The 288,358-nt window shown below is 36.1% G+C and overlaps 1 protein-coding gene and 1 pseudogene across 2 annotated transcripts; both read left to right on the forward strand.

Annotated features, from left to right (window-relative positions):
* Positions 1-2,279: 2,279 nt before the first annotated feature.
* On the forward strand, positions 2,280-123,705 carry SCC3 (sister-chromatid cohesion protein 3). Of its 2 annotated transcripts, none has more exons than XM_089791173.1 (23): positions 2,280-2,466; positions 2,743-2,839; positions 14,453-14,738; positions 15,055-15,167; positions 15,260-15,352; positions 15,514-15,677; positions 15,778-16,014; positions 16,171-16,315; positions 16,411-16,589; positions 16,689-16,834; positions 16,923-17,050; positions 17,226-17,399; positions 86,888-87,049; positions 87,214-87,414; positions 87,499-87,636; positions 87,742-87,942; positions 88,063-88,207; positions 88,304-88,413; positions 89,683-89,826; positions 90,053-90,318; positions 90,450-90,574; positions 122,652-123,118; positions 123,248-123,705. In XM_089791173.1, exons 1-23 carry the CDS (start codon positions 2,435-2,437, stop codon positions 123,386-123,388), a joined length of 3,894 nt encoding a protein of 1,297 aa, XP_089647299.1. In that variant the 5' UTR covers positions 2,280-2,434; the 3' UTR covers positions 123,389-123,705. The 2 variants fall into 2 exon arrangements, with proteins under 2 accessions (XP_089647299.1, XP_089647306.1); XM_089791180.1 differs by having other exon boundaries at positions 2,312-2,466; positions 90,450-90,565.
* On the forward strand, positions 26,718-30,589 carry LOC149580460 (UMP-CMP kinase 3 pseudogene; annotated as a pseudogene).
* Positions 123,706-288,358: the final 164,653 nt, after the last annotated feature.

Consider the following 288,358-nt stretch of genomic DNA (forward strand, 5'->3'; position numbering starts at 1 on the left):
ATAAGATGTAGAGGGGCCCGAGGTGAAAAGTTAAGAAATTATGGTACTAGGTACAAGAAACAAAATCCAAGATTTGATATCTTGTCAATATCATACTGAAAAAAGGAATTGAAAAGAGTAAAAATTCAAAAAGAGAAAGATTAGGGAGGATAATTAGTCATATGTTTTGGTAAGGAAGAGGAAGGATTAGGTGATGTAAAGAAAAAGGTTCTAGAAGATGAGAATTTGATAAAATTGGTGGGTTCCATTTTGTAATAAAGAGAGGTGAGCGGGCGTGTCATAATGAATGGTTAGTAAGAGGAGATATGGTGAGGAGTTTGAGGTCCATTTCATTTCGAAGTGGCTTCTCCATTTCATCATTGTTCTGAAGAGACAATGAGAATGATGAGGGTGAGGCTTTGATATGGGTGGCCATTGAGAAGATCCCCACCTACACTCGCGTGAGAACACCCATACTGCAAGTACAAGATCAAGATCAACAACAAGACTCCCACCAAAATGACATTACCAATCTTGATCAACGCAGTCGTACACAATTCATTGATGGGCTCGTCAAAGTTGTGGACCTAAATAACCACATCTTCCTTAAAAAACTTTTCCACAGGCTTGATGGGTCAGTAGAAGAACCTTTTTCACCTTCATTCTCTTCTCATCTCGTTTTTTGATTCTAATATTGATAAATTATAAGCAGAGTTGGAATCGTGTTACCAAAAATCTAAATTTGCTTGGAGAATCTGAAAGTGTTTGCCAATGTCTACGTTGGTAGTTGTGCATTGCCCATGCTCTATAATTGGAGTGTTAATATGCTTCAAGTATTTAACATCCATCCATCCTAAATTACATTTCTTGCAAATACATCTTTATTGACACCTACTCTAAAAGTTTGAGGTATATATGTATAGGATATTTTGGGGCTAGTTGGGCTAAGCAAAAGCAAGAAGAAAACATTGAGGATTCTCAAGAACCTCAGCACTATAATCAAACCCAAAAGGTAAACATAGGGAGGATATATGAGGACCGTCATTATAGCAGTTGAGGGGTCTAAAGAATATAATAGTTACATTCTATATAAATATATATGTTAGTCATATTTTGGTGTGATCGTGTTTGAAGGATGACGCTTCTTCTTGGGCTGCTTGCCGCGAGAAAAACTACTCTACTATTGGGAACGAATGGAAAATCACACGTCTCTCTCGATAAGCGAGAAGTTTTAGTTTCCCCATTGATTGCATATGTTTGTTGCTTCATGTGGAAATTAATGTTATGAACGTAGATCAACATTGAAATTTTGAAAACTCGAGGAAACATAAAACTATAGTTTAACTTGTGTACTTTTCAATTTATCATCAGAGAATTAAGATTAAGAGGAGGAATTTTTTTTTTTACGAGAATCATTTATTAATGCAATTTTTTCTAAAGGATATTATACAAATCAAAAAAGTTCTTATATAGGAGTTGGATTTTAAAGTTGAACTAGAGAAAATGATTTTATCTAATTTATTTTGAATATATATTCTGTATAATTCTTTAGATTAAAATTAGGGATATCTAATAGTTTCCCTGTCAAAGTTTCACATTTAACAAGGCTCAGAAGTTTTCAATAACATTCAATCAAGAATCATACTATGGCAATAATATGTGTTGGATTGGTTGTCCTTTCTAGAAAATTTAGTTAATTTGGGTCTACTAATCAATTAATTTCATTTCCCTTTTACGTACAGGTTTTTGCTGGCTCGCCACAAATAGGACTTCAATTACCTTTGTATTTATAGTTAACCATAAATTTACAATTCAAATCAACTCTTGAATTGCGATGTCATACATTAAAAAATTGCACAATGTCTGAACTTTTAAAAAGGTTAGTCGGTTGTATATGTCTCTATTCTATATAATTTTTTTTTATATATTATCAATTTGAAATCTTTCTTTTAATTTTATATCTTTTCAATTTTTCTTTTCTAATAAAATCTATCAGTGTACCCCTTGTACCTCTTTGTGGTACAAGTGCTAGTAATACATATGATATCAGTTTTAAAAGAACTTATTTTTAAAAAGTGAAATTTTAAGCCTCACAAATATTCTTGATTAAAATCCATAACAAAAAATTTAAAATGAAAAGAAATATAGAAAAAATTACTCAATCGTACCATCCTTTAGTCCCTTAGTACTTGATTAAACTCATTAATTCAATTCAATTCAATCCGATCAAATGTACATGAAATGCAAAGTTAGTAAAACACATTCAATTAGTAGTGCTATTCCCGCGTACGAGGTAGCTTGTTTTACGGAAATAAAAAGCTATTTGGCCAAATTGTGGACGTTAAAATATTATTTGACAAATAAGAACTTACATATTGGGCTGCTGCAAGGCATTTTCGATTCCCTCTATTGCAAGGAGTTACAGAGAAAGAGAGAGCTCAGTTGAATAAGAGTTATGGCGTCATCGGACACAGAATCTCGAGAACAGTATGTATCCTTATCGTAAAGCAATTTAGTTATTATAATTCGAATGAGTTCTTTAAAAAAATTTAAAGAACAGTTAAAAGGCAGTTTTAATTTTACAATCTTTTTCTCAAATCTTTCGCCAAATGTTTCATTTGATCTTTGTTTTGTAATCGAGAGGTAAATATCATAATTGATATATACAGTTCAGTACATTTTGTCAAATTGTTCAGAATTCTTTATCTAGCGGTGTTCATGAAACCCTACAATTGATCAAGTGTTCCGATGTATTTACAACAGGAGCTTAAGTAGCAGGGGGGACGATTTTTCAGACATGGCGGGGATAGGCGTGCTTACACGTAAGCGCGCCGCTGAACAGCAGTCGGTTCCCCCGCAGGTAAGTTTTAAGCATACGGTAGCTTTGTACGACGGGAATTATAATAAAACGTTTTATGTAAAAATAGAAACCGGTCAACACTTTTACATAGTTTTATCGGCAAATATTTTCTAGCAGTTCTTACAGTGATCGAGAATGTTCTGAAGGAAAATGGAAGAAAATATTTCTAGACAAAAAGGGCGTAGGACATGCTTTACAGTTCTGCACATATATGGAATTTTTCGGATACTGTAAGCACTTTTCTCTGGCAATTCGCAAGCCCAGAAGAAGATTGCAAGTAAATGTATCGTGATGGAAAACAAACGTGGAAAATAGTTTACTGTTGTACTCGTTTTTGGTATGAATGAATACGATTCTAATGACGTCCACGAGACCACAGCAGTTTATGGGACCAGCAGAACGTGCTAAACAGATTCCATATTTCTTTCCATTTCCAATCTTCTGATATGGATCTTAATCAATAAGTCCATCATTTGCTTGATCCTATCAACCTCAAACAAACTATGTATGTTGATCGCCTTTTGTATGAAATTATAGTATATACGGATGTTGTCGTAAGCTGTGCACTAGGAGAGAAAATGCCATTTTGTTTCAATAGCTCACATCTTACAAAACACACATATCCTTTCCTCCCAAACCCCCTTGGGCCTCTTCCATCTACTTGTTTCGCATCTAAGGTGATGGAATCGAGTCCTCAACTAAGCCAATAACAACCTTGCCTTACCTTTAATAGCAACCCCAACGTACGCTTTCTTGCCATGTTCCCCTGAGTTAGGATTAAACCACGGACAAAAATAACAATTACATGCAAATATAACCAATAACAGAAAATAATAGATCACACAGAAAAGAACACAAGGCACCAAGATTTAACATGGTTCACCCAATCCCTGGGCTACGTCCACCAAACTGCAAGTTTGATATTATTACAAATCAGTGATTACAACCTGATTACAATTTGTAATCTCTTACAGCTCAATACCGCCGCAAGAAGCAATTTCGCATCACAACATAATGAAAATACCTAACCCTAAACCTTTTTATACAAGTATTTTATGCTGTTTTAGGGTTACAACATGTTGGCCATATGTCGGCCATATGTTGGCTACAACATCGGCCACGGCCCAAAATGTTTTTAGCCTCGAACCCCAAAGGATTTATGAAGTATGTACAGTACTTTCTTGATTAGTCACCACAATCCAACAATCTCCCACTTGGGGACTGATCAGGCTCCACACTAAACAACAATCTCCAACTTGGAGATTGATCCTGTGGCAATACCGCTAGCACATGGGGCTCCTACTGGATCAAACTACCCTGGATTCTATTGTTCTTTTATTAATATTCAGTCTAGAAGACCAATCGAAGCTGAAGAGGAGTTCAACTTCTCCCTTGTTACAACCTTTGTCAACATATCTGCTGGATTGTCATTTGTATGTATCTTCTCCAACTTTAACTGTCTATCCTCCAAAACAAACCGAATGAAATGGTATCGCAACTGTATGTGTTTGGTCTTAGAATGCAAAGCTGAATTCTTTGCAAGATGAATGGCACTCTGACTATCTGTGAACAAATAATTATCCTTTTGAGGATGTCCCAATTCTTGCAAGAAGAACTGAAGCCATATCATCTCCTTGGTTGCCTCTATAGCAGCTACATACTCTGCCTCTGTAGTGGATAAAGCATTAACCTTTTGTAACCTAGAAACCTAGCTCACGGCTGCCCCATCAATAGTAAAGACATAACCTGTAGTACTCCGCTTGGTATCAATATCCCCTGCCAAATCTGAGTCAACATAGCCCTGTAAATCAGTAGTAGAGCCTCCAAAGTGTAAACACTTATTAGATGTTCCTCTCAAATATCTGAGAATCCATTTGACTGCATTCCAATGCTCAATTCCTGAATGACTCATATACCTGCTAACAACTCCCACTGCATGTGCAATATCTGGCCTAGTGCATACCATAGCATACATCAAGCTTCCTACAGCTGAAGCATAGGGTACCTTGGACATCTTATCCTCCTCTTCTTGTGTCTTGGGACACATCCCCTTAGTCAACTTCAAATGGCCAGGTAAAGGTGTGCTGACAGCTTTAGCATTCTTCATAGAGAAACGTTGCAACACTTTTTCAACATAATCAGTCTGAGATAGCGTCAATGTTATGTTTTTCCTATCTCTGCAAATCTTCATACCAAGGATTTGTTTTGCTGCCCCCAAATCCTTCATAGCAAATGCATGTGCTAATTGGCTTTTTAGCCCCTTAATGTGATCCATGTTAGAGCCAGCTACAAGCATATCATCAACATATAAACATAAGATAATGTAGCTATAATCATCCAACCTCTTAAAGTAGATACAATGATCTGAATGGCACCTATTGTAACCATACTCATGCATAAAACTGTCAAATTTCAGATACCATTGCCGAGGTGCTTACTTCAAGCCATATAAGCTTTTTTTCAATTTGCACACTAAGTTCTCCTTACCTTTGACCGCAAATCCCTGTGGCTGAGCCATATATTTCTCTTCATCCAAATCACCATGAAAGAGGGTTGTTTTAACATTAAGCTGCTCTAAATGCAAATCTTCAGTAGCCACAAGACTAAAAATAGTACGGATAGAAGTCATTTTAACAAGAAGAGAAAATATCTCATCAAAATCAATTCCCTTTTTCTGTGAAAATCCTTTTACAACTAACTTGTCTTTAAATCTTTTCTTACCTCCATCCTCTTCTTTTAACCTGTATACCCACTTATTCTATAAAGCTGTTTTACCTGCAGGCAACTTGCACAAATCCCATGTCTTATTCTTCAGCAAAGAGTCCATTTCATCTTTCACTGCAGACTCCCACTGAATCTTACTATCCACCTGCACAGCTTCATCATAACTTTCAGGTTCACCAGCATCAATAAGTAAAATAGAATACAAAGAGGGAGAAAATCTTTGTGAAGGTCTAATTTGCCTTGTTGACCGTCTAACATTCACCAGTGTGTGTGGTATTTGCTGTTGCGGTTGTTGCACATCATGAGGAATGGCCGGAACATCAACTTTTGGAGTATCATCCAGCACTACATAATCATCTTCTTTCTTCTCATGTTGCTGCAACAGATCTTTGTACAACACTTTCTCATTGAATATGACATCCTCGCTTCTTACAATTTTATGATTTTCAAAATCCCAAAGTCTATAACCAAACTCATTAATGCCATATCTAACAAATACACATTTCTTTGACTTAGCTTCTAACTTGGTTCTATTTTCAAAATTTATGTGAGCAAATGCTTCACAATCGAAGGTCTTGAGAAAGAATAACTCACCTTCTCACCAGTCCATGCCTCCTCTGGAATACCACAGCCCAAAGGAGTAGAGGGACCTCTATTAATCAAATATACAGCAGTATTGACAGCCTCCGCCCACATGTGTAAGGGCAACCCAGCATGCAACCTCATGCTCTTTGCGCGCTCTATTATAGTTCTGTTCATGCGTTCAGCCACTCCATTTTCCTGTGGAGTCTTTGGAACAGTTTTCTGTCTATGAATACCATTAGTGGAGCAATAATCTTTAAATTCATGACTGCAATACTCACCACCATTATCAGATCTGAGACATTTTAATTTCTTACCAGTCTCATTTTCAACCAAGCATTTCCATTTCTTAAAAGTTTGAAATACATCAGATTTTTGTCTAAGGAAATAAACCCATACTTTTCTAGTTGCGTCATCAATAAATGTAACATAGTAATGAGAGCCACTAAGTGAAGATACCTGAGCTGGTCCCCATACATCTATATGCACAAGCTCTAATTTCTCTTTTTTATTTTCCTTCCCAGTGTTTTGCAAAACTCACTTTCTTTTGTTTTCCATGCACACAACTTTCACAGAAATCCATATTAACACATTTTCGACCTGGTAAAACTTTCTTTGAATGAAGTACTTTCATACCTTCTCACTCATGTGCCCAAGTCTGTTGTGCCACAGTGCTGTATCAAAATCTACAGCAGCTATTTGTTTTCCCTGCTCAACTGCAACAATTGTTCTTGAACATTCATTTTTCTCTGAAACAATTAAAATAGAAGGAACAATATGACCTGTACAAAGATATAAGGTGCCTACTTTCACACCTTTTGCTACTACAAGGGAACCTTTTGAAACCTTCCAATTTTTATCATTAAAAGTAACTACACAACCCTCATCATATAGTTGCCCTGCTGAAATTAAATTCCTACTCAGCCTTGGAATATGTCTTACCTCATGTAGTAGCCAATGATTCTCATTCTACAACTTAATCTTAATTTTTCCCTTTCCAACAATCTGACAGGGTTCATTATCCCCCAAATAAACAAGCCCAAAATCCCCTTGGACATAATCAATGAAATAACCTCTATGAGGTGTAACATGAAATAAAGCACCAGAATCTAAAACCCATGAATCATCAACACTTTCTAAAGACAAAAGCAAAGCATCCTCTTCGGATTTGTTCCTTACCACATTTGCCTCCTTGTCTCCATCTGATTTATCTCTTTCATTTTTTTTTCGATTCCAACAATCTTTGTATGACCTGGTTTCCCACAGTACCAACAGTCGTTCGATCCTCTCGATTGAGACCTCCTCCCCTTTGACTTTCCTCTTGATTTGCCACGATTTCCAGAGTTACTTCCTCTCTTAGTCGTTTTGCCCTTGCTTTGTGCATTTAAAGCACTTCCTGATGTAGATCCACCTGAGATTTTCCTATGAGTTTCCTCACTCAAAACAACACTGATCACATCATTATATTTTAGGGTACTAGATCCAAGAACAAAATTACTCATAGCCATTACCAAGCCATTCCAGCTTTTAGGCAAAGAACACAAAATGAAGAGAGCCTTAATTTCTTTATCAAAATTGATACCCACAGAAGATAACCGAATAGTAATAGTATTAAACTCATTTAAATGATCTGCAACAGATCCACCTTTTGCCATTTTTATATTAAATAAACGCTTCATGAGAAATACCTTTTTTGAAGCAGAGGGCTTTTCATATAGTGTTGCTAAGGTTTTCATGAATTCTTTTGTCGTTTTCGCTTTTGTAATATTAAATGCCACCGATGGTGCTAGGCATAATCGAATGCTTCCAAGTGCCTTTCTATCCAAAAGATCCCATTCATCATTTGACATAGATCCTTGATTCTTGGCTTTGCCTTCCAACGGCTTCCATAAATCCTTCTGATAAAGATAGTCTTCCATTTGCATCTTCCATAACTGAAAGTTCTACCCATTAAACCTATCAACCCTCAACTTACCCTCATCTGCCATCACTCCCACTCAACTGTGAGACTCCCACTTAACCGTGAGACTTTCCTGCAGAGGATAACTGAAAGACAACTAGGCTCTGATACCACTTGTTAGGATTAACCACGGACAAAAATAACATTTACATGCAAATATAACCAATAACAGAAAATAATAGATCACATAGAAAAGAACACAAGGCACCAAGATTTAACGTGGTTCACCCAATCCCTGGGCTACGTCCACCAAACTGCAAGTCCGATATTATTACAATCTAGTGATTACAACTTGATTACAATTTGTAATCCCTTACAGCTCAATACTGCCGCAAGAAGCAATTTCGCATCACAACATAATGAAAATACCTAACCCTAAACTCTTTTATAAAAGTATTTTATGCCGTTTTAGGGTTACAACATGTCAGCCATATGTCGGCTACAACGTCGGCCACGACCCAAAATTTTTTTACCCCAAAGAATTTATGAAGTATGTACAGTACTTTCTAGATCAGTCACCACAATCTAACACCCTGTTGGGTTGAATTCTTTAATGTAATAAGCCATTTTTTTGCAAACGTTATCATTCCACATGGCACTTTGAAACTTTTTCCTAACAAACTTTTTTATGCCTGCATTATCATTCAGACACTCACACACCTTGATGTTCCATTTATCCATCCATTTAATGTTTTGCTTCATCCATGTTTTCTTCCTATGGTTAAGAGCTTCTTCTTTCACAATTTTCAGCCATTGATGATCATGCATGTTTTCCGTCCTTTTTAAGTAGCTAATTAACCGGATTAACGCTGAAGCCTCTAATGGAAAAGTGTCGGCTTCTGACAAAATAATTTCATAAGGAGCGGAGGATTTGACGTTGAGATTGCTTGCGATCAAGTGTTTTTGAATTCCCTCTATTTGCCTCCATCCAAACTTTGATATGATGCCCCCACACCTCGCAGCCATAAAGAACCATTGGCATGACCAGCAAACCGAGGAGAGTTTACTTAGTTTTCCAATCCCATAGTTCCGCTGTCCTGCATCTATTCTGAAGCAAAAATAAAGCTTTCCAACCCCCTTGGATCCTTTTCGCTCTACATGTCTCCCAATTGAGTTTACGGTGAAAGTCAATCCCAAGATACTTGTATTCTTTCATGGTTGCCAATGGGCTGCCTTCGAAAAGGAATGCAGTATTCTCTTCTTTTCTCTTTAGAGAGAAAATCATGACTTCGGTTTAGGAGATATTCACTTGCATCCCAACTTTTTGGCAAAATTTTTAAATGATCTCTTAATCCTTTAGCCGTTTTTGCTATCAAAATAAGGTCATCCGTGTACAAAAGAAGCTTCACCACATACCTTGCCAACTGAAGACCCTCCCTTACCATGTTGTCTAACCAATTTTCTAGTTTATTGATGTATAGCCCTAACAAGGTAGGGGATAAAGGGCATCCTTGTTTAACACCAATGTCGCTCCCAAAACACTTAGACATACCATCACTAGTGCTGTTTTTGGCTTTGACTTTGTCATATAATCTATGCATTGCCACTCTATAATCATCTGGGATGCCTAATTCTTTCACTCTGTTCCATAGCTTGTCTCTAGGTACTGTGTCAAAGGTTTTCTTAACAACAATAAGCTTCTTCCCGCTGATTGTCCCACACTTTCTCTATTATGTGCCGAAGGGTGATGCAATGGTCAATGGTGGAGTGTTTGGGTCTGTAACCTGCCTGCCCTCTTGCTCTTTTACTTTCACTTTCTGCCCATTTGCTGATTCTACATTCAATCATGCTCCCAAAAAGTTTTATGAGAAGTGGGTTAACCATAATAGTGTGGTAGTTTGATGGGTTGTTGATATCATTGCTCTTAAAATGTGGGATAACCACATGAGTAGTCCAATTTAATGGGAAACCTTCACAAGCAACGTAGTTGAAAATATCCTTTATATGAGGTGCAATAATTTACACACCCCATTCTATGAATTCAGCTTGCATCCCATCAATGTCACTTGCTTTACCACTTGCCAATTTCTTTATCACCATTATGATATCATCAACCATGAAGAGTTCCTTCAAAGTATTCACCTTAGGAGGATTATTTTCCTCTTGCAGTCGCTCGTATAAAAGCTTTGCATACTTGAGCCATTGTGCAGCTGTAATGCTGTTATTTATTTGCTTTCTCTCTTGTTGTAATTCATTTCTAAACTTCTTGGGGTCATGCTTTCGCAAGGATATTAGTTGTTGCCTTCTTGCAGTGACATATTCTACTTTTTTGGTGCGGATAAATTTGATATTACCTTTCTTGGTCTCTTTGTTAGCTTCTTTCCCCTTTATATTTCTCTTTGCCTTCTTACACTCCTCATCATACCAAGGATTTGTCGGAAAGGTATTAGTAGACTTCTTTTTGTTGTTTGACCTTTTACACGTCTTTAAAGCCTTCTGAATAATAGCAGTCAGCCGGTTGCTTTGAATCGGTTCCCCTACCCCATTAAGTTGTTGTTCAAGCATTGCATTGAAAATGACTTTGTTCTCTTGAGTTAAAAGGATTTTGCCTTTGCTGCTAATTGCTTTTTGCACGCAAGTATCCTATTTATTTTGTAAGCCATTTGATGAGAGGTCCAATTGAAAATGTAAAGGCATGTGGTTGGAGTTCAACTCTATGGGACAAACACCAATGTTAACTCAAGCATTTTATCTATAAGATTTTGTGAGCAGAGTACATAGTCAACCACACTTTGGCCACTGTACGTCTTGCACGTGATACCCCCTGATTTTGGCCATCTTTCCAACCTGTTGCAAATAACCATATCGAACACACTGCACAGCCCTAGTAATTCAGACCCAAAGTGTGAATCACCCCCATTATCATCCTCGGAGGCTCTCTTCCAGAGCCTATCACTACCTTCTTCCAGCCATAGAGGATTATTTGTCACTTTTTCATTGCCAATCAGCTGTAAGGATTGATTACTCACAGTCCTAGCATTGAAATCTCCCACTAACATTATATCTCCCATGGTACTGAACTGTAAAATGTCTTTTTTTAGTGAAGAATAGGGATCTTCACTGTCAAGTCTTCTCTTCTTGTAAAACTTAGAGTTTTGCGGAGCAAAGTAGCACTGATATATGCAGCCAAATATTACTGTTTATTTGGGTCCTCTTTCTCAAATTTAACAATGTCACACCACCTCTCACGGATTAGCATTGTAATCCTGACATGTCCTTTACTTGTGTCATTGTCTTTATTCCAAACTGAAATTTTTTTGTAACCTTCAAGAACTGGTACTTTGCAACCCTTGTGCTCATGTGTTTCCATAAGAATGATGATATCTCTTTCTTCTGCAATGGGCCCCACCTCTGGACCTCTTCTCCATGGATAGCCTCTACATTTCCAACTTACTATGCTTAGGCAATCCTGTGGGGTCCCTAATTGCTATTTCTCCTTCGAGAAACGTTTGCTGATTTGGGCTTTCCCGTTCTTCAAACAAGCCCATTCCCCTTGACTTCTTGCTGTTTTCACTTTTTCTCATTCTTTTCTTTGTTCTTCTTGCTGTGAAAAGGTTAAGTCTTTATCCAAATAAAACTTCGTGCCTCTAAGCAGCCCTCTATTTCTAAGAATGATGTTTTTGTCTTCTATATTTTTTAGGGTAATCCGTATGTGCCTATCTCTCCCTCTATCCATCCACTTGCCAATCCTGTTTGCCTGTTGAATGCCACCTGTCCACTTCAGCTGATCTCTAAGAAAATCTCTCATTGGGGTGTCCGTTTTCTCACTTTCTCCAAAATCTTTCACTCCTTTGACTATGATATTAGCCACTTCGCCCTGCTTGTCTTGCTCTTCTTTTATTTGCATTTTAACTTGGTGTTCAATAGTCTCCTTTTGTTTGACTGCTGATCCATTAACCACTTGAGACCAAGATCTCACTTCTTCTATTTGTGCTTTCAGTTGCGATTCTTTAGCTTCTGTCCACCATGGCTGCTTGAATTTCCTTGATTTGTGTTATATCTGCCACATTTGCTAGAACTGACCCCTTATTTCCAGCTGGTCTCCAGTGCTCAAGTTCTTGTTTTATGGTTTCTAACTCTTGCTGCCCTACCTCCATTTTCTCCTGCATGCTTGAAAATAGCTCCTTTAGAGTTTTGTTTTCCCATTCTATCTTACTTGTGTATTCTATTGCTTCATATACTTTGTTCTCTTCTTCCCAATTCCTCTTTTCTACAGCCTCAAGCCTCTTCTTCAAGTCCATGAGTTTCTGCTCTTCTTCAAGTCCATGAGTTTCTGCACATATAGTTCTGGACACCACGTTAAAAGTGTACTGGTTGGGCTGTAGTATATACTATCATCTAGTGATTCCTCCGTGTTGCCTGCTTTAACCGTTGGGACTGTTGCTCGTTGCTGTGAAAACAAACCAGTGGGCTCACCTGATATAACTTGATTTTGTAACCTTTCAACTCCCTCCCCCTCCAACACAATTGTTTCCGTACTTGATTGTTCGATACTGTCAGAAACTCCTTTCACTCGCGGTAAAATCATTGCAAGATGCCTCTTGGATGGTTGTTTAAACTTCCTGGTTTGTTTACGCCTTAAAATCCTTCTGTATTGCTTTGCATTAACCAGTATCAGCCTTCTGTCTATATTAACTGCCGTCTTTTGGAGAAAATCCAACATGACAGTCTCCCACACATCCGTTAAACCATTTGGGTTGTCCATTGGCAATGAAGTTGTGTGCTTGGCTAATTGTCCTCTGATAAATTGGTTGCACCCTTCCTGATAAAGGGCATTCAGCATTGGTCCCAGCAGATGGGAGGAGTTGTGCAAACCAGTTCCACCTAATGGGTTGAACAAAATCTTGTTCCCTGTCTCCTGGTGAGAATATGTAGTGCTGGGTTCATGGCAAATCACTGTCATCTTACCCATTACCTCATTTTGACCGAGTCTTAGCCAAAGAATGTTGGATGATGGTTACTTTAGAAGCGGTTTGTGTCTTTGATTTAGTGTGTTTATTTGTGTTTGGCTTAGTGCATTTTTGCAACAACAGCTCATACATAAAATAAAGGAAAAAGATAAAACAAGGGTTGAAGATTAAAAGAGAATCCGACACACCTGTTGGGAAGGTAAATTCATGCTTAGACACATTGTTGAACTGGGCCCCAGCTGCCTTCAACCCGTCACAAACAGTCACTGCTTGTCTGCCACTGCCTTTTATCTGAAAATGTCTTCCTTTGCAACAGGGATGCATTAAACAGTAAACCCTGGCACCTTTGCAGCATCCTTGTGTTAAACCCTGGTGCCTTTGCTTGAGACACCTTTTCTTATTGGCAAACGACCTGATTATGCTTTCTCAGGTCTCCACATAGCAACTTTCGCTGAACGCAAATGGAACATAAAATACCAAGAAGAATCTCCCCTTTTTTGAGTAATCTTTGCTTAAATGCCACAGCTGAAAGATACGTTTTCATTCAAATTTGTTGGTGTCATGATATTTGACACAGTTTCAACACTTTTATCATATCTCATCTGTATTTGGGAATGATATTTTCTGTTGGAAGTCCATAGTATGTTGAGCTTTTTGCATTCAATTGTTATTTGGCTGTCACTTACAAATATTATCATACAATTTTGATGGACTTACAAAAGACGAGACAAATATTAAGAATGTAAGTTTCATAGAATATATTTTATTGCTTTACATTTTCTTGCAATTTTGATGGACTTATGAGCCAGAAGAAATTGACAAGTATTTAAACATATCTTAGTAAAAAAATTGTAGAAAACATTCTAGATTTCTATTTATTATTATTTAGAAACATTCTCTTGCAATATTCAAGAAGCTATGAAGGGCGAGAAGAAAATATGAGATTAAAGACTGCATCGAAAATATTTATGGTTCTGCTTTGTTATTACATTTTCTACTGTGAACCTTTGTTTTTGAGTCAATGTTTGGCCTTGTAACTGAAGGGTACAATTCCATCAACCAAAACCTGTATTTTCCTTTGCCAATTGGAGTATGCCATGACCAGAAACTCAGATGTGGTGCTTTTGGTCCCTGTCAAAGTGGAAATAAAACTGAAATAGCTACGTAGAAAAAGCTAAATGGACTATCAAATTATTTTAACTTTATGACTCACATAGTTTTTGTTACCTTTTTGGGCTCCTAAGTTCTTTTACCACAGTACTTTGCTATTGTAACTCGATATACTTTTGAGTTTCATATATCTACTTTAGTTGCAATCATAAATTCAATGTCTCTGTTAATATTTTTCCAACATGGACCTATCAATGTTAAATAGGAATTTCTTGTAAAATTTCAAGTTCTTATGGCATGCCTTTTTGGCTCTCATGTAATCTGCAGAAAAGGTCCAGAGCTGGTCCTTCAGAAGGGAATAGAACTAATGCAGGCGGTCACGTTCTATCTGAGTCAGAAGGTGGGACAGATTCTTCTTTCCAGCACATGCCTCCTTCTAACTTCAATAGTGGGAGAGGGATACAGAATTCAAATGTGGATGCTACAGTTGATGGTGCCCCTAACTTATCAGGGCAAGTCCATGGTGGAAAGGTCAAAGAGACTGGAATCAGAAGAAAGAAACCACAAGCTTTTCAAGGAGGACACGATCCACTTAATGATATGAGTTTAATTGGTATCTATTATTATAAGAGTGTTGGACATGATTAATGCATTATTAAATATGCTATTTACTTATTTCAGTTCAGATGTTACCAGTGGTACTCTTTAGAGTTTATTTTGTCACTCAGAGTTTTCCCATGTTAAGTGAACTCACTAGAGGTTCACAAGCGCAGGGATATTACAAACTATTGAAATCTCGAAAAATGCATTTCAAATTTTTGAAAAATAATTAGAAATATTTGATTCCTTTAAATAGCTTTCTTGTATTTCAAATGGATTGTCATTTGTTTGGGGTATGTTTTGAAGTCTGTTACTTTGCTATTTTACAGATGTTATCAAGAATCATGGAAAACTTGTTCCTCAGGCTGCCAAGAATTGGGTTGAGAGGTATGAGGTGGATTCAAAAGCTGCCTTGACAGATTTATTAATGATGCTCTTTGAGGTTGGTTCCCAAATCGACTTATTTTTACCTTTGTTACATTTTTCCATTGAGTATATTTACCAATACAGTTTGTACGAGCATTTTGCATATAGGCATGTGGCGTCCAATATCAAGGCGATGAAGGTCCCCTAGATGAAATTGATGTGGATGACGTGGTTGTTTTCTTAGTGAATCAGGCTAAAGATGTATCCTTAAATGTCATTTATTTATTTTTTCTTTTAATAGATTTGCAGGTTGTGAGAATTCTGTTTTATGCTTCCTTTTCCAAATATAATGTTACGTAAGCTTTAATATGCAATTGTTTTAGGGCTTCCATATGGGTTTAAATCCTCTTAACTAACATTAGGGCAATCTCGAAGATTATCTTGGATCCAAGCAAAAGGATTTAAAGAATTTCAAAGATAACCTTCTCCTGTTTTGGGACAGTCTTGTCATTGAGTGCCAGGATGGACCGTTATTTGACCAAATATTTTTGGAGAAGTGCATGGATTATGTTATTGCTCTTTCATGGTTCATTTCTTTTCTCTAATCATATTTTCAAACAGTTGCTTGGAAAATAGAAGTGTCATGATATTCCAACTCTTATTGTTGTTTCTGCTATTTCATTCAGCACTCCTCCAAGAGTTTTTCGTCGGGTCGCGACATTGGTTGGACTGCAGCTTGTAACATCACTTGTTACAGTTGCAAAAACTCTTGGTGGACAGCGAGAGACTACACAACGACAGTTAAATGCTGAGAAAAAGAAACGGAAAGATGGTCCCCGTGTGGAGTCATTGAATAAGACATTGTCTGTAACCCATGAAAAGATAACTATGGCAGAGGAAATGATGCGTAAAGTATTTACCGGGTTAGTTTAAATCTTGATTTGCTTATAATCTTTGTATCCAAACTTATATGCTAGTTTTATAGATTTTTTCAATGAGCTGTCTACTTGAAAAGCAAGGGCATTGTTCTCCTTGGCTTGTAATCTACTTACTAGCTATATTTTAATTTGTTCTATCAGACTATTTATGCATCGATACAGAGATGTAGATCCAGATATTCGGATGGCATGTATCAGAGCTATCGGTTCTTGGATTGTCTTGTACCCTTCATTATTCTTGCAAGATTTATATCTGAAATATCTTGGGTGGACTTTGAATGATAAGGTATATTCTAAAGTATTTTCATGTTTTGCACAATCAAATTGTTACTACCATATCACTGATTGGCTTTTACTCTTTTAAATTTCTTGGACCTGTAGAATCCTGCTGTCCGGAAAACCTCTATTGCTGCACTGCAAAGCCTATATGAGGTGGATGATAATGTACCATCACTTAGCCTTTTTACAGAACGATTTTGCAATCGAATGATTGAGCTTGCAGATGATATTGATGTGACTGTGGCTGTTAATGCTATAGCACTCTTGAAACAGTTACTGAGGTAACTATCGAAATATTTTAAATCGCAGTCTGAAATTGAACTATTCAGTAGAAAATTAATATAACTTTTTAAACATTATTTTTGTGATCTGCATTGCAGACACCAGCTTCTTGCAGATGACGAACTTGGCACATTATATGACCTATTGATTGATGAGTCTCCACTAATTCGCCGTGCTGTGGGAGAATTAGTACACGATCATTTAATTTGTCAGAAATTTAGCACCTCTCAGTCTATGCCTAAAGGTATTCTTGCATTTTCTTTGTTGAATTTATATTTTTGGACCGGTTGAGGTAGAATTTTTATGATGCTTTCTCATAATTGATATTCCAGGGATGAGTAATGATGCGTCTGAAGTTCAAATAGGGAGGCTCTTGCAAATATTGAGGGAATTTTCTGCAGATCCAATTCTCAGTGACTATGTCATTGATGCTGTGTGGGAAGATATGAAGGCAATGAAAGTACGTTGTGAATTTTTTTAGTGCATTAATATTTTTGAGAAGAATGAAGGCAATGTAAATAGAAGAAGAAGAAGCAGGGAAGTTCTCTGTAAATTTTGCTAAATGAAATAGCAAGTGTATACTTCTGTTCAATCCGACTTTTATAGGTTTTATTGTTTGGCTTTTTACTTGACAGGACTGGAAATGTATCATTTCTATGCTTCTGGATGATAATCCAAGGATTGAATTGACAGAAAAAGATGCCACAAATCTTGTTCGAGTCTTGTGTGCCTCTGTGAAAAAGGCAGTTGGTGAGAAGATTGTTCCTTTAGCTGATAGCCGCAAAGGTTCCCTCACTAAAGCTCAGAAGGTATATTATGCAAAAATTTCAAACTTTATAAACCCTTGCAAAATCATTGTTGCAGGTAACACGACAATTTATTCTGGCTCTACAAAAGTTAAAATAACATGTAGTGGCAAGTTATTCTTCTGAAGACTAGAATAGCCAACAGTATATCTAGGTGTTTTTTTGTGTTCCTGCCATGTCTGACTGTAAGTCAGAATGTTGTCAAATAAGACCAACACACAATTTTTCAAATAAGGACTGGAAATTGCATTTATTAATTAGTAATACTAACTTGTAAGGATTGAAGGATGAGTTTGTGGTAGATTGATAGGCTTTTCTTTGAATGTATGTTGTTAGCAAACAAAATCTACACATTTTATTTATTTTTTAATCAGTAAAAGTTATGCTAAAAAAATTACAGTATCAGAGAATTGCCTGACCACTTGTATAAACATCCAAGGTTCAATCCCTGCATTCCCTTTTTACGAAAAAAGACCATGTCTACAATTCGTACATTATTCTAAATGTGACCTACACCAACCTGATATTATAAGCTAGACGAAATAAAACTAATAAAAAAATAATGCTGGTCTCTATTCATTTTTTCTTTTTTGCCTGCTGAACCTCCCAACAATCATGCTTGTAAATTTCCATATCATCTTTATAAAAATCTGCTTGGTGGATTTCCCTACTTGTTGCTCCTCTTCCCATTCCTGCAAATATTCCCTGATAAAATGTTATCCTATAATGCCCCCTGTTGGGACCATAATTTATATTAAATTTCTCAATTGGGGTTTGGATTGTAATGTCCCATGATAGGATTAGTCATTTATCTTATTAGATTTAAGTTATCTGTACACATTATTATCATCCATTCTTACCTTATTACTATTCCAGCTGAATGAAGGAAGGAGTAGGTGTTATCCAAGTTGCCTAGAAATCAACAATAGATATCCTTTAAGTTTACAGGTCCAAGTCCGTATCGCGAAGGCTTATGGAATTCTGACCTCAACCATCTCTTGGGATAAGATCCATTTGCTTGGATTTATATAAGCCCCTCCTTGGTAACACTTCAATCTTCCCTTCTTAGCCAAATGGTAACTGGATCTGAGTTTTGACGGGACTCTCTCATATTGCCAGGAAATTGAAAAATAACATGCAACACTATTTTGCAGGTCATACTTTTGGAGGGATACAGAACCGTGAAATGGCTATTTCACAGGGTATTCTTTTCAAAGCCTGCAAAATAGCAACATTATGTATTTGAATTTCTGATGCGAGTAAGGTTGGCAACAAGGTTTAAATTCATCTAGATAAGTATTCAAACCCAATTTGCCTCCAATGTAGGTCAGGACACAAGGTCATAGCTTTAGATTGTTTTCCCAATCCACCTTACACTCACAAACCTCTTGCTCACACTCCCACCCCCACAACTCACTCTAACTCCAATTCGACTCCTTACTCACCTTCAACCCTTACAAGCAAACCTAGGATCTTTTCATACTTACCACTCCAAAGGAACCAAGAGGCATTCTAGAGACATTAGATATCTCCTCTGACTGATTTTCAACTATTTTCCAAGTTGCAATCCTTAATTCCAATACCCACATCAATATCTTGAACCTAAGTCTAAATAGACCTACTAGAATTAAGCCTTCAAATTCAGTTTTCGCCTAATAAATTGAAATTGTTTCCAAACACTTCCCAAACCAATCACACATATGGATACCCATTTGGAAGGACTATCAGATTCCAAGGTTTCAGTTTCCCAACTGCTCTCTAAGACCAAAATCCCCAAATTGGCCAATAAATGAGGGGTTTGGCCCGTTTGGGCTGTTTTAGCTAGGGCTTCCAAAATCTTTGAGTTCTAATAGCCACCCACCCAAATTGACTTTTCTTACACCTCAAAGACAACTCAAATCACCAACTTCTACCTTCCAATATCATCTTACACTTCCAAAACCCTCTGCTGCTACAGCTTACTCCATTTGCAAGGCTAGTCACATTCAACATGCCTAGCCACAAATCACCTCAGTTTACAATGATAAAACAAGTGGCAAGAAAATTGATGGAAGAATATATTTACACACATGTTGTCATGTCCCCTTTCTAGTGACATAACTTTTATCGGGGATTTGCCTATCATTGACTCTCGTAGGCAAATGATTTTGGAAAGAGAGTCATTCTGTTGACAGATGATTACATTCTTGCTCTCAGAAAGTTATTATCCAGTAAGTGGGGCCTACTTGTTTTAAAGTTGAACTGAGATTGTACTTTAACTTTATAAAGTTATTTATTTAATTTTATAAAGTTAATTAATAATAAAATACATTATAATAAGTTATTATAATAAGTTGTTTTGGAAGCTTCTAGTGACTTTTCAAAAAAAGTAAATAAATAGAGGGCAGGGGGCACCCATTTGAGACAAGCGATTTTGAGGATTCTACTTCTATTTCAGTTGGAGCAATTTGTAGTCATTGGGTCTGCAAATTCTCAATTTATCTTTGGGAACGAAAACTCCCATTGATAAGCAATTTTGAGGGTGTGGAATATCACCCGAATCGTTGCAAAACTGGAGGTGATATTCAGTCACTTCATTCGGGCGAAAATCTGTGGCCAAAGGCCAAGTCTAGTGGGTTGTTAATTACTAGAGGAACAGCTAGGAAGGGATTGACCACTACAGAGCCAGAGAAGAGGCTTATTCGTGACTATAAATCTTCCATACTTGGTCGAATTGGCAGCCGAATTGTTACAGGACTTTTCCTGTATCCGGACGGCTCATCAGGGTTAGCAGGCGGCGGAAGGTTTGAATGATTTTGAGATATTGCATTTAGCCGGTAGCAGGACCAAACGATTGGAGGATGGATCAGGAGAGGAAACAGATTGGAAGTTTTAAATTCGTCCATCTGCAAACACTTGGATTAGGAATAAGAGGATTGTGATCAGGCGGGAGAAGCATTCTTTCCCATTATCATACCAGCGATCTCATTCAGCATCCGCAAATATCACTGGCGATCGCATGAAGTTTGAAAGATTATTGTTAATTGCAGGGAATAATAATATGTGTGGGGGTTAATAACTCGGGTCTGATTGGAACCAATTACAGCGATTCCCTTTAAACGAAAAAGGACGAATTAGTAGTTCAATACGACTCAGTCAAGATCGACTCTGCCATCGGTCTTTAATATGGAGGTTCGGATTCAGGTTTTTCTTACTATTTGGTTGTTAAAAGAAATATACATATGAATCGTCCATTCCTTGCAACCCAAGTTGTGTTTGAACCAGACTTGCTATTTATTTCCATTAAAGAAAAGTTAGCTATTCTATTATAAATTACACTAAAATACTGTTCCCATTGAATTTGTTATCGCTGGCAAATTGTTCAAAAAAACACATTTTATTCCTCATGTGAATGCCAAATATTTTTCTTTCCACAGTCTAGTTTTGTCTTTAGTGGTTTCGTGGTAAGAGTCATTTTAGTGGTATCAGAGCAGTTTTCCTGCCATCCTGTTGGGTAGAATATTTTATGCAACCCTATTCTAGATATTATATTCGCAGGAGAACAATATTTAAGGGCAGAGATATGGGTGAGAGACAGTCACAGAGTCCCCCTAGATTTCCTAGAGTTGATGACGATGAAACCAGAGAGTTTTACAGAATCATGACTACCGGACAGCAAGAAATAGCTCAGACACTACAAGCTTTGACTACCATAATGGAGAGAATTGTTCAGCCCAGGATTCAGGAACAAGGCAGAGGTACACTTGATCATGATAATAGAAGTGTGGCAGGCTCACAGGGTGCTCCTAGGCGCAGATCATGGACAGCAAATAGGCCTACTCGTCCCACCTTCCTAAGGGAGGGGGCTCAGGAGATAGGAGAAGACGATTTGCCGAATGATTTCCAGGATGATCTCAGAGTTGCTACTGCAGAATGGCAAGCATTACCCCCTCATGTGCGTGAACTATTGAACTTTGATCGCTATCTGAACCAAAGGAGAGAGCATATGAGGAGCAGCTGTCAGAATAGGAGGTCTAGAGGAGGTCATGATAGTGAGTTGCAGCGAGCTGTTAGCAAACTCACTTTACCATCTTTCGATGGTAGTGGTCAGATGACAGCACAGGCTTGGGTTCATAAGTTGGATACATTCCTGGCATTGAGGCCTATGTCAGAGATAGATGCCATCAGATATGCCACTTTGCATTTGGAGGGAGCAGCTCATGATTGGTGGTCACACGGGATGGTTACATTGCAGCACAACTAGGTGACATCTTACCAGGACTTTGTGGACAGATTGGTTGAACGTTTTGATAAAAAGGATCCGGAGATTTATTTTCGCGACCTCGCTCAGTTAAGACAGTCAGGTAGTTTGGAGGTTTATATTAGTGAATTTCAGAGGTTGTAAGTCATGGTACACGATGTGTTTGAGAGACGGTTGGTTATCCTATTCACAGAAGGATTGTTCGAACCCTTTAAGGGGTGGATTAAGGCATTTGATCCACCAACACTTCAGGAGGCCATGAGGAAAGCGCGGAGTATGGAGCTAACAACACCTTCTAGTAGGTTCACTTCCAAGAGTACTACTTGTTTCAGAGACAATAAGAAGTTTGATAAGAATAAAGGGAAGAGTATTGAAACCAAAGGAAAATCCACTACACCCTTGGATGCAGAAGCATTAAACGATTTGCGCAGAAAGAAACTATGCTTCTATTGCAAAGGCCCATATGACAGGGACCATGATTGTCCTCTGAGACCCAAAGGAAAGGCCAACATAGTTATGTGGGCATATTACGAAGGGTCAGATTCCGACAGTGCAGCAAATGAGGATGATCACAGTAGTTCAGAACCTGAAGGAGAAACAGGAAATTCAGAACAAAAGGAAAAAATTGAGTTACGTTTACAGCAGGGGCGTTTGTCTAGTATTTAGCAGGAGGGATCTTTTAGGTTACGTGGTGTTCTAGCAGGACAGAAGGTGATCACATTGGTTGATACAGGTGCCACACACAACTTCATTGATGCACAATTAGTCGAGCGCCGTGGAATCAAGACAGAGGAGTTTGAGGGTCTCCGAGTACAGGTTGTCGATGGATACACTCTTAAGTGCAATAGAATGGTCAGAGACATGCCTTTACGTCTGAATAATTATGAGTTTAAAGCAAATTACCATGTGGTCAATATGGGCGACTTGGATACCGTTTTGGGTATGGCATGGTTACGTTTATTGGGCGAAGTCACTTTCCGTCTCAAGGACATGGAGATCAAGTTTGAGGTAGATGGGAAGCCGCATGTGTTGAGAGCTATCAGGAATAGTGATATCCGAACTATTTCTCTCAGAAGATTGGAAAGACTGGTAAGGCATAACGATATTGAATGGGCAGCCGTGTGTACTCTCATGCCTACAAAGGAGGAACAACAAAAGACGGAATATCATCCCGACATCCAGATATTAAGGGAAAAGTATAGTAAGGTATTCAGCGATATTCCACCTGGTACACCACCTGATAGAGGGATTGAGCACATCATCGAATTAGAAGAGGGTGCTAAACCAGTTATGATCACTCCATACAGGCATCCAAAGAGGCTCAAAGATGAAATAGAAAAAACCATCAAGGAGCTTCTCGCAATGGGACACATTAGACCTAGTAAGTCTCCTTTTGCTTTTTCAGTAGTTTTGGTAAAAAAGAAAGATGGTCCTCTTCGGATGTGCATTGATTATAGAATGCTGAATAAGAAGACTATTAAGAATAGATATCCTATTCCACGAATTGATGAGTTGATAGATGAACTACATGGGGCATGCTACTTTAGTAAAATAGACCTGAGATCCGGTTACCGCCAGATTAGAGTCAGAGAACAGGACATTGAGAAGACTGCCTTCAGATGTCATTGTGGACATTTTGAGTTTGTAGTGATGCCATTCGGGTTGACCAATGCACCAGCTACTTTCCAGTCCACCATGAATAAGGTCTTCCATCATCAACTGAGGAAATTTGTGTTGGTTTTCTTTGATGATATCTTGGTATACAGTCGGACATGGCACGAGCACATGGAGCATTTAGAGACAGTATTGAAGACCTTGCAGGCAGAGTCTTTGTATGCCAAAGAGTCCAAATGTGATTTGGGTATGACTGAGTTGCTATACTTAGGCCATATTATCAGTAGAGAAGGAGTATGGATGGATCCTGATAAGATCCGTGCTATTGTGGAGTGGCCTATTCTTGAGAACCTGACCCAGCTGAGAGGATTCCTTGGTTTGTGTGGCTTCTATCGCAGATTTGTTTGCGGATATTCGCGACATGCGGCTCCTATGACAGATTTGCTTAAAAAGGGAGCTTTTGTTTGGACAGCAAAGGCACAGGCTTGTTTTGATAGATTTAAGGAGATCATGACTTCATGTCCGGTACTAGCATTGCCCGATTTCTCGAAGCCATTTGAACTTCAGTGTGATGCCTCAGGAGATGGTATTGGGGCTGTTTTGATGCAGGACAAACACCCTATTGCATATGAGAGTAGGAAACTCCGTGGGCTAGAGAGAACATTCAACATTTACGACAAGGAGATGTTAGCTATCATGCATGCATTAGCTAAGTTCAGGCAGTATTTAGTAGGTGGTAAGTTTTGTATAAAAACTGACCACAACAGTTTGAGACATTTCCTTGGGCAGAGAGATCTCAATGATAGACAGCAAAAATGGGTGAGTAAGCTACAGGCATACGACTTTGATATATCATATGTTAAGGGCACTCAGAATGTGGTAGCAGACGCCTTGTCACGCAGGCTGCATCTTAGTACGATGATTGAGATCTCTGAGGATTGGAAGCATTTGATTATTGCAGAGTATGCTAGAGACTCTTGGGCATCTGGGATAGTTGATGGAACAATTGTTGATACCAGGTATTCACTTGTGGATGACTTGATCATTTACAAGAGCAGGATCTTTTTAGTCCCAGGATCGAAGGTGAAACGGTCTATTATGCAGACTCTTCATGATTCACCCATAGCTAGTCATCTCGAGTACTTTAAAACATATAGACAGGTGTGGGAACGGTTTACATGGAAAGGACTCAAGAAGGATGTTTTGCAGTATGTTTGTGAGTGTTCTGTTTGTCAACGGAAAAAACAGGAACACACCTTCCCAGCAGGACTCCTACAGCCACTTCCCATTCCGAGACAGAAGTGGGAATGCATATCCATGGATTTCATTACAGGGTTGCCTAAGGCTCAGGGACGCAATTGCATTTATGTGGTGGTGGATAGACTAACGAAATATGCTCACTTCTTTCCCATCACCACGACTTATACAACAGTACAGGTAGCTGAGGTATTCTTCAGAGAGGTTCTCAGGTTACATGGGATACCCCGTCGTATTGTCGTTGACAGGGATAGCAGATTCTTGAGTCATTTCTGGAAGGAGGTGTTTCGATTATGTGGCACTGAGCTCACACCTAGTACTAGTTATCACCCGCAGACTGATGGACAGACGGAGATAGTAAACAAGTGGGTAGAAGGCTACTTGAGGAATTACGTGGCTGATCAGCAGAAGGCATGGGTAAGATGGATTTATTTGTGTGAATATTGTTACAATACCACTTTTCACGTGTCAATTCAGATGACACCTTTTCGAGCATTATATGGGTATGATGCACCAAGCTTTATTGATTTGCTGATGGGGGATGTCCGGGTTCCACGTGCTAGGGATTTGATTCAAGAGAGTAAAGACATTATTAGCACTCTTCGGGATAACATTGCTCGGGCATAGAATCAATATAAGCAGTATGCAGATCATAAGAGAATTGAGAGAAGCTTTGAGGTTGGTGACATGGTTTACCTCATGCTTCAACCCTTTCGGCAATCTACTCTTAAAAGAAGTGGGTCAGAAAAGCTCAAGCCTAGATATTATGGGCCTTTCAGGATCACCAGACGAATAGGGGAATTGGCTTATGAGCTTGAGCTTCCAGCAGATAGTAAAGTGCATAATGTGTTCCATGTGTCGCGCCTCAAAAAGGCGTTGGGACAGAATGTGGTACCTTCTACAGTATTACCTCCTTTGGATGATGAAGGAAAATTGATCTTAGTGCCGGAATTCATTTTGGAAAGTAGGGAAAAACAACTCCACAGAAGGGTAATCAGAGAATATTTGGTTAAATGGAAAGATCTACCAGTTGAAGATGCCACTTGGAAAAATGAAACAGTTTTGCAGCATCCAGCTTTGAGATTGCTTGAGGACAAGCAATTTCAGGAAGGGCGGACTGTCATGTCCCCTTTCTAGTGACATAACTTTTACCGGGGATTTGCCTATCATTGACTCTCGTAGGCAAATGATTTTGGAAAGAGAGTCATTCTGTTGACAAATGATTACATTCTTGCTCTCAGAAAGTTATTATCCAGTAAGTGGGGCCTACTTGTTTTAATGTCGAACTGAGATTGTACTTTAACTTTATAAAGTTATTTATTTAATTTTATAAAGTTAATTAATAATAAAATACATTATAATAAGTTATTATAATAAGCTGTTCTGTAAGCTTCCAGCGACTTCTCAAAAAAAGTAAATAAATAGAGGGCAGGGGGCACCCATTTGAGACAAGCGATTTTGAGGATTCTACTTCTATTTCAGTTGGAGCAATTTGTAGTCATTGGGTCTGCAAATTCTCAATTTATCTTTGGGAACGAAAACTCCCATTGATAAGCAATTTTGAGGGTGTGGAATATCACCCGAATCATTGCAAAACTGGAGGTGATATTCAGTCACTTCATTCGAGCGAAAATCTGTGGCCAAAGGCCAAATCTAGTGGGTTGTTAATTACTGGAGGAACAGCTAGGAAGGGATTGACCACTATAGCGCCAAAGAAGAGGTCTATTCGTGACTATAAATCTTCCATACTTGGTCGAATTGGCAGCCGAATTGTTACAGGGCTTTTCCTGTATCCGGACGGCTCATCAGGGTTAGCAGGTGGCGGAAGGTTTGAATGATGTTGAGATATTGCATTTAGCCGGCAGTAGGACCAAACGATTGGAGGACGGATCAGGAGAGGAAACAGATTGGAAGTTTTAAATTCGTCCATCTGCAAACACTTGGATTAGGAATAAGAGGATTGTGATCAGGCGGGAGAAGCATTCTTTCCCATTATCATACCAGCGATCTCATTCAGCATCCGCAGATATCACTGGCGATCGCATGAAGTCTGAAAGATTATTGTTAATTGCAGGGAATAATAATATGTGCGGGGGTTAATAACTCGGGTCTGATTGGAACCAATTACAGCGATTCCCTTTAAACGAAAAAGGACAAATCAGTAGTTCAATGCGACTCAGTCAAGATCGACTTTGCCATCGGTCTTTAATATGGAGGTTCGGATTCAGGTTTTTCTTACTATTTGGTTGTTAAAAGAAATATACATATGAATCGTCCATTCCTGGCAAACCAAGTTGTGTTTGAACCAGACTTGCTATTTATTTCCATTAAAGAAAAGTTAGCTATTCTGTTATAAATTACACTAAAATACTGTTCCCATTGAATTTGTTATCACTGGCAAATTGTTCAAAAAAACACATTTTATTCCTCATGTGAATGCCAAATATTTTTCTTTCCACAGTCTAGTTTTGTCTTCAGTGGTTTAGTGGTAAGAGTCATTTCACATGCCTATCCCTCTATTGGCCAAAAATTGGAATTTTCCAATGGTGCAATTAGGAGGAATGGGCTATTGTTTACAAAACTCCTGTCTCAGGTCTGTACAGGGCCAGCAATCACAAAAAATTCAACAAAGCCCACTAATTCAATGTACCTTATTCAATCAAAGTGTGTAGAATGTGTGTATTTATCCCCTCCATGTATTCAAATCATTTACCAATAGAAATGTTCAAAGAAAATACAAGTTGCACAAAAATCCAAAATTACCTTTCATCTTCTGTCATTTTGCAACTTTGCAACATTTTTTTGACAACTTAAGAACAAGACTATGCAAGATCCGTACAAATATTTCCAAACGACTTAAAAATATGCCAAACACAGGCCAATAAGCTCTTACCAGTCATTACAGTCACATACAATCATGAGTTTACTCATCCCAAAATCTTTCCAAAAACTTCATTAACCTTTCAAATGTCTCGAAACATGTTAATGTGGGGGATGCCTTCTCAACTTCCCATGCTCATCCAATGCACAAAAATCCAAAATGACCTTTTGTCTTCTGTCATTTTGCAACTTCGCAACTTTTTTTTGACAACTTAAGAACAAGACTATGCAAGATTCCTACAAATCTTTCCAAATGACTTAAAAACATGCCAAACACAACATTATACCATAATCCACCCAAAATATGACTTTGACTTCTTGTTGACCAATGTTGACTTCCATTGACCAATGAGCAACCATGCACAAATTGATGTAACTTGTCAAATGCCAACAACTCAACATTTAACGATCACAAATGCATATTTCACCTAAATGCAACCATCTAAAGACCTCAAAGCCAAAATTGAAGGGGACAAAAATGAAATGATTCCCATGATGCATCTGTATCAATTTTGCAGACAAAGGGCAAATTAGTACTGTGGCACAGCGAAGGAGTCACATCACTGACAAGTGGCATGTGATTAAAGGGTAAATCAATATTCAAGTTTAATCGGAAGGACACCAAAAGATTATAATCCACACTGAACAGAGGGTCGTCGATGAATGAACGGATTATCAAATAAATGACACATAAAAGGTGGTGAACTGGGAATATCATTTCCAAGGATGAATGCTTCGTGCAAAACATCCTTTTGCATTTATGGTAAACAAAAGTTGGTAACAAAACATTCCATAAATGTACAAACATGTTGGTTTTTCCTCAAATGGATAACTTGACTGGAACGATGGGATTACCAGTAGTTGAAGGATATTCTAACTGGTCTAATGGTGATCTCACAAAATATTTCTGCCAATCCTAAAAAAGACATGGTTGTGCTTGAGAAGGAGCAAGAAAAAGCAGAGCTCCGGGCCCCTCTTCATTGACTTTAGGATGGACCCAGCTGACTTTGAGGAGCAGATTGAAGATGTGATAGAGAATTGGGACTTTGGATGTTTTGAAGGCTGAAATGTAGTCACTATGCAGGAATCAATAGTTGTAGGATTTTGAATTTTTGATGTAAAATAATGAATATCAAAATATAAAACAGTTGGAAGCTTGTCGCTTCCTCTTCGAGGAAACCACAACCATTTTTTTCTCTTTTTCTTTTACGTCTCTAGGGGTATATATATATATATATGAAGATAGGCAGATAGATACAATATATATGAAATGCAGTGTAAATAAAATACATCTATATGAATACAATATGTAGACTCTTGTTTTCAGATTTCAGGTGCAATGAGTTTTCATTTCTGTAAGTTCAATCTTTTACAATAATTAGATGCATGTTTAATTGCTACCTTCAAAACTTGTGCAGTAAATTGAGCTTTTTGTGTGTTAACCTGGACAAATAGGAAGTCATTGCGAAGTGTTGTCTAGTTATTTCCTATCTGCTTAGTTTCTCTAAGAGGATTAAAGGCAATTAGACTGGTTAATAGTGCAAAATTCAATTTATTTGCAATGATAGGGTTGGATGGTTGATGGTTCATGAAAAAATCCTGGACTGTCTCATATAAGCATGTGAATCCTTGGAGAAAGATGATTTTGAGCCTGAAATGAATAAGGGACTGGTCCATGATAAGATTTTATTTGTTTTACCAAATAAGATGTAGGATTTTAATAATTTTGAAGCGTATTTTTTCAATTATAGATTGTTTCACAAGTTAGTTAAATCTGTGTAGAAATCAATAAATTGCGAAGGTACATCTGCTTGGTATAGCAGATCCAAAAGAGTCGAGGATTTGACTCTCTTGTGGTTAAACCTGTTTGTTGGCCAAGATTGTACATTTGGGGTTATAAGTAAAAAAGATCCTGGTCCCCAGCTTGCAATTTTGAGACCCAACAAGTTTAATTTTATAATTTTGATTACCAATAATAATCCATATATCATAATCGGCTGAGGCCAACCAATTGCAGAGGCAATAATTGGTTCAGCCGTAAATGCTAAATTGTCCTGGAGAACTGGATCAGTTCTATTATTCAGATCAAAATCATGCACAGCCTTTGGAATCTCCACCAATTGAGCGGATGTAGTCAAATAAAAAATGAAAGAATATTTCTTAGCTATAAACTGGTTTTATACAATGACAAACAATATTTCTTAGCTATGTCCTGCATGGACCAGCGAGCCGTGCATAATGGGCATTGATGAAGCTGGTTGAGGCCCTGTGCTGGGTCCCATAATCTATGGATGTTTATATTGTTTGGCTTCTTACCAGAAAACTCTAGCCACATTGCAATTTGCAGATTCTAAAACTCTAAAGGAGGAGAAGAGGGAAGAGCTGTTTGAAAGTATAAAAGCTGACAATTCCATGGGTTGGGCTGTGGAGATATCTGAGACGTTTATCAATTATCCTACATTCCATTGGTTTTGACCATTCCTGCTCAGGCTTACAAAGATATTTTCAATCTTCTACCCCATTTATACACCAGGTTAAATTTCATGGCACCACTTTGATTGAAGCGCCTGTTTTAGTGAAGGAAGAGAATGGAGTTGAATTTGTGGAGAAAAAGGTGCATGTCGTTTTTGTATTGGGTGGTCCAGGTAGTGGAAAAGGTACTCAATGTGCAAAGATTGTTGAAAAATTTGGATTTACACATCTTAGTGCCAGAGATCTGTTGTGTGCTGAGATTAACTCAGGATCTGAAAATGAAACAATGATCCAGAATATGATAAAGGAGGGAAAGATTGTTCGTTCAGAAGTTACAGTTAAACTTTTGCAAAGGACAATGCGAGAAAGTGAGAATGATAAGTTTTTGATAGATGAATTTCCTCGAAATGAAGAAAACTGTGCAGCATTTGAGCAAGTTACAGGGATAGTACCTGAATTGGTTCGTTTCTTTGATTGTCCCGAGGATGAAATGGAGAGGTAGTTTCTAAGCAGAAATCAGGGCCGAGTGGATGACAACATTGAGACAATTAGTAAGCGCTTTAGAGTTTTATTGAGTCAAGTCTCCCAGTTATTGAGCACTTTAATTATAAAGGGAAGGTTCGAAAGATAGATGCAACAGGGGCAATTGGAAACTATTTTTGAAGGAATTACAGTGCTTTTTGAGCCTTTCGTTCAAGTTAAGGAAAAGGAGAATGGTGTGAACAATTAACTAGACTTAGCATTAGTGATGACATGGGAACTTGGAAGTGTTCAGTGATTGTGGCTATCATGGTCCATGTTGCAGATGCTGATGTGATGAACCTCCTTATAGCAATATCGTGAGAATGCTCGAAATAACAGAATACAAAGTGATAGCAGAACTCAGAATGAATCTACTGATCGCAGGCCACTTCGAGGGGGTAACCTCCTTTGAGCAAGCTCAATACAATAAATTCGTCCGTGCCCATCAAGGGCCTCAACCTATTCTTATATACTGAGTACGATCTAGAAAAGTAATACTACCTATGCATGTGGGATAATAAAATATACTCACGGGACGACTTACAAAGCATATGCGTCCAACAACACTACTCTAACAAAATAAACAGAAGGAACACACAGGTTCCTAACATCCCCTCTCCCTTAGAAAAAAGCTTTGTCCTCAAAGCTTAAGGTGTGGAAATTGTTGTTGAATCTGAAGAAGGGGTTCCCAGGTAGCATCCTCTGGTTGCATGCCATGCCACTGAATCAAGACCTCAGAGATGGAGCGAGAGCGAAGCTGGCGAGTGCGCTGGTCAATGATTGCCACCGGCTCCAGGATAATGGATCCTTCCGTATCCATTTCAGGGAGAGTAGTTTGTGCTCTGACAGTGGTACCCAGAACTTTCTTTAGACAAGAAACATGAAAGACTGGATGAATGCGGGAAGGAGGAAGTTCCAGTTTATAAGCAACTGAACCAATCTTCTGCAGAACCTTATAAGGCCCATAAAATTTTGGGGCCAGCTTATGACGCCCTTTCAGCTTTAGGGAGGATTGTTTGTATGGCTGTAGACGAAGAAAAACCATATCCCCAACTTGAAATGAGCGCTCAGAACGGTGTTGATCTGCTTGCTGTTTCATCCGATTACGGGCCATGTGAAGATTATCCTGTAAGGTACGAAGAATCTGATCCCTGCTGCGGAGAACTATGTCAATTGCCTGGACTGGTGAGCTGTTGGGAGTGTAGGGAAGGAGCACTGGAGGTGCCTGACCATAGACTGCTTCATATGGAGTCATTTTAGAGGCAGTGTGGTAAGAGGTATTGTACCACCATTCAGCTAAAGGGAGCCACTTGGCCCACTGATGTTGCTGTTCGGAAGTGAAGCAACGAAGATAAGTTTCCAAGCATTTATTGACAATTTCAGTTTGACCATCAGTTTGTGGGTGATAGCCCGAACTCATCTTCAGTTTGGTGCCAGTTTTCTGAAACAGTTCAGTCCAAAAATGACTGGTAAAAGTTGCATCACGATCAGAGACAATGGAAGAAGGGAGTCCATGAAGACGAAATATCTGGTCCATGAAGATTTGTGCAACAGAGGAGGCAGTATAGGGGTGGCTGAGGGCACAAAAATGACTATATTTCGAGAGACGATCAACCACAACCAAGATCACTGTCTTGCCACCGGATTTAGGAAGCCCTTCAATGAAATCCATAGAAATATCAGTCCAAATCCGTGTAGGGATGGGCAATGGTTCGAGCAAGCCAGGAAGGAGGGTCGTTTCACCCTTGTGGCGTTGGCAAGTATCACATTCAGCCACCATCTGTTGAATCGTCTGTTTCATCCCTTTCCAAAAGAAGTTTCTCCTTGCTCGCTCATAAGTTTTGAGGAAGCCTGAGTGCCCTGCTGAAGGAGAAGCATGGAGTTCATAAAAAATAGCCTGATGTAGAGCTGGGTTCTGAGGAAGCACTAGCCGACCCTTGTATCGAAGAGAAGCACCATCCCAAGAGTAATGTGGTATAGCAGAAGGATTATTGGCTAGCTGGTGAATGATTTGAGATAAAGAAGAGTCACTGTCATAGCCCTGCTGAACAGACGCTAACCAATTGGGAATGGGCATAGAAATAGCGGAAAGGGAAGCTTGATTATCAAATGTGCGAGAAAGAGCATCTGCCACAATATTCTCCTTACCCTTCTTGTAGGTGATCTCATAATCATACCCCATGAGTTTGCTGACCCATTTCTGTTGTGTAGGAGAGGATACCCGTTGTTCCAGGAAGTATTTCAGACTTTGGTGATCGGTTCTGATGCAAAAATGACTCCCTAAGAGGTATGGCCGCCACTTCTGTACAGCATGCAAAATAGCCATCATTTCTTTTTCATAAGTAGAGAGGGCTAGATTCTTACCAGAGAGGGCTTTGCTAGTGAACGCAATAGGATGGTCATCTTGCAGGAGAACAGCACCCAATCCATTGCCGCAAGCATCACTCTCAATAGTGAAGGGTTTGGAAAAATCTGGCATTGCGAGAACAGGTGTACTGCACATAGCCTGTTTCAGTTGTTCAAATGCAGTCTCAGCAACAGGGGTCCAGGAGAAGGCATCCTTTTTTAACAGAGCTGTCAATGGTGCTGCAATTTTCCCGTAATCTTTGACAAACTTGCGGCAGTAGCCAGTCAACCCCAAAAAACCCCGAAGGCTCTTGAGAGTTTTAGGATGCGGCCAAGTTTTCATGGCATCTATTTTTGTAGGATCCACCCGCACTCCATGGTGTGCAACAATATGCCCGAGATACTCCACTTCCTCCTGGCCAAACACACATTTAGATAGTTTTGCACAGAGTTGATGATCAGAGAGAAGTTGCAAGACAAGCTCCAGATGATGGAGATGCTCAGCCCAAGTTTTGCTATATATGAGGATATCATCAAAGAAGACCAGAATGAATTTCCGGAGGTATGGTCGAAATATGTTATTCATCACTGCCTGAAATGTTGAAGGAGCATTCGTGAGGCCAAAGGGCATGACTAAAAATTCATAGTGACCATCATGTGTGCGGAAGGCAGTTTTAGGTATATCCTCCTCATTAACCCGAATTTGATGATACCCAGAACGAAGATCTAACTTGGAGAAAAAATGAGCCCCATGAAGTTCATCAAGAAGTTCATTAACAACTGGAATGGGAAACTTGTCCTTTATAGTGAGATGATTAAGTGCTCGGAAATCAATGCAGAGTCGCCATGACCCATCTTTTTTGCGAACAAGCAGAACTGGAGAAGAAAAGGAACTGGTACTAGGGCGAATAATACCTTGCTTCAGTAAGTCACGGACAAGTATCTCGATTTCGGTCTTCTGATGAAATGGGTAGCGGTAGGGCCTGATGTTGGGCGGAACACTGCCAGGAAGGAGCTGAATACGGTGGTCCTCTGGACGAGAAGGAGGTAATCCCACAGGTTCAGCAAATACACCAGAATACTTGTCCAAAATGTGTTGGAGATCGGCAGGAGTGCTAGAGACTGCTGATGGCTGCATCTAAATGGAATGGAGCTGAGCGATGACACCATGTGAATTCTTCTTAAGAAGTTTTTCCATACGGTGTGAACTGATGATGCTGAGAGACCCTGGTTGTAAGCCTTTCAAAGTGTGTTGGTGCCCCTCGGCTGAAAACTGCATCCAAAGTTCAGCAAAATCCCAGAGAATGGGGCCAAGAGTGCGTAACCATTGGGCACCCAAAACCACATCACAGCCACCTAAGGGTAAGGCAAACATGTCAGAGCGCATGTTATAATCGCCAATAGAGAGACGCACATTGCGACATTTCCCTTTACAAGGTAAAGTGCCCCCATTGGCAATCATGACTTCAAAGCTAGAGCAGGGATGGATAAAGCAATCAGCTTGTTTGGCTATTCGTGGATCAATGAAGTTATGAGTGCTACCAGAATCAATGAGTATAGTAAGAGGGATCTTCTTGAAGAAACCCTGGACCCGCATGGTTTGTGGAGTAGTGACTCCCGCCAAAGCATGGACAGATATCTCTGGTGGAGCTTCTGGTGAAGGAGGTTCAGGCTGGTGAGGCTCAACCTCATCATCCACTGTTTCCTGAGCATCTACATATTCTTCCAGTTCCGGTGGAGAATCCACATCCAAGAGATAGAGCTTTTGCTGAACACATCTATGGCCCCGAGACCATTTCTCATCACAATTATAACAAAGCCCTTTGTCTCGCCTGACTTGCATCTCTGTTTCAGACAAGTGCTTGATCGGAGTAGTTCTGGGAGCTGGTATGACTGGAGGGTTGTGAGAACCTGTATTTCTGAATGGAACAAAATTAGATCTGGAGCGTTGTAGAGCACTAATCTTGTCTTCCGCTAACTTAGCCAACCCAAGGGCTTCCATCATTGTAGTAGGTCGAAACATTTTGACTTCTGAGCGAAGTGCATCCTTCAGACCACTGACAAAACAACTACGGAAGAATTCATCAGACAAGCCCTCTGTGTGATTAGCTAATTTTTCAAACTCTGTCTGGTATTCTCTTACAGTGCCTGTTTGACGCAGTTTAGTGAGTGCTCCTGTGAAATCATCAAAGGAACTAGGGCCAAAGCGCTCCAAAATGAGGGTACACAATTCTCTCCATGTTGGGCCTACATTAGCCTTGATGTACCAACGGAACCATTGAAGAGCTTCATGTTCCAAATGAAAAGATGCAAGGGGGACTTTGTGGTTATCCAAAGTATTATGCAAGCTGAAATACTGCTCTGCCCTATAGATCCATCCAGTCGGATCAGAACCATCGAAGCGTGGAAAATCAAGCTTTGGTCCACGGAAATTGCCAGAAGAGGACCCAATATCTCCTGAATGGTTTCGGCTCATGGCTGACTGCTGAAAGTTAAGACCCAGAATTTTGTCATCCAGATCTTGAAGTTTGGTTTTGAGGGATGCCATTTCTTCTTCCATGATTTTTGCTCCTGTACGCGTAACAACCATAAAGCAAGGTTTTTTTTTTTTTTTTGGAATGGGTAGAAGATGAGAAACAAAAACTTTTTTAGTTACGGCAAACTTGGATTTGGGTAAAACTCAGATAGGAAATGGGTGTTCGACGGGTGGTGGGAGACTATCTGGGGACAAGGGAAACAGAAAAATGAGGGTTTCAAGGGTAGGGAGGCGAAATGAGGCGAACATTCCAAGAGGGATAAGGGAGCAAAATGAGAAATTGAATCTTGTGGCTCAGTTTGGTGGCGATTGGATGAGAGGTGAAAAAGATAGGGCAAACCCTAAAATTAGATAAATGAGGGATTTAGGGCTTTGATATGTAAAATTTGGGGTTGGGTCGCCAAGGAAGGAAGTATGTGAAATGATATTGCAGACGTTTTGCGGAAGTATGAGCAGAAACAGAAAGCAAACAAGGAAGCTACGACTAAAAAACAGAAAAATTTTTACTCTTTTTTTTTTTTTTTTTTGAACAGTCGACTTAGAAAAATTCACTCACAGACAGAACAACTGAAAAGAGTTATTGCAATAACAAGAGATATTAGAAGTGAGAGGAACCTGAAGGCCACGACAGAAAAAAAAATTTGATGTAATTTCCACCCAGCGAGCCCAAGAGAGTGCTCTGATACCAGATGTGATGAACCTCCTTATAGCAATATCGTGAGAATGCTCGAAATAACAGAATACAAAGTGATAGCAGAACTCAGAATGAATCTACTGATCGCAGGCCACTTCGAGGGGGTAACCTCCTTTGAGCAAGCTCAATACAATAAATTCGTCCGTGCCCATCAAGGGCCTCAACCTATTCTTATATACTGAGTACGATCTAGAAAAGTAATACTACCTATGCATGTGGGATAATAAAATATACTCACGGGACGACTTACAAAGCATATGCATCCAACAACACTACTCTAACAAAATAAACAGAAGGAACACACAGGTTCCTAACAGCTGATTCATAGTATTTACTGTTGAGTGCAATTTTCTTGAACATGAAAATAGCTGAGTCTACAAGCTATTGAATTGATCTCTTAAATTTCTTAACTTTTAGGATTCACATTCACTCATTGCTAATAGGCACATATGTTTTGCCATACAATTGGAAGGCATTGGAAGACGGGACTTGATGGTTACAAAGGGCAAAGAGTTCAATGGTGCAGGAACAAATTAGATATCCCACTTTAATTGCTGTTCATCATTTTGCTGATCTTTACCAGCGGCATATTCCTCCTTTCATGATGCTGAAACAGCTGGTTCATACCCTTGGAACACGTACATGTAATCTTCTCTTGCTTTATGTCTGCTTCTCAAGCATGTTCACAGACCTGTTGTGAACAGCTTCACACTCCTTCACAGTCATGGGCCTTTGCAGTTGACAGGGCAGTCTTCTGGCTGGCTGAATGATTCAGGAGTCAGAGACCTTATGATGAGTTTTTTGTATGGAATCTCCTGACATTTTTGTATTGGGTGACTATTTCGGGTTTTCTTTCAGGTTCTTTCCCGAATGAACCCTTGAACCTGTTTTTATTTTAATAATATATATAGTGGCTCCGTCCATTTTATTTAAAAAAAATAAAAAATAAATCCATATATCATTTTAATTGTTATTATAATATACATATACACACACACACACACACACACACACACACACACACAAATGATATACACACACACACACACACATATATACACACTTCTGAGTTTATTATTATTTCTGTAAATGCAAGATCATGTATGGGCCCCTTATTCTTAATAGCATTCTGTTATACTATTTTTTAAATTAGTATTGATGCATAGATAAGTTACAACATACTACTAGCTGCCACTAATACTTGCAAGCAATTAAATATGTTTTGATTCCTTTCTGAATATTAATGGTATACATTCCTTTTTGTAATCCTTATTGATTATGTTATATTTATATTCTCCTTTCCGGTACTTAGAGAATGAAATTGATTTGTATTATATATGGTCCGTGTACTCTTTGGTATGGGCTGTGACTTTCTTAAACAAATCAGATTCTGTATAATCACACCCCTTAGATGATTGGTTTAGTATGTGTTTATTGTTATTGCTTCTATACTTCATGTAATTTGCTGTTCATTGTATAATCATTTTATATTATAATTTATTTGTTTATTCATATATTTAATTTATTACTTGAGTATTCATACAGTATCATTATCATTTCAATAGTAGACAATCATAATAAGATTATTTTATTTGTAGTGATGACAATCTTTGTTTGTGATTTAATCTATTGGTCAAATAATAATTTTTTAAAACTATTATATAATTTTTTTAATAAAATATTTCTTTTGCATTTTAATAAAATTATTTATTATCAAACTCTAGGATGGGGACATCACAGTCCTACCCTCCCCAAAATTGCTTGTCCTCGAGCATTGTTAAATTTATACAAGTCTTTCACTTTGATGTTAATCTATAAATTCATGTCTTTGAGTCTTATTGTTCTAGGTCAATTAAATATAGAATCACACCTGAAACATCTGTTTGAAAATATGAAATATATGAATATATGCAAACACAAAGCATACATGAAGTATATACCTTAATGCATGAAGACACAAAGTGTACATGAAGAATACACTTTAATGCACGAAGACAAAGTGTACACTAAGAATACACTTTAATGCATGAAGACACTTTAAGTCTTACCTCTTGATAGCTTGAATTTTCTTTCCCATTTTAAGTCCTCAAGCATCTTAGCTTCCTCGCTCCCCCTCTTGAATTCACCTTGCAAAACAAGATAAAAATGCATTAAAGTTGCAAGTTGACGAGAGGAGATAAAACAAAGAAACATGGAATTTTGATAAATTTCTTCTAGATTCCACCTCCTTCTTACCATCATAAATCCTCAATTAGACTCAGATTTTAAATTATGATCAACTAGTAAGGATTGGGGTTTTAACTTGAAACAAGCACTCTAGATTTTAAAATGCTTTCTCTTTAATGCCCTAATGAGATTTCTCATTTCTTGAATTTGAAAAAACTTTGTAAGTTTCTCTTAATTAAAGAAAATTGAGAACGTTATACAATTTGGCCCATAACAATTAGTTCACTCCCTTTATTCCATCAAGACCCATAAAGTCCACCAAATTATATTTTCAAGTCGTTTCAATGAGGCTCCTAATGAATTGAACTCAAATTAATTCTAATGATCCCTCAACTATTCACATCCAATTTTGCCTTAATTTATCTTAATCCTCCTTGTCTTGATTTTCCTCCATACCAAAATGTTTGGCATTTTTCTATAGGAAGAAAGGAATTTCACTTTTGATCATATGAGGAAAAGGCAATTAAAGATTGAAAAAGCTCCAAGCGCTTGTTAGCATCTCCTTGGGCTAATTTGCAACCTATCTAAAGGGCCAATTTATTGCCTTGTTGATGAAATTTGTTGACAATTTCCAAATAAGGGGTTTTGCTGCCAATGCACGTAGAGACAAGATCACCTTTAACTTGGAGTAGAAATGAACTTGCTAACTTCTTAATATAGGCGTCATAAAAAAAAGGCATGATTCTCAACAAAAGGCTGACTTGGGATTAAGTCGGGCCAATCAAATTTAATTTGGATTAAATCTTCACCCATGTGAGCTGACTTAGACTGGAGTGGTGGAAATTAGTCATCGAAGAGGATAAAATCCTCTTTAGAGGGCGGAGTTGAACATGTGGGAGGATTTTCTCTCATGCCAGTGTTCATCACTTGTTGCTACTTAGGGCGGAAAGTTGGTAGTTATGAGGGTTATTCCTCTCCCCATGGTGGAATTTGACCATGGGGAGGATTTTATCATTTTAAACTTCATAAAATAGGCACACCTATGCACCTAATTCCTTACTAATCAGCAAAGAAAGAGTAAATCCCATTTGTATTGAGGCAGAGATTCGGGTATTGAGAAGAAAAACTTCTGGGTAAAGGGTGGGAATCATATAGTAGAGAGGACAAAATCCTCTGTCTAGAGCAAGATCTGGTGGTGTGAGAGGATTCTTCCTCAAATGGTAAAACTCCTCTCATTTATAAGGCTTTGCCCAAATCAAAGAATATTCACCATGCTCTTTGATTCCCACTATCTAACCTCAGAATCTCTCAAGGCTTCAAAGCAGGGTATTTGGAATTTAATGGAGTCAAAGGACTTATCGGAAATTCAGTGGTGTAGAGGATTTATTGCTCGAGAGAGGGTAGATTCCGCCCTCTCTTGAGGAATACTTAGATCTTATAAGCTAAGCTCATCCTTCCCTTATGTCCCCTGATTCAAATTGACCTTTGCTTTGCTTGACTCCAGCTCCTACTCATTTTAGCTTCCCTTGCATTGATCCCAAACTTGAAGACTTAGCGAAATCCTGCTTTACCACCTCAATTCAACACTCAAAGACCAATCGGACTTGCTGCTCATAGCCAGATGAACAAGGGGGTCTGCATTCAGTAGGGTGATGGTGTAAAACTGCACAACCTTAGTCTTACGCAAGGTAGTTAGAGGATGACTATTAATGGTGGGTATTAGAATATTGTAATGTTTCTGCAATGATTATCTTAGTCTTTAGTTTATCAAGTAGTTTCTATTTTTGTCTTTAGTTCACAATTGTTTCTTTTAGAAACATTGTCATTTTAAATCTATATAAGGAGTTTTAATAATTCAACATTGAGTTACCATAAGAATATTTTGTATCTTTCTATTAAGTCTTTAGTTATCAATCCTTTCCATTATAGAAAGACCTTTTCTAATCTCTTATTTAAGGAGTATTCCTCTCCTTTGTAATTGATTGATTATCTCAATCAATTCATGGTATTAGAGTTTGGGTTTGCAAAACCTTGAGATCAAAGTAGATGATTTCTGTATGCATTTGTACAAATTTTTTTGGTTGATGTTTTCATAATAAAAATGGTTTAACTCGGGAACTTCATAGAAATTTGTAGAAGCATTTGATGGTTTTTTGGTGGATTTTTTTACATAATAAAATTCAGAGTTTATCGCCAACATTTGGGGAGAAAATTTTAGAAAATTTTTGGTTGATTTTTTAAAAAATGCATGTGATTCTTTCACTTCTAAAATTGCGTGACTTTATTTGCGGCTTTGTAACAAAACAGTGGGACATTGCAGATTTGTAACAAAAATTGTAGGTTTTTCTTCTAGAGATTGAAGGTTTTACCAACAAAGCTTTTGAATGATTTTTGATAAAATACCGAGAAAGGTATAGAGCTTTTTGCCAACCGTTCTTTTGGTTTGCTTCTAAGTTTTTGCATGATTAAAAAAAAAACGTGGGTTGCTGTTATTTTCCAAAGCAGTGGAGTGTTTTGGACTTTATTTTTGACTATTTTTAATTTTTTTAAATTATTGTTTTCAAGTTTAAATGAGTCGGGATTTTAATTTTTTGTTGATTTTTTATCAATAAAATGGAAGGTATTTGAGAAGCTATTTTTATCTCGTTTTCCAATATTATATTATCCAACATCATATTGGAAGGCAACCAATGCATACTTGCCATCTTTGACTCTCAGAATCGTGCATTGACTGTGAAGAGTTCATTTTTAGTATTGTTTGGCATAAGCTTGTAAAATTTCGGGACAAAGTTAGTGTAGCTAGTAGAGTGACCATTAAGGGAGGATATTAAAGAAATACTGTTATATTTCACTTATAACATTGTTATATTTAGCTTATAATGGTCATTTAATTTGTTTAGTTAGGTTTTAGTAGCTTTATATTTTGTTTGTCAGTATTTATAATCTTTCTATTTTTTCTTTATTCTTGATCATTTTTCTTACTAAAAGATCTTCTGTAATATCTTATTTGAGGAGTGTTCTCTTCCTTGTAATTAATTGATTATCTTGAGCATTTCAAATTTTTGTCTATAGTAGTGATACAACAACCAAGACATTGGAGACTGTATCCATCAGTCATGAATCTATCATCTCGGGGGCATAAACTATTAGGGGCATTACAAATTTGTTAGTATAGATTTGGTAAGCTGGAACAAGTTCTACTAGATTGATAGACTTCCTTTTGGTAGAATTTTAAAAATATTTAAAAGGTATAATTAATGCCGGAGTATTTTGTGACTATTATTTTTGTAAACCACATTTAGTAGGGGTTGCTACATCAAAGCAAGGGACAACTTGTTATCGTGACTCCTTATAAATACCTGCTGAAATTGGACTCCAATATGAGTCGGTTAGCATCTTTAGTGGTACTAGTGAAGAAGGAAGATGAAGTGATAAAAATGTCTATAAGTTATTGTAAGCATAGTGTATGTAAGCATACTATTGTAAGCATATTACAAGTGATAAAGATGTCTATAAGTTATTGTAAGCATAATGTATGCAAGCATATTGCAATTTGGAATCTTGACCTACTAGTACTTTTGTTCACAGAATAATTTTTAAGCAAATTCTGTCTATGGTAGAATCAAGCCCCATCTCTTGGGCTTATTGCCTACTAAGCATCTTAGCAGGTTATCTAGATTTCTATTCACTACTTCAGTCTGCTCATCATCTTGTGGGTGATGTGTAGAACTGAACTCCAACTCTGTCTTCAATTTATTCCACAAGGTTCTCTCCCAAAATACCCAACAAACGTGGTACCACAGTCTGAATCTATACTCTTTGGAAGACCATGTAACTTCACTACTTCTCTAAAGAATAAATCAGCGATGTGAACCGCATCATGGGTCTTGTGGCAAGGAATTAAATGAGCCATCTTTGAAAACCTATCAACCACTATGAATATTGAATCATTCCCCCCTTTTGTCCTTGGTAAACCAAGAACAATTTCCATACTTATATCTTCCCAAGGTTTTGATGAAATAGGTAGCAGCTGATAGAGTCATATATTTTGACTGACTCCTTTAGCTAAGACACTCAACAACTCTACACAAATTTCTTCACATTTTGTGACAGCAGAGGTCAAAAATAATGCTTACTGACAATGGCAATGGTCTTGTCTCGACCAAAGTGTCTTGCCATTCCTCCACCACGTTTCTCTTTGATCAAGTTCACCCTCATTGAACTCCTTGCAATACACAACTAACTCCCTTTGAATAACATACCATCTTGGATTATGTAGTTTAGCCACCTTGTATATCTAGAGTAACAAGTTCCTTGCAAACCTTCTAAGGCTTTGCAAAATTAGGATCCTTAGGGTATAGAGTTTTGAGTTCATTAAACCCAACCAACTCAATCTGCATTTCTATTAGTATTAGTATTTGTCTCCTACTTAAGGCATCTGCAACCCTATTAGATCGTCTACTTCTATGCTTCAATACAAATGTATAGCTTTGCAAAAACTCTACCGATTAAAAGTGCCTCTGATTCAATTTATGCTGGCTATTTAGATATTGTAATGCTTGATGATCAATATACAAAACAAATTCCTTTGGCAATAGATAATGCCTTCATTTCTTTAATGCTTGAACTATTGCATAGAACTCCTAGTCATAAACAAAATACTTCATTGCACCATTTAATTTCTCATTGAAATATGTAATGGGCTTACCTTTTTTGCTTAAACAACTCCAATGGCATTACCACTAGCATCACAATCCACTTGGAACACCTTGTTGAAATCAGGGAGTGCTAACACAGGTTGCTCTGTCATATTCTTCTTTAATAATTTAAAGTTCCTTGCATCTCTTGTAGTCCATTTGAACTTTTTTCTATCCACCCTCATTGTCTCATTCTCTAATGAACTTCTTGTAAAATCTAGCCAAACCATGGAAGGACCTTACCTCAGTAGCTGACCTTGGGGTAGGCCATTCTAGGGTGACCTTCACCTTTTCTGGGTCCATTTTGTGACCATCAGGTGAGGCAACAAACCCCAATTTTTTTTTTTTTTTACAATGCTACACTTCTTCAAATTAATCAAAAGTTTATCCTCCCTTAGCTTTGCAATGACTCTTCGGATATGCAATAAATGCTCATCTAGTGCCTCACTGAAAATCCAAATATAATCTAAATAGGCAGTAACAAATTTTCCCAAAAACTTCTTTAGTACCTCATTCACGAGCTTCATGAAGGTGCTCGGTGCATTGGTTAGCCCAAGGGGCATGGCTAACCACTCATACACACCTTCCTTGGTCTTAAATGTACTCTTCCATTCATTCTTGGATTTGATCCAAATCTTGTGATACCCACACTTGATGTCCATCTTTGTGAAGTATTGAGCTTCACTTAAGCAGTCCATAAAATCCTCCATCCTAGAAAGGGGAAATCTATGTTTGATGGTTAGCTTGTTTATGGCCCTAGAGTCTATACACATCCTCCACTTCCCATCCTTCTTTGGTGTCAGTACTGTAGGTACTGCACATGGATTTAGGCTCTCTCGAATCATACCTTTCCTTAGCAATTCTTGAATTTGTTAGTTCAAATCCTAAATCTTAGCAGGAGTTATCCAATGAGCAGCCTTATTAAGCAAATTAGCTCTAAGGACTATGTCTATTTTGCGGTAACCCCTTAGGGATATTATTGGATATGATGTCCTGAAACTCAGTCAATAGATTTGAAATTTCTATTGGAACTTCTCTACTACCTTCTTTATCCACCTAGGAATTATTAAAGCATAACATAGTTGTTGATGTTTCATACCATCTAGAAATTCTCTCCCATCAACATGACATACCCTAGCACTACTGCATGCCTTTGCTTCTTCCTTCGTTAGGGGTTTCAGTTTATGACGAACTCCATCATGCATAGCATGCGTGTCAAAATGCCATGACCTCCCCAACAACATATGACATGCATCCAGGGTTATGATGTCAGATAGTACCTCATCATGGTAGCTCCTAATCTTGAACTTCACCAAGCGTTGTTTATTAACCATGACCTTTTGGTCATCTTGCAACTAGGAAATCTGATAGGGATGTGGGTGACTCTCTTTGTGTGACCATCTCAAATGATTCCAAATTGACAATACTCCCATTGTCGACAATCACATCACAACACTTATCTTCATACTTGCACCTAGTGCGAATTAGACTTTAATTCCTGGCCATAACCTTTGAATCCTACTATCTTCATTGGTAAAAGGACGACATCGATGTGAGCACCTAAAGATTGCAACACTTATGTAATGACCCCTTTTTGGGGCATTATAAATATTAAAGAACACGTTTATATGATATTAAAATTCATTATGAAAGCGTGGACTCTTATTATAAAAGGTCAATTTAATATTCAAAGTGGGCTAAAGATGACAAGGAGAGATAAGACGAAAAGCCTAGAGGGAAGTCGAAGAGTCACAGCTGTGAGAATAAAAGGAGAAGAGACTCTTTCATTTGGGCATGTTTGATTTATTATTTAGATAATCAGTTTCTCTCTTGCGAGAGTATTTGAAAAGCTTCAGCTTTCAGCTAGTGTGAGGACGTAGCCCCTCGTGCCAGCAGACAGTGGACGCAAACCCATTGTTTGTGGAGACATCACTTCAGGTGTCTCATATGCGCTTACAGGTTCTTCCCTTAGTGTTCCAATCCGACTATAAATTCTACGTTTAAGATTGGATTCTGAATGGTGGTTATTGTATTGTTGTTGTATAATGGAATAACATGTTTTAGGGAGTTTTATGAGAATTTACTGGGTTTTTTATAATGCTGGTTTGTAACAAAATTTCATATGTTTAAGTGCTGAATATTATATTCATGAAGAAGTTGGATAAATATCTATTGGGATTAATTTTTTATGGTTTACACTGTGGGTTTATTTATAATACGATTTCAAATGTTTATGAGCTGAATGTTATTTTGAGGACGAAATCGGGTCAATATTTGGTTTGGGATATTTCAGTGGTATCAGAGCTGGTTTTCTTGCTAGCCTATGAGGTTATTGAAGAAACAACATTCCTTTCAAAATTACTTGCAAATTGTGGTATGCAGTTGATTGAGAAAGAATATTATTTAGAAGAAAATTAATTGAAAGTTTACTTTGAGTCTGCTGCATTCCCTTTTGTGGAGACATTTCAACCTTGAAGGAGTAAATACTACTCTCAGTTTGAGTCTTACAAGAGCATGCATAGTAAAACGACGAGCATATATTAACCATAGGCAAGAAGCATTGTCGATTTTCAAGGTTAAGGAGAAATAAATTACATAGCTCCTTAATATATATGAAACATCAGGTATTTGGAGGATGCAATGGTGATGATACTCAACTAAAGAGTTGGTCGGTTAACTTCTAAGCATTATTAGAGGAGATTTGTCAGGACTTCAAAGAAATGCTGGAGATGTATTTATTTTGACAAGCTACTGATATATGTTTGCGATATGGTATATTAAGCCGCTGTGCAGGGTGGTACTGGTTGTGGAATAGTGTTATGTTAAGCTGTGATCATATTCCAAAGAATTGTTGGGAATACAGGCCTGGAGGTTAATATTTCCTATAAAGAAGCATTCTTGTGGATGGGACGTTTACCTACAATATCGTTAATCACGGTTTATCATTCTATAGACTTTCAACGAGCACATTAGATTGGAAGCGAGCACAGAGATTAAGTGATTGATTCACAAATCTGTGATTATTTGGCATCATGTTGTATTGTTTGTCTGTTGAAAGAGTCCTAGAGAGTGACTTATCTACCAATTTCGAAGAAATGAATAGTATACCTCTGGATTTGATATTATTGTAGTCAAATAAACTTGAAGTAGTCTAGTGATTTTGAGGCATTGGTCAAAGCTAAAAGAGGAACAACTTCCAGCAATTGAGGTAGTTGTAAAGTTGTCTCCACCCAGTCAAAATCTAAAGAAACTCATTGTTGTACTGATTTTGTGTCCTACTCGAGAACTTGCAATCTAGACTGTTGTAGAGTCGAATGCCTTGTTGAAATACCATAATAACATTGCCGTCCAGGTAGTCACTGAGGGTACTAAATAATAGAAAGAGGAAATACAATTTGAAACAAATTCTTGTCAGATCGTAGTAGCTACACCTAGGAGGGTATTGGAACATATTGATAATGAACCAGCCTTTTCGAACCGTTTAATGGGATTGGAATTACTTGTCCTTGATGAAGATGATTGGTTGTTAAACCTGGAGTTTAACGAGGACCTTCACAAGATAATAGATGTCTACAAGATAATAGATGTTGTTCCAAGACACAGGCAGTCACTCATATTTTCAGCTATAGTTGTGCAGGAGTTTGTCACAAATTCTAATATCTGGCATGGGGTCTTAGGCATCTGTTAATAATTGTCAAAGATTAATATTGTTGTGTAATAAATAGTGTATCATAGTGTGACTGCTATTTCTTAATATTCTGGTTTAGTCTATAAATAGGGCAATACTGGATTACTTAAGTTGTGGTTCCAACTTTTGTTGCGGTTGTCAGTTGTAGATCCATTCCATATATACAAGTACTTCGTCATGAAAGCTTGAAAGTGTGTTATAACTATTTGCAATCAAGAACAGATTCTTCTACCGGCAGGCTAAGTGTTTGACAAAACTACAACATGCGTTTGGTAACAGCAATCAACAAGACTACTACTTTTAGAAAATAGTGCATCAGGAAATATTGGGAAATACGTTGTCTTAATTGAAGGGAAGAGAATATTTTATTATCAATTTTCAAAGATTTTTGTGTATGTATGCCTTGAGTGAAGTTAGATTGAGGAATACCAAATCCTGTTGATATTGTCAATCAATATAGAAATTAAGATAGTTTGATTATTTGAAGAAGGCAATTTTGGGGAAGAATGTAGTTGTTGTCAGACTTACAGTAACAGGATAACAACTTTCAGCAATGGGAAAAGATTTGGATAAAATCAGGAAGGGTACTATGAAGCCACAAGAGCAGTTAGCTCAGAATTTTGAATTCGATATAAGAGCAGAAATACTCGACATTTATGGAGAGTATAAAGAATTGCCTACCTGAATTCAGAATGATTTATCTTTCAATGATTACATGGATTTTCATCTAGAGCAGCAAAATAAGATTTATATGGCAAAAAGAAAGTATTTGGAATCAGGATCTCCTCGCAAAAGACCAGCGTAAAGGTACATATGAAGAATTTCCGGTAGACCAAAATCATTGACTAAAGGGTCTTGAAATAGAAGAACAATCAACTACCATTGATTTGCAGCCTTCTCACAATCCTGTAGGAGATGTTACACAGGGTGCTAGTTTTTACGTTGGGGATTTAGAGGTTAGCTTTGACAAGCAGGTTGATGAGGTTGGTTCCACACAAAGTAATAGCAGGTTGGAATCTTTGTATGATGAATCATCTATTTGTGTTGCCCATGACATAAATTTAGAGGAACAGATTGACATGACACTGCAAGACGATGAACCGCTTCAATAGGACAATGATGAAATGAACACTTTAAAGAACCCGTTGAAGGTTAGTGAAGACATGATTGTGGCATCTTTGGTACGTTATGATAGCACTCACAAGATGGTTGAAGATCTCTAGAAGAAGGCTCAAAGGGAAGAGGAAGGAGTTTGACATGTTGCTGATTTGCAGGTGGTCAAAACAGTTCTCGAAGCTATGAAATCAGATTATTTATATTTACTATCCGACAAGGATTATATTCTTAAGGTTGCTGAAATACACACTGATAAGTCAAATAGAAAAAAGAATGAGATTACAGAGCTCAATAGGGAGCTTAAGTATGCTCATGAGGCATTGGATGAAACTCAATTTTCTCTTTAGGAAGTAGAAAATCAGTCAAGGTAACAAATCACTCTCGGGAACATGAGGGTAAAGTGAGGCAGGAGTTTTTTCAAGAAGTCATTGATGAACTTGATAGCATTTAGCAGACGTATGACTTGGATAGCTGCCCCAAATGATCAAGTATCAAAACTTCAGATCACATTCAGCTTATAGACAACCCTTTGTTTGAAGTTGCTGCTGATTGGACTTCTGATAATCCCCTTTTTTTGATAAGCGAAGGAACTCCTTTTGGTTGCCATGAAGAGTATGATTTTGATTTCAAGATATTGGATCCTGGTACAGTTTCTAGCAGTGAATCTAGGTCACAAGATGGGAGTGGTGAATTGACTACTGTTGCTTGTCATTAGATCAATCCAAACATAGTTTTCGATTTCATCCCATACAGGAGTTGGATGGATTTCCTATATCAGCCATTGAATAGATCTTGGTTGAGTATTGATGTGAGCTATGTTTCAATCATAATGATTAGCTTTTCAGCTTCGTACTTACTCATAGCACCCATGCACTTGGGGGTTTTACAGATTTATGACAACGGTATGGGTTTTGATGTACATGTGGTGTTAGTTTCAGCTTTTGAGTAGTTTGTTTTTTACATCATCTATTTAGGTCGGATTGTCACCATCTATTGGGTTATACATAGCCCCTTGATACATTTCTACTTCATCATAACAACTGATTAGGACAACAAGGTTTGGGGTCTGTGTGTATAAAACTGTCACACTTCTATAAACCATTATTCTTGAGAGAACCCATGGAAGAGGGAGTCTCAAGAGCCAGCTTATAGCTCTCTATCTATGACGTGCAAAGGGTACAAGATGGTGGCTTTTAAATGAACCGAACTATGCAACCCTTGCAAGGTGCACCATAGAATGAGAGATTCAAAGAGTAGAGGCAAAAGTGCCAATATCCAAGAATCTAGAATAAAATGCAATGCAAATGCAAGTTATTCTAAATGAAACGCAAGCTATTCTAAATGAAATGCAAGCTAACAAAGAGAACTAAGCTAAAGCATAAATGAAGCTAAGATAAAAAGTATGCCATAATGCAAGTAGAATGAGAGCTAAGCTAAAATGCAAAAATGCAAAAATGCAAGAATGCTCCAAGTCTCCAAAATCACCAAGAAAACTTGTAGCATAACAATAGCATGAGACACTAAGATTTTTTGAATGAGGAGAGAGCCCTCCCTTTTGAAGAAAAATGGATGGTAAAGATTAAAAGGCAAAAGATGAATAATCAAAGGAGTAGAATACATCTTGAGTGATCCATGTGCACAAGCATCTCAACCAATCACAATTAATGATTGACTTTTGAGAGGGTTTGAAATGTTTGGAGGAGAATTAAAGTTATTTTAAAAATAGAAGATTCCTCTCACATAGAAAATTGTGCATTCATGTGTAGACAAAAATGCCTTTTATTTTATTTCTAAAATAGGAATAATGCTTTATGTGTGCACACTTAGGATAAGAGGTGAGTGGGGAATTTTATTTAATTAAAAGGGGGACATTTTTTTTTAATTAAATACGAACTTGGGATAAAGTGGTGATACCATAGGTTATAATCGAATAAATAGATTTTTGAGGATTTGATAAAAAATAATCATTAGAGAAATTATGGAAAAATGTTAGAAAGGGGGCTCATAGTCTAGATGACCATTTTTAGTTGATTACATTTGCTCCTCTTTGACTAATGTGTGATCGATTTGGAAACACATGACGTCAAAAAATACATAATCCAAGTACACAACAATAGATAGAAGGATGTGATTATGAAGAATGAAATGCAGAAAGAGATAGCAAGTCCTGAATGTACAATCTGATAGTGATAGTTATGAACACTAGGATAGAGACGATATCAAAACTCAAGAAGAGTACTAACACCAAGAAAAGAAGATAGATCAAGAGAATATAGATGTAGAAGAAAGCAATTTGCAACAATGGTAGAATATTCATGCCCCCTTGGATTGAAATCAAAATGAGATAGAAGAGATGCAGAAATGAGCTAGATTTGATCAAATCAGAACAAAGAAAAGTTCATCATGATAGATAAGAGATTAAGACCAAAGAGTGACCACCAAGCAATGAAGATATGCCCCAGTTTGACTAACTTTGACTAGGAAAGATAAAGCATAAGAATTAGGTCAAATAAAGAAGAAAGATGAAATGAGATGAAAGCAAAGAGTGGAAGAGAGTAGAAATGATGAAGAAATGAAGAAATGATGATTTCCCCTACAAGATTCAAAGATTAAGCCTCAATAGGTCAGCTAACTACATAGAAGAAGGAAGAATTTTTTGACTAGCAAGATGAAGCCGAACTTGGATTTCGATCCCGAAAATGGATCTAGGATGTCGAGATTAGAAAAGATAGGTCAAAAAAATAGATGAGATGGTAAGAAAAGAAGCGAGAAATAGGAAAGAAGAGATAAGATTGAGAAGACACAAGAGAAGGATGAACGTAGTTAGTTGACAAGTCCATGAAAGATAAAGAAGAGAACTCTCTCAACGTGCAAAATTCAAAGCAAAGCTAGAATGAACCCTAGAATGCAAGCTATTATGAAAAGGTGCAATTGCAAGGGTTACATAAGTAGGTCCTAGTTTTTATCATCGAGCCTTATTAGGGGCATCATAAGATCATCCAATCATCACTAGCAAAAGTATGAGGATATGAATATGATCTGTATCAGATAGATATGTGGGAATCCAACCTAAGCATCAAAGACATGTAAGTCAAGATGACTAATACAATTAGATTTCCTAAGTTCAGTATAGAAAGATTACACTTGTATCAAGGCATAAGCGCCAAGATAACCCTTGAGTGCGGTCGTATAAAAAAACATTCAAGGATGGTACGTTTATAAGCCAAAGTGTTAAGTAGGACAAGCATGAATGCTTGAAACATTGTGGACTCACAAAGTATACCCACAAGCAAAAATCAAAAAAATATGCCCCATGCTCCTAGTCTTGTAGTCAATGACATCCTCGAAAGACTATTAGGGAGGGAACATATAGCAAAGAAATCAGCATAGACATCACGCAAAGAAAATAAAGATTAGCATAGTATTGTTGTTTACGTGTTTGAGTGCATGTGTCTAAGTCACTTGGCCATTTCTTCAAGACTTGATTCTGATAGTGAGAAATATTGCGACATTTGAGACAATAGGTAATCTATTTGAGTAGTGTTGAGAACACTTGATGTCAAGTTGGGGGGTAGTGTTGAGAAACACTATTTTGTGAGTTGCCACAAAAACCCTAATGTACAAGGAGACGTCAAATAGGTTAAGCAGTTGTGCCCCAAGACGAGGACAAGAAACAATTCCAAGCTAGGAAATGTGTTGTAGAGTGAGTGATTGAGACTGATAGACATAGGTGCAAGGGTCTCAAGTAGCAACTATTTCCAAGTTTTCACCATTTGGCAGATTTTTTCAAGACTTTTTTCAATTTTTTTGTATTTTTGAGTTTTTTTGATTTTGTTGGTGATACATCAAAGCACCTATTGCTAGGTTTTCACTGAGATGATCATTTTTTCAAGACATTTTTTGATTTTTAGGATTTTTAAAATGACTTAGAGATTATTAATTCTCAAGCAAGATCACATCATTTTATCCCAATGTCTAGCAAGGTATAGGACATTATGGAGCAATGAGATGGTAGATAAGCAAAGACATATAAGAAAAGAGTATGAAACAAGTGAAAGTGATCCTGAAGGACTGACTCCTCAAGAGTACCCAAGCTAGGGAAAGATAGCGAAATAGCCATATGAAGCATGTTTTGGACAAGCAAAGAAAGGAGATAGCATGTAGGATAAGCAGTGGAAGCCAATAAGCGCGATAGCGTATAGGATAAGTGATGGAAGTTGATAGGATGAAAATGTGTAGTCCAAAAGAGTAGACATGTCAAGAGGCTTATGAGAACCGTGTTTTTTTTCTTTATTGTGATCAAGACCAAGGGGTCAACTAGATATGATAGCGATGTGATAGAACAATAAGAATGAAGCCAGATATGAGCGAATGAGATGGATGGGGTGAGCGATAGATAAGATAGCCAATGCACTTGGATAGCTCAACAATGTTAAGATCAAAGAGGAAGAGGGAATACATGGATGATGGAAGAATTACGCATGATGTCTGTTTGCTACGTTTTCATCATGGTACTTATCCAAGGTGCTACAAGAAGTAGTTTTCACCATAGGACAAATTTATTTCTTTTTACTTTTGCTACCAGGGTGCCACAAGAAGTGGTTTTCACCAAGGCACTTTTTTTTTTATTGTCATTTTTTTTTTGAATTTTAAGAAATAGGTCACACTTTTTTTTCAATTTAGATAGTGCTCCTATTTGAAGGATAAGTCGTGATAAGCCAAGACAATAGAAAGTTATACTCAAAGATGCTGATAGGGTGATGGAAGGGAGATAATAGTAGGAAGAGTATATTGAGGATAAGAGTTCATGCCTTAAAAGGATTGAATGAGCATGGATAGCAATCGTGTAACTTTTAGAGGATTTCATGAGGGTAGGTGAAATATTGGGCAAGATCAACATTGACACACACCTTGAAGGGTGTTGGAATAATGGAGAAATTATGGATGAAATAGCTTGAGGTTTAGATGTATGAGGTAGTAGAGCAATTTTGGAAGAAGATGGAGTGGAAGGCTTTGAAATAGTTTTAGGAAGATGTTTGGAAGAAGATGAAGTGGACCCCTTTGGAAGCTTGAATGTCAACTTTGATTTATGTTCAATATTCAAGTGTTTCAAGAGAGACTTGGGAATCCATATAGCTCTAGATTCTCCTTTAGATACTTCATAACACATTTCTTCAATAATGGGTTTAGGAACCCATATTTTCTTTGATTTAGCTTTTTTAATAGTGGACCTTTGTGGTCTCTTGAATGTTTTTTCTTTCTTATGTCGATTAGATGGGACATAGTGATCTTTATTTTTCAATGGATTTTTATGTTTATTCTTGCTTCCAAAAGACTTGGGACTTGTGCATGAATAAGGCTGATATGACTGGTTTAGATGGATAGATGGGTGGAAATTCATCAAGGATGAGTGTCTTTGTTGATCTTGAGGTATGATGGGAGAGTTAGGAGTGGAAAATGTAGGAGATGAAGGAACATAAGGTCCCAATATAGATAGAACGTTTGAAGGCTTTAGCTTTCATGGATAAGGACCAAGGATAGACTTTGGATATGCAAATGGATAGTGAAAAGGGATATCAGCATCTTTAGAGTGAGCAACATAGTCAAAGCCATCAATAGACTCATGAGTAGATTTGATAGGAACAACATTTTTAATAGGATCACTTGAAGCTTGAGCAATTTTGAAGTGGATATGGAGAAGTAGAACATGAGGGGACACTTTGATCTGGACAAGTAGCTTTGGATAGCATAGGAAGAGAACTTTTCTCATAATTTTCAATAAGCTCAAGAGAAATAGTGGAAGTGATGTCTTCATCATACTTAGGAGGTGGATAAGACATAGGATATAGAGGAGTGACATTTTGAAGGAGATGAAAGGGTTCTTGATCTTGATCTTTCTTGACATTTATAGCTTTTTCTTTTTGAGAGTCCTCTTGACGTGGATCCACTTCTAAGGACAAGGGAGAATGAAGAGTGAATGGAGTAGTGCTTGGATCTTTAGGCGTAGTAGCATGGAAAAGGTTTGCAACCAAGTGAAGGTTAGCTTGAGTTTCTTTTAGAGGTAGCCCTTGAGGATAGGCATAGTGTATGTGAAAAGAATTAGGTTTTTTATTTGATGGAGGAATGTTGGAAAGATTTGAAGTGTTGGGAGGTGCATGAGTGTTGAAGAAGTGGTAGTATCAAGGAAACCATCACTAGACATAGGTTCATTAATATGATCCTTCTCAAGAAAAGTATCCTCATCACATGAGTCATTAGAGGTATCAATAATCCCATTATCAATAAGATCTTGGATTTTATGTTTCAGCTCAATGCAATCTGAAGTACTATGCTCATTATGTTGATGTTAAGCACAACAGATATCCAAGAATGGGTTTCCATATGAGCTAGACTTAGGTAACGTGATGAGCTTGGTGCCAAGAAGTGTTTGCAAAGTGTCATCATAAGAATCTTCCAAGGGAGCAGAAGTTCTATCAAAAGTATGTCTAGAGTCCTTTTGTTGTTTCTCAAGTGAATGGTATGCATCCATGTCTTCATCATTGTCTTGGTCAAAGATAGGTCCATTATGATAGCTTGGAATAGGCTTAAAGGAGGTATCACTTTCTCTCTCTAAGGAGGTCTTTAGATCTAGAAGATGAAGGCATTTGATGTCTTGGAGTAGAATATGTAGACCTTGAAGAAGATGAACCATGTGTATGTAAAGGTCTTAGGGGAGATTCATTTAAGAATGAAATCTTCTCCTCTAATCTTTTCTCAAGTTTAGACTTCATTTCTATCATACGCTTAGAGAGATGAAGGTAAGATTGTTTGTCTCTTCTAGTTCTTTGTATTGAGCATATAGATCTTGAAACTCTTTAGTGGCATGGAGGATGTCATGATCATCTAGATTTGTTTGAGGTTTGGTAGCACAAGGTTTAAATGCCATAGTTGTAGATAGATAATCAAGCCTGAAGGAGACTAGAGGAAGCTAAGAAGGTGACAAAAGATAAATTGATGTCCAAACTAAAGAGGTAGAGTGTTCACTTGCCAAAATAGTAAAGATAAAGTGACTTGTGAAGAAAGTGTCCAAGAAACTTACAACACTAGTGACTCAAGTCAAGATCTAGGCAAGAAGCGAAATAGCCAAGTAGATAGAGCAAGTGGGGTGACAAGTGAACAACTTTCCCAACCTTAGAGTGTAGTCAAGAAATCAAGGTAACCATTTTAGAAAAAAGATAACTAGCAAGAGGACATAGACCATGAAGATAGAAAGACCAAGAACACTAAGACCAAAAAGTCACTTTAAACATGTTCAAGCACTAGAGACATAGAAAAGAAAAATCAAATGATAAGACTCCCCTTAGCAAGCAACACAAGAAAAATGTTAAGACTTGATGCTTTGACCTGGTTGACAAAGTTTGACAGTAGTTGATAGCATAGCAAGTTTGATGTTCAAAAGCAATTTCTTTCCAAGCAAGATAGTGACACACGGAGTAGTCTTCAAATAATCAAGCAAGGGACAAAGCATGATACAAGCATATGTGGGGTCTTAAAAGAGAGCCCTAGAACTATCGTCATGTGTATGTTCAAAAGATTTCCATAGATCTAGCACATTCGAGAACACATCAAGCAATATCTACCTAAAAGTCACGGTTCATTACTCAACAACTTGGCCCACACTTGATGCTTCTTCGTCTCACACCAAGTGATTTCCCACAAGATATATTGGTTTTGTCATAGAAGTGCCATAAGCACAACCAAGGGAACACAGATGGTGAGTGTAAAATCTTGGGGTGATCCGGGTAGTCCACTAGGATTGATCCTTTCACCAAGAAGTTGAGTGGAAAAATAGGGTAGCTACTAACCTTGGGTGTTTAGGAAGGGCTTTCGTTTATAATGTTCCTCTTGCACCCAATTAAGGGACACCTCACATTGCGGTGGGTAACAGACCTCACAGCCACAGAAGCACCTTAAGCGTTCTTGCCTAGTGATCTCCTTATGGTCGAAATCCCATAAGCGATCACACTAAGTGAAGACAAACACTACGTCTACTAAGGTTTAGTGTCCTTGATAGCCTTGAGTTTATAGTGGGTTGGAAGAGCCGGGTATTAGCATGTCCCCACTTGGGTTGTTCCTCTTAAGTTGTCCAAGAGCAGGCCTTCTAAAGGATTCTAACTAAAACAAATTGGATCCAGTTTCAAGAGTCAAGATGTTTGATTCACCGTGAGGGTGAAGAGCATGCTCTCCTATCTTGATTGTTTCCCTCAAACACACCAAAAATCTTCAATTAATCCTCTTGTTCTCAAAATCCAAAGGTGAGTCAAGATTTTTGATTCACTGTAAGGGTGAAGAGCATACTCTCCTATCAGCAAAGAACATTAATCACAAGCTTAATGTGCCTATGAAATGAAAGAAAATAGTAGAGTGCTACACATGGAATAAAAAAAGCAAGCAAGTTGGGTTTTTATGCGTTGGGCAACCTTGCAAACAAGTGTTAGTAGCCCTTGTGCATTTGAAGCTTTGATGTGTTCTTTTCGGCAATGAAAATGGAAAACTCCTTGCAAAAAACCAAGGTTAGGGCATAACAACCAAGTAAGACCTGCAACATAAAGTGGTTAGTTGCCTCAAAAATCCAACTTATCTTCTGACCAAGTGTATGCAAAGAAAGTGCAAGCTAATCACAATTGCTCTAATTTTTATTCTTTGCTTTTGACCTAGTCAACAAGATTGGACTTTTTAGCTATGATTTCGGATCCAAAAACAGAAATGAAAAGAGGAGACCCTTGCTAAAAATCAGAGGGCTTTCCAAAAATGCAAGAAATTCAAAAAAATCTCTTCATTTGTGCCCTAGGGACCCATTTTGTCAAAACAGATCAGATTTATCAAATCAAGTTTTTGAGGCCTAATGAGTTCAAAAGTCAAAACACAAAGAACTAACTCCCTTTAGAATTCAGAGAGCTTTCCAAAAATGTAGAGTTTTCCAAAAAAAATGTTGATTTGCGACCAAAAACGATATTTTATGAAAAACAAAGAAAAATTGATAATGGACGCAAATCAACTCAAAACAATCTACAAATTGGTCTAAGAAATTTATGATGACTTGCAAAAAAAAATTCACATCCAAACTCAAAGTGGTTTGGAAGATATGCTCAAATCTTTCAAAACTAGGGTTTTGGCCTTGAAACAAATCTGCACAAGGCTTAGCCTTAAAACCATAGTGAGAAACTTGCAAACCCACTTGATCTGATCCAAGAAGTTGCTGTAAAAAAATCAGAAATGATAATGTAACTAAAATGCAAGTAAGAAAATGGAGCTAGAAACTTGGTTCTAGCCCTACGGTGGGCGCCAAAAATGCGTGCATAAAAGTGTCACACTTCTATAAACCATTATTCTTGAGAGAACCCATGGAAGAGGGAGTCTCAAGAGCCGGCTTATAACTCTCTATCTATGACGTGCAAAGGCTATAAGATGGTGGTTCTCAAATGAACCAAACTATGCAACCCTTGCAAGGTGCACCATAGAACGAGAGATTCAAAGAGTAGAGGCAAGAGTCCAACTGCAAGCTATTCTAAATGAAATGCAAGCTAACAAAGAGAACTAAGCTAAAGCATAAATGAAGCTAAGATAAAAAGTATGCCATAATGTAAGTGGAATGAGAGCTACGCTAAAATGTTAAAATGCAAAAATCCAAAAATGCTCCAAGTCTCCAAAATTACCAAGAAAACCTATAGCATAACAATAGCATGAGAGACTAAGATTTTTTGAATGAGGAGAGCCCCCTCCCTTTTGAAGAAAAATGGATGGTAGAGATTAAGAGGCAAAAGATGAATCATCAAGGGAGGAGAATACATCTTGAGTGATCGATGTGCACAATCATCTCAACCAATCGCAATTAATGATTGACTTTTGAAAGGGTTTGGAATGTGTGGAGGAGAATTAAAGTTATTTTAAAAATAGAAGATTCCTTTCACATAGAAAATTGTGCATTCATGCGTAGACAAAAATGCCTTTTATTTTATTTCTAAAATAGGAATAATGCTTTGTGTGCACACTTAGGATAAGAGATGAGTGGGGAATTTAATTTAATTAAAAGGGTGACATGTTCTTTTAATTAAATATGAACTTGGGATAAAGTGGTCATACCGTAGGTTATAATTGAATAAATAGATTTTTGAGGATTTGATTAAAAATAACCATTAGATAAATTATGGAAAAATGTGAGAAAGGGGGCTCATAGTCAAGATGACCATTTTTAGTTGATTGTAGGATCCAGGTGTTGACAACATGTATCTGTGGCTTATTTGTTACAGTGTTGCTCAATTTGAGAGTGGATGCGAGGATAAGTAGAGTTGTACAACCTACAGGTGCAGTGATATTTCATAGGTCTATGTGGGACTAAGGGATTGGGTTGATAGATGGGTATCAAAGTGACACCTTGCTTTGTAGTGTGTCTGGATTTACTTTCAGATTGGGCTACAGGTCTACCTGCATATTCGTATGGGGTCTTGGTACCGATTGCTTGAGGACAAGCAATTTTATGGAGGGGAGATTTGTACTGTCCCCTTTTCGAGACATTAGAAAATATTAAAGAACACATTTATATGATATTAAAATTGACTATGAAAGCATGGACTCTTATTATAAAAGGTCAATTTAATATTCAAAGTGGGCTAAAGATGACAAGAAGAGATAAGACGAAAAGCCATGAGGGAAGTCGAAGAGTCACAATTGCGAGAATAAAAGGAGAAGAGACTCTTTCATTTGGGCATGCTTGATTTATTATTCAGATTTTCAGTTTCTCTCTTGCGAGAGTATTTGGAAAGCTTCAACTTTCAGCTAGTGTGAGGACATAGCCCCTCGTGTTGGCAAACAATGGACGCAAATCCATTGTTACTGGAGATGTCACTTCAGGTGTCTCATATATGCTTACAGGTTTTCCTCTTAGTGTTCCAATCTCCCTGTAAATTCTGTGTTTAAGATTTGATTTTGAATGCTGGTTATTGTATTGCTGTTGTATAATGCAATAACATGTTTTAGGGAGTTTTATGAGAACTTATTGGGTTTTTTATAATGCTGATTTGTAACGAAATTTCATATGTTTAAGTCTTGAATATTATATTCAAGAAGAAGTTGGATAAATATCTATTGGGATTATTTCCCATGGTTTACATGGCGGGTTTACTTATAATACGATTTCAAATGTTTATGATCTGAATGTTATTTTGAGAACGAAATCAGGTCAATAACTGGTTTGGGATATTTCAACTTACAACTTCCCTTTTGGAGTGGTTGATCCTCTACATCAACCTAATCACTAGCTCATGTTTATCCCAAAAAATATGCCAATTTCTGTCCCTCCATATTTCCCACACCACTATTGAAGGACTCACCAACCAAATGCATGATAAGAATGAATTATCTCGCATTTGTGGCCAACCTTCAAAAAACTCCCTTGTCCCATTCTGCCATGGACCCTGCCATCCCATCTTTCCTCAATGCTCATCGCAACATTCCATTGCTACTTTACAATTAACTAACAAATGATCAGTCGTGTCCTCTTGGTCACCACACATTACTCATTTTGTTGGGTCTACAAATCCCAGCCTTTTCCTGCTTTCCCCTGTTAAAATCTTGTTTGCCAGCCATGTGAATGTTTCTGCCTTTGGCAGGCAGTCCTTATGCCAGCATAAGTGCTTTGCATCGAAGCTTTCATCTTCTTGAAGATCCAGCATTCTATCTCATAACTTTACTAAGTAATGACTTGAAGATGCTCCACTCCACACTACCCTATACTCCTCTTCTGTTGGAAAAAGTTCCCTCTGTTTAAAAATCATCTGCATTCTTTTATGCTGCTGGAGAGCCAAAGTGTGTTATAGTCTTTCCATACCCATTCCAGTCTAGTCTGATCCCAAATCTGCTCCACATAATCAACTACCTTTCAGCCTACCTCTCCACAAAGACTCCCTTCAACTCCCTCAACTCCCAATTCTGTCAGTAGGCCATTCCAAGAATCATACCAAAACTTCCCAATAAAACAGTTTCCAAGCTTCCATGAAATGTGGTCTGTGATTAGATGTCTACAAGATAAAATAAAATTCCATATGGCCAAACCCTTGGGTGGATTTCAGATTGTAAAGATCTTATGTCACTCATTTGAATCCACATATTTTACTCTTAGAATCTTCACCTATAGCTGGTTTGGACATTCATACTTGTTCCATACTTTGTTACCAAAGTCTCATTCATCAAATTCCAATCTCTCAACCTCACTACCCCTGTATCTTTTGATTTACAGGTTTTCCCCAAAGATATAATGGGATCTTATCCTCATCACTTGCTCCATTCCAGAAAATCTTTCACATTCTTTGCCCTATAGCCCTCAAGACCTTTTTGGGGATTTTCAAACACATCATAGAGAAAATGGGAATAGCAGAGATGACTGCTTTAAACATGAGTATTCTTCCAGAAGAGGTAAGCTCTCTACCTTTCCAACCATCCAATATTTTCAAACAGCTATCAGTAAGATCCTTCTATATGTCTGCCTTGTTTGCACCTTGAAACAATGGAGTCCCCAGATACTTACCTAGTAAAGAACCACACCGTATGTTCAAAATTCTGCTTATCTCTCTCTATTTCTGCCTCAGAGTGTTGAAGAAAAATATTTCAGATGTGCTCCAATTTATAACTTGGCCAGAGACTATGCCATAGAGTTCCAGAGTTTCCTTCATAACCTTTGCTTCGCTCAACGATGCTTCTCCAACCAAGAAAGTATCATCCACAAATTGTGGATGGGAGATAAGATCTATAACCTTAGCCACCCTTACACCCTTCCATCTGCCTTTATCTCTTTTAATAAGTCTTCCCAACACCTCTGCCATAATAATAAATAAGAAAGCGGGTAAAGTCTCCCCTTCTCGAATACCCTTATCCAACTCAAAGAAACCTTGTGGGCTTCCATTGACCAGTACTGAAAATCAGGTTGTCCCACTGCAACTTTGGAGTCAATTTATCTAAGACCTATCAAAGCCAAACTTCTCCAATACCTTCAATAAAAAACCTCTATTGTCCTCATCATATGCTTGCTTTATATTCAACTTTGCCATCATCTTTTCAGATTTAGTTGTCCCAATTGAATGAATTATTTAATGAGCAATTATAACCCCTTCAAATATAGATCTTCTAGGTGATAGACCACTTTGTTCAGTAGATATGACCTTGTCTAAAACCTTTTTAAGTCCATTTGCCACCACTTTAGATATTACCTTACATATAGTGTTGCAAAGGGCAATCGGCCTAAAATCATGAAAGGACACCTCTTCAACCTTCTTCTGCACCAGAGCTATGAAGGTATGTTAAATCCTTAAGAACAAATCCCTCTCATTTTGGTTCCTCTACTACCTCCCAAATCTCCTTTGCAAAGATGTCCAAAAAGAATTGAAAGAATAAGGCCGGAAAGCCATCTGGTTTAGGTGCTTTGTCTCTGCCTATCCCAAACAAATCTTTCTTCACTTCCCCCATAGTCACTGCCTCTGTTAGCATCTTATTCTGAACTTCATTTACACTAGCTGCAATAATGGCCAGAACATGTTCCAAATCCACTTCCCCCTCCACATTCCTCCTTTCCTCCTTTGTAAACTAAGAAACTGCCGCATCGTTGATCTCATCCTTCTCACAAATCAATCTTACTAAACCGTCCCGATTTGAATTTTTTTATTGTGGGCTCTTCTTAATGTTAATTTTTTGTGTTCCTATCAACTTGATTTAGCCAAGTCTCACATTTTTGTCTCCAAAACACCTCTTCTCTGGCCAAAACCTCTTCAACTGCATTTCTAATTCAAAATCTTCTTTCCTCATTTAATTTTCAATCACCTGCTCATTAGTAAACTAAGAGATTTCTCCAGATCTAATTTTCCACAAAATTATTCTTGAAGTGTTCTGTATTTGAGCATTTTAATTGCTCTTTCATATATTGAAGCTTCATAAAGAAAATGGAAGCTTTGTTATCCTGTCCTTAACCACATTGCCTCAAATTTGATAGGGCACCTATCCAGGGTAGAGTCTTCCTGAATCCGCAATCCCTATAGTGAAGTGATCAGAGCCATATATTGGCATGATCAGCATCACGAGTCCACTGAGTATTTACCCAGTTTCTTGCCAAAAGGAACTGATTTTAATTTCTCCGCTATGTTCAAAAAACCTGTCCTTATGTTAGTCCATGTGAAGTCCCCATTTTTAAAGGGAAGATCCACCAAACTGTTTGCCATAACAAGATCATTAAAATCCTTTTGGCTCTGGCTTATCCAACCTACCCCTGCAGCCTTATCCTCGGGACGTAGTATTGCATTAAAATCATCCCCTAAAATACATACCTCGCCCTCCATCCACTTCATAATATTTGACAGTTCCATCCTCTTTTGTGCACTACTATTTGGACCATAGACATATACCATAGAAAACTGCACCCGCAACTGTTTAGATATGACTCTCAACCATTGCCAGTTTTGAGCTTGATTTACTAATTCAATGCGTGTAGTTTCTTCTTTCCAGAAAACCCCTAAACCACTTGACTTTCCTTGTCCTCCTATTAAGAGACATTTCCACCTGCTAAAAGTAAAAACTCTTCGAAACAGCTCAACATCTTGTTCTTTTACCTTAGTTTCTTGTAATAAAACAAAATCAGGTCTCACTTGATAAAAAACGTCTTTTGATCAAGCGAATCTTGTTAAGGGCACTGTAGCCTGACATTGCACAATAGTAACCTCATGGCTTTCAAGAAAATATATAACCTTTTCTTGATCTCAGTTTGCTTTGTCCCTAAGTACTCCCTGCTTTCAATAAGGCATGGTTTGATTTTCTTCCCCGATTCTGTTTCTCCCCAACCTTGACATTACTAACCTTTGCTTCTAATTGATCGAAATATCTTTTCTCACTTAAACCTACTGAGTCTCCAACCTAAAAAATCTTCCTTCAATACCTCTTCCGATTCATAGTTGGAGCATGGGCCTTGTATCCTCTGGAAATCCCTTACAACATCAAACGAGCTCTCCAAGTTATGCATTGTGGATATTGGAATGTCCTTCACTCCATCCTCCATTTGATCCGAAATCATTTCTACTGGGTCATTAACCATGTTTTCCATGTACTTTCCATGGTCTTCCTGCTCCTCACTTGGTTTCTCCAGTCTACTTGACCAAACATTCACATCTTCATTCCCCACCTGCTGATTGACCTATTCTAATTGGGGATTTGGGATTTCCATAACTGAAATAGGACCATTTCTCTCTGGTTCTACACTCTCCAATTCCTCCCTTTCTGGGGAAAATGGGGAATTTAACTGCTCCTTTCCAAGATTCTGCCCTGAGATCATCCCATCTTCACCAAGACTGGAGCCCTCTATTTTATATTCTGGGGTGCCATTTTTGTGTTACCCTTATCACCCTCTTTAAGAACATTTTTCTTTCCAAAGATCATGTCAATGGCTTCTTTTTTAATAGAACTCCCTTGCTTCAATCATTGGGGATTTGGAATTTCCATAACTGAAATAGGACCATTTCTCTCTGGTTCTACACTCTTTAATTCCTCTCTTTCTGGGGAAAATGGGGAATTTCACTGCTTCTTTCCAAGATTCTGCCCTGAGATCATCCCATCTTCACCAAGACTGGAGCCCTCTATTTTATAATCTGGGGTGCCATTTTTGTGTTACCGTTATCACCCTCTTTAGGAACACATTTCTTTCCAAAGATCATGTCAATGGCTTCTTTTTTAATAGATTGACCAGTCCTTATCAACACCCTTGCTTCAATCATAGCTTCTTCTTGCTGTGTTGCTTTTTCCAAGCTTTTTAAACACTCCCTTTGCATCTCTTGTTTCTGCCTCTCCGAAAGCTGAAGCAATCTTTCTTCTATTCGCTTTTGAACCAAACCCTTACCCTTCCCTTTCTGAGAATAGTTATCCACCTCATGATCTTCACTCAAGCAATCTGTACATATCTTTAGATCTTCTTCTATTGATAAAGGCTGTCTCCATGTCCCCTCATTTGACTTTAACTCCACTATATCTGGTAGAGGATGACCTGATTGCCATATTACGCAGATCCTTGAAAACAATTTAGAAATTCACCTGGTCTACTGCCTACATTGATTTCACATAAGAACCTAACTTGTTCCCTATCATTTTTAGGGATTCTTCATTCCAATATTCACGTGGGAGATTTCTTAACTGTATCCATATTGGATATTCCCTTATTTCTTCCTTAAGAGGATCAAAGTTTACCTTCCATCTCTTCATTTAAAAGCCTTTTCCCTCCAGCATATAAGGGCCACTATTTAGGATAAGCTCCCTTTCTTGTCCATTCAAGATAACCACTAAATAAAACCCATTCTCCAGGTTTTTCAAACTGCTAATTTCTTCCCATTGTTTGTCACACCAGCATTTTATCTACGAGTAAGCCGACCATTCCCCTCCCCATTTCAAAAATAGGGCATGGCTCTTCAAAAAGCTAACAAATTCCAACCATTCCTTACCATTTATTAATAAGGACACCACATTACAGTCAATCTGATTTGAAAATACCTATTACGATAATAGATAAATGTCTATTATTAGTTAATGGTAATCTATTGTAAATATTAGAATGTTTCTAATATTTAGTTAGCTGTAGTTATCTTTTAGCTTTTTTAGCTTTCTTTTAGCTAGAATAGATTGCTTCTATTCTTTACAATCATTTCCTAAGAAAACATCGCTTTATTCATTTGTATATAGTGACTTCTCGTTCCTTGTTAATAATAAGCAAATATTTTCTAATTACCATATAATATGGTATCAGAGCTAATACTTCAATTTTTTTCGAAAATTTTATAATTTCTTTCAAAATTATTTGCTACATATTTTTGAAATTATTTTTGAGAGCTGTGTAGGGTTTTGTTTTTTAAAGGATTTCTTCTGTTCACACCTAATTTCAGTTAGGGTTTTGCGGATTTTTTTTATGATTAAAGTTTTTCTGGTAGGTTTTTCCTCTAAAGTGACTCAAGAATCACGTTTTTCTGCAAATCGCGTGTTTTTGTCTTTGGCATCTCATGCGTTCAAAAATTCGGCTTGGATTTTGGAGTTTTCCTCTTGACAAATACCCTCTTAACCTTCTGGCAGCATCTTTTTTGGTTTGTACATCAGCTCACGACCAGCAAATGTGTGTACACAATGTCATTTTTTTTCAAGTTTTTGGACACTGGTTTCTCCCATCCGCGTGCTGTGGACACCATCTTTGGTGATGTTTTTGCTTTCCAAAACCAAAAAGGACATTAGCTCGGTTGTTTGCAACGTCAGATTGCAAGTTTTTGGCCTCCAAAGCTCCATTTTTCTGCATATCCAAGCTTTCAAGGCTGTCAACTAGGGTTTTTGTTTGAAACCCTAATTTTTGACCTCGAAAGTTTTTGTTGATTACAGATTCTTGGTGGGTCTTTGAGAGCTCAATTGCATTCTCGTCCCTTTTTTTGGGTGCCTCAATTTTTGAGCCAGCGAATCCAAAAATCGATAATATATTCTTTCTGGGTTTTCAAGCTCTTTTTTGGGTCACTCCAAATTTTAGGGTCTTCCATTTTTTGCCTTGAAGAATGTGCCTTCACATATTTTCGCGTTTTTCATTGAAACGCGCCATGGCATCTTTGACAAACATTATGCTCGAGGGCAACGCAAGATTCAATGGTCGGAATTATAACACTCGGAAGCAACAGATATTAGCAATCTTCGAATGATTAGATTGTTCTTGGAGTTACATAGTGTCCAACCGTACTTGGTCCTAATCAGGTCACATGGGATTTGAATAATAAGGAGGTGATGATGCTTCTAAAATTATCTGTAGCTGATGAACAACTTCCTCAGAATCCATCTGACAAGATAGTTGCCGAGATACGGGCACATCTCACAAATTTACATGAGACTTTTGACAAAAGTAGAGCCTTCTTCCTGAAGAATACTTTGTTTTCTATTTTCATGGATGAGCACACATCGTGCAAGACTCACCTGAATTAGTTTTAGGAAATTCGTGGTTAGTTGCTTGCCATTGGTTGCAAAATGGAGGAGGACATTGTGGCCATAACCCTAAAAGGTTTGCCCAAGTCTTGCGAGCACTTTTTTCGAGACTCTCAACATCACTTTTACTGGTGTTGAGCTGAATTCATTCATCTCTGCACACTTCTGCTTCAACAAGATCGGTGGAAACAACAGTTCGGTACCAGCTCTAGCTCCACAGAACAAGCCTTTGCTACAAAATCCTTTCAGAAGGATAAAGGCAAGTTTCAGTAGTTGCCTCAACAAGAGTCTTTTGCTCTAGCTTTAGATGGCTCCCGAAAGAAGAACATTCAATGCAACTATTGCCACAAGTTTGGTCACATTAAGGTTGAATGTCGGAAACGCTTAGCTGCCCAATCTAAGCAATCAGCTTCGCAGCCCAAAGCAAACAGTGTAGAGCACACCTAGTAGACGAAATCCGCCTTTTATGCCTTCATGGCTAAAAGATCTGCAGATCATGTCAAGTAGTTTGCCTGGTACATCGATTCAGGTGCCTCTTGTCACTTCACTCACCGTAAAGACTAGTTCATTGACTACTAGCCTTATTTAGACTCTGTTATTTTTGGTGGCAGATAAGAGTACATTGATGTCGACAAAGACAACATTCAAATTTAGTTTGCTGGGAGGAATCTCATTTTCCTCGATGCGTACTACATTCCAGGGAAGGAACTAAATCTACTCTCAGTCAGTCAGTTATTGTGATATTCTCCACACTTGGATGTCACCTTCAGTTCACATAAGTGCACCATCATTGATTGGGCAACTTAGTCAACTGTTGCAGTGGGTCTTGAGGATCATGGTCTTTTCCGACTTATTGATTTTGGTGATTCTCGAGACCTAGCTATGGTTGCTCAGGGGTCTTCTGTTAGCACACTTTGGCATCAGTGATATGGGCACTTAAATGTGCATTATCTCTCTTAACTTGCTTGAGATGAGCTTGTCCTTGGATTGCCAGAGATTTAGACTTAGCAGCTTGGAGTTTGTGATGCATGCCAGGCTGGGAAGCAACATCATACACCTTTCACCGATCATGCTGATATCTGCAACCCTATGGCCACTCCTGTTCTTGGGTCCAAGTATTTTCTGTTGTTTGTTGATGATTTCAGTGGAAAAATGTGGGTGTATTTCCTTAAAACGAAATCAGTTGCATTTCTTGTATTTAAGTTGTTTAAACCTTTAGTTGAAAGAGAGTCTGGGAAATCTATTATTACTCTTAAATTAGACAATAAGGGGGAATTTCGTTCTAATGATTTATCTAGCTTCTTGGATACTCATGGCATCAAACACTAGTTAACCACACCACACACACCACAATAGAACAATGTAGTTGAACGATGGAACAGAACAATCATTGAGATAGCTTGATTCATGCTCGAACACAGACATGTTCTGAAGAAGTTTTGGGTAGTTTATTTTTTGAACCGGTCACCCGTAGTGGCAGTCAAAGGTAAAACTTTGGAAGAGGCTTGGTCAGGTCGCAAGCCCATAATCAGTCACTTGAAGGTTTTTGGCTCCCTTGCTTTTTTTTGGATCTTTGATGTGTCATGTACGAAGTTGGATGCCAAGAGTCAGAAACTCATGCTCGCTGGATACAGTAGTCTTCACAAAGCTTATTGCCTGAATGATGTTGAGACATCTCGTCTCATCTATAGTCGTGATGTAGTCTTTGATGAGCAACGAGGACCTTTCATGCTTGTTTCTCCTGTTCTTGATCTAATAGACCAGCCTATGAAGGCTCATGATTTGGGAGTAAGGCTTCTATTAGGTCCACCTGATGGGAGGACTCTAGTAGCTTCTGCAGCTCCAGTTATACTAGTGATCCCTATACAGGCACCTCCAGCTTCTCTTGCATGATCACCTTGATTTGTAGATGCTTCACCCAAGTTTGATCCAGATTCTTTTGATGAGGAACTTGATACCCAAACATCTCCTGATACTAATGTTGGTCATTCTCCTCTTCGGCCTAAGTGGTGGGCTAAGATACTTGCTAATCTTCGTGATGATGAGCTCATTGATGGGAGAATTGCTCAGAAAAAGAGCTAACCTATAGAGTCTGTTAACTTTGCTTTCATGGTCAACATTCATGGTGTGTTTGAAACCTCAAACATATTCTAAGGCTAAAGGAATTTTAGAGTGGGAATAGGCCATGATAGGTGAACGCTAGAGCCTACTGAAGAATAACAGTAGGGTCCTTTCTGATCTTCCACCAGGGAAGAAACCCATTGGCTGCAAATGGGTTTACAAAATCAAATACAAATTTGATGGTACTTTGGATAAGTACAAAGCTTGTTTAGTTGCAAAGGGCTTTTCTCAACGTTTGGGTATTGATTATGAGGAGACCTTTGCTCCTATTGCAAAGATGAGCACAATCAGATTAGTCCTAGCCATGGTAGCACAATTTGGCTGGAAGGTCCATCAGATGGATGTCAAGAGTGCTTTCCTAAATGGTGATCTCCATGAAGAGGTCTACATGACACAACCTCCTTGTTTCAAGGTTACTGGTAAAGACCATCAGGTTCGCATATTGGTGAAAGCTCTCTATTGTTTGAAGTAGGCCCCTCGGGCATGGTACATAAAAATTGATAAGTACCTCAGTGATCCAGGCGTCCAGAGTTCTTTAGACTCAAATTTGTACATCAAGACTACTGACAGTGACATCATCCTTATGGTCATTTTTGTGGATGATCTGATCATCATTGGCAGTTCGATATTTTTGATTTAGGGAATCAAACAAAACTTATGCCTGTCTTTTGATATGACTGACCTTGGGCTCATGCATTATTGCCTAGGTGTTGAGGTATGGCAATAGTCTTCTCGTATATTCATCTCTTAGTCCAAATATGTCAGGGCTTTATTATGCAAATTTTGTATGCAAGATTGCAAGCTTGCACCTACACATTTAGAGAAAGGTCTCAAGTTATCAACCAAGTTTGATTCTCCTCCTATTGATGGACTATATATAGGAAACTAGTAGGCAACCTCATCTACCTCTCTGCTACTTGGCTTGACATCTGCTTCGCAGTCAGCTACATCTAATGCTTTATGACAGCTCTTTAAGGATGATCATTGGATGGCAGCAAAGCACATGCTTTGTTATGTGAAGGGCACTTCATAGTATGGATTTATTTAGCCTCAAAGTTCTCATCCTAGACTCAGTGGGTTCACAGATTCAGATTGGGTAGGCTCTATTGATGATAAAAAGTCAACTTTTGGATATGTGCTCAGTTTGGGATCCGGTGTCGTCACATGGACCAATAAGAAGCAATAGGCAGTTTCTCTCTCTTTTCTACAGAGGCCGAATACAAAAGGATTGTTAAGGCAGGATGTGAAGCTATTTGGCTTTGTCGAATACTTGGGGATATGCAAATTTTACCAGCAGGACCGACTACTCTGTTTGTTGATAATGAAGGCATTATCAAGTTAGCCCGAAATCTAGTCTTCCATGAACGAACCAAGCATGTGGATGTTCATTGTCACTACATACGACAGCTGGTTGAAGACAAGACAATAGATTTGTAGTATGTTCCTATCACAAATTTGACTGTAGACATTCTCACCAAGCCCCTTGGTCCTGATAAGTTTGTTAAATTCAAATGACAGCTTGGTGTTGTGGATAGATTTAGCTTGGTGTTGTGGATAGATTAACCATTAAGGGAGAGTAGTACGATACTAGATAAACGTCTATTGTTAGTTATTGGTAATCTATTTGTAATCTATTGTAAATATTAGAATGTTTCTAATATTTAGTTAGCTATAGTTATCAATTAGCTTTTTTTAGCTTTCTTTTAGCTAGAATAGATTGTTTCTATTCTTCATGATCGTTTCCTAAGGAAACATCGCTTTATTCATTTGTATATAATGATTTCTCAGTCTTTGTTAACAAGCAAATATTTTCCAATTACTTCGTAATAATGCCTTTGCTGGAGCCTCCTGCTCCTTAACTGTTTTTGGTCTCCAAAACCTTTTTGTCATGTCTCTAAAATTGGCCGGTCTTCCTTGATTTTGTCGAGACAAAATGCTCTGCTGCAGGATAGCTCTGGGACCCATTTCTGTAACTCCCATTCCCATCCCCACCAGCTTTAGATCTCTTCTTCCTGATTTCTAGTTGCCTTCTTTCATTTTCTTTCCATTGATAACCCAATCACCTGTTTCTTCTTATGTTAAACATCTACCTGGGTCTGTCCCAATTCTCATATAATTTCCCTGCATGACTCTGAAACCTTTTCCTATTCTGCCAGTCCATGCTCATATGAATGCCCCTCATAATGAATAGATATCTAATGTTGTTATTATATACATTCTCCTAGGTTTTATAGAAACTAAAGTGCAAGTGTCATATCTTTCATTTGTTGGCCTAGTATCTTGGTGCTTTCAATTGTAAGGATTTACAACCCCTTAGAAATAACTAACAGTAGATGGAAAAGCAATTGAGCCTCTGCATGGAAGGAGTTAATGAGCTCGTGCCCGTGTTAGCTATTCTAATTTTTTTATTTTCCCTTCCCTTTATTTTGGAATGCGATGCTTTTGGAAAGGGGTTTGGAGCTGTGCAAATACAAAACAAGTATTCTATTGCCTTCAATTGTTGGAAACTTGAGGAGGTGGAAGGGAGATTCTCAACCCAAGATAAAGAGATGCTGGACATCATGCACACATTACTAAGATTAGGGAATACTTGGTTGCAATTTTGTGGTCAAGATACATCACAAGAGCTTGAAATATTTTCTTTGCCAAAAGGACTTGAATGAGGAGGAGGAAAAATAGGTGAGCAAATTTCAAGCATTTGATTTTGATATTTTGATAGGGGGAAAGGAAATGTTATTGGTGATGCTTTATCTATGAGACCAGACTTGAGCTCAATGTTTGACATCTTTGTGGATTAAAGGGCTGATAGTATGGCAAATTATGCTAAGAATACCTTTGTTGATTTTTTGGGAGGAAAGTTGCTGAATGACAGGTATTCAGTATCCAATGAACTCATCCTCCACAAGATAGAAGTTATTTATGTTAAGTTTTTACCCAGAAATAAAGATAAACAGCAATAAAAGAGCATAAACAATACACAAAAGACTCCATACATTTATGCTAGGAAAATTCTTCCACTTAAAGGGAAAAATCTAGCCGAACCGGCAAAAAACCTCTTTTGTTAATGATAAAATGTTCAAGTACAAACCTTTCACTTGATTGCTTTACAATATATTGAGCAATCTCTTAAATAGATTGAAATTAGACTCTTCATTTTACACATGGAGGTCTCTTTGAATTCCAAATACAAGACCCTTCATATTTCCAAATATTCAACACTTCATATTTTCATACGTATGGCCTCTTCGCATGATGTATAACACGTCTCTTAATATTATTTATAATCATAAATGTCTCTTTCAGCTGAAGATGACCATAACGGTCATAACATCCATATTTCTAATTTATAAAATCAGAGATAAAGATCTTTATCGCAGCTACAAGCTGCAACAATTTACCTCTAAAATCCTACAAAAGAATTGAGGGCTAATCTTGACTTGCCCTTGGTGGACTACAGGGGGTTCATCAAAACTTACAAGCAAGTCAGCAAGAGATTCCCTTGGAAAGGACTCTAAAGTGACATCCTTCAATTTGTTAGCAACTGTGTCATTTGCTAGAGGAACAAAACAGAGCTATCATTTCCAACAACCTTGGCCAGTCTTGAGGCAGAAAGGGGAACTGTTTTGATGGACTCCATCATGGGACTTCCAAAAGTCGAAGGCAAGGGTCGAAGGAAAGGATTTTTATATGTGCTTGTGGAGGGACTCACCAATTACACATTTCTTTATCATTTGTTATACATGAATATGTGCAACTGATAACTGATCATCAGTTCTCCACATTGAATAATTAGACAGAAAGCATAATCCTCGTTATCAAATTAACATAATCCACAAAATACACATAATTAATCATTAAGTAATGCCACATGCTTAAAACAAATTCCTAGAACAGAAGGTTGAATACATAGGGTAAATAAAAATCAAATCGTGGCACCAAGGTTTGCATTTTCCGTGGGGTTCTATTAAATTGAATATCATTGCAAATCACTATGAATGGGGTGTTATTCTAGATTATTCTCTGTTAAAGATGGAGATGGTTTCGAAGCCTTACATTTACTCCCACATGCACTGTTTAACTGCTATTTAAAGAGTTGGTTATTTTTAGTGTGAGTAGGTGGCTGCATTCTTTGTTGTTATAAGAGAAAATAGTATCCACTAACTTTTTGTTTTATTGCTTTCAAATTTTTGTCATTGTACAGTTTAAAGTTTCTACAAATTCTGTAATAAATCAGACTTAGACTATACCTTCTTTCTTATACTTGCTGAGGATGATCCTCAATATGCAAACTTGAGTGAATTAATAAATATAATTCTTGAAATGCCTTTTATTTTCTGCAAATTGTCTTCAGGGCAGTATTGATCAAGGAGCAGACTTCTAATTTTTGTGTGTCCTTAAACTTCAACCATGCCCTACATAAATACCGAATCCAAAGGGCATGACCCTTGAAGGGACATGACCCTATCTAGGTCGGCCCATACATGCCTTCTCATAATCGGCGATCTTAAGAAGATAATGGTTTGAGAATATTTAACTAAGATTTAGTTAAGATAATACTTAAGAACCTTGTCGATCATGTCTAGACAATGAGTAATATAGGCCTTTATAAGGCATTTTAGAATGATAAGCTCTGTGCGATCTGCACAGTCAGATCAGTGTGGTGATTAGAGTTACAAATTTAACACTCCCTCTTAACTTGATAATCATACTGAGAGATAACATATCTAGCATCATCAATTAGGATGATTAAGCATAGATTGATACTCTATATCTATTTGAATCTTCTAAGCTTGTGGTATCATTGAACACATGATACTGTGTTATATTACCATCTTGTGATATGACTTATCACTTATACTAGTGATGATAGTATTGCATGGAATGCAACACACAGGATAAAATCCGAAAAATGATTAAATTCTTCATTTATCTAGGTTGTGACTCATAGTTACTGGCAATCCTCTATCACAACATGATAGTGAGTTAAGATCTACCAGAACACAGGATAAAGTCTGAAGAATAAATTCTTCCTTTATCCAAGTTGCGACTCATAGGCATAGAAATGTTCGTTAAGAAAGTAACCTGAATATTCTACAGGTCTATGGGTATAGAATCGTACCGCACTCTTCTTGCTAAATATTCTCTAAAGAATGACATTGCATATTATTTATAGTCTCTATAGAGGTGCCGGCAATCAGGTTGGAATTTGTTAGTTTGACTTGTAATTAATTATTAGTTAAGCCTTATTACTATTCCAAAGTTGCCGACTTAGAGACTCTTAATAATGGATGCATTTCAAAGGGTCATGTCTCTTAAGAACATACCCTTCAATAAGGATATTTAGACAGGTAATATATGTAGTTTTAGGACACACAAAAACATACAGTCTGTTCTAAAAGCATATATATCCTATCGGGTTCCTTGTATCAATTTCAAACTCCAGTTTAAGATTATCTCAATAATACAGTCATCTCAGAATTCGCATATTCAGACCTGCACATTAGTATTTAAATCAGGATTGATGTTCACCTAATTTTATCTTAAACTCAGAATTCTTGACATCTAAATCTGCAGATCTTTACATGGTATCAGAGCCTAGTTATCAGATCTAGAACTCTGCAGATTGTCACATATCAGACCTGTTCATATCCAGTAGTTATTATTCATCTCCAATGGCATATACAATCAGGCCTGAAGATAGATTTGATGGAAATGAACAATTTTGAAGCATGGAACTTCAGAATCTTGATGATTCTCGAAGAGAATAATGTTAGATAGTTTGTTGATGGAGCATCCAAACAGCCATCTGTTGAACCTCACAAATCCACATGGTCCAATGGAAACAGGAAAGCCATTCAAATCATCTTGGATGGAGTTAAGAATGACATCGTACCTATGCTTACAAAACACCTAATTGCCTACGATATGATGAATGCATTACGAAATGCATTTGAAGTAAATAATGCAACGAGGGTTCTTGCACTAAAGAGACAACTAAATCACATCCAAATAAAGAAAGAAGAATCAATAAATTCCTATTTTCTAAGAGTTGCTGGTATTAGAGATGAATTGGCAAGCATAGGAACCATCATAAATGACACCGAATTAACGCTCATGGCCTTAGATGGACTGCCAGAATCATGGGAAACATTTGCACAAGGTATAAGTGCTAGAGATACGCTTCCAAATTTTAACAGACTTAAAAATGATTGTCTTTAGGAAGAATCAAGAAAACTAAAGAAAGGAGGAAAACCTAAAATGGAAAATGAAGAACTTCACGTTCTTAATGCCAATTCTTATAAAGGCAAGAAAAAGCATTTCAAGAAAAATAAAGGAAATCAGAAGAATGGCAAGCCCAAGAAAGACCTATCAAAAATAAAGTGTTTCAAATGTGAAAAATTTGGACGCTATAGATCTAATTCTCTAGAAAACTCCAAGCAACAAGCAAATTGCACAAATGTTGTTAGAGAAGAAGAAACTTATGATCCAGAGAATCGTGTATTGTATTCCTCCTTATCAAATGAAATCTCAAATAAGGCATGGGTGATAGATAGTGGATCCTCCAGACATATAATGGGATACAAGGATACTCTAGATTTCTTAACCGAGAAAGTTAACGGTGAAGTTACTATTGGTGATAACTCAGCACATTCAGTTAAAGGAATTGGTAGATGCACTTTGAAGCTAAAGATAGGAAATACTCTTCTTCTCAAGGATGTACTATATGTACCAGGGATAAAAAGGAACTTAATATCAATTATAGCCTTAGAAGATGATGGACACAATGTTGCATTTGCAGATGGCAAAGTATTAACTTGGGCTAAGAACTCTTCCATCAAGAAATCTAAAGTAATTGGTCAAAGAAAGGGATATTTGTATGAATTGAATATAGAACCCATTCAAGCCCTTGTTCACAAAGCAGAGGATTCAAATGAAATATGGCACAAAAGATTAGGGCACCTAAATTTTAAAGCCCTATCTTAAAGCCCTATCAACTGTAAAAAAGATGGTTACCGGACTAACAAAATTAAACCAAAATCATCCCAGTATTTGCAAAGGGTGTGCCCTAGGTAAAAGTACTAGAAGTCCTTTTCATGATAGTACTAGAAAAACAAATAATGTACTAGAATTAATTCATTCAGATTTATGTGGACCCATGTCCGTTCCCTCCCTTGGAGGATTCTGGTATTATGTCTTGTTCATAGATGACTTCTCTAGGAAAACTTGGATTTACTTTTTAAAATGCAAAGAATCATAAGAAATCCTACAAAGATTTAAGGAATTCAAAGCATTAATTGAAAATTTTTCAGGACATAAAATTAAAACCCTTAGAACAGATAATGGAGGAGAATATACCTCAGATTTGTTTAAAACTTTTTGTAAAGAATCAGGGATCAAGAGGGAGTATACTGTTCCTTATAACCCTGAACAAAATGGGGTAGCTGAAAGGAAAAATAGGACAATTATAGAAGCAGCTAGGGCTATGATTTTTGATCAAAATCTAGAATACTATCTTTGGGCAGAAGCGTTTTGTACTGCTGTATACATCCAAAATAGAAGCCCTCACTCCTATCTTAAAGATAAGACCCCTAAAGAAGTATTTACTAAAATGAAACCTAATGTAAGCCATCTCAGAATCTTTGGATGTCTTGTTTACATTCATGTGCCAAAAGAAAAGAGGACCAAATTAGAACCATCTGGAAGGAAGGGTATCTTTGTAGGGTATAGTGAAACTTCTAAAGCATATAGAGTCTTCATACCTGGACAGAAAACTATTGAATTAAGTAGGGATGTAGTCTTTGAAGAAGATCTTGCATTTAAAAAGGCAATAAATTCTCTTGAACCCTCTCCTTTATCAAATTTTGAAAGAATAAGTGAGTCTGAATCTCATAAGGTGAACTTAGAAGAGGTCGAAGATGAAGTAAACCTTGAAGAAAGTTTAAAGAAAAGGCCACTCTGGGCCATAAAAACAGTTGAAGAAGCTCAAGATTTTGTTGCACCTTTAGGATCAGTTAGAGAAAGTAAAAGACTTAAAAGATTCTCTGGTTATACAACAAATATGATTGATTTCTCCAAAACAGAGCCAACTAATCCTTCTGATGCTATTAAACATCCCACTTGGAAAGAAGCTATGACAGAAGAATATCAATCAATTATGAAAAATGATGTTTGGGAAATAGTTCCAAGGCCAAAAGGAAAATCCATTGTTTCTTCAAAATGGTTATTCAAAATAAAGCATGCCGCTGATGGAAGTATTGAGAAATATAAAGCCAGATTTGGAGCCAGAGGCTTTTCTCAGAAAGAAGGAATTGATTATGAAGAAACCTTTGCTCCTGTCGCCAGATATACTACCGTTAGAGCTGTCTTAGCAATTGCCGCCTCTAAGGGATGGAAGGTACATCAGATGGATGTAAAGACAACATTTCTCAATGGGAAGATTTTTGAAGAAGTCTATATAGAGCAACCAGAAGGATTTGAAACGCATGATCCAAATGCCTTTGTTTGCCGACTCAAGAAAGCTCTTTATGGGCTTAAACAGGCTCTCAGGGCTTGGTATGAAAGGGTTGATAAATATCTCACTAGCTTAGGATTCTCCAAAAATGAAGTTGATCCGAACTTGTATTATAAAAGAAATAAAGATGGTATGGTACTCTTGATATTGTATGTTGATGATTTATTAATCACAGGTGATGATCATCTTATAGATCAATGCAAGAAAGATCTTATCAGAGAATTTGAGATGAAAGACTTGGGTCTTCTTCATTACTTCCTAGGATTGGAAGTGCAACAGAATGTTGATAGTATCATATTGAATCAAAGGAAGTACACTTCAGATATCTTGAAGAAATTCGGAATGTGGAACTGCAAGTCCATGTCTTCTCTAATGGAAACCAATTTGCATAAACTTAAAGAAGCAACTGCAGAATCACCTTCAATAGATTCTACTCTCTATAGGCAAATAATTGGGTCTTTGATGTACCTAGTAAATACAAGACCTGATATTTGCTATGTGGTTCATGCCTTAAGTCAGTTTATGTGTGAACCTAAGGAAATTCACTTAGTTGCAGTTAAACACATTATGAGATACCTTCAAGGTACTCTTAATTATGGGCTCAAATATGAGAGAGTGGCTTTAGATTTGCATGGATTCACTGATTCAGTTTGGGGTGGAAGTGTTAAAGATAGGAAAAGCACTTCTGGATGCTGTTTCAGTTTAGGATCAGTGATGATTTTATGGATATGCTGAAAACAGTCTTCTGTAGCTCAGAGCTCCACAGAAGCTGAATACATTGCAGCAGCAATGGCCTCTCGAGAAGCAGTATGGCTGAGGAAGTTGCTTGTGGGATTATTTGGGCAAGCCATGAATCCGACAATCATTCATTGTGATAATCAGAGTTCTATCAAGCTCTCAGTGAATCCAGTTTTCTATGATAGATCCAAGCATATTGAAATTCCTTATCATTATGTAAGAGATATGGTAGATAGGAATTTCGTTAAATTGGAATACATTTGTACTGCAGATCAGATAGCAGATATACTTACCAAACCTCAATCTAGAGTAAAGATAGAACATTTCAGAAAGAGATTTGGTATGGTTGAGTTGTAATTTATTATTTGATTCCTAATAAAATGATGAATTTTATTTATTTTTGACAGGCTATTGACTATTATGGGCTCCACCATGTGTAATCATTATTTAGAGGTGACGATCTCTGAAATAATAAATACTTATGTGAAAGACATTATGAGAGGTGACGATCTCTTAGATAATGTTCTAACAGTAGATTTTACTGTAAGATCCAGGTGAATTTTAGATCGTCTTGTGTGAAAGACATTATGAGAGGTGACGATCTCTTAGATAATGTTCTAACAGTAGATTTTACTGTAAGATCCAGGGGAATTTTAGATCGTCTTGTGCCATTGAAATGTTCATGGGTCATAAATTGGATAAAGAAAGAATTCTAGAAATTCTTCAAGTTTATCTTGTATTCTGGTAAATCTTTAAGTTCAGGATCTAGTTGTGAGCTAGAAATACTAGTTTCTATGAGTCACAACGTGTGTCTTATCACTAGTAGCAGTGATTTGTCATATTACAGGTTTAGTAATATGACTCAGTATCATATGTTTTATGATACTATGTATTAAGAAGAGATAGACAGATATAGAGTATTAATTCTTGTCTAATATTTGTATTGATGTTGCTCAATATAATATCTCTCTGTAGGAATATTAGGTTAAGAGGGAGTGTTAAGAAAGTAACTTGAATATTCTACAGGTCTATGGGTACAGAATCGTACCGCACTCTTCTTGCTCAATATTCTCTAAAAAATGACATTGCATATTATTTATAGTCTCTATAGAGGTGTCGGCAATCAGGTTGGAATTTGTTAGTTTGACTTGTAATTAATTATTTGTTAAGCCTTATTACTATTCCAAAGTTGCCGACTTAGAGACTCTTAATAATGGATGCATTTCAAAGGGTCATGTCTCTTAAGAACATACCCTTCAATAAGGATATTTAGACAGGTAATATATGTAGTTTTAGGACACACAAAAACATACAGTTTGGACTAAAAGCATATATATCCTATCGGGTTCCTTGTATCAATTTCAAACTCCAGTTTAAGATTATCTCAATAATACAGTCATCTCAGAATTCGCATATTCAAACCTGCAAATTAGTATTTAAATCAGGGTTGATGTTCACCTAGTTTTATCTTAAACTCAGAATTCTTGACATCTAAATCTGTAGATCTGTACAATGTCTATGTCACAAATGATCTTGAACTCATCTAGATTTGACAGTAGTTCTCTAATGTTCAACACATTATCTAAGAGATCGTCATCTCTCATAATGTCTTTTATAAAAGTGTTCATTATCTCAGAGATCGTCACCTCTTAAATAATGAATACAAATGGTGGAGCCTATAATAGTTAATAGCCTAACAATAAAAATTATTTTTAATAATAATTTAAAGAATACAAATGAATTACAATTCAACCATACCAAGTATTTTTTTAAAGTGATCTATCTTCACTCGATAGAGGGGTTTGGTAAGAATATCTGCTGTCTAATCTGCAGTGCAAATGTATTCTAATTTTATAGTATTCCTATTTACCATATCTCTTACATAATGGTAAGGAATTTCAATATGTTTAGACCTGTCATGAAAAACTGGATTTGTGATTGAACTCTAATTATCACAATGAATAAACGTAGGATTCATGGCTTGACCAAATAATTCCATGAGTAACTTCTAAAACAAACTGCTTCCCAAGAGGCCATCGCTGCAGCAATGTATTCGACTTTTGTGGAACTTTGTGCTATTGAAGACTGCTTTCTGCATATCCATGATATCATCACTGGTGCCTAAACTGAAACAACATCTTAAAGTGCTTTTCCTGTCAGTAACACTTCTAGCCTACTCTGAGTTTGTGTATCCATGTAGGTCCAATTCAACTTTCTCATACTTGAGCCCAAGGTTAAGAGTGCCTTGTAAGTATCTCATTATGTGTTTGACTGCAACTAGGTGAATCTCCTTTGGCTCACACATAAAGTGACTTAATGCATTAACAACATAGCAGATATCAGGTTTTGTATTTACCAAGTACATAAGGGATCCAATCATCTATCTGTAAAGAGTAGAATTTATGGAAGGTGATTCTGTTGCTACTTCCTTAAGTTTATGTAGATTAGTGTCCATGGGAGAAGACATAGGCCTACAGTTCCACATTCCAAGTCTCTTCAAGATGTCTAATGTATGCTTTTCTTGATTAAGTATGATGCTGTCAGAATTCTGCCATACTTCTAGTCCTAGGAAGTAATGAAGGAGTCCTAAATCTTTCATCTCAAATTCTCGGATTAGATCTTTCTTGCATTAATCTATGAGATGATCATCACTTGTTATAAGTGAATCATCAACATTTAGTATCAAGATTACCATATCATCTTTGTTCTTTTTATAATATAGATTTGGATCAGCTTCATTCTTGGAGAATCCCAAGCCGGTGAGATACTTATCAATTCTTTCCTACCATGCCCTTGGAGCTTGTTTAAGTGCATAAAGAGCATTCTTGAGCCTGCAAACAAAAATTTCAGGTTTATGAGTTTCAAATCCTTCAGGTTGCTCCAAATATACCTCTTCTGTAATCTTTCCATTCATAAATGCTGATTTTACATCCATCTGATGTACTTTCCATCCCTTCGATGTTGCAATAGCTAGGATTGCTCTTACAGAGCTGTATCTGGTAATAGGAGCAAAGGTTTCTTCATAATCAATTCCCTCTTTCCAAGAGAATCCCCTAGCTACGAATCTGACTTTATATTTTTCAATGCTACCGTCAACAGCATGCTTGATTTTAAATATCCACTTGGAAGAAACAATAGATTTTCCTTCAGGTCTTGGAACAATTTCCCAAACATCATTCTTCATAATGGATTGGTATTCTTCCGTCATGGCATCCTTCCAAGCTGTATGTTTAATAGCATTTGAAACATTGGTTGGTTTTGATTTAGACAAATCACTCATGTTTGTTGCATAACTAGAAAATCTTTTGGGTCTTTTGCTTTCTTTGGAGGTTCTAGATGGTGCAACATAGTCTTGTGCTTCCTCTATTGTCTTAATGGCCCAAAGTGGTTTTTTTTTAGAATTTTGCGTTTCTTCAAGATTAAGATTTTGAATTTCTCTTCAATTTCTTCAATGTTCTCCCTCTGAGACTCAGATTTGGTATTTTCTTCAGAACTAGGTAAGGGAGAGGGATCTCTAGAACTTAGGGCTCTTTTGAATGCTAAATCTTCTTCAAAAATTACATCCCTACTAAGTTCAATATTTTTCTGACCAGGTATGAAAATCCTATATGCTTTAGATGTTTTACCATACCCTACAAAAATACTTTTCCTCTCGGAGGGTTCTAACTTAGTTATCTTTTCTTTTGGAACATATATATATATATATATATATATATATATATATATATATATATATATATATATATATATATATATATATATTCTAAGCACCCAAAAATTCTAAGATGACTTATATTAGATTTAACCTCAGTAAAGACTTCTTCAAGAGTTTTATCTCTAAGGTAGGAGTGAAGACTTCTGTTTTGAATATAGATAGCAGTACAAGAGGCTTCTAAGCAAAGATTCTATAATTGTCATATTCTTCCTTTCTACTACCATGTTTTGTTGTGGGTTATAAGGAACGGTGTACTCCCTCTTAATTCCTCAAATTTAAGGTATACTCCCTTCCATTATTAGTCCTAAGAGTTTTAATTATATGTCCTAATAAGTTTTCAATTAAGGTTTTAAATTCTTTAAATCTCGTGAGGATTTCTTCTGATTCTTTATATTTTGAGAAGTAAATCCAAGTTTTCCTAGAGAAGTCATCTATAAAAAGTATATAGTACTAGAATCTGCCAAGAGAAGGAACAAACATAGGTCCACATAAATCTGAGTGGATTAATTCTAAAACATTGTTAGTTTTTCTAGTGCTATCATGAAATGGACTTTTGGTGTTCTTACCTAGAGCGCATCCTTTGCATATGCTTGAATGATCTTTATTTAACTTAAGTAAACTAGTAACCATCTTTTCCATAGTCGATAAGGTTTTGAAATTTAGATGTCCTAACCTTCTGTGCCATATTTTGTTTATATCAGGAACTTCATGAATTAAGGCTTGAATGGGTCGACTAGGTTCTGAATTTAATTCATACAAGTACCCCTTTCTTTGACCAATCAATTTTGCTTTCTTAAATGAGGAGTTCTTAGCCCAGGTCATTACATTATGTCCATCTTCAAGTGCTGTAAACGAGAGTAGATTTCTTTTTATTCTTGGTACATAGAGTACTCCTTTGAGATGTAGAGAACTATCCGACTTTAGTTTCAAGGTGCAATTTCCAATTCCTTTGAGGGAATGTGCTGAATTATCACCGATGGTGACTTCGCCATTAACTTTTTTCAGATACAGAGTCTAGTGCTTCTTTGTATCCTGTAATATGTCGAGATGATCCACTATCAATCACCCATGCCTTACTTGAGACTTCATTTGATAGAGTCGAATACAATACACCATTCTCAAGATCATAGCTATCTTCTTTCCTAGTAATGTTTGTACAGTTTACTTGCTACTTAGAATTCTCAAGGCAATTAGATCTACAGTGTCCAAATTTTTCGCATTTTATATTGGATAGATCTTTCTTAGGTTTGTCATCCTTTTGATCACCCTCTTCTTGAAGTGCTTCTTCTTACCTTTGTAGGAATTTGTGTTGAGAACATGAAGTTCTTCATCTTTAGTTTTCAACTTTCCCCCTTAAGTTTTCTAGATTCTTCCTGAAGACAATCTTCCTCAAGTTTATTGAAGTTAGGAAGATTGTTTCTAGCACTTACTCCTTGTGTGAATGTTTCCCATGAATTTGGTAACCCATCTATAGCCATCAATGTTAGTTCCTTGTCATCAATTATGGTTCCTATACATGCAAGTTCATCTCTTAGACTAGCAACTCTTAGGAAGTAAGAATTCATTGATTCTCCCTTCTTTATCTGTATATGATTTAGTTGTCTTTTTAGTGCGAGGACTCTAGTTACACTGTTGACCTCATATGCATTTAATAATGCATTCATCATATGAAATGTTGTTTGATGTTTCATTAGCATGGGTACTATTTCATTTTTCACTCCATCTAATATGATTTGCATTGCTTTCCTATTTCCTTTACTCCAAAGAGTTTTATTAAGTTCAACAGCAGGTTGTTTGGATGCTGAATCAGCACACTGTTTCACATCATTTTCTTCAAGAATCATTATGATTCTGAATATCCAAGCATCGAAGTGTTCTTTCCTATCATACCTATCCTCGGGTCTGATTGTGTATGCCATTGAAGATAGAAGAATGATGCCAGATATATTAAGTCTGATCATTTAATTTGCAGAGCCTAGGTTTGACTACCAGAGCTCTGATACCATTTAAAGTTTCTACAAATTCTGTTATAAATCAGACTTAGAGTATACCTTCTTTCTTATACTTGCTGAGGATGCTCTTCAATATGCAGACTTGAGAATTAATAAATATAATTCTGGAAATGTTTTTTATTTTCTGCAAATTGTCTTCAGGGCAGTATTGATCAAGGAGCAGACTTCTAATTTTTGTGTGTCCTTAAACTTCAACCAAACCCTACATAAATACCGAATCCAAAGGTCATGTCCCTTGAAGGGACATGAACCTATCTAGGTCGGCCCATACATGCCTTCTCATAATTGGTGATCTTAAGAAGATAATGGTTTGAGAATACTTAACTAAGATTTAGTTAAGATAATACTTGCACATAGTTGTCTTAAGAAGCCTGCCGATCATGTTTAGACAAGGAGTAATAGGCCTTTATAAGGCATTTCAGAATGATAAGCTCTGTGCGATCTGCACAGTCAGATCAGTATGGTGATCAGAGTTACGAATTTAACATACAGAGAGTGCCTTGACAACTCATGTTAGATTTAGTGTCCACTTGTAACCAAAAACAAGATTCTTTAATATTTATATGATTCTAAATATATTCTTAACCTGTAAGAGCATAATTATTTTATTTCATTGAAAGAAGTTTCTACTGTTCTGCAAATAAAACAATCATGGACATTTTAAAATAATATAAAGTTGTGAATTGATATAAATAAAAGAAAGTAAGTTTGATGCTGAGACAAACTCTGACTGCAACAGACAAAACTTTTAGCAACCTAGTCTAAAACAAACAGAAAGTAGGCTTAGAAAGGATTTTAACAACATTAATACTGTTGCATTCTGATATTTGTCTGTAGCTGAGGGTTTTTGTGGTTTTTTCACTTGAAAAAACCCCCCCTTTTTTCCTAGGCGCCAAAGTGCTGTAGCTGCACTGCTCTCAGAAAGAATGGTTTTTGGTCTTTTGATCTCAATAATCCTTCCTCGTTCCTTTCCAACACTTCTTATATTCTGCAACAGCTGCAATCCTAGATTAATGGAAATCAAATCTTTGTTTGGTTTTACTTAACTTGCAAACCACTTGTCATAAGTTCTGGCTTTGGTCAAATTTCAATGTCCCCAATCCAGGACCTAAAAGATATATGATTTGATAAATTCTAATTTAAGATTGAAACCTATTAACATAAGCCTCCTCAATTTATTGTTTGCATAAGGAAGGAAAATACATACAGAGCAGAGTCACAGCCACGTAAACAACGACCTTGCCGATCATCCACATACAATTAAGAAGTGATGTATGTGGCTGGAAAATACAACATCGACGATGAAACCATAGTAAGAACTCTCACAATGCCGATAACAAGTCAAGAAGAATGCAGAAGCAAGTCCTCATCAATATATTCCATCCGTTTTGATAATCTATCAATCAACATAATAAAGTAAGCCAATGAAGATAAAATCAATGTTAAGCTACATCAATTAGAGAGGGGGTCAGACACTCAGTGCTGGAAATCAAATAACAGAACACAATTCCTATTTGTGGATGTGTTGACAAACAACAAGCCATAAGACAGTGTTGAAGTTCATTAATTATGAAATCTATTATGGCATTAAGTAGCATGATCAATATTGGATGCCAATTCCATTGGTCAATACAATTAGGAAACAAAGAACTGATACCAATTACTGCAGAGAACAAATATTATCGAGGCTATTGAGAGTTATAATGATATCAATGATATTAAAGGTTGTGAGAATGCGTAACTAAAATTGAAATATTAAGTCCTGACCATCATTTTCAATAAGCACATCTGTACTGCCCCATGTAATTTTGTCTATCAGCAGGCATGATATTGCCATAGCCACACCTAGCAATCTCGTAAAGATTAAGGGAGCAACCGTTCTATCCAGTACTGCTAATAAAGAACAGTGACAGAGGTATATGGACCATCGAGTAATAAGAAATATGGTGTCTTGAAGAAGGAATGCTACAGAAATGGAGGAAGGAACTCAAAACAAAAACGGTGAATGGTAGCAGTCACCATGTGTTAGCAAACTCTCAATATTCTTCAATGATTGCAAAAGATTGATCATATGATGAATTATGAACATCATATAATCATTGATAATGATTTCTCGAGTGTATGAAGAGAAATTAGTAGTTCACAGTGAGACTAAATATGAAAACAATCAACCAGTTGATAGTTAATCAGCAGCAAATATATCCCATCAATAAATAATAAACAATATTATGGTCCATGTTTGCTATTAAGTAATGAAGGCACAGTGATAGTTAAGGTTAGTTGCAATAATCAAACATCGGCTATGTATGAAGCCAATGATTAACGAAGTTGCAGTAATCATAAAAGGGTGTGATTAGCTAAGGAAGGGTGACATTGATGATCTTGAAACACAACGTATCATTTCTTTTGCACGATACAAGAAGACATACAATCTGACTTCAACCAGCACCGTTGGAATATTACTTCCTTTTCTTAATCCAGTTTGGATCTGCTCTAAGGGTTGCAGTCAGGAACAGAAAGTTCAGATCAGTCACAGCACTATCATCACTGTAAGCAATAATTGGAGACATTGCATACTAACATGTTGTAAATCGGAAATAGCATCCATCATTGAGTTTGCAAGCATACAAATATAAATCTGAAACAACAACACATTGCAGTTGGCGATATCTCTACATTTCTTAATCAAATCAACATATCATACAGCAATTCATTGCCAAAAACAATATATCGATTCCTTTATCACTTATCACTATAAGCGATAAAGCAATATCATTTGTAGCATGTTTAGTAATTATATATCAGACATTGCTATCCATTCACAATTCTCTCTGCCCGTACACAGGCAGACGAACAGACGGACAGACAGACAGTCACATAGAATAGAAATAACAATTGATATCTTGTGCAACATCTTTTTCTTGGTTTTACTTGCAATCATTTGCCAAAGTAAGAAGGTTGAGTTCAGTAATTGTCCCGGCTTTCCGAGCTTGCCAAAATGGTGACATACACAAACAAACCTCATTCTGGTAATGTGGACTACTGGTGCATACAACAATAAGATTGACTTATTATAAGCACTTAACTAGCCTTCTAAGCTCACTTTAACAGGAAGACACAGTTGCCACATTAACATGGAGACCTACTACTTATAACTGTTGTCAGGGACTCAGTTAAAACTTAGTTCTCTACCCACCAACCAGTTTGGTAATTTCCAATCAACTCTGGGATTTTACATTGTTGGCAGAGGAAATATAGGCTGAGAAGGAGATGCAGAAGGTGGACTAATTGAATTAAGGCCCTGCAATGTGCAGTTTATAATGGTTTGTGACTCCGAATTTTTGCTCAAGTGATGGTTATAAGTTATCTGATTAATATCAAATGATTTATCTGAACACCCTTCCTCCTTTAATAACATATGGTCTGACGTGGCACAGTCAGCTCAGTAAATTTTGTGTAAATGTCTCTCCCTATCTGCTGAGTTCATTATACTATGCCAACTGAGAAGTCTCGCATCCAACACAATAGAAGTTTGTTCCCATAATTTTGGTTTCTAATATTTCAGATGCAAATTTAATGGAATGTTTTTTCACCATGGGAACTTAGATGCCTTCAAAATCAGCAGAATGCCTCTATAGATGAAGAACTTTTATGTAACCAACTTTATACGGCAAAATTCAAATGAGCATCCAAATTTCATTATATGATTGGAAGTTATAATATTGGCTACTCATAACTACAATTTGTATTGTACCTAATAATTCTTAAGCTGTAAATGACAAACATGCTGGCTATGCAAATTTTGTTGACTTCAAAATCAAAATGGATTGAGCTTGTGTCTTGCTGAATCGGGCAGTTGAAATGTTTGAACTCATATTTCAGAGATACCATATACTCGTTCTTTTTGCTGTTTAGTTGGTTAATTATGTTCTATCCCAAGCTGTTTTGAGAAAGCAAAGCACATGGCTGTAAACCTTTTGCCTTTTCTTTTAGTTTTAACATTTAAAAGCAAAATAATAGTAAAAAAAGTGTACTCTAAGGAGAACAGTAGTGAAAAATTAAAAAGGCATAATCTAAGGAAAATATTAAATAAAACATGAGATAAATTTAATCAAGCTTGGTAAATTTACTCATTATTGTCCTTATTGAATAATTTCAGGAAGCATTGGACAATAGCAGACGAGAGGTAACTGCTGGCATGATAAAGCATTACCCACAAATGCTGAGAAAATATTTAGCAGATAAGGAAAAGATATCACCTTTGGTGGAAATCATAATGCATTTGAAGTTGGAGCTTTATTCCCTGAAGCGTCAAGAACAGGTGCATTCAACCCTCTTGTTTTTCACTTGTTGGTACTGAATTTGACCACCTGCAGGTTGATTAAGGAGATACACACGTTAATGATGAAACGGGTATTACTTAGTCAGAATTTCATGAACATAACCCACTTTAACTATAAAGAGATGCATGTGTTGGTTTTTCAGAGTTTCATGAGTGCACTTCAACTTATAAAAGACGCATTTTTCAAACATGGAGAGGAGAACACTTTAAAGTCATGTGTCAAGGCATTCACATTTTGTGCCAGTGAAAGTCAGGCAGACTTGCAAGATTCTGCTCAGAATAAGTTGAAGGAATTAGAAGATGAACTTGTTCTCAAGCTTAGATCAGCCATCAAACAAGCAGGGGTAACTTTGTTGATTGCAATTTTGTTTTATCATTTTAGTAACATTTTTATTCAGCTGATACATGCTTGAATTTTCTGTTGACAGGTCTCAGAGGATGAGTACTCTCTGACAGTCAATTTGAAAAGGCTTCACCAGCTTCAGTTATTGAAGTTTGTATCAAGCGAGAGTTTGTTCACAGATGTTCTTGGCCTTGTTAAGGATTTTAACAATTTGGATGATGAGGTGCCTAATGATACCTGTAACAACAAAAGAAAAACCACTATGAATTAACTATATTGTTCAACTATATTAAAAACATCCCTAACTCAGGATTTATGTGCCTTACAGGTGATACGACTTGTTCTCATGAACATGTACTTGAATACTGCTTGGTCATTTAGATCAATTGAAACTGATAATTCCTCTGAAGCAGGGATGGTAGCTTTACTATCTAAACGTGATAATCTTATTAGTCAGCTGGAATACTTCACAGATAATGTAGTGGAAAGCTGGGAGCAGGGAGCTGCAAGAAGTGAACTCACCAGTACAGTAAGTGGAAATTCTAAATGGGCTCCAGTGGCACATATTCAGTTTTTCTCTAAAAGTTCAAATTTCTTATAGTAAACCTTAGCTCATTGACATCTGAGTGGGAGCTGTATTTTGTTGCAGATATGTATTATATTAGCAGACACTTGGAGTTTATTTAGCGAAGCAAAGTTGAAATTGACCAAGCTACAGTGCTTGGGATTCTGTCCAAGTAAGGCCATGTTGAAGAAATTTTGGAAGCTTTGTGAATATCGCCTGACTGCTGCTGGTAACTTGCTTTTAAAGAACAAATAAATTTTCATGTCATTCAAATATTATTCTGTGAATTCTCAAATAACTTGATCTTTTGTTTGTAAACATTTAGATGATGATGAGGATGAAGAGGATTCAAATGAACGTGTAGATGAGGTAAATCAGAAGGATGTTGTCATGTGTGCAGCAGCGAAATTGGTTGCACATGAGATGGTCCCTAAGGTAAATGCTACACAATTTTTTATTTCTTTCCTCGTATATGAAACTTCTGTTCCTTTTCATTGTGAGAATATTCAATAATATAAAGAAATAATTTCTTAATTTAACTATTTATGTTTTCAGACATATCATTTTCATAGACCACTAATGCACAATCTTTCAATCTTTACCATACTTGGGTCATTTTGCACCAATTTTTATTTTGATTGGTATATTCTCCTTATGAAGTGTCATCTGACTTAGTTGCCATGACTGGGGGGCATTTTTCCTGTTATAAACACCCTGGATTGGCCCCTGGTCTTGTGGGTTGTTATTTATCAGACCCTGTGACTTGAACAATTTGATATTTTTATATTTTATACATTTTCATCACTTATCATGTTTCATAGGGATTTGAACCTGGGCTTCATTCTGGAAGACCCATGATGGTACCACAGAGAATCATTGCATTCAACTTATTTGACCTGACTTATGATTAACAATTCTCTCTTTTGTTTATATCTTTTTCTCTTCATCTATTTTGAAACATGCTGTACCTTGAACCTTAAAAATGAGTACAAAAAAATCATGTCTATGTTTCTTTTGTACGTGAAGGAATGGAAATTTCTTGGCCAGATTGCTTCTTTGTGGATCTTGAATGCTGTAGTTAACTCCATATGAAAGGTAAAAGCCACGAGTAAAATGCAGCGCAAATCCCAAATATCTGTGCCAATTGCTGATTGCTTAGATTAATATGTGCTAATACCAAGAAAATAATGCTAGTGAAGAGTTAAAGAAAATATTATCTCATAATTTTTTTTTAAAGCTATTTGCTTCTCTTTTAAAAAGAAACGGGAAAGACTGAGATCTTAAGGAAAAACTTATCATCCTCCATATTTTGGAAACTTGCTCACTTAAAAAGGTGATAACAGCAGCTAGATCAAACATAAAGAAGTCCATGTAAAGTTTTTCTAAATTGAAAATGGGTTAAACTTCAAAATTGCATACAATATTGGGACATCCAGGCCTGTTCATGGGAAACTTCCTGAGAAAGTTGCTGAAATTCTTCTGTTAATCTTTCCAGAAATATATATAATTTATGACACGTCACTTTTGTTCATCTCAATCTACATTTACTGCCACTTTGAATGCAAATGGCGAGTTCATTGACATTATAAGTGATGAGAATATCAATGGACCATAGGGCATCATAATTCTTTAGTTTAATGTTTTATTATTTGAGTTCCACGTTTGCTATGTTTTCATCAAGCATATGTTTTGTGGTTGTTGCAGGAATTTCTTGGTGCAGAGATCATTTCACATTTTATTCTTCATGGGAGAAGTGTTGCTGAGACAGTGAAGTACCTTATCACTCTTTTGAAGAAAAACTCTAAAGGCGACGATCTCCCAAAAATGTGTCTAGAAGCCATTAAGAGGGTAGGTTCAACGTTGTCCTTTCATAAATCTTGTTCTTTCTTTATGGGTGTCTAGATCATAAAACAGTTGGTTGCTGAGATCTGGTTTAAATGTTCAACAGAAAATCATTCAATATATTGATCAATCTAACAAGTTGGTCCTTTACATAATTCTGTGCTACATTATCTTTCAATAGATATGCAAGAAATATTGCAGTAATATGCCCTTAAATTATCTTTTTCATCAGGCATATGAACGACATGTTTTAGAGGCTTCAAAAAATGATGAAGATTGGACTACAAGCAAGTCCTTCTTACAATGCAAGGAACTTGCAACTCAGCTGTCAGCAACATTTTTGGGTTCTGCTCGTGATAAGCACAAACCAAACATTCTGAAAATTGTAAATGAAGGAATAGAATATGCATTTAAGGATGCTCCAAAGCAGTTAGCATTCTTGGAGGGAGGTGTTCTACAATTTGCTCTCAAATTGCCTCTACTAGATGTGCAAGAAATGTATGTAGCTTATTAATATGGATCAGAGGTGGTGTACTTATTTTTTCTACTCATTTTCCCCTTTACACATGGCTTTCGAAAAAATTATGTGGCTTTTGATCCTAAAACAATTTTATACTTTTGTTTCTCAGAATTAAGCATGTGCAAAAGAGAGTGGAGGGTATCAACACCGATGAAGATCCTAGCAGTTGGCGTCCCTATTTCACATTTGTAGATTATTTGCAGGAAAAACATTTAAGGAATGAAGGTGTTTATGGTAACTAATTCCTCAAGTTCCTTTCTGTTTGACACTAAGTAAATTTTTGGTGGGAAGTATATCTTGATTTTTTGTGTGTGGAACTATAGGTGTTATGGGATATGTTTGCATGCACATGTCTGTGTAGGCTTGAATTTTCCAGGATGTTAATTTTCTGATGGAAACATATTAATAATGAGATTATGTTCCAAAAAAAAACCTGTTCTTGGTCATATCATTGTAATAGAGGTTGTATTTTTCCCATGCTTTAAACCAAACAGATCGTGTTATGTATGGATGAAAATATAAAACTTGCTGCATGTTTTTTTAAAACTTTTTCCCTGGAGCAGAATTTAATATATTTATAAATGTTTTGTAAAAGAAGGTAAGAAGGAAAAGAAGAAAATGAATACATAAAATCATTTTAATGTCCTCAAGTGACCTAGGGATGTGACCTCTAAATGCATTTGGTTATAATTGAATACTCTGCAAGGGTAGAAAAGATTCCTAGTGGTTGGAAAGGTGATGCAGACTAAAGATAAAATAGGTATATACTATTGATAGTTACAAACATGAATATCCAAGCAAGGGCAGGACCCCAAAAGAGAAATAAGCAGTGTTACCCTGAGTTTTCATGATGGGGATGGCAGGGGACAGGGGGACAAGTTTTCGGGACGACAATTGTTTTTGCCAAGATTGGGGATGGCAAAGGGGAGGGCTACATAAAATATAGGGAAATTTACAAATATACATGACATTCATATGAAAATATGGATAGAGCATGCCTTTAAGCATCAAAGAACCTTAAAATACAAGTTTACCGTTATGGTAAATAGATGTTGTAGTTGTATTATACAAAAGAGATGAAAGCTTTTTATATAGATTTACAAAGACGATGTTTCTAAAATAATCAATCATGAACTAAAGATGGAAATAGAAACTACCTAATAAACTAAAGACTAACTAAGATGATCATTAAAGAAACATTATAATATTCTAACACCCTCCCTTAATGGTCATCATCTAACTGTGGTTTTTTGGTCACAAACTCTGCAAAACATTCTGCTGCTGCTATAAGACCCTCCATGGATCTGCAAAATGTTAATGACCAAGAAAGAATAGAGAAGGGTGCCCCCTTCTTCAAAAAGCTTTATAAAAAGAGATAAGAGCCTACCATTAACTATGCCACTGAGATGAGTTTGCCAGAGACCCTCTCGTAATCAACAAACATCTGACCATAAATCATCACAAAGCATCCACCCTGATTTGCATAACGGAGCTGCTCTTCCTTGGAGACAAAGGAAAACACTAGGAACAACTAGCACAATTTTGAGTAAAAATCGACAAACCCTCCAAACTTTGTAGATGAGCATGATGCTCCAAAATGGACTACAAAAAGCCACAACTTTTTAAAGAGAAAAATTGAAAGAGCTAGACATGATTTTTGAGGTGAAAAATTGATCAAAATCAAACATTAAAATTTGAGAATACAAAGCTTTGAATTTGAGGAAAAACGGTAAAACCTAGTATATAATTTTTGAGGAAAAAATAATAAACCCACAAAGGAATCTCACACAAGTTTGCGAATTATAGAATCATAATTTTTTTAAGGGAAAACTTTATGAAAACCCATAAGATAATTTTTTAAGGGAAAAAGTTATGAAAACCCATCAAAACCTTAATGTGACATGAGACTTCGTGCGGTAGAACAACACATGCAAGAACATGCAACTCACAAAAAGGACATGCAAGCACCAAAATGTACATGCAAGCAACATACAAGAACACACAAATACATGCAACCTTGAAAATCAAAAACTTTTGCCTAAAACACAAAATCGCATATCAATATCCTCAACTAGGCTTGTGATTTTCAGCAAAAATCTTCGAGAACAAACCATGAATTTCATAAAATACCTCATGACGATTTCTATTAGTTTAAAAAAAAAAAAAAAAAAAGAATCTCTAAAAGAAATTCCACAAATCAAGAGAGGTCTGAATTTTTCTTAAAAAAATCACGAAATTTTATGAAATCCCTTTGACTTGCTTTGATACCATGTTATGGTAAATTGATATTACTGAAGTATTAAACAAAGGAGGTGAAAGCTCCTTGTAAAAAATTACAAAGATGGCTTTTTAAAACAAACAATCATGAATTAAAGACTTAAAGAGAAACTACCTAATAAACTAAAGACCAACTAAAATGACTGTTAAAGAAACATTATAATATTATAATATTTACAACATTTCATCGTTTCAAAACATAATAAGCATTCAAAGTTTGGAAATTGGAATACATTGTCAATATCATATGTACTTGTGATAACAAAAAAGATGTAAATAAGTTTAATATACAAAACTAAAACGCCTAAAGGCGAAGTGCTGCCATATAGTTTCATGTTCAATATAAAGATCAAAATACATAAAAAAGAAAGCACATTGCTGGTCTTATTCCAATTCAGCCAATCTGAATCATCACAATTATAGCCCATGGGAAGAAGGGCATCCTCATCTAATGGAACCCTAACTTGGTCATGTCTCCTCATTAACCTGGGCCACATATTTAGGATCAACATCTCACCGTAATGCTGCTATACTCTGGAGTCTGACAATCTTGAAGTCGAAGAGAAGAATGCACCACCACTAGCTTCTCCACTCATCTAGAGTTAAGTCTATTTCTCTTGAGGGAGTGGATAAAGCCACATATAGACCAATTCCTCTCTGCAACAGGGGAACTAGCAACCTGTGCAAGGAGGCGAGTGGCAAACACCTTCTACTCTGGTGTATCTCTCTTATGCCATGTCCAACACCCAATAGGATCTTTTTGTGCCAATATAACTCTGTCCAACCTCACGTTTGGTTTACTCAAATGTGGGCCACAAAGGTTTGTGAAGTCAAGGAATTGTGCGCAAAATATTGAAGCTTCCCACTCTTAAAACATCTTAGCAATGGCTTGTAAGAAGCCATCTAATACCTTTGGATCAGCACATGGAGGCGCCCTTCCACCAATTTTGCATACAATTTGGGATTTAGAGCGTAGGCTGCCATATAAAGTAGGGTATTCATAATTTCCACCTCCGCATGACAAGGGGCCTAATATGGTTCTCATAAATCCCCAAAGTAGGATCCTTAGTTGCAATTGTTTTTTATCTTCCCCAACATACTCTCAAATGTCTCATATATCTCTCCAAGAGTAGGAGAGTCTGTATCGACATGTCAAATGGCATTTGTGAAATGGGAGATGAGACCACAAAGATACTTGCAAAATGCAACAAACAATTTAATAGTATTATATAATCAGAATTATAAATTTTAACATAATATAAAAATCAACAATATAAAATTTGACATTTAATTATAAATTTTAAATAAAATGAGCAACTTACCTCATTGTGCCTCAACAACTTACCTCATTAACTGATTTTCCTTCAGCAAAATTAGAATTAGACCATTGGTTCCACTTTAGATTCACCAACATCAACTCTAGAGCCTCATGCACCTCAAGCATCCTCTCCATCAAGATGTAGTATGTGGCATACTTTAGTTGGAAAACTCTCACTTGGCAATAACTTGCTAGCCCCAAAAAGTTTATTTGAGAAAAATCGGCCACTCTTTCAAAAAAAAAACAAAACTCAGGAACCTAAAAAACTAGTAAATAGTTCCTATAAAACTAGAAGTAAATACATCAATGCAGTTAGTTTCTATAAAGTTAGAGGTAAATACATGATAGCGAAATAGTCTGAGCATGAGTTTGAGCAATTTTGGCCTGTGTCTTAGGTGTGAGCAAGTGGTTGATTTAAGTTTATCAAGATTTAGAAATAGAATTGAAACCAAGTGATTTGTGAGAAAATGAGTTAGAATCATTAGAAAATCGTTGTTCTAGCTTCAATTTGACCTCAAATAGGTAGGATAGTTTGTGGGAGATAACACTACATAAGGCATGTTGAATCCTGAAATTTGGCTAAGCCTGGATTTTTTTGAAAACCTCCAAAATCTAAAATCTGCATTTTAACTCCTATGAAGCTGAAACCTATCTCAACATCCAGACAATATCTTTACAAATATAACTTAAATTATACTTAAATGCAACTTATACTTAAATGTTATATTTGTATAAATCCTCTTGGCCTGAGTTGCAAAAAATGACTAAACAATGCTTTAAATGCAAAATGGTATTAAATTTTTTTTGGGCGTTTGACCTCTGATTTCGTGCACAAATGAGTGTTTTCACAAAACTCAATTAATCTGTCATTTTGGGTCAAAAGCTCTACAATTTTTTCCCCAGCCAAGTTGTGAGTAAACCTGAGAAAAACTTGGCAATTAGTGGAAACTCGCTGATTTTTCAATGATTATGCCATGGTTTAAAGTACCTGTGAGATACTTAAGCATTTTATATTTTTCTTAAGTACATAGCGAAAGGGTTCGAATGTTTGAATTATGTATAAGGCTTAATGGTTGACCGTTAAGTGTTAACAAACATAAGCTTGAAAATCGTTGTACTCAAAGTTTGAGTATTCAATAAAAGGATCTACTTTTTGAGTGTGGTTGGGTTTTTTCCTTGAGTAGGAGTGTTTTCCTAGGGTAAATAATTGTGTCATCTGTTAGTATGCTTTTCTGATTTTTTGTATTTTGCATTCATATTATTTTGGTTCAAAACATTAACATGATATCAGAGTAGGTCGAAGGAAACTATTTGAACCAAAATAGAACAATTAGATTTTAGAAGAATCGTGATGTCTAATGGGTGTTGAGTATGATGTTGAAGAACCTTGGAGGGTAGAATCTTTGATGAAGCTTCTTACCTAGATGGGATGTTGTCATGCTCGTCTATGCCTACGTGTTTGCCACTCATATTATGAGGATAATAGATGTATTGCGTGATGACATGAGATCTATTGGTGGTTTCTGAGGGAATCTAGGCAATAAATAGAAGTATTTTGGGATTATACCTTTGATAATTTATCATGAACTCTATGTAGTTAATAATATTGGGTATAACGAATCTTGAATGTCTTTGGCTTTTGTTCGTATGGTTTTATTCATGATAGTTTGATTCTATGAATTGTTATTAATCTCTCTTAAATGCTTTTAGGATGGATTGAGAAGCAATGAGATCGATGAGAGATTATATGCAAGGTCATGTAGGTTGTAGAAACGAACATGGGGGCACTATTTGCTGCCATGGGACTAAATTGGTGATTCATATCATCATTCAAGATGAAGAATTTAGATAGTTTGTCATTGTGATTTGTTTCTTCAAAGAGGAATAATTTAGATTAAGAGGGAGCTTATGTAATAGAGGGAGAGTACCAAGTCCTATGCAGAAGATTAGCAAGCTTGTGTAAGTAGTGTCATTGCAAAAGCTCTTTGTTGGACATACATTGGAGCCAATTTATGATATTGTGATAATCAAAGCTATGAGAGTGTTTTCTCTGTTGAGAGGGAGTCTCAGCACTCAAATGATATTGTTTGTGTGCTTTAATGAGTTCTTCTCTGAGAGGAGAAGTTCAAGGTGAAATCACTTGTTAATGAGTTCTTCTCAATGAGATAAGTTTGAGGTGAATCCCTTGTTTATGAGTAATCTGCAAGAGAAGTTTGAGGTGAAATTCCTTGTGAATGCATTCGTGAGAGAGGTTTGAGGTGAGAGCCCTTGTTCCACCCTCCCAAATTAGTTATGGTGGATCCACCCTCTGGGAGTAGCCATAGTGAAAGTCATGTGTGAGCCTCCATGGCTTAGTTCTTTGTTTCTTGACCCTTTGGGAGTAGCCATGGTCAATATCATGCTGAGATGACAATATCCCCTTGAGAGAATTCGTGATAAATTATTGGGTTTTCTCATTAATGGGTGCATCTATTGCGAGTATCATGTTGAGAGATTTCATGACTTGTGTATTTGGAAGAATATCTCATTTGCTAAGAGGGAGTGTTAACGATTGTAGTTGTAGGTGATATTTTCCATACCAATGTTTGCTGTTATATCATGTGGTCATTATGTTATTGATGCTTCATTTGTTTTGAAGGTGTGATGTCATCATTATGTAACTATCATTGCCTAGGTTTAATGGAATCAGTGTAATGAGAATTGAATGATATTTCTTTGTGCTTCATTCTTTATGCTGGATGGATTGTGTTTATGGTCTGCAAGGCTTTTGTGTATGTTGTGGACTGGATACGTCACGATATCTGTATTTGTTGTGTGTCTCACTATCTTCTGCATAGTCTTTCGTTGTGGGGTTGAACATTGGTAGAAGTCAGATAGCTGTGTTTACTCAAGTAAAAAAAGGATGGAATAATTTCATGGCAACAGATATAGCTATAATCAAGATTGCTAAAACTGCTGACGGTCCGTGGTGGTGTAAGAGGCATCTCTTTTGTATTCCTTAGGAAAATTCTACTTGATATGATGAAAGTTTGATTGTATGAATGATGTCTGAATTTTATGGTGTGTTGATTTTTCATTCTATAGGATTGAAGAAGATCAATGTATGTCTGAAATATTTTTATATTCTTAGTATTGAGTTCAATTCATGTAAGACACTCTGACTGCTTAATTGTTAAAGTATCTATGAGATACTTGAGCATTTCATATTTTTTGTAAGTGCATAGCAAAAAGGTTCGAATGTTTGAACCGTGTAGAAGGCTTGGTGATTGACTATTAAGTGTTAACAATCATAAGCTAGAAAATCGTTGTACTCAAAGTTTGAGCACTCAATAAAAAGATCTACATTTTGGGTGTGGCTGGGTTTTTCCCTGGAGTAGAAGAGTTTTCCCAAGGTATCTATTTGTATGCTTTTATGATTTTCTATATATTGCATTCATATTATTCTGGTTCAAAACATTAACATTGGAGGCTTCATTCCCTTTGATCTTCTTTTTGTCAAGTGGTGATTTGATCTATGGTATACTAATTCATTTGCTGCCTTTGCTCCATAAAATGTGCTATCACTTATTCTGATGGCGCAGTCACAATTTTTCCAAGATAAGCTTTTATGCTTGATGCAGTACAAGGCAGGAGAATCCCCAAAGGAGATGTCCTAGCCCCCAACAAATAACCAAACGATGGAAGATAAACAATAACACAAAGATTTTGATTCAAAATAATGCCAATTCTCAAAATAGAATCATAAGATTTACATCCAACATGCTCGGCCGTAAGGCCTTCTAGGGATGGCCAACTACATTAGCAATTACAATAACAATTTTGCAAGACCTCACAAGATCCAAACAACAACTAGCCCAAATCCACAATCTGGTAGAAAACCCCAAGAAGAATCTAAACTTGTGCTTGCAAGCCACCAAGCAACCTTCTTGTTTTCCCAAGCCCACACTTAGCTAGTAGCTTTGCTCAACTTCACTCTTCTCAACTATTCCATGTTTAACTGAATGCCTCTAGACATCACAAGACCCTCTACTTATATAAACCAAGCCACAAGTTGGCTTAGCAAGTTACATTAAATAAACACTTAGATTAGATACACACTCAAGCCACAAGTTGGCCTGACACACTAAATAAATAAATGCTTAGGACAAGCCCAAAGTTTACAAAGCATAACTAACTCGAATGACAACATAAAAGTACACACCCTTAGGCATAGGTCCATGTGCCATCCAATGATCCAAAATCACGAGCGCATGAGCCAACTTCCATGGATTTAGGAAATTAGTAACACAATACCAACAACCATCAAAATGGCTCTAACTCGAAGACGATTACTCTAAACTTTATGCGCACTTAGGACAAGGTTCTCCAATGTGCCTCAAACACATCCTCAACTGCACAAGCCATAGGTTCACAAATTCGAACCTGATGGCCCTGCATATAGGATTGTTGACTACCCCAAGATGCTCCTCCATCAAACACCCTAGGTGCGAAGAAAATATGTTCTTAATAGCTGGAAGAACATCTTTCAGGGCTCAGCCCATAAACATAAACCTAGAATTGGTTCTTCACATACATGTCCTCCAAGTTATCAACTTGTACACTCTTGCCTTTGTTCCACTTCTGCAAACCTTTTTCTGCAACCATCATCTTTACATTTGTCTTCGGTGTGCCACATGTTTGTCTCCCATGCTGATCTCTAACCCTTTGAGAATTCTTCAACTCAACTCGGCTACCAAAATCAAGTTCCTCATACCAAGTTCTGTATTTTTTAAAGGAATCAAGGAATGCTTCTTGCCACTACCCTTCTTTACAATAAACACATTCTTGACACAATCATGCATTGCCTTGCAATCATACTGCCAAGGTCTACCAAGTAATATGTGACAACTAGTCATTTCTACAATATTACACAACACTTGATCTACATACTGCCCAATCTAAAAATCAACAAGGCATTGCTCCTTTACTTCCAAAACATGTTCATCTTGTAACCAACTGATCTTATAAGGACAATGATGCCTCACTCTTTTGAAACCAAGTTTATGAACCATCTCCTTAACAACTAGGTTATCAGTACTACCACCATCCACAATTACATTCCAGCGTTTACCTCCAGACTTACAGCAAGTCCTGAATAGATTCCTCCTTTGACAAGGTTCCAACACCTTACCAAGTGACGCTTGTCGAACCAACATATTCTCCTTCTCGGGCTCATTCATTGAATCCACATTCTCATGTACCACAACAACTCTTCTATTACCAACCTTCTGGGAACATTCAAAAGCTCTATGTCCTCCACATTTGAAACGAGTACCTTTAAATATACCTCTACCTATTCTCTTCTTGTGTTTGACAAATTTTGGTTCATCCTCAACAATCTGTTTATCCTTCATCAAGTGATCTGCTTCTCCTTCCCTCGAGAACTACCTTGATGTCTTCTATTAAACTTCTCTTCTGCCCTCAGGGCTTATTGATAAGCATCCTCAACTGAACCAATATTCAGCATACCAATCTCATTCTGAATATTGAATCTCAAACCATTAATATATCTAGCCACCTTTTCCTTAGAAAGTGCTCTATCCCCAAACTGAATAGTTAGTTTGAACTCCTCGGTATAATCCTTCACTATCATATCCTTTTGTTTCAGATTTTGCAACCTCTTAAACAACTCAAGTTCATAATCAATAGGTATCAATATGCCTTCAATTTAGTTACCATCAATCTCCACCTAGTGATCTTCATTTCACCTTCCTCTTCTCTATCTCTTTGCAATTCTTTCCACCATAAAGAAGCATGTCCTTTCAACTTAGTTTGTACCAACCTCACTTTGAGTGAATCTCCAATATCCTCTAACTCGAAGTAATCTTCGAGCTCACCAATCCAATCAATTGGGTCTTCAGGATTCAAAAGACCTATGAAATTAGAAACATTCATCTTATGCTTCAATTTTGTTGATGCGAGTTTTGTGTCACTACATAACATATTAGTAATTGGATGCTTGATACAGAATATCAAATACACAATTCCTCTCTTGAAAAGTTATCTCTCATGGGACATGAGTATAACTCCAATGTTCCTTACACCGTTGGATACTCGCTCAGTTTTATCAATGTGATTTGCTGGTAATCACGTAGGCGGCCTTACGTTTTCTTGTTTGAGAAAAATTTGGATCTTGGTGAGAAAATGGAGATGGTGGTTCGGTGTGAATGCTAGATGATGTTGATGGCGCGATGATGGCAATGTAGGGTGAATGGCGATGGAAGGTGAGAATGCCGATGTTTTGGTTTACTTCTCTAACTAACCTCTTCTAAGCATGAAATTTGGCTACTCAACTACTCCTACTCCTAAGAATGGAAGGTTAGTAGATGGACGGGGATCGAATCTAATGAAGGCTAACCAGCGGCCCTACCTCCATAGATGCAACGCTTCAAAGGAAAGTAAACTAGATCACCACACAAAGCCTCCCAACCAGCCGCTAGGATGCTAGTGGCCTAGTGTTGACCCCTACCAAACATCTACCAAAGCTACCATGCAACAATCCATTTTATTTTACTCTTACTCTAACAACTTGAAATGAAATTGCTTCAACTTGAAAAAAAAATTTAACTATGTGGAAGTAGAAAACATGCAATAACACCCAATGTTCTTAGTCAACATGCAATGAAAAAGAGAGCACTTTGGTATTATTTTCGCAACAATTTCTCCAACCCCCCCCTTTTACAAATGAGAGCCAATGGCCTTATATAGAGGTCCAAAATACAATGGACAGTAGAGATCAAAACAAGATCGACGATCTAGATTGGATCCAAAACCCTAATTAGGGTTGCCACCCCATCGGCCAATGAGAAGATGCCACCTCATCAATGGACCAATGAAAAAAGTGCAAAAGTGGCAACCAATGAGAAGGCACCAAAATGGTGGCCAATCAGAAACAAACACTTGTCCTATTCTAGAAGAAAGAGAAAGTTGCCACTTGGGCTTACATAAGATGATCTTCTAATATAATTCTTCCTTTTTCTTTTGTTCTTTTAGCTAAGGCAATGAACTTAGCTAGCCTTTTGTTAACTTCTTCCATAGGAGGACAAGGTGTGTGCTTCGCTCGGAGTTCTGCTGACTTTGCCACGCTGTTTGCTGCTTGTAGTATCCTTTCGTGATCCTTCTCATATTCCTTTGCAAACCCAATAAAAGCATTGAGTGAGGAAAGGGTGTTCAGATGTTTCCTTTTGACGGCAGCCTTTCCTAACTCATCCAATCTCGATCCAAATCCTGTCTCACTGACATCCTCCTCTCTAATACCCTCAAAATCAAGCGCCACCCCAACGTCGCTCATCATGGTCGAAATGGAAGTGTCGACGCTTGGGCCGTGTTGTGCAATCTCATCATGAATTTCTTCAAGTGTTCTGAATCTGGTAGTCAATGCGACATACCAAGATTCAACTATGCTCAATCCTCTCTCATCAACCAACTGGGCTCTTTCCAAATATGCCTCCGGTAGCCTAATGAACGCCTGCAGCCTAGGAATAACCAAATCCTTGATGGGAAGAAAATTCTTCCATTCCTCTTCAAATAATCTGAATTTGTTTCTAACAGTCACCAATGACTGGAATGTTGAGATGAAGGAGGGCAAGAAATTTCGCCCATCTTGGATTGTATCATAGATCCAACCCCTTACTTCATGTAACTGAGCTGATACCTCTTCTGAATTGCTCCCGCTGTCTTGAGGAAGGGCTGCCTGATGCAGCTGTTGGATTGGCTGGCAATCTCTCCAATATTTGTTTTCGGCCTCCAACTTTACTATCCTTTCGTTTGCCTTCCTCAATCTTTCTCTGATTGATGCTATGCCTTCCTGAACCTCCTCACATTCCATATCATCTGTATTTCTTCCTAAATTATGTTCTACTATTTCGTACTCCTGGGCTGCAATCTCATCCGCTGCCTTATTGACTGTTGGTATAGCAATCTGAACCCTTCGGTGACCATCACTGTCGCTTCTGATTACCCTTGCCACCGTATTTGCCATCTGTTTTTGGTTCTCGCTATCATCCTTTTCTATTAGTCCTTGGATATCATCAACTGCGTGAGCCATTACCACCTCGCCTCTCGGCATAAGCATTTGCCTTAACAATAGTGGTGCAGTGCATCTCCCCAAATCCGGATTCGGTTCGACCAACAAAGCATCACCAACGGCCTTAGACGCCTGACTTATCTCTTCAATATCAATCGGCCCATCTTCTTCTCTACTAGTTTCTGCCATATTTCCTTGCTGGTTCTCCGAGAGAGGGGAGTACTCCGTACTTTCACTGTAGCCACTTGATTCCGAATCAGAGCTCACCTCCACTGCGGCCCCTTTATCACTCGAATTGACCTCTTGGCTTCTAGCCTTAGTTATACTCTCCCTTGACGGCGCTGCCCGCTGTCTCTTGGCTGGAGGTTTCGAATGTTCTTGGCTTTTCTCTACCTCCAAAGCCTTCTTCTTGCTATTTCTAACTGTCTCCGATTGCCGGCCACTTCCTTCACCCTTCTGTCCGATTGATTCTACTAGACCTTCCTTCGGTTTCATCATCTCATAAGTAAGGAGAACCTTTTGTCTTTGTAGCTTTCTCATCTTGGCATTATACCACGACTCGGTATGCAAATCTACTGTCCTTTTGACTGCCTCCAAGGAAGGATCCTGATGATCGTCCCAATCCACTGGATTCAACTCTGTTCCAACTACTGTCTCATAGTCTTCTCTCAACACACTACGATCATCCTCCAATTGATTGAGAATATCAAGGCCTCTCCATCTGATATCTCTCATCATGTTCACCGACAATCTCGAGAAAGCTAGCTTTCTCACGTGAAAATCATCCTTTGCATTGGCCCAAAAGTCCTCTATAGTGGGAACATGCTTAAATTCGCTTCCATGAGATGCCTTGATAAGACCAACAGGGTCGAATCCTTGCCTTGCTCTGTACCATCCTAGATGATACCACTCCAATTCCTTTTCCGCAGCCTCAAAGGCGGCCCGATTTGGGCAACTATCATTGCCAATTATAATTGAGAAGGAAACGCCTGTTTTCCCCTCATTCCTCATTACTCTATCATAGTGCTCAAGCTGCCTAGCCAATTCCATCAAAACTACCTTGTCGGGCGGGTATCTTGGAAGCCTCTTGGGACAAACTGTACTTCCTGCCACTCTAATGTATGTGAATTGCGGGAATTGGATGAACCAACTCCCAAACTTCTTAATCCTTGCTTCTGCTTCCGATGAAAGTCTCTTAGCAGGCGCCCCTTGTAATACCCTTACTGTCTTCATGGCGAATGCATCGCAAAACATCTTGTAATCCTTGTTATTGTGCAAATGAAGCTGCGGATAGCATTCATGCACCAAATATTGCCCCGGCCCATTACCAATCTCTCCTAAGGCCCTAATTCCCGGACTCTCATACAATCTAGCAATTAAGTAAAACATATAGGATCCCATGTAGAATTGCCTTTGGTTTTGAACTGTTCTAAGTTGCAACTCTAAATTTTCACTTATGATCCTAGCCCAATCAAATTTTCCTTTTCCCTTTTCAATTTCATCAATGAAGAAGTACATCCAGTTTTCGAATTGCATAGCTTGAGCTAGGCCCATGATCCGGCTGAGAAGAACAATGAGATTGCCATATTCCGGCTTGAAATCTGCCACTGTAAGCCTTGTTGATTTGTTAACTCCTTTCCTTCCTTCGTGTATCCAATTCCGCTTTAGATGTGAGAAGTAGGCCTCTTGGTTACCTTGAAATGATTTGGCTGCCTGATCCACCATTACAATTGTCATGCCCTTGCTCTGGGGAATATTAAATGTCTCTTGAATTGCTTGTTCGCCAATGTTGGCCAACACTCTCTTCCCTTCGCCAAAAATGATGGATTTACTGTCTAGATCAAATCTGGATGCACACTCCATAATCAATTCCGGACAAGGCAAAGTAGGAGGAAAAGCTGCTGCATGTACAATTCCGCTCTTGTATATCCTCTTTGCCAAGGGGGATTGTCCTTCCTTTAGTCTGTCCCTCATCCGTATCATGTCCACTGTAGCGATATTAGTATCGGTTATTTTCTTCATTTTCGAGAAGAAGGAAGTTTTGGGCGTCATATCCTCTTTGTCTTTCTTAGCGTTTGCCCGCTTGGGATTCTTACTTGCACTATCATCCTCCATGCTCGTCGCCCTATTACGGGATGGTAGAGTGGTGGACCAAAAGGCAAGAAGAACCAAGTAGTGCAATTCTTAGAAAAGAGCGAAAGAATGGATGTCAGCTTAAGCACTCCTTGCAACTCTAGATGATGACTTTCACCTTAACTAATAATCTTACAGCAACTTTTCGGAACTCGGGATATGACATCAAAGAATTACAAATCCCTTTGCAAATTAGAAAACAAAGCCTCTAAGCTTATCCAACACTTGCCTTCTATGCAAAAATCAAACTTTCATATGTATCTCTTCTCCCAACAAAATTGCCCAAATCTGATATAAAAAATTGCAGCCCCTCTAGAAAATCAGAATTTTGTCTTCCACAAATTTCGGCCCCCACAAAATTCGGCTAAGCATGAAAAAAAATCTGCCCTTCCACAAAATTCGCCCAAGCAAAGAAGGAGCAAAATTTGTAAAATCTACCACCTAGGGCACAAATCGCAGCCCACAAAGTGGAGCAAAAATCCCCAAAAACGCAAAAAATCTGGCCGTTAGACAAATCGCCCAACAATGGCAATGGAGAAATTGCCCAAAAATTGCCAAAAAACTGCCTTCCACCAATTTCGCCCAAGTCTGGAAATCTGCCCTTGCTTCAAATTCGCCCAAGCATGAGGAGCAAATGAATTGATGAAAATGAAATGGGAGGGGACTCCCTTTATAGCAGCTTTCACCTTCCTCCCAGGCTGGCCGACTTGGTCCTATAGAGGAAAAAAAAACAAAATTAAAGCTAAGTTAGTGGCCCACTTTAAATACTTTGCCAAAATTTTAATTTTCTAAAATGAAAACTGCACTTTTAATTTACTAATTAACCACAAATTGCAAAGCGAAATTGAATGGTGCCTTGGGGATGCTAAAAATTTCTATTTAATGAGGGTTTGCTAATTAATACATCCTTGAAGTTGAATTTTGGCTAACCAAAAGCCATTTCTTAATATTAATTTACCAATTTCATTAAATACCAAAAGCTTTCAAGGCAAATTTAATCTATTAAAGCCAATTTTTGCAATTTTCCTCTAAATCGATTTTGCTAAATAATTAAAATTTTATGACAAAAAAAAAAAATTGCCTCTAGAGTAAAAATCGATTTTGCAATTTAACTTCATCTTACAAAATTAAATTCTATTTCACCAAAAAAAAAAAGATTTTCCAAGAACCTAAGTCTAACGAAAAATTTCCTTATTTGAAAATCATTCAAATTTACAATTAAATCCAAATTTTCAAAAGAAATCGTCTGAGTACAAAATTCACAATCTTATCCTGCCAAGTTGAAATCAATTTTGAACTTATTCGGCCTAAGGATAGAACTGATAGCTCTGGAAAATCAAGTTGAAACCGGGTGAAAAATACATCTAACCTTCTCCACTGGCCCTAAAGGTGATTAAAAAGGGGGTCCCCAAGATTTTGGGGCGATGTGTGAAAACCTCACAACAAATTTCAACTGAGCTCTAGATCTATCCAACTGACCAGTTCTTCCTTCCACAAATCTCTCCGCTTGATTAGTTGTATCCTCTCCACTAGATCCATCAACCTTGAAGTCTTCAACAACTTCCTCATAGCCATCCTTTGTACCCACATTCCTCAGTACACGAGCTATAGCTCTCATGATCTCAACGACCATATTATTCTTCATCAACTCCATCTTAGATCTGAATTTCGCTTTAACCTTCTTTGAAATCTTAATTTCCATGACATCACAGAGATTTGCAATTGCCCTAGGGTCCAATCTTCTCAGAGGCATCTTTCAAGATCTTTTCAAACCCAAGGCAACAAATCCACAAGATCAACTAGCTCTGATACCACTTGATGTAGTACAAGGCAAGAGAAACCCCAAAAGAGATGCCCTAGCCCCCAACAAATAACCACACAATGGAAGATAAACAATAACACAAATATTTTGATCCAAAATAATACTAATTCTCATAATAGAATCATAAGATTTACACCCCACATGTTCAACTGTAAGGCCTTTCGGGTTATGGCCAAATACATCAACAATTACAATAACAATTTTGCACAACCTCACAAGATCCAAACAATAGCTAGCCCAAATCCACAATCTGGTAGAAAACCCTAAGAAGAATCTAAACTTGTGTTTGCAAGCCACCAGGCAACCTTCTTGTTTTCCCAAGCCCACACTTAGAGCTCAACTTCGCTCCTCTCAGCTACTCCATGCTGAACTGAATGCCTCTAGACATCACAAGACCCTCTACTTATACTTAACCAAGCTACAAGTCGGCCTAGCAAGTTACATTAAATAAATACTCACATTGAATACACACTCAAGCCACAAGTCGTGTAATAACCCCAACAGGTTATAACTCCTTCAAACACCAAAAATCTTCATACTTTAGTTGCTTGACATTTCGTCAAACACTTTGCAAGCAAGCTCTGATACCACTGTAATGACCCTCCTCAAATCTGCTCTCAAAAATGCTGATTGAAGGCTCAAAGAATTTTGTCAAACAATTCACATGCAAGAGACATATGACTGATATAGTATTTCAGCTTGCTTTAAATGACTTTTTTCCAATTTGCATCAATGAGAATCTAGTGATAGAAGATTACAATGAACTACACAATGACCTAACATGAGTGTGCTCCTAATTTTGACAATATTCAGTGCATATATTATGATCTAAGCATGAGAAAAGAACACCTACAGCCAACTGGCATTTTTGCAAACAGTTGGTATGCAAACTATCTAGCTGATAAATAATGAAATTGAATTGCTTAAATGACACCAGCAACTATTATCTTTTTGATTGCAATCAAATTTCTAATACAATGCTCATGAAATATGGCCAAGACTTTGGCATTTACATGGATTACCAAAATGACAATGCTGGTATAATGCACACTTACAGCTGAAACTTATAATACCCTAAAAAAAACAATACTAACAAGGGAACCTGGTTGTAGATGGCTGTAATAATTTTCCTTCAATGCTGCCCCTTCTGCTTTACTTTTTCGAACTGCTTTTTCGGCCTGCTTTTTCGGTTCCGTTTTTTCCGCTTGCTTTTTCGATTCCGTTTTTTCTGCCTGCTTTTTCAGTTCCGCTTTTTCCGCTTGCTTTTTCGATTCCATTTTTCTGCCTGCTTTTTTGGTTCCGCTTTTTCGGACTGCTTTTTCGTTTTTGCTTTTTTGGATTGCTACCCTGTTGAATCTCAAGACCATATCTTTCAATGGCGTCAAGATTTTCAGCTTGAAGGGATTTCGTCCTTCAAACTATTGAGACATAACCTCCAGAAAATTCTCCAATTTCTTTGATATTTCCAACCATGCCTAAAAGAAGCTCTTCCATTTCTTTTATAGTGTTCTCACAAGGGCTCAATCCTTCGTTTTCTCAATGTGGGATAAAACATAACTCCCTTTATGTAACTTATGTCTCCAATGTGTTATAAAATAAAGGGGACTCCTTTAATTTAAATATTTTCCACAAACTATAGTCTATGCATTGATAAAGTTAAATATTTAAATTTAACTTTATAAAATAGCTTTATCAATGCAAAACAAATCTTATCAATGATAAACAAGTCTTCTTGCCGATTTTAAACAATTACCATCGACATACCGCTGCCACTGGATGTCCACCCATGCCCAAGATGACTTACTATAAATAGTAAGTATGCCCAAAGTTGCCTCAAAACGCCTCAGAAAGACCTGCAACTGAAACTATCTAGGCCAAATGGCCTCTAAGCCCCTTTAATGTTCTGGTTAGCCTACGGGACCGTGGGAAAATAGGCTAACGACAACATCATGCTATGAATGCTAAAAATGGGACATTACAAGTCGACCTGACAGACTAAATTAATAAATACTTAGGAGAAGCCCCAAGTTTACAAAGCATATCTAACTCAAATGACAACATAAAAGTACGTGCTCTTAGGCATAGGTCCACGTGCCATCCAATGATTCAAATCTAAGAGCACATGAGCCAACTCCCATGGATCGAAGCTCGCGGAAACAATCTCTGAAGTTTGTCCAGGAAATTAGGATCACACTACCAACCACCAAAACGGCTCAAACTCCAACACAATTACTCCGAACTTTATGTGCATTTAGGACAAGGTTCCCCAATGTGCCTCAAACACATTACCAACTGTGCAAGCCATAGGTCCACAAATCCGAGCTTGATTCCTGTGCATTCAAGATTGCTGACTACCCCAGGATGCTCTTGTATCAATGCTTTATCCAGGAATTCCTCACTAATGCGCTTTCTCTTGACTATATGAACTTGAATAGCTAACATCCCATCCTTGGCAAATTCAAATATTAGACAAGCCACTTGGAACTGATTGAATCATATTGATATACTTCCATAGAGGAAAAATTGAATTCGTTTTGAATTTAGGTTGAAATATGAACTAAAACTAGCTGCCATTTTGATTTCTGTGGCAAGAAATTTTATAAAAAACACATTCAAATTTCAAAACAAAAAATATATAAATCCTAGCTATTTTAATACATTAACAGAAGAATGAAAGAAATTAAAAAAAAACAATTCAAAGAGTTTGTTCATGCTTGCAAAGCAAAAATGAAGAAAAATTCGAAAAAAACTTGTTTGCAAAAAAATCCTCTTATGATCTTCTTGGCAGTGAACAGACACTTGTAAATATGTAGCAAACACAAAGCAATCATTACATAATTTTCAAACATCATTCTTCAACTCCCTTTGTTGATTCAACAAGCAAAAATGAATGTTTAATTGCTTGGAATGGTATTTTGTTTTTATGCAATAGAAATGAGCTAAAATTTACTCGTTTTGGTGTTTGATATGCTCAAAATTTATTTTAGGGTGTTGAAGTCAAAGTCAAAGCAAATTTTAGAAAAAAGCAAAGATTTAAGAAACGTACAGGCAATGACAGATTCACCCAGTTTCCCATGGATTTGTTCTAAGTTCATCCTTGTTGAACCAATTCTCAGCGATTAGTATCTTGTCTCAATCTGTAGCTGGAGCGGACCAGATCACAGATTTAGTTCAAGTCAGACCTTGATCTGATCCGTCCAAAGGTAGATCTAGCAACATAGCCTGTAATCATAGTTTGAAAACTTGAACTGGACTTGCTGGCCAAAATGTCAACTCTGACTTAGGGACTGTTGAAGAATGCAAACAAAAAAATGTGTAAAGACAAATAATTTTAAATGGTGCTTAAGATGCACAAAGAATTAATTTAATATCTATAGAACACATAGGTCTATTTTGATGATTGTAGCATTTGTTGGAATCAAGACTAACTTGGTAGTCTAAAATTATCAATGGAATTTAATTACCTGTGAAATTTTTGTAAAAATAGGGAGGAAAATGTTGCTTTTGTTATGTCAAATCAAATAAAGGGAAAAACCTCCAGATTTTTTATCCTATGCAGCCCAAATTGATGTTTATGTTTTGCATTTAAACCAGAGTGGGGTTGAGGGGCAGTGATCTCTCCTGAGATTCAGGGGCAGAAGAGATGACAGGTTTAGGGTGTTGATTTTTGATTGTATTCTTTTCCTTTGGTTCCTTTTGCTGTTCCAGGACCAGGACCTGGAGCTGGAGATAATTCCTTTATTTCTCCTATTTTGGGTCCCTGCTGGTCCTGTTTTGCTGGTGCAGCCCTTGATATTCCCATGGCTCTAGTTGCTGATTATGGTAGAATGATTTGAGGCATTTCCTTGTCTATTTTGGGAGTCTTCCTAATCGGTGGCTCTTTGAATTGACTTGACATCAGTTACTGCTGGCACAATACCTGTTATTATTCCTGAAACCTGCTCCTAGAATTGAACTGTTATTCTGCACCATATCTATTTTAAGAATCTCTGATTTTGGTGAGAGTAATGTGGGTGGCTGTCAGCGCCTAATTTTAGCTGGCTGGCAACTTCAGAGGTCATTTCAAGGATAAGAAGAGACTGCATAAGGGGGAGTGGGGTTCAAAGTGGGAAGAAAATGATCACAGTACAAGAGTCGAGTTCATTTTGTGCGAGAAGCACTGTATTGGTTGTACCTGTTGGTATTGTTGGGATGTTATCACACATTGCCTCATTGCAAATGGAGACCCCCAGTTTTTTGCCTTTTAGGGTTTTATTTAAGTGTGCTCTGTCTTTGGTCTCTTGCCAGTGAAGTTTAGGAGTTTAATCCAAGTTTAGGAGTGTCATCAAAAAGTAAAAGAGAGTAAACTTGATAAATTGTGTATTCTGATGCCACAGAGGTGTTCAGAAGGACCAAGACACAAAGATCGATATTGCCTGGGGTCAATTTTGACAAGTGACAACTACTACTTTTTAGGACAGTTGTGTTTTTCTAATTTTTTTTGTTTTTTCAAAAGTTCCATATTTTGGCACTTTTAGGCCAATCAGGTTTTTTTTTTCACTTGTTTGTTTTCTTTTTTTTTTGTTGAAATTTTTATATTTAGAAGTTTTTATTTTGGGAAGGCCAAAGGTACGTATCGCTTGCAGCCTTGAAAAGTGAGAAATCACCCTAGTACAAAAATTCCTGTATTCAGCACCAAATTTGTCTGGGATTTTATGTAAAAAGCATGCAAAGTGGTGAAATGTTCTAGATTCCGATCTAGGAAAAGATGTGAAATATCTTAGAAAATCTTTAATTTATCTTGTAGAAGTCAAGAAAGGCTAAGGAAAAGTGCACTGATGGAAGCATGCTGATCACTTAAATTTGGCCGAGTCTGAATTTTTTTCTAGGATCTTCCAAAATCTAGAATCTCCATTATAATCCATAGAGATCTGAAACCACTCTCAAACATCTTGACAATATTTATATAATATATAACTTAAAGTCACAATAATTTGACTTGAATGCTATTTCATATGAGTATTCCATTGACATTATGGTCAAATTTGTTTATTAGTGACACACTCAATCAAATGGTTAGCAGCTATCAAGCTTATCTTTTAGTTTACAGTGTTAACCAAATAATTCAGGTTCTACCGAGTTCTGCAAGTGCTACCAAGTTCCAGAAATAGTATTTAGTTCGCACTGAGCAGTATATACCGAGTTGATGATTATCAATGTAAACCGAGCTTCATAGTGTTTACCGAGTTGCATAGTGCAAACCGAGTTTTCTAGTACTTACCGAGTTCACAGTATCAGTAATGGGAATCTAGTGTTGACCGAGCTAGGATGTGTCAACCAAGTGATTCAGTTTATATGCTGAGTTTCACAGTGTTCACCGAGTCATTAGTGCTGACTGAGTTCAGACTACTTGGAAGTGATTAGTATGAACTGAGCTTCTACGTCTACCGAGAGCATGATGATGCCGAGTGTCGACAATGGTTGCCGAGTATCAGAACCTCACCGAGTTAGTCTTCAGAACCCGAGTTCCAGTAGTTGGGTCGACTTTGTGTATTTTGGTAAAACTTGTATTGTAACCGACTTTGATGAATTGTGATTTGAATTGGTATATATGTAATGTATTGTATCACATCCAAAGCAGAATGAATGGTATGAATACGAGACACACTAAGAGTAGAAGTGCAAAGTAAGAAGGTTACAAGTAGTATAAGGAGCGGCAAAGATTTATCTATCACAGTAGGTGACCATTACACTTGAAAGGAATCTCAACCAACAAATCAAAGTTGCAGATCAAAGATCAGTCACTGGTTCATTCTAACGGGTGGAGTAGTTAAATCCTTTCATAAGGTAGACTTACCAGTCTTTTGTAAATCTCTTTACCAAGTGCATACTTCATTGTATGTTTTGTAAATCCTTTTACAAGGTGGGCCTAGCAGTCCTTATTGCTCCTAATAGGGCAGATCATCAGAAGTGATCACTGTAAGCCTTAACCAGCCAACTTTATACTGCAGCACTAAAGCTTGTGGGTATCATCCCCACCCCAGTTTTACTTTCTATTTGGAAGGTTTCTAGGTCACCATATTTTGTGTCAAAGTGTTAGGAATGTTTTAATGCTTTCAGTTTCTCATGCATGCAATTAGATCAAAATACATATGAAGGATTAATTGGTAAGTCAAGAATAAGTTTTATTGGTTCCTGATTCACCCCTCCCCTCTCAGTAACCTAGCCTATCTTATATTTCCAACATATTCCGCCCTCCAAGCTTGAAAATTTGTGAATCAACCTAAACTTAAAGCTTGAAATGCCATGAATCAAATGCCATGAATCAACCTAAACTCCAACAAAGAAATGTTTGTCCAAGTAAAAAATTCCTCAAACCAATACAAAGTCCGCTCAAGGATTGAGGGATGTCCTAAAGGCATAATTAATCTGAGTTTGAATTGAGGAAAATCTACAAATACTACCAATGTCTGACCTGAGAATAGGGAAAATCCTTAAAATCATGTGAAGTCTGACCAAAGGAAAGAAGAATTCCTTATTTCAACACAATGTCTGCCGACACTTGAAAGAATGATCTAGAAGCATGAAGAAATTGATTTAAAGAATAAGAAAGCAATCAAATTCGATTTAAATGAGAACTTCTTGAAGAAAGCAAAAAAAAAAGCTGAGGGATTGCTATGAAATAAATACAACAAGCTTTTAAAGAAATCCTCTCCAAGACAGAAAGCAGAAAGGAAGCAGAAAGGAAAAAATTAGAAAAACAAAGGAAGAAATCAAGGAGTTGGATCTCTTCATGAACATTTCACGACTCCTATAAATACATAAGCTTGGCATTTCATTCTTCACAAGAATAAATCGTAATTATAGAGTTCGCAGTATTTCAGAATAATGTGAAGAGGTTTTAGACGATTTTCAGATTGGATTTCATGCTTGTTGAAGGTTTTCCTTGGTACAGATCACAGATGCAATTGAATTCTCAGGTTTTCCATAAAAAATTCCACCTTTCAGGATTGGAGGTAGTTTTCAAGTGGATTTTACTAATTTTCATGGGGATTTTCCTAATTTTCTTAAAGTTTTTTTGATTGCAGATTCAGAAGGATAATATGCAGACTTGAAGAAAATACATAAACCAATAGGAACTCCACCCTAGCATGAAGACTTGAAGCAAAATCCACAAAGACAGGAGAAGATGAAAATTTGATCAAGTGTTTGGAATTTCCACTGGCAGACCTGAAGTCCATGCTCTCTCATGATGTTGAAATTCAAAGTGTTGAAAGGGAACAGGGAAAAGTCCACATACTTACAGGAAGTATGCCTTGAAAGAGGGACGAAAAATCTGTCAAAGTGTGGACAAATTCCACAAACTCATATGAAGAGCACTCCTATCAAGAAGGAAATTCCTTGTTCCAAGCTGGAGTTTGCTCAAGCTAAGGAGCTTTAAAATTGGCTAATTGTCAAGAAAGTACTCATTGCACCATCACGTCTGCCCTAACAAAGGATTTCACCATGAGAAGTGCTAGTGAAGGCAAGGAAAAGAGTCATCTGAGAGATTGTAATTCCTTAAGCATACATAAAGTCTGTCCAACTTAGAGGATGATTGCAAATTTGGCACAGCATTGAGGAAATTCCTCAATCCAAGAGAAGTCTGATCATGAAGAATGTGAAGAACCCTCAAAGCATAATGAAGTTTGCCCAAGGGGTGTGTTGGAAATTCCCCAAGTATCATCAAAAGTGCCCGATGGAGAGAGGACTTTCAAGGGAAATTTTTTGGTTAAGTCAAGGAAATTCCTTGATCTCTAATTAACTCCGCTGAAGAAGAAGAAAAATATCCTAATTCCAATTCATGAAAAGTTCTAAAAAAATTCATGGAAAGTTGTGGAAGATTCTTGAAGTTGTGAAAATTCCCAATTTCAAACAAGGGAAGTTGTTGGAAATCCTTAGGCACAAGAAAAGTCCTTCCAGCCTAGGATGGCTTAAAACTTTGGTGAAGTGTTGATGAAACTTCTCAAGCCAAAATATGAAATTCATCCTCTCATGATGGAAAACTGGCTGGCTTGAAGAATTGGGTAAGTGTTGATTAAATTCCTCAAACCAAGATAAAATTTGTCCTCTAAAGATGAAAAATTGGCCAAGTGTTGACAACCTAAGAGATGAAATTCGCTCTCTAGAGCCAAAGAGAAGTTGGAAATTTGTGGAGCCCAAAGCAATTTGAGGTTGAAATCACCAAGTATCCAGAGAAAATTCCAATTTAGAAAGAGGAAAAGGTGTTAAGTTTGTGGATGGAAAAGAGAGTGAAGTCATTAAGGAAGCAATGGTGAAAATTGCTTTACTATGGGAAATTTCCTAAAAATCAGACTTGAAAGTTCTTTTCCAAGGACAGGGCTTCATCATTTCCAAAATTCATAAGGCCATTTCCAGATTAAAGTTAGGATTGGTGAAATCATTTTAACAAGCTATTGACAATTTTATCACTGTTTTTTTGTAATTCTTATGCAAAGTGAGCAATCAAGGGCAAGCAAAGATTAAGGAGATGCTACAACCTTGGATTACCAAAGAGAAAGATCAAAGGAAGGAATTCAGAGAATAAAGGAAAGCTGACATTTACAAATGAGAACAGACACATCCAAGGACTTAATCACCAACGAAAATTTCAAGATAGGAAGAAAGATGGATGGGCAAAAGAAGATTTCAAAGACATCTTCTAGATTTCAAAGTCCACACCAAGAAGCCCAAGATCTTGGATGAAAGATAAAAAATCTAGTATCTATTTGGGTCTGAGAATCTGATTCGTGAATTCATGATTCTTTTCACCATTATGATTCGTAAGAATTTGTGGGTGCACATATATATAATATATGCATTATATAAATAAGATAAGATAAATTTATTAATGACCAACAAGGGTCTAAGGGACTGGAAAGAGTACAACAAGAAAAGCGCCAACAGAGGGTGGACCAAATGGTCTCTGAGGAAAGAACAACGAGACAACGAAGAGCAAAACTAAAAACTAAAAACTAAAAACTGCTCATAGACGAGATGTAGTCCAAAATCAAATTCATATATATACAAATATATCTATGCATTATATATATGGGTTCATGTGTACTTATTCCAAGTTTGGCCTGTGAGTCCTTAGGGATTTGCGCTGGATTCTCCCGAGTCTACGTGGATTTGTGATGGATTCATGCTAGATTCTTTTGAGTCCGCATGGATTCGTGTTGGATTCATACAGGGCCCAAATTTGGCCAAATGCACAAGGTGAAACCCAGATCTTGTGTGAATCCAATAGGAACCAGTTCGCGAATCAAGACTTGCTACGGACCCAGATCCTGTTCGGGGCCCGGATGCATGAATCCAGTAACTAAGATTTAAAATTGAGAAAATTCTGAGTTCATCAGGTTGAAAGATGATGCAGTTGGAAATGTTTTTCCAAAATCCCAAAATCCCAAAATTGAAGAAGAAATTTTCAAAGCTAACTTCGTTAAGAGAGATGAGCATGTTTGTTAGGAACCTGTGTGTTCCTTCTGTTTATTTTGTTAGAGTAGAGTTGTTGGACGCATATGCTTTGTAAGTCGTCCCGTGAGTTTATTTTATTATCCCACATGCATAGGTAGTATTACTTTTCTAGATCGTACCCAGTATATAAGAATAGGTTGAGGCCCTTGATGGACACGGACGAATTTATTGTATTGAGCTTGCTCAAAGGAGGTTACCCCCTCGAAGTGGCCTGCGATCAGTAGATTTATTCTGAGTTCTGCTATCACTTTGTATTCTGTTATTTCGAGCATTCTCACGATATTGCTATAAGGAGGTTCTTCTCATCTGGTATCAGAGCACTCTCTTGGGCTCGCTGGGTGGAAATTACATCAAATTTTTTTCTGTCGTGGCCTTCAGGAGCAAAAATCATGGAAGAGGAAATTGCATCCCTCAAAACCAGACTTCAAGATCTGGATGACAAAATTCTGGGTCTTAACTTTCAGCAGTCAGCCATGAGCCGAAACCATTCAGGAGATACTGGGTCCTCTTCTGGCAATTTTCGTGGACCAAAGCTTGATTTTCCACGCTTCGATGGTTCTGATCCGACTGGATGGATCTATAGGGCAGAGCAGTATTTCAGCTTGCATAATACTTTGGATAACCACAAAGTCTCCCTTGCATCTTTTCATTTGGAACATGAAGCTCTTCAATGGTTCCGTTGGTACATCAAGGCTAATGTAGGCCCAACGTGGAGCGAATTGTGCACCCTCATTTTGGAGCGCTTTGGCCCTAGTTCCTTTGATGATTTCACAGGAGCACTCACTAAACTGCGTCAAACAGGCACTGTAAGAGAATACCAGACAGAGTTTGAAAAATTAGCTAATCACACAGAGGGCTTGTCTGATGAATTCTTCCGTAGTTGTTTTGTCAGTGGTCTGAAGGATGCACTTCGCTCAGAAGTCAAAATGTTTCGACCTACTACAATGATGGAAGCCCTTGGGTTGGCTAAGTTAGCGGAAGACAAGATTAGTGCTCTACAACGCTCCAGATCTAATTTTGTTCCATTCAGAAATACAGGTTCTCACAACCCTCCAATCATACCAGCTCCCAGAACTACTCCGATCAAGCACTTGTCTGAAACAGAGATGCGAGTTAGGCGAGACAAAGGGCTTTGTTATAATTGTGATGAGAAATGGTCTCGGGGCCATAGATGTGTTCAGCAAAAGCTCTATCTCTTGGATGTGGATTCTCCACCGGAACTGGAAGAATATGTAGATGCTCAGGAAACAGTGGATGCTGAGGTTGAGCCTCACCAGCCTGAACCTCCTTCCCCAGAAGCTCCACCAGAGATATCTGTCCATGCTTTGGCAGGAGTCACTACTCCACAAACCATGCGGGTCCAGGGTTTCTTCAAGAAGATCCCTCTTACTATACTCATTGATTCTGGTAGCACTCATAACTTCATTGATCCACGAATAGCCAAACAGGCTGATTGCTTTATCCATCCCTGCTCTAGCTTTGAAGTCATGATTGCCAATGGGGGCACTTTACCTTGTAAAGGGAAATGTCGCAATGTGCGTCTCTCTATTGGAGATTATAACATGCGCTCTGACATGTTTGCCTTACCCTTAGGTGGCTGTGATGTGGTTTTGGGTGCCCAATGGTTACGCACTCTTGGCCCCATTCTCTGGGATTTTGCTGAACTTTGGATGCAGTTTTCAACCGAGGGGCACCAACACACTTTGAAAGGCTTACAACCAGGGTCTCTCAGCATCATCAGTTCACACCGTATGGAAAAACTTCTTAAGAAGAATTCACATGGTGTCATCGCTCAGCTCCATTCCATTCAGATGCAGCCATCAGCAGTCTCTAGCACTCCTGCCGATCTCCAACACATTTTGGACAAGTATTCTGGTATATTTGCTGAACCTGTGGGATTACCTCCTTCTCGGCCAGAGGACCACCGTATTCAGCTCCTTCCTGGCAGTGTTCCGCCCAACATCAGGCCCTACCGCTACCCATTTCATCAGAAGACCGAAATCGAGATACTTGTCCATGACTTACTGAAGCAAGGTATTATTCGCCCTAGTACCAGTTCCTTTTCTTCTCCAGTTCTGCTTGTTCGCAAAAAAGATGGGTCATGGCGACTCTGCATTGATTTCCGAGCACTTAATCATCTCACTATAAAGGACAAGTTTCCCATTCCAGTTGTTGATGAACTTCTTGATGAACTTCATGGGGCTCATTTTTTCTCCAAGTTAGATCTTCGTTCTGGGTATCATCAAATTCGGGTTAATGAGGAGGATATACCTAAAACTGCCTTCCGCACACATGATGGTCACTATGAATTTTTAGTCATGCCCTTTGGCCTCACGAATGCTCCTTCAACATTTCAGGCAGTGATGAATAACATATTTCGACCATACCTCCGGAAATTCATTCTAGTCTTCTTTGATGATATCCTCATATATAGCAAAACTTGGGCTGAGCATCTCCATCATCTGGAGCTTGTCTTGCAACTTCTCTCTGATCATCAACTCTGTGCAAAACTATCTAAATGTGTGTTTGGCCAGGAGGAAGTGGAGTATCTCGGGCATATTGTTGCACACCATGGAGTGCGGGTGGATCCTACAAAAATAGATGCCATGAAAACTTGGCCGCATCCTAAAACTCTCAAGAGCCTTCGGGGTTTTTTGGGGTTGACTGGCTACTACCGCAAGTTTGTCAAAGATTACGGGAAAATTGCAGCACCATTGACAGCTCTGTTAAAAAAGGATGCCTTCTCCTGGACCCCTGTTGCTGAGACTGCATTTGAACAACTGAAACAGGCTATGTGCAGTACACCTGTTCTCGCGATGCCAGATTTTTCCAAACCCTTCACTATTGAGAGTGATGCTTGCGGCAATGGATTGGGTGCTGTTCTCCTGCAAGATGACCATCCTATTGCGTTCACTAGCAAAGCTCTCTCTGGTAAGAATCTAGCCCTCTCTACTTATGAAAAAGAAATGATGGCTATTTTGCATGCTGTACAGAAGTGGCGGCCATACCTCTTAGGGAGTCATTTTTGCATCAGAACCGATCACCAAAGTCTGAAATACTTCCTGGAACAACGGGTATCCTCTCCTACACAACAGAAATGGGTCAGCAAACTCATGGGGTATGATTATGAGATCACCTACAAGAAGGGTAAGGAGAATATTGTGGCAGATGCTCTTTCTCGCACATTTGATAATCAAGCTTCCCTTTCCGCTATTTCTAAGCCCATTCCCAATTGGTTAGCATCTGTTCAGCAGGGCTATGACAGTGACTCTTCTTTATCTCAAATCATTCACCAGCTAGCCAATAATCCTTCTGCTATACCACATTACTCTTGGGATGGTGCTTCTCTTCGATACAAGGGTCGGCTAGTGCTTCCTCAGAACCCAGCTCTACATCAGGCTATTTTTTATGAACTCCATGCTTCTCCTTCAGCAGGGCACTCAGGCTTCCTCAAAACTTATGAGCGAGCAAGGAGAAACTTCTTTTGGAAAGGAATGAAACAGACGATTCAACAGATGGTGGCTGAATGTGATACTTGCCAACGCCACAAGGGTGAAACGACCCTGCTTCCTGGCTTGCTCGAACCATTGCCCATCCCTACACGGATTTGGACTGATATTTCTATGGATTTCATTGAAGGGCTTCCTAAATCCGGTGGCAAGACAGTGATCTTGGTTGTGGTTGATCGTCTCTCGAAATATAGTCATTTTTGTGCCCTCAGCCACCCCTATACTGCCTCCTCTGTTGCACAAATCTTCATGGACCAGATATTTCGTCTTCATGGACTCCCTTCTTCCATTGTCTCTGATCGTGATGCAACTTTTACCAGTCATTTTTGGACTGAACTATTTCAGAAAACTGGCACCAAACTGAAGATGAGTTCGGGCTATCACCCACAAACTGATGGTCAAACGGAAATTGTCAATAAATGCTTGGAAACTTATCTTCGTTGCTTCACTTCCGAACAGCAACATCAGTGGGCCAAGTGGCTCCCTTTAGCTGAATGGTGGTACAATACCTCTTACCACACTGCCTCTAAAATGACTCCATATGAAGCAGTCTATGGTCAGGCACCTCCAGTGCTCCTTCCCTACACTCCCAACAGCTCACTAGTCCAGGCAGTTGACATAGTTCTCCGCAGCAGGGATCAGATTCTTCGTACCTTACAGGATAATCTTCACATGGCCCGTAATCGAATGAAACAACAAGCAGATCAACACCGTTCTGAGCGCTCATTTCAAGTTGGGGATATGGTTTTTCTTCGTCTACAGCCATACAAACAATCCTCCCTAAAGCTGAAAGGGCGTCATAAGCTGGCCCCAAAATTTTATGGGCCTTATCAGGTTCTGCAGAAGATTGGTTCAGTTGCTTATAAACTGGAACTTCCTCCTTCTTCCCGCATTCATCCAGTCTTTCATGTTTCTTGTCTAAAGAAAGTTCTGGGTACCACTGTCAGAGCACAAACTACTCTCCCTGACATGGATACGGAAGGATCCATTATCCTGGAGCCGGTGGCAATCATTGACCAGCGCACTCGCCAGCTTCGCTCTCGCTCCATCTCTGAGGTCTTGATTCAGTGGCATGGCATGCAACCAGAGGATGCTACCTGGGAACCCCTTCTTCAGATTCAACAACAATTTCCACACCTTAAGCTTTGAGGACAAAGCTTTTTTCTAAGGGAGAGGGGATGTTAGGAACCTGTGTGTTCCTTCTGTTTATTTTGTTAGAGTAGAGTTGTTGGACGCATATGCTTTGTAAGTCGTCCCGTGAGTTTATTTTATTATCCCACATGCATAGGTAGTATTACTTTTCTAGATCGTACCCAGTATATAAGAATAGGTTGAGGCCCTTGATGGACACGGACGAATTTATTGTATTGAGCTTGCTCAAAGGAGGTTACCCCCTCGAAGTGGCCTGCGATCAGTAGATTTATTCTGAGTTCTGCTATCACTTTGTATTCTGTTATTTCGAGCATTCTCACGATATTGCTATAAGGAGGTTCTTCTCAATGTTGAGGTAGCAACCAGCTATCTCCACCAATCAAATAATTTCAACACAAGGTATCCAAGTTCCATGAACTTGACCTTTTCTTCCATCAGAAGAAAGCTACATCTATGTTATTCATTTTTCATTGGATAATTATTGTAAAACCTAATTAGGGTATAGTTTTCGAAATCTTAGTTGTCGATCTTAAATTAATCTTGGCTCTTCATTTGTTTTTGAACTCCGATATAAACCCCTCTCATTTAATTTGTAAAGAGAGAGCAAGAGAAATTGTTGCATAAGACACTTCTTAAGTACAATCATTGTTCAATTGTTGGTGAATTTAATATTGGAAGTTGCATGGTTTCTTGTCTTTTGTTTAGAGTAGATTTTGTTTTCAAGTTAAATTGAATGAAGGATTTGATGAGAATGTTCATTGTGGAATCGATACATTCATACTTTTGATAGTTGGATGATTTTGAACTATTGTGCAGAGTTGGATTGAAACTGTGATAGAAAAACATGACTAACATTACTTTTTTCATTGGTCGAATATTGGTGAATATCTGTGATGTGAAATTGCTTAGTACACCTAAGAAGATTGCAACATTCTTGTGGAGTTCTTGAATTTGGCAAAACTACGATAGGTTTCAGATTGCAGCCCTATCTCCAGATTTCATAGGATTAGTTCATAGAATTAGTTTAGGGCTAGGATTGTCCTCTCATACCCTCCTCTTTTTGCTCTTTGTTTTAGAAATCTTTGCGAGTGTTAAACCCAAAAAATCCAAAAAGAAATAGAAAAAGAAATTAAAAAGTTGAAAATGTTGCAATCTTGAATAGCTAGCGTATGTCCCTGTGGAGGTTTTCAGCAAATCATCCTACCACGACTATCCTGAACAGCAAAATTAGATGCATTTGGAACCTTGGAGTCATCTCTATGATCACACAGTTCATTTATTTAGGACATTAGAGAATTTCGTTCAAGAGAGGATAGAGTACTGCTAGTATTTTATTCTGTGTCATAAAATACACCAACAGGTATCGAGAATGTTAATTTGATTTCCAATATTGCTGAGAGTAAAATGTGTCAGCCCAAGCACCTGGATGGGTAATCAGAGACTAGAATGCTGATGTAATATTCTGTTGTACTGTTAGATTACGTTTTCAGAATATTCTGGTATGTTTGTCTAATCTTATTATATTCAGCTGTTGTAAAGAGCTACCTGGTTCATAGTCCTTGACTGGGATCCCTAATTAGGACTGCTGCAGTTTTATAGATGACAAACTAGTTGTTTCAAATAAAAATGAAAATGCAGGAAATAATTCTTCAATTAATATTCTGCCTAAACAGTAGTTTTATTGTTTTCTTTTGACTTTATGTTCCAGATATTGACCGAATCGAAGTATTTGATGCCTGGTTAAATAATGACTGTTGATATGCACAGATTATCTTATAGCTGGTACAAATTACAAACAAATGATCTGCAAGTGCATTTTGGGTACTGTATAATTTTTTGGCCCCAGTTGAACTCAGTTATGGCCTATTTATCTTTCTTATATGAGTATCAGCAGACATTTGGTTTGGGATTGGAAGTTTGTGTAAGAGTCTGTGCCAGTCCCATCTTTGCCCATTCCAGGCATTCTTTTGTTTCTAGTTTAAACCCTATATTTGTTAAATTGTCTTCTCCTAGCAATCTATCTCTACAGAAGTACCCAATTCTTCCTGGCTACCTTGCAGCTGTACAGTCAATTATAGCTCTACAGTCAATTATAACAGAATCTTGCCCCAGTTGATCGTGGGGGAATTGAACCATGGCCCTCATTGTGGTAATCCTTCATCTCTACCGCTCATCACACCCACTGGACTGTGCTTCAGAAATTAGGGCTATAACTTTATGCTTCGTGAGCTTTTTATAATCAAATTGTTTTAGAGCGGCAAAAATAAAAAGGTTAGAGGGCACACAATGATTTGCTTATAAATTTGATATTAAAATCATAATTTGTGAAGGGTTATAATGTTGTTTTATTAGTAGCAATTGTGGGTTATAATTTTGTGTCTGTTATGTTATGCCAATGTTTACCTGACTTGCAAGAATAGCATGTGCCATGATCAACTTTTTTGTCAAGTTAGGTTTGAAGTAGTTGCTATAAATTCCATGAATTGGGTAAGTTATGGATAAACCTTCATAATCTCATTATTATGCTGGCTTTTTTCCAGGAGAAAGGGAAGCATCTGTTGCAAAGCATCACATTCCTCGGCCTAAAAGGGCTAAGGTTGTGAAGGGGAAGAATCTTTTTGAAGGACAGGACTCGACAGATGAGGAAGATGCACACAGTGAATCAGATCAGGAGGATGCAGAAGCAGAAGATGATGATACTCCATTATCTCATGCAAGGCAAGCATCCAAATTTGTGAATGTAAGAGTAACTAAAGCAGAGAGTGCTGAGAAAGCAAGGCGGACTTTGCCAAAGATTCCTGGAAAATCTTTACGAGAAACAAGAGCTGACACCTCAGAATCAGCACAACCTGAGTCAGGATCAACTGGTGCAGAGGTTAATGTTGCACATGATCTGCTTGCTTCTGCTACTGAGGAGCAATTACCTACTGGCTTGGGTCAACAACGTCAATCAGTTCACTCTGGTTTATGGGCAGAGAAGACACCAGTAGGTGGTGCACATGCCGGAGTGAGCTTCTTAATGCACTTATTTGTTGTTATTGGTTGATCAGCTACACAGTAGTCTATTTGATTCCTTTTTACTGATTCATAACTACCAAGCTTATGTGATTTAACCATTCCTTCTTTAAATGAATAGGTTGCCTCCAGGAACTTCAATTCTGGAGATCATGGGAAAACTATGTCATCCTCAGCTGAAGATCATAGCAGAGTCAGCAAAACCTTAATGTCTTCTAGTGAAGACATTGATGATGAATTTGTTGGTGCAAAAAGGCTGTAATTGTACTGTAACGGAAAATAGCAGTTCACCCTCTAACTAAAACTTGGCAAATGAGCCATGCAAGAGTTTGCTGTAAGTAGGTTCTCGACTTGTAGAAAATGCCTCCATGTTTGAAGTCATCTCTTTTAGTGAAGCTATGCCTAACCTCAGGATTGGCAAGAACTCCATCGTTGCACACGCCTAGTTTGACTTGATGCTTATTTTGTTATTCCAACTACTTGAATAGCGCAAGCAAGCTTTGGTCAAATCCTGAAACTGCTTGTGTATTATCTTGCCTCTTTAATTTCAATGTCATAGCTTTTGCTTTTTTGTAGCAATTGAATGTTGTCTTCCACAACTTTCATCTTTGTCTTGTTTTTAGATAGCTGCAATATGCCAATCTCTGGTGCATCATATATGTAGTTCGAATTTAAAGTAGTTAAAATTTAGTGTGGAATCAAGTAATTCTATTAAGATAATTCTCCTGAACTTTTCTTTAGTTACATTGTGGTTGTGTTAACACAATGATTTTTGATGACATTTTCATGACTTCTGACTGTACGGGAATAAAACAACCCTAAATAAATTTTAAATATATAATCTATAAAGAATTCAATATATTAATTAGCCTAGATTTAAAAATGTATATCTGAACAGATTTGAAATAGAAATAAAATAGTTCAACATATTAGCATACCAGGTACCTTGATGCTGGAGAAGAGAATACTGAAAAGACCATGACAGATTGTTTTCTGATAGCAGAAAAATGATTGAGGTGATTGTGGTCTGGAAAATCTAACCGTGCCCAAACTTGGGTGGAATTTGTTGGTCTGGCTCTAATCTCTATATTTTCTGTTTTGACCTAAATGTTGCTGTGCTGAATTTGGTGTCCTCAAATACTCAATACCTTTAATGAGAAGTTTGGTGGTGTTGAACATTGTTGGAACTTGTTATACTAATAAAATAAGATAATTAACTTCCAACCTATTTGACTGAAATGGTGCAGCCTGAACTTGGGTTATCAAATGTTCAATACCTGCAATGAGTAATTGGGCAGTGTTGAACTTGTTATGTTAGGAAAAGAAATCCGATTTCCCCAGTATTGTATCAGTCAAGTGCCTTTGATTGATTTGATGATATTAATACAGTTGGAAGAGACACCAAGCAACAAGTGCAACTGACAACAATATGGCTATAAGCTAATGAGGGTTTTGAAATTTGAACAGAAGTGCAATGAGTGATGAAGTAGCCTAATGCAAGAACTAGGATTTTGAGGATTGCTTGTGTAACTGCTGGTATATAACAATGCTATGATAAGGACATGAGTGATTATGAATAGAGTAGATGTTGGATATCAATTGCTAACCTTAAACTTGCATAAGTAAGCAAGCTGAAAAGTAATAACAAGCATAACATAATGAAACTCATAATACCATATTATGTTAACTAGGGAAACATTGACCAAGGGAAAACTCCGGTGGCGATGATACCCACAAAATGATCTACTAATTAAATGTATCTTGTGAAAGATGTTGACCTTGTTAGGAGTCTATTTACATACATATAGCGTATATGTCCTTGTTAGAGGATCATGCCTTGTTAGAAGCTTTAATCTTGTTAGGGGTTATAATTATAATACAAAAGGTGAGCTCACTGCTCTTACAAACATATACAACTTTACAAGTAGTATAGATGAATATCAAAACTTTGATTGTACTGATATCTTCAATATTTGATCAATCCCTTGCAGTTCTTTGCATCAAGTCACATATACAACTGTCTTCTTTGTTGTAACCATCAAACTCACAACTATACAATACCAACAAAGTGTGCATTTGCCAATCATATCATTACAATATAATTGGCCACTTTGCTAAACAAAAAGTTCCTTCCTTTACACTGAAATCTTAAAACTGTTGGCCTTGCACTTCCTCACATGTTACCAAACTTAATATTAAATTCTGCCAATTGAGGGTTAACATCTAGGATGTTGTCCCTACCTTGTCAAGTTCTTAATTTGACAAGTTAGATCAATTCCATGACCAATTTGCCAATAATTTGTCGACTGTTCTAATTCTAGGATGTCAAGCCCGTCTCTGGAAAATGTTATCAAAACATATGCAAATCAAACCATCATATTTAGCGGTCTTAAACATATCTTATGTGATGTCCAAAGTGACATCCTTCTAGTCTGCAGACTTATATCTACTCCTTGTGAAGCCCGCCGTAACAAATAGTCTAACTGTGCACTGCTTTACTACTTCACGCTTAGACAATTTTCTTAGTCACTTAATACTAAACTTAGTACTTATCTTCATCAGCCCTAATACATCATAATGTTGCCATAAATGACAACTCATATTGACTTGCTCAACCAAATTGCCAACAATCTCTCCCTTCTCCATTGATGACAACATAGGGAAAATTGGTTAAGTGATACTTCTTCAAAGTTGCAAAACTTCAAAATTTCAAAAATTGAATCTTCAAATTTGTGGCCAAATCAAAATGTCAAAATGTGGATCATTCATACATACCACCTATCCATATAGTATATAGCTTCGTACAATCTGCAGCAATGGATTGTCCTTGAGTTGCGTTTGCTCCTAGCCTATGACTCTATTCTCCTATTCATTATTATAGAGTCCATACTATACAAGTTCTTATGCCTTAGAATAGTAGGGCCCATAAAATTCTGGGGCATACAAGACCAAACATACTATTGTGTTCTCCCTTACTCTATACGTATGCTCCCCCTTAGAATATAATCTATACATACTTCACATATTGTAATACTGCTCCTCCTTATATCTATCGCTCTTTACAAAATTTTCATTCACTACTTCTCCCCCTTTGACATCAATGACAAAGGCGAGTCAAAAGTCTATGTACAAGTCAAAAATTGGTGTTCCAAAACTGTACGTCAAGGCAAAATCATTATACAACGAGGTTTTTTGAATAATTGTTTCTCCCACATGAATTATTGCACAAACACCATAAGCTGTTATCTCAACTCCATTTAGATCTATAGGTACAAAGTGCTCATAAGATCTTTTAGCACTTATTAATGTATCTAGTTGTTTCTGTAATAAATCAATCTTTGGTGTCAGATGATCTCTAAATAAATTATATCTACCAATGATTCTATCTCTGCCACGCTTCAAGATCTGTAAACCATCATATGCCTTACTAATTCTCTTATCCATGTTAATAAAACTTAAGTTGTTTTCTTTTAGTTCCTTTGATAACTTCTCTAATTCTTCTTCTTTTTCTGTGATAGCATCTAATACATCTGAAGTCTGCGTATGTGCTCTTACATATTCAATGTAAAACTTCTTTCCTTCTACTATGCACCCCTTAATGTCATTTATACATGTATCGATAATTGATAAATCATACTTTATGTTATTGCATAGCTCATGATATTGAAATAATGACAGGTCAATATGACAAAATCCAAGAAGAACCTGAGAATGTAGTACATCAAATACTTAAAGGACCCTATTGCAATGAAAGCTAAGAAGGAATTAGTGGAAATCACAATTAATGAGCCCAAAATATTGAGAACAGATAATAAGGAAGCGAAACAATTTGTTAGCACAATTGAGCGACCCAATGTTTACATTGGAGGTGTGCCTATAATATTGGATGCAACTATAGGAGAAGAAGATCCATTCAAGGATCAAGATAATACCGATGTTAGCAATTTGGATGAAATTGACAACATTTTGATAAGTAATTGCAATAACATATGATACTAAAGACAACATTAGTGATAAAGTCAACAAGCATAACAAGATGATAGAGATAAAGTTGAGCAAGAGGAGCAGACAAAACAACAATTAGAGGATCAAAAGATGGATAAGAAAGATCAAGACATGAATCAATAGGTGAAACATCATCGGGTAGAGGACACAATGGATACAATGAGTACTAAAGAGCACAAAAAGGATGAACAACACGATCAAGACTTCCAACGAGATGAGGATAAGGACCCAATGCCATCAGTGGTAAATGAAGAAAGATCTTCATTACCAGGGTTCACTATAGTGGCAAATATTCACAAAATGACAATTGTTACCCAGCGACCAACATTGATTTGGCGAAGTTTTTAGACATATGTGGGTTGGTGTGTCGCCCCAAGTTTACCAAATATAAGTCAAATCCTTGAGCCCATCGCCAGAGGATTTATGTCATCAGATCGCGTTTCAAAATGAAATAGCCAATCAAAAATATTTTTGGCACATGGAAAATTAAATACATTTGCTTATGATTGCCTAGGCAGATATTTTGGATGGCCTCAATTCGCCCTTGGTTTTAAAAAATGTTTTAGGAGAGGGATGATATGCGCCCCCCAAATATATAGATGTGTGTCCACACAAATTCAATTTCAACATCTATATTATGCATGGCCGTATAATGGATGACCCATATTCGCCTTGGAAATATCAGAATATAGGTTTTTCTTACGTAGGCTTCATCAAATATTTGGTACGACTTGTAATATTCCTACGGATTTTGCCACAAAAGAGTGGTATACATACATTCGTAGATCGATAGGTTGTCTAAATTTCAATTAGTATTAAGTAGCGAAGTCTCAATTTCTCATATCGCGAGATCATTGTCGGGCGAGCCGTGAGTGCAACAACTGCATTTTAGCCAAAGGTAAGTAACTCAGACCCCTATCTGTCTGTTCTCTATAATTTTAGTTCGTTACTATATGTAGTAGATACAAGTTAGACTGTTAGTGGTCAGTTATCAACTGAGACCAGTACAGTAACCGGGGGGACTTAGGAAATCTATATTTTAAAGTGTAGGCCGCACAACCAATGAATACTATTTAGATAAATATATGAAATAGACTATAGTCGATTGTCAATATTTGAATAGCTTGAATTTTATGGCAACCAATATTTCTTCGGAGATGTCGAACATGAATAGGGGTAAGAGTCCTACATGTGGTGGAAGTCAAGAAAGGCCAGCCAAGTGCAGTTGCATCTTGACATCATATTTTGGTGGCAAAAATCAGGAAGCAACATCACAAGTGCATTTACAAGATTCCCAACCACTGCCACTACCAATTCCACTGGCACATATTGAAGAAGTTGGCGAACCTGATATATTTGATCATGATGAATTTGAACAAGATATTCAGGTAAATAGCCAGAGTAGCCAAGATATGCAGGTCAATACCCAAAGTAGCCATAATGATACAATAGACTTGGATGATAATTCTAAAGATGGTGATGGTGCACGACTAGGGAAGGGAAAAATGAAATACAATGCAAAAATTGGTGTGAAATCCAACAAAAATCGACATTGGGATATATCAATCAAGAATTTTCAAATAGAATGGGCCTCAAAGTATCCATTCATTGAACTTGTACGCAATCCAAAAGAAGGTGAGCCTTTGGTAGAATGCAGATGTATGATATGCTCAAGGATAAATAAAAAGGAAAAGAGGTTGCAGCTAAAAATTGACACCATAGAAAAACATATGGGTAAAGTTTATGAGAAACAAATCATAGATGGAGTGGAAAAATCAGTTACAAGATGGAAAACCAAGGAGGAATGTCAACATATTAAGAATGCAAAAATCTTAGAATTTTAGGAGAAAATACAAACAAATCCTACTGAAGTAAAGGGCTCCATGGAATCTCTTATTGGAAAAGCAATGAAAGTTCAAGAAATGGGTAAAGTTCTTCAATTAAGTGTTGTCTTCTATATTTTAAGCAAAGAGCGTGCCATTATAGACTACCCATCATTGAGTACTTTATTACACTTTGCAAAAGTTCATTATTATGCGAGGAGTCACTGGTTAGTAAACAATAGATGGGAATGGGAAAGTTGTCTTGTCGAGGTTGAAAAGGAAGATATCTGAGCAAAAATTAAAGAGTCAAATTTTATTGCATTGTCTTTAGATGAGGTGACAACAATAGACAATACTTCTTGGGTATGCATGCATGTCTATACTGTACACAATTTTGTCCGACAACCCAATCTACTAATTGTTATTAAAATGAAGGATAATTCAATGATGGAAAATATATTTGAACTAGTAAAAAGTTCCCTAATTGAATCTGGAGGTATAGATGAAATGACGATTGCCCAAAAGTTGGTGTGTGTTGGAGTAGATGGAGCTTCAGTAATGCAAGGCCACAAGAATGATCTTGTCACAAAGTTAAAAGAATTTGTTGCACCTTACGTTGTTGGCATTCACTGCATGGCCCATAGAATGAATCTAGCTTTTGAAATTGTCAAGAACTCTCCACAAATATATAGAGTTGAAGTTTTAATCAAAGAGATCTATAGGCATTTTTGTCGAAGTCCTAAACGATTCAAGGAATTTCAACATTTTGCTGAGGGCCTAACTAATGAGAGAAAGTTGCTTAAGGATAATGATACCAAATGGATCTCTTTGGATGGACCATCTCATCGAGATTTTCCTAAATATCCATCATTGCTTGGTACAAAGGAATCCACTTGCAATGATCAGGGTGGTCAACGAAAATATGGTAATCTTCTTGAAAGGTTAAGTAATGTAGAGACACTCTTAACGTTAGTAGCCATTTTCCCCATGATAGAGGAAATGCGAAATATAGTGAAGAAGATCGAATAAAGATATATGTATATTGCAGAATATAATACACTGTGTAAAATGACATGCATGACCCTCGATAATCTCTATAGAAACTTAGATTCATTTTCTATGGATGAAAAACTTTCAGGGTGGATGAGAATCATAGATTTGGATAATCTTGATAACTTTTAAAAGATTGATGCAAAAGGGGAATTATGTGCCAATATATGGGGTGTTGAGATAAAAATGCACTATTATGGAAGGCCCGTGCCCATGAGAAAAGGAAAGAAACCCACACAACAAAAATTAATTGTTACAAAGGAAGTGTTTGAATATATTGTTGAGTCTGTAATGAATTTTGTGAAGGATATTTCTAATAATCTTTCCTCAAAAATTAGAGAAAGGTTGCCTTGACACAAATTGCTTGAATCAATGTGTGTTGTGTTTCCCCATTACTGGAGTTTAAGAAGTGCTAAAGATTTTCAAGATAAGTTAATGGTTTTGACAAATCAATTTTGCAAAAGCAAAGAAATCAATGGGGTGACTGTAAATGGAGTTTTAGATGAATCTTGTTTGAGAGAGCAATTTTTGTGTACAATGATGGAACAATATGATCTTATGCGGAACCCTAGAGAAGAAGGATCAATAACCAAACGTTGGACAAATCTAGCTTAGAGTGAAGTGTTGCGAGATTCAATATTAGAAATTTTCAACCTTGCTGAATTATGTTTGACCATGATATTGGGGTCTGTGCAGCGTGCAGGATGAGAGAGTTTTCAGTGCTTTGGGGTTCCTAAAATCAAAGGTAAGAAATAAACTAGAGAAGAATTTAGAAAATTGTCTTAGGCTGTAAACATCCAGATATGAAATGAATACTTTTCCTACGAAAGGGCATTGAAATTGTGGACGAAGAAATGCTAAAGAAGAGGTTTGGCGAACGTTTCAAACAATGAGATCAGTAACTCAAGTAGTGATGCTAGTAGTGGTAGCATTGATGTTGAAGTTGGGGATTACTATCAAGATGATGAAGGTAATGCCAATTGGAGAGAACATGGGATATGATGGACTATTTGAACCTGATGCTGAGGAATCAAAAGATTCAGATGATGAAATGATGTGTCAATTCTGAATTATTATCTGAATCTAATCATGATTCATCTATCATGCACAATAAGTTATATCATTTTTTAAATGTGTAATGTCAAACAAACACATACATTTTAAGTTAGATGATGCCATGATTCATGAATCAAGATTCATTCAAATTTTACCATTACTATTATTTTTTATTTCCATTATTATGCTCATATGATGCATTGTTATGGTACAATGACAATCCTTGATTTTTGTGAAAATATAGCCAAATCAAATGATAAAATTTAATGAATTCAATTTTCAAAAGTTAAATTTGAATCCCCAATTTCATAATCATGAGTTAAAAGTTCTAAATTTACAACTATAACATTTAGCATGAGTTAAAAGTACAAAATCTACGATGCCCTCGTCCACGTCCACACCCTTGCCCGCACTTGTGACTGCATTTACTCCTCTGCCCTTGCAGATGGTTGCTCTTGGGCTTGCTTCTTCTGTTCAGACCTTGGTGCAGGCCTCATCCAAGGGAGTGGTCGTGGCTGGCTCAACGTTTTCTGTAGATTCTGTCTTCAGTGGTGATGCCCTAGTTGGGTCTCTGTCCTATCCTTCCTGTGGTGTTGCCTTCTTTCGTATAGGGACAACTTCTGCTACTCCTCATGGTGCTACTGGTAGATCCGCAATTTCTTACGTGGATGTTGCCGCTTATGAGGTTGACATTGGTGGTTTGCCTGTGTGTCTGGGGCTCCGAGATGCTGTACCAGTGGCTAGATATAACTCGACGATTGATTTAGAGCCTGATATTGTTGCCAAGATCTCCACTTATGTGGATGATTTCTCCTCAAATGCTGTGATCTTCCGCTTTAAGGGTTTTTGGCCCTCTCTGTCAGACTTACACACATGGATTTTTCGTGTTTGGAGGCCTTTCATTTCAGATACAGCTTAGATATACCCTGTGGTAAGGGGGTTTTTCATTGTGAAATTTGAAATTACTAAGGATAGAAATGCCATTTTGGGCCATGCTTACTCTTGGGGGGAGAAGTTTCCCTTGATGGCTAAATCCTGGTATAAGGATTTTGACCCGTTGACAAAATCCTTTAATAAGTTTTCGATGTGGGTTAGGTTGCTGAATCTCCCCCTTCACCTATGGTTGGACTTAATCCTAGAGGTGATTGGGGATGCCCTCGGAGAATTCTTGATGGTTGATTCCGCATCTTCCAATTTGTTTCAGATGATGTATGCCCTCATTCTGGTTGAGATTGACATCTCCAAGAGACTACCTGATAAGAATAATTTAGTCTCTTTGATTGGATCTTGGACCAAGCTTCTTGATTATGAGGGTATCCCCTTCCGATGTAGGAAATGCCACAAGACCAGCCACCTTGCAACCCGATGTTCCTTTGAAAAATCTAGATCGAAGATGTCTCCCTCTTGGTGGAAGGGGGTTTGGAATAGTCACAACACAATTCAAAAATCCCCCTCTGCTGGGGATGGTGACTCTCCTCTAGATTCTTTGGTGGTGGACTCAACAATGGTTGCAAGTGGGTCTATTGTTGCCCCTCCATTGGTGCCCTCTTCTGATCATCCTCTTTCACACTTTGACTCTAGTGCTCCGACTGCTGTCCCTCTTGTGGATCTGCTTCCAGAGTTTGCTGCCCTGTCTTAGGATATGACTCTCCCTTCTTCTGTTGTAGGTTGTTCCTCAATTTTGGGGGCTGGTTTTAGTGTTGCTAATTTTACGTGGTAGAAGGCTGCTAGTTTGGTGGAGGATGAATGGACCACAGTTAAAGGTAAAAAGGTTAAAACATCCACTCCTTCAAAAGATAGGACCGAAAGGGAAAGCTTAAGTCTTTGTTGTGGCTGTCCTATTTTTGGTCCTTCTGGCTCTTTTGGCCTATTGTTCTTTGTAGTATGACATGGTAAAGGGCCTAATGTCTTTTCCTCTTTTTTACCATAGGGTTTTAGGTGCATATTAAAAACCTATTTTATGTGGGTGATTGATGAGTATTGTGTTATTTGCATGGCCACCTTGGTCACAATGTCTTGTTTGTTGACCTATTTCACCTTTGGGTTGTAGTTTTGTTTGGTATGGACTATATTGAAAATTTTATGATTTGGAAAGGGTTTCAAGAACCCTTCAAAACCTATTTTCCTTAATAAAAAACATTTAGAAAATGACCTTGAATTCCCTTCTATACAAATATAGAAATAAGGGAGCAACAATAGCTTCAAGTCGTTTTGCCTCATGGCAAGAGGCTTACACTTTTACACTAGCATCAAATTTAGTATCAAAAACATTTTTTGCCTTTGCAATTGATAGGCCTGGTAAGAAAAATAGCATTTTAATTTTGCTATGTTTATCTCGTTCAAGAAATAAAGTTCAAACTTCAAAATTATATCAAACAATTACAAATAGAAATAAAGTAAACACTACAAAGAAGATTAAAATCACTTTCCAAGTGTCACATATTGTGATGCCTGATGGATGTCTTATGATATGATTGAAGATTCAGTCAACTTTTTTAGGATGTTGAAGTCTACTACGTTTGGTGTTTTAACATTTTTTATGTTATAGTAGATGACCTTTAAATTCACCAGACTTCCATATTTGGAAGATTTACTTGAAAGCAATGCTACATCCAATAGTGCATTCAAATTCGCCAATTGTTTGATGCAATTCAAAATGCCTTTAGGAGTTGAATCCTGAGGAAACTTGACTACTTCAAACATCCTTTTGGCCTCCAAATCTTTTTGGTAAGCTTCCCTACCAATGAGTGTTGTTGATGAATTACTAGACCAAGGAGCAAGCAAACCAAGACTTATCATTAAGTTTTCTTTGTCATCCATCTTGGTGAGTTTTCTCCCAATTGAGTTCAAATATTCCTCTCCTTCCCTTATACTCTATCATTTTTGAATGTTAGCTGATGTCTTTATTGATGTACTAACATGGTCATGAACTCCTTGGCTAGCCAAATACCTATCAGTAGGTGTGTTGATTATGTGTATAATCTATCTTGCAGTCTTCTTGATCTTAAAAAGGTCATTGTTCTTCTCAATCTGCTCTTTGATACTTCCACAAATAGCTCAAAAACTTTGATGCAATTCAAACCAATCACACAACCTATCGAAATTTGCCATAATTTCCCCCCACATTTTTTCTTTAATTAGCTTGATCGAATTTTTTATTTTTTCATTTGACTCAAAGAAGTTTTCTCCAAGGTTTTGATTGTTTTATTAGCCTTCTGTACCTCTTGCACCATTTGTGATAACTGATTTTCACTTTGTTTCTTTATTTCCTTTTCTTTCTCTTCCCATTGTTTTACTTTTTCCTTCTCATTGTCCAATTCCTTATTTATGTTACTAACTGTATGTCCACCAGACTCCAACTTTTTGAAAATATCTATTATAGATGTTCTTTCATCTTCAAGTTTTTTATTTGTTTCTTGCAATTTTTCCCCAATTTTTTTGAGTTTTTCATCGGCTTCCATATTAACATGGTTCAGAGTATCATTGAGTTTCTTATTGCTCTATTCCAATTGTTCCTTCAACATCTCAAATTCTACTTCTCTCTCTACATTTACATCAAATAGCTTTTTATTGCTTTCTTCCAATTGTTCCTTTAGAATTTTCATTTCTGCCTCCATATTTTCTAGCTGAGGTTGTACACTTGGTCCTTGAGAGGAAGCACTTGTAGTCATTTTCTCTATTTCTTTGCACCCACTATTTGCTGCTTTCTCCTTTGCCTTCGCATTTTTCAGGTGTGCTTTTAATTTTTCAATTGCCTTCTCCAACCCTTTTTTCTTTCTCTCCACCTTGAACAGTGAACTATAGACCATAGAGTTGGTCCTTTTTGATACACTGAATTTGTCCACATTTTATACTTTGGAGAAATCAATAGATAGCGTGCGAATATGAAAATTTGATGGATTTATCTCACTCTTTGGTGGATTATTATCTAGCTATGGGGGACAAACAATCATAAACTCCATCGTTTCTTTATTGGTGTTATATGTTGGAAATATCCTACTCGATGCATGTTCTTGAGAATGAACCACCTCAACTACATCCTTCTTGAATGCCTTATTATTTTTTCTATTCATCTTTGTGGTTTCTTGAAAATTTGATACAAAATTATTGAATTCAAAATTTGGGTCTACTAAAACAATACAATGCTTGAAAGTAGAAAGAGAACTTGCAACATTGTACTTCTTTCCACCAATACCCGAGGTTGCAATAATTGCATCTTGAGGATTACCAATACCAATGACATCACCCCTTCCTAATCTTGCCCCACTTCCACTAACAAGTGAAGTTTTTGAAACCTTTCTAAAGGTTTTGTGCTGAGGGAGTTGAGACTGGAATTGTATTAGTATTAGTATTTGAAACCTTTTGCTTCTTTGCACAGTGACCTTCAACTCTAGGGGCAGGGATCTTGTCAAATTTTAGTCGCATTGTACCTTTTCTAGAGGAAACAACTTGGAAGGTTATATATCTACCTTGGACGAAAAATTGCTTGGGTTCACTTTTTTTTGAATATGATGGGTCATCTGACTCATCTCTAATGTTTGGTTTATGATCACGTTTCGATAGATCTGGTACTAGGAGTGGATACCGATTTCCTTAACCTGTTATGCCCAACCCACCATCACCTGGATAACCTATTTTCCTATCATATTTGCCCCTTTGCCATATTTTTCCTTTGTCTACTAATTAAGTACAACATATTGTCCAGTTGCTATTGAAACAAATGTACTACTACTTGGAGCAGTGGATTCAGTAGAACTAGTGGCAATGCCTGTGGCTATGGATGAAGGATCCTTACAAACCTCATGCTCATTGCCTTCATTAGTTGCATCACATTGTGCTGCTGCATCTGGATGCTCATTATCCCATAATTTGCTAAATGTTTCATCCTTAAGCAAGTCTTCAAAATCTGAAGAGGTGTTTGGTTCACCGAGATTCTTCCTCATCTCCCAAAACACATTAATTTTTGATCGACACCACTTTGTAGCCGCACAATCATGATTTATGGAATTTGGAAGATGTTTTTTTACTTGGATGATTCACTTTCTGGTAGAAATTGTAGGATGTCACGGGTTGCACTTTTTCAATTTGTCTGTGCAATTCTTTACTTGTGTTGATAATTCATATATTGAAATATTTTTTTTTTCACTGGACCATTTTTCCATCTCCATTTTGACCTCTTATCATGAGTCCATATTTTTAAATCTTTCAATCAATGACACTCTCATGTTGACATTTGATTGCAGAGTTTCCATTTTGTACAAGCTTTGTACCAATTTTGTTTAGTGGGTCATACTGCCAGTGCCTGACAACATCAAATTTAAAAACTGCAAACAATTCTTGTACCACATTGAATGCTCTCCTCTCACATGTGGACCCTCCGCATTTGACAGGCAAGGAAGGAAAAATGGTTTTCTTTTGGTAACCATGAAACAATACATTTGTGCTTTCCATCTTCCGTACATATTCCAAGAAAATACTCTCTCTATCACATGTATAGGAAGTTTGTAGGGTTCTACAACTGAACCGTAAAATATTAGTACAATGTAGTCTTCCATAAAGTACTTGTCAACCAATTGAATTTGACTTCCCAGTTGAATTAATTGTTTACAAGACAGACAATCTAGGCATTGGAATGCCTAAATTTTTATGATAAAGTGGTGCCAAAAAGAAGTCTACAAAGTGGTTGTAGTTCCCTTGGGGATCACCCATCCTAATCAAAATTGTCTATTCAAATATTGGTTTATCAAAATTAAGCTAAATTTTGTTTGTTTCAAAAATTTGACGATGCTTTGATAACAAAAGATAACACAAGTAGGTTGTGTATCTAAATGTCTTATGTGACAGTAGGTCTGTCCCTCTTTTAATCATTAACAATTATTCATTTATGTGATGCACAATGTGCCCAATATAATTAGATCTTATAGGCTATTTTAGACAATGAATATTGAAAATTATTTCCAAAATGCTGGCACCCACTTTCTCGTTACTTTCCAAACCTAAATACATTGATAACTAAGATATAGTATCTTGAACCCATTGCAAAAAAAATACAATTCGTAAGGAGGTTTGTGATCATGAGGCAGATTGAATGCATCTGCTAACCCTCTAATATAACAATGTTTTTTATCTGAACCTAACTTATCATATGTTTCTGCCAATTTTTCTAGGTCAATGTGGGTTGGGTTTTGTTCTTCAAACCTTAAGTCCAATAGTCTACCAAATTCACTCTACGTGATAGACAAAATTACCTCTTGTGAGTTTTGATTCACAATTGCCTTTTTGTTTTCATCATAGTTTTCAGCACAAACTATTACCAATTTTTGACAAGGGAATACTTGAGGGAACCCCAAGCAGGCAATTCCACCAGTCCACGTTGTAACTTTTTTTACAATGATCCCTATCATGGTGTTCGATTTAATATATTTTGATTCTTTTTGTGGATCATTCCACTTATCTTCAATTGTCTGATTGACTTAATACTCCTTCCATAGATAATATGATCCAAAATTTCATGGAATTCATTAGTAAAACTTGACGTTTTAACAAGTTTGTGCATGCCAAAAACTAGTTTCTAGGTCCCTCGTATTTTCTTTTGGGTTGCAATTCCATTGCCAGTGCCACTCCTTTTGTATGATTTCATCGTTGAAAAATTTATAGAACTATACACAAACACAAATTACAATTTATAGACACGAATAACATTAAAACCCTAAATTGTATTTGTAAATTTTAACTTTTCAAGTTACCTAGCTGCTAAAAAGTAAATAATTTAGGCTTACAATGCATGATAAATTAGAAATTAAACCTTGAATTTTACAGCCAATACTAGTTACTAAACTATCAGTAAAAAATGTGTTCAGGAATCACAATCTTAGTTCTTACTCGAAAAGTTGAAACTATAACTGATAACTATTTTTTGTGATGTTGTGAGTTGTCTAAGAAGACTAGGTTTTTAATGCTCGTAGCTCCACTGCTTTTACTGAATCTTAGTCCTTGGATTGGTAATTAGTGCACACATAAGAAATCCAAGTTTGAATAATGAAAACTAAACCTTATAGTATGCACAAAAGAAAATTACTCGAGCATGTGTTCGATATTAATTCCAACGTACATTTTGCAGTGGACAACTGCTATTATAACTATTTGTGAAACCATAAACGTACGACATTATAGTATAATTTAGGTTTAACTCTAATAGTTATCAGTATTTATGAATACTTCTTTCCAAAGACTTCTTTTCAGGGAAAATTTTGAAACAAAATCGAAGGTAGCCAAATTCATCCTAAAATAAATCTCGAGCCATCAATCTTTGATGCTCCAATGGTGTTAGTTGTCGATCTTTACATGTCTCATTGCCACACCATGGTCTAGGTCAATGTTATGTGCCATCTTTCTGACTCAATTCATATATGGAACATGTCTTTTTTCCTCGACATTTGAGAAAGCAAGACTACTCTAGCCAAAATCGACTTGAAATACTTGGGCCATTCTATCTTTGTTGATCAAATGGTGTGTATCACTATAAATGATGCAGATGCTACAATAGATGTTATGTCAAGTATGCCACATGTCCTCTTCCCAGGGAATATGCGAATACAAGTTGATTGTTGTCAAAATCGGCCCAAAATTCATTTGGAGTCATTGATCTAAGCTGATCGAATGGTGGTTGGCTTGATTCCTTGTCCCATGTGTCAATATGATATCCACCATCCATGTCAAAATGATTATTGAATAGTAATTGGTATTACATGTATGCGACATGTCTTCTCTCTAGAGTGATTTGGAAAAACAAGTTGAGTGTTGCCCAAATCGGCCCAAAATACATCTCGAGCCGTTGATCCTTGCTCATCTAATGGTAGTGTGACATCCCCTTCATTATATTAACACTTGTGTGAGTTGCATCATCATATTAAATTATAACTAGCAATCATACCTTATAAGGTGCAATAGGTACACCGAAGGGATATTTAGAGAAATAAAGGTCATTTTTAAAAATATAATATCATAATTCAAATTGTAAACTTAACCTTAACAATAAAATCCTAACTTTAACAATAAAACTAACCAATGTAACCATATTCCTAAATGTAATCTCAATCATTATCTCAACATGTTCCATAATCATAATTGTAACCCTAATCATAATACCAACTATGATTAACTCCTTAATCGTAACTTTTAAATCTTATTGACAACTCTAACTCTAATTTTAGTTCTAACCCTACCATAACCCAAATGCTAAACCCTAATCCAAAACAATATCATATCCCAAACTCTAAATCTTAACATATTATAACATAAAATGATTAATATTATTTTGAAACTATAATTGTATACAACAATATGAGATTTTTTGTTTTGTTTTTGATAGATGGTTCAGACTTGGAAAGGCCACTGTGAAACTTGTTTTTATTTTTGAATATTATAAGATTAAATATTATAATTATATTTTAAATTAATTTTATCATTTTTAATATATTTATAAGATTATCATAAATAAGTGAATTTTTTTTTTAAAACTATAAAAATGATCATTTCATATAAATAATAATAATAAGTAATATTTTTCTAAATAAATATGAAAATATTTTATAATATTTTTCATTGTTATATTTATTAAAAAGAAAACATCAAAAATAAAAATAAAAATAAAATTGTTTCAAAATATATATTTGAAAATAACAATAATCAATTTATATAAATCAATTTAAAAGAAACAAGTATTAATGTATAATTTAGAAAATAACAAATATATGTTAAATTATTCTAATTCATATAGCATACTTAGAGTTCTAATTAAAATTAAAGTTTAAATTAAAAAGTGACTACAATATGAATAGTTGAGCATTCTTATATAACATATTTATTAGTTATTAGAGACTAGAGATGATATGTGTCTTTTTTCTGGTTGCATTTATAAAACTAGTTGAGCATGCCCCACATTTGCCCAAAAAACATCTTTGGTCATTGATCTAACTTGATCATGTTTTCCACTTGTCTTCTTTTTAGGGCTTTTGGAAAAGCTAGTCGGCTTTGCCGAATTTGGCCCAAAATCATCTAAAGTGGTTGATCTTTGTTCATCAAATAGTCATCGCAGCATGAAATTTTAACTTTATAATATTACTAACATAGTTCTTAAATATATTAGAATATTTCTAATTTAAAAAATGAAATAGTTTTTCAATGATACTTAAAATTTGATTGTAAAATAAGCCTATCCAATGGAGAGTTAAATCTAATTGTAAAAGTAACTATCAATTAAATTGATTGTTAAATGTGAAACCTCAATAAGTTAATTTTAATTCAATGTTTAATATTATATTTTTTTCTTAACAATTTAATAGAAAAATTGGAAAATAACAAAATATTGCATAAGCAAGCATAACAATGAAATGCAATTTTATATGGAACTCAAAAAATTTCATTGATATTCATTGTTACTTGAAAGTTACAATATGAGGTAGAGTCTAGAGACTCTAGTGACATGTACAATGATTGTAATTCTGATTAAACAAAATAGAAAGTGAAATCGAACTTCAGGGGAAAACTGTAGTACTACTATACTAGTCATTGTAGAAAGCACAAGACCAGACTAAGGTTGTGAATTCTTCTAGCCACGGGTTGTTCTATGCTACTTCATCCACGTTATACCATTTTTAGAGAAAATCCAAGCCAATTTGCACCCATTTCTTATGGTGCTTCAATTGCCCAATAGTCAAGCCCAATAGAAATGGTTGCAGGACCACATTTTGGCCAGGTTCCAAAAGCTTGTGGATTTCACCCGCCCAAGGGATCCCCACCCCTAATTCCACACGAGCAACAATATCAATGTCATCACCCAAGTATTCTGCTTTAAAAGTCTTCCCTAGGGGCAGCAAAATGTCAACCCTTGCTTCTCCGAGGTCAAGCAGAGAGGCTAGAAAATGAGATGTAATTTCAGTGTTGACATGGTACCTATTCTCATTCTTCAAAAATTGATGCCCCAAAACCATTTTCACAGCATGAATAATGAAGTTCACAGTAATAGCTGTAGCAAGAACAACCTCATTGCATATTGACAAGAGGTTTTCATCAGGGACTTCATCTAAAAAGGACTTCTATTCCTCTTCCAATTTTCATGTCAGGCAAATTGGAGTGACCATCTTGACTGCAGAGCAAGGCCTACCACTCTACCAAACTACCACCAAGTAAACAAACTATAATTGAATGAGCACTAAAAGTATATACCTATTACCAGACTATTGACTACTAAAAACGAGATGAGAAAATGAAAGAAGCAACTCAATTGCCTATAAATAAGCTAAGTGGCTGAGAAATGGTCCTGACTGCCTAGATATTTGTTTGTCTGGCTTCCAGTTCATTTGTTTTAAATTATTAAAAATTTGCAAATCTTCAACATAAATGCAAGTTCGTGCCAAACAAGTTGTTATGTGTGCGAAATCGATGGAAGAGGGAATGCCATTAATAGTGACAAAGACATGTATGTACTATCCACTACAAGTGGCACAAGCTGGAAGGAAATGTGTCACCATTCCAGAGACTTGAACAAGGTTTAGGCTTCATTCCAGATGTTTGGCCTGAAATAAAACTTCAACTGTTGATATATTATTATTTAGCAGACGATAGTCTATAAATGGATGTTAATTTTTACACACATTTATTGGAGATATGAAATGATATTAAAAACATTTCCCAAAAATCCATTACTATATACATCAATTCTTGGTCACATTCAACATGTGTAGTATGTACTGTGTACTACTATTAACCAGTAAGTACTTACTAGAAAGTGAAATTATGATTCACAGAAATTTAGAAAGCAAATTTATGATTACTGTAAAATAATTAGAGCCCAAAAAAAACACCATGGCCACTGAAATATCAAATGTCAACAAAAAGTGTTTTACTTTGTATTATATTCTTTGCATCTGCTTTACATTTCATCTTTATATATATAATGGTTGTGGTTTCCCTCAAAAAGGGAAGCAAAAAAGTTTCAAACCATTACATTTCAAAATCATACACTTTCTATAATATGTTCTAAAAAAAACCCTAACTAAACTGATGATTCTCCATGCAACACTTCTTTTATCCTTCAAAACATCCCAAAAACATTAAAGTTCTAGTTTTTTTGTTCCATCGCATTTGCAATTTGATCTTCAAAATTAGTAGGGTCGAGACCCATTTCAACAAACATTGCTCGAAGATCTTCCTTTCCATATCCTTTTTGAGCTTTTTGATGGCATCCTCAGGATTAGTAGAGAGAACTCGCGAAGTTTCCATAAGCCTAGTAGTAAGATCACTTTGTTCATCCTCCTCCTCCACAGACAAATCTAGGTTGAAAACAAGGCTTGGATTTTCATTCGACAATCCCTCTTCCATAGGCAGTCCCATTTTTGGCAACCAACTACTTTTCTGATAATGACAACCACTGAGTAGGATGCCCGCAATTTAAAGAATATTTTTTCAAAAAAATTCCACCATGACATAAATGCAATAGGACATTCCACATACGTGTCATTTAGCCACATTCGCCAATGCATTATATATGTTTTTTCAATAGAAAGGAAAAATTGTCTAATAATATATATATATATATATATTCCAATAAACGAGAAAAATTGCCTAATGCAATATATGTTTTTTCCAACAAATGGGAAAAATTGCCTAATGCAATATATATATATATATATACAATATATGGGAAAAATTGCAATATACAATATACCCTTTGTATCAAAAGGGACAAAATCAGCTTGACTTTATGAAATTTTGTAATGGTCAAAGAAAATTCACATCTAATGAATGGGAAAAATTGCAATATACAATATACCCTTTGTATCAAAAGGGACAAAATCAGCTTGACTTTATGAAATTTTGTAATGGTCAAAGAAAATTCACATCTAATGAATGGGAAAAATTGCAATATACAATATACCCTTTGTATCAAAAGGGACAAAATCAACTTGACTTTATGAAATTTTGTAATGGTCAAAGAAAATTCACATCTAACATTAAACTTTTTGTGACATTGAAAAAAATTTGCCAACAAAAATTTAATTTTTTACCTCAAAAGTAATGCTAGATTCACCACGAATTTATATATATTTTTTGGGAGGGGGTTTCTTAAAGTTATCCCTGTTCATTACCCACATATCTGAGACCACATAAAAATACTTGATAGAAAAGAGGCTAGAGAGAACTCAAAATGAAATGAAAGATCAGAGGTTAGAGGAGGTACAAAAGAACCTTGAAGCAACTCTTGAGGAATTAGATTAAGTTAAAAACTGAAGATCAAGGTTAGGTATGCACAATATCTTATTAAGAAGTTGAAAGAGCACTTTAAATATCTCATTATAAAAGAAGGATCTTTTTGTTTAGCAAAGTGGGCAATTGTATTGGAATGATATGATTAACATATGCACACTTTATTGGTATTGCATAAATGCAAGTTTGATGGTCACAACAAAGCAGACAATTGTATATGTGACTTTATGTAAGGAACTACAAGAGACTAATCAGATATTGAAGATATTAACAAGTCAAGGTTTTGGTATTCATCTATACTACTTGTAAAGTTGTAAATGTTTGTAAGAGCAATGAGCTCACCTTTTGTATAGGACAATAGATATGGGGAGGACTACTTATACAATATGCAAAGTATGTATAGATTATATTCTAAGGGGGAGCATATGTATAGAGTAAGGGAGAACACAGTAGTATGTACAAATTATAGAAAGCTATATCAATACAGATAGATGGTATGTATGAATGATCCATATTTTGACATTTTAATTTGGCCACGAATTTGAAGATTCAAATTTTGAAAATTTGAAGTTTTGCAACTTTGAAGAAGTAACACTTATACTTAACCAATTTTCCCTATGTTGCCATCAATGCCAAAGGGGGAAATTGTTTGAAATTTGGCTAAGGTAAGTTGCTAGGAGTTGTCATTTATGGCAACATGATGATGTATTAAAGCCGTTGAATATAAGTATCAAGTTTAGTATTAAGTGACTAAGAATTTTTTCTAAGGATGAATCAGTAAAGTAGTGCACAATTAGACTATTTTCTTAGTCACTTAATACTAAACTTGGTACTCATCTTCAACGGCCTTAATACATCATAATGTTGTCATAAATAACAACTCTTACAAACCAAATGGCCAAAAATTTCATGATCTAAATGAATCTAAGGTCAATTTAGATGAGTAGAGGGATCTTAATAATGTTCATGAGTCCTAGCTATCTCATATACTAAGAGCTCCAAAAACAAAACTATTTAAGGTTTTTCTCTATGCTAGATCTTTTATCATGAATCTTGACCAATGAAGTTGCAGTTTTGTGAAGCCTGACTTTGTAAAACAAATTTCTCAGATTGTCCACATTCAAAATTCTATTTATGAAAATCCTTATAAGCTGCGCACTCCATCATGAAGCACCATTTCATTTCAACTATCATTTTACTACAAAAGATGGAACTTATTCTCACTTCTCCTTGGTCCTCAGTTGTGCTATCAATATTTTCAGCCTCTCCCTTGATTTGAGCCCTCAAGCTTTTTCATCATGCATACACATGGGGTTGAATTCTTTAACCTAGTGTTTGTTTCTTTTGACAGTTTTAGTTCATCCACATGGTTTTCTTGAATTTTTCTAGTATCCAATCATTTACCTCCTTGTTAGAGTTGGGATAATTTTCCAATTATTGTCCCATTTGTCCATCCACTTGTTATTTTTCTTTCTCCAAGCCTTCTTCCTAAGGGACATTCATCCATGTCTTCAACCTCTTTTAAGTAACTTAGTAAATGAATTATTGTTGAAACCTTTGTTTGTAATATATCGCCCTTAGCTACAAGGATGTTATAGGGGATTTTCATTTTGGCTTTAGTCATAAAGTGAATTGGAATTCATTCCCATCATCCTTACTTGTGGTTTGACATGCCACTCCCTCAAACTTTATAGTTGGAATAACCAATAAACCAAATATGATTTTCTTAGTCTTGTAGTTCTATAGTTCAATTCCTATGTACTTACACTATTTCACTATATTCAAATTTTTTTCTTCAAATAGTCCATCAATTTTTTATGTTTAAAGATAATATCATGATTTTAGTTTTGTTGGTATATACTTGCATCTTAATTCCCTAGGAAAAGAGCTCTAAAGCCTTAAAGTGTTCTCTCAAACAATGGTCAGGTTTTGCAATTAGAATAAGATCATATACATGCAAACTTTAGTACATAGCTTTCTAATTGAATATTTTTGGTGTAAATAAGTATTTAATATTTACACTTAAGTTTACTTAGGTTAATGTTTTAGCATATTAGTTTTCATGTAGACACCTAAGAGTTTTTGTTTGCACTCCAATTGAACACATGTTGTCTACTACATCTCTTTACAAGATACACCTTTGTATACTTATCCTCTCATTGTTGCACATACATTCATGCACAATGGAGGATAATCCACTCTTGGTGGACATGTGCTTAGTTGTAATGATTATCTCTTTTTTGACTCCTAGTGATTCTAGTTGCCTTCATATACAAGGCTCTTCTATGATGTATTCATCCAATCATCTGATATCCATTCTCATTTGATCATCATTTGTTTCTCTAGTGCTATTTATTGAGCTTCTTGTTCTTGGTGTTGAATTATTTCCCTAGACAAGTTCTTACATGGTATCGGAGTCATAGGAGTTTCATTGCATAGGCATTGCAGAGTTTTTTTTTGTTGTTTTTGCAGGTCAAGATTAGAGCTTTCTGGTGCAAATTAGATGTTGGTATCACATTCAAAAGATTTAAAAACCTCCAAATCAACTTTTGTTTCATCAAAATCTGACATCTAAGGTGAAATCTAGAGTCATTTGATTTTTGGATGTATGACGACGGCGATTCAGGAAAAATAATTACAGAGGTGATTTTCAAATAACGATAGCTCCCTCACACAAACTCCTTTTTTTTTTATAGCATTTTTTTGGTTTGTTTTGGGATAGAATTTCGTGATCTACACATTGGTACAGGTTGTTTGTGATCCCTGTTCCTTGATTTTTCTAAAAATTGCCAATCCTAATTTTTACAACTTTAGAGGCTTCGTTCGGGCTCATATGGACACATATTCAAGTGCTATTTTTTTGAAAGTGCATAAATTTTTGTCTACTTTCTAGATTTGGTATCAGTTTGGAGTGATTTTGAGTAGACATAGTACTTTTAACATTTGGTCATTTTTGGCATATTTTGGCACTTGTAATTAATTAGATCCTTGAGAGGACTTGTGTCTTATCTTGTTGAGTCATACATAGCTTCATATTTTTAGTTGTAAATATCAAAAATCAAAGTTCCACTTTGGCCCAAAACTGGCAAGTGGCTATTGTACCCACACTTAATATAAAGTGCCAAATCATCTTTTTTTTATGGTGGGGATTCTTTGATTGAGTGAAAAGGGGGGTGTGTCTTGTGTTCTTCCATCTCCTTGATATTGTGCTCTTTCTTTTTCATTATGTGTTCTTTTTCTATGTGAACACCATATAATATTGCTACTTGGAAAGAAAAGATAAAGGAACCATTAATTGAAAAAGGTTTACTACATTATGTAATTGGTGTTGTAAAGAAACCTGATGATGATGTTGATGAGTCTCGTAAAGATGACTGAGAATCAAAACAAGAAATAGCCTTAGGAACCTTGCTAAAGAATATCTTAGATCTTGTCAAATATCACATCAAGAAAATTACCAATCCAATAGAAGTTTGGAACAAACTCGAAGCATTGTATGGGATAGTAGATGAAGATATTGCCTACACCATTGAGGGAAATCTTCTCAAATTGGATCCTAGGAATTTTGACACCATAAAAGATTATCTTACCTAGGTAGACATGTATAAGGCACAACTTAAGGATTGTGGTGAACCCATCAAGGATGGAAAGTTGATCAAACATGTGATGAATTATCTTCCTCCTAAATATGCATCTTTTGTTTCAAGTTATAATTGGAAAGGCTAATCATGATAAAAGACTTTATTGTTTTTCTCATTTTGTGCCTAAGTCCACTTCCCTTGCCTTGTTGACCCACTCAAATTCACAACATAAACTATGGCATGAGAGGTTTGGACCTCTCAATTACCACTACCTTAAAAAAACTTAGTGACAAGGATATGGTCATAGGTCTACCTCAAGTGAAGTATTCAGAGGTGTATGTATAAGTTGTGAAGTAGGCAAGCATCTTGAAGAGAAGTTTGACAAGGGGAAGTCTTGGAGAGCTACTGTTGCTCTTGAGTTGGTTCATATTGATGTAGTTGGCCCATTTCTAGTGCCATCATATGGAAAGGCTTGCTATGTTCTCACCTTCATTGATGAACCTTCACGCTACACTTGGGTCTTCTTTCTTGCTCATTAGAGTGAAGTGTTTGATAAGTTTATCACCTTCAAAGCTCAAGTTGAGAAGCAATCAAGGAAAGCCATGCAGATTCTCCCAATAGATAATGGAAGGGAGTATGTGAACTCAAGGCTTATAGAATTTTGTACTCATGATGGTATTAATCTTCAACATTCAATTGCATAAACTCCACAACAAAATGGTGTTGTTGAAAGGAAGAATAGAACTCTTAAGGAAATGACCACTTGTATGCTACAACATAAGTCTCTAGATCAAGTTTTTTAGGTAGAAGATATGTGTTGTGCCAATTACATCCAAAAAAGAAGTCCCCATAAGGCCTTGGATGGAATTATACCTTTTGAGGCTTGCTGTGGAAGAAAACCAAGCGTAAAACACTTTAAAGTTTTTGGTTGTCTAGCATGGGAAAGGATACCTCCACAAAAAATGAAGGAATTAGAAGCTCAAAGTAAACCTTGTATATTTGTTGGATATCTAGACCATCTTAAAGCATAAAAACTCACGTCTTTGAGAGGAGTGTTCACTTTGAAGAAACTTGTCCAAGTTTGGCTCCTTCAACTCTTCCTTCCTCCTTTATGGAAAGTGATGATAGTGACTTGGAAGACTATATTCCTTCAACTTTGACTCACAAGACACCAACTTCATAGGGTCCACAAACAATTAAGGATATTCCTTCTTCTTCTTCCACTAGACCTCATTGAGCATAATGAACACTTCATTCAACAGGTTCATTGGTGGGGAATCCTTCAGATACTAGGAGGACAAGGGCAAAACACAATTCATTTCCACATGCATATATTGCCATTACTTCTGATCCACAGTCATTTAAGGAAGCATCTAGGGTTCCTGAATGTGACAAGGCCATGGGGGAAAAATATAATTCTTTAATGAAAAAAAACACTTGGGACTTAGTTTATTTTCCTAAGAGAAGACAATTGGTTAGGTGTAAGTGGATCTATCAGACCAAGTTTGCAGCGGATGGAAGTGTGGATAAGTATAAGGCTAGACTTGTTCCCAAAGGTTTTTCACAGGTTCTTGGTATTGACTATACTGAGACCTTTGCACTAGTAGCTAAGATGAACTCCATTCATTTGACACTAGCTATTGCTGCAGCTCATGGTTGGGTTGTACATCAAATGAATGTAAAGAGTGTGTTCCTCAATCAAGATCTTCATGAAGAGATCTATATGGAGCAACCTCAAGGATTCATACAAGATTCTACTATGGTTTGCAGGTTGAGGAAGTCTATCTATAGCCTTAAGTAGGCTCCTAGGGCTTAGCATGCCAAGATGGATTCCTTCCTACTCTTAGTAGGATTCACTAGGTGTCATTTAGATTCAAATGTCTACATTCTTCGGAGGGATGACTCACACTTGATACTTGTGCTTTATGTAGATGACTTGATCATTATAGGAAGTACTTCATCTATCATTGCCAGTGTCAAGACTTCTTTGCAGGACATATTTTCTATGTCAAACTTGGGTTTACTTCATTATTTTCTTGGTATTGAGATCACATAGTCTTCAGCTGGGATCATCTCAACCCAAGTATGCTCTTGATTTACTTTCTCTCTTTTGCATGAACGACAATAAGCTTGCAACTACTCCCTTTGTTTCAGGTGTTAAGTTAGAGGCAAAGTGTTCCAGTCCACTTGTTGATGCTACATTGTATCGACAGTTGGTTGGGAGTCTCATTTACTTGACACATACATGCCCTGACATAGCTTTCATAGTTGGCATGGTTTCTTGCTTCATGCAAGAGCCACATGAGCTTCATTGGAAGACCACCAAACACATCTTGCACTACATACAGGGTACACATACACATGGGATACACTATGCAATAGGTACTAGACTTTAGTTGGTTAGATACAAAGACTCAGATTATGCAGGAGATCTTGATTCCCGCAAGTCTACTTTAGGTTACATGTTTCATCTTGGTTTCAACCCCATTTGTTGGCAGAGTAAGAAGTAAAATTCTATTGCTCTTTCTTTGACTGAAGCTGAGTATCAAGGGGTTGTTACTGTAGCCACAAAGGCTATATGGATACGACATATCTTGAAGGAGTTTGGGTTCAACTTTCCATAGTATACAATCATTCATTGTGATAATTAGAGTGCTATTAAGATCTCAAAACATCCAATTCAACATCAACAAACCAAATACATTGAGGTTCATATGCGCTACATTAGAGAGCTGATACATGAGTAGGTCATTGAGTTGAGGTATTGTCCTATAGTAGAGCTGGTTGTAGACATCTTCACCAAATACTTCACTGAGGTCAAGTATATCCATTTGCGAGATCTCTTTGAGGTGCGTGATATTTCAGTAAGGGGATTCACTTGACTTCTCTCTTCTTTCTTATGGGAGGGATCTTTTCCTTACATGAGGTTTTCTTCTCTCTCATTTTCTTTTATTGTACATATCTCTATTTTTGGAGGGTGTTTTTCCCATGTGGTTTTCCCTCTTTCTCTGATTTATGAGAGATTGCATTGCATATTTTTTGCATTGGCAGTTTGTACATGGGTACCTAGGATGGCCTAGTAGCTAGGACCCATCATGCATTTTCATCTAGCTTTTTAAAGGTTAAGTTCATTCCCCTAAGTTTCACTTAAGGGGGGGTGTTGGTGTAAATAATTATTTTACTTAAGTTCACTTAGGTTAATGCTTTAGAATATTAGTTGTCATGTAGACACCTAGGAGTTTGCATATTCATATGAGTTGTCATGTCGAAAACACAATTGTTTGCACTCCAATTGAGCACATGTTGTCTACTACATATCTTTACGAGATAACCCTTTGTATACTTATCCTCTCATTGTTGCACATACATTCATGCACAATGGAGGATAATTCACTCTTGATGAACATGTGCTTAGTTGTGATGATTATCTCTTTGCTGACTCCCAGTCATTCTAGTTCCCTTTATATACACGTCTCTTCTATGATGTATTCATCCAATCATCTTATACCCATTCTCATTTGATCATCATTTGTCTCCCTTGTGCTATCTATTGAGCTTCTTGATCTTGGTGTTGAATTATTGCCTTAGGAAAATTCTTACAAATACCTCTCCCATAGTGTTGCTTAACCATGATTCCAACTTAATATATAAACCAAACAATATTGGGAGAAAAGAACACTCTTGTTTGACCCTAGTGTTGCTACAAAAGCCTTCAAAAATTCCTTCTTTAGTTCTATTTTTTGTCTTTAACTTGCTCATAAATCTTATGTGCAATGACTCTATACTCGTTTGAAATCCGAAGTTCCATTATACTCCAAAACCTATCCCTGTAAAGTTCCTAAGAGATGCAATGATCAATGGTAGAGTGTCTTGGCCTAAAATTAGCTTGCCCTCTTTCTCTTTACCCTCTCTTTCAACTCAATTTCCAATTCCATGCTCCTCCATGCTCCCATATAGTTTAGAGGATTGATCATGAGAGTGTAGTTGTTGGAAGGATCATTGATATCCCCACTTTGAAATAGTGGAATAAAAATGTAGGTTGTCAATCCCATAGAGAAGTTTCTTTAAGTGATGTAAATTTTTTTTGATATGTTGAGCCAATTTCTCAAAACCCCATTTACAAATTCTAAACTGTAAATGTGATACTTTTATTCAATGTCTTTTTAAATTTCTATGTTGTTTATTACCAACTAGAATACTTACATAAGAGGAACAACAAAGAGCTTTTGACTTTCTCAATTCATAAACATTCTATATGTTTGCACCATTTGTGTGAAAAACTCAAGAAACATAGATAGATAATCAAAATTCATCTCCAACAGACAAGTCCCAACATTGAATTCCAACAAGTTGCAAATAGAGCTTTGAGAGGTCATATAGTTTACCACACTTCAACTATTGTAGGTCTTATACATAATGCAATCTAAGTCAATCTTTCATCCCATTACAAATAACCAAACCATAGAGGTTACAGAGACCTAACAACTCAACTCCACATTTCCATTCCCATCTCCACTCTTTCATGTGCACTTATCATTTTCATCTTACCAAAGAGTGTTGTTATCCATATCCTCATCACTGACTTATTAAATAGATCAATTATTTGTTGTTATATTATCAAAATTACTAACTACATTTATATCTCCCAAACAACTAAAAGTCTAAATGTATTTTGGTTTAAAAGCGATGTAAATATCTTATTTATCTAGGTTTGGCTTCTTGTAGAACTGAGTTTTTTGGGGGTTAAGTAACATGTGACTAGTCAGTTGTTACTTCATTGCTTGTTATATTCAACCATATAAATTTCTTATCAAGATCCTCTTTTTTCCACTTATGGTTCCACTCCAATTTTTTTTTTCTTTTAATAGAATGTTGATCCCTCCATTTACTTAGTTTTAGCCCCTTCATTCCATATTGATACTTTATTGTATCCTTCAAATTTAGGAGCCTTGCAACCATCATGCTCATGAGTTTTTCTAATAACTATAATGTCTTTCATTTTTTTCATGGGCCTTGATCTCAATTTATTCCTCTATGGGTAACCTCTATAATTCCAACTTACCATGTTTAGAGATTCGCATGGGGCCCTAAATCTCCATTCCTTGCATTTTAAAAACACTTATTGTCTTGGGCTTTCCTAACTTTAAACCATGTCTATATTTTCCTATATCTCTTTTTGATTTTACCCTTTTGCATTGGATGAATGTGTGTCTTTAACTAACTCACTATACTTTAAGATGGTCACCTTGTCTTTCAGGTTTCTTAATTTAACTATTAGTGTCTATCTCTATTATTTTTTGTCATCTATCCAATCCTCTTTGCATGTTGAATACAACTTGACCATTTTAGCTTGTCCTTGAGAAAATTCCTTGCTAAATTATATGTTCTCTCCTTCTCTCCAAATTCCTTAAAAATTTAATAATGAAATTTATGGCTTTGTCTTGCCAATGTTTTTCTTCTCTTGCATGCTAATCTACCTCTCTATGATTTCTTCATGCTCAATTGAAAAATCACTTATTACTTGCCCCAAGATGTAGCCTCTTATATTTTCTCTCTTGGCTTGTTTTCTTGGACTTCCATGTTTGGAATTGTTGATGAAAATACTTATTTATTTTAAGCTACTAATTTTTGTTGCCTCTGAGCCCTTTCCTTCTTTTGCTTTCACTAGTTTCAATTCTTTTGAACAACTAATTTGCATTTGGTACATTTTAAGTCTTTCTCAGTGTAAGGAAGATGTGAGATCATGTCATCAGGATATGCAAACATAAAGACATTTTCTATCACACACTTGAGTAATCTTGAAAGAAAAATCTCACAAAGAACCAAGGTTTCTATGTGCACCTTTGGTTTTGTTTTTTTGTCCATAATAACATTAATTTTTCACCAAGAAATTTCTTGGCCTAACTTTTATATAAAAATTCCTCTTCATCTTAGCTTGGTGTAAAGTGATTCTTTCCATCCTATATTCCTTTTTCTCTTTGAATTGAATGCTTTAAGCATCAGAATCCTCTTTTTTCTCAGAGATAGATGGTTATGACACTCTCCATATATAAGGCAATGAGGAACATTTGAGAATCGTTCATCTTGTAGGCTTACTAGTAGTATCCAAGGAACATCATTGTACACCTGAGGCTCATTTTCTTTATAAATTTATAGAGCTCCCAACTCAGAATGACTTGGTAGGCTTCATATTTAATTACACTCGTGTTCCTTTCCATATAGGCCTCTATTTTTTACAACCAAGCCCTTTTTGTGTAAGTATGCTCTTCATTGTAAGACTACAAACAAATAATTGAACATGAATGCAAAATATAAAACCTAAACTATTTAACCACTTTCACAATATCAAAGGTAAGATTTTTAAGTGGAACACTCATGAAAGTAATTGGATCATCTATCTTCTTCTAATTAACTTGTAAGATGATGATTGTCATGGTATGCTCAAATACATAAACATTATATGATGAAGTTTGGGTGGACCAAAATAGGGAAATTGGAAACAACCTCTTTGATATATTTAAAAATTCTCTTTCTAGACTCAATCCACTAGAAGCCTTGTTTCTCATTCCATCATCTCTATGATGCATGTAGAAAATTCAAAAATATTAGGAACAAACTTTGTGAAATGTTAACCTATCCAAAGAAGGATTTATCCCTAGATTTTTTTGAAGGTAGGCTTTTCTATTTTGAATTGGTTTAACCCTATGTGGATCAATGCTTAGCCCCTCCCAAGAGATAATATGTAGTAGAATATTTCCTTGAATCACACTAAAGATAGAAATAGAATTCTAAGAAGTGTCAATGTTCCTTACAAAGTTGCAAAATTCTTTCTAAACCTCTAAAATGATTCTCTAACTTATTTAAAAATATAGCTAAGTTACATTTAAATAATTATTATTTTGTACTTTAGATAAAAATAGGTCATTAATGCTTTGAAAATTTGACCTCCATTTATCACATGAAAGAGCATGCTTTTTTAAGCAAAAGTTCCATATGATGTAATAGGTTGCCTTATATTAGTCTTCTTTTGCTACACTTATTTAGTTTTATCTTGAAAAATCATCCAAAAAAGACATAATTTCTACCATTCCAACAAATTTGAAGTACATGATCCATCGTCGGTAGCGGATTGGCATCTTTCAAAGAAGATTGATTTAATTTCTAAAGTTAACAAATATTTTGATCTTAGACCACTTCTTTTTTTTTTTTTTTTTTTCTTCTGAGGTGTTTGTTGTCTAGGTAGAGTAATGAGTGTTGTTAATAATTATTTCCTATAATACTTTGTCAACCACATTAACGATTGCAACATCTATCTTTTAGTTATAGGTTCTTTGTTTTTTTTCCTAAAATGAAATATCGTTCATTTAAGAGGAATATAATGTTGCACTTTTTCATTTATGAAGTTTTTCAAACCATCATAATACCGTGGAAAAATTCTTTACACTTAATCAATAATTTTGTCAACTTACTCCTTTCATCATTTGTACATTATTTAGAAACATAAATTAACTTTGGATGATTAAGACTTTTAGATATTGGTTGTTTCATGCTTCCTAAAATTATTGGTGACTTAATTGATTTCCTTTTCGATAGCTCTATCATACCTATCAAATTTCTCTCTCTCTCTCTCTCTCTCTCTCTCTCTCTCTCTCTCTCTCTCTCTCTCTCTCTCTCTCTCTCTATTATGAATTTCTTTGTGACAATGAAGGACCCTTAGTCCTTACCTTGTCTTTCTTTCTTCTTGTTGCTTTGTTCCTTTTCAGTCACCGTTTGGTGCCTTTGCTTGGCTGGCTCTTCTGTTTGTATGCTCAGTCCCATAAACCATTTTTGGTTTTTCATGGACATTAAATTTTTTATCTTATCTTATCTTATCTACAGGGACTAGACCTGTAAGTATTTCATTACCTTTGAGTTGGACAATTATTCTACTAAAATTTTCCATTCAAACGCAAAAATCTCTTTATATTCAACATTACTTCAAGAATAAGTACTGGGAAAGAGTTTTGGGCTTATTAAGAAAGGCTAAATGTTCTTATCATTCTTAAAAGTTCTTATCAATATTCTGGATTTTCTGGTATCCTAGGATTATATATTATTTCTATCTTGTAAGAGACTTCTTTCGAGTAAGGATGGGTTAGAAATAGAGAAGATGAAATTACTAATGCATTAACACTAGAATTTTGTTCCCTAGGTATTGTTTGCATAAAGAAAGCATCAAAGTTTTGCATTTGATCCCATGCTCAATTTTGATAATGCTTTATCATTTCATTCTTCACAATGTAGACCTTACATACCTTCTTGACAATTAACTATACATATCATAAGATTTTTTAATTTTTTAATTCTTTTCTTCTTAGTTGATAATAATTCCAACAACAATGATTCATATCATGTAATATTGTTAGTATTCTTGAATTCCAATTTATATGAAAATGGAAACTTATCTTCATCTAGGTATATCAACACTACCGAAACACTAGACCTCAAGTTCAAGAATATCCAATCAAGCTATAATGTCTATTTCTTAGAAGAAATGTCTCGTAAAACTTCTATCACTTTTAGATTCTAATAACATGTAGTTGCCAAATTTTGATTCCTCGTATAGGATTTGAGACCTACAGTCATCTAACTTCAATATTGTGAACTTAGTTTTAGAATTTAGATGTAATTTATATGCCTTATTGTCTTAGAGTAATCAAAGCATTCAAGACCAACTGATTTATACCTTGCCCCACAAACCATTGCAAAAGATCATATTTATCAACATGTGATAGCTAGTAGGATTGTTTGCTACATAAATGATTAGGTTGAGTGTTATTTGGATGGGCTTTTAGGGAGACTTTAGCATCTTTAATTTTCCATATGAAAGGAACTTTTTTAGACTTAATAGAATAACATTTATCAAAAATTCAAGTTAAGGACAAGCTCGATTAATCTTGGTAGACATTACATTGTCAAAAGATATTGGATCTATGTTACAATTTATTAGCTTGTACCCATTATTATAGGGGACATGTACAAAGGGTTTTGTTTTTCTTTAGAACTAGTAGAAGTAAGGGTTTTGGTTCTAGAAGAAAAACTAGAGGAAGTTCAACTTAAACCTGAACCTTTTTCTATTATCAGTAGTTCAACTAGCCTAAACATTTTTAGATTAAACATATTGCACTTTGTAGTTAACTTGATAGACTTCAATTTCAAGTACTAAACAAGTGAAATTTCTGTTTTGGATCTTTTTATATAAGTCAATAATGTCAAAAGGGTTTGTAGACTTGTCACAATATATCATTTTTTTTGGGATGACCTCATAATACTTTCAAAATCTAGGATGCGAGGAATTGTTCCTAGTTGAAGAATTGAACTTTAGGGAATATTTTTTATACCTTTTTTGTTTGAATATTCTTGTCCATAAGTAAGCATAAAACATGAAGGTTTAGACAAAATAATGCATATTTCTCCTCCTTTATAATTTGATTAATACCCAAACTAACTATAGAGTCCCCATAGTCATCTAAAACATATATTTTGTTAGTGATTTCCTCAATAAATTCCCTTATAGTTTCCATGTGTAAACCTATTAATTCATGGACAAATTTCCTTGTCATGGTTAATAGTGGGGTGAAAGTTGCAATTGTTAACCCTACCACCACCTGGTGGTGCTTCTATGGGAAATATTTGTTGTGTATGGAGTAGAGATATTGTTTTTTTTTCTTCTACTACTAGATTGTGTATACCCTTTTTTTAGCCACATCTTGATAAGGTTATTGGGATGGTCATGAACTCTTTGACATTTTCCTTTTCAAGCCAATACTATCATTAGTTGATCTCTATATCATGGGATCATACGATGTAGATAGTTTAGGCTTTCTTGATTTTAATTCTTTCTTCCACTTAATTGTTTTTAAGAGGTCATTCTATAATTGCATAGCCCCAGATTTTGCAATAGTCAAATCTAAAATGCTTAATCTTCTCAAATGAAAACTAATGTCTAGTGGTTGAGAATAGGCAAATAAGTTTCCGTTTTTGTTTTTTATTGTATATAATTTCTCAATAGTTATTTTATTAATCAATTTATTTAATTTGGTTATGAGTTCCCTCATAAGCTTATATAATTCCTTCTTCAACTAAGTCAATTGGGATAAGGGGAAATGTTCATCTTCAATAGTTTTAAAATTGTCTTTAGACTTAGTTCTTAAAAATTTCTGTGCCTCAACTACCCATTGGGTAGATGATGAAACCATTCTACTACTACATTTATGAGAGACATGACAAGAAATCTAACTACCATATATTCATGTTGCACTCCTTGAACTCCACATGTAATAAAGAAGGCATTGATATTTTTATACACATACATTTTTCCATCACTTGCAAATATAGGAATATTCTTGCTAAAACCCTTAGGCAATTCATATAATTGACTTCTATACCATTATAGATTATCCTAATATTTGGTTGGAGTGCTACTCTTTAAAAAAATTGAGCTGGTGTGCCTCCACATGGTGATGTTATATAGGTTTAGTAGTAGTCCTGATATGTTGTTAATAATTACATGGACCTCTATGTGTATGGTTGTTATGGTTTAAGTATTTGTGAATGTATAAGGAAAAGTAGTATTGAGCGTTACTAGTGGTTTGATGCTTCTAACCTTTTCTTAGCTAGATGTTTGTTTAGTTTTTTTGAATTGCGATTTTATTTCTAGTACCTTTTTTTCTACCAAGTATAATAAAAAATATCAACATTTGCATGAATCATACTGACATATACATGAGTGTTCATTGTAGACAACTAAATCCAATTACACTATTTAAGTAATCCTATTTAGTTATCTTCTAGGAAATTATACATTAAGTATTTAATATTTAATTAATTTATGTCATCTCCTAGTTAATTAATTTAATTAATTGACGATATCTCAATTAACAATCAAATGACAACCTATAGTCGGATTTATTAATCAATCCCCTTTCTCTTATTAAATTAAATAATTGCACTAATCACCCAAACATGGACTAAAGCCCTAACACAATCCTAAACCCAGAGCTCAAACCTAACCCACCCCATTCACTAATATTAATCCATCTCATTGGCCAATTAACCCCATTTAATTAACCAACCCACTTGCATTTCTCTAACAACCTCACTTATGTCCTAAAACATCCCCTGACCCAAGCCTAAACTTTCCCTAAAAATTTGCACAACTTTATTCATGGATTAAGAAATCCTAATCCAAACTAGAGTCTACCCTCTTGTCACATCCCCACCCATATGCATTAAATGCTCTTACAAAAACTTAAAGGCCCCTTACACACCCCTCATAACTCCTCTTTTTCCTCTCATATCTCCCAAAGTAGTCACATTACCTCCAAAATCCCATCCTCTCACACACACTCCCCTTGTGACAAGTGACATCCTCATATTGGCTCCAAACAAGCACAATCCATTTACTTCACTTTCATAACATTCTAGCCCTCCCTTATCTTTCCTCCATCTTGCATCTTGGCCCTCCATTTCACTACCCCTTGGCTTATAAATTAAATCTTTCCACTCCCCTTCATTTTCATCCACCTTCCATTGAAAAGTTATAATGTTATTTGGAGAGCCTAAAAACTACTAAAATACTGTAATAATGCTACAACCCTCCACACATACACACTTGGTCTCCATTGCCGAAGGCACCTTGAAAGCTTGAAGCATGTTGAGCATACATCCTCCATTATTGAACACAACCAAACATCAAGAAGGCTTTTGGAGTGCTTTCCTTTGGTTTTCATCCTCTTTTATTTCTTTCATTGGTCTAATCATATATGTTGTTGTTGTTCTTAGTTTGTGAATGTTAAGCCTAGTTAAATTTTCTTTGCACACTAATTTTATTACAATACATTTTGGTACTTTTAGTGGGACCTTGCATTTGGGTCTTACCCTATTAAAACATGACCTTTTCTCCCTTTTCTTCTATTTTCTCTCTCTCATTCTTTTCCTCATAGGAATGCTCATACGAGTCGATAGGAACATCGGTGGTACCTGCAAGAATGCTTTGTGCAAGCCCAACATTTCATACCTGCAAGAATGCCTTTAAAGCTTGTGGGCGGGATCACTCTAGGAGAAATTCCCTCACTATCGTTTGTATGCCAATTTTAAAATTTTTTATTTTCACCAATTTTGACCGCATTCCCATGCACTTTAACCACTTTCCCATGAATGTGGAAACACTTGTTGACCATGCAAGATTGTTATTTTTGGTTGACTGACCCGTATTGCTTAGGTGTGCAGGAATGCGTTTGGAAGGACTTACAATTTGTAATCTCAAAATTTTACTCACATCTTCGTTTGGGGCTTAAAATGAACATTATATGCCATATTTAAACCTTACACTTCAATTTGGAAATTAAAAATCAAAGGCTGGAATTTATCCAAAATCCCTCTTGAATACAAAGTTTGAAAAGAACAATGCTCTGATCAAACTTTTTGATTTGGATATAAAACAAAGTCATCAAAATATTGAATGCCTAAAGGTGAATGAACATTTGCAAACAAACACTTTGTTTTGGTTATAAAATTAACTCACAAATAAATGATTGCAATGAACACTTCAATTTGGTCCTAAAAATAACATTGCAAATTGAACATTTTGACTTGGTGCTTAAAAAGAACAAACTCAATCTTGAATGCCTTAAGGTAAATCTCTCTTATTCCTATTGTTTCAAAAAGCTTTCAAGGTGAATTTATTAAGTTGACCACCAATTCTTTATTCGAACACACATTCTCAAGTTTGAAAGAACATACGTGCTAAGCACAAGTGTCTTCAAACCTTAGATGGGAAAACCTTAAACTTGAATTTGGAATGAACCATCTGCTTTTTGTTTCTTAAAAGAAGTCTTTTTCAACACATATTTGAGATCTCTTTCATTTTTGCAAAGTAGATCCATTAAATACATGATGCATGTATAAAAAGTTTTTAGCAAGATCATTTGCAACAACCTAGGAGTGCTTCTAGAGAGGCATATCCTTTGGGAAGCATAACACCATGGAGAATGACCTCAAACTGGTAAATTCCCTAGCCAGTATATAAACAAGGCACTAAAAAAAAACTCACTTTATATCCACAAAAGTTCAAGTGATGTGTGTTTGATGGTAGTTTGGGGCATGTGAATGTCCCTACTATTTCAACATGGTCAATCTAGGCTATTAAGTGATTCATGTGTATAGAAACTATTTGGGAGGACACCACTAAGATTACTATGAACCAAACTAGTAGCCACCCTTTTATCATTTCTATGTTACTCATGGTGCAAGAGAATATAAGGCTTCTCTAAAGTTACCTTACATTTGTTTTTTCCCTAGTAGAGGCATAAGGCTACTTGGATTTCATCCCCAAGAGTTGTTGTCCCCGCAAAAGGGGAACTTCTATTTTTCATACCTTGAAGAATCATTGACATGTAAGTTTGTCGATTGATTCTTGTATTGACTTAATTTTTATATTGAGATGGAAATATTTCACTAGATCCATAAAATATTAAGATGGACCCTGCCCAATAGGCCTAATGAGTAACATATTGCAACCAAATTGACCTTAAGGATAACGTGTGCTTGAACTGTCTTTATTTTGAATAGACCTCATGAATTTTTTTTTTGAACATACACATTGGTTACTATCAAACCCTTTTTTCCAAAGAGACCACTTCCTTGTCTCTCTCAAATTTTATTTGTCCTTTGAGAGACTATTTGTTCATTATCATATAGTCTTACTATTGTATAATGAAAGGTTGTTAGAAAGTCAATTTGAAAAAACCCTAGGCCTATTGTGTTCTATTAATGTTTTTTGCTTCAAACCAAAATTATCACTTTATCCTTCAAGATGATCATCTTACAACTTGAAACACTTGTTTGAGGCATACTTAGTGTAGTCATTTACTCAAGATGAAAGTTGTGAGTCATCCAAATAGTCAAGTTGCATCTCCATGTTAGATCAACCAAAAGCCAAGTTTAAGAAGATCAAACTCAAACCATCACTAGTATATAGAGAAATAGAAGCTGAATGAAAGAAAGCAACACCTAATCCAAGAATTTCTAGACTAGACCAAATTGAGAAGGAAGGAATTGAAAACGTACTACAAGCCAAGTGGGAGTATAAGATTGATAATTTTAGGCCTAAATGTGGTGTTAACTATACCTTATCAAAATCATAAGTTATGAATACTACAATCATATCCATCTTCTTCTTCCTCACATTGTGCACATGTTTCATCAAAGAGATACCCCTTAGGAATCATCATATAGGTCATTGTCCCTATTAGGCATTTAGAGATCCATCATCATCATAACATGTTTTAGAAAATCTTTAGCCAAATGATCATTATCTAAATCACATCCTAATCAAATCCTCCATCATCCCCAAAATACTTGGTGTCACTTTTTTTAGAGTTGCCTATCCTACATCCTACATCCTACATCCATCACACTATTGCAACTATCCCTTTGACCACACACTATCTAGGGTTGTCTATCTTTGTCACTTGTGTCCCTCATCACCTTGTATATAGTTTGGGCTCCATATTTTATTATCACACATCTTCCAAAGATTCATTAGTCTATCCTAGGTCAACATAATCATCACATCTTAAGCCTCCCTTAGAGTATGATCCTTAATCATCATCATTTTCATCACCACACACAGTCCCTTTGCATTGATCATATATCCTTAGATATTAGGAAATCCTTTTGTATCATAGGCTAGACATCATCCCGTCTTTTAGAAAGACACAAAACTCATCTTTCACTTTGCATATCATCCTACATCCCATCTTTAGGAGAATTATCATTTGATGCCACTATCATACATTAGAAAAAAAAAAAAGGAAGAAGAAAGACATGGATCCAAATCCTAGCAGTGGTGGGACTAGTGCATGACCTAATCCAGAGGTTGCCATTGTTACATCTGAGCCACCTCCCCAGAATCCTAAAGATTTGAGACCCACACCATCAGCCTTAGAGGGATTTATGAATGAAACCAAAATTGCAATACTTGTCAATATCATCATTGATAGAAATAAAGACACCATAATGGCCAACTTACAAAGAGATAATGTCAGTGCTTTTAGCTTTGGAAGAATACTTCCACCAATAGTGAGGGAAGATCCCTCACATCCCCTATATGGCACGTTCTTGCCACTTGTATATACCAAAAATCCCTTCACTAATCCTAATTGAGGTTATCAACCCATAATATAATAGGTTATGAACCCAAATACAGAAAGTACCCAAATCAATACCCTCATCCCAATAAACACTCAACATGTCATCCCACAAGTCTTGGTTCACACTACACCTCAAGATCCTACCACCACATAATCCACATCTACTAGCATTCTTGTTACTAGTGTTACTACCAACTAACATATATCCATCCCACTTAACATTATAGGACCTTCCACCCCTTAGATAAGTGCTTCCACATCATACATCCATGTTAGTGGTGCTTCAAATCAATTTGAACAATACACACAACCTGCGCCATAATTCACCATGGAATGCTACCATCAGGGCCTAATAATTCACCCCTTGTTCAACATAGTGCTAGCACTAACCCATTCAATCCTATGCAAGGTGTTGCCATTTCATTTCCACTCGGTCCATAATGATTACCACAACCATAGGGGAAGGTTGGAACTCTTCCAAACAATAATCCTTTCACACCAATGTTCTAAGAATAGTCACAACAACCTCCTACCCCAAATCCATCTCTACCCATCACCAACTATTTATCCATTTCTCCCTTGGGAAGTAGCTAGAAAACACCACCATAGAAAAAACCACAAATAGTGAGAGCCCCTTATATAAATTACCTAGTGACATTTAACACCCAAGTATCTTCTTACACAGGTACACATCCATTATATGTTGGGCAAAATGTGGCTTCCCAAAGCATTGCACCAACATATCAATCATCACCATTATAGCAACCACCATGACAACAAAAATATGTGTAAATACTCATGTAAGCCCACCCATCTATACAAAAATTACACAACTGTCCCCCACATCAAAATCCATAATACCAATGACAATTTAGCATGCAAGTGCAACAATATGTTCAACCACTACTGCAACAAACATTGATCCCCATTCAAGAAACAAGGTAGTCAACATTCCAACCACCATAATACACCCATCAAAATCATCCATATTCACCCACTCCATCTGATACATACCTTGCATTGGGGGCACCTTATATGGCACCTATGAACCCAGAGTGGGAAGAGATGAAAAATACCATCAAAGCAAAAAATGACAATGTTGAGTCCAAGACATTCAAGTTTGAAAATGTTTCCCATATCCATTTGATAGGACTATAACAATAACACCCTTCCCCAAGCACTTTGTAATTCCCAAATTCGACAAATTTAGGGGAAAGGGGGATCCATACACCTATGCAAAATATTTTTACATGCATTGTCAAGAGGTGGCCTATAGTGACATGTTTCTCATGAGCCTCTTCCCCAAAATCTTGGGAGGCCCAAATCTTGAATGGTTCTATTGGATATCGTATGGTACTATGAATACATTCACATATCTTTCAAAAGCCTTTTTAGTGCAATATACTCACCTTGTCAAAATGAGTTATCAATAGTTGATTTTGTCCACTCCAAAGAAAGGGGGGAAAAATCCTTGCTGACTTCCTATAGAGGTGGAAAACCTTTACAACCTGGATATCCTGCAACTTGCCAAAGTGACACCTTGTCAAAATGTACATCAACAAAACACACCCTAAACTCATGTATTACATGGTCATGAATTTCTTACAAATATACAAGGGCATCAAAGAGAAAGGCACGAGCCTAGAGAAATGACTTATTCATGATGGACCCAAGAGTGAGGATAATTAAATGATAAACCATGCTACCAGAATAAGAACAAAAACACATTAAAAAATGATGCCATGAGTACACAACATCTCCATGTGGTTGGTGCAATACCCAACACATCAAACCTCCCTTATCAACAACCGTTCGAGCACCAACCACCATATCAAAAATCAAACATGTTCTATCAACAATTGTATCAACAAACATAACCACAACAATATCCAAAATAAGCACAAACATCATCCCAATAAGCACCGAGAAATAAAAAAAATTCCATAAATTTTGTAGCTGGGTAAAAACCACGAGTTTACAATTGTTGGAAGTCTATAGGGAAACTTAGATATTGAGAGGGGGAGGGGGGAGGGGGGTTTGGGGGTGAATCAGGATCTACAAATTTTGTATCATTTGAAACAATTATCAAATTGATATCTTTCATCTTATACTATTGTCTCAATAATATCACAAATCACATTAACATATACTACAATGATGTATCATATCTAATAGCTAATCATATCCATAAACATGAAAGTAAAATATCAACATGTTGGTGCTCAAAATTGTAGCCCACATTTTGAGCACCATTGAGAAATTTGAGGCCTATAAATGCTTTGTGAAGCCTATGTATCCGGCTGTACTTTTGAACCCTATGAGGTGTTTTATGCTTCTAGCACCTTTCATTTAGTGCGTCTAAGTGTTCCATGAAGTTAAAGCGTCATTCTGAACCATTCTGCGAAGTCCTTTTTCAAGCATTTGTCAAGTTTGCATTTCTGCCCTAGTGTCAAATAATGACAGGAGGCTGTGTTTGCATCTGAATATCTCGCACCCAGAAATGTGTCATGACTTTTTCGCTTTGAGATTATCTAGTGTCCATACCCAAGAACCTACATTTCAGATTTTGAGTCATTTTGAGTTCGTCTGACTAGGTTTTGAATCCCTCGAAGTTGGTCAGTTATTGTTTTCATTCTTTTGCACTTTGCACCTAATTCTGGGAAGCCCTGTTTGACATGCTATAACTTTGACCCAGTTGATTAAAATGCTAAATTTAATTTTACGTTGCATGGTAGACATCAGAGACTTCCTATGTTTCAATTTTTGAGTCTTGATGAATCCATTTGATCAGTTTTCAAATGTGATTCCAAACGCAATTTATGACTTTTTACTGGTGTCAGCACTTGCAGATTTATCAGTACCCCTGTTCGTGACGTTATAACTTGAAATCTGTGATTAGCAAGATCGAACAGTTTATTCTCCTATATTGTCCACTGAAAATTCTACAAGTGTGCCAGTTTTTAGAACTTGATGAATCCATATGCACGCTTTTCCAGGTCAATTCCATTCACAAAAAATGCTTTCTGTCAGCATGTCTAGTTGCAAAATTCTGAGTAGCCTACTTTGAATGCTCGCCATTTGCGCCCTATTATTCGTCATGAGCCCAAATTGCATCTTCATATTCACCTCATGACATAGAGTCAGTGTCCTAGTTTTCAGAACCCCAAGTGATCAATAACTCAGTTTATAATGCTGAACCCGAGCCCAGTTTATGGTATTCTGACATGTTTGTTTGCAGACAATTTTCAAAGGACAACTTTGACAACGAATATCTTTTGACTGGAAATTCGTCATAAGACGAGATCTGACAGGGTGAAAGTATGCGGAACAAAGATTCAGTGTGCCAGATTTCAGAGCCTTGTCAGAAGTTCGAGTCAGTTTTTAAGGCCAGTCAAAGGAGCTCCTGGCGCAAATTTGACAGTTAGCAAAAAGTGTTAAATTGAGTTTTTTAACGATTAGTTATTGCTCAAATTTGTGTCTAAGTCAGTTCGAGATGGTCAATGGATCAAGTTGACAGTTTAGTTGTTCGAAAATGAAATTTTTTTAGTCGGACCCACTTTAGGGTCTGACTAATTTACATCAGATTGACATGAACAATGTAAGATTTTGATGATGTTCTATGGAGAAGTTTTACAATGATGATGATGATTTGTTGAGACAGAATGATTCTGGGCCAATCATCATTTAGGAATCAAATATTCTATGAGAGAAATGAAGGGGCAGTGTTCTTAGATAAATAAGAGCTGAATCAAAGGCAATGGGTAGTTTTACTCATTTGGCCTCACAGGTTGTCACTCCAGTTGCTCCTTTAAGCCAGTAGGCTAGATATTATCGTAGTATTTGTGAGTGCCTAGTAAAAGATTTGGCAAACTATTTAGATCACATAAATGGGAAAGGCATCAAGGGGCATCGGGTATGTAAATGCAAGTTGAGAGAATTTCAGACAGCATGGAATCACATATTTAAGAGAAGTTGATGCCACAAAAGCCGAAAAACCACAAGTTGAAAATGAAGAAGGGCGTGGATTTAGAACACAAGTCTTCACATTTTTTCAAAGAGTTTTACAACATAAGCGATAGGCACCAGTTGTAAAAAAGGAAACCTACATTAATAAAGTGAAGAGGCTAGTCATCAAAAAATATGCCAGTGATTGGAGGCTAATTCAAGCCAAACAAGATGAGCTCCACGATTTAAGAATGCCAAAGAAAAACACCAGCATGTAAAAGATAGCTTCACGAAATGGAAAAAGAAGAAGCATCAGTGCTAAAATACACAGAGCTCATGCATTGAGGGCAGGGGCAATGAGAAAATGTAGCCACTCCACGCTAACAAGGAAGGGAGGCATTTTCAAAGAGAACCACATTGGAGACTAAATCGCTGTCAAAGCACAAAAACCGCAGACCATAAAATGAAGTAGCAGGGAAGATGTTTTTAAAGTGATCACGCCATTTCATGAGAGATCCACCCCACACCGAGCCAGCACACAAAGAAAGAAGCCACAGTCAACAAGTTACGGAGCGCCAGTCAAAGAAAAGAGGAAGATGCCCATGGTTTTGAGTAGGGGGCTGTATCCACATTGAAACTGATATCTCCATGCCTAACAGAGGGAACCAAATCTTTAAAGGAACCCTCTGTATATAGTAAGAAGGCATCCATTTTGATGAACTAGCCCATGCAGGCAGGGGAAACCAGGGCTCGCGTGAGGCAGCAAGGAGCTCCTAACAGCAGACTACGTAGAAATGGAGTTCCCCACATGAGGCACAACATATAGGCCGCCCATTCTTGTCTAAAGACACAAGAACAGAGACCAAGAGCAAGCACAGTAAGGAGGATAGCCCCGTTTCTAGAGTTGCATGGAGGAAACATGCTGGGTTATTATCCCATATGCATCGTGACGAGGTTTCTCAACTCTTTAAATACAAGTTTACGTTATTAGATTGTTGTCATTGAGAGGGCGCCTTTTGAAAGACAAGGCTAAAGTGACTCAAGTAAGGGGCCCATGTGTAAAATAGTTGGTCGTAGGTCCAAAGTATAATTTTGAAGTACCATGCATTTCAAAGGAGGCCAATGACATCAGCAGGAATGGAGATCAGAAAAGATCAAAAATTCGGTTAGTTGCTACTCGCTAGCCAAAAAATCTAAGAAATTCCAGCTAGCGACATAGCGACTAGCCGAAAATTTAAAAATCTGGTGAAAGGTAAAAGATGATCATGGGGCTTGTGTGTAGTGCAGTCAGCAAATCAAATAGTGCCACGTGATAGCGGATAAAATGATTGTACGATGATGTGGTGAGAAAATGTCAGGGGCGTGCCAGATTGTGCCATGTGGCAGATCTGATGGTCATCGTAATGTTGCCAAGAGGAAGGTGCACGACAATTAACATAGCGAAATAGTGACGATGAATGTACAACAAGTAAGATGATGATGTGGCACCAATAGTGTAGGAAGAGAACCAATCAGGATCCACCACGTATCATTAGTTTGGTCAACAGGTTTGACCCTAGATTCAAAGGATAGGAGAAAATTTGAAGAATGTAAAAAATAGTTTTAAATTATTTTCTTAATAAAAGGTGTTTGCACGTGAACGAGTTTTAACATCAAAGAGGCTTTTTAATAGAAGTCTGAACCTTGGATTAATTTAAATTTTTGAAAAAAATTAAAATATCAAAGTTGCAAACTTGAATATTTTCTACCAAGGGAGCATTTTTCAAATTGAGATTCTGGGCATTTCTGGAAGGCTAGATATGCCTTATCATATACTGTCGGAATCGTGAGAATCCAAATTTTCCATTTTTGAAGTCAATTTTTGCATAGGTACTTCTTGGTTTGAGCTATAGCCAGAAACGTGAATTTTGGGGCTTTCTCAATGAAATGGGTAAAAATTGAAAATCCAGTTAGAGGATCAGTAAAACTTGGTAAGAATGCAGTTGGAGTTCAATTTTCTTACATTCACTAAATTTAACCCAATTTTTGCCAAGCATTTCAACGGGTTTTCAGATATTTTGATGACTCAGCAAGGTTTCATCATTTCAACAAAGATATTTCTCTGATCAATAACAGTAATGATGAAACTGAAATCAGATCAAGATGGGAGAAGGAAGGAAGAAGTTTTTAGTTGCTAGAAGATTGATTTTCAAGTGGACACTTGTCAAGTAAAGATCAGATCCGAAAATTCTTTCTCTTCTATATCTTTCTATCTTTCATTCTTGGGAAGGGTTCCAGTTTTTTGTTACTGTGAGACCATTGTGGGTTGGAAATTTGTAGTCATTATGTGAGACCACTTTTTTGGATCCAAAACTATGATTCCACCTCCATTCTTCAGCATATTTCTCTCATGTGAACAATAGTAGTGTAGATAATACAGATAGTTCTAATATGTTTGGTATTTTCATGTTTTCATTTCATGTATCTGAATGTATATTTTCAAAGAAAATGAATACATATGAGTAGCATTTCATTAGTTTCATTCTGGTTCTTATCTCCTATCTTAGTAATCTGTAGTCTTATGTGATGCTGGAATAAAGAGCTGAGATCAATTTGCTTCCCCTTAGGGTTGTATGTCTGATATATTTTGCTATTGGAACAAAGTGCCAAGTAAATGCTTAATGTGTTTTGACAGGGTTACTAGTTATACTGAGAAGGATATTTTGTAAGAATGAGATCTGAGTGAACATTGATGTCTAAATCACAAGGTGATTAGATAGATCTGATGTCTAGGTATACAGAATATGTCCTGATGTCATAGATGTATGTTGTGGATTCATGAAATTTCCCAATGGATTAGGCACTGATCAGTTACTGGATCATTAGGTTTTGCTGCATGCTTGAGGATTTGTTGAACATCAACATTATTAATCAAATGCTTTTCCCTTTCATGTTGAAGAGCTGTATTAGAATGCCCTCACTCAACTTATGAGGTTCTTAGATCTGTATTTAGCCGCTATAGATTGATAATTATTTCATGAGTTATCAGGAGAAATAATGGTTTTATCTACTTCATATTAGATTTAGTGTATGCTTTGATAACTGGTACCATATAAAGAATCTACAGGTTTACCCGCCTAGGTTTTGCAGAGCCTAAAGAAGAAGAAGGGTCATGCCTTATAGTTGGCCTGGTGTCTGAATGGGCATGTTGAAAATGGGAGTTAGCTGCCCCTAGATATGTTTTGTTCTCATCAGGGTAATTGGAAATGGGTAACATTTTCAAACGCCAACACAACACATAACACAAAGATTTGGTAACCCAAAAACTCTCCAAGGTGAAGGTAAAACTAGGATGGGGATGGCACCCACAAATCTTTACTACTATAGTAACAAAATTTTCCAATTAGGGCTACAAGTTTTGATAACTTCTAATGATCCAACTTGTGAGAGGTCTATCCTATTAAGAGCTACATGAATTTTTTAGTCTACCTTGATTAAAGGATTTAAAAATTACAACAAAGAAGGCACTCTATTAAGAGATTTACATAGGCTTGTTAGGACCACTCTATTAATATATTTACCTTCATGCACTTTATAGAATGTATCAATATAGGATCCTTTAGTTAGCACTTTAATGTTTGATTACAAATTATCTCTTTATAATGTTTGACCTTCTCTTTTATTTGATATAACTCTACTTTGCACTTCATTACTTTGTTTGTCACTTTGTTTGATTCTCTTTCAGAACTTTGCTTCAAGCATCCAAACACACACCATCATTCATCATCATACATCAAAAATAGGGTTTGGATCCTCCTTTTATAGCCAACTAGAGAAGTTTCTAGATCCAAAATAATGATTCATATTTCTCCCTTTTGCCACTTAAACCTTCCATTTTTTTGATTGGTTAAACACCTTGCGTAGGTATTAATGATCCATGCCAACATGCATAATCATCTCCTTAAATTACTACTCAGTCATTAAAACATGCAATACGCCATCTAAACATGGTTTACCTCATTGTTTGTGAAATTCCAAACAAATATATCAAAAATAGTTTTCTTGGCACAGGAACACTCTGATGCTTAGTCATAAGTAATCTTCATTTTGTCTCTCAAATTTTGTATGCTCAACACTTACTATAAAACTCATCATGAATTGACTCTATATATCTCTGCGCATATTGGCTATTGTCTCACTCAACATGTGTAGGAGTAAATGATGACCATAGAATTGCTCGATAATAATGATTTCTTGGCTCAAACTAAAATATGAACAAGTCTAAATACATTGATTGGCCTTCATTGGATGGCTCGGTCAAAGTGATGATTGACCAACACTACCATAGGAATGACTAAGTATTTGACACTAATAGACAACACATAGTATAGATTAACAAGAACAAACCCAATAGAGTTTATAATCCTTTAGGGGAACCACTTGATATCATCTTTGACAAACTTGTAAAGAAAACCTCATGATCTATCCATAGACACAACCATTAGACATAAGCTAGCCTAAAGACCCATGGTACAAAAAAGAAAAGTTATGTGGTTTTCACTATGTCAAGGGACACCCTACTATCAGGTGTATGGAACTTAGGGAATATCAAAAAGATCTGATTGATCACAAGGACATCACTATGAGGGAACAAACCTCCCCCAACATAGGGATTCTAATCAATCAAAACATGTTCCCACCGCATAAAAACATAAATATGTGCAAGGCACCTACCAAAAATAACAATAAAAAAATAAAACCAACAAAAGTAAGGTGATGATTATGACAAGACATAAGATTAGACCTCAACATACCTTGACTATGGTAGTATGATCAAATGCATATCCCAGGTTGACCCACTATCAATGTTCTAAATAAAAAAGGCCTAGATAACCAATCTATTGTTATAGCCTAGAGAGCTTGGTTGAATATCACATGTCCATCTATCTCTCCTTCCTTGGGGGAAAAATATAACATTCTGGAACATCTTGGGAATGCACAACCCATATGTCCATTTTGGATCTCCTCCATACTAGCCCACTCCACAAGGAGATCCTTAATAATGTACTCCTTGAATGTTGCATCCCTAAAGAAATCAATTCGATCAAATTATGAAATATAGTGGGACACCTATTTGCCCCATGTGTGCTATATTTTAAACCCTCTAACATCCCAAAACTTGAGCTAGATCACACCCTCCCACTCCACATTATTGTTATGGTCTCAAACTTTGAAATAAAGAGGGTGATGATAGATAATGGGTCGACCTTGAACCTATGTACGTTAAAATTCATAAAATAAAGTAGGGTATACTAAGGTAGATATCATATGTGAAATCATCACAATCAAAGCCTATGATATCATGGAAAGAAGTTCAGAGGGCACTATCATATTGCTAATAAGAGTTGACCCTACCACTAAAGAAACCATTTTCCATGTGTTTGATCTTAACTTACCATTTAACATCCTCATCGACTAACCTTGGATTCATGCAATGAAATTTGTTCCATCTACATATCATTGGTGCACCATGTTGTAAACTACATTTGGAATAATTTTTATGTTGTCATTGATGTAAAACCTTACTAATAAGATATTTTCTAATAGTGTAGAGTTCCATATCAATTGATTGATGAAGAGGATTTGAAAAGAGAGATAATAAGATGAACTAGTTTAGTTTTTGATTAAAGAGGAGTAAGTATGATGAAATTACAATGGGCACTTGATCAATTAGTATTTGACAAGATAATGTGTTGTTTAATCATTTTATTAATTGAAGAAGAAAGATGAGTTAAAGTGTAAAAGAGATGATTGATAGAAGTCAAATGAAGAAGTTAACCATTTCCAAGCATAAGATTAAGGAACTTAAGTTATAGTTGATAAAAACAATGTTAGATGAGTGATGGTAATGGTTGAGCAAGATGAAGAGAAACTCAAGTAAAAATTGAGATCAAAGATGGTTGAGTGAGTAAGTGTAAGTCGAGTGAGATAGATTAGTAGAGACTAAGCTACCTAGTGATGACAAAGAAGAACATACAGATGATCGAGTGTCAGCAAATTAATAGTTTGTAAAAGAATCAAGATCTGAGGCCGAAGTGATTGAATTTATGAATCAATCAAAACATGTGAATAATGATGATTGAATGATGTTCTAACCATTGTGATTGTTAAATACTTTAATCAAGGTTGACCTAACAGTCAAATTGTAAATCCTTTAATCAAGGTGACATTCTAATAGAATGTTATAAAGTCTATTAAATCATTAAATAGGGTCACACCTAATAGTGTATTTTGTAATCTTTAACAAGGTTGGCTCTTAACTGATCTCACTTCAGCAAAGTGAAAAGTGGTAGCAAGTTACTTGGTGGTTTTTTCCAAAGTGAGTTTCCATGTTAAATCTTGGCATCATACATGTGTGAATTTTGTTTTCATATATTATGTTATTTACTATTATATGTTTCTATTATTCTACATATACTAAACATAGAGCTAAGGATAATATGATAAGTTGGATTGCAGATAAATTTGTATATTGGTTGAGTCGATTTATGAGTTTGAAAAAGTTGTTTGAAGTTGTTAAAAGTTGAATTGGTACATATGGACTTGAGGATAACTGATTCACCCTCCTCTCCTAGTTATTCTAATCATTCTAACAATTGATATCCGAGCTTTTGGTTCTTTTAAGAAACGTTTGAAGGGACTTAAGCTAAAGATCAAGATGCACAAGAGAGAGGTTCCCAAGCTGAAAAAAGAGAACTTTCTAGCATGGAAACATTCGATGAGATTGCATCTATGTGGATGATGTAGGGGACTCCCCTTAATACCATAAACTCATAATAGAAACAAAGAAACAACAAAAAATGAGAGAACATAATATGAACTACTTATTATTGCTGCAAATGTGGAAATATAGAATTCTCAATTACAATATGCTAACCCAAATGGGTGCCTTTATTATAGTAATTTGCAAGATAGTGTTGTGAACTATCACCTAGAGCTGTCCTAGACAATGTTCAAGCCTTTCTTAAATAGGCAATTTATGTCACTCAAGAAGGTTCTTGATGCTCAAACTTAATACCTAGGGCCGATAGGCCCTAAGAATACACATAGAGTCAGCCAAATACATCTTTGACAAATTATTTTAGAAATTTTAGCAGTCCAACTTTTGAAGGCCATAACTCATGAACCGTTGCTCTGATTGGCTATTATAACCACTTTTTAGAAATGCTAGCTCCTGATCCATAAGTTTGGAACTATGCTAGCACCCTTTTGTTGAGTTTTTGGACCTCATCTAGGCACTCTAAGGCATCCAATGGTGAGTTTGAAGATTTTTCTACATAATTTTCTACCAAAAATCTGTAATAACTTCTCTGATACTTAAGCTAGAGCAATGAGATTTTTAGGGTAGGATTATATCTCTAAAATGAACCTTCCTGTAGAAAATGAGAACATTTTGAGCTCGTATGAAAAACTCACTAAAAATAGAAAGTTCCCATAAATAGTAACCACCCTATCTACTAGTCCTTATTAAAATAGAAAAGGCTAAAAATAAAATATTTTTGGGTGATGCAAGATTTCCCTTACACCTAGGATGCTCTTGCATTAGACACTTGGGGTAATTTGAGAAGTGACCCCATCATATCTTAGGTGTTTAGAGGAAAACCAAAATGGTTGACCTCCTCTTTTGCTAGCCGTGATGAATCCTCAACTAGTCTCCCTTTCTATTTGACTAGATATTCCTCATAAGTTCTATTTCTAGTACTTTTTTTTCCAATACGACTATGTAGTATCTCCTCAATCTCCTTGGTAGCCGAACTAGCTGCTAGAATGCTCCACTACGCTTCTGAAACTTCATCTCTATCACCTCCTTCATAATACTCTATCAAAACTAAAATATTAAATATAGCTAAAATATTCAATTCAACAAGTAGCTCCACTTCATACGTGTTTCCAAAATAATGCCTCTTCACTATCATGCACGGTTCAAACTTCTTCATCTTCAACTTATTATATGTACCTACTGGAAAACACTCCTTTCTTAAATGAACCATGACTTCACCTCCAATCTAAAATTCCTTATATCTCCTTTTCACATCTGCCTTAGCCTTATACTATGTATTCATCTTTATGATGTGCTTCCTTACCACCTCCTATATGTTCTTCAAATGTTGTACAAAATCTTCTACTTTAGCACTACTTATCTCTCCCTTATCCAACTTCCTCAATTCAAAAATATTTTTGGGACTTCTCCCATATACAATCTGGAATGGTGATTTACCAGTACTCCTATTGATAGAATTATTATATTGAAATTCTTCTTGTGGTAAAATCATATCCCATCCTTTTGGTTTATCTCCAACCAAGCACCTTAGCAAGTTTCCCAAATTGCGATTGACAACTTCTATCTATCCATCAGTTTGTGGATGATGTGATGAACCAAACTTAAAATCTATCTTCAACTTCTTCCACAATGTACGCTAGAAATACCTAACAAATTTGGTATCTCGATTTGAAACTATACTCTTTGGTAGACCATGTAATCTCACCACTTCTCTGAAAACAACTCTACTACATGAACATCATCACTAGTCTTCTTGCAAGGAATAAGATGTTCCATCTTTGAAAACTTGTCAACCACTACAAAAATAGAATCATGCCCGTGTTGTGTCCTCGATAATCCAAGAACAAAATCCATGCTGACATCTTCCCATGGCTTCTCTGGTATAGGTAATGGCTGATACAACCATGTATTCTACTTCACTCCTTTCACCATCTAACATACTTGACAAATTTGTACAAACTTAATCACATCTTGTTGTAACTATGGCCAATAATAAATTTCAGCAACCAAAGCTATAGTTTTATCTCTACCAAAATGTCTAGCCAATCCTCCACTATGCTTCTCCTTGATGAGGTTCTCTCCCATTGAACTTCTTGGAATGCACAACTGGCTTCCTTTGAACAACATATTATCTTGGATCATAAAATCCAACCACTTTTTCCTATCAAGGATAATAGGTTTTATACAAGACTTCCACACTTCACCAAAATCATGATCATCTAGATACAATGTACTAAGTTCCTTGAACCCAATCACTTCTATTTGCATTTTTGCTAGCAAAATTTGTCTTCTACTAAGAGCATCTACAACTTTGTTAGAATTCCTACTTCTGTGTTTCAAAACAAATGTATAACTCCACAAAATACTCAACCCACTTTAAATGCCTTTGGTTCAATTTTTATTGACTATTCAAATATTGGAAAGCTTGATGATTAGTATACAAAACAAACTCCTTGGGAAGAAGATAGTGTCTCCACTTCTTTAATGCTTGAACTATAGCATTAAATTCCTGATCATGAACATAATATTTTCTTTTTGCATCATTCAAATTTTCACTGAAATAAGTAACTGGTCTACCTTCCTCGCTCAAAACAACTCCTATTGTAGTACCACTAGCATTACAGTCTACTTGAAACACCTTGTTAAAATCAAGAAGTGCTAAAACAAGCTACTCGACAACTTTCTATTTCAACAGATTGAAACTCTTATCTACTCCTACAGTCCACTTAAACTCTTTCCTATCTCTTCTCATTGTTTTAGTCAAGGGTTCACAAATACTACTGAAACTTCTTATGAACTTTATGTAAAATGTGGCCAATCCATGAAAAGATATTACCTCTATCACACTCGTTGGAGTAGGCCATTCAAGGATAGCCTTCACTTTCTTTGGATCTATTTTTAGACCCTCTCTTGAGACTAAAAATCCTAGGTACACCAAATCCTTCTTTACAAAACTACACGTCTTCAAGTTTATCAAAAACTTTTCTTCCCTCAACTTTTGAAACACCTTGCAAATATGAATCAAATGCTCCTCCAATGTCTTACTAAAGATCAATATATCATCTAGGTAAACAATGAAAAACTTACCTAGAAAATCCTTCAGTACCTCATTCTTGAGCCTCATGAAAGTGCTTGACGCATTGGTTAGCCCAAAAGGCATAACTAACCACTCATATAGTCCTTCCCTTGTCTTGAAAGAAGTCTTCCACTCATCACCTTCTCTGATCCGAATTTGATGGTACCCACCCTTCAGATCTATCTTTGTGATATACTGAGCTCCACTCAAACAATCCATAATATTATCTATCCTCGGTAAAGGAAATCTATACTTGATGGTGATCTTGTTGATAGCACAAGAATCTCTACACATCCTCCATTCTCCATTCTTCTTTGGTGCTAACACTACTGGTACAACACATGGACTCAGACTCTCTTGAATCAACCCCTTCTGCAACAACTCATGAACTTGCCTATTGAACTTTTCACTTTCTACTAGTGTCATTCTGTGTGTTGCTTTGTTTGGAAAAATGGCTCCTAGAACCAAATCCATCTAGTGACTAATCTTCCTCATTGGGGGTAATCCATCAAGTACATTATCTGATGCAATATCAAAAAATTCTTCCAACATATCTGCAACTTTTGTAGGTACCTCCTCTACTTCTTCTTTACTATCTTTAGGAATTATAGAAAAACACATATGCTCATGTTTCATACCTTTAAGAAACTCTTTTCCATAAAAAAAAACATATTCTACTAGCACTACATACATTTTCTTCTTTATCCTTCAATAACTTCAACTTATGTTTCACTCCATCATTAGTTAAAGTGTAGGTATTTTCTCACCCACCATGTATAGCATGCCTGTCAAACTACCACAACCTACCCAACAACATATGACATATGTCCATAGGTATAATATTACATAGTACCTCATCCTAGTAGCTACCAATCTTGAACTTCACTGAGCCCTGCTCATTGACCATAACATCTTGCACCCAAGCAATATGGTATTGATGCAGGTGTTTCTATCTCTTCAGATTCAACTTGGTGACCATAATTTTTGACACTAGATTGTCAATGCTTCCACCGTCAATGATCACATCACAACACTTATCTTCACATCTACACCATGTTTGAAACAAACTCCTTCTTTGATCAGGTTCATTTTCACCACTAAGTAGGACAATTCTGTTAATTAGGACTTCTCATCTTTTAGCATCTTCAAAATGTGAGGATTTGGTTGTTGGAATTATATTATATTTTTCATTATTGAAAACACTTATTCAATTCTAAATGCTTATCGAGTTCATCACTCAGTTTATAGTTTATACCAAGCATTTAGTAGTTACCTTGTAAGTTCAACAATTAAGCAGTTCACACTAAGTATTCCTAAAGCTACCGAGTGAATGTGTAGTTCAACAGTATATATCGAGCTTGCAATGTTCACCAAATAGGAAGTGGTCACCAAGCTTCACAGTGTCTATGGAGTTATCAGTTTGCGTAATATGAAGCCAATTTCTACCAAATGATGGATGTGTAGTGTTTATCGAGTGACAGCAAGGTAAACAAAGGATTCAGTATCCACCGAGTGACACTATATCTATCGAGTCTCAAATGGTTATCGAGTTTCAAGCTATGTTTTGTGATTAGTATGGATCGAGCTTCTACTTCTACCAAGTGCACGATGATGCTAAGTAATGCAGTGGATGCCGAGTATTAGAAGGTCACCAAGTTAGCTTGAAGAGCCTGAGTTTTCTACTGTTTGGCCAACTCAGTGATATTTTGTTTGCTTGTGTTTTAGCCAACCTTGCAATTGTAATTATTGGAATAGTATATATGTAATGTATTGTATCATTTGCAATAGAATTATTATGAGTATGTTAGAAATGGACATGTAATGTTTTGAGAAGAGTGTATGCAAATCAATAGTAGAGCAATGTATTCAACAAGGTCATTAAGGAACAACAAAGACATATCAGTCACAAGAGGTGTTCTCTACTTCAAGATCTATTCAAAAATTAAGTTGTAAGTTAGATCTACTATTTCATCCTAACAGGTGAATCAATTTTGTAAATACTTTAACAGGGTAGACTTAAAAATCTTTTTATAAATCTCTTAACATAGTGCATACTTCATTATATGTTTGTAAAACCTCTAACAAGGTGGACCTAGTAGTCCTAATTGCTCTTAATAGGGTAGATCATTAGAAGTGGTCGATGTAAACCCTAACATGCCAACTTTATACTATAGTTGTGAAGTTTTGTGGGTATCATCCCCACCCTAGTTTTACTTTCTATTTGGAAGGTTTCTGGAACACCAAAATATTGTGTTCATGTGTTATGTATGTTTATCTTTTCTCATGCATGTAGTAGATTATAAAAATGAATGGTGATTTATTTGTATGGTTAAGTGCTAAATTAATCTAAAGTTTTTGAGGTTACTAATTCACCCCTCCCCTCTTAGTAACCTAGCTAGTCTTGATTATTTCCAACACTAGCATCTTCATCAACATGTGCAACTCTCACCTAACCTTCTATTCTTCAATCTATCCTTCCTTGGTGCTATGTACATTCAAATTCTCTATGCTCTTCTTCACTATAGTGAAAACATTTTCCACGGAAGCCTCCTCTTCTAGATCCTTGTCCTCTACTTCTTCCTCTTTGATCTCTATTGTTCTGATCATGGAAATGATTGGAATTGTTTCCCCTTTGGTTTTGGTTTCTACTTCTAGCCTCATCCTTGTTCTTCTGATCATCATTACAACCTCCATAAGATCATCCACTAGATCTTCCACCATGACCTCTTATGCTATTCTTATTGTCAAATTTCTTACTTAGTATCTCCTCAACTCTTAGGGAAAATTGGTATGCCTCCTCAATACCATTCATCTAAACCAAACTCAACTCATCCTGAATGTTGGTCCTTAACATATTAAGATAATGAGCAACTTTCTCCTTATTAGCTTCTACATGGACAGTTCTAATGAGAACTCGGTAGAACTCCTCGGTATACTCTTGAACAGATTTTCTTGCTTGCTTCATTCCTTGCATCTTCTTCAACATATAAAGCTCATAATCTATAGGAATGAATCCTCACTTTATTTTAGCTATCATCTGATCCCATTTAGTGATTTTTTCCTTTCCCTTTCGATTTTAGTCCAACTGAACCTCTTGCCACCAGATCTTTACATGTCCCTTCAGTTTTGCCTTCATAAACTTGACCCTATTCAGATCCTCAATATCTTCATACTCAAAGTACTCCTCTAGTTCATTGATCCAATTGATCAACTCTTCTAGGTTAAGATTTCCTGAAAATGTGGGAACCTCAAACTTAGGTCTTTTTCCAATCTTGGAGATGGCCCTAAAAAGCCTTTCTTCCTCTGAGTTTAGAACTACCTTTGCTTCAACATTCTCTTCTACTTCATCCTCATTCTCACTTTCATCTCTTTTGGGAAGATTCATTCCTCTACGCATTCATTCTTCCAATGCTTAAATTTATCTTTGGAGGATTTGAAAACCCTTAGGTGTAACACCTGTAGCTCTTCCACCACACTCTCTTTATGGAGGCATTCTCGTGCTTTTGCTGAAACCCTAGTGCAAATTGCCTCACAATCGATGATCTGTCTACATGCTCAACCTAAACCATAGTCCTAGTGCAAACTGCCTCATAATCGATGATTTGTCCACATGCTCAAGAATTCCCACTCTAATACCACTTGATGTAGGGGACTCCCCTTAATACCATAAACTCATAATAGAAGCAAAGAAACAATAGAAAATGTGAGAACAAAATATGAACTTCTTATTATTGCTACAAATGTGGAATTAAAAAATTATCAATTGCAATATGCTAACCTAAATGGGCACCTTTATTATAATAATTTGCAAGACAGTGTTGTGAACTATCACCTAGAGCTGTCCTAGACAATGTTTGGGCCTTTCTTAAATAGGTAGTTTTATGCCACCCGGGAAGGTTCTAGATGCTCAAACTTAATACCTAGGGCCAATAGACCCTAATAATACACATAGAGTCATCCAAATACATCTTTGACAAATTATTTTAGAAATTTTGGTAGTCCAAATTTTGAAGGCCATAACTCATGAACCGTTGCTCTGATTGGCTATTATAACCACTTTTCAGAAACACCAACTCTTGATCTACAAGTTCAAAATTGTGCTAGCACCCTTTTGTTGAGTTTCAAACCTCATCTAAGCACTCTAAGGCCTCTAATGGTGAGCATGAAGATTTTTCTACAAAATTTTCCACCAAAAATTTGCAATAACTTCTCTAATACTTAAGCTAGAGCAATTAGACTTTTATGGTAGTCTTATATCTCTAAAATGAACCTTCTTGTAGAAAATGAGAACATTCTGAACTCGTATGAAAAACTTACTAAAAATAGCAAGTTCCCATAAATAGTAACCACCCTATCTACTAGTCCTTATTAAAATAGAAAAGGCTGAAAATAAAATATTTTTGGGTGATGCAAGATAGCCCTTACACCCAGGATGCTCTTGCATCAATGGAATTGGAGATTATGCACTATCCTACCTAGAAAATCAATACATAAAAGTTCCTAGACCCATGACAATCGAGAAAATAAAAGAGAAGTAGGAGAATAATCAAATGATAATAGATATGATGTCTTCCATAAATTATGTTGAATTTGAAGATGTGAAGGATTGCACTACTACAAAGTAAATGTGTTATAAGTTACCACAAATTCATGGAGGAGGAAAAAATGTGTTAAGGGATAAAGCTAAAAGTTTGAGACACAAGTTTGTGTTGGTCCCAATATCATCATTATTGACCTTCTCAACAATATGAACTAGTTGGTATATTATTGATGTTTTCTCATTCACATTATGAATTTCAAATGCATCTACAAAAATGTATTTAATTTCATGTAATACTTGTCTGGATGTTGTTCTCTTCTTAGTTTCTCTTGTTCTCTCTCTCTCTCTCTCTCTCTCTCTCTCTCTCTCTCTCTCTCTCTCTCTCTCTCTCTCTCCAATAATACTTGCAAAGTTTTGGTTCAAAGGTTATTGTCTCAGGGTCATATTTGGGAATGAAAATGACCTCATCTAATGTCATTGGCCTGTTAGATAATGTAACCTTTTTCTTCACCTTCTTTTACCTAGGTGTGCTGAAATTCGAATATGTAATCTATAATTGGTGTTCCTTTAACACTCAGCCTTGAAATTTATTGGCTTATTGAAGAAATTTCCTACTGATTAGATATAACCTACTATATAGGTGTAGTGAAGTGGATACTAGCATCATACTTCAAAATTTTACTAAGGCTTGGATTTCCTCTTGTTCTTTCGACTGCTAAGACTCCTCAGTCTTTTGTGGCTTGACCTCCTTTTCTCCTTCAATGTTAGATCCTAAGGCATCATGTGCATATTAATTTTCTTTTTCTTGATCTCCTCCTTCTTCCTTGTGAATGAAAATATTGGCCATAGGTGGTGGATATTGATTCACAATTATGGCTTTTCCCTGTTCCTTGGTACTTACATCTTACTGACCCTTCTCCTCAACTATGACTGAAGTTATTTGAAAACCATTAGTTGTAGATGTCATAGTTGATGCATTCTTAATCCTTAGATAATTCCAAATTTGTATAAATACTAGATTGATGTAGTAAGGAGGAGTATCTGAGGTTGCATTTATGAATGTTGCATTTTTTAGTTCTTCCTTAGTCAAAACATTAAGATTTTGTTATGTTTTATCAAGAATGTCTTCTATAGTGACAATATCTTGTTGTTTACTCTTCTCTTCCTTTCTTCTTATCTAATCCATATTTTTTGGTTCATCATAATCTTCTTGATTGTCCAATTCAATCTCTATTTCTTCTTCCTCTTTCTCTTCTATTGTTGTAGGAGGTAGAAACCCAAATGCCTTTTTCTCCACTAATGTTCTCTCTTGAACTATCTCTTCTATCTTAGTTTTACATTTTTTTATAGAGCCTTATCTTAGGCACAAAATTCTTTGCAAAACCCCTTACGGCGATAGAAATGTGTGTCTTCCCTAAATCTGGCATGGTTTGAGCTAATGCTGTTTCTCTTATTTTCCTCTATGTAGACAATTCCCATTTCCACTTTGAATTAATATTATTGTATAGATCCTCTTTAATTCCCTTGCCTAACTCTATAGGCATGTATTTTAACTTTTTTATAATGTCTAGCATTGCTTGTTCAATCTTTTCTTTACTTGCTTTGTCTAAAGAAGCATATTTAATATGCTTAAAACCAACTCTTGTTGAATTTATGATCTTTTCACTTGATCAATATCCATAAGAGGTTGTCTAGGAACAATTTGGAGCTTTCTCAAATAATTACACTCAATCTTATCTCCTTCATCCTCTTCATAATTAGGCATAACAACTAACTTTCTCTTCTACTTCTTCTTGCTCTTCTTGGTCCCTTTATTTACTTGTTTCCTTTTAGGTGGGGACTCTCCCTTTGTATTCTTGGTTATTTTTGTAGTTACTTTCTTTGGTTCAACTAAATCAAGTGATGTTGCTTTAGATCCTTGCCATGTTATTCTTCTTTTAGGTGCAAAGGTGGGAGGTGTAACACTCTTCTTCAAATCCCTCTTTACCTTAGGATCTACTATCACTAACTTCTTCCATTTTGTTTGCTTAGGCTCAATAACTACTAATTATTTTCCCTTTGATTCTTATTCTTCTTCATCAGATTCCTCATATTCCCCTTTGTCTTCAGTAACCTGTAGGGTCCTTTGCCATGTTTTCCCTCAAGATCAGAAATCATTTTCTTTCTCTTTCTATCTATATTGGGCCCTTTTGTTTACATCATCATTTTTATTTTTGTTGTCTCATATATGAAGAATGGATCGAGATTCTTATCAATCTTTTTAGAAAAAAGGTGTGACAACTGCAATTATCTCATCTACATATACCTCATATCGCATAGGCCTTAGCTACGTAAGCCTTGTCTAGGTATAGGTAGTTGTTGGAAACTACAATTGAGACAATTGATATGTTATTGATGTCAAACCTTATTGGTAAGAAAATTTTCTATCTGAGTACAGTGGCATATCAAGAGGGTTGATGAAGAGAGTTTGAGAAGGACATAAAAAAAGGACCTAGAGGAAAGATTGAATTATGAGGAATTACAATGGGAACTTGAATTAGTTGGAGTTTGACAAGATAAAGTGATTGTTTACTCATACTATAAGTGAATAAGATAGTTGTACTGAAGCCTAAAAGAAGTGATCAAAGATTGACCAAATACATAGGCTTGACCAAGAAAAAGTGCATAAGATTAAGGAACTTGAAGTTTATGCCAAGCAATGCTTGAGTCGACCGAGTGTGAGTATAAGCCAAGAAAAATATAGTGTTGACCAAGCATCAATATTGATCGAGTGTTAGTATATGTGTCGAATGGAAAATTTAGTAGCGATTAAGTAATCCAATAATGAACAAGTCTTAGAACATAGTATTGGGCGAGGGACAACATTTGATAGATTATGAGGAAATCATGATTCCAGCTGACACAATTGATTTCTTGGAATATGTAAAGTGTGTTCAAGATAAGGATGGATGCGATAGATCATTTAATTCAAGGGAAACTATATTTGAGTGTTTCTATGGAAGAATTCAAGAAGAAGTTTGGAGAAGTTTCTAGAAGAGAAAAGAGGAGATGAAATGATGGAAGGATTTGATGAGTCTGACCAAACCCTAAGATCTGCTATGATATTTAAATGACAAAATTTTAGAATTAACTATTTAAGGAGGTATAAGGGCTAAGCTTAAAGAGGTTAGTAGAGATGGAAATGACCTAACAAAGTTAGAGCAATTGTTGATGCTATTGATTGGAAAACTTGAGTATGAGGCTGAGAAGTATTGTGAAGAGGTGAAGAGAGATTTCTTGAAGGAGTTCTGAGTAGATCAGAGATAGAGATGAAAATGAAGGCTATTAAAAGGATCAACATGTGAATCAAATTATGATCTATATTTGCAAAGTGAGTTGTATTTGTCAAATCAAACTTGGTGTTACTTTCTAACCATTATATCAGTATTGAAGTACTTTAATTAAGGCTGACCTAATAGTCATATGTAAATCCTTTAGTCAAGGTGACATTCTAATATAATGTTCTTAAGACCTCTAACAAGGTCACTCCTAATAGGGTGATTAAATCCTTTAACATGGTCATATTTAACAATGTGTTTTGTAACCTCTTTAGGATTGGATCCTAACATAGATCACTTTAGAAGAGTGAAAAATTGGTTATGTTATTGGTGGTTTTTCCCAAAGTAGGTTTCCACATTAAGTCCTAGTGTCATACTTGTGTGGATGTCATTTGAGATGTTTTATTGCTAATATTTTACATTTTGCAAGTCTATTACTATTAGGATAATGGATTGCAAGTTTATGTTACTAATTATTTTATATAGAGATTGAGGTATTGAATATTTTGGTCTAAAGTATTTTGAAGTGATTAATAGTTCAATTGGTACATCTAGACCTTGGATAACTAATTCACCCCCCTCTTAGTTATTCAAAATCATTCTAACAATTACTATCTACCATAAAAAATATCATCATAATAGTGATCAACAACTAACTTTGGAATCCTTAATCTGTTCTTCATTTTTCCCTTAAACTCCTCAAAATATCCATCCAAAACAGTCTCAAAATTTTGTTCAATGAAATTATTAATTTTCTTGATAATTGGTCTAGTCTTACCCCACACATGAGTAATTATAGTTGGAAATGAATTTTGCACATAGAAAAATATGCATATCAAGAATGATCCAAACTTACATGATGTATTCTTCACTTTTGTGATCACTCCAAGATTTTCAACTAATTATATCCATTGTAGCTTGACAAGGTTGTATTTGTGGTCTTTCTTCACAATCTTGTGCCCCAAGCCCACTGCAATTCATGAAACACTGTTCAGTCAGCTGGAATGATATAAAAAAATTTATAATGCCATCTATCAACATTCCTTGACCATTTCACTTGGAATTTTTTTATTCTTCAATAATATCTCTTGCTGAGAAACACAAGGTCTTCACTTGATCTAGGGTAGGATACTCTATCACTCAATGAATTATCACCTTGTTTATTTTCACCATCCCACTCTCTAGTCACACATTCATGTTGTGTACCCTACTTAAAACAATTTTGACCCATTTAACTTTGAATTTTTTTAGAAAAGTTAGGGCATGAGTAAGCCCTTTCTCGGCAACAACCTTATTCTCATCTTTTAGTAACCCATTCTCACAAAATTTACCATAGTATTTTCCAACTTCAAAGTCTCCAATCTCCCATATCTTTCACATATAGCATGAGAAAACATCATGCACCATGATAAATTTGGGAGGAATTAATGGAAAAGCACTTGGTACATCTATAGTCATCGCGACATCTAAGTATGCCCTAAATTTTGGTGGAGGGCATTGCTCATTCCTTACAATTTGTGCATTACTATCCTTCAACACTTCCTTTCTAGAAACAAATGCAAATGATTCTATTTTTGAACTAGGGTTTCAAAAAAAATTAAAAAACTTCACAAAATAATAGGACTTGATTCATAAGCCTTAGGTACTTCACTTTGTAATTTTTTCACAGCATACTATAGAATCACACAAAATTTTATACAAATCACTCTGTTAATCATCTTTAAATTTCTTTTTAAGTTCAAAATTTCTTGGTAAATAAAAATTATCTTTAAAATTTGATATATACCTTCAAATGGTTGAATTAGGTCTTCAATAAATGCTTCATACCTTGGGGAGTACAATACAACTATCTTGGCCCTTCACATAAACTTTGTTCACAATACCTTATTTCCATCACTTGGTCATAACCACCACTCGATCTTCATTACCATTTCCATGCTTAGCTTCATCAACATAGACTTGTTCTGTATGGGATGTTGGTTCATACAAGGATACTTAGTCACTATAGTCATCAATATTGGTACTCGACATCTATTATATTAGATCTCTTTACTTGATTTGTTGCCTCAAATTTGTCCTAGTACACCTTGATTCATCCAGATATGTACTTTTAACTTATCTTATGTTAGGAATTAATGTGAAATATATCATTCAAATGTATATTTTCTTACATACCTTCTTAGTTTATTCAGAATTAGTGTGATCAACTAATCTATTGGATTGGGTGACCTTGACTTCACTGGTTCCACTACTGCTTCCTACTTCCTCATTTTTCCAAGTTTGATTCATCTCATTTACTAGTGTTTGGGTCCTACGATTACTTCTTACATGTCCAATCTTGTGACAACTACAAAAAACTAAGCTTCCATTCATCCAAATCTTAGATTTGCCTATGAAATGTGTCCTAATATATTTTTATACAATGTGTCCATATTCACCACAATACTGACAACTGTACCATGTGTTATAACCCAATTATGAGTATTATCTATCTTAGATGCATTAGATTATTTCTTGGTTGTCCAATTAGGTTTCTCCTTGGATCTACATTCTTGAGCTCTATGTCCATACTTTTGACAATTGTAGCAATGACCTTCAAATCTAGGTGCAAATAGTGTATTGCTAGCTTTTGACCTGCATTCATGTACTTGGCATCATTGCTTCTTGCAATTAAAACAATATCCATTGAATTTTGGTTTAGGGTTTTGCTTACCAATCTTGCTTTGGAAATTTTTTCTATGTTTCTTTGTTTTCCATAGTGATGACATGTGGGTTTGTTGTGTTTTGGATTTTCATTCCTTTGTTCTCTACTCTTTGATGATTCTTCTTCTTTAGTGGATGAAGGGTGCTTAATATATCCTAGTCTAGAGGTATAAATAGGTGTTCTTGGTGATCTCATTAGTTATTCAAAGTACCTTATAGCTTCATTGGGTTTGTTCATCCTTTTAGTGAATTCCTTTTCAGATCTTAAATCATTTCTTAGTTGATCATTTTGTGATTTCAAAATTTCAATCTCTATGTCCTCCCTAATCAGTTCTTGATTTGCAAGTAGTAGTTGATTCATCATGTCTAACTAATTATTTTTGAGCTTCTGCACATCAGATGTTATTTCATCAAGTCTTGTAGCCATTTATCTTTTGTCTTCTTCTACCATGATTTTATCTTCTTAAACTTTCTTTTTCTCTTTAGTTACTTCACATATTATTGCAGATTGGATTTCATGTTCTCTTTTTAATCTTCTGACTTCTTCATTCAAAGTGTTTTTCTTCTCTAATAGGTCCACTATGGTTACATCAATTTCATTAGAATTTCCATTGTCATGTAGTCCTCTAGTATCATCTTCACATAGAGTATCATTATGTTGGATAGCCAAGTTATTTCTTCTCTTTAAGGATTTCTTCAACTCCTCTCTTGTTGTTTCAAGATACTACAATATGATTTGGATATCAAGCTTTTGATTCTCAACAATCTTTCCCAACTTATAAACTTCAATCTCCAAGATCTCAACTCTCAATTTGTTATACTTTTTCAAGGAGAAGAAAGCTTTGATACCAATTTTTTGAAGTCTTATTAGGAAAATAAGATATTGCGGTTGGGGGGGGGGGGGGCGGGCAGGGTGGTGAACCAGGGTTTACTAAAAAAATTTATTTCTTGAAAAAAAATAAAATGTATTCACCTCTAATCCATCTCATATCTTATATCATGAATCACATAACCATAAACTATAATTTTGAAAATTGATCTAACTATTTATCACACCCATGAATATGAAAGTAAATAAAAGTACATAACACACAAGATTTGGTTACCTAAAAATCCTCTAAGGTGAAGGTAAAATTAGGGTGGGGATGACACCCAAAAATCCTCAATATTGTTGCAATAAAGTGTGTCTTTAAGGCTACAATGTTTGATCACTTTTTTTGATCTACCCTATGAGGGGTATGCCTACTAAGAGCTTACAAGACTTTTCCAGTCTACCTTGATTAAAGGATTTAAAACTTACAACTAAGTAAGCACTATGTTAGGAGATTTAAATAGGTCTATTAAAAATACTATGTTAAGAGATTTACCTTAGCTATCTTGTTAAAATTTCTCAGTACCTAATCCTTTGGTTAACACTTTGATGCTAGGTTACATATCTTCTCTTTTCTTATCTGATTTGACCTCCTTATCTGATATACTCTATTCTACCCTTCACTTCTAGGTTTCTCTATTTGATCTTTGCTTCTAACTTATCAAACATAACTTCCTTCATTCATACACTTCTCTCTTCACTCTCTCTTGATCCTTCTCACATAAACACATATTTTGGGCTTGTACCCTTATTAGAAGGTTCTAGATCATGATCAATGATCCAAATCTCTTCCTTTTGTCGCTTAGCCCTTTCAATTTTTTTTATTGGTAACTCTTCCTTCCTAGGGATTTACATCCTCTAAAAAAACATGTAATTACCTCCTTAGTTGTCTCTATATTCCATAAATCAAGTGTAGAAGTCAACCAAAATGGTTTACATAAGTATTTTTCCATCACAAACACATATGTCAAACTAGTTTACTCAACATTGGAATACCCTGATGCTCAATTACAATTGATATACATGATGTTCCTTAGAAGAAATTATCTCACTTGGCATAAAATGTCACTCGATGGTACTGGGGTGTTCAACAACTTAAGACTTGTTTGGATCACACTAGAATATAAACAAGTCCATAATCATTCAACCTTCATTGGGTGGTTCGGTCACAATGATGACTGACCAATTCTTCCTAGGAAATGACTAAGTGTTTGACATTGATAGTCAACACAACAAGGAGATCAATAGTTTGATGACATGGGAATGATAGAAGGAGAGACTATTATGGTCAAATCAAAGAGGTTGTGACTGCAATTAGAGGTTTTGGGGAGGGCATATCTGAAGAGACAATGGAAAGACATGTATTAAGAACTTTACTTCTTATCTATGCCATTAGAGTATCTTCAATACAAGAACTAATATGTACACCTGGTATTAATATGACCTTAGATAGTCTAATTGGTAAATTCAGTGCATTTGAATTGTCAAATTTTGATATTTATACACCTTCTAGTGTTGCATGTGCTTTCAAGTCTCAACTAACTCTTGATGGATCCTAAAGAAAGAAAAGTTCAAAAGTAAGCACGTGAGCGCTGATAGTGAATTAGATGATGACATTGATTATCTAGAAGATTTATTGGAAAGAAGGCTACCAAGAGGAAAAAGAAAGTACAAAGGTAAAATTCCTATAATATGTTTTACATGTAACAAAGTTGGCCATATTTCTACAAGATGTCTTGAAAGAGATAAAAAAGAGGAAAGGAAGACAAAAAATAATGAGGAAGGAGAGACAACAGAGATAATCAAGGTAGCGATGAATACAAGGGAAAAGGTAAAATATCTTGTTAGATTTATGAAAAGGATGGTTTTGATAGTGATTATGATGAACATGATGAAGAAGTTGTTTATGTTGCAATAAAAGATGAATTTGATTAAGATAAAGAGTTTGAGAAAATCTCTCTTATTTCACATGTGAGTAAGAATGATAGGTGGATAATTGATAGTGGTTACTCACATCATATGATTGGTGATGCAAAAAAGTCTTGAAAGATAGAACACTGTAATGGAAGTTGTGTTAAGTTTGGGAATAATGCACCATGTTATGTGAAAAATAAAGGATCTATTATATTGAATGACAAGATCATATGTGACAATGCATATTGGGTTGATGAATTGAAATATAATCTATTGAGTCTGGCATAGATGAATAGTTCAGTCTACCAAGTTGCATTTCAAAACACGAAGGCAAAAATATATGATGCTATTGGTGAATTGATCGGAAGTGGAGAGAAAGCAAGAGGTAACTTGTTCTATCTAGAAATATCTGAAAATACATGTTTATTTGCACAATTTGAAGATGTTTGGTTATGCCATAAGATGTTATGTTACGTGAACTTTGATAATTTGGTAAGAATTAGTAATATGGAAAGAGTAAGAGGATTACCAAGGTTGATAAAACCTGATAAAGTGATGTGCAAAAAATGTCAAATGGAAAAATAACAAAGTCTATTTTCAAGAGTAAGACCTATTTTTTTGATGATATTTTGGAGCTTGTTCATATCGATTTATGTGGTCCTATTGGTGTGAAAATTTATTATGGTGACAAGTACCTTATTCTATTTGTTGATGATTTCTCTAGAATGATGACTATGATGTTTCTTAAAGAAAAATATGATGCTTTTCAAATTTTTAAGTGGTATTTGGCCATAGTTGAAGAGGAAATAGGTAAAAGTATGAAATGCTTGATATTAGATTGAGGAGGCAAATTCATATTTGAGGATTTCAATACATTCTCAAATGGAAATAGAATCAAAAGACAAATCTCAGTACCAAAGTCTCCACCATAAAATAGAATAGCTAAAAGAAGAAACATATCAATCATGGACTGTGTAAGAACACTAATGATGGAATATAATGTTTCACAAAAATATTGGAGATAAGTTGTAAGTAGTATGGTCTATACACTAAACCGAGTTCAAGTCAATAAAGGTACAATCAAAACCTCTTTTGAGCTATGGTATGGTTATGCATCTAATGTCAAATACTTTACATTTTTTGGAAGAAAGTGTTACATATTGAAAGATAAAAGGAAAATAAAACTTGATGCAAAGAGTGATGAAGGTATATTTTTAAGATATTCCACTAAAATCAAGGCATACAAGTGTTTGAATACTAACATTAATAAAATTGTGAAAGTGAAAATGTTAGAGTTGATGAATTTGTAGAAAATAATGAAGAAGAATGCAAGAAATTAGAACCTGAAGATTATAGAAACTTTGTATACATCTATGAAGGAGAACCTAGTACCTTACCTAAACTAGAGAAAGAGACTGTCAAGCATCAAAATTCCAAAGCTACAAATGAACAATAGAAAATATCTACCAAGTGTCAACAAGCTATTGAGTATCAAGCTACAAGAGCTGAGTCATAGAGAGAGGAGACCAAACACCAGACAGAGGAAGCTAAGTCATAGAAGGAAATACCTGGATGAGATGAGCAAGCTGAACCAAGTGAACAACAATAGGGAGAAAGAAGACCTTAACCTATTTAAGTAAAATATGTGAGAAGACACCATACACCAAATCAAATCATGGAGACAAAGATTTAGGAATCATGACAAGAAACAAGTTAAAGAATGATACATGTTTACTATATGAGTTTGAAACAAGAACAATTAAATATGCATTGGAGAATAAAGATTGGATTAGAGAAATGAATATAGAGATTGATCAAATAGAAAAGAATAAAACATGGACATTGGTACCAAGGCCAAAGGGTAAAGATGTGATTGGAAATAAGTGGGTATTCAAAAACAAGTTGAATGAGAAAGGTGAATTCATAAGGAATAAAGCAAGATTGGTTTGTAAGGGATATGCACAAGAGGAAGGAATTGACTATGGAGAGACATTTTCCCTAGTTGCAAGATTGGAAGGGTAAGAATATTACTTGCATATGTTTCTTATAAAGGTTTCAAGGTATATCAAATAGATGTGAAATCTCATGTATTTTTGAATGAAATCTTGGAAGAGTCTAAATTGACCAATTGAAAGGCTTGTTGACACTAGAAAGGAAAGCATGGTATGTAAGTTGTATAAATCATTGTATGGTTTTAAAAAAGCTCCTAGAGCATGATATGAAAGGTTACATATATATTTAGTGAAAATTTGTTTTGTACAAAATAATGACAATAAAGAGCTATATTTAAAAAGTGAATATGAGAATAATACATTAATAGCTGAAATATTTTTTGATGATATTAAATTTGGAGGACATGAAAATTTGTGCAAATAATTTGCTAATGAGATCAAGAAATAATATGAGATGTCAATGTTTGGAGAGATAAAATTCTTTGTTGGTTTGCAAGTTTATCAAATGAAAAGAGGCAAGGTGATATTGAAGACCTTTGGAATGAAATATTCAAGACTAGTTATAACACCTATGGCTACTGGTCATAAAATTTCAAAGAATGATGATCATGCTAAAGAAAATTAGATATTGTATAGTTCAATGATAGGAAAATTATAATATGGTGTTCTTAGTGGACCTGAAATTGTGTTAGATGTTGGAATTGTTGGAATATTTTATACTAGTCCTAACAAGAATCACATGATGGCTTTGAAAATGATATTGAGATTGTGATATTTCTATCAGGATTTAACTGTGTGATTTTGAGTCAAACTCATTAAACCATGTTTCATGAGTAGTGATTCAACATGAATCCATATCTCATGAGAATAAATGGAGCACTTAGTACTAATTGGATCTAAGTAATGCTTATAGGGGTGAAGCACTAGGACTTCCTGGGAGGTCACCCATCCCAATACTACTCTAGCCTAAGCAGGCTTAACTATGGACTTTCCTCCATGGTTAAACCCAAAGATTGCAACCCCATTTGAAAAAACTTCACCAAATGTTGTGCCTTATGAACCATTCATTAGAAAGCCTCTTAAGCTCATCAATTGATAAGTAGGAGATAATTTCCATAGCAAGTCAAATTGTTATATTGCTATCAAGATTTAAATATGTGATTTTGAGTCAAACTCATTGACCCATGATTCATGAGCAGTGATTCAACATGTTTCCATCTCTCATGAGAATAAATGGAACACTTAACACTGATTGGATCTAGGTGATGCTCACACAGGTGAAGCACCAGGACTTCTTGGGAGGTCGCCCATCCTAGTACTACTCTAGCCTGAGCACACTTAACTAAGGAGTTTCCTCCATGGTTAAACCCAAAGTTTGCAACCCCATTTGCAAAACCTCGCCAATTGTTGAGCCCCTTAAGCTCATCAATTTATAAGTATGAGATAATTTAGACAAGAAGTCAAATTATGATATTGCTACCAGGATTTAACTAAAAGGTGCATAATATTATGGTTTATGGTACATAAGATTATGGTTTATGGTATAAGAAGAATGACAAGTTTGAGTTGAAAGTGTACACAAATGTTGATTGGATTGTAAAAAATGATGACAGAAATTGGATACACTTTATTTCTAGGAAAGAGATTGATTTCATGGAAAAGTAAGAAAAAAAATTGTATTTCTCAATCCACTACAGAAGCTAAATATGTTGTAGCAACAATCATTTTTTGAAACATTATATAGATCAAGCAATTGTTGTAACATACGAAGGAAGAAATTAACAAATATGTGGTGATATGTTGTGCTAACACAAGTGATATAAACATATCTAACAACATTATGTTTCACACAAAGACCAAGAATATTGCAATTAAGTATCATTACTTAAAGGAGTTAGTGCAAGACAAAGAAGTAAGACTAGAGTATGTGAATACTAAGGAGCATATAGCTAATATATTCACTAAGACATCACCTAAGTATTCATTTTTGTATCTAAGAGGTAAGTTAGGGGACATTCCCCTATCTAAAGAAAACTAAGAAGAGATGCAACATTGCATCAATTTTTATGATTAGAATATCTTACAGATTGATGCATGAGGTCACACTTTAGGAGCTTCCTAAAGATATGAAAAGAAGGATAGAAGTCTGAGTTGATGATGTTGCAAGTAGGCACATGATGATACAATCAAGTAAAAGATGAAAGAGAGAGAAATTATTCAAATATTAGTCAATACAAAAATGACAAAGAGGGCAATGTGTACAATGGATGATGTCTTTGGAATTGTTGTCAAATAGGGAGATATGTACCAAGTTACTATTCGATACAAGTTACAAATCAAGAGAGAGAAGATGAATGCCAAGTTACCATCCAATATTTGAAGATGTGTGAGGGAGATATGTGCACCATCATGGAGATATGTCATAGAGGGAGAAGTGTAAGGAAGGATCATACAAGAGATTTCATGGGTGAGAATCATAATGAAACTAAGGAAATTAATTAACATCTGTTCAGAACATAGAGGGAGTTGATAGTGAAAAACAAGTGGATACATTTTTCCATTGCATGGTAACTAAATGTGTTTCTATTAATGCCAAAGAGGGAGATTGTTAGAAACTACAATTGGAACAATTATTGTGTTGTCATTGATGTCAAATCTTAATAGTAAGACATTTTCTAATAGTATAGAGTGCCATATTAGTTGATTGATGAAGAGGAACTGGAAAGAGAGATAATAAGATGAACTATTAGAGTTTTTGAGTAAAAAGGAGTAAGTATGATGGAATTACAATGGGCACTTGATCAATTAGCATTTTGTGATATTGCTATCAGGATTTAACTGTGTGATTTTGAGTCAAACTCATTGACCCATGTTTCATGAGTAGTGATTCAACATGAATCCATCTCTCATGAGAATAAATGGAACACTTATCACTCATTGGATCTAGGTGATGCTCATAGGGTTGAAGCACTAGGACTTCCTAGGAGGTCACCCATCCTAGTACTACTCCAACCTGAGCACTCTTAACTACGGAGTTTCCTCTATGGTTAAACCCAAAGATTCCAATCCCATTTGCAAAACCTTCACCAAGTGTTGTGCCTTATGAACCATTCATTAGAAACCCCCTTAATCTCATCAATTGATAAGTAGGAGATAGTTTCCAAAGTGAGTCAAATTGTGATATTGCTATCAGGATTTAATTGTGTGATTTTGAGTCAAACTCATTGACCCATGTTTCATGAGTAGTGATTCAACATGAATCCATCTCTCATGAGAATAAATGAAACACTTAGCACTCATTGTATTTAGGTGATGCTCAGAGGGGTGAAGCACCGAGACTTCTCGGGTGGTCACCCATCCTAGTACTACTCTAGTCTGAGCGCACTTAACTACAAAGTTTACTCTGTGGTTAAACCCAAAGCTTGCAAACCAATTTTCAAAACCTTCACCAAGTGTTGTGCCTTATGAACCATTCATTAGAAAGCCCCTTAAGCTCATCAATTGATAAGTAGGAGATAGTTTCCATAGCGAGTCAAATTGTGATATTGCTATCAGGATTTAACTATGTGATTTTGAGTCAAACTCATTGACCCATGTTTCATGAGTAGTGATTCAACATGAATCCATATCTCATGAGAATGAATGGAACACTTAGCACTCATTGGATTTAGGTTATGCTCACAAGGGTGAAGCACTAGGACTTCCTGGGAGGTCACCCATCCTAGTACTACTCCAGCCTGAGCTTGCTTAACTACAGAGTTTCCTCCATGGTTAAACCCAAAGCTTGAAACCCAATTTGAAAAACCTTCACCAAGTGTTGTGCCTTATGAGACATTCATTAGAAAGCCCCTTAAGCTCATCAATTGATAAGTAGGAGATAGTTTCCACAGCGAGTCAAATTGTGATATTGCTATTAGGATTTAACTATGTGATTTTGAGTCAAACTCATTGACCCATGTTCCATGAGTAGTGATTCAACATGAATCCATATCTCATGAGAATAAATGGAACACTTAGCACTCATTGGATTTAGGTGATGCTCACAGAGGTGAAGCACCGAGACTTCCCGGGAGGTCACCCATCCTAGTCCTACTCTAGCCTGAGTGCGCTTAACTATGGAGTTTCCTCCGTGGTTAAACCCAAAGCTTGAAAACCCATTTGAAAAACCTTCACCAAGAATTTTTCCTTATGAAACATTCATTAGAAATCCCCTTAAGCTCATCAATTGATAAGTAGGAGATAGTTTCCAAAGCGAGTCAAATTGTGATATTGCTATCAGGATTTAACTGTGTGATTTTGAGTCAAACTCATTGACCCATGTTTCATGAGTAGTGATTCAACATGAATCCATCTCTCATGAGAATAAATGGAACACTTAGCACTCATTTGATCTAGGTGATGCTCACAGGGGTGAAGCACTGGGACTTCCTGGGAGGTCACCCATCCTAGTACTACTCCAACCTGAGCATGCTTAACTACAAAGTTTCCTCCGTGGTTAAACCCAAAGCTTGCAACCCCATTTTCAAAACCTTCACCAAGTGTTGTGCCTTATGAACCATTCATTAGAAAGCCCCTTAAGCTAATCAATTGATAAGTAGGAGATAGTTTCCACAACGAGTCAAATTGTGATATTGCTATCAGGATTTAACTATGTAATTTTGAGTCAAATTCATTGACCCATGTTTCATGAGTAGTGATTCAACATGAATCAATCTCTCATGAGAATAAATAGAACACTTAGCACTCATTAGATCTAGGTGATTCTCACAGGGGTGAACCACCGAGACTTCTCGAGGGATCACCCATCCCAGTACTACTCCAGCCTAAGCATGATTAACTTCAGAGTTTCCTCCATGGTTAAAACCAAAGCTTGAAATCCCATTTGAAAAACCTTCACCAAGTGTTGTGCCTTATGAACCATTCATTAGAAAGCCCCTTAATCTCATCAATTGATAAGTAGGAGATAGTTTCCACACTGAGTCAAATTGTGATATTGCTATCAAGATTTAACTGTGTGATTTTGAGTCAAACTCATTGACCCATGTTTCATGAGTAGTGATTCAACATGAATCCATCTCTCATGAGAATAAATGAAACACTTAGCACTCATTGGATCTAGGTGATGCTTACAGTGGTGAAGCATCGAGACTTCCTAGGAGGTCACCCATCCCAGTACTACTCCAGCCTAAGCGTGCTTAACTACAGAGTTTCCTCCATGGTTAAACCCAAAGCTTGCAACCCCATTTGCAAAAACTTCACCAAGTGTTGTGACTTATGAAACATTCATTAGAAATCCCTTGAAGCTCATCAATTGATAAGTAGGAGATAGTTTCCACAGTGAGTCAAATTGTGATATTGCTATCATGAAACATGGGTCAATGAGTTTGACTCAAAATCACACAGTTAAATCTTGATAGCAATATCACAATTTGATTCATTGTGGAAACTATCTCCTACTTATCAATTGATGAGATTAAGGGGATTTCTAATGAATGGTTCATAAGGCACAATACTTGGTGAAGGTTTTGCAAATGGGGTTGCAAGCTTTGGGTTTAACCACGGAGGAAACTTCTAAGTTAAGCGCGCTTAGGCTGGAGTAGTACTGGGATGGGTGACCTCTCGAGAAGTCTCGGTGGTTCACCCCTATGAGCATCACCTAGATCCAATGAGTGCTAAGTGTTCCATTTATTCTCATGAGAGATGGATTCATGTTGAATTACTACTCATGAAACATGGGTTAATGATTTTGACTCAAAATCACACAGTTAAATCCTGATAGCAATATCACAATTTGACTCGCTATGGAAACTATCTCCTACTTATCAATTGATGAGATTAAGGGGCTTTCTAATGAATAGTTAATAAGGCACAAAACTTGGTGAAGGTTTTTCAAATGGGGTTGTAAGCTTTGGGTTTAACCATGGAGGAAACTCCGTAGTTAAGCGCGCTCAGGTTGGAGTAGTACTAGGATGGGTGACCTCCCGGAAAGTCCCGGTGCTTCACCCTTGTGAGCATCACCTAGATCCAATGAGTGCTAAGTGTTCCATTTATTCTCATGAGAGATGGATTCATGTTGAATCACTACTCATGAAACATTGTTCAATGAGTTTGACTCAAAATCACATAGTTAAATCCTGATAGCAATATCACAATTTGACTCACTGTGGAAACTATCTCCTACTTATCAATTAGCATTTGACAAGATAATGTATGATTTGATCATTGTATTAAGTGAAGAATAAAGATGAGTTGATGTGTAGAAGAACTGATTGATAGAAGTCAAATGAAGAAGTTAAGCAGTACTGAGTAGAAGATTAAGGAACTTAAGTTATAGTCAAGAAAAATTGTGTTAGCTGAGTGACGGTAATGGATGAGAAATATGAAGAGAAACTCAAGTAACAAACAAGTATAGAGATGGACCAGTGAGAAATTGTAAGCCAAGAAAGTCATATTAGTAGAGACCAAGATACCTAGTGACGACCAAGATAAAGAACATAGTAATGTCCAAGTGTCACCAAATTAACAATTTGTGAAAGAATTAAGACTTGAAGCCAACACAGTTGAATTTATGAATTGGTCAAGATGCATGAAAGATAAGCATTGATGAGTGAGCATATTTAATGTAAAAATTGATTTTTCTAAGTGATCTAAGGAAATGATTGAATGAGAAGTTTCTAGAAGCTTCAAGAAAGGGGAAGGACAAAATAATGGATAGATTCAATGAATATGATCAAACCCTAATATCTATAGCTATGTTTAAGTGGAAAAAGGTCTATCTACTTAAGGGGATATAAGAGATAATTTTTAGTTTTTAGGTTGACAAATTTGTGGAGAACAAGTGAAGAATAGAGTTGTAGAGTAAAAGTGAGAAGTTAGTCAAAGAGTGATTACTTGAAGAGTTGCCAAGTAGATCAAAGATAGAGAATGTGATGAAGTCTAGTCAATGAATAAGGAATGAGCTTAAAGGAGATCTATATTTGCAAAGTGAGTTGTATTTTATTAGATCAACCTAGTTTTTAATTTCTAACCATTGTGGTAGTAAATCCTTTAACCAAGGTTGACCTAACAATAATATTGTAAATCCTTTAATCAAGATGACATTCTAATGGAATATTCTAAAGTCCTATTACATAGTCACTCCTAATAGGGTGAATAAATCCTTAAATAGGGTCACACCTAACAGTGTGTTTTTTAACCTTTAATAGGATTGGCTCTTAATCGAGCTCACTCTAGAAAAGTGAAAAGTGGTAGCATGTTACTTGGTGGTTTTTCCCAAATTGGGTTTCTACATTAAATCTTAGTGTCATACATGTGTGAATGTTGTTTTCATGTTTCATGTTATTTACTCTTATATGTTTATATGATTTGGCATATACTAAACATAGAGCTAAGTGATAATATGATAAGTTGGACTATTGATGAATTTCTCTATGGGCTAAGTGGATTTATGAGTTTGAATAACTTGTTAAAAGTTGAATTAGTACATCTAGAAACGAGGATAATTATTCACCCCCTCTTAGTTATTCTAATCTATCTAACACATCAATTTTTTGCATCAAGGCATTAAGATGACTAGTTGCACTAACCATGAGCCCTTTGCATACTCCCATGTGTTAGAAGCATCATGTCCCCATTATAACCACTATCATTGGATTGAGATCTAAACTTTTGTGACTCATTATTTTCACACCTTTTATGATCCCCACACTATCCTCGCCTCTAGACACTCCACCATTAAGATCAACCACCAAGGTTGTGGTGAATATAACCTATTAGATGCATTTTTGTTGAAGCTTTACCCCTTAATCCACATACTTAGGGTTTCCCATTACATCAAGGCCCAAAAAAAGATTCAATGCCCCAGCTCAAATAGATTGGGTCATCTACTTTTATCTCTAATGGAATCCTAAACGAATAAGAGATGGCCCCAAATATCAGTACCTATTCATACAAAGAACCATCTCCCAAAGATGAGGGACTTCTCAATTACTTCAAACAAAAATATCCCAACTCACATCAACTTAAGACTAAACAATGGGATTATCAAGGAGGTGGAGTACGATGAGAAGACTTAGGCATTAGGATTCCTATGGAGGCATATAGAGAAGAAAAATAGAAAGGCCTTGGTTTTGGACTCCTTGCAACTAGGGGAACCAGTAAGGATGACCATGCCTTCTTAGATGTTCAAGTTAAACTCATAGAGGTTGAAGATATCCTTGAAAAGGTTAAAAAAAAATCCAATGACAATATCTATAATGATGACATCTTCCTAGGAGACTATATTCTCTATAAACTATCCATTAACCTCATTGACCTTCTCCTTGCCCATCATGAACTCATTGATTGGGGACAACCAAGAATACTCTATGTTGATGAGTTCCCTACTGGGGATGCACTCCTATGATTCATGTGAGTTGAAAAACTGTATAAAAAGGAAAAATTACCATTAGCCTACATCTACAAATTGGAAACCAAAGGCTACTTTAGGGAGGACAAAATATATAATCTCAAAATATAAGAGAAAGATGAAAAAAAAGAATCCCTTGGTGAAAGCCCCTTTGAAGTGCCATAAAATAATATAAAAAAAGTTGAGAAAATAAATGATGTATTTGATAATGAAATACTCTTTGAGGTTCTTGAGGATGAAGATTTCTTCCTTCCCCTATGGGATCATATACTAGAGATATCATCTATTTTGATCAAAGAAACAAGGTCAGTCAATACCAGTCTAATAGACTCCTTAAATCACGTATATCACAATATCCCTACTACTAGACCAAGTAGATTATCTCATAGAGGCACTTTGAGAGAATATTGGTCAATTCACATGGTCATATTAGGACATGCCAGTGGACCCTGAGTTGCTCATGCATCATCTAGCAGTGGATTTGAAGGTCAAACTAGTCAAGCAAAGACTATGAATGATGCATCCTAAGGTGGCCTTACTAGTCAAAATAAAACTAGAGAAGATGCTAGAATCCAAGGTCATCTATGCAATCGATTACTCATAATAGATCTCAAACATGGTATCAACCACCAAACCTTATAGAGACATCAAGATCTAGACAAACTTTAGGAATATCAATAAAGCTTATTCTAAGGACTACTTCCCCTTGTTGAACATAAATATGATTTTTGATCTCATTATTGGACATGAGATTTTTTCTCCCATGGATGGATTCTTTAGATATAATTAGATCTAAGTAGAAGAAGAAGATCAACATAAAATAAAATTCACTACCCTATGGGGTACCTTCTCCTACAATATGATGGCTTTTGGGTTGAAGAAAGAAGGAGAAACCTATCAAAGAGCCATGATGATCATCTTCCATGACCTTATCCATAAGACCCTTGAAGACTATGTGGATGAAATGTTGGTCAAATATATCAATGCCTTGGATGACCTATCTAACCTAGAAAAAGTGTTTGACCATATGGAAAAGTACCACCTCATGCTCAGTCCAAAAAAAAGTGGCTTCGATGTCATGCCTCACAAGCTCCATGAATTCATCATATAGAGTGAGGCATTGAGATTGATCTCCAAAAGGTCAAGGCTATCTTGAACATGCCTCCTCAAAGGACACTAAGATAAATTTGTAGTCGCCAAGGTAAACTCTTAACCAATCCTTATTTTAAAACTTATAGATAAGATTCAACCATTTACACATCTACTGAAAAAGAATCAATCCTTTAGATGGGATGCTATATGTTAATGCAATTTTGAGAAAATTAAGTGATCTCTAGACGATCCACCCATTTTGGTCCCACTAGTCATTGGAATGTCATTAATTTTAATGATGATGGTAAGAAATGAGCCATTTACTACATTAATTGTACCCTCGTTAGCTATGAGTTAAATTACACTCCAATGGGAAAAGCTTGTTTGGCAATGGTTTTTGCCACTCAAAAGCTTTGCCACTCCATGTTAGATACAATTTATTAATTGTGTATTGTCTTTGATGTTACAAAAATTTCATAATCATTATTAGTCAATATATGCCGAGCTCACTTGGGTAGTGAAGAAATTTTTTTGTGTCTACCAAGCACTCCTATGTTTGCCTAGTTTAGAAGGCAGTGTCTATCGAGTTCACTCAGGCATCAAAGGAAAAGATGCAGAAAGTAAGTGTTAACTGAGCCCACTTAGCTAATGAAGGAAAGTTGGATGGAACCAATTCTAACCAAGTTCACTCGGTTGCTAAGGGATTTTTTCAAATTTTTAGTGTTACCGAACTTTTGTTGGTTAACAAAGGAAATTATTTTGAGTCAGTTTCTATTGAGCTAGGTTGGCTAATGAAGGATTTTCTTTTCTTTTGGCATATTAATCTTAATTGATTTATCTATTGATTCCAACCAACTAAGGTGATGAATATTGATTATTCTAAGTTGTATTTGAGCTGACTTGACAAAGTGGAAGATATAAGTATAAGATCATGAATTCAAAGTGTGTGACAAAGCATGGAGATGTTATTGAAGATTTATTTATGAGAAGAGGAAGTGAATTTGAAGGATAAATACAATATCCTTGTGGAATAGCAAAGCTATATTCGATCAAGAAGGATCAAGTACAAGCCAGAACAAAGATCTATAATCAAAAAATTAGTTGCATTCAAATTAGGTCATCTCATTGTTACTCTCTAACCATTGTAGCAGTGATCTAAATCTCTTAACTGAGTTGGCTTAAAAACTATTTGCAAATCCTCTAACAAGGTGGCCGTTCTATTGAATTATCTTAAGACCTCTAACAAGGCCACTCCTAATAGGGTGATTAAATCCTTTAATAGGGTCACACCTAATAGTGTTTTTTGTAACCTTTAATAGGGTTGGCTCCTAACAGGGCTCACTTTAGAAGAGTGAAAATAGTAACTAGTTGCAATTGGTGGTTTTTTCCAAATTGGGTTTCCATGTTAAATCTTGGTGTCATATGTGTTCATGTCATTTTCTTTTTATATGTTTGCAACTCAATTAAAGTATTGGTAATCATAGATAACATCTAAAAGTTTATATGCTAAGCATTTACTGAGCTAATTTAGTTATTACCGAGTTACAACATTTTGTGTGTTTACTGAGCTTCAACAGTATTCAATTTTCAAATTGCATTTCTGTACTGACATCTAAGGGATTTGGGATTTATTTTAGTAGTAACTAATTCACCCCTCCCCTCTTAGTTACTCCTCTTATATTTTCAACAATTGATATTAGTGATTTTGGTGCTTGCAAAGAAGGTTTTAAGGACCTAAGCTAAAGATCAGGATGTCTTGCATAAGAGAGATTGCCATGGCAAGGACTTATGAGGTTATCTGGCTACCATCGGTGATTCAGGTTGCAAATATCTTGATGCTGAATACAAAACTCCCACTAGAACATTATCAATTGAAGATATTGCTAAAAAGAAGAATCATAATATCATGATGATTGATATTGCATCTGCTCTCAGTTATGCCAAATTTGATGAGGTAAAGGATTGTAAAAATGTTCATGAAATTTGAACCAAATTGAAAGATATCTATGGAGGAGATAAAAACATAAGAAGAGCCAAAACAGAAAGCCTTAGAAGACAATTTGACCAAATGAGACTGAGAGAAGATGTAAACATTGCAAAATATGTGAAAAGAATCAAGGCTAGTGTAAGTGCAATCAAAGCATCTGGAGGAGACATTAAGGAGGAAACTATTGTAAGTAAAGTGCTCAAAACTCTTCTTCCTATTTATGAACCAAGATTCAAGAAATGAGATGTGATCCAAATAAAAAATTAAATGAGTTGTGATCCAAATAAAAAATTAGGCTTGGATGCTCTAGTAGGAAGACTGGCAACTTTGGAACTAGACAACTATGATAACTATGTTCCTACTTCAAAGAATATTGAATCTGCATTTAAAGCTAAACTCTCACTCAAAGAAAAGGGTAAGAAATCAAAGTCCAATCAATAAAGAAGTGAAGAATAAGGAACATCAAAAGAAATCTTAGACAGTGATCTTGAAGTTGTTGAAGCCCTACTTGCAAGGAATTATTCCAAAGGAAGAGGAAAGTACAAAGGTAAAGTTCTTCTGATTTTCTTTTCTTGTGAAGAAGTTGGTCACATTGCTGCTAGGTGTCCAAATAAGGAAATCAAGGATGAGAAGGAAAAAAATAAGCATAAAGGCAAGAAGGACTCCAAGAACTGCAAGAACTACAGGGACAAAGGTAAGAAATCTTGTTTTATAGCTAAAGATTTTGATAACAGTGAAGATGAAATGGTATATATTGCTATGACAGATGAATCTAATGATGAAGGAGATAAGATGTCACTTATATCTCATGTTAGAAAAAATGATATATGAATTATTGATAGTGGCTATTCACATCATATGATTGGAAACAAAACAAAATTTGAACACATGAAATATTATGATGGAGGTAGTGTCAGATTTGGAAACAATGAACCTTGTAACATAAAAGGAAAGTGATGTATTTTATTAACTAAAGAACTTGTATGTGAAAATGCTTATTAGGTTGAAGGACTAAAGCATAATCTATTGAGTGTGGCATAGTTGAATAACATTGGATTCAAGGTAGAATTCATGAATGGATAGGCTAAACTATTGGATGGAAAAGGAAATCTGGTTGGATCTGGAAAGCAAACAAAAGGCAATCTATTTTATCTTGATCTCAGTAATTGTTCATGTTTTATTGCTCAAGTAGAGGAAAGCTAGTTATGGCACAAAAGGCTATGTCATGTGAACTTTGATAATCTGGTTAAGATAACAAAACATAGAAGAGTAAGAGGTATTCTTAATTTGAAGAAACTTGACATGGGTCTATGAAAGAATTGCTAAATTGGTAAGATGGGAAAGACTAGCTTCAAAAGCAAAAACTACTAGTCAGAAGAAGTCTTCGAAATTGTTTATATAGATTTATGTGGACCTATTGAATAGAAAGCTATAGTGGAGGAAAGTTTTTCACTCTTTTTTTTGATGACTATTCTAGAATGATGACAGTAATGTATCTAAAAAAAAACTTAGAAGACTTAAAAAAAGTCACGTGGTATCTGGCAAGAGTAGAAAAGGAAATTGGAAAGAGGTTGAAATGTTCAAGATCAAATAGAGATGGTGAATCATCTCCCATGAATTCAATAATTTCTACATTGAAAGAGGAATTAAAAGACAAGTATCAACCCATGTTACACAACAACAGAATGGTATAGCTAAAAGAAGAAATAGATCTATCATGGATTGTGTAAGAACTGTGATGATTAAAAAGAAGGTTATTCTCAAATATTGGAAGGAAGATATCAGCACTATAGTTCATACCTTGAATAGAGTATAGTTAAAGAAAGATTCAAACAAAACACCTTATCAACTATGTTATGGCTACAAACCTAATGTAAGTTACTTGAAAGTATTTGGAAACAAATGTTATATATTGAAAGAATCTAGAAAAGGAAAATTCAATGTAAAAGGAGATGCAGACATATTTCTAGGACACTCCTATAGAAGTAAAGCATATAGATGTTTGAATTTGTCTACTCACAAAATCATAGAAAGTGCACATGTTAGAATTGATGAGTTTGCAAAAAAGAGTGAAGAAGAAAGCAACAAGGAGCCAAAAGATTACATAAGATTTGTTTACTATGAACTTGATACCCTACCAAATCTATCTAAGAGAAAAGAAGATTCATCTCCTGAGTCCCCAAAAACCCAAACAGTTACCAAGTTGCAATAGTACAACCTAATTTATAGTTTGAAGGACCCGAGTCACAATCAGAGGCTACTGAGCTAGTTCAAACTAAGCCTGATAGACCTGAGTCATAGATAGAATGACTCAAGCTTGAAACTAAAACTCAAGGCAAAGATGGTGGAACTCATTTAAAGCCCAAAAAACCTGTGTTACCAAGATATGTCAGAATGTATCATGCACCTGATTAGATCATTGAAGACAAATCAAATAGAACAATGACAACAGGAAAATTAAAAGGTACATGTTTACTTGCTAAATTTGAACATAGGAGTGTTAAGGATGCTCTAGAAAATGCAAGTTGGATTGAACCAATGAATGAAGAGATAGAATAGATAGAAAAGAGCAAAACATAGACTCTTATTCCTAGACCCAAGGATAAAAATGTAATTGGTACAAAGTGGGTATTTAGAAATAAGTTGAATTAAAATGGAAAAGTTTAGAAAAAATAAAGCAAGATTGGTGTGCAAAGGTTATTCTTAAGAAGAAGGTATTGACTACGGTGAGACTTCTAATCCTGTGGAAAGACTAGAAAGTGTTAGAACCTTACTAGCATATGCATCACATAGAGGATTTAAAGTATATCAAATGGATGTTAAATCTGCATTCTTGAATAGAATTTTTGATGAGGAAGTCTACATTGAACAACCAGAAGGTTTTGTAGATCCCAATAAAAGGGACATGGTCTGTAAATTATACAAAGCATTATATGATCTCAAGAAATCTCCTAGAAGTTGGTAGGAAAGACTTCATACTTACTTGGTACAAATTGGCTTTCAAAGGACAATTGATAACAATAGTCTATATATCAAGGAAGGACCAGACAAGAAGATTGTGTTGGCAGAAATATTTGTTGATGATGCTCTATTTAAAGGAAATAATTTTTTTTGTTGGACTCTAGATATAGCTAAACAAAAATGGTATCTACATCACTCAATCTAAGTATATCATGGAGATACTGAAGAAGTTTGGAATGGAAGATTCAAGACTAGTTGGAACTCCTATGTCTACTAGACACAAGCTCTCTAAAAATGATGATTCCAAAGAAGTAAATCAGACCACATATAGATCAATGATTGAAAAATTGCAATATGGAGTACACAGAAGGCCTAATATTTCTCTAGCAGTTGGAATAGTGGCAAGATTCTTAGAAAATCCTAAGGAAAATCACATGATGGCAATCAAGAGAATCATGGGATATTTGAAAGGTACTAAAGACTATGGTTTATGCTATAAACTTAGAGACAATCTGGACTTAAAAGTGTTTACTAATACATATTAGGCAAGAAGTCTTGATGATAGAAAAAACACTAGTGGAGGAGCATTCTTCCTTGCTAAGAGATTGGTATCTTGGACAAGTAAGAAGAAAAATTGTGCATCTCAATCCACAGAAAAGATAGAATATGTGGCAGTAACAGTCAATTGTTCTAACATTGTTTGGTTCAAAAAATTGTTGGAAGGAATGAAGGTAGAGGTTAAAAACCCATCATGTCATATATTGTGATAACATCAATGCAATCAACATATCAAAGAATCTAGTGATGCATACTAAAACAAAGCACATTGCGATAAAATTTCACTTCTTAAGAGAATTAGTGTAGGATAAAAAAGTCAGATTAGAATATGGGTAAAAGCACAAACCTGTGTCACCTTTTATAAAGAAAAGTGATATCAGAATGTGACAATTCAACATTAATGACAAAAAAAATGGTATTTGCGTTTAAAATATGAAGATGATGTAAACTGATGAAATGTGTAGAATTGTATGAATTTTATGCCTATAATTTTTATTATTTTTTTGACTAAGAATTTATTCATTTTATTTTATTTTGAAGTCCCTTTTTTAACTGTAAAAAAATATAGGATGTAGTTCCCATCAAACAAGTATGTGCAAATCATTTTTTTTTGTTATGATTTGAAAATATTTTATAAATGACATGTATAGCTAGTGCAAAAAAAAAGAAATAATTATTTTTGATGTATATTTTCTTTGTTATAAGTACTCAAGTTTGACCATGTCAGAATCCAACAGTTTTTTCCTCCCGTCAAAACTTCCCTATCAAATCTATACCTTCTTGAAAAAAAATTACATATTCATGAAGAGGATTCTCTCCTCTAGTGATAAATATATATTTTTTATTTTTTTGATATGATTTACTATTTTTTTTCATTTTTTGAGAGAGCATCTTCTGAAATGTTGAAATATCAACTTATAATATTTTTAGATTATAACATATTATAACTAATCAAAACACTCAAAAATTTATATAATGATGATATTGAATCTGAAATCTATAAAAGGGTATTTTTAGTTTTTTTAAAAAATTGAGTTTTTATAGAGAAATGAGATTTGACCAAAATAGGTTTTTGTATCACAAACGGTGACACAGATCTATGCTTTTACCCATATGTTAATACAAAAGAATATATTGTAGACATATTTACCAAGACATCACCTAAGGATGCATTTCTGTATCTAAGAGGTAAGCTAGGGGTCATTCCCCTATCTAAAATTCACTAAATAAAGTTTAGTGAATGCATCAACTAGAACTTGTTGAAGATCAATCAGTTGGTGTAGAATTAGCAAAGGGCATATTGAAAATAAATTAGTACTTAAGGTACATTGGTATTTACAGAACTATTGTCTTTGGCATGTGTTGTCAAGGAGGGAGAAGTTTACTGTCATATCTCTAAGAAATTTTTGGAACCAGAATAAAGTAAGGAACCAAAGAGGGAGAAATTTTCCAAAGAAAAAGTTTGCTGAAAGAGGGAGAAAGTTTTGAATGAACTTGGTAGTAGTTGCTGTAGACAAAATCTTGTAAAAGGAGGAGTTCATACTGACAGAGGGAGTTCTCAAGTCTAAATTCAAAATTTCATTGTGTTATGACATGTTGTGTTGCCATTAATGCCAAAGAGGGAGATTGTTGGATACAATTGATTAATTGTGTATTGTCTTTGATGTTACACAATTGTCATTATTATTATCAATTAGCATATTCAAGCTCACTCAGGAAATGAAGACAATTTTCTGTGTCTACTGAGCATTCCTATGTTTTCCTAGTTTAGAAGGTAGTGTCTACCAAGTTCACTTGAGCATTAAAGGAAAAGATGCAGAAAGTGAGTGTTAACTGAGCTCACTCAGTTAATAAAGGAAACTTGGATGGAACTAGTGCTAACCGAGCTCACTCAATTGCCAAAGGATTTTTACAAATTTGTAGTGTTAACCAAGCTTCTTTTGGTTAACAACAAAAATTATTTCTAAGTTAGTTTCTACAAAGTTGGGTTTGCTAACAAAGGATTTTCTTATTTTGGCATATTAAGCTTAATTGATTTATCTATTGATTTTAGTTGACTAAGGTGATTAATATTGATTATTCTAAGTTGTATTTGAGCCGACTTGACAAAGTCAAAGATATAAGTATAAGGTAAAATTGTGATTTCAAATTGTGTGAGAAAGTATGAAGATGTTATTGAAGATTTATTGATTTGAAGAGGAAGCAAATTTGAAGGATAAGCAGAATATCCTTGTGGAGCGGCAAAGCTATATTTGACTAGGAAGGATCAAGTACAAGCCAAAATAAAGATCTATAATCAGAAAATCAGTTTCATTCAAATTAGGTCATCTCATTGTTACTTTTTAACCATTGTAGCAGTGATCTAAATCTCTTAAAAAAGTTGGTTTAACAACTATATTGAAATCTTCTAAAAAGGTGGTAGTTCTATTGAATTGTCTTATGACCTCTAACAAGGCCAATCCTAATAGGGTGATTAATTCCTTTAATAGGATCACACCTAATAGTGTGTTTTGTAACCTTTAATAGGGTTGGATCCTAATAGGGCTCACTTTAGAAGAGTGAAAATAGTAACTAGTTGCAATTGGTGGTTTTTCCCAAATTGGGTTTCCATGTTAATTTCTGGTGTCATATGTGTTCATGTCATTTTCTTTTTATATGTTTGCAACTCAATTAAAGTATTGGTAATCATAGATAACATCCAAAATTTTATATGTTAAGAATTTACCAAGCTAATTTAGTTATTACTGAGTTACAACATTTTATGTGTGTTTATTGAGCTTCAACAGTGGTCAATTTTTAGTTTGCAATTTTGTACTAAGGGATCTGGGATTTATTTTAGTAATAATTGGTTCACCCCTCCCTCTTAGTTACTCCTCTTATATTTCCAACACTCCATTCTTAGTCACATAGTGAGGCTCATATCAAAGATTGATCCTTTAAAGTACATGCTCTCATGTACAACACTCATAGGATGACTAGCTAAATGGGTCATGCTCTCAGTGAGTTCAACATCTAGTATGTTGAAAAAGGTACTAAAATGAAAAGTTATCATAGATCAACTAGCACATCAAACCTTGGTTGGTACTTATCTAGTATTTAAGGAGTTTTTTGATGAATAACTTTGTATGATAAAGGAGTAGCCTCCATGGAAACTATATTTTGATGGGTCATACACATCTCATGGGTCAAGAGTAGGGATACTATTGGTTACCCCTCAAGGAGAATATATCCCCAAGTACTTAAAATTATAATTATAGTGCACTAATACCGTATTATAATCTCTCATTTCATGACTCAAAATGACAATTAAATGGAACATAATAGAGCTTAAAGTCTTCAGCGACTCATAGTTGATCATCAAGCGAGTCCTTGATGAATACTAAATAAAGGAGAACATGTTTATACCCTACAAGGAACTAATTGATCAAATGAAAGTTAACTTCACCAAGATTGAGTTCACATAGGTGCTAAGGCTATAAAAAAAATATGTAGATGTAATGACCACCATTGACTTGATCCTGGAAGTTCCCCTGGAAGATTCACAATACAAGTTCTTAATCAAGAAGTTACACAAACCTACATATGAGAAGGATGAATCAAAAAAAGTATGTGCTATTATTGGTCCCCAATCCCCATGGTACCATGAGATTCATGCTTATCTAAAAGATGATATCATATCTCCCTATCTCACATGAACCCAATTCCAAAACCTAATCCATAGAGCATCCTACTACACTATCATAGCCAAAACCCTATATCATCAAGGCTATCATGATATTATTTTCCAGTGTTTAGACTAAAATGAGGCTTTAATATCCCTAAAGTAGGTACATTTTGAACTATGAAGTGCTTACATGATCAATATAGTTGTAGGTAATAAAATCCTATGATTTAGATACTAATGACCCACTATGTCAAAAAGGTGTTTACCATGCTAACAACATGCAAATCTGATATGGTCTCCAACATAGGAGCTTTAACCTAATTCACCAAAATGGTCATTTTCATATTGGGGATTTAACCTTATTAATGTTATTGCATCCTTATCTTTAAAAGGCCACAAACGAACCATCACAACCATAGATTACTTCACCAAGTGGGTTGAGGCAATTTCTCTTATCAATGCCATGAGAGTTAAGGTATCCAAATTCATCTTATACCACATTTTATGCCACTTTAGTATCCCTACCACCATTTTCATAGACCACAAAGAAACTCTTAGAGCATGAATATGGAAGATTTATGCACCTCCCTCCATATTCACCATCATTTTTCTAGCCAATACTCCCCACAAGATAACAGTCTGACTTAGGTAGCCAATAAGACCCTACTCAAAATCCTCAAATTATTCTTGCCATGATTGGAATTAACAAATCAACCCCCACCTTATGGACTTATCAAAATTCATTTTTTACATCTATTAGTACAACCCCATACTCCTTGGTCTATGGTGCCAAAGAGGTCTTTCCTATTGAGGTTGAACTCTCCTCCTTGCACATATCTATGCAATGTCAAATATGAGATAAAGACTATAGAGTTGGTAGAATCACCTAGCTAGATTTACTTGATGAATGATGACAATGGGCCTATGATAACATCATGGTATATAAAAGTCACCTAAAATAGAATTTCAACAAAAAAGTTCATCCTCAACACTTTTAACCAGGTGACATGGTATTACAAGAGAATATGAGAGTCCAAGTAGATTAAGAAAATAAGTGAAAATTTGAGCCCACCTAGCTAGGCCCTTATGTTGTCACAACATCTTTTGACTTAGGAGCATTTCATCTATCAAACCTAGAAGGCCAACCTACGGATAATCCTACCAAAATCATCCACCTCAAGATGTTATATGCTTGTGTTGCCCAATATACCCTAGTAGTCCTAAAAAAAGAAAACAAAATAAACATCTTAAAATATCCTAAAAAAATTCATCATCATGGTGAAAACTTGATGATTTAGAAACCTAGTGATAATAAAAAAACAAAAAAAACAAAAAAAAAAATAGTAAAGAGAAATAAGCATCTAATGGTGAAAACTTAGCAATTCAAGTGCCTTGAATAGGCACCTTGGTGAAAACCTAGTAATAGGAACCATGTGTACTTGGACCTACTCATTATCTATCAACACCCATCCCTTCCATTCATCCATTACCCCATGTTACCATGGTGCTCCAACATTATGTGATAGCAAAATAGGTACTACTATCCCAATTCCTGAGCTTGGAAACAATAATTAGAATAAGGTATTATATCTTTTGGAAATATTCAAGACTATAATAAGTTACTGAGAGGGGAGGGGAGAATAAACAACTTCTAAAACTTCAAAAATTAATCCAATAAATCAATTAACACTTAGTTCATCACATCATTCATGGGAAACTAAAAACATGAAAGCATCCACAACACTTGAACACAAAGATTTGGTGACCCAGAAACCTTCCAAATAGAAAGTAACACTGGGGTGGGGATGATACCCACAAACTTTAGTACTGTAGTATAAAGTTGGCCTATTAAGGCTTACATTGATCACATTTGATGATCTTCCCTATTAGGAGCAATTAGGATTGCTAGGTCCACCTTGTGAGAGGATTTACAAACATACAATTAAGTATGCACTCAGTAAAGAGATTTAGAAAAGACTGTTAGGTCTACCTTGTTAAAGGATTTTGACTAGTTCACCTGTTAGGATGAAGTAGTTTATCTTTGACTTGCAACTAGGTTTTCTGATAGAGATTCCTTGGTGTATTGATCACTTTTTTGTGATAGATTTGTCACTACTATTGCTTATGCTAATATGGCCTTTACAATTCTTTATCTGCTGTATATGCTTTCACATTCCCATTCTTGCACCTTCTTGCTCTTACTTACATTTCATTTCATTACATTACATTGGATATGATACAATTCATCACATATATATACCAATCCAAATTACAAAATTACAAAGTCAGCCATGAAACAAGTTAACACAAATATTAGAAAGTTGGCCCACATGAAGATACTCGAGTTTTGAAGATTGACTCAGTGAGGTTCTGATACTTGGCATCCACTGCACTACTTGGAATAGTCATGCTTTTGGTAGACGTAGAAGCTCGGTCCATACTAATCACTTTCAAGTAGTCTTGAACTCGGTCTATACTGGCAACTCAGTAGATATTGTGCAACTCAACAAACACTGAATCACTTGGTTACCATGGAGTGGCTTGGTTAACACTATCTTCACATTGCATGAATTGAGAAATTAGTAGACACTGCAATGCTGAGTAACCACTAGCTTCACATCACGTGAACTGAAAACTAGGTAACCACTAATACACTTGGTATACACTAAAATACATGGTTTGAACTACTGAACTTCACACTAATTGAATCTTCTCGGTAACCACTAGAGTTGGTCTAAAGGACTCGGTAGCAACTATAGAGCTCAATGGCTATTGAATTACATAACAAACATTGTAAACTATTCAATGAGCTTAGTAGCTATATAGAATTTGAATAAGTGTGTGTCACTAATAACAAACTTGACTGATATGTCAACAATCTCCCCCTTTGGCATTAGTGACAAAAATACTTATTAGCCCAAAATTGAATACCTTGAATTCATTACCATGTGATACTAGCTCGGTCTATTTTTGAGATTTTTCAAAATTGATCTTTGTAAGGTATATATAGAGTATTGCATATTTCTCCCCCATACTATGTGATCTACTATGTACATGTAACTTTTCTCTTATATACATATCTCTCCCTATAGCTCTTCTCTTCTCCTTCTTTAACTTTTCTCTTCTATATCTCATCTGTTCTCATATCTCATCTCACCCTTTTTGACAATAATGCCAAAGATTTATTCAACCTATTTACATGGAGATACCAAAATGAGATAAGAATTCAGAGTGTACCTTAAGGGTAATTGCCAAGGTTTTATCCTAGTTCTCTTGTAATACCTTGCATGTATGAATGGCAATTTGCACTTCTATTGATAATTCAATCATGTGATCCACAACAAAGAAGTTGTTATCATTGTTGGTGTAAATAAGTATTTACTTATTACACTTACTTAATTTTACTTAGGTTAATGCATTATTTAATTATTTATTTAGGTGAGACACTTAGGAGTTTGTGTACTCTCATAGAAGTATAGATCTCTAATTGTGCACATGGTGTCTACAACACAGGAGTTTGTATCATTCACTAAGTTGTCATGTTGACAACATAGTTATTCACACTCCTCATTTAGCACATGTTGTCTACACCATTGATTTGTGTGCTACACCATTGTAGGCTTATCCTCACATCATCACACTTAATCTCGTGCTTAATGGAGCATAACCCATATCTGTTGGACATGTGCTTGGTTGTATGACTTATCATGTTGCTAACTTCTATGCATTCTAGAAGCTCTCCTGAGGCCTTTATATACAGGCACTCCTAGTGTACTCTTAAGGTGGATATTGCATATTGAATGAATATCATCATTCTAATCATACTCTCTCCATTTGGTCTACTATTGTGCTTGTGTGTTTTAGTTCCTTGGTCTTGGGTGAATTTTGGCCTAAGCCAAATTCTTACATGGTATAAGAGCTAAGGGAGATTCTCTATACATAGCCATTCGAGACGTTCATGATTCAGCACCTCGACATGAATCTAGATGATTTGTAGAAATTGGGAGTGTTTAGAGCTAGATCTGACCTCACTATTATGTCCAAACCATTGATTCAGTGAAGATTGACTATAAGTTTGCCTATGCTAGGTGAAAGTTGATCATGAGGGAATTTGTTTTGCAAATCGGACCCCAGAGGCCTCAGTTTACAATTCAGGTATGATCTAATTTGATTTGATTATTTGCATTTTTGGATCTATCATTTATTTATCTCTACAATTTATTTTTTGGAATTATGTTTGAATTTATTTTGCCCCATCGGGCTAGTTGCAAAGAGAATTTTTTTGCAGAACTAGGCTATCAGATCCTGGTTTTGCAATTTTGAAGATTTTTAATTATTAATTGTAGGGTATCATTTAATTGGTGGGCTTATTGGTATTCTGCAAGCACCTACAATTAAATACAAGCCATACAAACTCATAGGCCATATTGATATTAAATTTGGCTGCATTACCCACAAATTTTGGAACTTTCAATCAACCGGCACACTGAAATTCTGACACCGAACAAACCTACTAGCAGGCTTCTTTTCCTTTGTGACTTGTGGAAGTCTCTTTTTAAATAGTTCTTCAATGCTAACCCCATGAATTTGGGATTTTAAAAATGAAATTCGGCCGCCGCATATCCAGTCCAGCCACTGCTAGACATCTTTGACCAATAGAAATATAAACTGACAACTCCAACTAGCCCCGGTAAAACCATACTCTAGCAGTCATTAAAAGTTTGCATCTTGTGCCAGAATTTTTCCATGCGTCTCCCTCCAAATTGCACCATCATCCACATATCCTCTAACAAATGCCATGTTACAAAGTGACCACACAACATAGGAGTGCCACTCGAACCAACAACTCTGCGACACATGTCTACACGTAGAGTATACCTACCATCCAGTCAACAATCTAAACCATGTTAGCTCATTCAATCATTAGTGACACATCATACCCGAGTCATCTTCCACGTCTATGAGTTGTACAGACACATCGATAGCCATGTTAGCAAACTCTATAGTACAAAATATTGCCACATCATCTATCCTTATAGTACAAACATATAGATCTATACAGCTGATGCAATAATCTATACATGTTGACATCATCCAAGGGCCTGGGTAGGCTGACATCATCTATTCACTAGCCTAACTTTGATAGCTATTAGATTGTCATACCTAGCTAAATTAGAACTATTGCAACAACTGTATGACCATCAAATTTAACCCCATCATTTGTTAATGCAACCCCTCTTAGAATTGATTTTTAATTTTGTAGTCCAACTTTGGGCAGCCATAACTCAGACATCCAAACTCCAAATCAGGTGCATTTTTAAAAAAAATTAGGTAGAATTTCCTAAACTTTTTAATGGTGCAACTTTTTTCTGGTATTGGTGCATGGATTGTTCAAAAATTGCATTTTTTGGTGACTACACCTATATAATCCTATATTTTGCAACGTTAAACACTTAGTATAGGCACATTTGGAGTCAAAAATAGGTTCCATTTTTTTTTGAAAGTGCGTTATTTTTTGTCTAATTTCTAGATGCTCAGTCAGATTGTAGGGTTGTGTGGAAAAAATTGTCACTTTCAGCAATAGGGCCTTTATTTGTTTTGTAATGTTTTAGAATTGTAGCACGTTGTAAAGTTCTAGATTTGTAATCCATTAAGAGGTTGTAACAAGAAAAACTAGAAGTCCATGAAGGCCAAAATTAGCAAGTGGCCCATTGTAATCACACTATTGATAAAGTTCCCAAAGCATCTATTTTGGGGGGGTTTCATGATTTAGTGAAAAGGGGGGGGTGTTCTTGGTGTTGTGTTCTCTCTTTTTTTTCACTTTTCTTTCATTTTTTGTATTATGGGCAACTTTAAGTTTCCTAAATTAACTCATAACTATGTTACATGGTCCATAAAAATGTGGTATCACTTAATGCATAATGGAGTTTCACAATATGTAGATGGTACTCTTCCTAATCTAGTAGGTGATAAGGTATCAAAAAGTGATATTTCAGCTTGGGTAGCAATGGATAGGAAAGCCCTAGGTGATATATGTTTGGGGGTTGATGATAAGATCATGTATCAAATCAAGAAGTGTTCTGCATACAAGGAAGCTTGGGATACCCTCAAAAACATTTATGGTAAAGTGTCTGAAGAGGATGTTTTCAAAATTGAAGATGAGCTTGTCTCCTTAGATCCTAAGTCATATGATTCATTACAAGATTTCATCATCAAGGTGAATGAACTAAGGATGAAGCTTACTGATTGTGGGAGTTCTATCAAAGATGATAGATTGATCTATCTCATTCATAATAAGCTACCATCAGAGTATTCAACATTTGTATCTTCTTTTAACACATCAAAGACTACCTTAGGGTCTACCTACAAGAAAGTCACTTTTGATGAATATGGTAAACTATTGGATGATGAAGAAAATAAGTTGAAATCAATGGGGATTCTAAAGCATTGGTGGCCAACAATGAGGGTTCTCAACATTTAGTTGGACAATCTTCAAACAAAGGAAAGGGTAAGAAAAAATGGAAGAAAAAATTTGAGGATGTAGAAAAGACAACAACACAATCCAATCAACAAGGCAAGTCCTCAAATTCCAACAAGAAGGGCGACAACAATAAGGAGAAGAAGAAGTGTGCTTATTGCAAGAAATTGGGTCATGAAGAACATGAGTATTATCTTAAAAAGATTGATGAGTTGACCAACATCATGAAGAGACAAAATGTTCCATTGCCTAATGCTTATAAGGATAAAGGGTCAACTTCAGATTCCAAGGGCAAAGGGAAAACACTAAAGGAAAATTTGAACTCTTCAAAGGAATGGATATTTGACTCAGGTGCCTCTTATCACATTGGTTCTTCAAAAGAGGATTTTTCATCAATGAAGCAGTCCAAGGTACCACACATCTTGATGGGAGATTATAGCAAAATGGAAGTTGAAGGAAAAGGAAACATGGAGATGGAAAATGGAGAGTTTCAAGATGTTCTCTATGTTCCAAACCTAAGTTTAAATCTCCTATCAATCTACCAAATCACTCACCTTGGAGATGAATATAGAGTTGATTTCCTTCTAGACTTAGTAAAAGTGCACAGTCTAAAAGATGACTCATTGGTTACAGTGGGGAAAGTGAATCATAACAAATAGTTGTACTCTTTCTCCTATTTTGTGCCCAAGTCTCCTTTAAATACCTTGTTATCTCAATCAATTTAAAACATGCAATTATGGCACCAGTGGTATGGTCATCTTGAATTTCGCTATCTACAAAAATTTTGCACATACCAAATGGTCAAAGGTCTACCTCAAATCAACTTTTCCCACGATGAATGTTCAACGAATTCAATGGATATGCATCTAGAAGGGAAGTTACAAAAAGGGAATTCTTCAAGAGCACCAAGTGTTCTACAAATGGTTCACATGGTATTAGTAGGTCCTTTTGCATTTAGATAGGGTCAATACATACTTACCTTTGTTGATGACTTTTCAAGGTTCACTTGGGTCTATTTTCTTCATAATAAGAATGAAGTGTTGGATATGTTTCTAGCCTTCAAGACTCATGTAGAATAGAAATCCAAGAAAGCCATCAAAGTAATCTGAATGGATAATGAAAGTATGTCTGTGAACAAAAGACTTATAGACTTTTACAGACTCAAGGGAATTTATCTTTAGACTCTACTAGCATTCAGTCCACATAAGATAGATATAGTAGCTTTGAGGATCCAAACTCTTAAGTCTATAGCAAGTTGCATGATAAAAGCCAAGTCTCTAGATCCATCATTAGAAGTCAAAGCAATATCTAGTTCCACTTACATTCTTAATCATTCTCCTCATCTAGCCTTAGATGGAAAAACTCCTTTTGAGTCATGGTGTGGTAGAAAACCTATTGTGACACACTTCAAAGTCTTTGGTTGTCCTACATGGGAAAAGATAGGTTCAAAACAACAAGGTACATTCAGTCTTCTAGGTATAGGTTTAGTGATAGATTTGGGGGATAGTATTGATGATCTACCTCTTCTTTTTTATGTAGAAGCACATTCTTTAGTTTTCATGAGGGCTCCATCTAACTCTTTTGTTCATTCTCTACATGATCAATTCTCATAGGTTGAAGTGATTGTGGATACTTATGATCAATAGTTGTAGTAGGGTTCTTCATCAGTTGCAGAGATAGATAGTTCTTTGAGATAGGTTCTTTAGCTAGTTGAGTAGGTTTTAGAGACATCACTTGTCCATGGGATTCTTGCCACACACAACAGAAGTGTCTCATTTGTACCCTTGGAATTATTTCTTCCTAAGAGGATGAACACCATTTTGCAATCTTCGATCAACTTCTTCATTAGAGCAATCACTATTTGGGATTCTTCTTTGGGGGGGGGGGGAGCCTATCCTATATATCTTCCTCTTCTCATCATTCTCTTATGTATATACTAGATGTATGTCGTAATTGGGGGGTCTTGATTACTCCATCCATCCATGCATCCCAATTCATCTCTCTTTTTGGGGGAGGGTTTTTCCCATGAGGTTTTCCCTCTTTCTCTTCTTTATGAGAGATTGCATATCATTATGTACATGGGTACCTAACATGGCCTAGTAGTTGGGACCCATTATGAATTTAATCCTAGATTTCATAAGCTTAAGGGCATTCCCCTAAGTTGCACTTAAGGGGGGGTGTTTGTGCAAATAAGTATTTACTTATTACACTTAATTAAGTTTACTTAGGTTAATGCATTATTTAATTATTTATTTAGGTGAGACATTTAGGAGTTTTTTGTACTCTCACAAAAGTATGCAACTCTAATTATGCACATGGTGTCTACAATACAGGAGTTTACATAATTCACTGAGTTGTCATGTTGACAACATAGTTATTCGCACTCCTTATTTAGCACATGTTGTCTACACCACTGATTTGTGTGGTACACCATTGTAGGATTATCCTCACATCATCACACTTAATCTTGTGCTTAATGGAGGATAACCCATATCTAGTGGACATCTTCCTAGTTGTATGACTTATCATGTTGCTAACTTCTATGCATTCTAGAAGCTCTCCTGAGGCCTTTATATACAAGCACTCCTAGTGTACTCTTAAGGTGGCATATTGCATATTGAATGAATATCTTCATTCTAATCATACTCTCTCCATTTGGTCTACTATTGTTCTTGTGTGTTTGAGTTCCTTGGTCTTGGGTGAATTTTGGCCTAAGTGAAATTCTTACAATCATGGATTAGGGTTTATGAATATACAATTTGTTTCTGCATAGAATCCATGACTAGAAGGATCATATTTTGTATATCAACTAATGTGAAATGGATCCTTGCTTCTTCTCTTAACAAGTCTACTTGCATATCTAACAAAAAATTGATCTTCTTAAAATGTGCACAACTTGAACTAGAGTCAAGTTGCCACTACTGAGCACTTTCTTTAAGATTAGTATCAATTTTGGACAATTTTTCCTTAACTTCCTTTGTATACTCGATGAAATCACATAGCTTTGCAAAAAGTAATGAGACATTGAAACATGATGCCTCAAGATTGACAAAAATTGTTGATAACTCAACTTGATAAATAGAAATTTGTTGAGCAATGTGCTCCAACACTTTATTATTGAATTTCTTTTTAGCTTTTTCATCCAACTTTTCTGGTCCTTTGATGTCCTCATTAAACTTTTGGGCTACCTCTCCAAGCTGAAATGAAATAGTTTGAGAAGAATCAAGCTCAATTCCAATAGCCTCAAATAAAATATTCTTGGAATCATTTAATATTTTGTACTCTCTATTTGTTTCTTCTCTCAATCTTTGTTGCTTGGCTTTTTTTTGAAGAAGTTCACCAAATATGTGCATTTGATCTATAGAAAGATTATAGATATCCCATTTGGGAATTTCTATTTCCTCATCCAAATCTATATCTTATTCTATCTCCTTTCCTTCCAAAATTTTTGCACTCAGTTGAGCCTTAGGCTCAACTATCCTTGCACTTATTGCCTTAGTACATGGAATAGAAACAATAGTAGACATAGTTAGACTTGCAATAAAAATTGATAATGCAATGATTGATGGAATACTAACAGAAATGAATCCACATTGATGAAGTCAAAATTATAGAATCCAAAATTGAAGTAGACAAAATTAGAGTGCTTACCATGGATGAGCTCAAAATTGAAGAAGTCAAAATTGGAGATCTGATGATTGAAGAACTCAACTCGGTAGATGAAGAGAGAATCTTTAGCTGAGTTGATGAAGTGGAAGTAACTTCTATCATTGATATGCTAAGCTATGTTGGGGAAAAGAGTGATTGGACATTTGATGTATTAGTGGTAGTCACAACCAAACTTGCTGAAGCTATCTCCATACTTGATGGAGTCAAAGGTTTTCTCAGGGAGTGAGGAAGTGAGGCAATGACTACAACTGCTATCTTGATTGGGTTAGTCTCCTCATCATCTTTCTTATCTTCCTTGGTAGCTTATGCACCTTTCTCCCCTTCTTCTACCTTGTTATCAAAATGAGTTACTTCTTCAACATTTTCCTCCTCATCTTTCTCCTTATCCTCTTCTTTATCACCATCCTTTACTTCAATCAGATATTCACTTTGTTTATGAAGATGATAAATATTTTTCCAAGTGTTTATAGCATTCTTAACTATATGTTTTATAACCTTAATCAAAATTAAATAAGTATTAAATCTTAGAGTCATTTTCTCCTTATTTTTCTTTAAAGAATCTTTTACCTCAACAATTGATATGCTCAATAGTAGCTACCTCAGGGTTTGTGCATCTATGTCTTTTACTAGTTGCATAGAAAAATCCCATCATGGCTTTATTTTCTCTAGCAATTAATTGGAGATTTGAGAGGTGATCTAGTTTGGTGAGTACTTCCATTTACCCATTTTGTTCAACACTAGTTCTTCAACTTTCTTTTGTTTAGCCTCTACTCTAGTCTCATATTTCAAAGATTTGAAATTAGTTATTCCAGCTCCTTCCATTTTCTTTAATTTTTCCTAAAAGGTGGGTGGAGGTCTGCTGAATGCAATGTCACTTCCTTTCTTCCAAGACCTCCTTGTGAAGACTGCAGTGGATGCCTTTTTAGGCTTGGTGATGATCACCTTGCCCTTTTTCTTCACAAGTTCTTCTTCTTTCTCAAATTCCTCTTCATCCTCTACTTCTTCCTCATCCTCATCTTTTCTCTTAGTTAACATGAGAGGTGCACTAGATTTTAGTTTGGCTATCCTCCTCTTCCCTTTGTTAACCACCTAAGGGAGCTTTATTTCTAGCTCTATTATTGCCTTTGCCTCTTCATAAGTACTAAAATAAGGGGCCTTGAGGTCAACAGGTTCATTGAAAAGGGCTTCAAAGATATCCTTGGTCTCATCAATGTTTACCTCATAACTAAGAGGCTTGATCCACACAACTCTAGGCTTGACTGCCTGGACATATACCTTGTCACAATTAACCATGAATCACACATCATCTTTGTAATCTTCAACTAACTTCTTAGGAATCCTAAACCTATTGTTCATTTTATCTTTGAAAACATCAAAGTATTTGTCCATGATGCTACCATAATTCTCTCCCATTTCTACAATATATTCATTTATTTGGTACAATACAAACACATCTTTTCTCTAGACTATTGTGCCTTTGGAAGGGAAGAACTTCTGAACATAGAAGAATAAACATGTTAATAGAGAACCAAATTTGCATGAGTTATTCTTAAAAGTTCTAATACTTTCCATATTCTTATTGAATTATGTCAATAATAACTCAACAAGGTCATATGATAGATTGTTCTTAACAACTTTATATGCCAAATCCACTGCTTCACATGATACACTGTTAAGACAACTTGAACTATATATCTTATGAGCTATAACATGAATACCAAACTTCAACTTTGCATCTGTAACATTACTTATTTTCATGCCTCTACCACCCCACTTAGCTAGGCTTTTGTTTTCCAACTCTTCTTGACCTAGGGTTTTGGTTGTTTTGGCTTTGGTGAGCATGGGAAGGCCAGTGATTCGATGAATCATCTTCTTGGTTATCAAAATTGACTTCTCTAACCACATTTTTCCATTATGCACTTGGCTAAGAATATACCCAATCCATTTCATTTGAAACTCTTAGGGCATGTGGGGAATATGTGTTAACCCTTTTGTTTCCAAATGTTGATGCTCGAGTTTTAGGGTTCCATCAACACACAATTGGCCTAGGGCATCATCTATCTCAAGAGTACTAATTTCTTGAATTGCACATTTAAAATGAGTTTGGATTTCATTAACAAGAAGTACCTTGGGAGGGATTTTTTATTGAGCTTTGCTGGGGTCTAGGGTTTTAGCAAACTTGAACATGAGCTTGAAATCTGGCACCTTCCATTCAACACCTTGAACCAACATATCATAACCTTTCTTGACCTTGCTGCTGCTAGATGCCATTTTTCTCAGTAGCTTTAGAGAAGTTTGAAAATTTTTGTAGAAAATTCACTCAAGTTTCTTGATCACACAAAAAATCTATTCGCAATAGCTCTCAAAAATTCACGGTGAGAAATGAAATTCGATTCCATGCCTTTTGTCAAAATTTTGCCATTAATGCTTAGTACAGAGCTAGATGATTTGATATTATGCTTGAAAGACTATCATCCACTTTGCCAATGATCATTTGGTGTTGTCTTCATGATTTGGTAACCATAAATGCCTTCATTACTCTAGACCTTGCTTAGTAGAGTCTATGACCTAACCTTACTCGGTAGAGAAAGTAACTTGGTAATAACTAATATTGATCTTGCTCGGTGATCCCATTGTATCTTGCATATAGATTTGGATCTTTGTTACCTTTCAACTATAACTAATTTTGATGTCTTCTTTGATAGCTTGGTTCCAGTTCTTCCTTAAGAACTTAATTAGAAATGGCAGAGTCATCCAATTCTTGAGTGATTTGACCATCATTACTCAGACTAGTATCCTCAATAGACTTAGGAATCTATTGCTGTCTCATCTACTTTCAAATGTTATCAACTTTTGCCTTCTTTTTGTCTTTAATTTTACAAGTGTTCATACAATTCTTGGCAAGATGACCAAGTTTTGTACAAATGAAACATCTTATAGTGGTATCTCTTTTCCTCATATGATGTTTAACACAATTCATACCAATGTGTCCAAATTCTCCATAGTAATAACATCCACATTATGTATTGTAGTCCCATCCAAATATTTCTTTCACAATTTGTTCTATAGGATTCAATGTCTTTGTTTTGCATTCTGGTGCCTTGCATCCATGTTTCTTACATTTATGACTGTTGCCTTCAAATTTTGGTTTCTCTTTGCATTCATTAGCCTTGTGACCATGCTGATTGCAATTGTAGCATTTCCCGTTGAATTTTTCTTTTCCATTACTCGAACATCTATTTGATGTATGACCTATCTTACCACAGTGATTGCAAGTAGATCTTTGATTCTTTTGAGCACCTTGTTTGGAGGATTCACCTTCTTCTTTGTATCTAATTCTAGCTTTTCTTTTTTGCCTATAGAGATTTTTCTCATTTAGTTGATCCATATCTGCTTGAGATTTCTTCATTCTTTCATTGATTTTATTTTTAGTGTTTAGGTCATTTCTCAGTCTTTTACTAATTTTCTTCTTAATGTTTAGGTCATTTCTCAATCTTTCAGTGGTTTTGTTTTAGGATCTCAACTCATTTCTTATTCTTTCATTGACTTGTCTTTCAAAATTTAGATCATTCCTTATTCTTTCATTGATTTGTATTTAGCTCATGATTTCCTCATTTGCATTGGAGAGTTGATCAATAAGGTTTGCATGCTGAAGGGATTGGTTCTAGATCTTATTGTTCCTTCCATCTATTTCTTCTCTTATCTTTTTTCTCTATTCTAAGACTTCACATAACCTTACTGATTGAATTTCTTGTTCACTTTTCAAATTTCTTACTTCTTCTTCTAGGGAACCATTCTTCTCTAGGAGTTCTTTGATTGCATCATTTGCTTCATCCGAACTACTTGAAGGGAAGAAGTCTTCAATTTTTTCTTCAATGTATAGATGATCATTCATTTGATTTGCAAATTCCTTTCTTTTTTTCAAGGATTTGGAAAGTTTCTCCTTAGTTTTCTTGAGTTGAGTGGAAAGGATCACTTTCAAGTAGTCTTGAACTTAGTCTGCACTAGTGACTTGGTAGATATTGTGCAACTCAACAAACACTAAATCACTTGGTTACCATGGAGTGTCTTGGTTAACACTGTCTTCACATTGCATGAACTAAGAACTTGATAGACACTACAATGCTCAATAACTATTGTCTTCTTATCACATGCACTACAAACTTGGTAACCACTGATAATCTTGGTATATACTAAAATACACAGTTTGAATTGCTGAACTTCACACTAACTAAATCTGCTCGATAACCACTGGAGTTGGTCCAAAGGACTCGGTAGCAACTATAAAGCTTGGTGGCTACTAAATTTAATGAAAAACACTATAAACTATTCAATGAGCTCGGTAGCTATACATAAATTGAATAAGTGTGTGTGACTAATAATACACTTGATTGATATGTTAACAATATCATGGCCTCTTCACTTTGTATCATAATAAATTCCATGTATACTATATCCATGTACTATTTCCACATACTATATCCTTGTACTAATCCATGTACTATACTACTCACATTCACTATCAACTAATCTTGAGCTTTTTCAGATTATACTATATCATATTGGTTTTTCTATCCTCTCATAACAAGCTTTTATAGAGTAAGGATGGTGTAGATATCTTGGTATGTCTATTGTAAATTCCCTTTCATTCCATCTTTAGTTTGGTTGCATTGTATATATCCCAATTTTTGCGTTACTCTATGTCTAATCAAAATTTGCAATTCTCTCAACTAGGTGCTTTAGAAAATCCTCATGCAAGATCCCTTGTCATAAAAGTGATGTCCTAAAGGTTTTAGTTTTCTAGTTTTATCACAATTCCTAATACTACCAAAAGGTCCTTGTAGGAAGCATCCTTCCTCATGTTCAACCTTAGTGCTATACACACAAGAATGTGCACTACTCTAAGTTCCAAATGTTGACCTAGAGCTCCCTAGTCAGGGAGTGCAAAGGAATGATAATATCTCTTAGCTAAGCCTAATAAATGCATCCCCTTGCAAGTACACCATAAAATGAGACATTTAAAGACAAGAACAAGAATTTTGGTGTCCAAGAAATACCATGAAAATTTTTATGCAAGATGTAACCAAACTATATGAGATGCAAAGAATGCAGACTAAGCTAACAAATATGAAAGTATTACAATCCCTCTAATTAAGATAAGTGTGTTATTCTAATGTACAAATAAATCTATGTTAATGCACTATAAAACTAAGCCACAATTCTTTTGCAAAAATAAGTGTCAAGCCACAAAGTTTTGCAAGAGATCCAATAGTACCTATAGAAAAACCTACAACATAACACTAATGCAAAGAAGATGGATCCTTAGATAAGGAGAGAGCTCTCCATTTTAAAGAAGTACATATAGTGGAGATCATATGAAAAGAATATATAATTAAGGGTATGGAGTTGACATTTGCATGATCCATGTGTAAGATCATTTCTACCAATAAGAAAGAGTTGACTTTTGCATCTCCATGTGAGACAAAAAGTCTCTTTTTAAATAAATTTTTAAAATGGAAAAATGATTTTATGTGTGCAACTTAGGATACGAGATGATGGGGGTCTTTTATTTAATTAAATGGGGGACATGTTTCTATTAATTAAATATAAACTTATGATATAGTGGTCAAAATTTAAGATAAAATCTAATAAACTAATTTTAAAGATTTGAACAAGATAAATAATTTAGCAAAAAAATGCTGAGAAGGGGGATAATAGTCAAGGTGACCATTTTTGGGGGATTACATTTTCCTCTTTTTGAATAATGCATGATCTATCTTGGAAAACATTATGTACAAGAATGAAGAATCCAATCAAGTGGCAATAGATAGATAGGTCTGCCTCCAAAGAACAAAGTGTAGAGTGAGATAGAAAATGTTGAATGCATAGCCTAGTAGCGATAGTACTAGACACTATGGGTGTGTGTGTGTGTGTGTGTGTGTGTGTGAGAGAGAGAGAGAGAGAGAGAGAGAGAGAGAGAGAGAGAGAGACAGAGAGAGAGAGAGAGAGAGAGAGAGAGAGAGAGGATATCAAAACTCAAGGTGAGGACTAATACATTAAACAAAGAAGATAGATCAAGAGAAAATGGAAAGGTCAAGAATATGCTCCTAAGAAATAGATAGCCATAGTGATAAATTTTTAGTAATGATAGAATATTCCTATCACTTTGGATTGAAATAAAAGTGCAGCAAAGGTGATGTAGAAATGAGAGAAACAAGATAAAGTAAAGATAAAGCAAGGTCCAAGATAGCATATAAGCAATTAAAACTCAAGTGACCACAAAGAAGTGATAGAATGTGATGTAGGAGCATCTGAGGTCTTTTCTATGTACCTTGATAGAATGATACAATGGAATCCTTAGTTTCTTAACTTTCCTAATCTCTTTAGTCAATGGTTTCCAAGTGCCAGTCAAAGTCACTCTATTCAATATCAACTGAGTGATCTTTCATAAGTTGAGTTGGTTAGTTTTGTCTGTTGGCTGAGTGGAAGAATTGACTGAGTTCATGTGTTTTCTAAGTTGATAGTTCTAATCAAGTTTCAAATAATTTTGAGTTCCTTGTTGGTGGTGAGATCCTTATTGGTGCTAATTTCCTTATTGGTGTCGAGTTCATGTTGGTGCCAAGTTCTTGTTGATGCTAAGTTCCAATATACATTGAGCATTGCCGAGTTCTAGTATCTACCATGGTCCTTCATTTTCTGAGTTGTCTATGTCTAGTTAGAGATAACTTTGTATTTAATTTTGTGATAGGTATTTAATATTTGTTAAGAGCTAACTTGTGTCTTGGTTATGCATTTAATGTAATGGTTTATTTAGTTTTTATTTTGTAACAGGCTAACTTGTTCCTATGAATGTAATTAAAGGGGTCTTTGGTAGAGTCTTAGGTATTATTGTTCAATCATGGAGATGTAGGGAATCATGAAGAAGTTTATTAATTGAGGAGTCTTAGTGTGAAGTAGCTTGGAGATATAAGTTTGTATTTGAGTTTGGAGATCTTTTCTTCTTTGAAATATGTATTCTTCTTTGTAATGGCTATAAATCTGATCATGTTCTATGTAAACTTCTTGATTCAAATATATGAAATTTTGTCTCCTTAGATCTAAATCTCATTCTTCTTGGATCTAAATCTCATTCTTCTTGTTCATTTCCCATGTGTTTTTGTTGGCTGGGATCTAGATTACCTCCAATAGGGGTACCTTCAGACCCTTGCTACATTAGAATACCCCAGTTTGATCAAGGAAGAAAAAAATTAGAAGTAGGTCAAATTAAGGAGAAATATGGAATGAAAATGAAATGAAATGAAGTAAATTGAGTAAGAAGCATGAAAGAGAGTAGAAATGATGAAGGGATGAGGAAATGGTGATGCCCCAACAAGATTCAAGGATTAGGCATCAAAGGGTCAACTAACTACATAGAAAAATGAATAATTTTAAAATGGTATTTTGGCCACTAAGATGAACATAGATTTTGATTTTGATCCCAAAAATGGATCCAGGATGTTGAAATGATCTAGGAGTGCAAATTTTGCACAATTTTGAGGAGTTTAAAAATTAGATAAAAAATGGGTTGAAAGACTATGTAAGGGGTCCAAGTACCATTTTCAATTCATTTGACTTCTTATGATTTTTAGAGTATTGATTCTTTCGAGAGAGAGAGAGAGAGAGATGATGGCATAGGGAGGCAATCTGATTGAATCACACCATTTTGAGTGCAACTAGTTGCATAATGGGCCTCCACAATATGCTGCCCCTGTAAGTTTTTAATTTTTCAAGGTTTTTAGGTCACTTTGTTGAGAATTTTAGGAATTTTCATAGGTTTCCCAAAAAATATCATAACATACTTTATAAAATATAACACAATAGTTTTATGAACTATCATATGATACTTTTGGTTTTTGAAAAGTATTGCATAGGTATTGAACCAAGTATCATATGAGATCCACCCAATAGTCATATGATACCATCTAAAGTATCACATAAATATTGGAGAAAGTATCATATGATACGTAGCTATCAAAATTTTCATTTGTGAGATATATTTTCATTTTTTCTCTTTTGAATATCAGTTTGGATACTTAGATAGCAGAGTATAAATGTGTTTAGTCAAGTTTTGGTTTTGATTATGGAACGTAATGATGTATAGTCTCTTTTTTTGAAGATTTTTTTTTTTTGATGTTACATATCAGGGCCCCTAAGGTAATGGGATTTAGATTAGTGTATCATCTTGATGAGGATCAAAGGAGGACATTAATGACTATGGGTTTTGAGTGTTTCTTGCATTCCCCATATCCAAGCAAATCATGGCCTTCTTACCACACTAGAAGAAAGGTGGAAAAATGAGAATAAAAAATTTCATTTTCCTACTTGAGAGACTACTATCACACTTAAGGATTTTTATCACATCCTATGAGTACCTTGTGACGGGGACTCGGTAAGTGTAACAAGTAGGTCTATGTTTTCTTTGTATCATCATGTGATTAAAGGTGCTGGCATGAGCTTTGTGTGTCACATGTGTATTATGACCAGGCCCTAGTAGAGAGTAGGCAAGAACTTTGGGAATTATTTGAGAATGTGACCATCCTTGACCAACATCTGACATAGGAGAGGTTGATAGCGGAGTGCAGGGGCCAGTTCCTAGTTATATGCATCATGCGATCCTTGATCGCATAGGCACTAGTCATAGATAGAAGCTGGAAGGGCTTCCTATGTGGATGGGGGATATTGGTCATGAATTTGATAGGGAGGCCATAGTGCCTATAAAAGTGAGCACATAATGAGAATTTGATAAAAGAGCAAGATGCAGGATGATGAGAGTCTAAAAGACATTGTGCAAGGATCACCTACTACTATGCTATTAGAAAGTAAAGTCCACCAATTTAATTCAGAGGGGGGGTGAATTAGTTATACAACTATTACAACAATTACAAATCTTATTAATCCTTAACCATATAAGAAAACTAATCAACAACCAGAACAAGATACTCAAACACAATAACACCATATATGCTAACTAGGGAAACTCTTGATCAGAGGGAAAATCCTAGTGGGGATGGTACCCATAAAATGATGTACCAATTTAAATATTCCTTTTTAGAGGATGAAATCTATTAGGAGTCAATGAGATACTGATGGGGACACAACCCAAGCACAAAATGGACACAACAGGAAAAGGGAAAATTGTATTAACTGTAAAAATAAGCTAGTACATTCAGTACAGAGAAAATAGACTTCATAACATGCCCTAAGGGCTTACAATAACATAAATCTGGAGATAATTTCTCCTTTCAGTACCTCCTCTCAAAATCCACTCCGAACTGCCTTTTACAATGCCAAAAATGTCCTTAAATAGACCCCGGAGGGTTAAGGACTAGGAATACATTCTAGAAAGTGCTAGTAGGCATCCACCGACCAAGTAGAAGGCTCCAGAAGTTGTGTTAGAAGTTGGTGCAAATCTAGAAGAATCCAAAAATGGTAACCGAACTTCTGAGAGGCATAACTTTTGAACCGTAGCTCCGATTGAAGAACCGTTTACATTTTTGGAAAGCTCTTGAAGTGCTCTATAGCCCTATGGACAAGCTCCACTCATCCCCCATTTTTCAGACCTTTTAAAGGTCATTTAATGCCCCTAACCTGAATTTGAAGCATTCTTAGGAGGTCTCCAAAACTCAAAAAATTGTGATAACTTTCAAACCGTGGGGCCGTTTGACCTGATTCTTTTTTTGGAATGCTCTAAATTATAATTACATTCATCTGGCCAATTTACACCTCCTAGTTCACCAAAATGATGGCTCAATTACATACTCCTATTTTTTTAGCATTTACACGTATCTCAAGGTGTTCAAATACTCTATCCTAGAACACTGATAGTGGAACTGTGAGAGTTGGAACCTTTATTTGACCCAAATGGGTATCCAAAAATGAAAACATAGGAAACAAAAACTAAGTCTAATTACCTTTTTTTTTGGGTGACACAGGATTGCCGTTATACCTCTAGATGCTCCTACATCAGACACCTAGGGTAGATTGAAAAGTGACCCTATCACTTTATGAATGGTTGAGGAAATCTCAAATGGGAAAGCTTAGCTGCTAAAATCCGAGTTGAGTGCTCTATCGGCCATCCTTTCCACTTGACCAAATACTCTTCATACTGCCTATTTCTGGTACTTCTACCCACACGATGATCTAGAATGTCTTCTATCTCCTCCTTCTTAGAAGTAGGAATTGGACATTGCTCTAACACCAGCTCCTCATCTGCACCATCATCATGATAATCTGTTAAGTCTACAATGTTGAAAATAGGAGAAATGTGAACACCATCTGGAAGCTTCACCTCATATGCATTTCCTGAGTCATGTTTCTTCAGAATTTTGCAGGGGCCAAATTTCTTCATTTTTAGCTTGTTGTAATTATCGGTTGGAAATATTTCTTTTCGTAAGTGTACCATGACTAGATCTTCTACTTGGAATTCCTTATGTCTTCTCCTTTGATCAACCCTAGCTTTATACTCTTGATTCATCTTGGTAATGTGTGCTTGAACCTCCTCATGTAGATGCTTGATATGTTCAGCAAATTCTTTCGATTTAGCACTTGTCCTCTCCCCTTGCTCTATCTTCCTCAATTCTGGTGTAGTCCTTGGGCTACTTCCATATACAATTTGAAATGGTGATTTTTTAGTACTCCTATTTATAGAGTTATTATAAGAAAACTCTGCTTGTGGTAGAATCAAATCCAATCCCTTGGGCTTATCCCCAACTAAACATCTCAACAAATTGCCCAGACTTCTGTTTACCACTTCTGTTTGGCCGTCAGTCTATGGGTGATGCGTGGAACTGAATTTCAAGTCTATTCTCAACTTCTTCCACAATGTCCTCTAGAAATATGAAAAAAATTTAGTATCTCTATTAGAAACTATACTCCTTGGAAGACCATGTAGTCTTACCACCTCTTTGAAAAACAAGTTTGCAATATGGATAGCATCATGAGTCTTGTGGCATGGAATGAAATGTGCCATTTTGGAGAACCTATCAACCACCACAAATATTGAGTCATTACCACGTTGTGTCCTTGGCAATCCAAGAACAAAATCCATACTTATGTCCTCCCATGGCCTTGATGGAACAGGAAATGGATGATATAGTATAGTATTGTGACTAAATCCCTTGGCAACTTGACAAACCTGGCAACTTTGTACAAACTTCTTCACATCCTGTAAAATTTGAGGCCAAAAATAATGTTCTCTAAGAATGGAAATGGTCTTATCTCGACCAAAATGTCCTGCCATCCCTCCACTATGTTTCTCCTTAATCAAATTTTCCCTCATGGAACTCCTTGGAATGCACAATTGACTACCCTTGAACAACATGCCATCCTAAATCAAATAGTCTAACCACTTGGTTCTATCTACAGCAATAGGCTCTTTACAAGCTTTCCATGATTCAGCAAAATTAGGATCCTCAGGGTAAAATTTTTTGAGTTCATCAAACCCAACTACTTCAACTTGCATTACTATAAGCAACAACTATCTCCTACTTAGTGCATCTGCAACCCTGTTAGATTTTCCACTTCTAAGCTTCAACACAAATGTATAACTCTGCAAGAACTCTACCCACTTCATATGCCTCTGATTTAATTTACCTTAGCTATTTAGGTACTGTAATGCCTGATGATTAGTATACAAAACAAATTCCTTTGGCAATAAATAATGCCTCCATTTCTTTAAGGCCTGAACTATTGCATAGAACTCTTGATCATAAACATAATACTTCTTTGCATCATTCAATTTTTCACTAAAATAAGCAATAGGCTTACCTTCTTGGCTTAATACAGCCCCAATAGCGCTGCCACTAGCATCACAATCCACCTGGAACACCTTTCTAAAATTTGGAAGTGCCAACACAGGTTGTTTTGTCACCTTGTTCTTTAGCAATTCAAAACTTCTCACAGCTACTGCAGTCCATTTGAACTCTTTTCTATCCCCTCTAATTGTGTCAGTTAGGAGTGCACATATGCCACTAAAATTCTTAATAAACTTCCTGTAAAAACTAACTAGACCATGAAATGATCTTACCTCAGTAGTAGACCTTGGAGTAGGCCATTCCAAGATGGATTTTACCTTCTCTGGATCCATTTTGAGACCTTCAGGTGATATAACAAACCCCAAATAGACTAACTCCCTTTTTGGAAAAAGACACTTCCTCAAATTAATTAACAGTTTCTCTTCCCTTATCCTTTCAAGGACACTACGAATATGCAATAAATGTTCTTCCAAAGTCTTGCTGAAAATTAAAATATCATCCAAATAGACAATAAATTTTTTTCCCAAGAACTTCTTAAGTACCTCATTCATAAGCCGCATGAAGGTGCTTGGGGCGTTTGTCAATCCAAAGGGCATGACTAACCACTCATAAAGACCCTCCTTGGTCTTGAAGGCTATTTTCCACTCATCTCCTTTTGGAATCTATATCTGGTGATAACCACTCTTGAGATCTATCTTTGTGAAGTATCGAGCTCCACTCAAGCAGTCCATAAGATCATCCATTCTTGGCAAAGGAAACTAATATTTGATGGTTATCCTATTTATAGCTCGAGAGTTTGTACACATCCTCCACTCTCCATCCTTCTTTGGTGCCAATACTACAGGTACTACACATGGACTTAGGCTCTCCCGAATCAAGCCCTTCCTCAATAGCTCTTGAACCTATCTGTTTAGCTCCTCTGTTTCAGTAGGAGTCATCTTGTGAGCAACCTTGTTAGGAAAACTTGCTCCTGGAATCAGATCTATCTGATGACTGATTTGCCTTACTGGTGGCAATCCTTCTGGAACATTATCAGAGATAATATCTCCAAATTCACCTAGTAAATCTAAAACTTCAAGTGGTATTTCACTACTACTTTCTTTATCTTTCCTAGGAATCAAAGCATAACACATACGTTGATGTTTCATTCCATCTAAAAACTTCCTTCCATCAACAAGAAAAATCTTAGCACTGCTATATACCTTTTCACCTTCCCTTTTCATGGGCTTTAGTTTGTGGTGAACTCCATCCTTTATTAAAGAATATGTGTTTGCATGACCATCATGTACTGCATGTCTATCAAACTGCCATGGTCTACCCAACAATAGATGGCAAACATCCATTGGAATAACATCATAGAGAACTTCATTATGGTAACTCCCAATTTTGAATTTCACGAGACATTGTTCACTTACTAGGACCTTATGATCATCTTTCACCCAAGCAATCTGATAGGGCTAAGGATGTCTCTCCCTCTTGAGCTTCAACTTAGAGACCATCTCTTCTGATACCAAGTTATTAGTGCTACCACCATCAATGATCACGTCACAACATTTATCCTCACACTTGCATCTGGTATGGAACAAATTCCTCCTTTGTCCTGGTTCAATCTCACCACTTAGTAGGACCCTTTCATTCACCAAGGTATTTCCTCTTTCTGCATCCTCTGAATGTGATGATTGTGCATCTTCATCCACATGAGCAACCCTAGCTTGGTCCTCAGCTCTCCTATCTGTCCTTCCTTGTCATTGAGGGCATTCAAAGGCACGATGAACTTCTTCATTAAAATGGACATAGGTACCATGGAAGCCTCCTCTTCCTTGTCCACATCCTCTACCTCTTCCTCTCTAATTTCCAAAGTCTTGATCATGGGAGCGGTTGAAACCCTCATTCCTCTGGTTCCTGCTAGTACCCACATCTTCAGTTTTCTTTTGGGTTTCATTTCGACCTCCAGATGACCTACCACTTCCCCTTCCTCCTTGACCATGCCCTCTTTGTCTCCCTTCAAACCTCATATTCAGCTTCTATTCAACTTGTAGGGCAAACTGGTATGCCTCTTCAACACTGGTCATTCTTACCAGACTTAATTCCTCCTGGATACTAGGTCGCAACCCATTGATAAATGAGAAACCTTCTCCTTATTTTATTCTACATGCCCTGCTCTAATCAAAAGTCAATAAAAATCCTCTGTATATTCTTTGACTAATCTTCCTGCTTGCTTTAGCCCATGCATCTTCTTAAACAAATCAAGCTCGTAGTCCATAGGAATGAACTGCTTCTTTAACTTGTCCACCATGCGATCCCACCTTGTGATCTTCTCCTTTCCTCTTCTATTTCTTTCCAATTGAACCTCTTGCCACCAGATTTTGGCATGGCCTTTCAGTTTGGCCTTTGCAAACTTAACCCTATCTAGGTCCTTGATATCCTCATACTCAAAGTATTCTTTCAGTTCATTGATCTAGTCGATCAACTCATTTGGTTTCAGATTTCTTGAAAATACACCCACATCAATTGTAGGTCTTTTCCCAAATTTAGTAATGGCACTAAAAAGCCTTTCCTCTGCCTGATTCAGAACTTCCTTGTCAAATTCCCCTTCTGGTCCAATTTATTCTTCTTCATTGTCATCCTCACTGTCGTCACCCGTGACAACATTTGTTCCTCTATGGAGCTCCTCCTGCAATGCTTGTACCTACCTTTGGAGGGCTCTAACCTCCTTAGGATTAATAGATCTGTCCCTTCCACCATGCTCTCTTCGTGGAGGCATCTTCTTAACTCAAACCCACAACCACACAGTCTTGGTGCAAACTGCCTCACAGTCGGTGCTCTGTCTACACACTCAGGAAAACTAGCTCTGATACCACTTGATGGGGACACAACCCAAGCACAAAATGGACACAACAGGAAAAGGGAAAAATGTATTAAATATGAAAATAAGCTAGTACATTCAATACAAAGAAAATAGACTTCATAACATGCCCTAAGGGCTTACAATTACATAAGTCTGGAGATAATTTCTCCTTTCAGTACCTCCTCTCAAATTCCACTCCGAACTGCCTTTTACAATGCCAGAAATGTCCTTAAATAGACCTCGAAGGGTTAAGGATAGGAATACATTCTAGAAAGTGCTAGTAGGTATCCACCAACCAAGTAGAAGGCTCCAGAAGCCACATTAGAAGTTGCTGCAAATCTAGAAGAATCCAAAAATGGTAACCAAACTTTCGGGAGGCATAACTTTTGAACTGTAGCTCCGATTGACGAACCATTTACATTTTTGGAAAGATCTTGAAGCACTCTATAGCCCTATGGGAAATATTTTCTTGTCCCCCATTTTTTGGCCCTTTTCAAGGTCATTTAATGCCCCTAACCTGACTTTGAAGCATTCTTAGGAGGTCTCCAAAACTTGAAAAACTGCGATAACTTTTAAACCGTGGGGCCTTTTTGACCTGATTCTTTTTCTGGAATGCTCTAAATTATAATTACATTCATTTGGCCAATTTACACCTCCTAGTTCACCAAAATGATGGCTCAATTACATACTCCTATTTTTTTCAACATTTACACGTATCTCAAGGTGTTCAAATACTCTATCCTAGAACACTGATAGTGGAACTGTGAGAGTTGGAACCTTTATTTGACCCAAATGGGTATCCAAAAATGAAAACACAGGAAACAGAAACTAAGTCTAAGTACATTTTTTTTTGGGTGACACAGGATTGCCCTTATACCTCTGGATGCTCCTACATCAGATACATTCATTACATATCAGTCAATGTTAGGAGACTTGGAATACTTGTTAGGAGATTCCAAACTTGTTAGAAGTTGTAGAAGGTAGATGGACCCATTGTCCAAACAACTTCAGGGGATAGATCACCAAACTCACTATCCAACTAATCTCTTTATTATTTCTTGTAGACTAATAGAAATGAACTATACTTGTACTTCCTCTTCCTATGTCCTGTCAACCAAAATTCTTCTTCTTTTGATCTTGGTACCAGATCACCAACTTTGCATCTAATAATCCTTTGGATCATTTACTCACATTTACTAAATACTCTTCTCTTGTTCACTTGATCTCAATCATAATTCCATACTTACAATCAAGAAAAATTTCTTCCTTTATACCATGTCCTTAAAAAATTTCCTTGAATCAGCCTTGAGACTTTTCAAATTAATTACAATAGGACCTCATTAAGATAATTAATTATATTACGATTGCACAACACTGTCAGCTCACATTCTTTACAACTTCTCACACGTGAAAATCTAGAACTTGTGCACTCACTAACATCATTGTCAGACTGTCTATTATCAATGTCTAACCTTGCATGTCACAATTCTACATTTGTTAGGAGATATGATCCATTCACCAAAAACTGCATCTAAGATACTTTTTCTATATATTTCTCTCTATAAATCAAGCATATCTTCTCCTTACTTCATGTACACTTAACCTTGTCATTAGGATATAGTGCATAATACATCCTTAATTGTGCTTTACCTTGATCATCAAAACTCTATCTATACGACCTCATTCTCTATCTACTACTTTTCCTGTCTTCACAGAGATACTACTATGCTGACATCAATGACAAACATAGTCATGAATGCAACATGTCAATCATGCTAACAATATCCCACATGCTTTGGAAATTCTTAGGATACTATCCCAAAGGACTACCATCAACATTTACGCTAGCAGCCTTGCCCTTTGACATTGATGGAAACATAGATGAAAAACATCTATATTCTAAGAATGCCAAAACAACACTATGTTGCAACTACTCTTGTTGTCATCAAGACATAGTGTAGAATATCTCCTTAACCATACTTGACCTTGATCATCAAAATACTATTTGTATGACCTCATTCTCTATCTAATACTTTACTAGTCTTCACAGAGATATTGCTATGTTGACATCAATGATAAACATAGTCATGAATGCAACATGTCAATCATGCTAACAATATCCCACATGATTTGGCAATTCTTAGGATACTCCCCCAAAGGAATACCATCAAAATTCATGCTAACAATATTCCCCTTTGACATTGATGGCAACATAGATGAAAAATATCTAAATTCTAAGAATACCAAAACAATACTCTGTTGCAACTACTATTGTTCTCTTTTTTTAAAATCCTCTTCATCAATCAAATCTGAAACTCATTGGAACAATGCTTAGTCTACATCTCTTTCTTTAGGTTCAACATCAATTGTTCACACTCTAATTCTTAGGAATAACTCTCAACTTCTCCTCCTTTAAATGTTACTCCCCATTTACATCAATTATACTTTCTTTACCTCAATAATACAAAGAATATCTCAAGCTCTCACCCATTAGTCAATCTCTCCCCCATTGAGGGATCTACTCCCCATACATGCTACTACTCTATAAAATCCCTCCCATAGTACCAAGGAGATTTTTTAATGTATTCTCTCCTCTATTGACATTAATGAAAAAGGCTTCATTATGTCAATCATCTAATCAAAGTCTTTAATCAACTCAAGTGTCCAAAGACACCATTCTAAATCAACTATCAAGAGTCAAATATTACTCTACTCATCTTAGATACTCCCCCATACAGGAAACATCAATATTTAGTCCAATCAAAAAATAGTGATCAATAGCAATGGATTGATGCACTCTTTGCATTGAGGAGACCAAAATTTGCCTTTATTTTATGATGGTTTTAAGATATTTTGTTGATACTCTATTTTGTCTTTGTCAAAAAATTTGTAGACCTATTTCTACCAAACCTATGATAAACCTATGGGTAGAAACTATACCATCTTTTGCTAATATTATATATAGTATGCAATATTTCATATAGTTATCAAAATGCGTGTTCTTATATTTGAATTTAATTTGATAAATGTTTATTAGAAAACATGTCTTTGTATTGAAACTAGCCTATTAATAAAGATTGAAAGATGATTGGAGGAATTCAAAAGTTAAGTGTCAAAATTCAAGGAGAAGAGAACACCAAGGAGCAGCCATGGCAGAGAAAACTTGCAATGGTTCCAGAAGACATGACAGTGAGTAAGGAGGAGCTATGAAGACTTATTACCTTCTTTGCATTTATTCTTTGGTGAGCGGATGTTTAGACTTTATTATTCCTGCCTTAAGCTATTATTCCTTCTTCCTGCCTTTAGTTGTTATCCTTCTATTTTCTCGCTTGTGGATATAAAGCTAGGTCATTTACTTTTTTTTTATGGAATAAGTCTTGATTTTCTATATATATAGGAATCAACCCAAGTGTGTTAGTTTTTTAGCTAGTTAGAAGAAATGGTTTATGAGAACAAATTGTTAACTTTTATAGTTGTGTTTTTATAGTTCTGTGTTATGTAATGAATTTCTAAAATCTAATGAAATAGTTTTTGGCTTCTATCTTGTGTTAGTAGTTTAGTGAAGCTGACCAAGGGGGCCCACTTGGAAGGTGGATTAGATTAGGATAGAATAGATTTATTTCCAAGAATTCTTAGTTTTGTAAGTAGAAGTTGTAAGTTCCTTCCTGTAGCATCACACTTTGTAAATGTTCTTGTAGCATATGTGAGAATAGTTATAGTGGATGAACCGAGTTGGAATATTTATTATTTTTTCATTGTATTTCCAGAATTCATAGAGTTAAGTGTATTATTTTCCTATAGTAATAGTGTAAGTTCTTTTCCTTGCATTTTACTTTCCTGCAGTATAAGCTTAGTGACTCATTAAGAGACTTAGTACACATACTGTGCCGACCATTTCAAGTATACATCCCTGGGTTGACAAGATTAAATGCACCTTAGTGGGAAACATAGTCCTTAGTTTGAATATATTATTCCTAAGCATAGCCTAGAGCATGACTATGATACACCTATTGTGAGGCAGACTATTTTTTGGCACCGTTGCTGAGGATGGTGTCAGGATAGGAGCATTTTTGAGTCCTAGTTCTTAGATAAAGTTTTTTTTAGAAATCTCTAGTTTGAAGTTTCTTTCACCAGTGTGAAAAGTTTAATTGCATGCATTGAAGAGGAAGACAATGAGATGAACATGTCAAATTTCTTCCACGGGAGTCTATTAATTTGAACGAAGAAATTGAAGAAGAAGAAGTTGAGTTACATTTTGAAGAAGCAAGCTCTATTTTTCTAATAACATCATATCAAGAGCTAAACCAATAGATATAACTGGTCTTCAACCTTTCACTAAAGTATTGGCTAGTTTTCTTGATAACACTGCTCTGAATCTACTAGTTGTTAATCATCTAGTGTCCAATGTCCCTTTTTAGTAGCAACCTCATAATTTAGTACCTCCAGTCATGGCACAACCTACTTTTCCATTTCCTCTTCCAAGTCTTGTAACCAATGCTAATCTTAAGAACATACCTCCCACTGCTCTTCCAAAGTTCTATGGCCTTGCAACTGAAGACCTTGATACTTTCTTGTTTGAATTTGATATAATTTATCATAGTTTTGACTACAACACTAATTCACATAAGCTTAAATTGTTTCTAGAAATATTGAAATAATCAACTCTATGATGGTTCATGGGCTTAGGAGCCAATGCAACAAGAAGTTAGGATGAGATGCAAGCTCTATTTATAGATAAGTATAAAGAATATTGCAAAGCATTTGGTTCAAGAGGGGATGCTATATTTAGGATATCATGGAAGGAGGAAGAAAAATTAGAAGATTATGTTTCACATTTCTCATATACACTGCAGAAGAACCCTCAACACATGTTGTCTGAAGATTCACAAAAGCTAGTTTTTCTGAGAGGTGTGAATGATGATTTCCTAGAAGCATTGGACCTAATGGCTAGTGGTGATGTATATCAAGCTTCCTAGGATGACCACAAGAAGATCTATTAGAACTATTCAAGGTCAACCATGAAGAAAGGCTGAGGACCTCATTCTACAGTCACTAAAGGAATCAATCAAAACATTTCAAAGCTTGAGGTATCTAACCTATTGTCAGATTTCAAACAAGACATCATCGATGATGTCACTACACATCTAGACACAATGACTAAAAATAAGAAGCAAGCCAAAGTTGAGTTACAACTAGCTGAATACTACCTTCATTGCTGGAAGCAAAAGAAGGATGCCAATGTAAATTGGTCATCAACATGGAGAACTAGCATCTTCCAACTGAGTATGTCAAGATAGATGGAGATGATGAGAAAGTATTCTTTGTTGCTCAATGCTGACCATGGGTCCAATGTCAAGGTATGCCTTAGGACCCCTTGAAAAATTCAAATTCATATGGTAATCAATGGAAAAACTATAATCCCCAAGGTCCTCCATAAAATCAACCCAATTGGAACAATGCTGGACAAAACAACCCACAACAATCCCAATGGCCTTAGAATTCCCAACCACCTTGGTAGAACTAATATAACTATTGGAAAACTAGCATAACCAATGGTAACCACCCCAAGTGAATTGGTAGTCTACAATCCAATGGAGGGGATCTCAACAATGGCCTAATCAAAATACTGGTGCTCTACAATTACCACCTCCAATTCAACAACCTACTTTAGTGCCATTGCCTGCAAATCTTGGACCTCAAAAGAAAACACAGTTACCTATGCAACCTCAGCCAAATCCAAATAGCCAACAACCATAGTAGCCCATGTATAGTGATGATGCTTAGTAGTATCCTACTTACACCTTGAATGTTGCTGATAAACATTTGAGATCTAGTACAACTTTACTAGTGCCTAAATTGCCTCTTATAACTAAAATACTAGACTCTCCTGTAGCATCAAAACCCTCAGTTGTTGAAACTATTGACTCAACCAATGTTACTATGTCAACCCCAACTCAACCAGCAATAGAACCTCCTTTTCCAAACAAGTTGATACAAAAGAAACCTGAAAAAATAGAGGAACAACCTTTTAATATTGTTGACCAGTTGAAAAACATGCATGTCCAAATACCTCTATTTCAAGCCATTAAAGATGTTTCAGTTTATGGAAAAACTATTAGGGAAGCCTGCTTGAAGAAAGTTGGAAGGAAGAAAAAGGACCCCACCACAGTCCATGTTGTGGGACAATTGGCTAACATCATGCTAGGGAAATTGATTACACCAAAATATTTTGATCCAGGAAGTCTAGTAGTGAATGTCAGTATAAATGGTCAGTTTGTTAAAAATTCTTTAATATATATTGGAGCTACTATAACTGTTATGATCAAGGATACTATGAAGAAATTGAAGATAGAAGGACTAATGACTACACCAATAATTCTGCAACTTGCAGATAGTTCTACTATTACTCCTGATGGGATGATAGAAAACATAGTTGTAACCTTAGATTCTCTAGAATATCCTATAGACTTCATGATTTTATCCCCCAAAGTTAATCCATTTGGTTACCCTATCATCTTAGGTAGACCATGGTTAGCCACAGCTAATGCAACTATAATTTGTAGATCAGGGAATATGACCAAATCAAATGGCCAAGCAATAAAGAAATTTGATTTATATCCTCCAGCCTGACCATTACTAGATTTAAGCAAATCTATTTTTCTAGATTTAGGGGAAGAAGAAGAATAATTAAAATCCATAGTATAGCTCATGATGTTGCATAAACAGTCTTTTCTAAAATTGCAAGAGGAAGATTCAGTACTGCAAAGTATCCTCACTAGCACTTGTGTGGTAGAAAAAGACATATCTAAAAGTTCTGTGTTGGAATTAATCACATATGAGGAATGTGATAAGAATTGTACTTTGCTCAAAGAAGCTAAAATTCTTTATCCACTTTTACCTTGTGAATTAGAAGCAAGTCCAATCTCTAAAGCTACTATGATAGAGTCCAATACTACTGTTGAACTAACTAGAGGTCATAATCTCTATGTTAATCCTAAATTAACACCCACACAGATAGAACAGTTAAAAGAATTGCTTCAAAGACATGAAAAGGCCTTTGCATGGGACTATAGTGATATGAAAGGGTTGAGTCCTATGCTATGCACTCATAGGATATACATCAATGAAGGATGTCTACCACTTTGTCAACCCTAGAGAAGGATAAATCCAAGCCTTATAGAAATAGTTAAAACTGAATTGCAAAAATTGCTTGATGCTAGTTTTATTTATCCTATATCTAATAGTAGAAGGGTGTCACCCTTGGTCATAGTGCCTAAAAAGGAAGGAAAATGGAGAATTTGTATAGATTATAGAGAGTTGAATAATGATACCAAAAAGGATCACTTTTCTTTACCATTCCTAGATCAAGTTTTGGACACACTAGCTGGAAAGAAGTATTTTTCTTTTCTAGATGGGTGTAGTGGTTATAATCAAATCAATATTAATCCTAAAGATCAAGACAAAACCACATTTACATGTCCATGGGGTACTTTTTCATACTCTTTTTTACCATCTAGTCTATGTAGTGCACCTGCAATGTTCCAAAGAGTTGTCATTAGCATCTTTACTAATATATCACATGATTGTATGGAAATCTACATGGATAAATTTGCAATATTTGGAGTCACTTTTGAAGAAGCAATGGTGAATCTTGAAAAGGTTTTGGTAAGATGTCAAGAACATAATTTGGCACTTAACAGTGAAAAGTGTTTCATGCTCATGCAGGAAGGTTTAGTACTTGGTCATTTCATATCCGCTGCAGGAATACAAGTGGATCTAGCTAAAATAGAGGTAATTCAAACATTGCCCATACCTACAAAGTCAAAAGATGTAAGATCTTTTCTAGGTCATGCTAGATATTACAGACATTTCATAAAATATTTTAGTAAAATAGCTATTCCCTTGTATAAGTTACTAACAAAAGAAGCTGAATTTAGTTGGACATTTGAATGTGATGAAGCCTTCCTGTAGCTTAAGAAACTTCTAACTATAGCCCCAATTTTATTGTTGGAAATGATTGAAAAGATCATACATAAAAAGTAATGGAAATAGTAAAGAATGTTCTCAATCGATGTTTTGTTGTTGATGTCAAACTTGCTACTTGCAGGAATGACAATTGCTTTAGTGATCCAAATACTATCAATTGGTTGATTGACAAGGAGGAGGCAATCAATAAGATGTAACTAGAACACCTAGAGAAAGGTTGAAGTTATGATGTTGTAATGAAGTACAAGGATTAGCTAAGCCATTGATGAAAAAGTGTATTGATGACATACTCTAAGACACAGAGAATGGGCACACTGAAATATATCAAAGATGTAAGATTTTAGCTAAGTCATTTGTGAAGCCTAACTAAGTCTATTAGAGAGGGAGCTGAGCAAGCTAGTCAGTGCTGAATAGATTCCTAGTTGAAGCCGAGCAAGTTCAACCTCAGTAAGTGCCGGGTGATCTTCAAGTGTCGAGTAGATACAAGTGCTGAGTCAAGAAACAAGTGCTGAGCAGATACAAGTGCCGAGCAGATACAAGTGCCAAGGCAAGAAACAAGTGCTGAGTAGATACTGTAGACACCTAAAAACCTTTAGAAAATAAAGTATTTTTATTTTTTGAAAAAGTCCTGATGACATCATCATTTATTAATTAATTATTTAATTAATTAATTAATTAATTAATTAATTTTTATGCCATTAAATCCTTTTATCTTAATTAAAAATATTTAATTAAGGAATCCCTCCCAAAAATGTTTAAATCTTATTTAAACATTATTTCCTTATTTATTAATTATTTAATTAATAAATTGACCAAAAATCCTAAAATAAATAAAAAATTTATTTTTTTCCCAAAAGTTGGCCAATTTCCTTATGACCAATAACCTCTTCCAAAATCTTCTAATCCTTCTTTAATTTTGATTAAAGGCTAATCCCATCATTTCCTACCCCTAATCCCAACTCAAAATATTTAATTAAAATTAAATATTAATCCTCATGTTTATTAAAAAAGTTTTAATAAATATCTCCTCAACCCAAACCCTTGAAATAAATAAAACTTTATTTATTTCTTAAAAAATCTAATTTATCCTCATCCTAAGAAGTTCTAGACTCTTCTAGAAAGTCTTCATCCTCATCCTAGGAAATTCTAGACTATTCTAGAAAGTCTTTATCCTCATCCAAAATCTAGACTCTTCTAGAAGATGTCTTTAAACCTAATCCTAATCTCCTCCTAACCTTGTCACATTCCCTAAACATGGGTTAAAACTTACTAACCCAAGCCAAAGTTAACAAATATCTCCTCCTTCACCCACCCTCATTAAATGCCATCCACTTGCCTATCCCTAAGCTAATCCTAAACCATCCTAATCCATCCTCTAATCATTTGCACAAGCCTAAGCAAGCTTAAAACCTTCCTAATCAAGTCCAAGTCGAATTTTCTCTCATCACCCTCAAAATATCTCAACCATAAAACTTTATGAAGTCCACTAGGTCATAAATGACTCTTACAAGCCCTTTTATTGCTCTTACAAGTCATTATGAGGGTCTTTATGAAGATTTTATCCCTTGAGCCTCCTTTGTTGACTCATCCTTGCCCTTTCCTCCATCCTCTCACCATGTGACATGTGTCACTCCTTGATTGGCTATAAGGAAGCACAATCCATGTGCTCTCCTCTCATGCAATCTAAGCCCTCCATGAGCTTTTTCCCATTCTTGCATCCTAGCCCTTGATCCCTCAAGCCCTTTGCCTATTTAAGGAATCCTCTCCCAAGCCATTTTAACACAATCCATGAATTAAAGTTATAATGCTATTTTGAGAGCCAAATCCATTCTAAAGCCATCTATCCACACCAAAAATCCACAATCATCCATTGAAGCCTTTGGAAGCATATTGAGCATACATCCTATCCATTTAGATAAAGCTACTCAACAAGAGAGATTCTTATTGAGAGAGTCCATTAATGGCTCATATTCTCAATTAAGAGCTCATCTTAGTCTATCTTGAAGTTTATGAATTTTGTTTAGTTTGTAGAAGCTTTATTTAAATTTGGGTTCTATTAGCATACTAACATTGCTCATATACATTTTGGCACGCCCGGTGGGACCCCGCATGGGTCATCTTCATTAGCTTTTTTAGTCAAGTTTTTTATGTCATTTGCTGATTTTGGCTAATTTTTCTTGTTTTTGTGATTGGTAGGATTGTATAAATTGGTTTTGTAGGTCCACATGAGCATGAAGAAGACAAAGGAACTCATAATCTATCTCATAGTGTTTGCAGATTTTTCAAGCTTATAGGTGGACAAAGAACTTGAAATTCTTCTTCTTCTTCTTGTCTATATTCTTCTTATTCCATCTACTTCTTCTTCTTCTTCTTGTGGGAGATCTTGGCCATTTTTTTTTAAGAAAGCAAAATCATACACACTTCTTTTTAGTGCTTAAAATGAACCCCCAAATCATACTTAAATCCATTGAAAAATTAAAAATTTGCAAAAAAGAAAAAATCTTTTAACAAGTGAAACTAAACCAATCTAATCATTTGCATCCTTGCAACATCAAGGTTTTAGATACATTCATGCAAAATTAGGAACACTTCATTTTTGGGAATTTAAAAAGAACTTCAAGTTTCCATTTCAAAAGGTTCAAAATCAACACTAAGTGCACACTAAAGTTCTTTTAAAAAATCTCATAAAAACTAAGAGTCCTAAATAGTTGCCAAAAATTGTCCTAAAAGCTTTGTTATTTGTTCCAAACAAATGTCTTATTGCAAAATCTTGAATGTTTCTTAGGATTTTCATGCATCAAAACAATCTAGGAATATCATTTTTGGGCTTAAAATATGCAAACTAGAACACAAAATCTTGAATGAAAACCAAAGTCCAAAGAGTCATTTTCACTTTTGAGTCCAAAACAATCTTGAATGATCTAAGGTTAAAACAAAGCACTTCAAAGTTCTTAAAACAACACACAAAATCTCAATCTTGAATGCTCAAAAGAAAACACTTGAATGTTTAACCACTTTTCTTTGAATGCATGTTGCTAAAATCACTCTTGAATGCCATGGATTAAAATCAAATTTTCCTTGAATGCATGGTTAAAATAACAAATCCAATCTTGAATTCTAAGAATCAATTAACTATTGCAATATCAAACACTTCATTTGGAGCTTCTAAAAATTGAACAAAACAAATCTCTTTTCCACATGCAATCTAGGTAAAGTTTGATTTTTGGACATTTAAGAAACCTTGTTAAGTTAAAATACAAATTTGCAAAAATCAATTTGAGTAGTTCCTTGGACTCACCTTTTTTCTAATCACCCATCAAATATTAACCATTGGTTGCAATCTCAGTGCCATTTATGGGGATGGGTCTACTTGAAAAAAGGTGTTAAATGTTCCACAATCTAACTCACTCACTTGGTCTTTGAATTTTTGCTTTAACTCTATCAAAATTCTTAAATGATCAAAACTCTAGATTAAATCGATCACACTTCAAGTTTGGGCACTAAAATTGAACAACAACTGATGTGGAGAGCCTCCAGGCGCGCGCTTGAAATCGAATCTCACACACTTTTGTTTTGGGCTTAAAACAAACTCACACTCAATCTTGAATGCCTTAAAGAAAATTAATCGATACTTGACGTGGAGGGCCTCTGGGCGCGCGAGTTTGCTTTTGTTGACCCTAACTCTTCTTATTGTTTTCATTCTTCGATCGATTTACTTTTGTTGGCGCTTCAAGTTGGAATAAACATTTTATCTTAAACATGAGTGCTTGCAAAGTCTAGATCAGAAAACTTAAGCGTCAGTTGGTAAAAGAACAAATGTGTTTTTTAGCCCAAGGTCATCCAAGTCTTCTCTCCCCTTGTCGTCTTTCGAGGCCATCTTGGGTGCATAAGATTAGGATCCAAAACCTTGTTTCCTTTTAGGAGGCCTGCTTGGGGATTTCATCACCCCTTGGACGACCTCAACTCCAGCGTTCTGGCGGAGTAAAAGAATCGGAAGGTGAATCGAAAGACACCTCTCTTGGGATCAAGATTTTGTCACTCGAGCTAAGCCTCAAGGAACTTTATACCCTTGAGAAGTGAAAGAGGAGAAGTGGGTTACCGCTCCTCTCGGCTGTGTGACATCTTTTTGGTTTCATCTACGGATTTTGGCCTCATGTACCTTGGGTATATCGAGGACTCCTTAGCTAAACCAACTGTCAGCCTTGTAGACAACCATCTAGGATGTTAATGTGTTTGAGGTGACTGATCGAAACATTTTTAGAACATACACACTCCTTGGCGCAAGTATCACTTTCTGAGAATCAAAAACTTCTATCTGGTTGTTTCTATCTATTGCTTGATCTTTTATTTGTTGAATGAATGTTTGCCAAACTTGGTCAATCCTAGCTTAGGGCATACTTAGCATAGTCACTGCCTATTCCAGAAGTTGAATGAGTTGAAGCAAAACAACCAAGATCTCTCAAAGCCAAGCAAATTCAGAAATTGATGTCAGAGCAACCCAAACCCAAACAGAAGTTCCACAAAGTTAAACTCAAACCATCTCTAGCATACCAAGAACTTTCAGCCAAGAGAAAAGAAATAACACCAAGCCCACGAATTGCCGAACTCCACAAAGTAGAGGCAAAAGCTACCGACGAAGCACTTCAAGAGGCCTGGTTAGAGCGCACCATCAAATTTAGCCAACATCCAGGAGTTAATCCTGCTTATGCCTTACCAACTAGGCATGATTTCTATAATTAGACACCCTTGTTTCTCCACATCTTCTTGGATAAGCTTCACTTTAGAGTCATTTTTGTAGAAAAGCCAGCCATCTTAGGTTATCCCCTTAAGCATTATTAGCTCATCCATCTCATTTAGAATCAAACCATCTAGCCAGCAACCAAAACCTCACATCCAAGCCTTCACAATTGTTGTCACTTTTGCCAAAAGTTTGCCACTCCTAAAATCTTCCAAATCCATCAATCTCACCAAGGTTATCCCTTTGATAGAGCTTTGTCTAGGGTGATCCAGCTTTGTCACTTGTTATCCCTCATCACCTTGAGCTAAAGGTTGGGATCCACAAGTGGTCAATCTCGTGTTCTTCCTAAAGGATCATCAGTCTATCCTTAAGTTGACACAATCACCACCAAGCTTACACATAGGAAAGCAGACCTTTCATGCTTTGGCAACATATCTTTGAAGTTAGAATCTCCAACCCAATCCTCCTTAGGTTTTGTCGTATAGCTTTGCCTTAACCTAGGAAATCATTTGCATAGAGAAGCCTTCCCCCTTTTGCATCCATCAGCATTATTGCATCTCATCTCTAAGAGCATTTTTCATGCCACCCGTCACTCGCTTAGCCAAGAAGAAAGAAACAATGGAGCCCTATCATTTGGATCGAACAGCCTCACCCCCCTTGAGCACTCAGCCATCCTTCAGCATAGAGAAAGCTATGCCATCACGTACTGACATTGAAGCTTTCATGAACCAACCAGGAAATGCAGTATTGGTAAATGCCATTATAGACAAGAACAAAGAGACAATCATGACTAATTTTCGAAGGGAAAATGTAGGAACCTTTGACTTTGGAAGACCCCCTCCATTATCAGATCCATCTCACCCATTGTTTGGGCAGCTACCACCACCCATAGGCTCTTATGATCCAAATTATCCTCAATATATGCCAAAAGAAGAGCCTCCAGCCAATCCATATGATCCAACAGACCCAAACATACCATCATCCACCCAAGTTGAAATCTCCATGCCGCAAGCCAACCCAGCCACCACCACTCCATCCTTGGTTCATACCTCTCCGCTCCAAACCCCCTTTACCCAAAACAACTCACCGTTCACCCCCTTCACTATTGCTGCTGCTGCTCCCCAACCCAGCCTTCCAAATCCACCCATCTCCCAAATCAGTGCTAGCATATTTGGCCAACCTCAGCAATATACAACAGGGATGCCACCCATGGGGCCAAGTAATCAAGCTTTCATCACCCCCAGCTTGTTCACTGCAGCCCAACACACAATCCCATCATTTCCATTAGGTCTTGGGAGCTCAATACCATTAGCCGAAAATCTACAAGCTACTACCCTCACTCCACAAAGCTATCAAATCCCACAAGCTACTACCAATTTTCTACCAAGCTCCCAAGTGACCCCAGCCCCTGCCACCACTCTACCAAGCTTCCAAATCCAACCACAAAGCTATCAAACCCCATCAGTTCCATTCCCAAGCTTTCAATTCCCACCACCTCCACCACCAACTAATCCATTACCTCCAATTACCAACTACTTTTCAATGCCACTTCTAGGAGGTAATCCACCACCCCAGCCAACCACCAATTATTTGCAGATACCATCCCAAATGGGGGCACAACCCACATATATTGGTCAAACCCCACAAGCCCCCCGATCCTTTCCCCAAGCCTCTCAACCATCTTATACCTTACCTCCACAAAGCAATCCATTTATCCCACAGCCAGCTTATGTTCCTCAATCCCAACCTCAAATCCCATATCAACAGCAAGCCTTGCAGCACATGCAGCAATATGCACCACCTCTCCCTCAGCAACCTGTCATCCACCATGCAGCTGCCCAAACAATGTACAATCCCTATCAGCAAATCCCTCATAGCCATCCATATTCAGTGGCCCCATCCAATACATACCTACCTCAAGGCACTCCTACATTGGGGGCACCCCAGCCATCACCTATCAATTCAGAATGGGAGCAAATGAAGATAGCTCTGAAAGCCATCCAAGAAGGGAATGATCCGAAGACATTCAGGTTTGAGAATGTGTGTCCTTACCCATTTGACAGAGCCATTACCATGACACCATTTCCCAAACACTTTGAGGTACCCAAATTTGACAAATTCAGAGGAAAAGGAGACCCTGTCACACATATCAAAGAATTTTACATGCACTGCCAGGATGTAGCATACAATGATGTCTTCCTCTTGCGCCTTTTTCCCAAAAGCTTAGCTGGACCAGCTCTTGAATGGTTTTATAGAATCCCCTATGGTACAATTAAAAACTTTGCTGAATTATCTGAGGCATTTGTAGCCCAATATGCCCATCTTGTTGAAACAGAGCTATCAATAGTTGATCTTGTCCACACCAAGCAAAAAGGTGGAGAAAGCCTTGCCGAATACCTGCAAAGATGGCAAACCCTTACCACCCACATATCCTGCACCTTGCCAGAACGTCATGTTGTGAAAATGTTTATTGATAATGCCCATCCTAGCTTGGCTCACCACATGACCATTAACTGTTTGCAAACCTACAAAGATATCAAAGAGAAAGGAATGATCCTTGAGCAAGGACTCATTAAAGATGGTGTGGTCAAGCTTTACAAGGAAGCCAACCAAAATCAATCACATTCCAATGACAAGTCTAGGTATTGGAACAAAAATAAGCACGTTGCAACAGATGGCGTCACTGACACCAGACATGTGAATATTGTTGGTCCTTCTCACAACCAGTCCAACCCACCATATCAACCAAAAAATCAACAAGCTATCAACTACCAACAACAGAATAACCAAAGCTATCAAAACCACACTCCAAGACCCAACTTTCAAGGGTCTAGCAATCAAGCTAATGCCATCAATGTAGCTGCAGGACAAAAGCCTAGATTCCAACCTACACCTAGAAACTATACACCCCTTGGTGAGCCATTGGATGTCATTTTTGAGAAATTAGTCAAAGAAAACCTCATCAAATTTCCTCCTACCCAGCAAATTGACCCAAGCCAATCCAAAGCTGCATGGTACAAAGATAATGAGTACTGCAAATTTCATAGGGTAAAAGGTCACACTACCCTCAGATGCATGAAACTGAAAGACTATGTGCAAGACCTCATTGATCGGAAGGAAATCACTGTTGGTGCCCAAACCTCTCCCAATGCAGGCTTACAGATCTATCAAAATGCTTTTCCTCCACACCACAACCAAAATCCTGGAAAAGCACCTATCCAAACCAACAACAACAACACCAACAACCATCAGCCAAACCAACAGCATGGGAAGAACAATGACCACACTTCATCCTATATAGACTATGGTAGCCTTCTAGGTTGTATATCCGAGAAAGAGCCTTCTGTCAATGTTATCAATATCCAAGGACCAAACAATGAGTGTGCAGTCACCACTCGAAGAGCGCGATTTAACATCGCAGGCCCACCTGTTACACCAACACCATCAGCTCCATCAAAAAGCCAGTACAATATCTTGGAACACCTTGGGAACATGCCAGCCCAAATCTCCATTTTAGACCTTCTTTGCACTAGTCCTGTGTACAAGAACATCCTTGACAGTGCTCTCATAGAATCTCGTGTCCCTTCTGATATCAATGCTACTGATTTTCGTAATCTTGTTGGACACCTCTCATCCTCATGTGCCCTATCGTTCAAATCCATCGACATACCCGTGGTCGACCCAGATCACACCCTTCCGCTTCGCATAGCCATCATGGTATCCAACTTTGTTGTAAAAAGAGTAATGATAGATAATGGATCAGCCTTGAATATTTGCACCCTAAAATTCATAAAACAAGCTGGGTATACTGAGGCAGATATCATCAGTGAGGTTATCACCATCAAAGCTTATGACAACTTGGAAAGAACCACAGAAGGAACTATTTTGCTGCCAATCAAGGTTGGGCCAGTCATCCAAGAGACACTCTGCCATGTTATTGATCTAAACCTACCATTTAACATCCTCCTCGGTCGCCCATGGATTCATGCCATGAAAGCCGTTCCATCCACTTACCATCAGTGCATCAAATTTCCGCATCAAGGCACTGAGGTAACCATCCATGCCGATCCAGAACCCTTTGCTTACTGCAATGCGGTTGAAGCTTCATATACAAACCATTTCCCTGGAATTGATATTGGCACATCCATCGCCAGCTCATCCCACACTTATAATGACCCAGAAACCATCCTTGCCTCTACCCTGTCTACCGTGAAGATCAATAACAAAGGTTGTGGAGAGTATAGTCTGTTAGATGCATTTGCTGTCGGGGCACTCCCACTTGATCCACATGCCCATGGATGACTGACATATCACAAAGCTAAGGAAATTCCACCTCCTCGATACAAACAGTTTGGCCCAACAACCTTTGTATCCTCGAAAATCCCTCTTCATGAGGAGCTCACTCCAGATATCAACAAATGGTTACATAAGGATGCACCTCAAAGAAATCAAGCACGCCTTGATCACTTCAGCCAAAAGTATCCCCAAGAACATAAGCTCATCACTGAAAAATGGAACTATCAAGGTGGTGGTCTAGGACCAGAAGAAAGAGGCATGCAGTGCCCCATCGACGCATACAAGTGAGAATCGAAGTCAGGTCTTGGCTTTGGCATACCCACAACTGGGGGCACCAATGAGAACGGTCATGCTTTTTCAAACATTCACCGCGACCTTGTTGAAATTGAAGACATTCCTGAGGAAGTTGAAAAGAGAGCCTACGACGATATCCTAGACCAAATCTCCCTCGGAGACTCTGTTCTCCAAGAACTATCCATCCACCTCATTGACCTACCACTCGCCCATCCACAACTCATAGATTGGGACCAACCAAGTGTCATACACATCGATGAGTTCACATCAGAGGAGGCACTTCTAAGATTCATGGGAGTTGAAACTCCTCACAAGAAAACAAAGCCAGATTCTGCCTATATCTACAAGCTAGATCCCAAGGGGTATTTTGGAGAAAATCCCCAACCTAGTTCCGATACACCCAAAACTGGAACTAAGGTGAATCTGAGACTAGCTAAGGCAACGAAGAGAACCCCTCAGCAAGAAAATCTAGAGCCACAAGAAGAACATGAGGATTTAGCATTGCCTCCTCAAGATAATCGACCAGAGGTGTCTTCTATTCTAATTGAGGATACTCGAGAAGTCAACATTGGTTCTTTAGAGATCCCAAGACTTGTTCACATTGCTGCATCCCTATCACAAGACCAAGCTGACCTCCTCTTTGAGGTCTTAAGAGAGAATATTGGCCGATTTGCATGGTCATATCAGGACATGCCAGGACTTGATCCAAAGCTTGTAGTTCATCATCTTGCAGTTGATCCAAAGATCAAGCCCGTCAGACAAAAGCTTAGAAAAATGCACCCCAAGGTGGCATTATTGGTCAAAGCTGAATTAGAAAGAATGTTAGCTGCTAAGGTTATCCGACCTATCGACTACTCAGAGTGGATCTCCAACATGGTCCCTGTCACTAAACCTTCCGGTGACATCAGAATCTGCACTGATTTTAGAGATCTTAACAAAGCTTGTCCAAAAGATGATTTTCCCTTGCCCAACATAGATATGATTGTAGATCTTACAACTGGACATGAAATTTTGTCCCTCATGGATGGATTTTCTGGGTATAATCAAATCAAGATTGCAGAAGAGGATCAGCATAAGACAACATTCACTACCCCTTGGGGAACCTTTTGCTACAACATGATGCCTTTTGGCCTAAAGAATGCTGGGGCTACCTATCAAAGAGCTATGACAACCATTTTTCATGATCTCATCCATAGCATTTTGGAGGATTATGTGGATGATATCTTGGTCAAGTCTCATACCTTCATGGATCATCTTGCTGACTTGGAGAAAGTCTTTGATAGGTTAGCCAAATATCATCTCATGCTGAATCCCAAGAAATGTGTCTTTGGGGTCACATCTGGCAAGCTTCTAGGCTTCATAGTTTCTAAACAAGGTATAGAGATCGACCCCAAGAAGGTCAAGGCTATCTTAGACATGCCTCCTCCCCAGACACTGCGACAACTTCGCTCTCTTCAAGGAAAGCTCCAATCTGTTCGGTGCTTCATCTCCCAGCTTGCAGATAAGTGTACACCATTTTCACATTTACTAAAGAAGGATGAGAACTTCAAGTGGGATCCTTTATGTCAGCACAGCTTCGACCATCTCAAGCAGTATCTCATCAATCCCCCTATCTTGGTTCCACCAATTCCTGGTCGTCCCCTAATTTTGTACATATTAGCAACACCTACTACTCTAGGGGCACTTCTAGCACAGCTTGATGACTACAAAAGAGAAAGAGCCATCTACTACATCAGTAGAACCCTAGTTGGTTATTAACTCAGTTACACTCCTATGGAAAAAGCTTGTTTGGCAGTTGTCTTCTCAACTCAAAAGCTTCGCCATTACATGCTAAGTCATACCATCCAACTAGTCTCCAAGATTGACCCTCTCAAGTATATGCTCTCTAGAACAGCACTTACAGGCCGTTTGGCCAAATGGGTTATGCTCCTTAGTGAATTTGACATCCAGTATGTGGATAGAAAGGCAATCAAAGGGCAAGCTATAGCAAATCACCTAGCTAATGCACCTCTAATAGATGCTTATCCATTGATCACAAAATTTCCAGATGAGCATATCTGTCTAATTGAAGAACAACCCCCATGGAAACTTTATTTTGATGGCTCATACACATCTCATGGATTAGGGGTAGGAATATTGTTGGTCACACCTCAAGGAGATTACATTCCAAAAGCCTTCAAGCTACAATTCCCTAGCACCAACAGTATAGCTGAATATGAGGCCCTCATAGCAGGATTAAAGATAGCTGTAGAATGGAACATTGTTGAGCTACAAATCTTTGGCGATTCTCAGCTCATCATCAAGCAAGCCCTAAATGAATATCAAACCAAAGATGAAAAGCTATTACCCTACAAAGAGCTAGTTGATCAGCTAACCCAACATTTTACAAAGCTTCAGTTTACACAAGTGCCTCGAATACAGAACAAAGCAGCAGATGCTATGGCTACTATAGGCTCGCTCTTGGAAATTCCCCAAGCAGCTACACAGTATGAGTTTTTAGTGGAGCAGCTCCTCACACCCGCCTATGCGAATGAGGATTCAAACCATGTTTGTATCTTGGTTGGTTCCCAATCCCCTTGGTACCATGAGATTCACGCTTACCTTAATGATGGTATCATATCCCCTCACCTCACACATACCCAACGCCAGAACCTCATCTGAAAATCATCCCGCTATGTTATCATAGCCAATACCCTATATCGTCGAGGTTATCACGATACTCTCTCTCGATGTTTAGACCAAAATGAGGCCGCGATGGTGTTAAAGGAAGTACACTCTGGACTTTGCGGTGCCCACACGAGTGGTATTGTCCTAGCGCGAAAAATCCTTAGAGCAGGCTACTATTGGCCTACCATTGAAGAAGACTCCTGTGACTTTGTCAGAAAGTGTCTCCCATGTCAGCAACATGCAAATCTTGTGCACGCTCCAGCACAGGATCTACAACCTATTGCACCACCTTGGCCTTTCGCTTGTTGGGGCCTTGATCTAGTTGGAACTATCACACCCCTCTCATCTGATGGACATAAATGGATAATAACAGCTACAGACTATTTCACTAAATGGGTGGAAGCAGTCCCCCTAGTCTCAGCTACAGGAGTTTAGGTGTCCAAGTTCATCTTGTACCACATTGTTTGCCGCTTCGGCATCCCATCCACCATCTTCACTGACCACGGATGTAACTTTGAAAATCTCAACATGGAAGAATTATGCACTTCCCTCCGCATCCATCACCGCTTTTCTAGCCCATATTTCCCACAAGGTAACGGCCAGGCAGAGGCAACTAACAAAACCCTCCTCAAAATTCTAAAGAAAGTTGTCAATGATTCCGGCCATGATTGGCACCTACAAATAAATCCAGCCCTATGGGCCTATCGAACTTCCTTTCATACATCCACAGGCACAACTCCATACTCCCTAGTCTATGGTGCCAAAGCAGTACTACCTATAGAGGTTGAACTTCCCTCCTTGCGCATATCTTTGCAAGGGCAAATATTAGATGAAGAATATAGAGTAGCTCGGCTCACCCAGCTAGATCTCTTAGACGAGAAGCGACAACAAGCCTATGATCATCTCACAGTCTATCAAACTCGTCTCAAAAGGAATTTCAACAAGAAGGTGCTTCCACGAAACTTTCAGCCAGGTGATATGGTGCTTAAAGAAAACATGAAAGTCCAAGCAGATTGAGAAAAGAAAGGCAAGTTTGAACCTACATGGCTTGGTCCTTATGTTGTCACTGCTTCCTTTGGCTCTGGAGCTTATCAGCTATCTACGCCAGAAGGAGAACTCTTGAATGATCCTACTAACATCATTCATCTCAAGAAGTTCTATGCTTGAAGATCCTTGGTATACCAGGCTTTTGAAAAATACAAAAGAAAAAAAATAGTAAAGAGAAACAAGCGTCCAATGGTGAAAACTTGGCAATTCAAGCACCTTGGATAGGTACCTTGGTGAAAACCTGGTAATTCAGGCGCCTTGTGTACTAAAGACTAATCCATTATCTATCACTATCCTATCCCTCATTCATTTACCCACCATCCCATAAGACACACTTGCTTGTTCCCTTGGTGTTCCAACCAAATATCCAAAATCTGATGAAGCTTGTAAATACCTCCTGTACAGCTTGTAAATCTTGTACCATACCTTGTATATCCAAATCTTGTCCAAAGCTTGTACCATACTCCAAATTGTAGATAATCTTGTATCCTAGCTTGTATCCTATCACATGCACCCAAAGAATTCCATTTTCCTTAAGCTTTTCGCAAACCATCTACCTATCCACCTATCACCTATTATAGACATCCCATCCTTCACAAACATTTCCATCTCACAAAAACCAAAACATGAACAAACTTGTACATTTGTAACATATCTTGGTCCATCAGCTTGTACATCCTCTTTAACTTAGTACCATTGTATCTATCCAGCGTTCATGTCAGTTCGTCCTTGATCAGCATCTTGCACCCATCACACATCTTGGTTAGCTATTCCAACGCATCCTTTAGCTAGATTTCCTGTCACCAAAGTGTTATCTTTCTTAGTTCAGCTTGCCAGATGCATCACTCATCCAAATCCACCAGCTTTGATGCTCTCCAATAGGTCCTTGCAGGATATAGCTTTCCTCATGTCTGATCTTGGTCCGTTAGTGCCTTGTCCTACCCATCTCGTTGGCAAACGGCTCTCTTGGATTTTCACTTTCTTTTGATTTGGGATCTTCCCTTTTGGGTCTTGAAGTATCTTTTCCAAGCAATCTCCTTGTTCCCTCCTCAAGGTTGCCACGATCTTCCATATCATGGTATGCTGTGAATGGGGCAATTAGAGCGTAAGGTCTTGATCAGGTCTTTCGTTTGTTTTTCTTTTCTGCTTGTGGGTTCTCCAGTGTCGTTTCCATGCTGCTTCCTGTAGGATTCATGTGTGATGCTGGGGCAATCCTTGTGTGTTTTTTTTGAGTTAGTTTGTCAGTCCTTTGGACGGTTGGTGAAAAGGCCTTGATGTTCTTGGTAACCTTGGCAATTAACCAATAGTCCTATAGAAAATCTAGTGCTCAACTACATGGTGGTACTTCTCTTTGAAGTATCCCCCCGCTCAAAAAGCTTCAATGGTTTTCCTTCATCTCCATTATCCCCCATCCATATCCAGCATCCGTCTCTCCTACCCCAGCTGATGCATCAGTATCTCTTTGAATCAATCATCACTCTTAGCTTTAGGGATCCACAATCCTAGTCTTAGGGATCCACCAATCCAAATCAATCCACCAAGCCTCATCTTTCGAGATCCACAATCCTAGTCCTAGGGATCTCCGAAACCCATCTTCCGCCAATCTAACTCTTTGAAATCCTGTTGCATCATCCTTATAATCCCCTTATCCATCTCCCTATCCTGGATTCTTTTTTATAGCGCTTCGCTCCTTCATCCTCTGCAATCCCTGAGATCTTAAGCTTGCTTCCTCTTGTGCCTCTGATTCTCCCTTTATCATTCTCCCATAGTAAGAGTTTGAGCTAACTAAACCTCTTCTCTTAATCCAATTTGAGTCTCCTTGCTCATCCCAGATTCTTGTACTTTTCAAGAAGCCATCGAGCCTCGCTTTCTCTCCCCACTGCCTTCTTGAGGGGGCATCTCACAGCCCATTCTCTCCTCTTCTGCTCTAGCCTTGGGCATCTTATTTTCTTATCTTTGATGCCATGCCACTTGTGGCATCACATCAAAGAGGGGCAAAATGTAGACACCTAAAAACCTTTAGAAAATAAAGTATTTTTATTTTCTGAAAAAGTCCTGATGACATCATCATTTATTTATTAATTATTTAATTAATTAATTAATTAATTTTTATGCCATTAAATCCTTTTATCTTAATTAAAAATATTTAATTAAGGAATCCCTCCCAAAAATGTTTAAATCTTATTTAAACATTATTTCCTTATTTATTAATTATTTAATTAATAAATTGACCAAAAATCCTAAAATAAATAAAAAATTTATTTTTTTTCCAAAAGTTGGCCAATTTCCTTATGACCAATAACCTCTTCCAAAATCTTCTAATCCTTCTTTAATTTTGATTAAAGGCTAATCCCATCATTTCCTACCCCTAATCCCAACTCAAAATATTTAATTAAAATTAAATATTAATCCTCATGTTTATTAAAAAAGTTTTAATAAATATCTCCTCAACCCAAACCCTTGAAATAAATAAAACTTTATTTATTTCTTAAAAATCTAATTTATCCTCATCCTAAGAAGTTCTAGACTCTTCTAGAAAGTCTCCATCCTCATCCTAGGAAATTCTAGACTATTCTAGAAAGTCTTTATCCTCCTCCAAAATCTAGACTCTTCTAGAAGATGTCTTTAAACCTAATCCTAATCCCCTCCTAACCTTGTCACATTCCCTAAACATGGGTTAAAACTTACTAACCCAAGCCAAAGTTAACAAATATCTCCTCCTTCACCCACCCTCATTAAATGCCATCCACTTGCCTATCCCTAAGCTAATCCTAAACCATCCTAATCCATCCTCTAATCATTTGCACAAGCCTAAGCAAGCTTAAAACCTTCCTAATCAAGTTCAAGTCGAATTTTCTCTCATCACCCTCAAAATATCTCAACCATAAAACTTTATGAAGTCCACTAGGTCATAAATGACTCTTACAAGCCCTTTTATTGCTCTTACAAGTCATTATGAGGGTCTTTATGAAGATTTTATCTCTTGAGCCTCCTTTGTTGACTCATCCTTGCCCTTTCCTCCATCCTCTCACCATGTGACATGTGTCACTCCTTGATTGGATATAAGGAAGCACAATCCATGTGCTCTCCTCTCATGCAATCTGAGCCTTCCATAAGCTTTTTCCCATCCTTGCATCTTAGCCCTCAATCCCTCAAGCCCTTTGCCTATTTAAGGAATCCTCTCCCAAGCCATTTTAACACAATCCATGAAGTAAAGTTATAATGCTATTTTGAGAGCCAAATCCATTCTAAAGCCATCTATCCACACCAAAAATCCACAATCATCCATTGAAGCCTTTGGAAGCATATTGAGCATACATCCTATCCATTTAGATAAAGCTACTCAACAAGAGAGCTTCTTATTGAGAGAGTCCATTAATGGCTCATATTCTCAATTAAGAGCTCATCTTAGTCTATCTTGAAGTTTATGAATTTTGTTTAGTTTGTAGAAGCTTTATTTAAATTTGGTTTCTATTAGCATACTAACATTGCTCATATACAGATACAAGTGTGAAGTCAAGAAACAAGTGCCGAGCAGATAAAGGTACCGAGAAAGATACAAGTATCGAGTAACACAGAGGTGCCAAGCATCAGTAAACCAATAATGCTAAGTTGCTACATTATTTCAAAGATCAAAGATTCGCCAGATCTGAGCCAACAAGGTTCTTATCTAGAATTCTGCGAATTAAATAGAAGATAAGGGTGATGAGCTAGTGGCATAGAACATCATGCAAAACATTTTTGGAGAATACAACTGGACTTTAGACGAAGTTTCTAGATAAGAGCAAGATATGGGGTAGATACATTGTACCCTACCTAATCCACTTGAAACCCTAAAAATTGGAGAGGAAGAATCGAGCGGGAAAGGGACTCCAAATTTCTATGTAAGGAGTCATAAGGTCACGAAGAAAAGTGTGAGAGGAGGTCAAGAATGAAAGCATAAAGTGCTAAAGGAGGTGCTAAGGAGTAAGAGAGCATAGTTACTTTGCTTCAACAGATGACCACAGATATGGTTGCATTGGTATGATGAGTAAGAAGACTCAAGGAGATGAAGCTTGAGATGACAAGCTATCAAAGATGAAGTGATTAAAAGCCAAGCAAAAGGACTAAACTGAAGTGTGATCTAAAATCTACAAAATATGTTGTAAGTTGTATCAGATCAAAAAGCTATTATTGTTACTCTCTAGCAATTGTAATAGATAGTTTAAATCATATGGACTTAGGTTGGTTTAATAGCCATGTTATAAATCCTTTAACAAGGTGACATTCCAAGTAAATGTTCTAAAGTCCTTTGACCAGGCCCATTCCTAACAATATGGTGAAATCCTCTAACAAGGTCACATTCAACAGTGTGTTGTCAGCCTTTAATAGGGTAGGCTTTTTAACAGGCCATCACTTTAGAAGAGTGAGAATTAAGTAGCATGTTACTGGTGGTTTTTCCCAAATCGGGTTTCCATGTAAATCACTGTGTCATGTGTTGATCTTGCATGTTTTATCCGTGCAAATTGATTTACTGTAATTTGCTAAGATGATTGATTTAAGTTTGAATGGTTGAAAAGTTTATGGGCTCACTATAATTTGAGAAAAACTATTATTAGGGCATTTAGACCTTGAATAACTAATCCCCCCCTCTCAATTATTCTAAAGAATTCTAACAATTTACAAGGCCCTGATTGGAATTTACCTTTTTATATATATACAGATGCCTCTGATTATGCCATAGGTGCAGTCCTAGCACAACAATCCCAAAATCTTGAAAATTCCATCTATTATATCAGCAAGAGTCTTCATAGACTAGAGCTAAACTACACTGTGATTGAAAAAGAATTATTAGCAGTAGTTTATGCCCTCAACAAATTTTGGCATTACATAACTGGCTATTCCATATTTTTTCATATTGATCATGTAGCAATTAAATATCTCATGAAAAAACTTGCTATAAAAGGTAGGTTAGCAAGATGGTTATGATTGTTGTAAGAATTTGATATAACCATTGTTGATAAGCATGGAAAAGCCAATGTTGTAGCTGATTATTTATCAAGAATCCATCATGATGATACTGACACTACTTTGGTAGATGATACATTTTTGGATGAGCATTTGTTTCATATTGCTATTCAAACTCCATGGTATGCAGACATTGCTAACTACATTGCAACCAATAAAATACTAGCACATTTTTCTTACAAGGAAAAGAAGCTACTTGTAGAGAAATTTTTTTGTTTCTCCTGGATAGATAATCTCTTGTTTTTCACTGGACCTAATCAAGTTATGAGAAGATGCATGAGAGAAGATGAGTCATATGACATCCTACATGCATGTCATAATGAACCATGCAAAGGACACTTTTTAGCAAAAAGAACAGCTTTCAAAATATTGACAACTAGTTATTATTGGTCTACACTTCACAAGGATGTAGTCAACTATACAAGGAAGTGTGACAAGTGTAAAAGAATGGGCTGGCCAACAAGAAAAAATGAAATGCCTCTTAATCCTCAGATGGTATTAACACCATTTGATAAATGGGGAATGGACTTCATTGGTCAAATTCATCCTCCATCTAATGGGAAATCCTATATTCTCATGTGCAGTGATTACTTGACAAAATTGGTTGAAGTTAACGCTATGAAACATGCTCGGGATGAAAAAGTTGCTAAATTTTTGTATGAAGAGATTTTTACTCGCTATGGTATACCTAAAGAGCTAGTCATAGACCAAGGTGCACAATTCACCTCTAATTTGATCTTAAAGTTGATGAAACAATATAACATCATACACCAAAAATCTAGTCCTTGCTAATGGACAAGCAGAGGTCACAAACTATGAGCTAGAGAACATTTTAACAAAAATAGTCCATTTGCACCATAGGGATTGGATCAATAGATTATAATAAGCTATTTGGGCTTACAAAACAACCTGGAAGACAACTATAGGACTCACACCATTTGAGCTCTTATATGGTAAGGTAGTAATGCTTCCAATCAAATTTGAACATAAAACTCTAAGGACAACATTAGCATTGGATATTGAACTTCCTCTAGCACAAAGAGAATGTATCTTGCATCTTAACTCTTTGGATGAGATATGCAAAACTTCTTTGGGACATACTAAACTGATATAATAACAAAGGAAACAATGGCATGATTCTCATATTATCAGTAAATAATTTCATGTCGATGACTGGGAACTACTATATGATTCCAAATTTAAGGATATGCCAAGAAAGCTATAGACAAGATGGCTGGGACCATATGAAATTAGTCATGTCTTTGATAATGGAGCTGTTCAACTAACTACTATTGATCCGGTACCTTTCAAACTGTTAGTCAATGGTCATAGATTGAAATTATATAAATGGCCCCCAAAAAAAGTGGACTTCGTACAACAATTTCAGCAATTGGATTCAAATGCAAATAAAGAAACTCTTCATGCAGTCGAAGGTGTCAACCTTCTGACAACTACTTTTCAACATTAGTTTCATTATGCATGCTCATAATAAAGACTTTATGTTCACATAAAGTTCACTTTTCTATTCACTTTTTCTTTCCATCTCATCTCTTTACCTTCCACCCATTCACCTCATCTCATTTCTTTATCTTCCATCCATCCACTTTCCATGTCATCAATTTTTCATGTTTTCAATAAACCCCAGAAGATGCTAATAGATGCTACTGATAATGATATCACTTCTACCACATTTTTTTTGGCACGTACGATAATTAGAATGATAGGTATAACATTTTCAAATTATCATTCACTTATAGTTCACAAATTTTGGTTAATTATATTTAATACTGTATAACTTATATGATGGCAGCATTATGCTAATCCCTTACTTGTACTAGGTCTGACAAGTGTGGACACTTGTCCAAATTTAGCAGGAGGTAGGGAAGGTCACTAACATCCAATGGCATTTTAATTTATCCATAAATATTTTTCCAAATGTTTGCATTCCTTTCATTAATGAAAACTAATTACCATAAGTACACAAGTGAGGTGTCATACTCCCTATTTTTTTGAATGATTTTCTTTGTGAAGTTGTGATGCTACTTACGTTTAAATTTTATGTGATTCAAACCTTATTTTTAGATGATTCTCACACATATTCATGATTTGTCTAGATTAAAATTCATATTATTGTGCATAACAATTTGTTATGACATTAATTGCATGTTAAAACAAAAGAAGTGTGAGTTGAGTTTGTAAAATAGTGAAGTAGTTTGAAGGTTGAATTCAAAAGGTGGAAAACAGAGTAAACAAAGGAAAGTGCTAAGAAAATGGGCGGATAGTTTTAGAGGAGAGAACCACTAGAACACATTGTGTTACTCTCAAATGTAGAAGCCGTAAGAAGGTTTAATGCATGTGGATGGTTGGCGTATTTTTTGAGTTTGACCACATTTGATGAGGAGGCAGCCACAAAATTTACAAGGACATTCAATGAGGGTGAAGCTTCCATTTGGGGTTTAACAGTGATTGCAATAGAGGAATGCATTTCTGAAGTGACTGGGGTTGCCTACAGTTGGAGAACATTACCCCAACACACATGATGCAATGTCAACAAGAGCTCAATTTACTAGATTTCCTGATCCTCCAATGGACATTAAAAAGAAAGGTTGCAAGAGAATGCCCCTGCTACCACCATACAATGAATTAGCATTGCACATAATTAGGTATTTTACATGTGAAGACAGATTCTCATACTTGCATGCACAAAATTTTAAATTACTAATGCAGGAGCATCCAGAGGTATAAGGGCAATCTTGTGTCACCCAAAAAGACTTAGTTTTTGTTTCATGTGTTTTCATTTTTGGACACCCATTTGGGTCAAATAAAGGTTCCAACTCTCACAGTTCCACTACCAGTGTGCTAGAAAATCTCAAAAAAATAGAAGCATGTAATTGGCCATCATTTTGGTGAACTAGAAGGTGTGAATTGGCTAGATGAATGTAATTGTAATTTAGAGCATTCCAGAAAAAGAATCAGGTAAAAAGGCCCCACAGTTTGAAAGTTATTGTAGTTTTTCAAGTTTTGGAGACCTCCTAAGAATGCTTCAAAGTCAGGTTAGGGGCATTAAATAACCTCTAAAACGGAAAAAAAATGGGGGATGAGCAAAGCTAGTCCATAGGACTATAGAGCACTTCGAGAGCTTTCTAGAAATGTAAACAGTTCATCAATCAGAGCTATGTTTCAAAAGTTATGCCTCTCGAAAGTTCGGTTACCATTTTTGGATTCTTCTAGATTTGCGTCGACTTCTAACGCAGCTTTTGGAACCTTCTATTTGGTCAGTGGATGCCTACTAGCACTTTCTAGAATGTACTCCTAGTCCTCAACCCTCTGGGGTCTATTTAAGGAGATTTTTGGCATTGTAAAAGGCAGTTCAGAGTGGAGTTTGAGAGGAGGTACTGAAGGGAGAAATTATCTCCACATTTATGCTATTGTAAGCCCTTAGGGCATGTTTTGAAGTTTATTTTCTCTATACTGAATGCACTAGCTTATTTTTTAGTTAATATAATTTCCCTTTTCTTGTTTTGTCCATTCTATTTTTCTGTTGTGTCCCCATCAATTACTTAGTTGTGTAAGGCATAATCTTGTAATAAACATCCCAAATTTCTTGTATAATATGCTCTGCATTAGTGTGGAAGAGACTCATAAAGGAAAAGATAATTCCGTTACTCATCATGCCTTAATCAAGTTATTGATAGAGAGGTCACTTAGGGATATATCTCCCATGATATGGGATGAATTTTTGCAAGCCAAAACTCTAAAACCCCAAGCTACCCCTAGTGAAAAACCTAGTGAGAAAAATGTAGCTCCCACTAATGAGCCAGCTGAACAAAATACCCAAGAGGTTGAAGCCAAAAAAACCCAAGAAAATATGCAAGAAACCATCTTTGTTCAAGAAAATGTGCCTTCACCTGTGCAAGAGACCTCAAAACCTACTTCGAGCAGAGCTAAGAGAAAATAAAAACTGCAGGAAGAAATCTCTATTCAGGAAAAGGAAGAGCCAAACCCTACAATTATAAGACAAAAGAGAACAAAGAAAAGTCCTATAGAAACCACTCCTATAGTAGAGACACCTAAAGGGAAAAGTAGGTAAACGGATGTGATACAAGAAGAAACCCTCGTAAGGAGAAGCCCTAGGATGAGAGGGAAAGTATCTAAAGATTAAACATTTTCTAAAACATCCACCAGGGAATCCCCTGTGTAAATTATTTCTGATCACTCTCCTCCCCATCCTAAGATTGCAAGTGTTTCCAAAAATCCTACTGAGGAATGTAGGGATAAAATCAAAGAAAATCTAGATGATACCCCAGTAGACCTACCAGCTACTCCTAGCTATAAGGATGAAACAATTCCTAAGTATGTTGATCCAAAAACTACCCTAGTTCTCCATATATCAACATGGATTACTAGTTTTGTAGAACATTTATGGAAGGAATAGAGAAAAAGGAAAAGAGATCATGAAGAAGATAGTGGTTCTATCACACTATAGAAACTCCTCTTTCAGTTGTATGCACAACATCTATTTATTGAGGCCTTGTGGAAAGAAGAGAAGAAAAAGATGAATAAGATTATAGCATCTCAGGGTGAAGAAATTGCAAGGAATAGTTAGCAAGCCAAAATCAATGAATGGACCATGCCCTCAAGCTAGCTAATCAGGCCCTTGCTTGTAGACCACCACAAAGAGTTTATGCTCTATGTTTGAAAGAATAATTTCTTTTGTTTCAATTAATGTTAACTCTTAAGAATATTAATGCAAAATTCAAATTAGAACAAGAATTTTATGGACTATATCAGACTCTACCACCTTGGTAGTAGAATTTACTTTGTGAATTATATGTTCATAATTTTTTTATCCCTTCAAAGACCCAATGGAATCCCTTGCTTTACATAGGTGATATACACTTAAGAGCCCTCATGTATTGGATGTCCAATGAAGAAAATTATGAAAAGTAGCTAAACAATTATAGGGATGAGGAAAGAACATAACCCTTGCCTTTGAGAGTAGAGAGTAGCAAGCTATATGAAGTTCTTAGGGACTAGTTCACATTAACTTATGGAAAGAAGAATCCAGAAGTAAGGGATAGGATCTTTGCTACCAAAACTAAGGTTTATGCTGATTATGAAAATCTACCCTACTATGCTTTTTAGAGAGCTATGACTGGTGCTAGGAGTAGATGGGCTAGATTGCCTAAATCTCTTAAAAATTCATAACCACACAGTCCCATCAACCTGGAGGTAGTACTTCACAGGGTTCTAAAATATTTGGAGTTAGGGAAGCAAGCTAGAACAGAGTTGTGATGTCCCCTAACCATGCAGCCTCCAATGCTCTTATGGACTTTGTATGACATCAATACTGATAGACTCGACAAAATTTAGGAAGATCATAGAAAGGAAGTGTGGGAGAGAACTAGAGAATTTTGCTACACTTTCAAGAGCAATAGAAAAGGAAGGATAGAGATTGGAGAGTTCAGGTCATTAACAAGGAAGTGCAATGCTTGAGGACAAGCATTAGTTTAGTAGGGGTAGATGATGAGACCAAAATTTGCCTTTATTTTATGATGGTTTTAAGATATTTTGTTGATGCTCTATTTTGTCTTTGTCAAAACATTTTTGGACCTATGCTTACCGCACCTATGATAAACCTATGGGTAGAAACTATACCATCTTTTGCTAATATTATATATAGTATGTAGTATTTCATATAGTTATCAAAATGTGTATTCTTATAGTTGAATTTAATTTGATAAATGTTTATTAGCAAACATGTCTTTGTATTGAAACTAACTTGTTAATAAAGATTGAAAGATGATTGGAGGAATTCAAAAGTTAAGTGCCAACAACAGTCAAGGAGAAGAGAATGCTAAGGAGCAGCCACAGGGGAGGAAAGTTACAATAGTTCTAGAAGACATGACAATGAGTAAGGAGGAGCTATGAAGACTTATTACCTTCTCTGCATTTATTCTTTAGCGAGCAGATGTTCAAACTTTATTATTCCTACCTTAAGTCATTATTCCTTCTTCCCACCTTTAGTTGTTATCCTCCTATTTTCTCTCTTGTGGATTTAAAGCTAGGTCATTTACTTTTCTATTATGGAATAAGTGTTGATTTCCTATATATATAGGAATCGACCCAAGTGTGTTAGTTTTTTAGCCAGTTAGGAGAAATAGTTTATGAGAATAGACTGTTGAATTTTATAGTTGTAATTTTATAGTTCTGTGTTATGTTATGAATTTTTGAAATCTAATGAAATGGTTTTTGGCTTCTATCCTATGCTAGTAGTTTAGTGAATCCAACCAAGGGGGCCAACTTGGAAGGTGGATTAGATTAAGATATAATAGATTTATTTCCAAGCATTCTTAGTTTTGTAAGTAGAAGTTATAAGTTCCTTCCTGTAGCATCACACTTTTTGAATATTCCTATAGCATATGTGAGAACAGTTATAGTGGATAAACCAAGTTGGAATATTTATTATCCTTTCATTGTATTTCCAGCATTCATAGAGTTAAGTGTGTTATTTTCCTATTTCAATAGTGTAAGCTATTTTCCTTGCATTTTACTTTCCTGCAACATAAGCTTAGTGACTCATTAAGAGACCTAGTGCACATATTGTGCCAACCATTTCAAGTATATGTCCCTGGGTTGACAAGATTAAATGCACCTCATGGTGGGAAAAATAGTCCTTAGTTTGAATATATTATTCTTAAGCATGGCCTAGAGCATGATTGTGATACACCTATTGTGCGGTGGACCATGCATCATCTACTTAGAAGTAGGCAGGGGAATAACCCCAATCATACTTCACAAGTACTCAAATGTATCTTTAGAAAAATGCTTCATAAAGATATCCACAATCTTCTCTTTTGTACTTACATATTCCAATCTGATTTTGTTTTCTGCCACTTTTTCTCTCAAAGCATGATACTTAATGGATATATGATTAGTCTTAGAATGCAATACAAGATTCTTAGACATACTCATTGTACTTATGTTATCACAATATATGATAACATGTTCTCAAAATTCTATTCCAATATCCTTCAGCATCTTCTTCATCTACATGATTTGATTATAATTATTTGCTACTACTACATACTCTAATTCTATTGTGCTCTATGAAATACAATCATGTTTCTTCCTTAGCCAAGGAATTAATCTTCCTCCAAGAAAAAATTCTCCACCACTAGTGCTCTTTTTGTCATCCATATTGTTAGCTCAATCCACATTGGTATAATCACACAAAGTGAAATCATTTGATATATCTTATCAAAATATCTAAATATCCTCTTCATTTCTGCATAATGAGATTCCTTGGGATCAACTTGAAATATCACTACTATCTCAACTTCATTTTCTATATATGGTCTGATGTGAGTTTGATATTGTAAACCTCCAACCATTGATCTATACTTCTTCTTCTCAATTGCAGGTGTTACATCTTTTCTAGATAACTTATGACTAGTTACCATAGGTCTGCCAATAGGCTTACAACTTTACCTTAGCTTGTGCTATGAAAATACAATCTATGTTTTGCACAATCTGTAAGCCTAGGAAAAATTTCATCTCACCAATCATACTCATATCAAATTCATTCTTCATCTCTTTAGAAAAATTATCACTTACTTCATCATTACCTCCAAAGATTATGTCATCAATAAATATCACAATGATCAACAAACCATTCTCAATTTCTTTCAAATATATATTACTATCTATCATACCTTTAACAAATCTAAGTTTTTCCAAATACTTGTCCAACCTTGAAAACAAAATTCTCAATGCTTGCTTCAGACCATACAATGATTTCTTCAATTTTCAAACTATATCCTTATCTTCTATTAAAGAAAATTCTTTAGGATGCTCAATGTAAACTTCTTAAAGTTATCCATTAAAAAAGGTTGACTTGATATCCATCTGATACACTTTAAACTTCTTACTTTCTGCTTAAAGTTATCCATTAAAAAAGGTTGACTTGATATCCATCTGATACACTTTAAACTTCTTACTTTCTGCATAAGCCAACATCATTATTGTTACTTCCATTCTAGCTAGAGGGGTAAATTTTTCTTCATAATCTATACCTTCTTGATGTGAATGGGTAAAAGCACAAACCTGTTTCACCCTTTTATAAAGGAAAAGGCTAACAAAAGTATAACTACTCATATTCAATGACTAACAATGCTAGTATTATTTATAATTTGATAATGAAGTAAACTAATGAAATGTGTAGAAATGGTTAAATTTTAGGATTATAATTTTTAATAATTATTTGGAGTAAGAATTGATATATTTTCCTAATTTTTAAAGACAATTTTTTACTTGTTGAAAAATGCTCAAAATTAGAGGTCTAGTTCCCACCACAAAATAATGTGGAAATAAACTTATTCCCTTAGATCTTAGATTATGTTATGGATAAAATATATAGCTATAACAATAAAAAATAAAAAATGGCTTTAGACCTATATTTTATCTTTTATAATGATTCAAAATTAACTCATTAGAAATTGATAGTTTTCATCTCCCACAACATTTTTGAAAACAAATAATTTCTAACCAAAAGAAAAATTATACATTCTAGAAGAGGACTATCTCCTCTAGAACTTCACGTGGTTTTTAATTTTTTTTGATATGATTTAATATTTTTTCCTTTATCAAACTTGACATCTTCTCGAGTGTTAAAATACTTACTTGTAGAAGTTTTTAATTACAATATACTATATCTAATTAAAACACTATAAAATCTATATCAGAATATTCTTGACTTTGAACTCTATAAAATGGTTTTTATATGTTATTAAAAAAAACATAAAAAATAGTAAGAGTCATTGAAACGTCAATTTTCTAAAATAATTTTATTTCTTTAGTAATTGGATACAAACTAATATAAAACATGCATCTAGTAGACATTTCCAATTGGAAAAGTGTGAGACCATATATAACTTAGCTAGAGTGAATTTGTCTAGATCATATGTTTGAATAAAATTGATTTATAGATAGAAATTACTCAAATTCAATTATTCTGATAAGTCATCCTAAAAGGTGAAATAGCTTTGTACTTTTACACAAATATCCTTTGCATACCAATCTATCTTTGTTCCTAACAAATTCACCTTGTTTATTCATCTTATTTCTGAATGCCTCGTTAGTTCCTATAACATTCTTTTCTTTAGGTCTAGGAACCAATTCCCCTTGCATTTCTCATCTGCACTCTTAGGTTCAACTTGAGAAACTAGACATATATCCTTGTGTTTTTTTTTCTTGTCATTACTCTTTTGTCTTTTCTTCCAATGATCTACTCTATGGGGTGATTCTTTGCCAAGTTCCTATTAGGTGTAGGAGTTTCTATCTCAACTATATCTCCTCTTTTCTCAACAATTTGTATATCATTATGTAATTCTTTGTTAGCCTGAAAGAAACCTTCAATGTTCTCTTTAACAATTCTAGGATTTTCTTCTTCCTCATTATAATTATAATCCATCATTCTTCCTTTAATTCCAAAATTTTCATCCACTTTTACATTTTTACATTCAACGATTGTCTTTGTTCTATGATTAAAAAATCTATAAGCTTTTCTTTTCAATAAATATAAAAGGAACATACCTTCATCACTTCTTGGATCAAACTTACCAATATCATCATCTCTCTTTATGTAACACTTATTTCAAAAAATTCTAAAATACTTCACTTTGGGTGTATGAACAAATCATAAATCACAAGGGGTCTTGTTTTTACCTTTTTCTAATTTATATTTCATTCATGGTGTATACTTCTGTATTGAATGCCTCCCTCTAAAATTCCTTGGATACATCATTGCTCTTGCTACCTTTGATATAGACCTGTTCCTCCTTTCTACTATCCCATTTTTCTTAGGATATTTGGGTGATGATAACTATCTCTTAATTCCATTTTCTTTACAAAGAATGTTAAACTCTCTAGAAGTAAACTCTCTATCTCTATCTGATCTCAAACATTTAATCTTTACACCAGATTCATTCTCAACTCTATTCTTAAGTATCTTGTACTTTTCAAATGCCTCATATTTTTCTTTAAGAAATACTATATGCACCATTCTAGGAAAATCATCAACAAAAATTATAAAGTACCTTTCTCCACTAAAACCTATTGTTCTAGTAGGACCACTCAAGTCTATAGGAAAAATAGCCAACTTCTCTGTATTAGTCAAATTCTTATTGTGAAATGAAACCTTCTTTTGGGTAGCCATGATACATTCCTTATAAAAAACATTAGTAGGCTTCATGATACTAGGAAAACCACTGACTGCAAATGCACTATTAGCCTTCACAATGTTATTAAATTTTATATGACAAAACCTTCTATTCCATAACAAAGTCTTATCCAATTTTGCAACAAAACAAGTCATCTTAGTAGGAATCAATTAAACCACATTACCTCTGGATCTTGTACCTATTCCATTTAGCTTACCATCCTTATCTTTGATAATGCAGGTCTTTTATGTAAACTATAACTAATAACCTTTATCAATCAACTATCCAACACTCAACAAGTTATTCTTCAAACCTTCAAAAAAATAAAAATCATCAATGTTAGTCTTTCCTGCTAGAGTAATAGATCCTATCCCTATGATTTGATAAGGTGCATTGTTACCAACTCTAACAATTCCTCCATCATGATTTCTGAACTTAACAAACTTGTTGATATCACTAGTCATATTCTATGAACATCCACTATCTATAATCTAATTAGATTTGTTTTCAACTTGAGAAAACTAGGGTTTTTGTCCTCTAATTTTAATTTTAGAACTTTCTTCTTTTATAGCCACAAATCTTAACTCATCATCACTTTCACTCTGAACTCTTTTCTCAGATTCATCATCGTCATTTGTATACAAAAAATCTCTACATCTTCGAAGCTTGAAAATTCTCTTATAATTTTTATCACTTTTAGGACACTTAGAAGCATAATGACCAAATTCATTACAAGTCTAAACTTTGAAAATTCCTTACCATTTGGTTCTCTTCTCACAAGTAGGGCTATTCCTTCTTTAATCTTTCTATCTTCTTGAAATATGGATCTTCTGCAACTAGCATAGTCTTGATTTTCTCTTGTGCCTTTTGTAAAAGAGGGGCAAACACTCAATGCACTAAAAGTGACTTCTACTTTGATAAATTCTCCAAATTTCCTCAAACTTGATTATGCTACTTCCAATCTTCCAAGAAAATTCCCCTTGATGAACTTCTTAGTACAGGGTATCAAAAGTTCAATCATATGTGTTGCTTGAATGGTGGTGTCAAAGTTTTCAAAATCTTCGATACAATCTCATATTCTTCTTTAGATCCTTCATAAGAGTTAATTCTTGTAACAATCTTAGATATTCTACCAATATATCTTCTCACAGATTGAACTTCCATCATTTTAGGATTTTGAAGAAAACATATCCAACTCTATAATCTCATTCTTTTAGCATGCTTATCTCCTTCAAAAATAGATTGTAAATATTTCCAAATTTGATGAGATATATCTAGTGAATTTACTTGGCTGTATTCATTTTTAGGAAGAGATAACAATAGTTCTTCTCTAGCTCACATGTTACACATAAACAAGTCTCTTTTTGCTTTACTACATTCCTCAATCTTTCCTTCTTCCATAATTGCTTTGTCACTTTTTTTCAAAAGCCAATATCTTGGACCCATACATATCAAATGAGTCTTCATCTTTTCCTTCTAGCTATCATAGTTAACTCGATAAAACTTAGGACTTTATTTTCTCAAGGGGCTCACCATTGATCTCCCAAAGCTGTTAAGCTTTCTCTTCAAGGACTTGAGGCTCTAATACCACTTGTTAGAAAATAAAGTCTACTAATATAATTGAGAGGAGGGGGGAGGGTGTGAATTAGTTATACAAATTTTATAAAAATTAGAAACCTTACTAATCCTTAACCATATGAGAAATGTAATTAGCTACCATAACAAGATACTCATACTCAATAAACCCACATATGTTAACTGGGGAAACCCTTGATCAAAGGGGAAACCCTAGTGGGGATGGTACCCACAAAATGATGTACTAATATAAATATTCCTTGTTAGAGGATGGAGCATATTAGGATTTAATGAGATACATTCAATACACATCAATCCTTGTTAGGAGATTCCAACCCTATTAGGAGTTGTAGAAACAAGATGAACCCACTTTCTAAACAGCTTCACAAGCAAGATCATCGAACTCACTATCCAACTAATCTCCATATTATTCCTTGAAGAATAATAGAAGCTAACTATACTTTTACTTCCTCTTCCTCTATCTTATTAACTAGACTTCTTATTCTTCTAATCTTGATACCCAGATCAACAACCTTTACATCCAATGATCCCTTGGATAACTTACTCACATTTACCAAATATTTTTCTCTTGTTCACTTGATCTTGATAATAATTCCATACTTATAATCAAGGAAAATACCTTCATTTATACCACATTTTCAAAACAATTTCTTGAGTTGGCCTTGAGGCTTTTCCAATGAATTATAATAGGACCTCATTAAGATAATTAATTATATTACAATTAAACAACATTGTCAGCTCACAATCTTTACAAATTATCACATGTGCCACTCTAGACCTTGCACACTTGCTGAAATCATAATCATAATATCTACTATCAATATCTAACCTTACATATCATGATTCTATCTATTTTAGGAGATATGATCCATTTACCAAAAACTACTTCTTAGATACTTTGTCTATATACTGCTCTCTATAAATCAAGCATATCTTTTGCATATCTTCTCCTTACTTCATGTAAACTTAACCTAATCATTAGGACATAGTGTAGAACATGTTCTTAATTTTTCTTGATTTGATCATCAAAACTTTATCTATACGATCTTATTCTCTATCTACTACTATGTCAGTCTTTACAGAGATACTGCTATGTTGACATCAATAACATAGATAGTCATGAATGCAATATGTAAGTCATGCTAATGATCTCCCACATGCTATGGTAATGCTTAGGATACTCCCCCAAAGGAATACCATCAACATTCATGCTAAAATATGCACTTTATAGAGGCATAGTGCCTCTAGAAAGGGTTTACCAAACTACTCAAAGAGAGCTAGGAGATTAGAAGGGGAAAGACAGCCACTAGATAGGACATATGTGCCATTGCCACAACCTCATCCCACATATAAGGGAGGAAGTCAGTCATAGGTCCAAGATAAGATTTTCAATGCCCTTGTGGCACTTGATGTATATTTTGAGATAACTATCTAGATTTTGGATCCCATATTGTACCTTATTGATCATTATACATATATATACATATATATATACATATATATATACATATATATATATACATATACATATATATATACATATACATATATACATATATATCTAAATATATATATATACATATACATATATATATATGTATATATATATACATATACATACATACATATATATATGTATGTATATATATATATATATGTATGTATATGTATATATATATACATATATATATATGTATATATATATATATGTATATATATATATATGTATATATATATGTGTGTGTATATATATATATATATATATGTATATATATATGTGTGTGTGTATATATATATATATATATTTAGGTTTCCATGTAATGTTTCTATGTATGCTCATATTTATTTATGCTCATGGATGTATCTTTCTCTCATATATGTTTTAGCTCTTGTAATGCCCCTCTCAGAGATCCTTGGATGTATGAATTGTTTGGTTAAGTCTTCCATTGTGATCTTTTGATTGATTGCATGTTGATGTGTTTGATTCCATGCTTGTCCTTTAAAAAAAAAATTGTATTGGATTTTATCTATCCTTGTTCCAAGGATCTCTAGGTGGGGCATTACATCTGGTACCAGAGCCCATGTTGCAACATTGGGATCTTTGTGTTATGCTCCCACTATGACATTTTTGTGATTATGCATATTGGTATCATATTTTAGCTAATTCTTATGAAACTTATGATTTTTACATATGGCTTTGACCCTTATCTTGTTGCTCCTTTAGTGATGCCTCTTGCATGTAGACTTGGTGGTTAGGGTAGCAACTAGAAAAATAACAATGAAGAAGAACACCATGAGGAAGAATAATAGGAAGTTGGGGGAGGACAAGGTGATAAAAATAGGAAGTTGGGGGAGGACAAGAGATTATAGAATGGTTGGGACCTCAAGTTGAGGAACATTGATAGGACCATAGAGGCTAAGAAGAGGAATATCACCATGGAGAATCCCACATGTTAGAGCATGGAGGAGGAGAAGAGCATGTGCATGAACATGAGAATTCTCATAAACTGGCCAGTGGTGGAGGTAACCATAAGAGAGGCTATGGTTGAGATGATGGAGATTCCATCCAAATGGACATGATGAGCAACCATCAAAGGTACAAACCACCACTGTTTGATGGCCTAGGAGGTCTCAAGGTTGTGACATGGTTACTGGATATGGGGTGTTGCTTCTCCTTGTATCCATATGAAAGAAACATAAAGACCTATTGTGTTATTAAACAATTAAAAAAATATGGGTCCATGTGATGGGGTATGAAGAGTGAGAAGCTCCAAATTAGTATAACTGATCTCACCTGAGAGATCTTTGAGGAGAGGTCCAAGGAGAAATTCCTATCTCCACAGTAATGAGAGGCTCATGCTAATGAGTTCCATGAGATAAAATAAGGGAAAATGATATTGGATTAGTATGAGAGGTGGTTCTTTGGGATGAGATGGTACTCTAGTTACCGTTATGATGAGGTACTCCTCACAAATCATTTTGTCAGGGGTCTTAAAGCCTCTACTATTGGAGAATTTTATTTTCATTAACCTAGGAAACTTACACTTGACAATGAGAAGGCAAGGATTTTTGAGAGCAATGTAGCTAGGGGGCTTAGTGTTAGATCAAGCTCTTAGAGACACAATATATGATCCATAGGATAGAGTGTACCACCACCTCAAACATAGGTCATAGGGAAGTGTCAAGCCTAGTCAACACCCTCACAAAATGGTCACAGTTATCAGGATTAATAATGCCAATGTTATTCATAGAAAGGTGGATAAAGTTTAGGTTCCATAAGGGGAAAGAGGCATGACCAAAGTCAAGGTCAAAAATCCAAATGGAGTTTTCCATCATAGGGGAATAAAAAAAAGTCTAGCAGAGGGAGTGCACCATATTCTAGCACTTCCTAGGATGGGCATGGATCTGGTTTTAGTTTTGGAGGAGCATGTTTTTCTTGTGGTCATCTTAGCCATATATCAGTGGAGTTTCCTATAAAGACATATTTAAGACCCTATAGAGGTGTGGACATGTCTAAACCTACCATGGGTGATGTAGGCAGATCCCATAGAGTTTTTGTGGCAATTGAAAAACTGTCAAGTTGAGCACCAAAGTACTATAGTCGACGCTACATGTATGTTGCATGGTAATTATTTTATACTAATAATAGATTTAGTTGCATTAGATTCTTTTATTTCACCATCCCTTGTTCAACAACGTGGGATAGTAGCTACATGATAGGTTGATAGGTGACAAGTTGAGTTAGCTAAAGGTTCCAAGATGACTATGGGTTCCATAGTTAGTGGTTGTGAGTTAGACTTGGGAACCTTCATCACTATAGTTGATCTTCATATCCTATCCTTAGGGTCTTATGAAATCATATTGGATATGGATGGTTAGCTATCGACTAGGTGAATATAAACTATTAATGTAAGTTGGTACAATGTGTGGATGACACATGTGGGTAAGCGGAACTTGTAGGGGTCTAGAAGCCAGTCTCACTTTGGATGATCTTAGCCAAGAAACTAAAGTGAAGTATGAAACATGGATGTTAGATGTTTGTAGTCTCTTTTAGTGACCTTGAGAAGGCTGAGAGTCATGAGCTGATGCTAGACGATCACACTCCTTTGTGAGTATGCAAACATATTCCTTGATGAGATACCAAGAATGCCACCAGAATGTGACATTGATTTTTGTATAGATCTCATTCTAGGAGAAAATCCCATTTCATGAGCTCCTTATTGTATGAATACTTAGGAGTTTAGTGATCTTAGACTGTAGTTAGAGGAATTATCGGCCAAAGGCCATGTTAACCAAAAATGCCTCTTCACCAAATATTTGAATTAAAATGCAACAAACCACCCAATGGTCACATCCCACTTTTTATATTAAATATTCAATTGAAATATGAAATAAATAAAATAAAATCTTTATTTTATTTCCACATTTTCCTAATGTTTATTTCTCAGGCCCTACAACTTTCTTTACCATCAGATCTTACACAGATCTATGACGATCACTTTCTTGCATGATGACATTGCTTGAACTTTAAGAAATGTGAGAAAGTGACATTGTGCCATGTGGCATGTGGATCCTATTTTCTAGTGGGCCACATGAAAAGTAAGTTTGTTAGGTCGAGTTGGCATACAAAAGGTTTCTGGTTGGTTGATATATTGACATGGGTAGAAAGTGGACCATATGTTTCATCCACCATCAGATGTAAAAGGATCAATGACAAACATTTTCCCAATTTATCAAGATGCAAGGATTTTAAGGAATGTAGGAAAGCACCTTGTCACTATGTGCACTTTGTGATGTAATTCCTATTAGAGCTAAAAAAGGAGACTAGTCAGAACCACAATATGGACATATTAGGACATGGTGGAAATATCATGCCAATTCATTAGCTGAGGTGCTAACTATGCAAAGAGGTGGGCTAGTTTATGTTTTGCCATTGAATGGAGGAAGATCTATGATGGTCAATTTCATGCTTTATGAAGTTCCAAGATGTTTAGACAATGCAGGGAAGTGACATTGTGCCACATGTACTTGTGGGTCTAGTTCTCAGTGTGGGCTACCAAGGTTGAAAATAATGTTAGATAGGATGCCAGGTAATGTTGAGGTGAAATATGTTCTAGTTACTTAATGTTGATTCACTAAGGGTCTACATGTCTACCAAGGTGGATGTTGAATGTTTAGTGGGTCCAAAAGTTTAAAGGTATGCAAAATAATAACTCAAGTCCTTTGTGATCATTGATTATTTGGTGATTGACAATTAATGCTTTTCTGCATTTTGAAGTTGCAAGTATTTTAAATAATGCAGGCAAGTGCCTTGAGGACACATGTGCTTATGAGCTCGGGTGGGGGTAAATAGTTAGTGATGATGGTTAAGTCCATGGTTTCATAGGGTTGGTAAAGCTAATGAGGTGGTCCAACACTTGAGGAATTTATGGGGTGGTGGAAGGAAATAAAGCTATTGGTCCATGTGGCTCATCTTGGTTGCATGAATCAGTTGACTTGCTAACCTTTTCTGATTTGTCAAGCTAGGAAGGAGAAAGATATGGTTTTCCTATGTGATCTAATATTCTTGATCAATTCCAGCCACTCCAAGATGAGTGTAAGGCTAGAAATGATGAAGGAAACACTCCACCACCCCAATTTTATCCATCTACTTGGTTAGAGTGATCAGTGACACTATTTCTATCTTCTTAGAGCTTTATTTTTGGAAAAATATTAGGTTTCATTACATTTGAATGTGTGCCAAGACTAGATTTTCTTTAGATTTGTATGATTGTTCTCTACAATATTAATGATAGTAGTTGTGGAGTAGCTTTCAATCAAAATATCTTAGTTATGCTTGAACTATAAAGGTGGATTTTGTAATCTTTCTTAGGGTAGGTTCTTCTCTATTTTCCTTGGCATGTTTTGGTATGCATATTGTAAGTTCCCTTTGCCTCTAAACTATTGATGATATTTTTCCTTATCTCTTTCAGCCATTGATGCACTATGCAGGATCTATTTTCCTCTATTCAATATATTGTGATTGTCTATCATTTGCATAATTATATCTCTTTTGGCCTATGAATGATATATAATGAATATTTTATTCCTTGTTTCATTTATTTAGTCATATGATCTACATGTAATTGATAGGTTAAGCAAGTTTGAATCTGTATATATTGATGTTATAATAGTTTAAGTGTGCATGTATGGGTAGAGATAGGATCAAACACTCTATTTTGGTACATCACCCCCTTAGGTTAGAGTAGGTAGATTTTCTTTCATGCATTCCTTCTTCCTTTTCCTCTCCAAGTGTAGTTAGGTGCACCCTAATAGTAAAGGAAGCCAACCTTCTCCAAAGACTCAACCTCATAGTTCAAGTCCCACAGCTTAGAGATTTCTTCCATGTTACACAAGGCTACCTAAGAAGTATTCCCTCAAGCTAGGGTGCAAGATTTTGTGTGAACAATATTTGGCATGCTCATTGGGACTCATTTTCAAAAGATTCCAAAGTCTACTAGTGTCAAAAGAGAAGAATTTCAAGTTGATGTTGGGAAGATAGTGTTGCTCTCAATATTCTAGACCTTCAAGAGGCTTATTTTTAAGTACTTGGTGACTCCATCTCTATATCCTAGTTTCTAGACCAAAGTATTTGTGATTCATGCCCAAAGTTCACACAAGGGAATTTTCTAGAGGTAAGTTTAAATACCAAGAGCTTTCATTTTCCAATCCTAGAAGAAGAAAGACTAGAGTATCTTTCTCACTAGTCAGGAGTGCAACATTAACACATACCCCTACAAGATCCATTTCCATTGCTTTTGTTGTTACATCTCAACCTAGAGTGCCATATATTGGAAATATTCAAGATATGATAGGTTATAAGAGGGGAGGGGTGAATCAGTAACCTCAAAACTTTAATACAATTCAACATTTTAATCATATATACTATTCACCATTCATTCATCTAATCTACTATATGTATGAGAGATCAAATTCATAACACATGTACATAATGATTTGGTGACCCAAAAACCTTACAAATAGAAAGTAAAACTGGGGTGGGGATGATACCCACAAAACTTCAATACTATAGTATAAAGTTGGCCTATTAAGGCTTACATTGACCACTTCTAGTGATCTACCTTGTTAGGAGCACAAAGGAATACTAGGTCCACCTTGTTAGAGGATTTATAAACATACAATGAAGTATGCACTCGGTTAAGAGATTTACAAAAGACTGTTAAGTCTACCTTGTTAAAGGGTTTAGAAACTGTTCACCTGTTAGGATGAAACAATAGATTTGACTTACAACTTGATTGCTGATTAGATCCTTGAAGTACAGATCACCTTTTGTGATTGATGAATCTTTACTATTCCTTGTTGACCTTTTTGAGTATTTTTCTCTGCTACTAATTCACATTTACACTTCTCAAAACATTACATGTCTATTTCTTGATACTCTCATGCATGCATTGTAAATGATATAATGCATTACATATATATCATTCCAATAATTATAATTGCAAGGTCGGCTAAAACACAAGTAAACAAAACATTATTGAGTTGGCCCAATAGTAAATAACTCGAGTTCACTGAATTGACTCGGTGACCTTCTGATACTCAATATACATTGCATTACTTGGCATTGTCATGCACTACATAGAAGTGAAGGCTTGGTCCATACTAATCACTTGATGTAGTTCTGAACTCGGTGACCACTGGTGACTCGGTAGATGTAGTGTTACTCGGTAGATATAGTGTTACTTAGTAGATACTCCACGCCAAGTTTACCTTGCTTTACTGGGTAAACATTATAACTTCCATGCTTGGTTTACACTAAATTCTCATGAGACAGTCTGACTACTCAGTAGACACTAAGATGCTCGGTGGATAATGAGATGCTCGGTGGAGACTAAGATGCTTGGTGTAAACTGCTGAACACTTCTAAGCTCAGTGAGTGTAGGAAATTGAGTGCTGAGCTCAGTAGCTACACTGATATAGATAAGTATTGTCACTAATGGCAATAGTAACTTAATGCCAACACCATTTTCTCATATTAATAGGCCACTTGTTTATATGACTAAAGTTCATGATTTTTCCACCTTTAATGGTGGAAGTCCTCTCCCATCCCAAAGATATGTCACACCAATATTAGCTCTTATAAGTATACCTAACTTTACTGGTGAAAATTCTATCTCTCCCTTAGAGCATATTCAAGAGATTTCAAATATTTGTAATATACATGGAATATCTAAAGATGATGTAGCAGTTAGGCTCTTAGCTTCATCCTTGAAAGAAAAGGCATTGCAATGGTATATAGGATTGCCTCACAATTCTATAATAGATTGGGATGTGTTAGGAGTAGGAGTTTGTAAGTATTTTGAGGATAAAAATGATCACCTATCACTTCTAGAACAATTAAAAACCATCAAAAGAGCCCCCCATGAGTGCATAACTAATTTTAAGTATAGATTTTAGAAAACATGGGATAGAATACCCATTGTAGTTAAGCCTTCTCTTGGTAATGCTTTATTATATTACCTTAGAGGTTTCAATAGCAATATTACCCTTACAATGTAGACCATTGGAGGAGACACTCTGCCTGCTACCTGTGAAATTTCTATTAGGGAAAAGAATATATTCATATAGGGAGGAAAGTTAGCTCTAAGGCCTCCTACACTCTTCTTCCCTGATATGCCAAATTACCAACCAAAAATAGCCCCTATCCCACACCTTCCACATCACAACCCCTTGCTATAGCCCCTCAAGCTTCCACATATTCAAGTGCAATGGATGAAATTAAGGAGATGATGTAGTCTATGATGTTGAACATGGGTAAGAGATTCCATGATGAAATCTTAGAAACACAATCTATTAGGCAAGCTATTGGTCAACAACAATCATTGATTCAGAACCTTGGAAATGAGGTAAAAACCCTTAAAGGACAACAATCCTAGATTGTTAGGTCCCCTCAACCCTTATAGTCATATGGGCCAACACATCAAGGACAAACCCCATGGACATAAAATAAATCTTTCGATGGGATGCTTTATGTAGCTCCATATCGATCAAGGGTAATTGTTCATTAGAACAACCTAGCTTAAGAAAAAAAAGGATACACATATGGTTGCCAATATAATGATCAAGGTTCATTTCCTCAGGCCTTAACTGTACAAGATATGCCACCAAATTCAAGACATCAATGCAAAGAAAATCACTCTAATATTGGATATCAAGCCCAAGTGCAAGGGAATGCTTCTTATGCCATTTTTGGTAAAGAAGATTTTGGTAATGGAGGTCAAAGAAATAATTGCAATGCAACCATGCATGATGTGGACACAGGGATATCAAGAGGGGCAACCACACTAGTTTAAGATTAGTGTAAAGGACATAGTTCCCTAAGGCTATTTCTATATCAACACAAGGTGAATCTTCAATTTCTACCACCCATACACAACCCCAAAAGGAAGGAGATCAAAGTAAGAAAATGAAGCCACCTCCTTTTTATATCTCTTTAGTCATAGGAGATAAAATAGTTCATAATTGCGTGATAGACTCTGGTGCTTACACCTTAGTCATGCCTAAGAGGATTTTCGATCAGATAGGCATAAAAATGAGCCTATGAATAATGGGATTATTTAGTTGGATGACATTTCTTATTGGACTGTAGGAGTATTCATAGCTTTAGAGGTGACCCTACATGCATGTCCTAGCTATACTATGTTGTAGGATATAACTATTATATATCTCCCTGTACACTCTACCATGTTATTATCCAGAGATATCACTGCCAAGATTATTGGTGGATTTGTTGATACTAATTGGTCCCAGATCTTTTTTAAAGATAGGAATGGAACGAACACTTTCATCATGGCAAATACATTCAATAATAGGCATGTAGAGCCCTACGTGGTTGACCCTTCAAATATGAATCACACTATCTTTGATAAGGAAGAGGGTTAGTGTAATATTTTTAGCCATAAATATGGGGTTGAGCTAGGGGTTTATGTTATACATGAGAAGGATGCTATCATCCCAAGTCTGATCTAGGCTAAAAATGAAGAGGACCTACACAAGTCATCACTATTTGGATGGTTTGAGCATTAGGAAAAGTAGAGTGACTAGATGATTTGTGGTTCTATTAGGGGTTTGATGAAGACATGTTTGTCTTCAAGGATACAAAGGGAGGCTCTAATTATTAGGATGATAGACATGAGTATAAAGATGAGTCACCTTTTGTATTAGATTCTAGTGGGGTATGGTATTGTAATCAGGCACTTAATAGTGGGAGGATGATGTCTGAATATGTCAAAAAAATCAGGTTAGAAAGAAGGGGAGTTATTTCAACAAGCCAATCAATTATTTTGTTTGACTTATTTTCTCTGTTATTCATGTACATAGTTAGAGTAGTTCATTTTCTATTCTTTTCTATTTTCCAAGAAGTGCACGAGCGCATGGAGGTTGTAGAGGTGTGTTTTCCTATTTTATAGTTGCAAAGAGTAGTTTTGAGGTTTCATTGGGCATGTTTCTCTACAATTTTAGGGTTTTTCTGAGTAGATATTTTTTATATGACTCCATAGCCGAATGGATACTTTAGGTCATTGGTCTTATGCATAGAAGGCTTGCATCCCCTTGAGTCACCATAAATGTTTACCCCCACCAAATATTTGAATTCAAATGCTAAAAACCACCCAAAAATCACATCCCACTTTTTATATTAAATATTCAATAGAAATACAAAATAAATAAATAAATTTTTTAATGTATTTCCACATTTTCCTAAAGTTTATTTCCCTAGCCCTACAACTTTCTTTACCATTAGATCTTGCACAGATTTATGTTGATCACTTTCCCACATTCTGACATTGCTCAAACTTTAAGCAATATGAGAAAGAGACATTGTGTCATGTGGCATGTGGGTCCTATTTTATAGTGAGCCATAGATAAAGTAAGGCTATTAGGTCGAGTTGGCATACAAAGGGTTTTTGGTTGGCTGATACACTAACATGGGTAGAAAGTGGATCGCATGTTTCATCCACCGTTAGATGTAGAAGGATCAATGACAAGTGCTTTCCCACTTTATTAATATGCAAGGATTTTAAGGAATGTAGGCAAGTTCCTTTCCACCATGTGGACTTCATGATGTCATTCCTATCAGAGCCACAAAAGGAGAATGGTCAGAACCACAATATGGACATGTCAGGACATGGTGGAAATATCACATCATTTTATTGGTCGAGGTGCTGACTATGCAAAGAGGTGGGCCAATTTATGTTTTTTCATCAGGTGGAGGAAGATATATGATGGTCACTCCCTCACTTTATGAAGTTACAAGATATTTAGACAATGTGGGGAAGAGACATCATGCCACATGTACTTGTGGGACCAATTCTTAGTGTGGGACATTGAGGTTAAAAAGAATGTTAGATAGGATGCCACGTAATACTGAGGTGGAATATATGTCAATTACTTCATGCTGATTCATTGAGCATTTATTGGGCCCAAATTTTTTAAAGGCAAGTGCAGTAATAACTCAAATCCTTCATTATCATCAATTTTTTGGTGATTGATGATCAACTCTTTTCCACATTTTGAAGTTGTAAGGATTTTAAGCAATGTGGGTAAGCACCTTGAGGACATCTATCCTTGCGAGCCTGGGTGGAGGTAAATAGTTAGCAATGATGGTTAAGTCTATGGTTTCATGGGGTAGACAATTAGTAAAGTTAATAGGGTGGTCAAACACTTGAGGAATTTACAAGGTGATGGAAGGAAATAAAGCTATTGGTCCATGTGGCTCATCTTAGTTGCATGACTTAGTTGACTTGTTGAACTTTGATGATTTGTTGAGTAAGGAAGGAGAAAGATATGGTTTTCCTACATGATATGATCTTCTTGATCAATTCTAACCACTCCCAAATGAATGTAGCCCTATAAATAATGAAGGAAACACTCCACCACCCTAGTTTTATCCATCTACTTGGTTAGAGTGATTAGTGGGTCCATTTCTATCTTCTTAAGGCTCTATTTTTGGAAAAATATTGGATTTCATCACATTTGAATGTGTGCCAAGATTATATTTTCTCTAGATCTATATGATTGTTCTCTGCAATCTTAATGGTAGTAGTTTGGAGTATCCTTTAGTTAGAAATATCTCAGTTATCCCTAAACTATAAAGGTAGATTTTGTAATCTTTCTTAGGGCAACCAATTCTTCTCTATTTTCCTTGGCATGTTTTGACATGCAGATTGTAAATTCCCTTTACCTCTAAAATATTCATGATATTCTTCCTTATCTCTTTCACCCATTGATATACTGTGCAAGATCTATTTGCCTCTTCAATGTATTGTGGTTGTCTGTCATTTACATAACTATATCTCTTTTGGCCTATAAATGATATATAGTGAATCTTTTCTTCCTTGTGTCATTTGTTTGATCATTTGATCTACATGTAATTGATAGGTTAAGCAAGTATGTATATATATATATATATATATATATATATATATATAGATTTCATAATAGTTCAAGTGTGCACGTATGGGTAGAGATAGGATAAAACACCCTATTTTGGTAGATCACCCCCTTAGGTTAGAGTAGGTAGATTTTGTTTTCATGAATTCCTTCTTTCTTTTCCTCTCCATGTGTAGTTAGGTGTACGCTGATAGTAAAGGAAGCTAGCCTTCTCTTGAGACTCAACCTCATAGTTCAAGTTCCATAGCTTGGAGGTTGTTTCCATGTTACACAAGGCTACCTAAGAAGTATCCCTTAGGCTAGGGTGCAAGATTTTGTGTCAATAGGCCATATTCATCCTAGTGTATCCCCATGGGGTGTACTAGTCATATTTGTGAAGAACAAAGATGGATCATTGCATCTATGCATTAACTATTGATAATTGAATAAGGTGACGGTGAAGAACTGGTAGCCATTGCCAAGAATAGATAACTTTTTTGATTAGATGTAGGGAGCAAGAGTGGTCTTGAAGATTGATCTTAAATTAGGATATCATTATCTTTGGATTCATGATTATGACAATCATTAGATAAATTTTTGTACATGCTATGGGAATTATGAGTTCACAGTTATACACTTTGGGTTAACCAATGTGTCATCAATGTTTATGAGTTTGATGAGTGAAGTATTTCACACTTACCTTGATCAGTCTTTCCTCATTTTCTTAGATGATAAATTGATCTATTCTAAGACTATTGAGGAGAATGAAGTTTATTTACACTAGGTGTTGTAGTGCTTATGAGACCATCTAGTATATGGAAACTTGGGTAAATATGGATTATTCTAGTGTGAGATGAAGTATTTGGGGCATATCATCACAAGTGGTAGTATTGCAGTGGACCCAAATAAAATTTGAGCTATCATGGATTGGATGGAACCCACTAATGTTTTAGAGATTTTTAGTTTCATGGGATTGATAGGGTACTATCATCGATTCATGAAGGACTTCTCATGAGTAGCTCATCCCATTACTTCTCTACAATGGAAAGGGAAGAAGTATGTTTGGTCAGATTAATGCAAGTCAGTTGGAGGCTTTGAAGGAGCGATTGACTATTGCACTAGTTCTTTCTATTCCTAATCCTATAGGTGACTTTATGGTTTGCATGGTTACTTCATTGGATGGTGTGGGGGAAGTGTTGATGCAAGATGGTCATGTGCTTATAGACGAGTCTATAAAAATCAAAGACCATGAACTTAAATACCCCACTCATGATTTGGAACTTGCAAAAGTTATGCACACACATGTGTGCTGGAGACATTTCCTTTTGGGACATAGGTTTGAGTTTCCTAGCGATCATTGTAGCTTGCAATATATCTTTACTTAGCCAAACCTGAATGTATGGAAACATCACTAGATGGAATTCCTATGTGAATATTATTTTGATGTTCAATAAATCAAAGGGAAAGAAAATATTATTGTGGATGCCTTAAGTAGGAGGTGACATGAGATACCAGTTTTGTCATTGGAAGCGAATTTGCAAGGTTGTATCTTGGAGGCTTTTCCTAGTGACACATGGTATCAAGAGGTAGGAAAGAGATTGAGTCTAGATGTACCCTCAAGGGGAGGTTTTTAGGTTATTTTCTATAGTCTGATGGACTGTTTTGACACTTGGGGCCCATTTATGTGCCAACATATGAAAATCTTCGTACCTTGATTTTTTTGAAAGCACATCATGTACCATATTCCACACATCTTGGCATCATGAAGATACATGCCAACCTTAGAAAGTTGTACTTTTGGCTAGAGATGAGGCATGATATTGTTGATTTTTTTGCTCGATGTCTTGAGTGCCAAAGAGTGAAGGAAAATCATCAACATCCAGTAGGCCTTTTGTAGCTACATATTTAGAAGTGGGATACTATATCCATTGATTTTGTCATGGAGTTACCTATGTCATCATGATGAGATTATTGTATCATGGTGATAGTGGACAAGTTGTCTAAGGTAGCACATTTTTCAGCCATGAGAGCATCCTACACAACTTCTTATTCTTCTATAACACATGTTTTCTTGGAAGACATTGTTTGTTTTATGGAATCCCTTGACTGATTATATCAGATAGAGATCCAGTGTTTACTTCATCATTATGGACATCTCTCTACCATGCTTTAGACACACATGTCAATTTTAGTTTAGCTTACTATCCAAAGATCAATGGTTAGACAAAAGAGAGTGAACTAGGTTATAAAAGACATGCTTCACATGTATGTGATGGACATGTAGGTGAAGTGGGAGGACTATTTGTACCCTATTGATTTTTTTAATAAAATGGGTACCATAATTCTCTTGGAATGTCACATTTTTAGGCTTGTATAGTAGAGCATGTTGTACCCTCTGAGTTGGGATTGTTTAGAAGATCGAGTGATTTTAGGTCAAGAGATGCTTCAGGATATGAAATAATAGGTTGTTTCTATTAGAGAGCATTTGGTTACCACTAAGGACAAACAAAATAAATATGTGAATGTGCATAGGTTGGATTATCACTTTTCAGTTGGTGACAAGTTTTTTTAAGAGTGTATTCGAGGAAGAGCCCCTTCCATTATGGGAAAGGCTCTAAGTTGGCACCACATTTTTTTAGACCATTTGAGATCCTTGAGAGGATTAGTCCTATTGATTGTTGACTAGTGTTTCCATCTAGCCTATCGTGCATCCATGATGTTTTCCATGTTTCTATTTTGAGGTAATATATTCCTGATGTGACCCATTTACTTGATTAGGATGCTTTGTAGGTAGAGGATAGGAAACTTTCTTTGGAGCCCATTTGTATCCTTCAACATCGAAGGTTGACCCTTAGAGGTCGAGACATAGAGTAGGTAAGGGTCATGTGGGACCCAAGCAATGAGATTTATACTACTTGTGAAAATGCTACAAGGTTAAGAGATTTGTACCCTTATATTTTTGTAAGCTTTCAAGAGTAAGCCTATGCCTAGTAGAGAAGGATGTAGTGCCTCCCATGTTTGCATTATGTACCTTGTTATATTTTGGTTTTGAGAGACACTTTGATACTCATGTTTGAGGACATTCAAGATGACCTGATGGTCAGATACTATATTTTGATTTACAAGTATCATAGATGTTAGATGCTATATTGTTTAGTTTGATCATATCTGCATGATGATGCTTATTGATGTGTCATGATTCTTTATGATGATATCTACTTATTTTGTATCTAGACGTATAGTATGTTTATGATTATATGATGAACTTATTGGATTCACTAGTATAATTGGCCTCTATTTTCAACAAAAAATGGTCGAATGTTCTACCCAAATTTGTCATCAAAATTTTGATACATCCTATGGAGGCCAAAATTTCTCGCCA

The sequence above is a fragment of the Cupressus sempervirens genome, chromosome 1 (assembly GCF_028749045.1).
Source record: "Cupressus sempervirens isolate cs-2001-9-10 chromosome 1, ASM2874904v1, whole genome shotgun sequence".
NCBI classification, from domain to species: Eukaryota; Viridiplantae; Streptophyta; class Pinopsida; order Cupressales; family Cupressaceae; genus Cupressus; species Cupressus sempervirens.

Excerpts from the sequence above, each read along its gene's own strand:
- SCC3 (XM_089791173.1), top strand. The coding sequence starts at position 2,435 with ATGGCGTCATCGGACACAGAATCTCGAGAACA. Across the intron at positions 2,840-14,452 it reads AGCAGTCGGTTCCCCCGCAG|AAAAGGTCCAGAGCTGGTCC; the intron begins GTAAGTTTTAAG and ends TGTAATCTGCAG. Across the intron at positions 16,835-16,922 it reads CTCTCAGTCTATGCCTAAAG|GGATGAGTAATGATGCGTCT; the intron begins GTATTCTTGCAT and ends TTGATATTCCAG.